The 206934-nt window shown below is 42.3% G+C and overlaps 1 protein-coding gene and 5 long non-coding RNA genes across 8 annotated transcripts; 4 read left to right on the plus strand and 2 right to left on the minus strand.

Annotated features, from left to right (window-relative positions):
- Window positions 1–9363: 9363 nt before the first annotated feature.
- LOC134473201 (uncharacterized) lies at window positions 9364–17766 on the plus strand. Its single transcript, XR_010043326.1, has 3 exons — window positions 9364–9488; window positions 12840–12939; window positions 16628–17766. It is a non-coding gene; the product is annotated as an uncharacterized LOC134473201 (long non-coding RNA).
- A 3454-nt stretch (window positions 17767–21220) lies between these two features.
- LOC134473203 (uncharacterized) lies at window positions 21221–27598 on the plus strand. The gene is made up of 3 exons (XR_010043330.1): window positions 21221–21499; window positions 22463–22547; window positions 27203–27598. It is a non-coding gene; the product is annotated as an uncharacterized LOC134473203 (long non-coding RNA).
- A 3164-nt stretch (window positions 27599–30762) lies between these two features.
- On the plus strand, window positions 30763–147045 carry Efcab2 (EF-hand calcium binding domain 2). 2 transcript variants are annotated; one of them, XM_063236762.1, is made up of 7 exons: window positions 30763–31033; window positions 65285–65369; window positions 111257–111329; window positions 139370–139449; window positions 140034–140076; window positions 140669–140735; window positions 145527–146835. In XM_063236762.1, exons 1-7 carry the CDS (start codon window positions 31009–31011, stop codon window positions 145658–145660), a joined length of 507 nt encoding a protein of 168 aa, XP_063092832.1. In that variant the 5' UTR covers window positions 30763–31008; the 3' UTR covers window positions 145661–146835. The 2 variants fall into 2 exon arrangements, with proteins under 2 accessions (XP_063092832.1, XP_003474310.2); XM_003474262.5 differs by having other exon boundaries at window positions 30769–31033; window positions 146812–147045.
- LOC134473202 (uncharacterized) lies at window positions 80366–83065 on the minus strand. Its single transcript, XR_010043329.1, has 3 exons — window positions 82864–83065; window positions 81451–81525; window positions 80366–80531 (listed from the first exon to the last, which is right to left on the minus strand). It is a non-coding gene; the product is annotated as an uncharacterized LOC134473202 (long non-coding RNA).
- LOC106028685 (uncharacterized) lies at window positions 141276–155354 on the minus strand. Of its 2 annotated transcripts, none has more exons than XR_010043327.1 (2): window positions 154576–155354; window positions 141276–147243 (listed from the first exon to the last, which is right to left on the minus strand). It is a non-coding gene; the product is annotated as an uncharacterized LOC106028685 (long non-coding RNA). The 2 variants fall into 2 exon arrangements; XR_010043328.1 differs by having other exon boundaries at window positions 153811–155354.
- A 16785-nt stretch (window positions 155355–172139) lies between these two features.
- LOC134473110 (uncharacterized) lies at window positions 172140–175715 on the plus strand. The gene is made up of 2 exons (XR_010043222.1): window positions 172140–172815; window positions 174648–175715. It is a non-coding gene; the product is annotated as an uncharacterized LOC134473110 (long non-coding RNA).
- The last annotated feature ends 31219 nt before the right edge of the window (window positions 175716–206934 follow it).

The following is a 206934-nucleotide window of genomic DNA, read 5'->3' on the forward strand; positions in this document are numbered from 1 at the left end:
ATACAATCAATTGTAGAAGCCTACATTTAAGATTTAACATCCTCGTCAAATTTTGTGGCTTTAGTGGCTGGGGATTTAGCTCAGTGGCATAAGTGCCTGCCTTGCAAGCAGGCAGTCGTGAGTTCCATCCCTGGTACCGATAAAAACGAAAAAGACAAAAAAAAAATTTTTTTTTGTTGCTTTAGTCTGACTCATTCCACTGCCGACTATGATGTTTGTTTTGTTTGGGTGCTGGGGATGGAATCCAGTGCCTCATACTTACTAAGCAAATGCTGTACCACTGAGCTCTGCCTCCAGTCCTATTGTGATTTATATAATATTAAATGTGTTATTTAACATAATTTTTATGATTTTAAAAAAATTTGTGGCAGATAAAGATCTGATCAGCACAATACATATATCTTTATTCATTGATTTGTTCAGTAGACATGGATAGGTACTCCAATGGCACACACCTGGATGAAAGGAGCCCACACTGTCAAGCCCACATCTGTTTTGAGACTAGAACATTCTGTTTTAGACATCACTATGGGACAAGAAGTGGGTCCTTAGAGCTGGGTGTGCCTCTTGGCTTTGTGCCTACTGCTATAAACCTGAGTCACCTCAGTTCTCCAAGCTGAGCCATTTCCTGATCTCCAAAGAGGGCAACAAACTCCATTTCGCTGGGCTGTTATGACAATTAGATATAATATATTGAGAATGTCTAGTAAATACTTTTTCTTTCAGTGCTGTATTATAAACCCAAATATTGAGTTCAGTCATCCAAGTATTGTAATTCTCTTCTTAGTTTTCCTTACCATCCAAGAAGTTATATTTATAATCCCAGGAAGATAATTCCAATCTACCACCACCAATGCAACCCACGGGGAGGGTAAAGACACCAAAACATGTTTCAAGTTAAGGGCAGCCAAGGAGTCCTAAGTCCAACCCTCGTGAGGATATGGGGACAAAGGCTTTGATTCTAGGCCTCTCCCAGAATTTATTGGCTTGTGAAGAAGGGGGATGGCTCAGGTATGAGTGACAGTGAGGATGGCAGGAATTGCGTGAGTAACTTGAGCTGGCTGGACAGGAGCAAGAATGGTGCTCTGCCGGGGTGGGGGGGGGGTAGGGGGTGGGGTTTAAGCTCAGTGGCCATAAGCGTCTGCCTGGCAAGCACAAGGTCAGGAGTTCAATCTCCAGTACCTCCCCCCAAAAAAGAAAGAAAGCAAGCAAGAATGGCATCTCTGTAAATTGCAGAGATAAAGATACGCAGAAGGATCAATTTACATAAGCCAATTAAGGTAGCAATGGAATTCTTTTGGGAGGCTGTCTTTGGTTTTTGATATGCAAACTCTTGTGCCCTGGGAAGTCATAGCCTCTTATCTTGAGGCTGTACCCAGTTGACATTCCTGGAGCTATTTGTTCTAACATCTCGAGTACATATTCTGTGTGGAGAACACCATTCGAGGAAACAGGACTGTCTGTTGGCTTTAGAAATTACATATCAGCATCTGGCTAGCCTTATTTGCAATGCTTACAGCCAATTGAAAAGAGAAGGAAATAGCCGTAGCCAGCTCTCCACACATCAGTATAAGGAAATAAGTCTCCAAATAATCAAAATCACAGTAATTGTTTTGCATTCAAAGGGAGTCACTGGAGTTGTCTCCCACATGCTGGGGATTGAGCCCAGGGCCTCATTCATACTAGATAGGGGCTCTACTACTGGATTATCCAGCATTATAACACGCGTTTTAACAGTAGGAACACAAGAAAAATAGTAGGAATAGGACAATTTACAGTTAGAAGGAATTAGATTTTGTTCAAATCTTACGTTAGTTTACACAAAGCTTTAATTCAAGCATTCACAAATTCAAGAACTAGAAGATACAAAAATGATTATCAAGTAGTAAGATATTTTGTTATGATCTTCAATGAAACTTCTTCTATTTAGTTAAAATCTATCATATGGTCATTGTAGTTATTTCCTTCATCATCTGTAGCAGAGTTTATGATCATCACTGTATTGCTGTGCAAGAGAAAATTTTCCAAAGACCCAAGACAGTATACAAATTTTATTTTTCTCTGTATTTCATGTGTAAAGTAAAAACTTTATATCAGACCCTGGAAGGAGTCTATATGATACCATTTTTCAGTTATTCTGTATGGAAGATAACAAGACACTAGTCAAGTAATTTAAATATTTTTATTTTTATTTTTTTAAGTAGAAAGAAACAACTGATAACTGAAGCCAGAGGGGGACATTTAGTGGCTGGAAGACAAGTGTCCAGGAGGGGCTGCACTGCATCACACAGCCTTTGTACCTTTTGAATTTTGTGCCATGTGCATATATTACTGGTTCAAAAATAGTTAAGCCTTTTAAAGTAGTTGAAAAGGAATTTCAAATAACACTATCCTTTTCACAGAAAGCTGCTCTTTTATAAAATCTCAGTGACTGAACTAGAAAGAAAGCCAACTAAATTCCCTGGAAAGACTCACTTAAGTCTGATAATATGTATGCATTGAACCAGTTAAATGAGCCACATTAAAATAGATTTACTTAATAACAACTCTCAATCTCTGCCCAATGGGCATTCAGATGAAAACTAACCTGTTTGTACAAAGACACCTGATCCATTACAAAAACTTTATTAATAAGAACACCAAATTTTAAACATGGACAATTTTAAAATAGGGTGAACAGGATTGTGAATTCAACTTAGCTGTTACAATATCAAAATGGATTTCTTTAAAATATTTTGGTCAACTCCATTGACTGTATCTCTGATTTTTGTTGACAAAATGTAGCATATGAATAATAAATAATCTACATGAATGTTAACTGCTTATTGATAGCAAAAAACTGGAGTTTTCTAAACAGGATTGTACATAAGAGAGATTAAGAATATCAAGCATCTTGGAGGACTTCTTAGATCATTTATTTTTATGACACAAATTGAGAGTCCTCCAGTTTGTAAAATTGCATGCTACTATTTTATTTGGAAAATGTTTTAAGTGTTAATATGCAAGGCAACATCATTGCAATTCTCATTACCCCACAGCTGCTGTGAAGCCCAGTGCTATGATTAAGACTGTACTGGGGGTTTAGGAAATGTCCAGAAAAATGAAAATGCAGCTGGAGTGCAGCTAAGTGGTAGAGGGGTGCTAACATCATGTAAGGCCCTGGGTTCAACCCTTCACAGGGGACAGAAAAAGGGAGGGAGGGAGAAGGTAAAATCCTTGCCTTGAAGATAGAACAAATACCCAGGTAGACACTAACTACTTGAGAAAATCCATAACCAACTTGCAAAAGTGTCATGCCCAGTAGAAGCCATGGGTTATCAATAGATACTCATAATTTTTTTTGGTTTGTTCAGATCATCAGGATAAAATGATTTATTTCTTTTTTTTTTATTTTTATTTTTATTTTTTTTATTTTTATTTTATTTTTTATTTTTTATTTTTTAAATGATTTATTTCTTGCAGTAGTCATATAAAATGACTTGCTTTTAATCTCTCTATGACATTTGCGTTTAAGCAGATAGAGCGGGGGACTTCCGGGAGAACATGGCGGACAGATAGCAGCAGCTATGGAGGCTCTCTGAAAGAACCAGCTTGGGATTCAGGAATGGTGTGGAGTAAGGAGTCGTGAGCAGGTGGAGATATGCCCTGCTGACCCAAGAACGAACTGGGCTGAGAGAAACCAACTTGGAGTGCAATCCTGGTGCTATAACAGGAACAGAAAAGCCTCAGTGTGGAAGCTGGAGCCCTCGGCATTGGAAGCCGCGCGGTGGCTGCGTCTACATCTGCTCGGCAGGGAGAGAGATGCACGAAAGTTCTGAGAATGGGAATCAACGAACGAAGTTGAAAACAGGACGGGCGGGGAGCTGTACATTGACTTGCGGTGAGGTGAGTGAGAGAAACTGACACTCTTCCCACGGTTTGGGAGACTCCACAGAGGACATTCTGGGACTGGGCAGACTTGCGGGAGCAGGGCGCTATGGCGACTTCAGCCACATATCCCCCTCTCAAGCGGGATTGGTGAGAAGTGCCTAGCCTACGGGACGCTGCTGGCTGAGACCCACTAGGCTAGCACAACCCAGATCCCAGAGCCTGAGGGTGATCTGGAGGGGTGGGCCCCGCGTAGGCTGCCTGATCTGCAACTTCCTGGTGTGCTGCGGTGGGTGGGAACACCTAGCCGGCGCAATTCAATCAGACTGTGGCTGAAAGGAAAGGAAGCTGGGCCTCCTATATACGCTTGCATATATAAGGAACAAAGAATATGGGAAGAGGGAGCAACAAGAAAGGCCCTTCGGCCCCCAATCCTGAAAACAGGCATTAGCGGACACCACACCAGTAGACATAAAGTGCCATCTAGAGAGCCTCATAGATCAGTTCAGGAATGAAGTTATTAATGACCTGAAGCTAGAAATAAGCAAAATAGTTAGAGAAATGCTAAGCACCACCCAAGAAAAAACAGATGGTGGAATGGAAGATCAGAAAAAGAGGGGAGAATTGTTTGATGGAGAAAATAGAGAAAGCATAGAATACGTGAAGCAGGTTCAAAGAGACTACCAGGAAACTAAAAACTCTATCGAAAACTGGCATAACAGCTTGAAAGAAACTAAGGACAGACTATCTGAACTGGAGGGCAGATTTGTAATATGGGAGAATGAAATGAAAAACTTCTTGAAAGTAACAAAGAAACAAACAGCAATAATACAAAGACTAGAAGATGATAAGAGGATCCATAACTTAAGAGTTAAGAACATAAAAGAAGAAGTAGGGACACAAACAAATGAACTACAAAAGCTACTCACAGAAATAATCCAGGAGAATTTTCCTAATTTAGCAAAAGGTAAAGATACTCAGTTGTATGAAGCATACTGGACCCCAGCCACCTACAACCCAAACAGAGCAATACCCAGGCATATAATAATTAAAATTCCAGAAATTCAATACAAGAACAGAATATTAAAAGCTGTCAGAGACAAGAAACAGACCACTTACAAGGGAATACCCATCAGAATTACAGCAGATTTCTCTGCACAAACCATCAAATCACGAAGAGCATGGGGGGAAATAATTCAAGCTTTGAAAGATAATAATCTCCAGCCAAGATTGATATATCCTGCACAACTATCCCTGGAAATTGATGGAAAAACAAGGTGCTTCCAGGATAAAGAGGAACTAGGGGAATATGCAACTGCCCATTCAACTCTACAGAGAATACTACAGGATATTCTAAAAAAGAAAAATACAAAGAATCCAGAAATAGTGGCAGAGAGGCCACAATGAATGGAGCAGAGAACAAAATGAAGAAGACAAACTGACAACTAATGATAGAAAAAGAGCTCAACAGAAATGATGCAGAGAAGGTTGGATGATAGGAACAGCTATTTTGGAGAAAATGACGTCTTAATAGGTAATGCTGATTTAGTATCATCTTGTTTTGAAGTCTCATCAAGCTTTTGTTCTTCTGTCTCCATTGGTCTAAACAGGTTATATCTTACTGGATTTTATTATGTATGACAGTATAAGCAAAAACTTTTAAAGACAAGGAGATTATACAGAAACCATTGTTCATTTTCTGTTGATTCTAAATACCCTATTATGCTGTCATTCTCTTAAATGGTTTTACATTGTTTTGATATATTTGATGCTACAGTATACGAAGTTATACTCAAAGATTTCAAGGAAAGAGACAATATGGTAACTACTTTTATGTCAGGATTATCTTGTGGTGAAACACTATTCTGCTTAAATGGTTATGTTTTGATCTGCGCTGTTTTGCTGTTATGCCCTCTTTTATCTCAATCTCCACTCCATTATTTACTTTTTTATTTTTATCCTTTTAATTAAGGGAAAAATAAATAAAAAATAGCAGGATATATTATAGTAACCCACTTTGACTTTCCAATATCTTGATTTGAAGCCCTGTATTGCTCTCACCATCTTGTTTTTGACTGATGTCCCCCTGTTCTGTTTTGCTTGATAGTACCAGGTTCGAAAGTTTAAGCAACAGCTGTGAAAATAGTGAGATTCATTATAACGCCCATTCTCGTTGACTATTATCTACTTTTGAAGACCTATAATGTCTCCAATGTTTTGGTTTTGTCGGTTATGTTCTTTACTGTTTTGTTCAATTTTATTTTAACTGATGATATGGGCAATTCTATTAGAGATAGCGGGAGGCATTATGGTAACCATTGTTGATCACCTTGTATTATGCTTTTACATTATCTATTATGTCCACCCTTTTGATTTGATTGACTCTGTTCTGTTATGTCACATTTGGTTCTACTCCCTTCCAAAAAAGTAATAAGAACTGTGGGAGCAACAAAACCCAAAATGGGTAATTGTCATTGTGCAAAAGAGAGGAAAAGAAAATGCTCTAAACGATATAACTGCATGTATATATAAGTGTATAAGATAGATAATGATATCACTGAGTTTTGTTGGATCATTGAACAGAACTGTTTGCAGTCTCACTGTTGGAATGTCCACCTTACAAGCTTTAATTTTGTGACTTGAACAATTATTTCTAAGATTACAATATGTTATCCATTAACTAGTGATTTCCTACTGTTTATTTTTTTCTGTAAATCTGTATAACTTGTACCCTTTCTCTGCTTTTTCTTTCTCCTTAAATAAAATTAAAAAAAAAAAAAAAAGCAGAGAGAGCGGGAGCTAGAGCTCCCCTGATGTAACTGAGACAGGGCCGGGTCTGGGGCAGCAGCCGGGGCTCAGCAAAGAGCGAGGCCTCTGCCTCCTCCTCCCTGCCAGACCTCAGCTGCCTGGGCTCCTCCACTCCGCCCTGCAGCTGCGCACCAGGGTCTGTTTGGCCACTGTGGAGCAGGCTGGAGCGCCGCAGGAGCAGGACAGGCAAGCCCAATCCCTCTTAAGACTCTGCAGGCTTTCTTGAAGTTCCGGGTTCTGGGGCAGTACTGAGGCCACCGGGAAGAGCCTTGGGCCAACTCGGAGTGTAGATCCAGCTGCGTGCTCACCCTGGTTCATGGCTAATATTCTGTCAAAACGTAACTGGGGACCACGCAGGAAAAGTCTCCACTGAAAGACCTGGAAGGTGTTCCAGGAGTTCCGCAGTGACCCTCAGAGACCTGTGTCTTCCCCAAACCCTTTGCATTTTCTTTCTTCTTTTCCAGGACACAAAACAAAACAAAACACCTCAGGCCGAGTGTGGCAGTGCAAGCACTCCCGGAGGCTGAGGCAGGAGTATCATAGTTCCAGCCCGCCTGGTTGACTTAGTGATTTATTGAGACCCTGTCCCAAAAGAATTTTATGAAAGGCCAGGAAATGTAGCTCAGTGCAAAGGCTTTGGATTCAAGCCTTAGTATCGTAGTAAATAAATACACAAATAGTGCTGTTGCTCAGGCAGACACTATAGTGCCTAATATGCAATTTCAACTCAATTGCTGTCTCTTCTTAACACTCAGCGAGGAAGTTCTGTTTTCATTTTATAAATGAAAAACCTAAGACTGGGAGAGGTTAGGTGATGTGCCCCTACTCGTGCAGATGTGACAGATAAGCGTGATTTGAACTCAGGACGCAGTGGCAGGAATACCGGTGATCTCTGCCCTCTCTGCACAGCTCTATAATTCTATGTGGAGGTACAGTGTGCTTCGGAAGGCAGGAAATCCCTGCCAACCCAGGATTACATTTTGAAGATTGGCTGAGAAAACTTATATAAGCCACAGTACACTGCTGGACCTACAGGAGGAGCTCGGTCAGTGTGTGTTTCAGGTCATTATCTGAGGTCCCAAAACATGTGCTGTGGGGCAAAACAGACACCCGATGATTTTCTGTAGGCCTTCCAATGGGCTCTGGAATAATAGGGACAACTATTATTTATTTTAAAATAGCAACACTCACATGGCTCCATAGTAAGTCTGTTGGCCAAGTTAAAAATAAATGCTAAACATAGCAAGAGCAGAAATTCAATCTGAGATATCAAGTGATGGAAAGTAGTGACAGTGGTTGGAACAGAAAAAGAAGAGCGCGCATCAACTGATTATGCATTTGGATAAAATTATCCTTCTCCATTTGGTCTCACGCGCTCCCATCTCAGCAATGGAAAGCACACATATAAATGCATATAGATGCAAATAAATAAACCCAGAGATCTATTTCTGTCTATAATGCTATTCAAAATCTACTGATTTTGAGGCTTTGGTGCTTATAAGCACATAGTACACATATTACAACAATATAAAATTCCTTAAAATTTTTAAGTGGAGAGGGAAGAAGGAGGAGAGGGAAAGGAGATGCATAAGATGTTTTATGTACATGTGCTAGTCCTCAGGAGGAATGCAATCATTATGTGCTATAAACACGGACTAACAAGAAGTAAAAATTGAAAAAACAAAATAAAATCTGTATGAACAAAAATTAGAAAAAAATTTTAAGTGGGAACTGGGTGTGATGGTGAAAGCTTGAAATCCCAGCTACTTGGTAGGCTGAAGCAGAAGAACTACAAATTCAAGGCAGTCTGTGGGAATTTAGTAATATTATTCTCAAAGTTAAATGTTATTTTAACAAAAGATTGGGGTTATCATTCAGCACTAGAGCACTACTGAGTTCAGTCCCAGTATCATAACACAAAAACAAAACTCAAGATCTCTGGTGCAGGAGACAGGATTGTTAATATTTAAAATACTTGCGGTGGAGACAGCTAGACTGGTAGGCTGCTGAAGGCGAAATGGGACAGAAGCTACGGTTCTTCCCCGCTATTCCCTCTATGCCCAGTAACTCTACAGTGACCAGGTCAGAAAGTTGAGTTGTCACTGTCATTTGAAACCTCGGCAGCTGGTGAGCCAGATAAGAACTCCAATCCCTGAGCCAAGGACTCATTCCCCAAACAACAAGCGGCCCTCAGGAAAAGCAGAGAGGCTCAGGCTTCCCTTCAGTCCCTGCCTTTTGAAATGCAGTTTGGAGCGCATCATTGTTGTTTAGTTGCTAGGGTGCTTCAACAGCGGGTATGATTATTTAGGGAGAAAGTTGTGAAATACATAGCCTTAATCGCTTGATTTTTTTTTTTTAAATTTTTACTAGTACATAGTGTTTATGTTCCTTGCGGGGAGTCGGTGTATGTATATAATACATTTAAAGTCATTTTTTCATCCTTTTCTCCTTTAATCACTTAATCTTATTTCACGACCACCCAGGTGAGAATAGTAGATGTGTGTGTATTGTAACTTGCAAGCTTGGTGCAGTACATTAAAAACTTTCATCAAAACACATAGAGAAAGGCAGGCACATTTGAGGAATGAATCTGTTGGGTATCATAGAAGTAACTATAAAAAACCACAGTGCTCATATGCTCCACTTAGAAAAACACAGATAAGAGAGACCCATAAGGAAAAAAAAATTACAAAAGGACTTAGTACAAAATTGATTTATAAACTGAAGAGTAATACTTTTTACTGAAATTTGTACTTGTACAACACTATGAAAATGAAGAGAACCAGGGCTATAAACATGAGTGGAAGAGAGAGGTGAGTAGTGTAACCGTGCATGCTTTGGGACCTTCGATAAGGAGCCTCACTTTTCTTAAAGTGCCAGGCAGAAATAATCAAGTATACTCTCCACGCTGTGGCTGTGTAAGGCCCTGCATGTTATGTTGACTATGGGCCTAGCACATAGGATTCTAAACAGTGGTTATTATCTTTTAAAAGTAATGAAGGTAATAGATATTACTGAATACTTAGTGGACTACAATTAATTGAGGACTGATTTTCCCATGAGCTAAGAAAAATTTTTTTTAAATTTTCTGATAAAGAAACAACAAAGTTTCATCAAAGACTATCCAAACTTAGACGGAGGTTAGTGAGTGACTCTTTGAACACAGACTCATTGCCTGGAAAAGCAGGTATTTTCCCTGGCAGGTCATTACCACACAGGGACAGCTGTTCGCAGGAGAGTCCTCCGTCCACTCTTTGAATAGCATGAGATTTCTCTTACATGAGAAGCCCAAAGTATGCGTAATGTAAAGGGTAGAATAAAAGACAGATAACAGGAAGATCTTTTGCAAATGGGAAGGGGATCAAGAGATGGAGGGAGCAGCAAGAAGGAAAGGACAAGGAAAAGTAAAAAGGAATTAAGAGGTACTATGTACACGTGCCGACTCCCACAATGTGGAATCATTGTGGGCTGCAGACATGCAGCAATAAAAATTTTTAGAAAAAAAATTAAAAAGCACAAAAGGCCCACCAAATATGGAACAAACAAACAAAAAAGCTGAAGAAATAGAACATTATATTGGAACGCATGTCAGGAACTGAGATGTTGGCTCCAAGTTGTTTGGCACTTCACTTTTAGGGATAAAATACAGAACAATGGACTGATGAAAGTCTTTCAAGTGACTGATACTTTAAGATGGTCTTTAGCAGACTGCGTGTGGCTCATTCAAATATTTGATTCAGTGAATATTTGTTTCAGGCATTCGACAAAGATATTGGTTACTGAGGTGACTAAGACATATCATTGTTCATGCCCTTACACATCCCAGTGTGGCTTAGCAGAGACAGCCCTTGCTTTAGCTACTGGGATGCGGGAAGGAAACTTCATGTAAAAGTGAAGATCAGGCTTCTCTCCGTGCACCAGGCTGGAGGTGGCTGAGCCTGTGGACAGAGTTTGCCCAGAGACTGGGTCCTGGCAGTATTTTACTTAGGGATGAGCCACGATTGAAATCCTAGGCTAAGTTCATGGTCAACATATCAAGTTACTATACCTTCTAGCAGGAGGAGATTGTTATGGCCTAAAAAGCATTAACACTGGTTCAATGAACCCCTCTCGTTAGTCACAAATTTGGCCCTGTAGACTTTTTCTAGTTGCCAGAAATATTGAATGCATCTTGGAATCAGGTTTAATTGCTCTTGCTCTGAATTTCCTGACTTCTGGGCATTTCTCTGACATATTCTTTTTTTTCTTTCTTTCTTTTTTTTTTTTTTTTTTGTGGTACCGGAGATCAGACTTACAACCTCATATTTGCTAGGCCCCTGAGCTAAATCTCCAGGCCCTATTTTTCTTATGTCTTTCGTCTGTAAATGTGAATGTACTTGCTTATGAATTGAACCAAGTTATTTAGAGAATATAGATTTAAAAGAATTCCCAAGCTGGACTTGGTGGCATTCGCCTGTAATTCCAGCACTCAGGAAGCTGAGGCAGGAGGATCCCCGCAAGTTGGAGGCCAGCCTAGGCTACACACTGAGTTAAAAGCCAATCTGAACTGCGTAGCAAGACTCTGTCTTAAAAGTCAAACAAATAAATACAGAACTATGTAAAGTTGTGAGCCATCCAAAATAGTCTTCCACTCACTTTGGGAAACAAAGGAGTAATCAGTGAATAAAATCTTGAACTGAGAAGCATTGTTTCAGATTTTGCACTCCAACCCAGAGTTTCAGTTAAGAGATTCAGTTAAAGTCAAGAGTCAAGGGCAGCATTAGGGATACAAGCTTAGTATACAGTTCAGTGGTTCTTTAACATATCTGCTCATACACAGTGACCCCAACAAACTGAACAGCTATTTAACACCGGAATTTCTATGAAATAAAACAACGTTAGTGTGGCTATCAGTGACACCAATGTGACGCTGGCAGCAACTAACAGATTGGACTGCTTAAGATCAGTACAGTATTTATTTACTTATTTGCCAAAGTAAAGCCTGTCTCCAATTACTTAAATATTATAAGATAAAAAGAATGGGGTTACACTAATGCATGATGTCAGTAATAGGGAAAGTTGGGAGGATTAAAAGGAGATATATGAAGATAGTACTTTTTACTTACTTTTTTCATAAACATAAAACTGTTCTAAATAAAACACAGTAATTTTATTTTTAAAAGCACATAGAGTTGTATTGCAGGGGCAGATCTTGCTATGTAGTTCAGGATAGACTTGAACTGACCATGTAGCCTAGGCTGGCCTCAAACTCATGGCAATCCTCTTGCCTCAGTCTCCTGAGTGCTGGAATCACAGGGCTGCCCTACCACACCCCATTAGAAGAATGATATTGAGGCATAGTCCATTTAAATATGGGCATATATCTTGCTAAAAACTTTCTTTTCTTTTTTCTTTTTTTTGTCTTTTTCCTTTTTTATCGGTACCAGGGATCGAACTCACGACTGCCTGCTTGTAAGGCAGGCGCTTATGCCGCTGAGCTAAATCCCCAGCCCCGCTGAGAACTTTCTTATCTATGTTTTGCAGTAGTGTTTTGAGGGCCACTAGTCATTAAGGATCAAGAGAGTTCAAGGTTGGATAGTTTAGCTCTGCATGGCTTATACAAGACATGTGTGCAACAGGCTTAGATGGTACATAGGTATGTACACCCTGAATTGGAATTGGAATCTGACTATAACGTTATGAAAACAGTGATTGCTATGGTTTAAGTACCCCCTCCAGCTGGGCATGGTGGTACATGCTTATCATTCTAACATTCAAGAGGTTAAGGCAGGAGGATCACTGCAAGTTTGAGGTGAGCCTAGGTTACATAGTGAGTTCAAGGCCAGCCTTAAGTACATAGCAAGACCTTGTCTCTGAAAGCAAACAAACAAAAACCTCCCCAAAACTCATGTTTAAATTGAGAGGGTTTTGTAATAGTGTTAGGGGAGGGGTCTATGCTGGTGACATGGTTCAGGGCAGAGTGCTTGTCTAGCATGTGCAGAGGCCTGGGCTCAGTCTCCAGCACATGTAAATAAATACACACATAAGCATAGAACTAAGAGGTAGCTACTATTATGAGCCAATAAGGTCACCAGGGCTCTGTCCTCGTGCCTGAATTTATGTTGTTGTCACAGATGACAGAAGAATGAAGTTTGGCCTAATTTTCTCTCCCTGTATCTTGCAAGGCTTGGTTGCCCCTCTACCATTTGTGATGCAACACAGAGGCCCCTACTAGTCAGCATCACCAAGCTCTCAGATATCCTCTCCTGCAAAGCTCTGTGACAGGTAAGCCTCTGTGCTTTATTAACTCGTCAGGCTCAGGTACTCAATGACAGCAATACAGAACAGACAGACCATGATCTCACTTGACATGTTTGATCTTCAGATCCTACCTAGCATGTGATACTTACAGAAGAGATCATAATTGTCATCCTAAGACCTGAAAGCATAGTATTACCAAGTAGTAAAGATATTATTACTATTTTTAAGTGGTGGATAACCCTCAATTGCTCCATTTAAAATAGCTAGTTGAGAGAATTTTGAATGTTGCTGGCACAAAGAAACAAGAAATATTGGAGGTAACAGGTATACTAATTTCCCTGATCTGATCATACACATTGTATAAGTGAACTGAAATATCACAGTGTACCATGCGTGTTTCTTGCTTTTTGCTTTTACTTTTGCTTTTTTGTTTTTTGTTTTGCTTTTTAAAGTATGTCTACATACTTTAGGTTGGCCTTGAACTCACTATGTAGCCCAGGCCGGATTCGAACTTGTAGTGATCCTTCTGTCTCAGCCTTCAAAGTGCTGGGACTACTAGATATGTGCCACCATGCCCAGATCACTTTCTCCTTTGCAAATTTGCTCTACTTGTAGTGTTTTGTACTTCATTATGTTTTCTTGATGATAATTACAACCTTTTTACTTCATTTCTCATCAGGCAATCTGATGGTGAATCTTCCCTCTGCTGTCTCTTGTTTGGAGTCTTCACTTCTCTTTCATTTCCAAAGGACAGCTCGGTTAGGTGTAGTACTCTCAGTTGGCATCCTTCTGCCACCCTGCTCCAAATGTCATCCCATTCTTTCCCAGCGTGTAAAGTTTCTGCAGAGAAGTCTGCAGTTGGTTTATAGGGGAGTCTCTGGTAAAGAACTTGACCCTTTTCTGTGGCTGTTTTTGGAATTCTTTTCTTGTACTTTCAACAATTTATAATATGCTTCTGAGAAGATATTTTCTGGGCAAACCTATTAAGAAATTTTGAGCTTCCCAGATCTGGGTACCTGTATATTTCCCAAAGTTGCAAAAGCTTTCATTAATTATTTCATTGAGTAAATTTTTCTGTGTCATTTCTCTTCTTTCCTCTGGAACACCCACAGTATAAGGTAATGCTTCATTTTTTGGTGTTCCCTAAATCTTGAAGGCTTTTATTTTCCTTCTTCCTTCCTTCCTACTGCCCTTTCTTTTTTCCTAATTGGGTTATTTCCAAAAGACCTGTCGTCAAGCTCAGAAATTATTTCATATGCCTAATCATTTCCATTGTTAAGACTCTATACTGTATTTTTAAATTTTATTTATTGAACTGTTTAGCTGTAAGATTTCTGTTTTTTAAAGTGATTTCTATCTTTGCTAAATTTCTCATTTATATCATGAATTGTCTTTCCAATTTTGTTAAACTGCATTCTCTTGTATTTCATTGTTTCCCTAAAATCATGCTTTTAAACTCTTTGTCAGTCAATTTATGAATTTCATTTTCTTTGAGGTCTACACTATAGTCCTTGTGTAGGTTACCTTGTTTTTTCTGCTTCTTGTGTGCCCATCTTGGTGATCCTACATCTGGTCCACCTGTTGCCTCTACCACTTTTATATGGCGGTTTCCACACAAAAGGCTTTCTGCGGTGATGCATCCTGGGGTACTGGCTAGATCGGCTGTGTTGGCTTTGGTTTCAGGCGGTATTTTAGTGTAGTGCCCTTGCAGCTGCTTTAGCTGTAATAAACATTGGTGATATCTGCAAGTCACCAGGTGGCTGTGGGGCCTGGCCCTCGCCACTGGCTCGGGTACAGTTAGTTACTCACTGTCAGTTTTGAGCTAGCGCCAGTGGCCCAGCAGGCCGAAGTGCTGCATGCTTGTTAACAGGGTGGGAGGGTTTTGAGGGGTAGATGGGGGCCACTGAGTCAGGGTTTAGAGCTGAATGGGGCTTTATGAGGACTATAGAGGCTGACTTGCTCAGGACACTTTGTCCAGCTGCTTCTCAACACTTGCAGTCTTCTCCATGTAGCAAATGCTTTAGGTCTCTGCAGTGGAAGTGGAAACTAACAGGGACTCCTGCCTGTCCCCTCCCTGCACTGTGAAATCCCTTTTGGTGGATTCTACATGCTCAGTTCCCTTCTCTATGAAGCCGTCATAGAGCACTGTGCTCTGCCATGACTCTATCTTTCTCCCTGAACACTGCCATTCTGCCCCAAATGCTCCAGTGAAATACTGGTTGTTTTTTTTGATTTGTTTCTTTGTTGAGCTGAGAAGTGGGCCGGCGCTCCTGGGTGGCCATCTTGGTCTGTAGCTGCTATTAGAAAGAAATGGAGGCCTAGAGGCCTCACATTCTTAAATGACACCAGAGCAAAAATAGAAATACCAGTCAGGGTTCTGGGGCTCTGACTCTCTCATCAGGTTGTTCACTTTTTAAAAAATAACCAACACAAAAAAAGACAAGGTTACAGTCTCTTAGAAACTCACATCTTGAAGAAAGGCCCTAAAAGGAAAATATTTATGAGCCTGAATTCTAAATAAGCCTGATTATTTAAAGTCACTTGGGAAAGGTTTTGTGTTTGTCGCCATTAACTTTTAAAGTATTTATTAAATTCTTGGTACCACCACTTTAAAAATTGTGTGATCAGGCCAGAGGTAACAAGTAGTAATACATTTAGTCATAAGTTGTCATTGGTACTAAACTTATAGTTAATGTTCTATTTAGTTAAAGGTCTAAGAATTCAAAGATTTTGAAACCCACTTAAGACATTAGAGTAAAATGGCTTAGTGAATAAACTTAGTCAGATTGCTCACATTTACAATCCCTTGCTCTTTACAAATGCAGTAACCCACCAGTTGTCTCCCAGGAAAGACCTCAGAAGTCTGATCTAGTGCAGTACTTCTGGATTGCCAGTTGACACCTTGTAGACACATTGTGGCGATTGTTCGGTGTGCTGTGGCCATGGTAAGAGTAGACATGGTATGCACCATTCACCATTTGGAGGAATAAGTAGCTTTGGTGGGCAGCCAGCTTTGTGGGTCATTGACTTAGTAAACTTTGGGACAAAAAAAAAAAAAAAAAAAAAAAAAAGGAAGGGGCTGGGGATTTAGCTCAGCGGCATAAGCGCCTGCCTTGCAAGCAGGCAGTCGTGAGTTCGATCCCTGGTACCGATAAAAAGGAAAAAGACAAAAAAACAAAAAAAACAAAAAAGGAAGAGTGATAAAAACCAAACCAAAACACAAAATCAGGCTTACAACTTACAACTTTAAAATCTCAGCAAATATAAAACAGCTGTCCTGTCTGTGTCATCCCAGGAACTTTACCAGATGGTCCTGCACCCAGAGGGTTCTCCATAATAATTTGTGAGTGTGGGGGCTGTGGGTCAAGATCAGTGACAGAGCATGTGCTTGGTGTGTGCAAGGCTGTCCCCAGTTGAATGCTGAGTGAATCTGCCTCCTCCAGAGTGGAGATGGAGGCTTAGGTACGTGAGCACTCCCAGGAGTTTGCAGCCGCCTTCCTTGTGATACCTGCTGGTGAAGGATCATGTAAGTATGTAAGAAGAAATAAGAGGGACTAGAGAATTAGGCAAATTCTTCATTGGTTAAACCAGTTTTCCCTCAACTTGACCTCCCTAACCGCCAGCTCCCAGCTTAACTCACTTCTTCCCCTTCAAGCCTTCCTAAAAATAACTTCCCTTTCTAACCTCTCCTGTCACCACTGTTCATTTCCAGCCTCACACCTTCCCTTCCCTTTCCTGAAAATAGAGCTGACCTGCAAAGAAAAAGGAAAGTGGGAATAAAAGAAGAACCCAGCAAAATCTTGAAGGTTGTTTTTTTTTCTTAACCATTGTATGTTTGTGTTGTGTGTCTTAGTTGTGTTCCCTGTTGAGGAAGAGGTTACAGATTCTTCAGCTTGTTATTGTAGAGAAGTTGTAGACAATCTTGAACTTTATCAAGGAGTTAGCTTCTACTGCATAACAATGTTAGCTGTGACTGATTGCTATTTGCAGATATTTATTAAGTGCAAGTCAGGCCTACAGAGTCAGAGTCATTTTATGAACAAATTTAAAGCCAAAAGAGGCTTTACAATACAAAATGGTATTAGGATTATTGATATTGATGCAAATTATTAATTATTGATATTGATGCAAAATATTGTACAAATTCACTTTTTAATAGCTTCCTGTTTATTTTATGCAACAATTAAAAATTAATATGTCTTTAGGTGGGGAGCATAGCTTAGTGGAAAAGCAGTTGTCTAGCATTCACAGAGCCCTGGGTTCAGTCCTCAGCAATACATACACACACGCACACACACACCCCAGTTATATATATGCATCTACCTGTAATTATAGACACGTGTCTTTATGATAGGGGCACACTCTGAAAAAGGTGATATTAGTTGATTCACAATTACGCAAACATCCCAGAGTGTACTTACCGCGCCTCACTGGCAGAGCTTGGTGACCACATAGTGTCACTGCCACCTCCCTGCCAGAGGCTGGTCTCTATGTAGCCCAGGCTGGTCTCAACTCATGGCAGTTCTGCCTCAGCCTCCCAAGTGCTGGGATTACAAGTGTGTGCCATCATGCCTGGTTCTTCTTCTTCTTATTTTAATTAAAACACTTTTTGCAGTGCTGAGGATGGAACCTAGGACCTAGGGCATGCTAAGCAAATGCTCTGCCACTGAGCCACATGGCCAGTTGTATTATTATTACTATTAATTTGAAGAGCCCCTGTCCCACAGGGAAGGGCACTGAGAGAAGTGCTTCTCGGTGGGAGGGAAGCTGGTTCTGGAGGACCCATACTGGACCCCACGGGGTTCTCCAATTCTGCCCCTATCCATGCTTCCCAACCAAGCAGAGAGCTGAGGAGATACGGGGGCTTCTTCTATGTCTCCTGTCCTCATTTTCAATGAAAAAATGATGGAGGCTCAGCAACGAATCCCTAGAGATGTGTCACTTTCGACAGGAACTGTAAGTACCATGTCAATGTGTGTTTCAAAGAGGAACAGAAAGAAACGTGCTTTCCAGAGAATGGGCAAGGGTGTGAGCTCGAGAGTCTAGGGTAAGATTTATTCCAGCAGCCTGGGTGCAGTGGAGACTCTAGTCCACAGCAGGGGACGGAGGAGAACCACAGAGATGGGGGGGACTCAGCACTGGCCAGGTGCTTGGTTGAAATCCTTGTCTTTCCTGACTAGGACAAAGTACATGCTGTTTTCTGCTTCCTCACTGGGGAGACTGAGGCAGGAGGACCTAGCCAAGGCTACAACGTGAACTCCAGACCAGCCTGAACCCCACAGTGAGGCCCTGTCTCAAAAAGACCCCCAAAAAAGTCACTTAAGAGTCTGCCAATGCTTTGCTTGATGTTTTGAAGAGACCAAAAGGAAGAGAACTAGAGAGTCAGGGAGAGAGAGAAAGAGAGAGAGAGAGAACATGAAACACTAGGAGGCAGAGATCGGAGATTCACAAGTGCAACTCCAGCCTGGGCAACTTTGACACAAAATAGACAATTAAAAAGGCTGAGGATGCAGCTCAGTGCAAGGGCCTCACAAGGGTAAAGCAGTTTAGCATGATGGGTACGAAATTAGACCCAGACACCTAGTTGGCTCGCTTGCTTATTAACTGCGAGAACTTACACAGACCATTTATGTGAAGATGTAGCCTTTTCACGTGTTAAACAGGAACATTAGGGTCACCTCATAAAGACCCAAGGAATCTAGGTACATTAAAGCTACAAAAACAGGAAGTGGAAGCCAAGAAAAGGCCACAAACTGTAGATGATCAGCTCTCTCCTAGACCTCATGTCACATGGCTTCAGGGTTTGGTAGGGAAGAGTGTGCTAGGGTCAAAGCATCTCCCACTATATGCTTAAGGCCCTGAAAAGGCAAACTGTCCAAATGAGAGCTAAATTTTAGGACAAAGTGAGACTAGGCTGTTACGTGCTCTTCCTGTGTAAAGCTGGGGGTTAATTTCACTTAAAGACAGTGATTGCCTTGCAAGTTCCTTAAACTTTTCAGTTATGCCTTTTAAATCACAAGAAAACTCAAAAGTAGATATTGGTATTTTTATTTTTCTGAATTAACTAAATTTCTAAAAGATTATCTGACTCGCCTAGGCTCGTGAGGCTATACAATGGCAGTGCCCAAAGGGAATCAGTTTTTTTCTTAAAGTATAAATTGCTGCATCTTTAGTTTTACTTTGCAGTTTCACTCATAGTTAAGTATAGTAGGAAAATAGACAAGAGGCAATTCCAGCACTAAATAGTTAGTGAGTTTTAAATTGAGAGCTATTCTGAGCAGGGTGATGTAATGTCACACAGCCCTGCTCTGTCCCACTAGTGATGTAAAATACACCTTTCCAACATACCCCCATTGTATGTGCTGCCCACCTTTCCAACGTATCCCCATTGTATGTGCTGCCCACCTGGCACTCATTTAGTAGCCATCTTGGTTTTCAGATTGGCGTCATGGTCTTGTGCTGTTGTGTTCACATTATTCTAGTTTACTTAAGTAGTAGCCCCAAAATGCAAGCAGAGTGATGCTGGCAATTCAGATGTGCCAAACAGAGCTTTGAAGAGTTTTCCTTAAAAGATGAAAGTTCTCGATGAGAACAAACACAAAAATCTTCTTTTTTTTTTTTTATTTAAGAGGAAAAAGAGAAAAACACAAAACAAACCAAAGCGGTGTAAGGGTACACGTAATACAGAACTACAAAAAAAAACAAAACAAACAAACAAACAAAAACATAACAGTAAGAAATCACCTGTTAGTATATTACATATTATCATCTTGAAAATAGTTCCTCAAATCACAGTATCAAAGAATACAAGGTGGACATTCAAACAGGTAGACTGCAAACAGCTGTGTTCAATGATCCAAAAACATTGATACAGTCAGCTATTTAACACCCCTAAACACACTTGCTGTTATATCCGTTAGAGCTCATTTTCTTTTTTTTTTTTTTTCCCTCTCTTTTTTACAACAAAATTCACGCACTTTGGATTTCATTACTCCTTAGTGCTTATTACTTTTTTGGGGGGGGGGGAAGAATACAGTCAAATATGGCAAAACAAAGCTGTCAGTCAATACCAAGGATAGACATAGCACATGATGTAGAACAGAGTACAAGTTTATCAACAATGGTTATCAACGTTGTCCCTTGTTTCCTTAAAAAGAATTGTCTATCTCATTAGATATTATAAAGTTGGACAAAACAGTAGAGAACAAGACCAATAAAACTTAGGCATTGTAAACATTACAGGACTTCCAAAGAAGACAATAGTCAAACCAGAATGGGTATCTTAGTGAATCTTATTGTCTTCAAAGTAGTTGCCTATGTCTTCAAACTTGATACTACCATATAGAATGGAACAGAGTCTAATCAGTCAAAACAAGATCGTGGGAGTACTACAGGACTTCAAAACAAGTTAATAGGAAATCAAAAAGAGTTACTATTTATATATCCTAATTTTTTGAATTTTTTCTTTAATTGAGACAAACATAAGAAATGACTAAATAATTTTTTTAAAACAATAAGGGGGAGATTGAGATAAATCAGGACATAACAATATAACAATAGAGGTCACAGCATGACTGTTTCAACAACCTAGTACTTCACCACCATATAACCTGACTTAAAAGTAGTTACCATACAGACACAAAAATCTTGTGCTGACATTATGACAGCCATTGCTGATATCCTGTCATTTTGTTGTGAAGTCCAGTAATGCTTTTATTCTTTGTTTTGATTGGTTTTAATCTGTTTTGCATTAATTAATTTCAATAAATGTGAAGGTATGGACAGTTATTTTGAAGAGAACAAGAGACATTATGATAGCCTGTTGATTTTCCTGCTGTCTGGTTTTGAAGTACTGTAATGCTTTCGTTCTTTTTGTTTTGATTGGTTTTATGCTATTTTGTCTTGTTTGAATTCATTGTATGTGAAGATATGGATAACTATCTCGAAGAACACAGGAGACATGATGGTAGCCATTTGATTTCCTGTTGTCTTGTTTTGAAATCCTGTGTTGCTTGTGTTGTTTTGTTCTGATCTGCTTTGTTCTGTTTTGTTTTATTCTCTTTAAAATAAAAAAAATTCTTAAAAAATCTCATGCTGAGATTGCTAATATCTATTGTTTGTTATTGTTGTCAATCTCTTAACATGCCTAGTTTATTAAAATTTACCATGAATATGTACATATAGTGATAAAACCATAGCATATATAGTGTGTCAGGCTGCCTGAGGGTTTTGAAAAGTTTAATTTAGTGACTACATTTCCTTAGAGGTAAAGTTGTATTACCTATTAAGTCAGTGATAAATAAAAACAACCTATCTTTCTCTGACAAGAGGGAACTACTATATTCCTAGTCTAAGGAGAGTCTAATTATCTTGGTGGCAAAGTCTTTCTAGCTATCATTTTGCATTATTCTCACCATTCCCCCTTTCCACTTTCCACATATCCAAGGTAACTAAATCAGCTGTGTTCAGAAGAAATATTTTCTGGTGTTCCTGCAGGCACAACACTGATGGCTGCAGAAATTTTACTCTATAAATTCAGCATGCCAAAGGATATAAACTGACTCTGTAGAATACAGTTAACTAGGTAAGTGTCATTATCTCAAACTATGCCCTTGCTTTTCTGATTTAACCCTAATAATAGTCCGTACTACCCATGGGAGGTTCAAAAATAAATTTATAATTCTTAATTTCTGAAAATGAGCATGAGATTCTTAAATAATGTTTTCACAGCAGTCAGGAAAAAATACATGCTTTTTAAAACTTAAGTTTATTGTTACATTTTAGGTGTTATAGCATTCATCATACAGAATTTGTACCTTTACATGATACATCTTGACTTTTTTTCCCCTTCTACCCTCCTTTAAACTCTCTCTTCCTACTTATTTACAAAACCTTTGTTTCCATTTTTTCCTGTTTTCTTGTTTGTTTTTCTTTTTCCTTCCTTTCTCCATCCCCCTCCCTGGTTCTTTTTCTCATTTGAACATCTTCCTATTTCACAATATCTACTATACATTTGGTCTTAAGGTACATTTTCAGTTTCTCACACCAGAGAAACCATGTAATTTTTTTGAAAGACAAAATGTTTTATTTTAAAACATTGGAAAAACATTAAAAGACAGATGTTCATTACATGATCAGTAATATTAAATATATGGAAACTGTAAATCTTCTAAATGTGGTAGGCACTTCCAGAGAGCTAAATAATGCAAATTATCCTACCTTCTCTAACACTTGCTGTGGTGAAAAATATGAAGACCTTATTAGCTATTCAAAGTCATCAACTTTGGGTTCAACTTAACTACAAAGTAAAAGTTTTGTTCAAGATGTTCCTGACACATGAAGAAGCTTCCAGATGGATTTCAGAAAAGTTAACCAAGGTGTCTTTTTTGCCTGTGGGTGCTTGAGTATTGTGTTGTTGGCTTATATTCACTACAGATACTGGTTTTAGGCCAGCCCAAGGGTCTTCAAGCATTGAAGGCTTGAAATAACTTTCCAACTCATTAGAGATTCTTTTTCTCACTTACACGTCCTGATCCAAATGGTGTAGCTGTCCTTGGAGAACCCTGGGGGAGGGTCTGCTGCTGCCCTGGATTGTTGCTGGGACCACGCAGATGACTGGAGTAGGAGCCAAGGTAGGCACCAGGGGACAGAGACCTGAGCCAGTCCCCCAAGAAGCTGCCACCATGTTGCGGAGGGTGGCTGCTTCCCTAGGGCCTAGCCAGAAAGTTCCTGCTACCCCAGCCTCCTACACCTGGAACATGTAAGGAGGAGTCAGGGGTTGAAAATTCAGTGGTTGCATGGCAGGAACCAAAGGTGAAGACTTCACTGTCACATTCTCCCACCAGAACTGTAACTACCATGTGATTTTTTTTTTAATCTTTTTTTTTTTTGTACTGGGGATTGAACTCACAACTGTGTGCTTGCAAGGCAGGCACTTACACTGCTGAGCTAAATCTCCAGCCCCTTCATGTGATATTTTTTTTTAAATCTTTTCACTCTTTTATAATTTTTATTTATTTATTTATTTTGTACCAGGGATCAAACTCATGATCATGCACTTGCCAAGCAGGTGCTTATGCTGCTGAGGTAAATCCCTGGCCAACCATTTGTGTGTGATTTATTTCACTTAACAGTATGGCATCAAGGTGCATCCATTTACCTAGAATTCTCTCAAGTTTGTCCTTACTTATGGCTGAGTAGTACTCCATTGTATAAAAAAATCACATTTTCTTTATCTGGTCATCAGTTGATGGGATTTGGGCTGTTAGATAATTTAGCTATTACAAACTGTGCCACTATAGACATGGGCATGCATATATCACTGTGATATGATGCTTTTAATTCTTTGGGAAGTTACCAAGAAGGGAAATGGCTGGGTCAAATGGAACCTCTAGTTTTAATTTTTTGAGGAAGTACCACCCTGATTTTCAAAGTATTTGTACCAGTGTGCATTCCTACCAACAGTGGAGAAGGGTTCCTTTTTCTCCACAGTCGCTCCAGCATTTGTTATTGGTTGATTTCTTGATGACAGCCATTCTTTCTGGGGGGAGGTAGACTCTCAGTGTTTTAATTTGTATGTCTCAAATGATTAATGATGTTGAGCAGCTTTTTCATATATTTATTTGCCATTTCTACTTCTTCATCTGAGAAGTATGTATTCATCTCAGATGCCCACTTTTTGATTGGGTCTTTAAATTTTCAGGATCTGATTTTTTTGAGTTCTTATATATTCTAGATGTTAGTCTTTTGTCTGAGTAACAACTGGAATAAATTTTTCCCATGTTGGGAATTGTCTCTTTACTCTGTTGGTAATTTCTTTTGCTGTGCAAAAGTTTTTTAATAAGATGAGATCCCAGTTGTTGATTCTATGTGTATTTCCTCTGTGTTAGGGTTTTGTTCAGAAAGTCTTTGCCTGCACCAATGTCTTCAAGAGTTCTACCTATTCTATTTTCTAAATCCAGACAACTTAATGTTTGTTTTAATATTTAGATCTTTGATGCATTTTAATTTTAGTTTAGTGCAAAAGATATGAATCTACTTTTAATCTTTAGCATATGAAAAGTCAGTTTTTCCACACTATTTATTTATTTATTTATTTATTCATTGGTACTGGGAATTGAACTCAGGACCTTGCGCTTACCAGGCAGGTGCTGCACAGTTGATGTATATCATCGGCCCCCTATCACCTACTATAGAGGTTATCTTTCTTCCAGTGAAGGCATTTGACTCCTTTGTCAAAGATAAGGGGAGTGTGTCTAAAATTGTTTCCACATCTTGTGTTCTGTTCCATTGATCCTTTGATCTGTTTTTTGCTGGTACCCATGCAGTTTTTACCACAGTAGCTCCATAGTACAATTTCAAGTCAGGGACTATGATGTCCCTTCCCTTGCTTTTGTTGCCCAGAATTGCCTTTACTATTCTATGTCTCTTCTGGTTCCAAATAAATTTTAGGATTGTTTTCTTTAATTCTGTGAGATATGCTGTTGGAGTTTTGATCAGAATTGCATTGAATCTGTATAACAATTTTGGAAGTATGGTCATTTTCACTGTGTTGGTTCTTCCTGCCCAAAAGCAAGGGATATCTTTTCATTTTCTAATATCTTCTTCAATCTCCTTTTTCAGAGTACTGTTTTCAATGTGAAGTCTTTTATTTTTTCATTAGATCAATTCCTAGGTATTTCATTTTTTGAGATGCTATTGTAAAAGATGTTGTTTCTTTAATTTCTATCTCATTGAGTTTGTTATTTGCGTACAGGATTTTTGAGTGTTGACTTTGTTTTCAGTTATGCTATTAAATTTGGTTATTATATCTAGAAATCTTTCAATGGAGTTTTTGGGGTCTTCTATGTAGAATAATGTGTCATCTGCAAATAATGGTAATTTAACTTCTTCCTTTCTTATCCTTAGTCCTTTCATTTCTTTCTCTTGTCCAACTTCTCTGGCTAATGTTTCCAGAATATTGAATAATAGTAGTGATAGTGAACATCTTTGTCTTGCTCCTGACTTTAGAGGGAAAGCTTTCAGTTTTTGTCCATATAGTATGATGTTGACTGTTGGTTTGTCATAGATGGCTTTTATCAGATTGAGACAAAGACCTTCTATTCCAATGTTCTGGAAGGTTTTTTTTTTTTTTTTTTTTTTTTGTCATGAATGGGTTTTGGGCTTTGTCAAATGCTTTTTTGTATCTGTTGAAATGATCATATAGTTTTTGTCTTTAGCTCTGTTGATATGGTGTATTATATTTATTGATGTACATTTGTTGAATCACCTTGCTTCCCTGGGATGAGTCATACTTAGTCTGGTATATAATCTTCTTGATGGTTTGCTGCATTCTGCCTGCCAGTATCTTATTGAGATTCGTCATCCATGTTCATTAGGGAGACTGACCTGTAGTTCTCTTGTTTGGATCCTTCTCTGGTTTAGGTATCATGGTATTGCTTGCTTCCAGGAATAAATTTGGGAGTATTACTTCCCTTTCATTTTCATTAACGAATTTGAGAAGTACTGGCATTAAGCCTTCTCTAAATTTTTTGTACAATTCAGCAATGAATTTGTTAGGGTCTGGGCTTCTCTTTGTTGGTAAGTTTATAATTATGTCTTCAATTTCACTGATTAATACTGGTTTATTTAGAATTTTTATATCTTCTTAATTCATCTTTGATAATTTAAATTATATAGGAATTTAACCATTTCTTCTGTGTTTCCATCTTATTATGAATACAGGCTGTTGAACTAGATATTGATGATCTTCTAGATATCTGGGGGATCTGTTGCGATTTCATCCTTTTCATTCCTAATTGCATGAATTTGAGTCTTTACCTTTTTTTTGACAAGGTTGACTAAGGGTTTGTGAATTTTATTTAATCTTTCAAGGAATCAACTTTTCTTTTTGTCTTTTTGAGACAGGGTCTCTCAGTGCAGTTCAGGCTGGCCTTGAGCTCACTTTGTAGCCCAGGCGGGTCTTGAATTTGCAATGATCCTCCTTGCCTCAGCCTCCCAAGGGCTGGGATTACAGGCGTGAGCCACCACGCCTGGCTAAGAACCAACTTTTGATTTGTTGATTCTTTATATTGTTTTGTTAGTCTCTATCAAATTAATTTCTTGTCTGATTCATATCATCTTCTCCCTTGTTCAAGGTTTGGGTTTGACTTGCTCTTCTTTTTTCTTTTCTTTCTTTCTTTTTTTTTTTTTTTTTTGGTACAGGGGATCGAACTCACCACCTTGTGCTTGCCAGGCAGTCGCTTATACCGGTAGCTAAATCCCCGGCGCTCTTCTTTTTTCCTAGAAGCTTGAGGCTCAATACTAGGTTGTTTGAGTTTGTTCTGTTTTCCTGAAATGATCATTCATCACTGTAAATTTCCCTCATAGGACTGCTTTCATTGCATCTCATAAGTTTTAGTATGTTATATTGTTATTATCGTTTAATTGTAGAAACTGTCTAATTTCTTCTTTAATTTCATCTGTGACCCATTGGTTGTTCAAGAAAGTGCTATTTAATTTCCCTGTGTTTGTGAAGTTCTTCTGGCTTCCTTTGCCATTGGTTCCCAATTTCATTGCACTACAGTCTGGTAATATGCATGAGATAATTTAAATTCTTTTGCATTTATTTAAACATGCTCTATAATCTAGTAGTGGTCTATTTTGGAGAATGTTCCATGTGCAGCCGAGAAGACTGTATATTCTGAGTGTGAGGTGGAACACTGTAGGTGTCTACTAAGTCCATTTGTTCAAAAGTTTGGTTCAGTTCTAATATTTCATTGTTAATGTTTTTTGATCTAGTTGATCAACAAAGCATATTATAAAGAAAAGTGGATATAGTTTGCTATTGTGCGATGTAAGGTAATATTGCTGAAATAGAATTAAAATTGTATCGTAACAAGCAGTCAGGTTTTCACAGTGCAGAGTGGAAAGCTGGGTCAAATATCAGCATAATGCAGATAATTACTTATGAGCATGGTGGGCCGCTGTTGCTTGAATAATCATTTTCACTTGTGTGAAGTTTTCCAGAATAATTTTATAATTTTTATGTCTATTTAGCTACTTAGGCAGTATGTGATAAGCACATAATATGTGCCCGATTAGGCTAGGTACTGTGGATGTAAAAAACGTACAGTAAATCCCAACTCACAGAATTCCATTCTGGGAGGTGTTCAGACATAGGAGTCACTGGTAAGTTTGATAAAGTAAGTCTCGTTCACCTTTGACACAATATACACTATAAAGCATAGAAAAACCAAACACAAATACTATAAATAAACTAGTTTTAATCTTGAATGTCACAATGCAGCACAACAGCTGGCATCCAGGGGACTGCACGAGAGAGCTGACAAGAAGCACTAACTGGAGGGGGTGCGGGACCTTTACCACCTTTTCACCTCGGTCAAGCCCCTCCATTATTCCCATGGTTGTCGCTTTGCACATCGAACGGTCCCTGCCACGTCACCACTGCTTTTCCTCTTGCTTCGGACATCCTGGGCTCTCGTGCGAGCAGTTTCCGGAACTCGCTGGCATCTGCCAATGTTCATAATTTGAGATCCATTCATATTGGAATCTTTACAAGTTTGGGGCTTATTGTGTATTAGATTAGGCCAAGCATACATTAAATATTTTTAATGTTACTGATATTAAATATTTATATTAGTGATATTAATTTTAATAATAAATATTATTTTAATTATTCAGACTTAGAGAAACAGTATTATTTTAAATATACTATACAAATTCAGGGAGGTAGACATTAACTTGGTTTTGGGACTGGAGAATAGGCATGGCAGATCTAGCTGGGGAAGGAGCTGTCAATCACAAGCTCTTGGAACCCATTCAGAACAGGTCCCACGGGACTTCTCGCGAGAACTCAAGTTTTAAACAGGACAGGGTAGACCTGACTTCAGCCTGAAGTGTAGAATCCCAGGACCGCCTTTCAGGACCCGCACGTGGAAGTCTCCAGGGTTTCCTGGGGCATTTGAACAGTATAAAAGGTCAGAGAGGACAAGGACACCAAGCTTTTCTGAAAAGTTAAATTTAGAGACTGTATTACCTTAGGTATATAGTCGTATTACCTATTAAATCAATGATACATTTTTAAAAAGTTAAAAAATTGAGAGCTGTAATCCCCACACTCTGGGAGTCTGAGATGGACGCTACAGTTAGAAATAATGGAGATAAGGATGTCACTCCTTTGCATCCATTTAATTTTTTTGTTTTTATTTATTTATTTTGGTACTGGGGGTCGAACTCATGACCTCACACTTGCCAGACAGGCTGAGCTAAACCCCCAGCAATCCATTTAATTTTAAACAGCGCCCTGGGGACATTCTCCTTGCTTGGTCTTATGATACAGAAACTCACAACAAAAAATAAGTAAACCTGATACTCTAGGCAAAAGCGCACTACAAGGATCTTCAAGCTTGACCTATAGTTACCTTCACTCCACTCCAGCTTTCCTAAGGGATCACGAATAACACTGCATCTCATGCATGTAATTAAGAACAGAGTGAATTCTGGGACAATGGTATGTGTTGACTCAGCACCTGTCAGTCATCCCTGTCAATCACAGGTAGCGATTCAGGGCTGAGGTACACATCCTTTAAATCCTGAAAGCTCCATCCATCCCAGGGGCAGCCGCTGCTGCATGCTGTACTCCGTGTGTGCAGTGCTTCTCCTTTCCTGTCACCCGGCACCACTTTTCAGTTTGTGCGGTATCTTTCGCAGGTACAACCTTGCCCTGAGCACAGCTTCTGTGATCTTTGACAAATGTGGATGCTTGGCACATACCACTGGGTGTGCACTTGCGATGCTTTGCTTGTACACAAGAACCTGGGATGAATTCACCATGCGATAACTGGAGGATAGAGAGTTCAAGCTCAGCCTGGCTAATTAGCAAGGCCCATCTCAAAATAAAAAATAATAAAAGGGCTAGGGTTGTAGTTTAGTGCAAAGGCCCTGGCTTCAATCCCTAGTACTATATAGACAGAAAGACAGACTGACAGAAACAAAGAGAACTGGAAAGAGTTGCAGAGGAATCTGTTAAGTTCTTAAAAATATTGTAACTAGTTTTTATGCATGAATGTTTATATAAGGATTCCATTTTATAAACATGTACTGCCAATGTTTTTACTGAATCAAAAAATGCAAATGAAAATCTGTATTATTTGCAACAAATCTGCTAAATCTAGGTCTTTTTAAATAAATTATTGTGGGTCAGGCATGGTGGCACATGCCTGCACCCCTAGCACTGAGGAAGCTGAGGCAGGAGGATCACTGCGAGTTTAAAGCCAGCCTAAACTGCATAGTGAAACGTGTCTCAAAAAAACCAAAAAATAAAATACAATATTGATAAGACTAACTTGTGCATCGATTTTAAAGACATAATTTTAAGCAGGCACGGTGGCATGTGCCTATAGTACCACTTACTCAGAAGGCTGAAGCAGGAGGCTCACTTGGGCCAGCAGTTTGAGATGGCCTGGACAATATACCAAGATGTTGTCTTAAAATAAATAGGAAAGAAAATTGTCCTAGCTGTTGTAAATATATATTGGTGACTACAGAAGTTCATATCCTCGAGCATTTCGTTTTATTTTTTGTGTTTTTGAGACAAGGATCTCACTGTGTAAGCCCTGGCTGTTATCTCAGGATCTTGCCTAAACCTCTGAAGTGCTGGCCTTGCTTCCAAGCCTGCACCCAGGCCCAGTTGAGCGCTTACAGTTGGGTAGAAGCAGTCATTGCAATTGACAGTGAAGAGCTCTGTGAATACCAGGCCAGCAAGGAAGAGGAGGAGAGGGCCAAGATTCAAGGAGGAGATGACCTTGTCCGCGACAATCATGGAAGGACAAATGTGCCTGTGGGAGGGGGACTGTGGAGACAGGTAGAGAGAGGAAAGGCATTGGGGGACTGAAAGGGCATCGGGAAGGAAACAAGCCACCAGAGCTGGGGTTTCCTGTGCTCATTCCCAAGCTTTCCATTTACCTGCATGGAGAGAGTCTCTAAAAACAAGTAACTAGGACATACTGACATGTTAATGATTAGTTTTCCATATTTTGGGACGTTAAAAATTTACACACTTGTATTCACTTTGTGTAAATGTTTTTTTAGCAAAGAGCCCCTTTGCGATGATTCAATTGTTTATATTCTTTCAAATAAAATGCAGATCCCAGCACTACATGAGTATTTTCCACAGAAAACTTTCTTAATGCCAAATATAGACAATTTGCTTCAAGATGTACTGATTATTGAACTACAATTAAAATGGCTTTAATAAAATAAATACTAAACTTTGTATTTTAAAATCCTGGTAGTATTTATGGTTAACAGTTTATAAGTTGCTTTTCTATAACATCAAGTCAGTACTGTCATCGAAGTTTAAAAATATCGAAGCACATCATTAGGCCTTTTATTCAAAAGAATAAAAAGGAAAACACGAGAATAGTGAGCTTCTCTACAAAATAATAAAAAACTTCATGTCGTGCGACAGCTGCAAAGTTTGTGGAAAGCGGGATTTAAAAAAAGCCTCGCACTAGAATTCAGGCGGTCACACCAGATTTCACCACGAGGAGCACACGAACGTGTGTGACACTGAGCACAACGTGGGCCCTATGGCCAGGAGAACCTATTTTGTATCAGAAAGTGCAGCCTTGGCGACGCGCAACAGCGCCCATGTCGCACACCGTCTCATACACCGACGCTGCCCCGCAAGAGTCCAGAGTCCAGGCCTGCGGCGCCCCAGCCCCGTCCTCGCCGGCCGTGCGGTCGCCGTTACAAGGCGTGGGCCAGGCGGGCGGCGGGCGGCGCGCGCGGCTGGGTCGCGCTCTAGGATGCGGTAACGTTTGCAGGCGACCTTCTCCTGTGCACCAGAGGGGAGGGAGGGAGGCGGGCGTGCGTGCGTGCGTGTGTGTGTGTGTGTGTGTGTGTGTGTCCTCACATCAATCACGACCACGCAAAGCCAGCGTCCCCTCCGCCGGGCTCCGACCTAGCTGCACTGGGAAGGGGAGGTCGGCGGCCGCACGGGGTCATGTCGCCCTGGAAAGTGCGCGCTCGCCAGTCCCCAGGATCTCGCGCGCCCCGCGCCGTCTCCCCGGCGACGCGCTCCGCGGCAAGATGGCGGAAGGTAGAGACAAGGAAGGTACGAGAAGGAGACCGGGTGGCCACCCTCGCCGCCCGCCGCGACCCCGTGGGAGGACAGGGCCGGGCCGCGCCACCCTCCGCGCCGCGCCGTCTCCGCCCGCGTCCTTGCCGCCGCCCCGCCCTCGGCGTCCCTGCGCCCAGGAGGCTGGGCCTGAGCTGCGCGCGGGCGGTGATGGAGGCGGCTAATGGCGCCCGCTGCGCTGCCGGGGCGCCCCCCGGCGCCGCCCCACAGCCTGTACCCGCGCTCGGTCGCGGGCCGGCGGTGGGTGCCGCGATCGGCCGCGTCCTGTGCCCCGCCCTAGGCCTCCCTGCGACGTCAGCGCCGCCATTTTGGTCCCTTGGCAGGGACACGGGGGAACGACTGAGATCGCTGGCCGCGGTTGTGGCTTTAACTGAACAGTGTTCAGGCAGCTTTAACAGAATATGTAGCAGCAGTACGAGAGGTGACTGCGGGGTGAAACTAGCCTGCAGTCGCCGGGGCCCCATAAATGAATGCGTTGCTCTCAAGACGTGAAAAATCGATTGTGCATATTTATTTTTCCTTAGACTTTCTTTTGTATTTTAAAAACAAAACCAAAAAGGGATAAAAATGATAGAGCTTGAAAACAAAATAATAGGAAACCAACACTAGTTAATATATTGCATATTATCGTAGCTGTTCAGATTATAAGATTTAGGCATGGAAAAATGATAAATCAGTGTCCATGTTTAATAGCAAGACTTTAGGTTATCTTTAATCAATTAGAGGATTTAAAACCTGCTGCTTAGGTACCATCCTTTTAGTTTCTCAGAAATAATTTGTGTCATAATTGGCAAAATCACTGCAAAGAAATAAATGTGCTCTCCTCTCCCAGGTAAACATGGTAGAAGTGAAAGTCATAATTTCACCTGTTTCCTTTCTGGACAGCTCTGAGCTCCCCTATCAACACACTGTCCTCAGCTGGGAAGACAGTGTAGTCAGGTTGACAATCAGTGTTTACACTACATGTTACTCACTAGGGTGATGACAGAGACTCAGAGGAAAAAACACGTGACCCTGCCAAAGATCTACCTACTGATACTGGAAAGGCTATGATCTTATATGGTCCAGTTTAACAGGCCAGTATTATTTTATGGTGTATCTTTCATTTCCTAAATGGCCTTTATAATTTTTATAGCGCTGCTTGAAGATTGAAAGTGCATTCTAAGAAAAGCAGTTACCTTTTTTTTGTTTTGGTCTTTTTGAGATGGTCTTGGTATGCAGTTCAGGCTGACCTTGAGCTCACTTTGTAGCCCAGGCTGGTCTCTAATTTGCAGTGTTTCTCCTGCCTCAGCCTGCTGAGTGCTGGGATTACAAACGTGCGCCACCATGCCCAGTTTCCAATATGTTTTTTAAAAGGTTAATTAAAGTACTTACCTGGAAAGCAGAATGATTTTTTTAATTAAATTTTTTTTCTTTCAAATTTCACACAGGATAAAAATTAAATTTTCATTTGTTTACAAAAATAGAATGAAAACCCATTGGAAGATAAACTGACTTTTTTTTTTTTTTTTTTTGTCTTTTTCCTTTTTATCGGTACCAGGGATCGAACTCACAACTGCCTGCTTGCAAGGCAGGTGCTTATGCCGCTGAGCTAAATCTCCAGCCCCAATAAACTGACTTTTTGAGAGTTGATAGGTCAGCATGAGAAACACACTGGAGTATACTGTAAGCTTTCACAATTCTCCTTTTTGAGAAACACTTTCCTTTTTTTTGTCTTTTTTATCGGTACCGGGGGTTGAACTCATGACCACACACTTGCAAGGCAGGCGCTTATGCTGTTGCCCAGCCCCTTGAGAAACAGATTTAAACCTTTCCTGGTTTTTCACTTTCAAAACTTTCAAGAATATTTTTCTTTTTAAAATAATTAAAGGCAGAAACAATTCTGGCTATCCCCATATAAGAAGTTAATGACTTGCGGGGGCTAGGGATTTAGCTCAGCGGCATAAGCGCCTGCCTTACAAGCAGGCAGTCGTGAGTTCGATCCCTGGTACCGATAAAAAGGAAAAAGGCAAAAAAAAAAAAAAAAAAAGTTAATGACTTGTGAAAGCTAGGTGGCATTTATTCAGTTGGAGCTTATCTGATGGCCTTCATATGGAATGCATTCCATAGAGTAGCACTGTAGAAGATACAAAGATGAAACTGATGCTGTTGCTCCCAAGAAAAGTGGCATCAGTAAAGGAGGTTAGACACACAGATTAGAGGGTGCAGTTGACTGGGCTGAGCTGCACTTGTCCCAGGTGTTATGTAACCTGGTATGTGTACCAGACAGCGGATGTGACTGGGAACTTAACCCGAAAGGACTCTCAGGCCCTGCCCTGCTTCACTGAATCAGCCATCATGTACAGACATCTGCAGCACTCCAGCCATACGGGCAGCATGCTGTATGATGTGTTCTGTCTTAATTACTTTTCTCCTTGCTGAGGCAAAAACCTGACACCCAAAGTTAAAGGGGGTAAGGTTTATTTAACTCACAGTTTGTGGAGGTTTCAGCCCATGCTCAGCTGGCATCAAGGCAGGGTAGCACATGGCAGAGGGACAACCATTCAAGGTGACAGAAGACAGCAAAAGGAGAGAGAGAACACAAGCCTGTTTCTGTCCTTTATATTGTATGCAGGCCACCACTCATACCCTTAATCCCAGCACTGGACAATGAATCCATTACCAACTAGATTCAAGCACCTTTGAAAAGCCCGACTCCCCATGACTGCATAAAATATTTCCATCGTTTTGGTCTGTCTGAGACAGAGTCTCACTATACAGTTCGAGCTGGGCTTAAATTCACTTTGTAGTCCAGGGTGGTCTCGAATTTGCAGTGATCCTCTCTGCTTCAGCTTCCCAAGTGCTAGGATTACAGGCATGCACCACTATGCCTGGCTCATATTTCTTTTTTTTTTTTCCTTTTGTCCTGGAAATCAAACTCACGGCCTTGCCTTTGCCAGGCAGGACCTGTGCCTCATGTGGCACCATGCCAGTAATCCCAGCACTTGGGAGGCTGAGGGAGGACGATTGATGTGACTTCAAGGATAGCCTGGGCTACAGAGTGAGTTCAAGGCCAACCTGAGTGAGACTTTGTCTTAAAAATTAAAAGAAAAAATTCACCAATCTTTAAAGATGTTGTATGTGTGTGTGTGTGTGTGTGTGTGTGTGTGTGTATATATATATAAATCTAGAGTAAATTTTGCCATTTTAGTGCATTTCTTTCCAGGTTTTTTCCTGGGAAGATTTGTATTTTCTTTTGTAGATTTGATATTTTAATTGAATATATTTTTTGTGTCCAGCTTTTTCCACATACTATGATAAACATTAGTTTCATACCATAAGAAAATTCTAAAAATATCATCTATGCTAGATAAATACATTGTATTTATGGACTATAATACTTAAAGTTTCTCTGCTTGTTGCATATTTAGATTGTGTACAGTAATGATGCAATTAAGGTTTGTCTACAAAGATCTTTTGACCCAACTTTGATCCTTATTTTCTGTCCACTTTGGAAAAATAATTTCATTTCTCTTGGTTATGGAGGATCAACTAATTTCTAAGATCCTGCATACCTAATTACATTCTTTCCCAATTTTTAGAATTAACCAAAGACAAATAATTGCCAATCAGAACTTATGATTAGCAAAAGATACATATTTGCGTACTGCTTATCTATGCTACTATAGTGGAAACTCCATGAAACCAGAGACTGTGCCAAGTCCCTGGAATTTAGAAAATGTGCAGGACATAGTAATCACTCAGTGAGTACTGGTGAATGAATGGATGGATGAACCAGGAGTGACACAGTAAATAAATTTGATGTTACCCTACATTGTCTTATGGGCAAATGTATTTTTCTGTTAATCTCTTAAAAATAATGAAAATAGAGTTATTCTTGTTCCATCTGCAGAGGCACTGAAAGTGGAAATCATATACTTAATCCAACCTTGAGATGTGAAAAACCAGAATGGCACTTGTACTTGAGTGCCACTTGTTTATTTTTACTCTTCCTGAAATACTAGTGAAGTTACAGTAAAGGAAAACAAAGGGCAAAGACCTATAAGGAAAGAGTGGGAGAGGAGATAGTAGCGCATTGTAAAAACAAAACAAAAAAACCAACTTTGGGAGAGGATATAAAGCATTGTTACGTAGATAAATGTAGGACAGCTAACCCAGCAGAACCAAACACAATGGCTGTTGTCTAAAGGAAGGAGCCCAAGCCAGTTTGCACTGTGGAACCCTTCACAGGCCCAGGATGCGAGGCTGAAGCCATCTCTAAAACTTGGTTGCAGGGTGGGGCTGATTACAGGAAGTTGGGATGAAGCTCATAAGTAAGCGGCTAGATCTCCCATGGCCTGGAATAACCAGGTGACTGACCCCCTTCCATCCACGCAGAAGACCAGAAGTTTACTCTTGGCATGCTTTCACCTTGGAGGGGATCAGATTCAGGGACATCTGGCACAGCTGATGTCCCATGATGATTATTATCATCTTTCAGGTGGTAGCTTCACATATTAAAATTTGTTGAAATTCAGGTTTTGAGACAAAGTCCCAATATGTAGTTCAGGCTGGTCTTGAACTCACTGTACAACCCAGGCTGGCTTTGAACTTGCAATGATCCACCTGCCTCAACCTCTTGAGTGCTGGAATTACAGGTGTGCACCACTAAAGAGTATTATAGGTTAAATATTCTGAATAGGACCCAAAATAATCTGAAAAATGGTAGTATGTCTAATAAATGTTAGGAGGGGTTCTGAAATTCTCTTATGATTTTAATAACAATGGAGGAGAGGACCTATGTAATTAGCTTATCTGCATTAAAACTAAATTATTATTATTTTTCTTCAACTTGTAGCAACAGATAAAACTATTATTATTAAAAAATTTTGAGTACTAAGAGCATGAAGAGAAAAATCAAAAGGGGCAGGTGTGGTGGCTCATGCCTGTAAACCCAGCACCCAGGAGATTGAGGCAGGAGGATTACCACAGGTTCGAAGTTGGCCTGGGCTACACAGTGAACTCAAGGCCAGCCTGAACTATATAGGGAAAACTTGTCTCAAAAAAATTTTTTTGGTGATCAATAAACTTCAGGAGAAATCAATAAAATGGAATTTCATATGAAACTATGCAATATGATGAAAAGAGCAGATAACTGTCAAGCATGAGACTACAGTCTTTTATCTTTGCTATACCCACTTCTCTGGCCAAACCATGGATATTGCTGTGATCTAGAATTGTTTTCTGCACTTAAATTCAAATAATCTGTTCTCAGACTACTTTGCTTATTTTAAAATAACCTTTTTTTTTTTTTTTTTTTCCTGGGGATCGAACTCCGGTCCTAATGCTTGCTGGGCAGGTGCTCTGCCACTGAGCTATATCATCAGCCCCTTAAAATAATCTTATGAACTAATTCAAACTCTGCAGAACTAATTTCAAATTTACAAAAAATTTTGCAAGTATAGTTCAGAGAATTCTCATATTTCCTTAACCCAAATTCAACAATTTTAACATTTTTTCCGTATTTTTTATTCTATGTATTTACCTATAAAATATTTTTCGTGAACTGCTTGAGAGTATATCCATTCCACTTTATCCCTTAATATTTGGGTGTATATTTTCCAAGAACAATCTCTTCTGTAAAGCCTCTATCTATTGTCCATATTTCAGTTTTGTCAGTTGTCCACATTTTGACAGTTGTCCAATTGCCTTTTATAGCTTTTTCCCCCAGTACAAGTTTCAGTCTAGAATCACATTCAGTTGTCCTCTTTAATCTCATTTATTCAAGAGCAGTCCTTTTGTTGTTGTTGTTGTAGGGTGTTTTGTTTTTGAGAGCTGCTTGCTATGTAGTTTAGGCTTGCTTTGAATTTATTGTATATCCCTGACTGACCTCAAGCCCTGTGATTCTCCTGCTTCAGCCTCCTAAGTGCTAGGATTACAGGCATGTGCCAACGTGCCCAACTAGAGAAGTCCTTTTGTCTTTCTTTTTCTATCATGATTTTGAGCAACATTGATTTAGAAAGGATCCTTATTATCTGTACAAATTTATGATCTCCTCAAACCTCTAATCTTCTTATCTCTTGTGGGCAGCCAACTTCTTCACTTATTTTATGGCAGAGAAAATATAGCCATAACATGCAGGCTCCCTCAATTTCTTTTCTTTTTTCTTTTGGTACCAAGGATCAAACTCACAACCTCATGCCTGCCAGGCAGGCGCTTACACCGCTGAGCTAAATCCCTGGCCCTCCTTCAATTTCTTGACACACTTGTTTATCTGCATCTACAGGATTATTACAAAGACCTCTGAACTAGCTTACTTATTTTCATTTAACATGCAGATAATCTGACTGTCTCTTTATGAATTCTCTACCTAAAATCCTTTCTGCCTCTGTGTCTCCATCTTTTGAGACAGGTCTTGCTGGACAGGTCAGGCTGGCCTTGAAATCACTATGTAGCTTAGGTTCACCTCCAACTTGCTGCTATTCCCCCTGCCATAGCTTCCTGTGTGCTGAGACTACAGGTATGCACCACCACACCTGGCACCTAAAATCCTTTAACGTCTTCACATCATCGTTGAAATCATCCCAGTGCTAACAACATGGACTGGGAATTCTCTTTTCTGCAGGCAGTTTGTTTTTCTCTCTGGTCATATGCTTGCACTGCCCTCCAGGCATAACATACCTAACTCATCACCTGATTTATTTGCTGGTTTCTTAAAGGAAGCAAATACCTGGGCACATACTGCTTTCTCTTCCTGCGTATAGTAAATAGTATTGCTTTGTGGTTATAAGCATGAGATATATAAGAAAGTCCATGAGCTGGAGAACTTCTTATTGTGTCCAACGAGAAGTCCAGCATGGCAGAGCAACTTCCCAGGAGGAAAGAGCAGGTGCCATGCTGGGCAGGGAGAACAGCAGACTCTGACCTTGCCCTCTTGGATATGACTTACTGTTGAGGGAACCATTCAACAATGAGGCATTATTTGATTACACTTAGGGTAAATAGTTCAAAGAAGTTCAGGATTCCAGCAGAGGGAACCTGATTGAAGTTTTTCCTTCTTTGGGGCTTGGAGTTTGGTGTTTCTCCTGCTGAAGGCCACTAGGTTTTAACAGATGGAACTGCAGATTCGAAAGCCTGAAGGAAGAAAGGGCAGTGGGGGATTACTGGGGCCTCCAGTGGGGGACGGAAACGGGGCAGCCAGGGCAAGGAGCTGGTGTGAAAGACAGTTTGTGATGTATCTGGGCACAGGAACTGGCTTCTGTCTGAGAGCAAGGAAAAGCTATGGAAGCTTTTTAAACAGGAGACAATACAATCCAGCTTATTTTCTATTGTTTTTTGTATTTTTGTAGTGAGTGCTGTACCACTGAGCTACATCCCTAGTGCTCTAATTTTTTTTTGAGATAGAGTCTTGCTAAATTGCCAGGCTGGCCTTGAATTTATTCCTTGTCTCTACCCCAATAACTGGGAATATACATATGTGCCACCAAGCCAGGTCTAGTTTATATTTTTAAGAAGTCACTTATATCTATCTTATCAAACATTTATAATTTATTTATAGTGAAATTTTCAAAACCTGGTTTTCTAGGCTTTGGACTATAACAGTACATTATTATCTGTAATCACCCTGCTGTGCACACTAGAGCTGCTTGTTCCTGTCAAACTATAACTGGTGCCCGTTGATCAACCTTTTTCCATCTCTCCTAACCCCCTACTGTGTTCAAAAAGGTTGTTTGGAGTTTTTTTGGTTTGTTTCATCTTGTGAGCCCTGGGTGGACTTGAACTTGAGACCCTTTGCCTCAGCCTCCTGAGTGCTAGGATTACAGGTATATCCACCATCCTTGGTTTAGAAAGGTTATTTCACACACTGAGCTTTAAATGTGAGATTTCGTGGGAATTGCAAAGTGTGAGATAGTTTAGTTTCATGTGTTTGGGGTTGAAATGTCATTAGTCAACCAATTTAGCATTGCATGCAAATTACTGGGGCCTTTCAATTCCCAGTTGCATACATGAACAAAACCACTGTCTTATTTAACAAAGAGAGCTCTCTTGGCTGTACTGTGGAAGACTGGAACAGGGCAAGAACAGAGGATGCTGGTGGCGCACTTGGTCAGCTAAGAATACAGGAGAGGGCCAGCCCTAGGGTTCCTGCTTATCAGGAGTGAGGGCTTAGAGCACAGATGGATACAGTGACAGGTGTGACTCTTCTGGTCTTTCTGTAGCTGGCCTGTTTTCCTTGTAAACTAGAATCTTCCATAATAAGCAGTGAAAACACCCATTTGATAGATGACAGCACAAATTTTATAAATGGGTGATTGTATTTTGTCTTTGGATCAAATTTTTATGAAATAAAAAATAAGAACTATCTCTTCTGCCGCCTCCAGAATAAGACAAGAATTGATTTCTTGATTTTTTTTTCTTTTAAACAGCCTATATCTGGGGTGTTGGCATTACTGGCGTCAAACAGCACAACAGTGTTATTTATGCCTCTGTTAAATTAACCTCGAGGGCATTTCTTTACTTTCTTTGTTGTATACCTTAAATAGTTCTCAGGGTGAGTGTTTCTCTTGGGGCTTATTATTTCATCTTAACTCTATACGTAGGATATTGAACACTCTCCAAATGTGTAACCATGTATAGAGACCCCTCAACTTTAGGAAAAACTCAGCTGCACTGCATGTTTAAAAAGTGCTCTCATATATTTCAGTGACTTGACTTTTATTTAGGTTATGACTGATTCCTCAGGGATTACTATCAATAAGTTCTTCTTTTGAGGTTAACATACTTTGTTTTTCTTTCTGTAGTTTAACTTTTAATCACACATTGCTTTAGCCTTCTTAGTATTTCCATTGCCAAGAAAACATACAATGTGAAATGGTTGGCACTGTTAGTATCTAATATGGAATTAAAGAGAAAAAGGAGTTGCTCTATAATGATATAATTGCTTCTAACTGGGATTTCATCAATAAAAAGCATTTTATTATTATATTGGCATACTAATTTAGTTCTACTTATTTTATAATAAGTAAGTGCTGCATTTTGTGGGCTAACAGTAAGAACAAGTAAAAATAAGGTAAAGAATATTTTTTATTAATTACTTTTTTTTTTTTGCAATGCTGGGGCTGGAACCCAGCATCTCATGGATTCTAGGCTGCCATTCTCCACTAACTATGCCCCTAACCTAAGAATATTTTTTAAAGGAATATGAAATATGAAACTTTTTATTCAGTATTTTAAATAGATGATCTATATACCTTGCCTGATGGAAAAATTATACTAATTACAAGTTCAACATATTAACGAAATGTTAGCAGATTGTTATAAGAGATATAACTTCATGGAAACTACTGTTAGAGCAGTAGTAGTGGATGGGGATACAGGCCTGTAATCCCAGCACGTGGGAGGCTGAGGCAGAGGCCAGTCTGGACTGTGTAGCCAGACCCCAAAAGAAACAAAAAAAACTCCAAAAAACAAAACATTGCTAATAACTAACGTGAAGTGAAATTTTGCCTCCCTCCTTTCTATCTACAAAACATGTGAATGAGTAACAGCAAACTTACTTTTTCTCTACAAAATTTGCATAACTTATTTTCTTACATTACTAAGTAACCTTTCCAAATTAGACAAAATGAGTAATGATAATGGGTAACTTTCATTGAATTTTGCTATATCTTGATCAGTGTTCTCAAAACATTCTCAGGAGATAGATACTCTTGATATTATCCATTTTTTTTTTTTTTGTCTTTTTCGTTTTTATCGGTACCAGGGATCGAACTCACGACTGCCTGCTTGCAAGGCAGGTGCTTATGCAGCTGAGCTAAATCCCCAGCCCCTGATATTATCCATTTTACAGACGAGAAAAATGAAATATCAGAGCACACTACCACATTAGTTAAGTGCACAAACCTGATCTTTGAACTCCAGTGTTTTGGCTCTGGAGGGTGTAACTGTAATCATTACATTGCATTGCAACTAGGAAACCAAGGCAAAATTTATTTAAAGTAAGATGTTCATAAAGTATTTTTTCATTACTGTTCACACTTTACTCAGATTTTCTTAATTTTTAAAAAAATTTTTTTTTAATCGGTACTGGGGATCGAACTCATGACCGCCTGCTTACAAGGCAGGTGCTTATGCCTCTGAGCTAAATCCCCAGCAGATTTTCTTAATTTTTACCTTTTCTGTTCCATGAAAGGATACCACATTGCATTTGGTTGTTGTGGCACCTGAAACTCCCCTTGGCAGTGGCAGTTGCCCATGACTTTCCTGTTTCTGATGATCTCTGACAGTTGCTAGGAATGTAATCTGTGTGGTATTTGTCTGTCATTAGCCTGGGGTCACAGAATTTGAGGGGAAGGGCCACACTGATGGAGTGCCATGTTCAGGACATCGTGTGAAGGGTACACACTAGAAATGCAGCTTCTCACTGCTGACGCCATCTCTCCTGAGCGCTTGTGTGGAGTTCTGGCAGGGGGGCGCAGCTGCACGTGGTGAGGTGTGGTCCTCTGTCGGGGCAGCCGTCCTCTTCCATGTAGCGCGCAGCTTCAGGAGGGACACACATGGCATGGTGAGGGAGGAAGGGGACACTGCCTGGCCATCTGGGTCAACCGAATCAACACTGGCAGTCAGTGGGGTGACTGATGCTGCAGTCAGGCCACCTCACATCCAGTCAGTCTTGATCCCCTGGTGGAGGTGGTGCCTGTCTGCTTTCTCTACTGTTTCTATTTCCTTTCTTCTACTGAAGTCTCGAAAGGAAGTCACTGTGGACAGTTGATTCCTCAGCAGTGTGGAGTAACACCCTGCTCCTGGAAAGCAGAGAATCTATGTGAATTACATATTTGAAATTGTTCTGCACAGATTTGTCTCTTCTGTTTGTCTATATACTCCAACATTCATTCTGTCAGCATGGACTCATGGATATTTATCTTGTGTTTTGGGTTACAGCCCAGCACTACTTATAGCTCAAGTTATTCCAGCTTTGGCCCATGGAAGTTCTTTCACTTGGCTTCTGTGGTCCATGGAGTTTTAAAAAGTACTTCGACTACTAGTGTAAAAGAAGACCCCCAGCCCCCAGGATCCTTCCGTTTCTTAGTTGCCCAGGTAACAGTTCCTGTTTCAGTTCCTGTTGCTCCTGTCTCTTAGAAATGGCTGCTCACTATGATGCACATTGTATAAACCAACCCCCAACTGACAAGCCACTCAGACTGTGTACTTTCTACTTGCTTATCCCATATAAGCCCTAGACCACTAGCGCTTAAAGCCTGATATTCTGGGAATGATCCCCATCAGTGCCGTTGACAAAAATAAATCTTCCTCCAAATCCTGGTGCCTTTTCAGTGTTTCTGTTTATGGTAATGGTGCTAATATGGCATATTTCTACTTATAGCATCTTGACACCAAATAAGTAGGTTCACTACACCAGACAGTTCTCTCCTCTGCAGATACAAACTCAGATGTCCTGAGAGTAGGACCCAAGTTAGTGCAGCCCCTGCAGGGTGAGAGTTCAGCCCCACTCACTGGCCCAGGAAAGCTGTCCAGGGTCAGCAGGCAGCAGCGGCTCCTGACTCAGCACAAATGAACTGGTGGGTGGAGTCACAGAAGGCAAAGAACTACGAAGTGAATCTACCAGTTTATTCTAAAGGACATTATGAGGGAAACACAGGAAGGAATGAAGAGCTGCAGGAGGTAAGGTCTGGAAGGTGGGGAAAGGCCAGGAAGCTGGGGAGGCGGGCTCAGCCCAGCCTGTGTGTGATGTACTCGCCAGTCCAGAAGCTTTCCTGAGGGATTTTTATAGCATATTTGCTTTTTTTTTTTTTTTTTTTTTTTTGGTCCTTTTTGAGATAGGGTCTTGCTATGCAGTTCATGCCAGGCTGGTCTTGAACTTGCAAATGATTTTCATGCCTCAGCCTCCCAAGTGCGGGGATTATAGGAGTGTGCCAGCATGCCCCAGCATTTTTTTCCTATGCTAGGGATCAAACTCAGGCCCTCACACTTGCCAGGCAAGCGCTTGTGTGACTGAGCTAAATCCCCGGTTCCATTTCATAGGTGAGATTGAGCCAATCCTCAGCCCTCTTCCCTCCTTGGAGACGGGAGGAACAGGTAGGACTGAATCTGAGCAGACAGGATTTTTGGGTATGTCTTTCCAATTATTTTTCCTGTTGCATGTATTGAGAACTTGTCTCCCATGAGCCAAATTTATGCTACTTCCTTTATTTATACTTTATTTTATTTAATTCTCATAACAATTTTGTGAGCTATTATCCTCATTTTACAGGTGAAGGAATAGGCAGAGCCTGTTTACATACAGAGTTAGTAGCAGGCAGGCTGTTTGCTTACCATTTTACTATTACCTTCTATCTTAAACTTTTACATTGATAACTCAGAATTGCTGGAAAATCATGCTAGGTTCTTGACATTATTTAAATCGGTGAATGGATATCCATAAGGAAACTTTTTTCTCATGACATTCAATAGCTTTCAAGTTATTTTCATAGAGTTTGAGCCTTTTTAAAAAGCTTCTGTTTTTCATAGTGCGAATGTAAAGAAAGCTGTTAAAATCGACTTTCTGGACTGATTAAATTGAGAAGAAATCAGCTGGTTGATAGATGGCCTTTAACACTGACTGTTTTAAGCCACACTTTAAAAAAATAGAAATAGCTGGTGGGGAGCTGAAAACTGCAGTAAGCTTTCTTCTAAACCATAAGATGGAGTTGACAGACATCTTTTTATAGACATATCTGTGACTGCAGACTGTTTTTAGGCTTGATCATTTTTTTTTTCAGAAAGGAAAATCTTTCCTTCAAATGTATGAAAGCTGTTTACAGTAAAACAGTGAACTAAGACAAGATAGAAACCCACCCTGCTCATTTTAAAGCTAAGTTGAATCACATTCTCCTTAAAGTGTGGACAACAGCTATAGTAGGACCCAAGTATATATTTAATGAGTAAAAGGGGTTGTTTTTACACTAGTTCCAAAATCATTTTTCAAATTTGAATTCTTTATAAAACTGAGAAAGTGACAAGTCTAGATGAGAGAAGGAAAAGAAAAGAAATCTGATCCAATTTAGCAAAACCTCGAGCAAACAGGATTTCCAAACAAAGAAGTACACTCAACAGACACTATTTTAGTTAACTACTGCTGGGTTTCCAGTGTGACTTTCCTCACTTTCCTTTAAGCTCTACTGTGTATCTTACTCAGAGGCCAGCACTGCCCAGTTCCAAGTCTTCTTCCGTATTTTTTTTCCTTTTTTGAGACAGGGTCTTACTAAGTAGCCCGGGATGACCTTGAACTCAGTATATAGCTCAGGCTGGCCTCAGCTCGTTGAGATCCTCCGGCCTCAGTGTCCTGAGTGCGGGGATCACAAGCATGTACCACTATACTTGGCTCCCACATTTTTAGACATTTATTATGGTAGTGTTGTACCTTCAGGTACCCAAATTCTTTATTAGTTATTTTAAATTTTTTTGTGTCATTTTTCTGTCATTTATTTTGTGATAACAAATTATCCTAAAACATTGATTTAAAACAATAAATATTGAGCCAGGTGTAATCCCAGCAAAGGAAGCTGAGGCAGGAGGATTGCTACAAGTTTGAGGCCTGCCTAGGCTACGTAGTGAGTTAACGCCAACATGGAATACATGGCAAGACCCTATCTCAAAAAATAGCAACAGCAATAAAAAGCAAAACAAACCATATGTATATCTGCATCTGTCTGTCTGTCTTGTCTATCCATCCATCCGTATCTCACAACAATTTTGGGCTGGAGTTGTATGTTAGATCACTTGCCTAGCAAGCATGAAGCCCTAAGTTTGATCCAGGGGACCAACCAGAAATGGCAGGAGCACTCCTGTCACTTCAGCCCCCACCCCAGCCCCTGCCATCACTGACTGCAGCATCAGTGACTCCAAGCCAGAACCCCACAGTTTAGGTGCTTCCAGGTTCCTGATGCTAAGAAACCATGCAAAAGAATTAATTTTTTAAAAAGTTTTTTCTTCTTTTTTGGCAGTGCTAAGGATCAAACTTAGGGCTTCACATGTGGAAGGGAACTGGCCATATGTGTAAAAACCAGGAGGCAGGTGCCTATGAAGCCCATCTGGACATTATCACATCTCTCTTGAAGAATTTCATAGCTTGCTGAGCATGTGTGGGGTGCTGCACATTCCAGGCACTATGTTAGACGGTCAGGCATTGTCCGTTTTGTATATAACGTCATGAAAGAGCCGTGATGTTCTCCAGTAAAGAGATCAAGTAATGTATGCGAAGACTTACAGAGATTGGAGGCATCGTCTGGGGGAAAAGGCTTAGAAGTCTAGGCCTTAGGTAAATGAGTATATAAATACCCAGTAGGGTTACTGGCTCTATATTTAAATACTAGTATTTTAAAGTTCAGCAATAGCTGCCTGACTTCTGACTTTATATGTGGCCGCTTCTGATCAGTTATCTTTTCTTTGCATTCCTTTCTCCATATAGCTATGACTTTTCTTTAACCGTCTTTTCTCATTCTACTGTTTTTTCCCTCAAAGCTTTTCTTGGAGCCTTTGGGCACTTCAAGACTTTTTCTAATGTAGACAAACTTTTTTTTTTTTTTTTTTTTTACTAGAATATCCCTCTCCTTTCTTTGTCTTTACTGAATCAGCCTTAAGACAGGCTCTGAGCCAGAACTGAATAGCTCAAGTACTTCCAGGCTCCTGACCCTAAGGAATTTTGCTATAGAATTACTTTTTAAAAATTATTATTATTACTATTGGTACCAGGGATTGAACTCATGACCTTGTGCTTGCCAGATAGGCGCTTATGCTGCTGAGCTAAATCCCCAGCAAAAATTATTATTATTATTATTATTATTATTTTTTTTTTTTTGCTTTTTTGAGACAGGATTTTGCTCTGCAGTTCAGGCTGGCATTGAATTCAGTTTGTAACCCAGGCTGGCCTCAAACTCACAGTGATCCTCCTGCCCCAGCCTCCTGAGTGTTGGAATTACAGGCCTACACCACCATACCTGGTCAAGAATTATTTTTTTTCTGTTGTCTTTTTGTAGAATACTACTTTTGAGGGGCCATCCTGAATAGTGGCTATGCAATTATCTTTTTGCCTTTAAACATCCACATTTAATCACTCTTTCCAATTCCAAATTGTTGCTATTTACATTCATATAAAAATTCTTCCTTTGAAATTTGCACCATCTTAATTCCTTTTGTCCCTCTTTGTCACTGTCCTTTTGTGGTCTCTCTGTAGCTTAGTCCATTTGGTCAAAGCTTAAAGAACTTTTGTCAGTTTCCTGTTCACCCTACACTCTATCATTCTTCTGACCAGCTTCAGCAGTCCTGGAGACCACCATCCCATCCACATGTTCCATAATCTTACTCTTCTCAGCTGTGATGACTTTCATTTTCACCCTTCTTCAGCGTTCTACTCTCATGATTAAGCTCCATGAGACGTACTGATTCCTTTATTCGTCTCTTTCTTTTGACTCGAGTCTCCTAAACTCCCAGTGCTCTTCTTTGTACCTTCATGTTGAACACTTGTATTGGATCTTCTTAAGACTTCTGGTTTCCTTGACTCCAGCTTATCACTCAGACAAAACTGATGCTGACTAGTGTAGAAAACAAACAAGTTTGAAGGCAGGAGGAAGCTCACAACATCATCGGAAGTTGCTTGGGCAAGAAGGATGGCCATTCAGTTGCAGGTACCAGAGCTTCTGGCAGCTATAAGGGCATAGTGCTGTTGTGGCGTGCTCAGGAAAGTTACCTTTGAGTCACTGATACCAGAAACAAGTGATCATCGGCTTTGGCCCATTGAAACTGCTGGCTATCGGCTGGCTGGCCTTGATTCTTCTGATCCTCTTCTGATGTATAGTATGAGTTCAGCATCATTGCTTTGGAATGTTACAAGACTCTCTTACACATCTGGTTCACTGACACACAGAATGTGGGCCCCAGGCAGCTTGGTGCCTTGAGATAAACCCATTTGTTTCCCTTTCCATAGTTTTTATGGCCAATTAAGGGAGAGCAAGAGGCTTTAGGGGATTTGGCCAAAGTTCACTTGCTCGTTGAGGTCTGCTAACTAAGCATCTAAACTGTAATCTATAGGCCATAAAATAAGTGAAGTTTTTAAGGCTAGCCTTTGGGGGTTTCAAAGGGAAGAAAAGCAGAGAAAAGAAAGCAAATAGTGGGGATTGAACGCTGTCACGGTGCCATTGCCCTAATCCACTGTCACTAAATTCTTTCCATCCCTGTAATAAATAATCCACAGACTACATTTTTAGTTACTTCCTTAAGTTTTAAAATCCCGTATAGGAATGGATGATTGGGTGCACCTGGATCACAACCCCACTCCCTTGCATCAGACAGCTAAGAGAGGAAAGATCTGTCTATCTGGCTTATTTACACAGTAGACACTTCTGTGCCAGTATCACAACCAGTAGAGATTTTGTCCAAATAAGGGTATTTGATCCTTGATACTAAATAAGTGAAGAAAAAAAGAAGAGAGAAGGGGAGAGGGAGGAGGCCCAGGAGGCCTTGACAAATGTGCAGTTTAGCCTCCCACTGGCCAGGAGCGGCTTAAACCTCTGGAGCAAACCTCAACCTCCTCACTCTCAGTAGGTGATCTTGTTTCACATTCAGAAATGTTAACTGTTAGGTCTGACCTTCCTTACCTTGTTTCCTGTATCCTCCAGCATATCTTCTTTCCTACCCACCTTTAGCTCTCTTCTGCTCTTCAAAGCTCATTTTCCTATTCATGTTTATGATCGCATCCACTCGCGTCTTTCCGAGGACCTTCTTTCCTTTTGCCCAACAGTACTGAATGCAGCGATACAAAGACAAAGTTGATACAGTTTAGGAGGACTTGGTATTTAGCCAGAGAAGGGGACACCAATAACTTCAGTATAATGGTTTGTTCCCATGCACAATTCTTTGTGTAATTTAACACCTGATTTCCCATTAAAATGTCAGCACATGTTTGTCTTCACTGTATCTTCAGTGTGTGGTTCATAATAAACCTTACTGAGATTGCAGGATCAGAAACTTAAATGGTTTAGAAGCTGTATGTGTGTAAATGTCTGTAATCCATATGGATGAAAATAAATCACCCAAATCCGCTTAGTTTAGGAGGGGCATAACTGGCATTTATTGGGAGGTTTGTCTGGATATCATGTTATGTGTTGGTTCCTACTTGACTGTTCATCAGAATCTCCTGAGGAACTTTTGTAAAAATATACAGATTCCTGGTTCTAGCCTAGGCCAACTCTATCAGAATTTCCAGAGGCAGAGCTTCTAGGTTTTTATTTTTATTTATTATTTACTTTCACAGTGTTAGGGACTGAACCCAGGGCTTTTGCATTCAACTGCATCCCCTTTATTATTTTTTACTTTTGAGACAAGGTCTTACTGAGTTGCTAAATTGCTCATGCTGGGATTGAATTCGCAGCCCTCCTGCACTAGCCTCCTAGAATACTGGGGTCACAGGTGTGCACCCCATGCCTGGTTTAGATACATATTTTTAACACACTCTTGGGTGTCCCTCCCATAAGTGGCCTGGCCCCGATTTCCTTACTCTTGAGAATTGGCCCATACAGTGTCACTGGCAGGCGGAGAGTAGCTGACCAGCGGGGATGGTTTTCTTCTGTGTTGCTGAGGTTCTTCAGCAGATGCTGGGGAGTGTCGGGAGGCTTTTAAACTGGGGAACAGTGCAATCAGATAAATCACTTTATGCACAGCACTTTGGCAACAGCGCTAAGGAAGCTGAAGGAATGAGACTGCAGACCTTAAGAATTTCGATCTTTAGCTTACTCTATTGATGAATTTTTTTCTCTTTTCCTCAGTTTCTTGAGAGAAACAGTTATATTCAATGCAAGGTTTCAATCAGTTGGAGAAAAACTTTTCTTTCTACCTACCTCACCCTTACAACTTAGCCCGAAGTCTTCCCTTAAGGTCCTCTCTCACTCCGTGACTATTCACTGAAAGTTATTTGCAAGCAGGCCCCTTTCTTAGACTTTGTTTTGAAACGAAAGTCCTGGCATGTATGTAGCTTTTTGTGATTCAGTCATTCATGTGACGGGCTTCACTGGGCACTAAGTGCCCTACATAGGCCTGTGGATGCCAGGGCCGGCTGGGACAGTGACAGGACAGGTGGGCGCGGAGAATGGCAGCCTCCGCCCGCCCTCTCACTGCAGCCTCCCAACCGCTTGGCCTCTGGCCTTGCTTCTCTCTGGTTGAGTTACCACATAGCAGCCCTGATCCTTGCTCTGTCTGCTGATACCAAGTTCTGTCTCCATGGCGCTTGAATTCTCTGGCTTAGTTTCTTACTAGAGGGGAGTTGAGGAACAACACTTTTAACTTTTCCTCACGCTTTTTCATTTCTTTGTGAAACTGCATTGCAGTATAGTTTTGCTTTTTGTTATTTCCAATTATTTGAGAAAAGAAACATTGCTCAGGTTAATATAAAAGATCATCATTCTGAAAACACACCTGAGAATTAATATGTAATAAGCACCCATAAGAATGCATAGGTAATGGAGAGCTTGCGATAACTGAAAAATGTTTGTTCGTTCACACTCTTAAAAAACCCTACTAAGATTCTTATTTTCTCAAAATAGACAATCAGTTGATACAAAATATACTTAAGAATATACAAAAGTGGGGCTGGGGATTTAGCTCAGTGGCATAAGCACCTGCTTTGCAAGCAGGCGGTCATGAGTTCGATCCCTGGTACCAATTAAAAAAAAAATATAAAAGCACTCTGACATGAAGCATGTATTGCAGTTGTTTGGTTATAAAAATCTGCCTGTTAACTAGCAATTCTGGTGTTGGTTTACCATCTGAGCCTCTCATAAAAGTGTGTACTCATATTTCCACATAAGGTCCATTCCTTTTTTTGGAAAATGGAGTCTACACCTGTTGAACATGCCATTTGTCTGAAATTAAATAAATAATGGCTAATATTTTTCCTCCAGCTCAGCAAAATTGCATGAAATTATTGAAAACTTGTAAGTTACATTTTTAGTTTTGCTTAATGTTTGAGATAACATTTTTTGGTATTGAATTAGATGTAATCATGACTTAAATAAATTTACTTGCATTATCAACCAGACATTTTCTCATACACGGTAAATTTATCCACTTAAACCTGTTCTGTAGCAAGAAAATTGATCACTTTGAACAAATGTATGGATTATGACTATATTTGTATGGACACAACTAATGAAGAATTAAGTTTAGTAAGACATTGCTCTTTTAACAGGAGGGGAGTATGGCTCTTTCTTTTCTTAAGAATTTGTAAACACGTTTTTAGACAGTGGTCTGCTTCTTTCAAAACAAAGACAAATGATTAGTCTTTACATTAGAGACCATAAGGCAAACCCGTACGCACTCTGGGCCAGGGGCTCTTCACTTAGGGCTGAAATAGGGCTCAGTGTTTTCTAAACACCTTCAGGCAGGAGATGCCCGCTTGCTTAGCCAGCACTGGACCTTGGGTTCCTTCTCTAGCACTGCTGCAACCTTCTAACCAAACTGTCATCGCTCACTTTATGGGAGCATCACAAAGTAGCTGTACAATCTCAATCTATGACTGATGAAGATTTATTAAACAGTTCTAGTTTATAATTACAATGTTGAACTTACAAAAATAAGTAAAAAAGCATCTTTTTTTTCTCCTGGGATACGGCAAAGGAAGGTTTTTGTTGTTGTTGTTGTTTTTGGGGTACCCTTTGGCTATACATAATGAGAAGCATTAAAAAAATTTTTTTTTTGTTTCTTTGGTGCTGGAACCCAGAGCCCACACACTGGAGTAGCAGGCACTCTGCCACTCACCTACACCCCTGCCTGAGGCAGGAGCCCTAATTACCCACTAAGTTTTACAAATTTTTTTTTTTTGGTCTTTTTCGTTTTTTTATCGGTACCAGGGATCAAACTCTTGACTGCCTGCTTGTAAGGCAGGCACTTAAGCCGCTGAGCCAAATCCCCAGCCCCAGGAGCCAAGATTTGAACTCCTGTCCACACCATGGGTGGTCCGGCCCAGGCAGTGCTCTGGCCCAGTGTGCTATACTTCCCACAGCTTACTGTATGAGGCTTACTATTAATGAGATGTCATGTTTTCCTAAGTGCGGAAAATAAACTGACATCATTTGGTGTTTTGAGAATTGGCATACATAACATATCAAACCAGTGTTTTACTCTTCAGAATACTGCCCATCTTGGGTTAACATTTTTGTTTTTTTGCATGACTAAGTTGTGGTCTTAGTTACTTTTCTCTTGTTGCTGAGACAAAATACTTAGTCTTCCAAAGTTAAAAGAGGAAAGATTTATTTGATTCACAGCATGTAGAGGTTTCAGTTCAGTGTTGGCTGGTGCCAAGGCAGGGTGGCAGAGGGGCATCACAGAACGAAAACAGTTCATGGCAGACAGAAGACCAGCAAAGGCAGCTAGCAGCCAGTCCAAGTGACCCCCAGCAAGCCTCTTTCTGTCCCTTATGTCTTATTCAGGCTGCCATAGGACAGGAAACAGTATACAGAAAACCCTTAATCCTAGCACCCTTGACCCTTGCACCATGGATCAATCCCAGCAGCACACCCTAGACCCAGCCACTTCTGAAAAGCCCTGCCGATGACCGTGTTTGGCTTTGGTGGGGGGGAACATCTAGATATAAGCCATGATTGTTATAATTTTTACCCTTGCAAATCCTTCCCCCTCCCCCAGAATACTAGGTGAGTATGTGGGATACTCTTCAGCAATTTGTAAAACAAAAGGAACGACATGAAGGGAAGGAGGGGAAGGGGATGCATAAAGAGTTAAGATGTGTGGTGCACACATGTGCCGTGCACATATATGTGGAGCAGGGCCCCAACACAAAGTGTCAGCACCAAGGAGCCTGCCCCAGCTTGGTGTGTGCCTGCAGTCCCCCCTACTTGGGCCTGCAGTCCCCGCTACTTGGAGGCTGAGGCCGGATGACTGTTGAGTCCGCCACCAAACCAAACCAAGAAGCCTGCTGACTCCAGGTACTTAGACTTCTGCTGTTTAAGAAGAGGCTCTGTGCCTTGGCCGTGTCTCTGGTGTTCTCCAAGCTGTTTGCTTCTGGCGACTCTGCTGTTAACCTCAGAGGAAGTAACCTGGAACATGCGGTGGGCACGCCCCTTGACTTGTGTGCCCACAGGATGCAGAGCAGCTGTCTCTGAAACGTGCCGCATCTCAGGGTGTGAAAGTACCTTTTCCAATGGTGTGACATTAGTGGTTCCAATGGTTTTTCATAAAAGCCTTTGCTATGTTCAAGAAATTTCCTTCTTGTCCTACTTTTCTGAGTATTTTTATTGTTAAAGATGTTGGATTTTTCTTTTTTTTTTTTTGTTGGTACTGGGTATCAAACTCATGACGTTGGGTAGCCCGCCAGGCACTTATACCGCTGAGCTAAATCCCTAGCCAAAGATATTGGCTATTGTAAACAAAACAAAACAAACTTCTTTTTTTATGATTTTTTTTTTTTTGTGGCGGTACTGGGGATTGGATCTAGCCGGGGCCTTCACACTGAGCAACATTGTGTATATTTTTATTTTACAGCAGGGTCTTTCAGGCCACTGAGTTACCCAGGCTGGGTTCAAATTTGTGATTCCTCCTGCCTCAGCCCCCCACAGTGCTGGGATTAACAGGTGTATCAAGTATTTTTTCAGTGTCTATTGAGATTATCGTGTGTTTTCCCCTTCTATTAATATGGTAGTTATATGGATTGATGCATTACTGTGAAAAATCCCATTTGGTCATAGTAGGTAATCCCTTTGGTATGTGACAGGATATGGTTTATTAGTATTTTTCTGAGAGACTTTGCATATATAGATATATATAAAGTATATATATTTATATATAAATATATATATAAATTTGTATATATATACACTTTTTCCCCTCCTTTGGTATCAGGAGTTGAACTCATGACCTCACATGAGCTAGGAATATAGCTGTGCCGCTGAGCTATCTTTGGCTTGCATCTTGCATTGATATTGGTCTATAGCTTTCCTTTCTTTGATGTCTTTTTTTCTTTAATTGAATTTAGGCTGGCTGCACTGGTGTGCCCCATATCCCCAGCTATACTGGAGGCTGAGATGGAAAGGATTTCTTGAGTCTAATAAGAATTTGAGGCTAAGCTAGGCAACATAGTGAGTTCCCATTTTAAAAAGGACAGAAGAGGCTGGGTGTGGTAGTGTGAGCCTAACTGTGGGCTGTGTAGCCCCTGTACTCAGGAGGCTGAGCCAGGAGAATTGCTACAAGTTTGAGGCCACTTGGGCTACAAAGTGAGTTTAAGGACAGCATGAACTGCATAGTGAGACCCTGTTTGAAAAGATAAAAAAACAAGAAAAGAAAGAAGGAAGGAAAGAAGCAAAGATAAATCAGTTTTATTATATTTTTTGTAATACATTAGGAAGAAGTTTTGTGGGTTTTTTTTGCAAAGAATTGACATAAGAGATCTATCTATCTCTTGTTTGTTTATTATTGTTTATTGTTTCAAAAAACTCCTGGGCTCAAGTGATCTTGCTCAGCCTCAGAAGTACTAGGGCTATAGTTAATGCACTGTGCCTTGGTGTGATTGTATTTTAAAGTCATGATTTTGGATATAGCACAAGAATATACTCTACACAGTGCAAGTGAGGGCTACAATGTGTCTGTAGCTTTGCCATTCTGTATTGGAATGGAAGAATATAGAATGTGGGTAGAAGATTTTGATGAGGCTGCTTCTGTCCATGCACTGCTATTATAGGATGGATAAGAAGCTTTTGTTTTATAGTAGTTTTTATTTACTGGGTGGTATTTAGAAAATTTTTACTTTTATATCAGTGCTTTTGAAATAGTTTTACCACTATGACTGTCATTTGTACTGGTTTTCTTATCAGTAGTTAAATAATCATTGAGAAGGGAAATTGTTATAGAGTTGAGAAACTTGGATATCATTAATATTTTAGAACAAACGTTTCAGTTCAAACTTTTCAAGAAACATTTTTATACTGGAGCCATTTGGCAAGGAAATAAATTTATGGAAATTTACCCTTGAGCTGCCAGATAAAATGTTTATTTTTTATAAATACATTTGATCTCATGCTTGCCAATAGATCTATTGCCATAGTAAAATGGATTGCTTTCATAAAAATAAAAATGTTAATGTATTGTTGGTATTCTTCTGGAAGAAAATTTGCATTAAGCATTTGGCCTGTATTCTAGAATTTTTATTTTAAATTTTCAGTAAATTTTTCATTTCTGCAAAAATATACTCCACCCATTAGAGTAATAGAAATGTTTACTTTCATATTGATCTAAGAATTACACTGTACCTTTCCCTCTTTTTTAAAATTTTGAGACAGGGTCTCCCTATGTAGTTCAGGTTGGACTTGAACTCACTGTGTAGTCCACGTTGGCCTCAGACTCACAGCTATCCTCTGCCTTAGCTTCCCAAGGACTGAGATTACCAGTTTACAGTGTACAGTATACAGTGCCTGGCTTCTTTCCCCTCTTTCATTAACAGATTTGTGTGTGTGTATGTGTGTGTGTGTGTGTGAGAGAGAGAGAGAAAGAGAAAGAGAGAAAGAGAGAGACAGGGCCTTGCTATATAGTCCAGCTGTTCCTTTTTTTTTTTTGTCTTTCTCCTTTTTATCGGTACTGGGGATCAAACTCAGGACTGCCTGCTTGCAAGGCAGGTGCTTATGCCACTGAGCTAAATCTCCAGCCCCTGTCCAGCTGTTCTTAAACTCACTGTGTAGCCCAGTCTGGGCTTCAGCTCATGTCAATCCTTCTACCTCAGCTTCTAGAGTGTTTGGCTTGCAGATAGGTGCCGCTACACATGGTTGTAACAGCTTCATTAGGATACATCTTATATACCACATGGTTCGCCCATTTGAAGTGTATAATTCAATTATTTTTAGTGTATGTACAGATATGTACAACCATTATGCTTCTCAATTTTAGAACATTTTTATCACTGTGCATTCTTTTTTGAATTTAAATCTTAGACATTTTCTTAACCATTTTACAAGTACCATTAAGTAATATTAAATACCTTCGCAGTGCTGCTTAACTATCATCTACTATTCATTTCCAGAACTTTTTATCTTTCCAAAGTGAAGTTCTGTACCAAATAAACATTAATTCCCTGCTCACCTTTGTCCCAGGTCTTGGCAACTACTGTTCTACTGTTTTGTTTTGGTTTTTTTTTTTTTGAGACAGAGTCTTGCCATGTAGTTGAGACCAGCCTTGATCTCACTGTGTAGACCAGGCTGGACTTGTATTCGTGTCAGTCCTGCCTCAGCCTCCCACGTGCTGGGATTACAGGTTTGCACCACCATTCCAGGCTGTTCTGCTTTGTACGTCAACATATGGAACACTGTAGGCACATCAGATAGGTGGAATCATACAGTATTTGTCCTACTGTATATCTTATTTTACTTAGCATAATGTCCACAAAGTTCATCCGTATTGTACTATGTGTCAGGTTCCTTTTTTCTTTTCTTTTTTTTTTTTTGTCTTTTTCGTTTTTATTGGTACCAGGGATTGAACTCACAACTGCCTGCTTACAAGGCAGGCGCTTATGCCACTGAGCTAAATCCCCAGTCCCTTAGGTTCCTTTTTTCTTAAGGCTAAATAATATGTGTTGCATGTATATATACTATGTTTAGATTATCCATTTCTCTGTCTATAGACATTTGGATTGCTTCCATCTTGTGGCTGTTGGGAATTACAGACCTTGCTTTTGAGTCTTTTAGTGTGTACTCAGTAGTATAACTGCTAGATCAGTAGTAATTTGATGTTTAATTTTTTGAGAAACTGTTATGCTGTTTTCTACAGCAAATGGCACCATTTTGCATTCCCATCAGCAATTCACAAGGACTTCAGAGATAGTTTTACATCTTCCTTTCCAATTCGGATGCCTTTTACTTCTTTACCTCACCCAGATTCTTTGGCTAGAATATCCACTAGTATGTTGAATTGGGATAATGAAATAGGCACCCTTGTGTTTTTTCTGGTCTTAGAGGGAAATGTTAGCTGTGGGTTTTTCATAAAGGCCTGATCATGTTGATACATTTCCCTTTATTTACTAATGTGGCATATTATTTTGAGTTTATATGTTAAACCAATTTGTATGCCTGAAATGAATTCCACATGGTGATAATGTGTAATCATTTTAATATGTTGCTGAATTTATTAAGTACTGCATTTCTTCATTACCAGCCTAATGGTTTCCTTGCCAATTACTTCAGAACAGAAAATTCTTCCATTGCACAAATTATTGTATACCATAGAAAAGATGAAATAGCATCATTTTATTATATGAAGGAAATATAATTTTAATAATAATACCCAATGAAATACCAAAAGAGAAACTATGAATTAATCTCATATCCAATTGTTAACTAATAGTTATTATTATTATTATTGGTAGTAGGGATTGAACTCATGACCCTGCACTTGTCAGGCAGGTGCTTCTGCCACTGAGCTAAATCACCTGCCTATCATTATTATGTTTGAGATAGGGTCTCAGCCAGGCTCATGCCTGTAATCCCAGCACTCGGGAGGCTGAGGTAGGAGAATTGTTGTCAGTTCGAGACCAGCCTAGGATACAAAGTGAGCCCACAACCAGCCTGAACTGCACAGTGAGACCCTGTGTCAAAAAGACACACACACATACACACAAAAAGAGATAGGGTCTCACCGTGTAGTTGAAGCTGGTCTTGAGTTCATTATGTAACCCAAGCTGGCCTCAAATTTGCGGTGATCCTCCTGTCTCAATCTCCCAAGTGCTGGGATTACAGGTGAGTGCCATGGGGCATAGCTATTAATTACTAGTTAGTAAGCATTCATTGAGCTTTTAGTATGTTCCACACACTTTCAAAGTTATTCTGTGAATATGTTCATAGTATGGAAGGAAAACAAATAATGTGCTAATTACAATAGAAACTGAGGGGCTGGGGATTTAGCTCAGCAGCGCTAAGCACCTGCCTGGCAGACTCCAGGTCATGAGTTTGATCCCTGGTAACAAAAAAAGAAAAGAAAAGAAATTGATGGGGATTTAGCTCAGCGGCATAAGCGCCTGCCTTGAAAGCAAGCAGTCGTGAGTTCGATCCCTGGTACCGATAAAACCAAAAAAAAAAAAAAAAAAGAAATTGATATAAGACTATGGTTGGGATATCCATGGATGAAACATGATTACATAGGAGATTACTTTAAAAAAAGAGGAGCAGTAGCTTCGCAAGTAAGTTATTCTTAGCCTTGATGACAGGTAGACGAGTTAGCGAGAAAACAGGAGAGCAATTATGCATGAAAAAGCATAATTATTGGGGAACTATAGCTTTGTTGGGTGGCGAATGTATGAGAAAGTCCTAAACAATGGCATTTGAGCTGGTAGATGACTACTTCACAAAGGGCTCTACTTGCTTCACCTGCTTCACCAGGCTGAAAATTATTTGGAAAAGACCTCAGAAACCATCAAAGGGTTTTAAAGCTGTGGGTCTGATGATTAAATGTGCATTTTAGGAAAATCTAGAGCTGGGGATGCAGTGTGGTCAGAGCACTTGCCTTGTGTTCATAAGGCTCTTGATCCCTAGCGCTGAGAATAAAGGAAGAAGAAAGATCATCCCTACAATGTGTAGACTATCATTGAAGAGTGGAATGGAAAAGGAAGGAAAGGAGAAAGGCAGGAAGTGACTACATTCATACAGCCAGAAGTGATGAGGCAGTGGAAATGGAAAGGAATGTGTTTGATAAGTGGAATAAAAAGATGTTGATGAGCAGATAGAACGGTGTTAGTCAGGGTTTTACTAGAGAAAACAGAAATAACACACTATATACAAATGTATAGGAAACGACAAGATTGGCGTACAGTGGTAGATCACAGAGTCCGATGAGGAAGGGTGCAGAGGGTGTCTACGCACTGGAGGCCGAAGGATTCAACCAAGGTCTGGAGTTCACCCTAGTGCCTTGTGCAGCTCCACACCAGCAGGCTGATGGGTCTGCCACAGAAGGCCAGAGGCTCTACGATGAAAGGCTGAAGAGTCTACGCCGGAAAGCTGGAGTCTCCATGGAAGCCAGGAGACAATGGCAAACCAAAGGCGAAGATGGAGCTTCTCCAGAGAATGGAAGGCATTTGTCCCCCCTTCTTCCCTTTTATACCTCCAGGTGATGAGCCAGCCTGTGGTGGGTCTTCTACACCCTTGGGTGTAGAGTTGCCAAACCCATTTAGTTAAGCTTCTAAATGTCTCAAGTTGACATAATCAATCAACTACTACAAATGGTGAGGATGCCTTGGTGGAAACTGAATTACTCGGAATGATAATTGTGGAAGGTAATGATCAGGGAATCAGTAGCCAACAGTAACAAGGAGAGTAGTAGATCATATTCTCTGAGGGAATGAACCTTAACAGATGAGTAGTTTTTCATATACGATTAAAGCAGGAAAGCTGTCATAGGAAATTTTTAAATGGTAAGACATTTGGGGGCAGATGAAGGCATTTGAATACAGAATAAATATTAGATGGTCTTTGTTTAATTTTTAAAGATGGCATAATATCAGAATTTTATAGGAAAATATTCTTTATTTTTAGGAGTGCATCTTTTTTTACCGGTACTAGGGATTGAACTCACGACCACATGCTTGCAAGTCAGGCGCTTATGCTGCTGAGCTAAATCCCCAGCCCCTACATTCCCAAGTATTTAAGGATAAATTATCATACTGTCTGTAACAAAGGACATCCTGTGGGACATGGTGTAGCACACCATGGTCCCTTGATGAACTGATCCTTTGGGATTGTAGGCAGTGAGGAAGGAAGAAGACTGTTTTAGTTTAAAGTATACAATTAAATGAAGTACATAAACTTTAGACTTTAGGTTGAAAAATCTCTATAAGTCATTTGGGGGGAGATGGGGCCTTTGAATACAGAATAGATATTAGGTGGTCTTACTGAATTTTTGTTTAATTTTTAAAGGTGGTATAATAACATCAGGATTTTATAGGAAAATACCCTTATTTTTAGGAGGTACATCTCCAAGTATTTAAGGATAAATTATCATGCTGTCTCCAATTACTTAGAGGCAGAGATGGAAGGAATCAAAAATATTAACAATAGTTTAATCAGGGCAGTGGGCATAGGGTTGTTGACTAAGTTTTCAATTTTTCTGCATATTTGAACATTTTCTTTTCTTTTTTTTTTTTCTTTTTATCGGTACCGGGGATTGAACTCATGACTGCCTGCTTGCAAGGCAGGCACTTACGCTGCTGAGCTAAATCCCCAGCCCGCTAACATTTTCTTAAAGAAGTTGGAAACAGTAGCACAGACTAGGAGGAGGAGTAGGGGCCGTGGGCAGTAGTGAAGGCGGCATAGTGTTGCTAACACTCTCAAGTCCCCGGCCTCACTGAGCCAGAGAGTGAGCTTGTGTTCTCAGGAAGACATAAGCTGAGGACTAGGGGGGCAGGGCTTCCCAGCTCAGATCGTGTCAATGCATGGACGTGGAAAATGGCACAGGATTTGTATGGTACATTGGCCTGGGGATACGTGAAAGACCTCGGGATATTAATATGGAATTTCATTCAAAATGATTTCATTTTCTTTATAACTTTTGTAAAGATATAAAACTTATGGAATTTTTAAATGGTAAACTTTGTGTGTGTGTGTGTGTGTTTGGAGTCAGGGTGTCGCTATGCAGTTCAAGCTGCCCTTGAGCTTACTTTGTAGCCTAGGGTGGTCTGGTCTCAAATTTGCAACCATCCTCCTGCCTCAGCCTCCTGAGTGCTGGGATTACAGGCATGTGTCACCTTGCCCAGCTAAATGATAAAATTTTTTAAAAGTTACAAATAGATTTTAAAGTTTTAATGAGGCACTTGAGCTGCCTTTCCAAAATACTCCTTTTATTTAATACAGTAAAACCTTGATTTGTGAGTGTAATTCATTCTAGAAATATGCTTGTAATCCAAAGCACTTGTATAACAAAACAAATTTCCCCATAAGAAATGGAAACTCAGATGATTTGTTTTACAACCCAGAAATATTCATATAAAAGTGATTACAAAATAATTTAAAAGTACAAAATATAAGGAAAAATAAATCAGCACTTACCTTTGAAAATCTTGGTGGCTGGTTTGAGGAAGACAAGAGAGGAAGATACTGTGTAGGATAGCTTTCACTGTCACTAATAGAATCACTGCTGTCTGTTGGCTCAGTGGGATCTTTTTCTTTTCACCCAACTTTAACAAGGTATCTATCCAGTGATACCTTTTTTCCTCCTCCTCCTGAGGATTTTGCATTATTGTTAAACAGATTTGCTGGTTGCACTGCTACAACCTTATTTGAGTGGTGCTTTCCTACAAAATTTTGCACTGTTTCCCACATTTTATACATCTCCCTAAGTTCATTTGAAGTGAGGGATCCCTCTGACTTTTTGTCCTTCTCTGCAGAGATCTTCTGCATAAATCTCTTGCTGTTGGCAGAGGATCGCCCACACACACACACACACACACACACACACACACACACACAGAACATTGGCTCAGTTGTGATCGGACCTTTGATGTCACTTGCTACTTATACAGCAAGACATCATTTCTTTATTGAGTTAAATTTTTTTTTTTTGGACTGGGAATTGAACTCATGACCTCACACTTGCCAGGCAGGTGCTGTATCACTGAGCTAAGTCCCTGGCTTAAATTAAAATTTATGTAAAATGTTTGTTCACCTTGCAGAATACTTGCAGTGCAAGTCACTCGCAACCCAAGGTGTTACTCTATCAGGTGTTTGGCTTGAAGTGGTTACATCAGTTCCTAATAAAATGTTTAGCGTGAGTCCCCCCATTTGTGTAGTCCCCCACAGTGAGAAACTATTCACATTGGTGTGGTCCTGTGCTGTCCTGCCGTGGGCCTCGTCCCCTACACACTGCTGTCATCTGGTTGCACTGAGACCATGGAGCCATAGTTCCAGTGCACTGTGACCCATTCACACTGGACCACTGCCTAGTGGGTGAGGACTCCCAAGATAGGGAAGGTTTGGATCTTAATTAAGTGATTATTCCGGACAGGCAATAACAGAAAAAGTTGTGTGATCAAATATAAGGTACTTTATTTATATATATTTATATAAGGTACTTTACTGTTATACCCAGGGAGATTTCCCCTAAGATACCATTACCTTTAAATGAATTTTGATAATGCTCTATAATTAAATACCAAGCAGTCACTAAGAATGGCAATCTAACAGATATTTTTTGTCTTTTTGAGTCAAGGGTCTGGCTATGCAGTTCAGGCTAGCCTTGAGTTCACTTTGTAGCCCAGGCTGGTCTTGAACTCACAGTGATCCTCCTGCCTCAGCTTCCTGACAAAAAAAATAATGAATACTATCTCATTCTTTAAATTTATACTTCTTTGACTAGAGAAGCAAGTCTGAATAATGATCTAAGTGTCTGTATCCCACCTGTGTTTTCAGTTACGAATTGTCTGCCCAGGTGGTCAGCTCTCCTTTATCTTCATTTGTGTATTTTCTTTTTCTTCTTCATCTTTGTCTGTATCTGCTTCTGTTTCTGCTTCTGCTGCTTCTGTTTCTGCTTCTTCTGTTTTCCTCCTCCTCCTCTTCCTTCTTTCTGCTTGTTTTTTGAGACATGTTTCACTATGCAGTTCAGGCTGACCTTGAGCTCATTTTGTAGCCCAGACTGGCCTCCAACTCCCAGTGATCCTCTTGTCTCAGCTTCCCGAGTGCTAGGATTACAGGTATGCGCCACCTGGCTAACAGATTTTTTTTTTTCTTGTCTTTTTTGAGATGGTGTCTCGCTATGCAATTCAGGCTGGCCTTGAGCTCACTTTGTAGCCCAGGCTGGTCTCGAACTCGCAACAATCCTCCCACCTCAGCCTCCCAAGTGCTGGGATTACAGGTGTGAGCTGCCACGCCCGGCTGTAACATATTTTTTGAAGATGAATGCTCATGTTTCTTTTTGAGTGATATGTTGGATTGGAGGACAGCAGGAAGAGTAGTTAACTCTGGATGGTAGGATTTGGAGAATTTTACTGAATTAAACTTTCCCATATTCTTCTTTCCCTGGCCGACTCTGCAGTAATCCTATGTGATTTTGATGATCAGATCGCAAGTGGAGCTATTTTCAGTTTAGAAAATAAATGCAAACACCTGGCCTTGAAAGTTTTTTGCAGTAATTCTGACACAGGATGAAGTGTTCCATTTTTTAAAGTGCTCATATACATTGTTAAGAAACAACTGAAACGGGGCATAGGGCACACACCTGTAATCCCAGCACTCGGGAGGCCAAGACAGGAGGATGGAGGCCAAGACAGGAGGATGGAGGCCAGTCTGGGCTACAAGATGAGTTCAGGGTCAGCCTGAACTGCATAGTGAAACTGTGTCTCGAAAAACAAACAAACAAAAAAAAAAAAAAAAGAAAGAAAGAAAAGAAAAAGAAACAATTGAAGATAGAGAGCTGAACATCTCGGCAGACAATTCATAACTGAAAGCAGGCAGCAGACACTTGGATCATTATTCAGACTTGCTTCTAATCAAAGAAGTATACATTTTATTTATTTATTTATTTTTTGGTATCGGTGATCAAATATACCACCTCACACTTGCCAGGCAGGCACTTATGCCACTAAGCTAAATCCCTGGCCAAGAAGTGTAAATTTAAAAATGAGATAATATTCATTTTTTGTCTGTTAAGGTTGCATGTTTCCCACTGCCATGTTATTTATAATAAACAAGAATTAATTATATCAATAAACTGTGGTGCATTCCTTAAGGGTCTGTTTTTCTTTCCTTAAGGGTCTATTAAAATGGAAGGTTATGTAGATTATGTTGCAACCCAGAAAAATTAACATTCGAGTGAAGTAACTGGTAGAGTTCTCCTGTGTTTGTTTTGCTGTGCCAGTGATGGAACCCAAGGCCCTACTCACGCTAGGCAGGCGCGCTGCGCCTCAAGTGGAGCGGCCGGTCTGTCGTGCATGATGAGCACCTGGACTGAGGTTAGAGGAAGAGCAGAATTACTCAAGAGAAAAAGATCTGGGTTCCAGCCAGCTCTGCCGCATCATAACTGTGATTTTGAGTACGTTTGCTTAACCTCTATGGACTTGGGTTTCTTCTTTCTGAAAGAGTTTTCAGCGTGATAAAAGAGAGAATATAAGGTAAAAAATAGCCTTTATTCCAAGGACGTGGGGAGGAGTCCATGACCATAGATGGTCTAGCCACCTCTGATCTGAACATGGGGTATGGGACATACATAACCTCTGACCAGGGGTGGCGCTTAGTGGGGCATTGATGACCTGCCAGCAGCTGACCTTTTCTGTGTCACCGGGAAAGGAAAAAGGAAGTTGTCATAGGAGAGGGAAGAAGTGACTTCCCACTGAAACCAAGGTAAACATCTATTTGGTTTCGCCTCCCACTGCCATAATATAACATAACTTATTGTAGGGCAAAATCCTTTCACTTTCCAAGAAGGGTACACTTCCTTCTTAGCTTGTAAATACATATACAGTGCCTGACAGTGAATCTGATACATAGCGCTTATTTAGATATATTTTTTAGTGAATGAATGGTAGTTAATTGTTATATATGAAAATATTTGTATAAAGAAAGATTGGGGAAAAATACAACAAAAAGAGAGAATGCGTGACTTTAAAATTTCTCATTTTATTTTTTTGATTTTTAAGTTGTTATTGTTACATCTTGTCACGTAAACCCGAGGAGGGATGGCAGGGGTAGGTGAAGGGAAGTGGTAGAGGTTGCTAATTCTCTATTGGCAGAATTATATTTGTAATTGAGACAATTATCTAAACTCACGCTTAGCCCCTCTCTGTCTTCCCAGGGTCCTGTTTTACTTACTGTTGGTAAAATTTGAGGCGTGTTACATATTTCCCCTATTCCTCCACTAAGTCGTCCATGCTGACCTTAGCCATACAGCTCCGGCTGGCCTGCAATTTGTAATCCTCCTACATGGGCTTCCCAATTACAAGGATTAATCACGGGCACCACCGTGCCCAGTGATATTCCCATTTCTTACCATGTCCACTGCTTTCCTCCTGGTCCAAGCCACTGTCGCCCTCTCACCTGGAATTTTTTTTTTTTTTTTTTTGTCTTTTTCCTTTTTATCGGTACCAGGAATCGAACTCACGACTGCCTGCTTGCAAGGGGCACTTATGCCGCTGAGCTAAATCCCCAGCCCCATACCTGGAATATTTTAATTATCCCTTGGTTGTTCTGCCTCTATTCCTGTTCTGGTCTGGTGTGCTCTCAACAAAACGAAACAGCTGAAGGGAATGGAGGCAGCCCAGGGCACCATGCTGCTAAGGGCCTCCAGAGGATTCCATCGCATTCATAGCCCAGACCGTGCATCCTTGGAAAGCTGCAGGTCCCCTGGAGACTGTGTCCCCCACTCTCAGGCTCATACCTCTCTGATCTGACTTCCTGCTACTCTGCACCTGGGTTCTCTGCCTAAAAACTTCCTGGAGATATCACAAGGCTGGCTCTTTCCCCTCCTGAGTGTCTGTCACTTTGTCCCCAGAGGTCACCTTGTCACTGAGGCCTTCCCAAGCCATCATGTTCCTCACATTCCCCCCACCCATACCCCAGCACATCTCATGTCCCTGCCCTGGGTTCTTTTATTTTCTTTTTAAAGCACATTTACTTACTATAAATATTCACTAAATATGCGCAAGCTTATAGAAATTCCCCAATAAAAATAGCTGTATGTGGCAGAGATTTTTGTCTATTTTGTTCCTTGCTATAACCATATCAACTAGAATACTGTCTAGCACATAGTAAGCACTCAATAAATATTGAGTGTATCACTATTACACATGTGTAAGATGTAGTCCCAAACTTGTTTGAAAGCTCTGAGGCAGTGTCACATGTTGCAGTTTGTATGCCGTGTGTCCCCTGAAGCACCCCGTGTGGGCTGATCACACCCCTGAGATGCTGACAGGTTTACTCTGCTTCTGGCTAGGATTCTGCCCAAACTATGGAAGATAGGGTGGAAATAGTCTCCTGTTTGGAAACTGGCTGTTTCCTTATGCATATGCATATGTAAAAACCCAATAACTGTGTACTTTGGTGTTAGGCTTCAGAAAAAAAATTTAAATGGCCCATTCTATTTTTTTACATCTAAATGGAGTTAAGCTAAACAATACATAAAGGTGATCAGGAAAGAATCCTTTCTGTTCTTCCTTATTAAGATTTCTAGTCTGGTCTTTGGGATTTTTGTTTTGAATTCCAAACTAATTTGGTTTACTTTGTTTTTTTGCAGAGTTAAAAGTAGCAGAATTTCACAAAAGAATCAAAGATGCATTTGAAGTGTTTGACCATGAGTTGAATAATACAGTGGATGTGAGGTTTGGAAAATACTTTTTGTTGTAATTATAAATTATTGATACAATTCATAAATAGAGGGGGGATCTTTTTTTACCTTGTACCTTGAATTTATTATATCATTTAAAATATTCGTGTTACTGTGCCCTATGAAAGGTCTTTGTAGGAGCTGGGGATATAGCTCAGTGGCACAGTGGTCCCCTAGCAAGCACAAGGTCCTGAGTTCATTTCCCAGTACCCCACTCCAAAAAAAAAAAAAAAATGGTCTTTGTTATTTCTTCAAGTAAGTTCTATTTCTTGTTTTTTGAAGACCAGTGAATAGAATACAATCTCAATGCCTGCTCCAAGCTATACATTATCAGTTGTATAAGTGAGATAAGCTCTGTCATATTTTCATGCTTGGCACATAGTTGGTATTCAGTAACCATTTCTTGAGTGAATGAATAGAAGTTACTTTTAAAAATATACAGATATGTATTATCAAGCCATGGACAGGATATTGCAAAGGAAGAGTAATATTTTAAAAATATTAAAAATTGTAAGCTTATCATATTAAGTAGCAAAAAGAACCAAAAGTAGAATACTAAAAAATGAAGACATGGGCCAGGGATATAGCTCAGCGGTATAAGTGCCTGCCTTACAAGCACAGGGTCCTGAGTTCAATTCCCAGTACCAAAAACAAACAAACAAACATGAGTTGGCACAGTAGCACATGCCTATGATCCCAGTACTTAGGAGGCTATGGCAGGAAGCTAGCCAAGAGTTTGAGGCCAGCCTAGGCTACGTAGTGAGTTCAAGATCAGCCTGAACTACACAGCGAGACCCTGTCTCCAAAAAAAAGTGGAGATGAATGTTGATAGATATGGAATGGAGGACAAGAGACAAAGGAAGGCAAAAGATAGAGGAAACTATGAGTCTGATAGACATTGTAGGATCTGTGTGACACACAGCAAAGAAAAGCAATGAAACCATTGTTTCAGGAGGCCAGAGAAAATGAGTTAGTTAGAGGGCTCACAACTTCAAGACTCAGTATTTAAGTGGGGTATGGTGGCACATGCCTGTAATCCCAGGAGTCCAGGGCACTGAGGAGCTCAGGGCAAGAGAACTGTAAGTTTGAGCCCAGCCTGGGCAATTTAGCAGTTTAGAAAGACCCTGTAAAAACAAACACCACCAAAAAAAAAAAAAAAAAAAAGTTTGGTAGCTCAGTGTGAGGTCCCTTGATTCAATCCTCAGTAAAACTCTCTCTCTCTCTGTCTTTGTCTCTCTGTCTCTCTGTTTCTTTATCTCTCTTTCTCTCTCTGTACTTAGTACAGAGGGCAGCAAAGTAGTTTGCCTAAAAAGAAGCTGTTGGAAACTAATAAACCATTGCCATTGCTTCTGGCACTGGTCAATGACTAAGTGTTTTAAACTTGAGCCAATCTGAATGAACAATATGAGATTTTATTTATGCCCTTAGTTTCTTCCACCTGTAGGTACAGGATTGATAAGTACAGTCAGTCTCTCTGTTCTGCTGTAATACTTTGTTGTTAGTATCATCATTATTTTAGTGGTCCTGGATTTGAACCTGTGGCTTTTCATCCACTAGGCAAGTACTCTTCCCATACAGGCCCAGCCATTTGCAGATAGAAAGCCTTTGTCCCCTGTTATTGGAACACACAGTCAGGTGCGTGGGCCTTGCTGCAGTGGAGAAGGGATTGAAGCTCTTCTCTTGTGCACCTTGAACATCAGGGCCTGGTGTGAGCCTTGGTCCAGCGTTGCCAGGGAAGTGGGAAGGTTCTACACAGGGCCAGTGGCCTCCCAGACAGAGGAGTGAGAGAGGGAGGGAAGTGTGGAGTGTTGTTGTAGCCCTGGGCAGCAGTGTGAATGGCTGACCACTTGAAGGGCAAATGCTTTGATGCTGAAGGGTCCTCGTGGGGCGGGGCGGGGAGGTGTTGAAAGGTGCTATATGAGAGGGTAAAACAGAAAGCAGGACACTGGCTTTGGACTGGAGATCTGACAGACTATCTGCAGTTGGGAGCTCAGGGCTCCATGCATGGTACCCATTTTTTATCTGTGCACTAGGGCTGGTATCCCCAGCTTTGTGACACAAGGAAAAGGCAGATAGTTTGCTCAGGCTCATTCTGGGACCTAATTCTGTCTTTTGCTCCCCTATGAGGTACACTTTCTTATTCCTGCAAGAGCTCCAGGTTTTGTCTCCTGATTGTGGGTCCCTGACAGAAGCAGCCAGGAGAAAGTGACCCAGATGACTCAGAGCTTCCCTGCCAGCCAGGGTTTTTTTTTTCTGTTGTTGTTAAAAGGGCCAATCCAGGAAAAATAAACATGTTTATGGGCTGCATCTTTTTCCCATTCCAAATTAAAATAATGTTACTGAGGCCTTGAGGGAAAGTGTATGTTTTTGCAATTTAAGTGGTGTACTTTAATTAAGTAAATAGTAAGAAACTTGTCACTTAAAAATAAAAGGAACTTGGCATTGTTTTGAGCATTAAAATATTACAGTTAAGCACACTAAGGAGCAGCAATATGGACGAGTGACACTTTTCAATCTTTCTTCCATATGTTAATGGGGAAGGCACTTTCCAGTGTGTAATAAGTGTTAGCCACTCCTGGTGCTGGTACCGTTATCACCAACTGTTACGAAGTAAGGTTGAGGACTGAGAGACAGAGCCCTTTGCAGAGGATACACAAGGGTTAGCTGCCTTGAGGTTGGAAATCACCTCAGTCTCTACCTTCCTGCTGCAGCGTCTTCCAAACTGCCGCCTCCCAGCCCTGGGGTGGGGGGGCCTCTGGGAATTGCCCACCAGTGGGTTGGTGTCTGCCTTGGCCAGCCCTGGCTGTTTCTCCATCTGTGAAGGCAGTTAATACATCTGGAATTCATCTTGACATATGATTAAAAGTGAAAGTCTAAAATAGGCTTTGATTTTTCAACTTACTAAACAGTTTTTTTTTTATAATTTGACTTCTTGAATCATGGGACCTATTTCATAGCATGCTACATTTTGTTACTCTTTCAACATTTTAATTAAGGCATGAGGAGACATTTTATGTAAGGAAGAAGGTGTGAAGAAGTGTCTTTGAGTGGAGGGAGGGATAGAAACGGCTTACCCTGGCAGCCGGTCTCTGCAAGGTGCCTGGGGCCTGGGCCACAGTCTCCAGGAGGTGCCTCGCCCTTCAGGGAGATAGGTGGGATGTCATTTCCACTGTAGGCCTCTGCCTACTCGGAGGTGAGGTTGGTGGTAGTAGCTCTCTCTTTCTCTTACCTCTGCTGTACACAAATAAAAAGACTTAATTCGAAAATTTATCATAGTCAGTAGAAGCGAGGCTGGTCCTGTGACTGCCAGGCAACCGCAGTTGCTCGCTGCTGTCTGAAACATTGTGAAACTGAGCCCTCTGCTCTCCTCAGGCCCGCAGGGCAGCAGGTGCCTGGAACCAGACTTCCTGGGTCCTGTCAACTCTCACACTGGACTTCCCTATTTTCTTTGTCCCTCAGAGAACTGGTAGTGTTAATAAATAGCTTTCAAAGTAGGGTGTGGGGGCCCCTGTTTGTTGCTAAGGCCCTTTCAGGTGGTTGTGGAGTCAAACTATTTTCAGAATAAAGCTATGACAGCGTTGGCTATCTCTGTTCACATTTTTTCATGAATGTCTATTGAAGTTTTGCAAAGCCGACTTGATATGTGATATTACAGCAGATTGAATGCAGAACTAGATACAAAAAAAGCAGCTGTCTTCTCTTTATGCCACACATTAGAGGGATGTGTAGACATGCAAATCAGTACCCTTCCACCAGTTAAATTTATTTTTTGTTTGGGAAAATATAATTATGCTCATAAAATTATTTATGTAAACATATAAAAGGTTTATGTATTTGTGAGTTAATGAATACAGTTTTTTAAATGTAAAGTTTAGTGCTTGCTTCAGCAGTATATATACTAAAGATGTAAAGTTTAATTTCTAATATGGCAAATATAGATTCATATAGCTCACATAAACAAAAGCTCTTCAAGGACCTTAACAATTTTTAAGAAATGTAAAAGAAGTCATGAATCCCTGGTACCAATAAAAAGGAAAAAAAAAAAAAAAAAAAAAAAAAGAAGTCGTGACACCAAAAACATCAGAGATTCACTGTCGTCAGTGGACATTTTTAAAGCTTTTAAAGCACTATTAACTAGTAATAATTAGCTTGGAATATAAAGCTCAGAACAATATTCGTTTTTATTATTCCATTTTATATTCTTCAGGTAAATAATTCACAGTTTTTCCTACTATTTGATCTGGATGATCAATGTATTACACATAATAAAACTCAATAACTTTTTATTTCTGTGTGTATTGTATTGATTCTTTAAATTCTGTTTGTTTTTTTGGTACCAGGAAATGAATTCAGGACCTTGCTCTTGCCGGGCAGGCTTATGCCATTGAGCTATATCTCTGGCTGATTCTTTAAATTCTGAAGCATTTCTTGTTCCTTTCCATTTTCTTTATTAAATAGTTTTAAATTTTTTGTTTGTTTCTGAAACCAGATCTCACTTTGTATCCCAGGCAGGCCTTGAGCTCACAGTGATCCTTCTGCCTCAGCTTCTCAAAGGCTGAGATTACAGGATGTGCCACAATTTAGCAATGCTTAGTTATTAGTTTTTGAAACCTTGCTTCTTGAAAAAACATCAGGCAGGTTTTTATACCACTAGTTAGGAATATTTTGATTTTACCACAATCAAGTCATTGGCCATGATACATTTTTCTTCCCTTTGGTTTTGTTTTTGAGACAGGGTCTTGTTATACAGATCACGATAGCCTTGAACTCAGTATGTAGCCCAGGCTGGCCTCCAACTTGCTTCGATCCTCCTGCCTCAGCCACCCAAGTTCTGGGATTACAAGCATATACTACCACACCTGGTCCATAATAATTTTCGCTTGCATATTTTCCTGCTCTTTGCTTAGGAGTCAGTCAGTAAGAATGATTGAAAATTAATAGTTTAAACAGATAAATAAATGCACATAAGAGAAACTCTAAAAGTACAAATAGTATATCATGTGATACTCTGTACCGCTATACTGCTTGACTGTCCAGATCTGTTTTCTAAAGGCAAGGTTTGCTGCAAGTTTTCTCTGATTCTCCTGGAGATAGTTCAAACAAATACATGTGTATTTGTTTTTGACTGTGGTAGAATCTGATGACCATAGATGTTACCATGGCAACCATTCATAAGCATACAGGTCAGTGCATTAATGTGAACATTGTTGTGCACTCGCCACTGCCATTATCACCAGGGCTTTTGCATTGTACCACACTGAACTCTGCACCCATTTAGCAGTAACTAATCTCTACTCAACTGAAGAACAACCTGAACTGCGTAGTGAAACCTGGCCATTACACTGTGTGTTCCTGGTAGCCATCATTCTGCTTTCTGTCTCCAGGTGCCTCGCAGAGGTGGAATTGTACACTGTCTGTCCTTGTTTGGCTTATTGCATTGAGCATAACGTCCTCTAGGTTCGTCCATGAGCACTGTTGGAGAATCACCTTCTGATTAAATCCTGCTGTATGGATCTATCATGTTGTTTATCCACTCTTCTGTGGAGGGAACTTTCGATTGTTTTTACTTTTTGATTATTGTATTTCTGCTAAGGATTGTGGGTATTATTGCTATGAATATTGGTGTACAAAGATCTGTTTAGGTCCATGGGTTTTTTTTTTTTTTTTTTTTTTTTTTGAGACAAAGTTTAACTATGTAGTTCAGGCTGTTCTTGAACTCACTTTGTAGTCCAAACTGGCCTCAAATTCACAGTGAGCCTTAGCCTGCCTTAGCCTCCCAAGAGCTGATATTACAAGTGTGCACCAACATGTTTGGCTAGGTCCCGCTTTTAATTCTTATTACTCTTTTAAATGTAACTAGAAGTGCAATTGCTTCATTATGTGATAGCTCCTTCCTCAAACCCCCAGAGGATTAAACTCTCTGAGGATTAGACCCAAAGCTTCATCCCCAGTCCTTTTTTTTGAGTCAGGATATTGCTAAGTAGCTAAACTTGCCTGCCTGGCTTCAAACTCCAGATCCTCCCTCCTCCCTCAGTCTTGCAGAGGCCTGGGATTACAGGCATCCCCACCATACCTGGCTGTTTGAATTGTTTGAGGAATACCATACTCTTTGTACAGCAGCTGCACCATTTTACATTCCCACCAGCAGTGCCAAAGATACTCCAGTTTCTCCACAGGTTTGTCAACACTTGTGATTTTCTGGTTTGGTTTTGATTTGGTTGCTGTTGTTTTATAATACCTATCCCTGTGATGCAAAGTGATACTCTCTGAGGTATAATTTGCATTTCCTTAATGATCAGTAGAGGTAAGCATCTTTTCATGTGCTTTTTTGGCTGTTTGGACATAGTTAGGAGAAACGTGTAGTCTAGCCTTTTGTCTGTTTTTAATTAGGTTGTTTTTTTCTTGGTGAATCTTAGGATGGATATATATATATATATCATAGGATTACATATATATATATCATAGGATCACATATATAATTTTAGGATGTATAAATATATATACTTTTTTTCTTTTGAGAGAGTTTGAGACAGGGTCTCACCCTGTAATTCTTTTTTTTTTTTTTTAACCTCCAAGGTAAAGGTGAAACCCTGTAATTCTTGCTGGCCTTCAACTGATGGTAATCTTCCTGTATCAGCTTCCTAAATGCTAGAATTATAGGTATGTGCCACTCCGCCTGGCTAGGATGTGTATATTTTTAACACAAATAGTGAGAACACGAGCTAAATCATTCAGTACAATGTTTTTCTCATTTATTAATATATCTTGGTGATTATTCATTGTTAGTACATAAGGATCTTTCTATTGCATTGCATACATAAATCATAAAACATTAACTTAATGTCTTAAAAATGGACATTTAAATTGTTTTCAGGCTTTTGATATAATGTTACATGCTGTAGAGACTGTTTTAGTATGTGTAGCATTTTTCAATAATGAGAATTTTTCTCTAAATATGTCAAAGTACGTGAATATTTTTGGTGCATGTTGCTGTCTTGACAGTATCATCTCATGTTGTATTCAGTTTTCTGTTTCTTCTCTCCCTCTTAAAGTATAATCATCAAATTTTGAGATTTTTACTAATGTGGTATGTGAAAAATAGAAACTTAATTTTCATTTTCTGTATTACTAACATCTTTTGTTTCTCTAATAATTATTTGCAGTTTCCTTTTAACAGTTTTTCTTTCCCTGTTTTTCACACTGAATTACTTATAGAAAAGACCTGATCCTTCAGTTGTGACATATATGTGATTTATCTTTTCATTCAATTTTTCTTTTCTGAAGGTCAGAAATTAAAACTATGTTTATGTTTATTAAGTTGCACATCTTTGAATATGAATTTAATTTTTGAAAACTAAAGTTATTTTTTAAATTTTTTGGAAGTGCTGGGGATTGAACTCACGACCTGGCACTTGCCAGGCAGATTTTGTCCACTAAGCTCTATCCCTGGCCCCCTGTTTTGCTTTTATTTTTGTTTGCTTCTGGAAATGCAACCCAGAATGTCCTGCATGCTGCAGAATGGTCTCTACTACTGAACTACTTTCCCAGCCCTGATAGTAGTTTTATTACGATAAAGTCGGGTTACCCTGATTAATTTGTTTAAAAAATAAATAAACTGAAAATATACCCAAACAGGGATGCCTCTAAAAGTCAAGATCCTAATTTTTCTTTGTAGTTAATTTTTTCAACTTTAATGTGAAAGTAACTGTAATCTTTTTTTTTTTTTTTTTTTTTTTTTTTGTCTTTTTCCTTTTTATCAGTACCAGGGATCGAACTCACGACTGCCTGCTTGCAAGGCAGGTGCTAATGCCGCTGAGCTAAATCCCCAGCCCCAGGAACTGTAATCTTATTCACAAACAATTTTTTAGTAATCTTATGTTCTTTCACCTTTGAATTTTTTGCATTTTAAAATTTTTATTGGTACATTTTAGATATATATAATGATAATACTCATCATAGAGAACTTGTACCTGTGCATAATGTATTCTGCCTCTTCTTTTTTCCCCATTCTTCTACTCTCCCTTCAACTCCTTGCCCTTCCTTATTATAAAAACTTTGTTTCCATGTTTTTCTTCTATTTTTAATTTTCCTTTCTCTACTTTGTTCCCATACCCTCTTTCCTGCTTGCCTTCTCTTGTTCCCTTTCCAGTTTGAATGTTTTCTTCCCATTTCCCAATATCTGTTAAACATTTTGGTCTTTATATTTTACCTTCAGTTTCTCATACCAGAGAAACCATGAGCTATTTGAACATGCATGCCCAATTTATTTCACTTAAGAGTTTGGTCTTAAGTCCATTCATTTAGCTAGAAATGGCTAATGCCTATCCTTCTTTATGGCAGAGTAGCACTCCATTATATTAAAAAATAGCCCATATCTTCATTATCCATTCATCAGAGGATGGGCATTTGGGTTCTTTCCAAAATTCAGTTATTACAAACTGTGCTACTATAAACATGGATGCACCTATATCACTGTGATATGATGCTTTTAATTCTTTCAGGAAAATACCAAGAAGGGGGATGGTTGGATCTAATGGAACCTCTAGTTACATTTTTTTGAGGAATCTCCACACTGATTTCCACAGTGGTTGCCACAGTCTGCCTTCCCACCAACAGTGGAGAAGGGTTCCTTTTTCTCCACAACCCTGCCAACATTTGTTGTTGGTTCATTTCTGGATAATAGCCATCCTTTCTGGAGTGAGATGAAACTCAGCATTGCTTTATTTTGCACCTCTCAAATGACCAGTGATATTGAACATTTTTTCATATATTTATTTGCCCCGTCTGAGAAGTATGTGTTCATTTCAGATGCCCATTTTTGGATTGGGTCTTTATATTTTCAGGGTCTGATTTCTTGAGTTCTTTGTATGTTCTAGATATTAGTCCTTTGCCTGAGGAAGAGCTGGCAAACATTTTTTCCCACACTGTAGTGGGTTGTCTCTTCATTCTGTGGGTAGTTTTGCTTGCTGTGCAAAAGCTTTTTAATAAGATGAGATCCCAGTTGAGATTTTTTGTGATATTTTCTGGTGTATTGGGGTTTGTTCATAAAATTTTTGCCTATCCCAGTGTCTTCAAGGATTCTATCTATTCTATCTTGCAGCAGATTTAGTGATTGTTTTAATATTTAGGACTTTGATCCATTTAAATTTTAGTTTAGTGGATGGTGAAAAATATGGGTCTAATTTTAATCTTCAGTATGTGGAAAGCCAGTTTTTCCAGCACTGTTTATTAAAGAGGTTATCTTTCTTCCAGTAAAGCTGCTTGGCTCCTTTGTCAAAAACAAGGTGACTTAGTTGCTGCAGCTTCTAATCTGTTCTGTTGATCCTCAGATCTGTTTTTATTGCCAGTACCATGCTTTTTTTTTATCACAACAACTTTGTAATGTAATTTCAAGCCTGGGATTGTGATGTCCCCTGCCTTGCCTTTGTTGCCTAGGATTGCCTTTGCTAGTCTAGGTCTCTTCTGGTTCCAAATTAATTTTAGAATTGTTTTTTTCTAATTCTGTAAGTTATACTGTTGGTATTTTGATAGGGGTTACATTAAATCTATATACCAATTTTGGAAGGATGGCACTATATTGGTTGTTCCTACCCAAGAGCAAGGGATATCTTTTCATTTTCTGATATCCTCTTCAGTTTCCTTTTTTCAGAGTACAGTAGTTTTCAATGTAACAGTCTTTAATTCTTTGTTAGACTGATTCCTACATATTTCATTTTTTTGGTTGCTGTGGTGAAAGGTGTTGTTTCTGTAATTTCTCAGTAAAGTTTGTTATTTGTGTGGAAGAAGGCTGTTGATTTTTGAGTGTTGACTTTGTATCCAGCTATGTTCCTGAATTTGCATATTAAATCTGGAAGATTTTTGGTGGAGTTTTCAGGGTCTTCTATGTAAAGTGTCATGTCAGTAGATATCCTTGTTTTGTTCCTAATTTTAGAGTGAAAGGTTTTGGTTTTTGTCCACAGAGTATGGTGTTGACTGTTGGTTTGTCATAAATGGCTTTTATCAGGTTGAGATAAAGACCATATATTCCAATTTTCTGTAGGTTTCGTATCATGAATGAATATTGGAGTTGTCAAACACTTTCTTCGTGTCTATTGAGGTGATCATATGGCTTTTATTTTTGGCTCTGTTAATATTGTGTGTTACATTTATTGATTCATGTATGTTGAACCATCCCTTCATGCCTGGGATGAATGCTAATTGGTCATAGTGTATAACCTTCTTCATGATTTGTTATGCTGTATTTTTCCCAGAATCTTCTGTGTTCCACAATTCTTACTGAGGATTTTTGTGTTTATGTTCATTAGGGAGACTGGTCTGTAAGTCTCCTTTTTGTTCCCATCCTTCCTTTGTTTTGCTAGCAGGGTAATGCTTGCTTTCAGGAATGAATCTGGGAGTATTTCTTCTCCTGCATTTTCATTTTAAGAGTTTGGGAAGCAATGGCATTCAGTCTTCTCTAAATTTCTTGTAGAATCCAGCAGTGACTGCATCAGGGCCTGGGATTTTCTTTGTTGGTAGGTTCCTAGGTAATTCTTCAGTTTCATTGACTGATACGGTTTATTGAAGTTTTATATCTTCTTGATTCATCTTTGGTAATTCATGTAAATCTAGGAATCTGTCCATTTCGTCTGTGTTTTCCATCTTATCAGACTATAGAATCTCAAAGTAGGTATTGATGATCTTCTGGATTTCTATAGAATCTGTTGTGATTTTGCTCTTTTCATTCCTACTTGGATGAATTTGAGTCTTTTCTCTTTTTTTGGTAAGGTTGGCTAAGTGTTTGTCAATTTTATTTAATCTTTCAAAGAACTAACTACTCATTTTATTGATTATCTGTATTATTTTCTTAGTCTCCATTGCATAAATTTCTGCTCTGAACTTTATAATTTCCTCCCACATGACTTTAGTCTTCATTTTGCTCTTTTTGTAGAAGCTTGTAGTAAAACATTAGGTTGTTTATTTAAGCCTCTATTTTTCTGATATTTCACCATTATAAATTTGCTTCATAGAATTGATTTTAATGTGTCCCAAAGTTTCACTATGTTGACAACTTAGTATTATTCTTTAATTGTAGAAACTTTCTAATCTTCCTTAATTTCATCTGTGATCCATTAGTGTTAATTTCCATATTTTTATGAAGTTCAAACTTTGGTTCAGTTCTGATATTTCTTTATTGATTTTGTTGTTGTTGTTGATTTTTGTGTAGTTGATATATTTATTTGTGATACAGTGTATTGAGGTCCCCCATTACAATTATATTAAGCTTATATGATTTTTCATGTCCATTAATATTTGTTTTGTATAATTGGCTCACTGGTATTGGTGCATATATATATATGTATATATGATTATATGTGTGTATAAATATATATATATATATATATATGATTATTATCTCTTCCTCTTAAATTGTTTGCTTTACAAGGATGTAGTGACCTTCTTTGTCTCTCTCAATTAGTATTGGCTCGACATCCACTTTGTCAGCAAATAGAATCACTACACCTGCTTTTTTCTGGGTTCCTGTTACATGAAGTACTGTTTTCCATTCTTTGACTTTTAGTCTATGAATTTCTTTTGGAATTAAATGTGTTTCTTGTACACAGCGTATTGTTGGATCTTATTTCTTGATTCATTCTACCAGTCTGTTTCTTTTGGTTGGTGAATTGAAACCATTAACATCGATGTTTATAGTTAATATGCATTAAGTTGTCCTTGTCTCAGTGTTTTCCTCTTGTTGGTTCCCTTTTCTTTCTTCTTAATTGCTTACCTTGTCTGGTGGATTCATTCTGTTGGGATTTATGGAGTTGTAGTCCTTGTTACCTCTTTCTAGAATGTCCTTTACAACATTTTGGAGTACATGAATTTCTTCAGGTCTTCTTTGTCAGAGAAGTGTCTTATTTCTTCATCAATTTTGAAAAACAGTTTTCAAGTTACATCAATCTGGGTTAGAGGTTGTTTTCTTTTAGGGCTTGAAGTACTTCACTCCATGCTCTCCTTGACTTAAGGTTTATGTTGAAAAGTCAGCTGGGATTCTGATGGGCTTTCTTTTATCAGTGATTTGTTTTCTTTTTCTCTCTAATAGCTTGTAATACTCTGTTATTTTGTTGAATTTCTGAAATCTTGACTATTATATGCCTTGCTGTAGATTTTTTTTGTAATGATGGCTAGTTGGAGTTCTATGTACCTCACTTATCTGTATGTCAAATTCTTTTTCCATGCTTGGGAAGTTTTCTGCCATTACTTCTGTGATCAGTTTTTTATGTAGTTTGCAGTGTCTCTTGCTTTTTCATTGACTGTGATCAATCTTATATTATTATTCTTTGCATCATCTAGCAGCTGTTTTGGACTGATTTTTCATGATCCCTTGCTCTTTTTAAGAATGACATTTAAGGGCCGGGGATTTAGCTTAGTGGTATTAGTGCCTGCCTCACAAGCCCAAGGTTATGAGTTTCATCCCTGGTACTGAAAAAAAAAAAAGTAAATAAAAAAGAATGGCATTTAACCATAATCCTATCTTCTATTTCTGATATTTTGTGCTCACATTGGCTCATTCTGCTATGTATACCTTCAGTGGAAATTTTGATATACTGAATATCTGTTTCATGAATTTCATTTTTTTCTTATGTTGGTCAGTTATGGTTTCCATCATTTTTCTAAGCTCCTCTACTTTTTGTCTGTTTGTGCTCTAGAGTCACTAAGCATGCTTTTCATTATGATCAGCATTTCTGTAGTTATCTGACAGATTATTTCTTTTTTTACACTAGAGTTTATTGGTTCATTTTAGATATATATAACAATCGCATTCATCGTAGAGAATTTGCATCTGTACATGTTTTTCTCTCCCATCCTCAACCCTCCTTTTAATCCCTCCTTCCCTTTACTAAGCTGTGTTTCCATGCTTGGTTTTTTTGAGAAATTATTTCTGATTTGAATTTTTCTAGATCCTCATTCATCTGCTTTGTTACTCTTTGGCTGTTACCACTTCAGCGAGTAAGGTGAGTGGCTTCCAATTGCCCCCTGGGTTTGCCTTTGGTGAGCTGGAAGTCTGGAATGGAATGTTGTTTGTTTCTTCTAATTTTATTTGTTTCCTTTTTTTAAAAAAGTTTAATTCCTGGGTTGATACTTGCAAATTGCAAGTAGCTTTATTGCTTTAAAAACAAGTAGCTTTAAATCAAGGCAAGTAGCTTTATTGCTAGTACTGAAAATCCTTAGGAAATTACTACTTCTCAGAAATGTCTTTCAGGTGTAGCTGGCTTTTGGGTTTTGAGTCAGCTGCAAAATTCTACCTCTTCAATTTATTGAGGATGAGAAGTTGCTGCCTATTTACTGTAGCCCCTGGTTCTTTGGCACTGGTCTATAGTATTATTTATAGCTCTTAGGCAATCTCAGTCTTGGCATACCAGGAAGAAACACTATTTAGAACAATTATGTCACCTTGGATAAAGTAGTACAATCAGCAGTAATAATAGCATTAAACACAGCTTAGAAAATGACAAACTGGTAACTATTAATTTGCCACCTGTAAAAATATGAGCTAGATTTGTGGTAATATAGCAAAACCTAAAACAAAGCAAAAATTATATGTAGTGTATATGCCTTCAAAATGATTATTTTACTCTCAAAGGAGTACATTTGAAAGGGGGGGGGGAGTAGATAGTGACTAGACAAGAAGAAATCAGACGCCAAACTAGAGAATAAAGAAAATTATGAAAACTTTGGGAAACTGGTAAAGAAGACAGCAGGAAAAAATAAAAACAAGAACAGAACAGAATGACATAAACAAAAATACTTGAAACAATGTTCATGCTCATTTGAAAAGAACAAACAATAACAAAAAACCCCAGTAGAAATGAAAACAAAAAAGGAAAAAAATATGCTTATTTCAAGGCATGTCTCTGCTGTTACTGGTAGACAAAGTGCAAAGTGTAGATCTGTATTGATTAATCCCAGTAAACCAGCTGTAGCTTTACGGCAGGGTAACAGATACTCCCAGCAAGCCTGTGCCTTTAGTTCACTGAAGTTCAGGTTGGTTTCTGGCTGAAAGGTTGGAACCCAGTTTGTTTAACCTGCCTCACTCCGTGTGCCTCCTACCACCTTAAACTTGGTTTCTTGACCTCTTCCAGATGATTTCAGTTCTGCCTTACCCTGACCCTGGGAGCCACTGGATGGTGCCAGCCCACAGCGACTCTGTTTTCTGAACACACTTGATCCCTCTCGAGGATGGGCGCTGGCTCAGTTACCCTCTCCTGGCAGATTTCTGAACCCAAATAACTCACCAGCCCCTATAGTCTGCTGTGTCCACTAATCTGTTCTACTGGTCTGTTTCTCTGTGGAGGCCTCTGGGTTTGCCAGTAGTCACGGTGCATCTGCAGGTCTAAGCTGCCCTCCCCATACAGCTGAAGGACCAGAAATTTAAAGGTTAAAAACAAGATGCTGTTTCTCAGCTAGAAACAGCACTGGGCCTCATGACTTAGTCCAAACTCAGCCCCGAGGGAGGATCAAAAAGAAAACATCTGCAGCTGTGATATGCTCCAGCTGTGCCGTGCCAGGGAACTCAGAGATAGAGCCTGCCGATTACGCTAATCAGGGTTGTAAAGCATGTCAAACTCGAACCATACAGAAACCAGGTGTCCTAAAGATAAGTTGTGCAGAATAAGACAGTTAATTAACTCTGACCCGCTGGTCATCCCTTATGAGCTAACCAACCACAATAGACAGACCGCCGATTATCCCACTCTAACAGCTATGATTGGCTTCTGTAAAAAACGCTTGCTTTGCGGTTTTTTCCCCTTAAAAGCACCTGCCTCACCTACACTCGGGGTTCTCCGTTTCCACCTGTTTGGAGGACCCCGTGCGCATGGAATAATAAAAACCCCTTTGTTCTTACACGAGAGCGGAGCCCTTGGAGTCTCCTTTGCGACACCGGTCTTACACAGTGAGAGAGAACGTGCTCCTTGCCACTTCCTCCTCCTTTGTTGAGATTTTTCTCTTTACTCTCCCCATGGGTTTCAATTCTCATTTCAGCTCCTTGCTGGATCCCAGCAACTCACTTCCCACCTTTTCTTCCTCATGTTGCTATATTCTACCATCTGGACACCAAAGCTCAAAGAGGCTGTTTCCGTGATGTTCTGCACCTTGCCATCTTCCCAGAAGCTGTCATCTTTGAATTTAATAAAATAAAATGCACTAGAAGTCAGTAGAATCAGGTGGTGGCTCAATCATTGATTTCCTATGTTGCATCTTCTTTTTATTTCCTTATTAGAATTAAAATTAAAATACTAATACCTTCATCATTTAAATCACAAGGCTATTAAGAGTATGAAATAAAAATATGAATTAATTTTGAAATGTATTATAAGGTTATATTAACACAGTTCTCATTATTTTCAGAACAAATTGATACATAAGAATTTGGTTGGGTAAGATGATTCAGGGACCAATCCCCACCTTAAAATGCCGGTCATTTCCCTTTCCCCAGTCACACTTCTCCCTCCCATTCCTAAGATTCAATGCCTCTGAATGTATTTTTATTATTCCATATTGCTCCATGTTTGTTGTATACAGTACCTACCCTTTTCATAGGAGATTGTCATCACTAAGATTTTCTTAGTCTTTAGTTATACTTTTTGTAGTCCAATAGCCTCAAGTATTCTCTTGCTAATGCAGTAAGTCACTTTTCTAATGCAGCTTTTTAAAATGTAGCTCCCTTCTTCAACTCAGCTTGTGTCTCTGAGCTCATGACATTTAATATTCATCTGTTTCACTGATAGAGACTTAAGTTTGGTTAGCAATTTGCAGAAACCTGGAGTATATTAGGTCCTGTCTAAAACTCATTAATAGAATAGGTAACAAGAACCTTTTTGCAATGGATTAGAAATAACTCTTCTAAGAGGCCTGGAGGTGCTGTCAATATTATTTCTAGTTCTTCACATGCACTGCTATTTTTGAAAAAATATTGGTATAACATTTCACAATAAGCAGACAGCTTCTCTAAACAGTTAGTATCTGTCAATGCTTCAGACTATTCACAATTACACATAAATTAAAAATTTAAAAAATTTTTTGAGACAAGGTCTTACTATGTAGGGCAGGTCTCACAGTGATTCTCTTGCATCAGCCGCCCAAGTCCTGGGGTTATACATGTGCTACCACGTCTGGAAAAAATAAATATTATGAAAAGAGTGGTTTATACTTTGTTTAGTCATCATTTCACTTTCCAGTTGCTTTGTAAAAATCTGGTTTATTGATTATAGTAGTTTAGATGAACTGTGATTAAAAGATCATTTTTTCTTTCTTTCTTTCTTTCTTTCTTCCTTTCTCTTTCTTTCTTTCTTTCTCTTTCTTTCTTTTTTTTTCTTTTTCCTTTTTATCGGTACCAGGGATCAAACTGACGACTGCCTGCTTACAAGGCAGGAACTTATGCCGCTGAGCTAAATCCCCAGCCCCAAAGGATCATTTTTTTTAAAAAAGCTTAAAAACATCATCCCACATCCTACTTTCTTTTTTTTTTTTTTGTCTTTTTCCTTTTTATCGGTACCAGGGATCGAACTCACGACTGCCTGCTTACAAGTCAGGTGCTTATGCCGCTGAGCTAAATCCCTGGCCCCCCACATCCTACTTTCTACATTAATAATGGCTAATATTAGATAGCTGTCATTCTAGACTTCTTTCTATACATGTATAATAGGATAAATCAGTAGAAGGGTAAGGAAGGTAGTAATGAAAGAAGAAGAAAAGGAAGAAAAAAGAAATTATGGAAGAAACATCTAGAATGTAATTTCCATTAAAGCAAGGGTTTATATTTTGTCCACTCTGTATCTCATCACCTAAAACTCTGGCACACAGTTGATACCCATTAAATATTAAATGAATGAGTAAATGAATGAGTGAAGAGAGTAGTCATACAAAAATGAGATCACTACAGCCATGTGTTTTTAAAAGAATGAAAGCAGGGGCTGGGGATTTAGCTCAGCGGCATAAGTGCCTGCCTTGCAAGCAGGCGCTCCTGAGTTCGATCCCTGGTACCGATAAAAATGAAAAAGACAAAAAAAAAAAAAAAAAAAAGAATGAAAGCATATTTTATTTATTTATTTTATTTTAAAGATAATAAAATCCAACAAAACAAAACAGAGTAAAGTGAATCAAAACAAAGGAGTGAAATTCGTACACAACTTTGAAGCAGGATACTAGGAAAACAACAATGGCTACCATAGTTTATCTTGTTATCTTCACAATAGTTGTCCATTCCACCAGATATAGCAAAATCAAACCAAAACAAAACAGAATAAAACTAATCAAAACAACACTGAATAAAGAAAAACATTGATTGGAACAAAACACAACAGAGAGAACAATACTGGATTCAAAAAGCAAAGGAAATCCTCCATATTTGCTATATTGCATACTGTTATTCTCCCGATAGATGCTCAGGCTGCTGGCCCCAGGCTTTCAAAATCAACCAAACAGTACAAGCATTCAGTTGCTTTTTGTACCTCAGTTGCTTCAACTCAGACTGCCCTGTGAACCAGCCGGTTGCTTATGCGACAGGTGGTGTTGGTTCTCAGCCTGGGTGCCAGTAGGCTCAGCGGAGGTGCTCTCTGACTTTCTCTTCCTGGAAACCGCAGGCTTACCAGAAAGGCTGGCTAGTTGGCGTCTTGGTTGGCCCCACCCCGTCCCAGCATGGCCAATTCCATGTTTTCTAAAAATAAAAAATATTTATTTGAATTAACAAAAGAGAAAAATATGGTAAGTTGAAGACATACAGAATTTCAAATGTTTTTCATAAGAGATAGTATTTGTTTTAAATTCAGAAAAGGTTGAGAAAAACATTTAGAAGCTATAGTCCTTGTATGATTTTTTAAAAAGAGAATGTTATCTATTAAATATTAAAAGTACCAGTTCTTTGCTATGAGAGATAAGGAAATTAGCACTTTGAAAATTGTTTTTACTTCTTCCTCTTTAGTGTTTTTTGTTGTTTTTATTTTTTGCATATTTGAAGAAAGTTACTGCTAGCTACCATTACCCTGGCTCACTTTCTGTTTTACTTGTCTTCATTCTTTTATTTCTGGATTCTATTGTCATTTTTCCTCCAGGAAGTGATGATATATATTTTTCTCTGAATGCTTTGATGTTTAAAGTGTTTGCTTTGTAACTGAATATTTTGTACTTGAATGATTGACATGCTATTTATTACACTTTTAAAATTTATAATGATTTTGAGGTGCTTTGGTGTATGACTACTATTATTTCATGTAGCTTCTGATTTTGGAAATTTGAGTTGTTTGTAATTGGATGCTGTTATAATTGTGACAGGGCTAAAGTTCTTAATAAGGAATTAGTCAAAGACCTTATCCCTTTATTAGACTGCCAACAAAATAAATCCTCTAAGCCTAATTTCCTTTCCCAAAGAGGAAGTCTTTTTTCTCGTTGGGAGATAGGTAACGTCAATCTTTATAATTAAGGCCTGAGAACAAGATTTTTCTGATTGAGATTGGAAATAAGAGTTTAAGATAGGAGAACAAGATTGGGGGAAGAGAGTAGTGGAACTTAAGCAGTTACAGGATACAAAGAGAGTAATCAGGGAAGAGGTTACATTTTTTTTTTTTTTTTTTTTTTGTCGTTTTCCTTTTTATCAGTACCAGGGATCGAACTCATGACCGCCTGCTTGCAAGGCAGGTGCTTATGCCGCTGAGCTAAATCCCCAGCCCCTGAAAGAGGTTACATTTAAAAATATATTTTGAATAGATAATGGATATACATGGTTTGAAATCCAAAAAGAACAAAGCATAAAGAAAAGTTTCTCTAACCCTTTTCACCAGCTACCTAGTTCCCCTCCAAAGCAGCCACAGTATCAGTTGCCAGATACAGTGATACTCCTGGATTGGAGCCAGTCACTGACTGAAACTTTTGCAACCATGAGCCAAATTTAAGCTCTCTGTCTTTATTTATTTATTTATTTATTTATTTATTTATTTATTTAATCAGTACTGGGGATCGAACTGTTGTACACCACTCAAAAAACAAGGCCCCGTGATGAAAAACGGGGTAAGACCCCAAGATGACAAACGCGGCACAAGATGTCTTTTTAAAAGAAGTGCTTTTATTTTAGCTGGCCCAGTGACACAGTGCGGATGGAATTTGCAAAGCTGTGCAACTGAGTTAGAGTTTTGACTGATTTTTATAGTTCATTTATGATTAGCTCATTGATCATTAAGTACATAGCGATGAGAAACAGAAACAAGGTGGGCCTTTGTTCCCCTTTGCTTGAGGTCAGAGGCATTTCACAGTGGGTGGTTAGCCAATTCATAGCCCTTGGTCTGCCAATTCCAGGAACATTTGTCTCTCATAAAGGGAACAATGGTGGACACAGCATCATTTGTCTCTTACAAGGGGAACAAAAGTTGACATTGCACACAGGTCACTAAGGTAGGGGGGATGACGCATTACAGAACAGCAGAATGACACAGTCAGTTAATTTATAACTGTGGTTGGTGCTTGGTTACTAGGGTAATGAGCTCAGTACAGAATGACAATATTACTAATAACTATCTTTTTAAGTAACTATTTTTGTTGATTATCTTTTAATCAATTATTTTAATTTTTAGCATCTTAATATAACATGAACTCACGACTGCCTGCTTGCAAGGCAGGTGCTTATGCCACTGAGCTAAATCCCCAGCCCTAGCTCTCTGTCTTTAAATTGTGGGTGCTGAGTAACATGTCCCAGCAACAGGCTAGCAGAGTAATATACCAGGCTACAAGGACGGGAAGCCTGAGGCCTCTGGGGATTGGTGGTGTCAGGGAGCTGCTTCCCAAGCGCTCTGGGTATATAAAACTGGTGGCCTCTGGGTATGTCCCCTCCATGGCTTTCAGGTTCCTACCTTCTGCAGCTTCAAGCTGTTCTCCTTAACAGCGAAAATATAATATTGGATTGACTTGAAAAGTATAAGCCCTATTAAGTACAGCAGAGACAGTTTTTGGTACTTTCTGTGATTCCCCTTCTACTGTATCCCTTGCTTTGAAACTCCTAAGGAAGAGAGAAGAAAAGTCGGCTTTGGTCAGTGGTTAGTATTCAATACAAGGCACCTCAGCTGAGCAGAACTCTCATGGCTCTGCTTTTCATCTACTTTGAAAGCTAGGAAGGTGGAGGAGGGGAGAGTAAGTGGACATAAAAAGAATTAAGATGTGTTACGTACATGTACCAATTCCCTGTGATGAATGTAATCATTATGTACTGCAAACAAATAAGCATAATAATAAAAAAGGAATATGGAAAGGACAAGAGCCAAAAACGTATTCCTGTGTACCCAGATGTCCCCAGGCGTTTCTGGAGACCTGGCCCCCTTTTGTCAATCTGGTCATGCTCTTTATTGTGCATGGGGATCAAATAATCTTTTAAGTTTTCTTAGTGCAGGATTATTGTGAGGATATATTTGAAAATGAGCAATATAGGAAGTAATGATACCCTATATAGATATGGAATAGCAAAAAGCTCACCAGAGTGGCATTCTCAGTGACTGGGATGATATTTGTTGCCATTAAGGGGATACAGGACCACCCTAGTGTCTCTGCTTCAATTCCCATCACCTGACAGGCTGAGCAATCTATTGCTGTGTTTCGGTTCTCCCTCCCAGATTCTGCTGTACTGAAACATCTTAGTTATTTTTCTGTGGCTGAGACAAATTACCTGACACCCAGGGTTAAAGAAGGAAAGATTTATGTAGCTCACAGTTTGTATAGGTTTTAGCTCATACTCAGCTGGCTCCAAGGCAGGGTGGCATGGCAGAGGGGCAATGGTTCATGGCAGTGGAAGACAGCAAAGGCAACAAGGGCGAGAGAAACAAACCTCTTCTGTTCCTTATTGAAAGGGTTTTGGCCCAGACAGGACACTGTAGCCAGGAAAGCCTCAACCGGAAGCAGGAAGCCCCTATCTCCCCTGCCCCTAGGAAGTTACCTGTGACGCTATCTTCCCGCCCCTGGAAATTTACATATGGTGCCAAACCTAGGACCAATGGGCTACCTGTGTATCCCTAATGCCCGCCTTAGGTTCCACCCCAAACCGAGGCTATTTACATGTCCCCACGTCACGTGTCCGCCGCCGGAGAGATCGCCAGACGCCATCGGTGGGGCTGCTGGTCAGAATAAAGGCTGCTTTTTATTTTATACTTCTCATCTTTTGGAAATATTTTTCGTCTTTTGGAAATAATCCTAGCACTTATATTGTATGCAGGCTACTGGCCTAGGGAGTGTGTAACACTCACACCCTTAATCCCAGCATTGGACCATGAATCAGTCAGGAACTCTAGATTCAGCTACCTCCGAAAAGCCCATCTCCCATGACTATGTGAGGCTTTTGGGGTCATCCAGAGACAAACTGTAATGCCTTGCTACTGATGTATACTGTAGAATGAATTTCCCGCCTGCTTCTGCTTCCTCATGGCTTCTGATACCTTGTGATTCTGCTACTGCCTTTTCTGAGTGTGTGATCCCCCTTCCACCGTATGCCTCTCTGTATGTCTTGTTTTGAAATTCCTAAGGAAGTAAGGTGAAAAGTCAGCTTTGGTCAGTGGTTAATATTCAGTAGAAGGCACCTCTTTTGAGCACAGCTCTCCCGGCAGCCTCCTGAGACTCTCTCAGGCCTATGACAGATGCCAGTTTTTGGGTAAGTAGCTCCCTGGACTTCACACAACGGTGCCTATGGAAGTAGATGAAACTGTCTTGGATGTAACAGTCATACGTCAGACTCAGAACGGGACAGCGGACTGGGAGGAACCTTACTAACCTATCTGCTGTCACCAATCCCAAGTCCTGCTCAAGTAGTTTAAGCTTCTAGACCAGCAGCTAGAACTCTGTGCTGATCTCACTGTTTCTTTCGGCCCCTCCTTGGCAGCACTGGTGATCCCTGCTGCGCTGGTTGCTGTGGTAGAATCTGTGTGCTCTAATTCTATTCTCCTTCATCTGAGCACCGAACTACGCTGTAATTCCAAGATTTTCCTGCACATAGAGAGTGCTGGGGATGATGGTAGGGTCAGACCACGGGACTGAGTTTTATCAGTGGGATGTGGGCAGAGGTGCTGTATGAATACCTCCACTTGAGATCCTTTGGGATTTTCTGTTTGGATTGTGATACCAACAGCAGAGTGACTTTGGAAGTCATGTGCTGAAGACGATGGAACCCCAAGATGAAAGGAGCTGGATCTTTGATTTTTTGAGGAAAGTCACAAATTGATCAAGAAAATCCATTTTTAGAGCTGAGTATAATTCATTATTTGGAAGGGAGAGGCAGGAGGATCATGAGTTCAAGGCTGGCCTGGGCAACCTAGTGAGACCCCATCACAAAATACAAAATGCCTATAATGCCCAATCTCTGGGAGGCTGAGGCAGGAGGGTCCTGAATTTGAGTTTAGCCTGGGGGACTTTGTGGCTTAGTGAGACTCTCTCTTAAAACACAAAATAAAAAGGGCTGGGAATGTGGCTTAGTGAAAAGGCCTGTTTTCAATCCCCAGTACTGAGAAACAGAAGGAAGGAGGGAGGGGCAAGGGGAGGAAAGGGAAGGCGGGAGCTCGTTTTGTCTTTAATGTTAGCCCCCTCTGTGAGTACTGTTCATGAAGCCAGTGGAAGTTTGTGGCAGTCACAAGAGTGACTGTCATCTTCACATAGTGGCATTACTGAGGTTGCTCCACAGAAGGGCTTTTGGCCCTATGTATCTTGGTGAGCTACATCACAGGCTGGAGTTTCTCAGCAGGAGACTGATGAGGTCCAGCAGAAGAAGGTTGATGGGGATGGAAGAAAAGCCATTACTGTTCTGTATCAAAAATGACAGGAAGAATGTATCCTCACCTGTCACAAGCTGTGGATAGCAGATGCATTTAGAGTGGCACAGAGAAAGTCCAGAAGTTCTTAAAAACTGTCTCCAAACATAATTAAGGGAGCAGTGAGAATGAAGACAACTAGTGGCCCCCTTGTCCCCAGGGCAGGAAGTGCCCTCTTTAAGTGCACCCCAAACGGTGCTCTGTTTATTCTAGAGAGGCAGACACAGAAACTGCACCTCCCCAGAGCCTGAGGCAAGTGTCTAAATCTGTGCTTTGCCTGGGGGAAGGGGAGAAAGGACTGGCACAGGTGGCATTCAGGTGGCTGTGAAAGGGAGATTTGGTTACAGTGGTGGTGTCCCCTGCATCATGGGAAGTCTGACCTTTTGTTTGTGAAGGAATTAGAAACAAGCGTTTAGAGGCGACCACTGCATAGCACAGTGGTGAGACCAGGCTAGAAGCCAGGCTGTAAGGGCTGCAATGTTAATTTAAAGGCATGGGACAGGCCGGGTGTGGAGGCTCACACCTGCAATCCCAGCACGTGGAGGTTGAGGTAGGGGGATCTTTGTGAGTGCGAGAGCAGCTTGGGTTACAGAGTGAGCTTGAGGCCAGGCGTGGGAGCTATACCAGCGTCAGCCCATAGCCTTTTTCTGTTCTTTCTTTCTCTTTCTACCTTCCTTCTGCACCTTCTCCTTCCTCTTGTCTATCTCTCTCTCTCTCCCTGTCTCTCTCCTGTGGTGCTGGTAGTTGAACTCAGAGCCTGTGAGCTAGGCTAGTGCTCTTCCATTGAGCTACAGCCTCATCTTTTCATTTACCTTGGAGCGACATTCAAATATCTGTTCATTTTGAAAACAACAAGGTGCAGTTTGTATCCTTTCCAACCTTCCACCTAGAGCTCATTTTAGGCCATCCTTCTTTAGTGTATCCCACACCAAAAGATCACTCATTTTCTTAACTCAAAACATATATATTATTTCTCCAAAGCTACAAACTTGCTAAAGACAAACTGCATTTAATATGTGGGTTCTGTCATGATTACAGCGTTGCCTTTTGTCTGTACTTGGGGCCCATAGTCCTAACGGTACATAACTCCTGTGTGGAGTTATCAAGAAGTTAAACGAAGCCGAGAGCCATTTGGAACTGGGTTTCAGTGTGCAAGCAGTACAAATCCTAAGTGCAGACAAGTGAGAGATGATTTGGACTTCAAGACAAAACACTAGTCGTTGGGTGGAGACTGGTTGGCACTTAGACTAGTGCAGTGGCTTCCCTAAATCTGGACGCTCATTAGAATTGCCCGGGACTCCCAGCACCAACCCGCAACAGCCCGTGGGCCAGGGACACAAAGACTGCCACTAGCAGGAAGCGCAAGCGACCCAAATTCGTACACTCTGCGTAAAACCTTCAGTGTCAGGAGCTGCAAGCAAAGGAGCAGCAGAGAGCGCTGCGGGCGCGGCTCAGGGAGCCCTGCCTGGCCTAAGTGAGGCCCTGGGCTCGGTGTCGTCCCCCCCCCCCCCCGAGGTTCAGCAAGGCCCAGGGGCTTTCCGGAAGCCACCGCCCGGCTTGAGGCTTGAGGCCAGGGCATCTCCAGGTGCCCACAGCTCAGTCCCAGGCCTCAGCCACACCCCGAACGGTTGCCCTTTGAATGACTGAAGTCCTGGCCCCTGGGCCCAGCACGCCCAGCACCAGCTGCGTTTGGAGTTGTGCGCTCCCAGAAAAAAAAAAAAAAAAAAAAGAGTAGACCATTCAACTCAGAAAGCTAGGGGGGAAAAACGGTAAATTGAAGGGAAGGAATTTGTAGGAAAATAATAGGAACTCATAAGTAGCACAAAAAGCTAATTCTCCGCAAAAGGTAAATAAAAAGATGAACCACTAGTAGGTGTTTTTCTAATGCTAATTTTTTGTTTACTCACAACATTCTTGGAGGATAAGACAGAATTGCAAGTTCCAAACCCTCGTGACTTAGTGAGATCCTGTCTCAAAATAAAAACTAAAAAAGGACTGAGGGTATAGTGGAGTGCAAAGGCCCTAAATTCAATCCCAGTACAAAAATAAAGTAAAATAAAATAATGTTGGCAGTGTGGTAGTAACACAGTTTGTTAAAACCAATCCCAGTCCTGTGTACACGGGTTGGGAGACTCAAGTGTAGCTAAAATAACAATACTCCTCAAATTGATGAGCAGATTCAAAACAATATCTATCAAAATCCCAGGTGCCACACGTGATGGCACATGCCTGTAATCTCAGCACTCAGGAGGCTGAGGCAGGAGTATCACAAATCTGAGGCCTAGGATACATAATGAGACCCTGTCTCACGAAAAATAATTAAAATCTCAGGTGTCTTTTTTTTTTTTTTTTGCCTTTTCTTCAGTGCTGGCATGGGCCTTGCACACTGTTGTGGTTACTTTTTCTCATTGCTGGGACAAAATACCCAACACCCAAAATGAAGGAAGGAAAGGTTTATTTAGCTCACTGTGAAGGTTTCGGGCCATAACTAGCTGGCTGCAAGACAGGGCAGCATGGCACCAGGATAGCACTTCAAGGCAGCAGCCAGAGCAAAAAAAAAAAGGGTGGGGGTGGGGGGACAAGCCTCTTTTCCTTCTCCTATTGTACACAGGCCACACACACACACACACCCTGCAGGCAGGGTGTAGCATTCCCAAAATCTCTTGCACAGGATGAGGATGTTTACAAAGTAAGGCTCCTGGCTCCCTGCTGAGTCTCTCAGTTAAACTTCCAAACTCCTCAGGTCAACACAATGTATCAACCATAACATACAGGCTGGGCAAATGTCCTACCACTATCACTGAGCTTTTCTCTCATCACCTCCTCAGAAACTGACAAGTCAAGCTAAAATTTATTAAATTGTAAATGAGGGAAAATACACAAAACAATCTTAGTGACAGAGCAGAGTTGGACTCATGCTTCCTGATTTCGGCATTTACTTCCAAGGCAATCAAGACTTTGGTACTGGTATAATGACGTAAAGCTGACATACAGATAAATGGAATAGATTTGGGAATCCAGAAGTAAACTCTTCATCTTTTTTTAAACTCTTAAATTTATGGTCTGTTGATCTTCCACAAAAGTGGTGAGGCAATAGAGAAAGACAATAAAGAGTGTTTTCAACAAGAGGTGCCGGGAACGCTGATTATCCAAATGCAAAAGAATGAAGTTGGATCCCTACCACATACCAATCATGGACATTAACTCAAAATAGATAAAAGAACTACATGTAAAAGCCAAAACTGTAAGGTTTGTAGAAAAAACAGTGGTGCAAAGCTTGGTGACTGTTAGCAGCTGGTTCGTCATAGAAGACACCCAAAGCACAAGAAACCCAAGGAAGGGGGAAATTTAAGCTGGATTTTCCCAAGATTAAAACGTTTCATGTTCAAAGGACATCTCAAGAAAGTAAAAAGAGAAGCCACAGGGGGAGAGAAAGTCTTTGCAAGTCATGTACAGTATCTGATAAGGGTCATATCCAGAACACGTAAAGGATTCTTACAACTCAACAATAGCACAGATAAAAAGTAGGCCAGGAATCAATCAGATCTTACTTTGTCTAAAGATGATAGTGACCAAAAAGCACATGAAACTATGTTAACCACAATTAGTCATTAAAGAAGTGCAAATCGAAACCACAAGAATAGTATTTCAAATCCACACAGATGGTATTGCTTGATAGACTGATTGCAGTGCTGGGGATTGAAAGCAGAGCATTGTATATGCTAGGCAACCTTCTTCCCCTGAGCTGCCACTCCCCTGCCTCCAAGAATGGTTATAATTTTAAAACTGACAAGTGTTGTTGAGGAAGTAGAGCAACTGGAGCCCTTAGACTCTTTGGTAGGAATGTAAAATGGTGGAACCATTTTAAAAAAATCTTTGAGCCAGGTGTAGTGGCTCACTCCTGTAATGCCAGCACTCGGGAGGCTAAGGCAGGAGGATCACTGTAAATTCAAGACCAGCCTGGGCTACGAAGTCAGCTCAAGGCCAGCCAGAACTGCATAGCAATACCCTGTCTCAAAAAGACCTAAATAAATAAAATAGAAACCAGTTTGCCAGTTCTTTGAAGAGAAAAATGTGGAGTTTCCCATGACCTGGCAACTTCATCCCAAGGTACATACACAAGAGAAATTTTTAAATATGCTTTAAAATCTTGTACATATGTTTTAAAAACTCTCATAGCAGTGTTACTCAGAATAGCCTAAAAAGGAGAAATAGCTCAAATGCAAACCTTCTGATGAATGATAAATAACATGATAAATTCATATAATGGAATATTATGCAGCTGCTGAAAAGAAGCTGAGTACATACATACCCCAGTACGGGTGAACTTTGCAAGCGTTGTGCTGAGTGAAAGAAGCAGACATAAAAGTCATGTAACACATGACATTCATATGAAACACAGGAAGAGTTCATCCATCGATACAGGAAGTAGGCTAGTGACCGAGTGATAAAGGGTGAGAGAGATGGCAGGAGACAAGGATTTCCCTTGAGGTGGTAGAAATATTGTAGAGTTATATAATGGGGTGGTTGTTCAACCTTGTAAATATACTGAAAGCAGTTCAACCACGCACTTAAAAATCAATCAATGAGCGATTCTCAGACTTCGAGGCGGGAGAACCAGGGGCCTCACCAGGAGGTGATCCCTGCCTGGAAGGCAGCTCTATGTGCCAGCTGCTGCCGGAGTGGGGACAGCCACACCCAAGCCTTTCTCCGTGAGTCAGCACCGTTTCCAGACTTAGGGGCCGGGGTGGGTGGGGGATCCAGGCCTCACCAGGAAGCAATCCCGATCCCTGCAGGGAAACCATTTCACTTTCATTGTTTCGTTGGGTTGAGTTTTATTCTCTTTTGTTTTGCTTGATTATGTTAAATTGGATGGCAGGAGCAGCTACTTGAAAGATAACAAGACATATTATGGTAGCCATTTTTGATTTAATAGTGGCCTGTTTTGAAGTCCTTTATTGCATTTACTGTTTTGGCGGCACTGTTTCTACCCTGTTCTGTTCTGTTTGATTTTTACTATATCCAAAGTGTCTGCAGCTATTTTGAAGATAACAGAAAGCATTGTGGTAACTATTGTTGGTTTCCTAAGGTGCTGAAGTCCTGTATCACTTATACTGGTTTAATTTTGATTGGTTTTATTCCACTTTATTTTCTTTGGTTTTATCCTCTTTAAAATAAAAAAGTATTAAAAAAAAATCACTTGATGGGGCTGGAGATATGGCTCAGCAGCATAGCACCTGCCTGGCAAGTGCAAGATTCTGAGTTCCATTCCCTGTCCCAAAGGGAAAAAAAATCAGTTGATGAAAACAAAATACATGGATCCCAGTCAAGACAGAACATCTAGAAACACTAATTTCCATAGAATCAATAGAAAAGTTTGCAAAGAGCTCTCTCACCAAGAGACTTCCATCCAGATGGTTTCACAGAATTTTGTCAAACTTAAAAATTTTTAGACTTATTGGTACTTAATATCCTTCAGAAAACAAAAAGGATACTTCCAAATTCTTTTTTGAAGCAAGTATAACACACAAAACAACCTTATAAAAGTTGCATTAAGAAAACTTACAGTATAATTTTACTGATATATATCTAAGCAGAAATTGTAAATAAATATTAGTAACAAAATTCAACAGCATATTAAAGCAAACTGCAATTTATTTCAGGAATGTAAAAATAGTTCTATATTGGGAAGTTTATTAATGTAATCCATCACATTAATAGAACTGAAGAGTTGGAGGATCTTTATACAGGCCCATATTTGACAGAACTTAATACATATTCATAATTTTAAAGCCTCAATAAAGTAGCAATTGAGGGAATACTTCCTTAGCATGGAATGTTAATGTCAGCTCCAAATCTAGTTTCTTAATGAGGAATAAACATTTCTGTTAAAGTGAGGAACAAGATAAAGATATGTAACAATTTGCTATTGTTATTTAGTATTAACTAGAGGTATTTGCTAACACAATTAGACAATCCAAATGCAAATGTAAGCACTGAGCATGAAATGGTAGAAGAAAGAAAAGATGGAAGAAAAATTAACTTTTTTGCAGATACATGGAAAATATCTAGAAAACCCAACTGAGTCCACGGGAAAACTACTGTGAAGGAAATTTAGTCAAGTTGTAAGAAATAAAATTAATCTACAGAAATCCACCTGCCACTACACAAAGAGTACCAAGTTGATTATACAATGGAAGGAGATAAGACCCATTTACAATAACAACAAAAAGCTAAAATTTATAGACAAAAATGTAATAAGAAACACATAAGTCCCAACTTACAATGCTCTCTGTTCTGAGAGCATTGTTTGTAAGCTGGATTCGTTCATAAGCTTATCCCTAACTGTAAACCAACAGAGAGAGCCATGTACAGTCTGCCTGTAAAAGTTCACAACTTGAATGTTCATAAGTCTGAAACTTACTGTACATAAATATTACGTTAGGAAACCCTGGATGATACAAAGACAGACTTGAACAAATGGAAAGAACTGTATTTTTTGGCTAGGAAACTTGAAGTACAAACATGTCAATTAATCCTAATATTCACTTATAAATTTAATACAAATTTAGTTAAAATACATATCATTTCTGAAATTTAGCAAGTGAGTTTCAATGTTCGTATAAAAGATTAAATAAGAATATCCAAGAAAGCCAATAAAGAGCAAAGAGTCAAGTTGAGCTTTATTTAATAATTATAATATATTAAAATCCTTTTATCATCAGCCTGGCATGGTGGTATACACCTGTAATGCCAGCTCTCAAAGGAGGCTGAAACAGGAAAAACTCAAGTTTAAGCCCAGCCCCTGGACAGCCTTATTTAGTGAGATCCTAGCTCAGAAAAAAAGAGGGTGAGGGACTGGGGTTATAGCCAGCGTGAAGGATCTGGGTTAAATCCCAGTACTGGAGAGAGAAAAAAAAGTGTGGCTTAGTTATCAGTGAAATAGAAGAGACTTCTGATTTGCTCCATCGCTTGCTATAGCAGAGTGAGTCCAATAACTTTCAGCATCTAGGGCCCTTATTTTCAGATGGGGAGCGTAGATCGATGTGAGTTAAATGAGAGAATGTTTTATGAAATGTCTTTTAATTGAAAGGGTTTTAAAAATCTATATTCTACAAATGTATTCACTGTTCAACAAATATTATTATTTTTTAAAATTTTATTTTGAAAGTATACAACAGAACAAGACAGAATAAAGCCAATTAAGATCGTACAGTGAAATTGGTACAGAACTTCACAGCAGGTTACTGGGATAACAGTAATAGGTATCACAGTATATTTTGTTATCTTTATAATAGTTGTTCTTTCAATCATGTATATCAAATTGAGATGAAATATAGAACACCTTAGAACTTATCAAAACAGAATATTGAATAGAGCAGTACCATTAATCAGAAAAGAGCAAAACAGTAATAAAAATATTTGCCTTCAAAGAGATGGTAGAAGGAAGTCCCTCTTATTTGCTGTGGTCAACCTCCCTGGAGATGCTCAGTTTTCTGGTTCTCATTTGCTAATGGGCGGGGGGGGGGGGGAGGGGGAGGGGAAGTGGGTTATTTGACTCTAGGCCGTGCATCAGTAGGTTCACTATCGCTTAGCAGGGAGGCAGGATGGTTGTTTGGTTTCACAGCATCCTAAGTTCCAACATGGCGTGGATCTCAGGAGCTGCTGCTGGTTCTCCCCCTGGAAGAGCAACAAATATTATTTTTAAAATTTAAATATATTTAATTGACGGTCGTCGTACACATTTGTGAGTACATGTGACATTTTACCACATGTATCCAATGTATAATGATCACATCAGGGTAACAGATATCTGACACCTCTGACATTTATTGTTTCTTTCCAAACAATAGCCATTCAAATCTCCAGTCGTTGCCAGCAGTAGCTATTGTGGTGTGCTGTGTAGATCATTAGAAGTTGTCCCTCACGTCCTGTTACACCTGTGAACCATGAACGTTCCCTCTCCACCATCCGCTTCTAAGGGTTCCCGAGCTCTGGTGTCACCACGACAGTCTTCTCCTTCAATAAGTATTTACTGAGTCCTTGTGGTATGTGAGCTACGTCTAGGTGTGGAAATACAGCAGTGAAAGATACAGAGGAAGCCTCTTCTTTCATGAAAATTACATTTTCTTTTTATAAAATTTAGCACATAGTTGTCATACATAATGAAAACAGTTATTGTAGGGAATTTATACCGTCACATAATGTATCTTAATTCCTGGTTTCCCCCACTCCTCTCCCCTTCCTTCAACCTCTTTTCTCCCCCATTTACAAAAGCTTCGTTTCCTTTTTTCCTTGCATTCTCTCTCTTTCTCTCTCTTTTATTCCTTTTCCTTGCTTCCCTCCCCTTCCCACTTGTTCCCCTTCCCATCTGAACATGAAACTTGTATTTTAGGACAAAGAGAAAGACACTGTGCAAGTCCCAAAGGAACAATTTCAGGCAGCAATGTGTGCCGTAAAGTAAATAAAATAGGATAATGTAATAAAACTGGGCTGTAAAGAAAAAGCCCTAGAATGAGCCGCAGAGTGGCACTGGCGGTTGAGGCAGGACGGGACAGCTGAGGCCCAGCAGGAGCGCTGCCCTGGGGAATGTGGGGAGCAGAGGGGTGCAGCTCAGCCTGTGCCGGGCCCTGGATTCTGTCCCCAACACTTAAAAAACCTACAAGATTAGGAGTCTGTTATATGAAAAATGGGAGACTTACTGTTGTGTTCCTCCAAAATGCAACTTTTAAAGTCTTCTCTTCCTTTTAAACTGACACACAATTATGTGTTTATGGGGAGCACTGATCAGCTGATGTGTGCATGCAGCGGGTAATGATCAAATCGGGGCAGCTAGCATTTCCATCATCGCCTTTCACGTTTATGTCCTCTGTATGTTTGGAGCCTTCAAACTCCTCTCTTTAGGTCTTTGTAAAAGATACAGCAGGCTGTTGTGAACTCTGTCACTCTACTGCGTTGCAGAACCCTAGAGCTGCTTCACCCGAGCTCGCTGTTTTGGGACCCATACCCAGCCACCACCGTCCCTGTTTCCTCCTTCCCCATTCTCTAGCAGTTGCTATTCTCTCTTTTCTGAAAGGTCAGCCTTTTCAGCCCCTCTGCGAGCGAAAACATACAGCATTTGTCTTCCCGTGCTGCCTCATCTCACCCAGCGCGGTTCCATCTATGTAGCTACAGGCGACAGGATTTCATCCTTTCTGATCGCCGAGCAGGAGGCCATGCGTGTCTACCCCACACTTTCTTAGCATGCGTGGATGCCAGTGGGCACCTCTGTTGAGTCCCTGTGTTGGCGATTGTGAACAGTGCCATAGTGAAAACGGGTTTGCACAGAGCTCTGCTGTGTGGGACTTTGTTTCTTTTGGACAATAAACCGGGAAGCGAGAGCGAGAGTTGGATCTACAGTGGTTCTGCTTTTAGTTTTCTAATAACCACTTCTGTATTGTTCTCCATGGATAGCGTGTAAGAGTTCCTGCTCCTTATCCTCCCTGAGTTTCCTAGTTATTGCTGTTGGTCACACTGACTGGCGTGAGGTGTTACCTTTGCTTTGTATTTCTCTGATGCATGGTGATATCGAACTTTTTTTTTATACACCTGTTAGCGGTTTATACATCTTCTTTTGAGAAAAGGCGGTTCTGCCCATTTGCTCATTTTTAAAATCAGATTTTGGTTGAGTTGTTTGAATTCACTATATTTCCTAGATATGAATCCCTTTGCGAATATTGTCTCCGGGGGCTGGGGATTTAGCTCAGCGGCATAAGCACCTGCATTGCAAGCAGGCAGTCGTGAGTTCGATCCCCGGTACCGATAAGAAGGAAAAAGACAAAAAAAAAAAAAAAAAAAAAAAAATTGTCTCCCGTCCTGTGAGTCTCTTCATTTCCTTTATGGCGCGGAAGCTACTTCATCTGATATAAGTCTACCTGTCAGCTGTCGGTTTGCACTTTGGGGGTGTTATGCCAATGTGGTGTTTCAAAGCCTTCATCCCTAAGTATCTTAGAATGGGACCTTATTTGGAGAGAAGGTTCCGAAGAGGTGACAGTGTTACAATGACTCAATTAGGGAGGCCCTGCCGCAATGTGATGGGTGCTTTATAGGAAGAAGTTTGGACACACACATCTGCCTGGGGTGCCTGCTTACCTGGGTGACCCAAGGCAAGGTCAGCGGAGAGGCTTAGAGATGCCGTGGCTGTGACGCCTGGATCTCGGGCTGCCAGCCTTCCATGCTGGGAAATGTGCTGTGGCTTAAGCCAGGCCCTCTGTGGCACTGTATTGTGGCATCTCTGGCAAACTAGTACTCTGTGAAAATGACAGTGGCAGTGATTTCTTCATAGTACTTACCACTGCTTAAAATCAGCGCACACTCACTTATGTCTCTGCTTGGTCTCACCATAAATTCCATGCTTGGCGCAAGAGTTTGTCTCTCTCCTTTGCCATGGTATCCAAAGGGCCCAGGCAGTGCCTGAGCCATAGCAGTAGTAAAAACAACGATATCATTAAATCATTTATGTATGACTCAGAGTAATGTTCACTATTCTACAGAGCTTTTTTCCCATGATACGCAGGTGACCAGAGTCATTTGGGGACTATAAAGTCTAGCACATAGGGCTAGATAAGAAATCACGGGAGGTCAGAACCAGAAGGCTTTGGGGGAGCTTTGTTGGTTTGTTTTTCTTTCCCCAGTAATGGGGATTGGAGCAAGGGCTTTTGCACTGAGCTAGATCCCCAGCCCTTTTCTTACGTTGAGACAGGGGCTTGCTGAGTTGCTAAATTGTTCAGATTGGGCTGTAACTTAGCGAGTCTCCTTTAAATCTGCCAGAGTGCTGGGACTTTAGTCCTGTGCCATCATGCCCAGCTTTTTTTCTTTTTAAAAATGATCTTCACTTCCTAGAGGAGTCTTGGAAAAAGAGATCTCTTTGGACAAACGAGTTCTACTGAATAAAGAGATTTTGCCATTATTTCAGCTTCATTTCATCATTTAGCTTCAAAGTAAGGTTGACTTGTGAAAAATGCTTTCACAGAAAATAAGGGCAGGGTCCTTGATCCGTTTCCTACCCGGCACTTAGAGGTGTCCAGTGCTCATCTGTTATAGGAATAAAATCCTCTTCAAATTCTGCTTTGTTCTCAAAATATTTGAGTTGCTTTAAATATTTTCTCATACCTAGCATCAAATCATCTATTTCATGGAGGAGGTAAAATGTTTAGCTTATTACTCTGTGGCCCTTAGAAATGCAGTGAATGTCCTGAATCAGTTCTTCACTTGAGGATGTTTTTGACCTTAGGTTGCCCTTAAACTGAAGGCGCGGCCTGGCCTGGCTCAAGGCACTGGCTCCACCTTGTGTCTGAAAGTGGTACTACATTCATTGAGGGCCAGTCTGCCAAGAGCCAGTCTTTATTTACCAGGTCAACATAGATGGCTCAAAAGCTGCGTATGATTAAATGGTAGTGCTACTGTTGGGCCATCCACTATGCTCACTTGCTTTGAGATAACTTTACTACTGTAGGTGTGGTATAGTTTCAGAAACATTCTTTCACAAGGATTTTGAAGTTAATATATACTTATTGTCAATATAAAACATCTCCATTATTTTGACAAAAGAAATTTAAAGCATTCTTTTCTGAGCAAACCCTATCAAAATTGAAATGATGGCAATTTATAAAAAATCCCATGAAACTGATATATAAGGAAGACAATAAATTTTCAAGGGAAAAACTTTCTTTTTTCAGATTTGCTTTTGTTTTTGAGACAGGGTCTTGCACTGTAGTTTAGGCTGGCCTTGAACATGTGGCAGTCCTCCTGCCTCAGCCTCTTGTGTGCTGAGATCACAAGTGTGTGTCACTTGGTTTCTGTTTTGCACCCTACGTGCTTTGGCCCTAACACTGTCATTGAGGAGCTGATTGTGGGTGGAGATCACATGGAAGAAGCCACTTTCATGGTCTGCATCCCATGGTCACCGCACAAAATTGTGTGGACCTGTGCCAACTCACAGGAGCCCTGTGCTACATTGTCAGAAATTGTGCAGGCCATTGTTAAAAACTAGTTTATATTTTTAAAAATGATATAAGCTTAATTAAATTATGTTAAAAACTACGGTCCTCACTTGGCCACCTTGATAGAGAACGAAACAGAGCAGATCAGTGTGGCACCTGCAAAGGGTCATATGGACTCTGGAAGAGCTCCATATTTTTTCAGCGTGCTCCTTGTACGATGCAGAAAAATGTCTCACCAGAGGCACTGTGTGCTCCAGCTTCCTGGTTCCTTTCCTGCACGTCCTCTTACTAATGCCCTGGGGTTTGGCCTGCCCAGTGTGTACACAGAGGATAGACTTCGTCACGCTCTGCAGCTGTTCATCTCTTCCCTTTGCCATCACGGTGACTTCCAAGGTGGCAGTTGGCAGTTGGCGCTGGCCACGGTGGCTGTATTTACACAGTGGAAATCAGAAGATCCAGGGCTGCAGGTCAGGGCTTTTCCTCAGGAGCCAGTTGATAACCAGTTTGCTATCACCTGCAGATGAGTTTATTTGTCCTATTTCTCTTTCCTCTTTTTCTAAAAACCTGGCAAAATTACTTCTAAACTTCTAACAACTATTTTAATTTTACCACACTGGCTTTGATTTATTAAGTAGTTGTTTTACAAGGGTTAAGTTTTTAAGTGCTTTAGTGGTATTAATAATTTAAAATAGTTGAATCATTTCTCAAAAGAAGTACAAATAAATATCCAATAGGTGAATGAAAAATTGTTCAGCATCTAAGGCCGTTAGAAAAATGCAAATCAAAACAACACTGAGGTTCTCTTAGTCCAGAAAGAATGGCTGTCACTAGAAACTCAAAAGGCAACTAATGCTGACTAGGTTGGGGAAGGGGAAAGCTCTACACTGTTAGTGGTTGTAAACTATAAATTATTACAAATGCTGTGGGAATTAATATGGAGATTTCCTCAAAAAAAAAAAAAAACCAGAAATAGAAATTCCATTTGACTTTGCTATACTTCTTCTGGTTATTTTTCCAGAAAACTTAAGAATCTGATTATGATTCATGCATACCCTGTTTGTAGCAGCACAACACACAGTAGCTAAATCGTTTTTTTCTTTTCTTTTCTTTCTTTCTTTCTTTTTTTTTGGTGGTACTGGGGATTGAACTCAGGGCCTTGTGGATGCTAGGCAAGCACGCTACCATGAGCTATATCCCAAGCCCTGTTTCTTGTTTTTTGGACAGGATCTCACTATGTAGTTGAGGCTAGTCTTGAACTCACTATGTAGCCCAGGCTGGCCTCTAACTTGCAGTGGTCCTCCTGCCTCAGCCTCCTGAGTGCTGGAATTACAGGTGGTGTCACCATGTTTGACTTACATAATAGCTAAATCTTGAAGCAGCCTATGTGTCTGTTGAAAGATGAGTGGATGAAGTAAATGTGTTTATACACAATGGAGTACTACTCAGCCATAAAGAAGAAATTGGAGTCATTTATTGGAAAATAGGTGTGTTTCGAGACCATATTGCTAAGTGTACTAAATCAGACACAAGAGGTTACATATCATATGGTTTTTCTTATATGAGAAACCCAAGGATTAATAATTTAAAGAACAAAAAAAGATATGACAAGAAACAGGGACTTTGTGGAGACAGGAAGGGAATTTGGGGATGAGAGGAGGAGAAGGGGAACCCAAAACTTCAGGGTGGGGTATCTGTGTGCGCCGGTGCCCCGCAATGAATGGATTTATTATGCAAACATATGGCAATAATGCTTTTAAATAAAATACTGTAGTTAAAAATTTACTTTAAAGCAATTTTTTAAAAAAAATTTTATTTAAGGAGAAAAGAAAAAAAAAGCAGAGAAAGGGTACAAGTTATACAGATTTGCAGAAAAAAATGAACAGTAGGAAATCACTAGTTAATGGATTACATATTGTCATCTTAGAAATAATTGTTCAAGTCACAAAATTAAAGCTTGTAAAGTGGACATTCCATCAATGATACTGCAAACAGTTCTGTTCAATGATCCAATAAAACTCTGTGATATCATTTTCTATCTTATACACTTAAATATACATGCAGTTATATAGTTTAGATCACTTTCTTTTCCTCTCTTTTGTACAATGACTATTACACATTTTGGGTTTCATTGCTCCCATGGTTCTTATTACTTTTTTGGAAGAGAGTAAAACCAAATGTGACATAACAGAACAGAATCGGTCAAGTCAAAAGGGTGGACATAATAGATAATGTGAAAACATAATACAAGGTGATCAACAATGGTTACCATAATGTCTCCCGCTATCTCTAATAGAATTGCCTATATCGTTAGTTATAATACAATTGAACAAAACAGTAAAGAATAAAACCGACAAAACCAAAACATTGGAGACATTGTAGGTCTTCAAAAGTAGATAAAAGTCAACGAGAATGGGCGTTATAATGAATCTCATTATCTTCACAGCTGATGCCTAAATTTTCGAACCTGACACTATCCAGCAAAACAGAATAGGGGAACATCAGTTAAAAACTAGATGGTGAGAGTAATACAGGGCTTTAAATAGAGGTAATGGAAAGTCAAAGTGGGTTACTATAATATATCCTGCTATTTTTTTCCTTTAATTAAAAGGATAAAAATAAAAAAGTAAATAATGGAGTGGAGATTGAGATAAAAGAGGGCATAACAACGAAACAGCACAGATCAAAACATAACCATTTAAGCAGAATAGTGTTTCACCACCAGATAATCCTGACCTAAAAGTAGTTACCATATTGTCTCTTTCCTTGAAATCCTTGAGTACAACTTCGTATACTGTAGCATTAAGTATATCAAAACAATGTAAAACCTTTTAAGAGAATGACAGCATTACAGAGTATTTAGAATCGACTAACAAAAAATGAACAATAGTTTCTGTATAATCTCCTTGTCTTTAAAAGGTTTTTGCTTATACTATCGTACATAATAAAATCCAGTAAGATACATCCTATTTAGACCATTGGAGACAGAAGGACAAAAGCTAGATGAGACTTCAAAACAAGATGATACTAAATCAGTATTACCTATTAAGATGTCATTTTCTCCAAAATAGCTGTTCCTATCATCCAATCTTCTCTGCCTCATTTCTGTTGAGCTCTTTTTCTGTCAGTAGCTGTCAGTTTGTCTTCTTCACTTTGTTCTCTGCTCCATTCGTTGTGGCCTCCACTATTTCTGGATTCTTTGTATTTTTCTTTTTTTAGAATATCCTGCAATACTCTCTGTAGAGTTGAATTGGTGGTTGCAAATTCCCCCAGTTCCTCTTTATCCTGGAAGCACCTTGTTTTTCCATCAATTTCCAGGGACAGTTGTGCAGGATATCTCAATCTTGGCTGGAGATTATTATCTTTCAAAGCTTGAATTATTTCCCCCCACGCTCTTCGTGATTTGATGGTTTGTGCAGAGAAATCTGCTATAATTCTGATGGGTGCTCCCTTGTAAGTGGTCTGTTTCTTGTCTCTGACAGCTTTTAATATTCTGTTCTTGTATTGAATTTCTGGAATTTTCATTATTATATGCCTGGGTGTTGCTCTGTTTGGGTTGTAGGTAGCTGGGGTCCTGTATGCCTCATACATCTGAGTATCTTTACCTTTTGCTAAATTAGGAAAATTCTCCTGGATTATTTCTGTGAGTAGCTTTTGTAGTTCATTTGTTTGTGTCCCTACTTCTTCTTTTATGTTCTTAATCCTTAAGTTATGGATCCTCTTATCATCTTCTTGCCTTTGTATTATTGCTGTTTGTTTCTTTGTTGTTTTTAAGAAGTTTTTCATTTCATTCTCCCATATTACAATTCTGCCCTCCAGTTCAGATAGTCTGTCCTTAGTTTCTTTCAAGCTGTTATGCCAGTCTTCGATAGACTTCTTAGTATCTTGGTAGTCCCTTTGAACCTGCTTCACGTATTCTATGCTTTCCCTGTTTTCTCCATCAAACAATTCTCCCCTCTTTTTCTGTTCTTCCATTCCACCATCTGTTTTTTCGTGGGTGGTGCTTAGCATTTCTCTAACTATTTTGCATACTTCTAGCTTCCGGTCGTTGATAACTTCATTCCTGAATTGGTCTATGAGGCTCTCTATATGGCGCTTAATGTCTATTGGTGCGGTGTCCGCTATTGCCTGTTTCTCAGAATTGGGGGCCGAGGAGCCTTTCTTGTTGCTGCCTCTTCCCATATTCTCTGTTCCTTATATATGCAAGCTTATATGAGAGGCCCAGCTTCTCTCCCTGTCAGCCACAGCCTGATCAAATTGCGCCGGTTAGGTGTTCCCACTCACCGCTGCGCACCAGGCAGCCTACGAGGGGGCCTGCCCCTCCCAGCCTCCATCGGGCTCTGGGATCTGGGTTGGGCCAGCCTACGGGGTCCGCCGGCAGCGTCACGCAGGCCAGGCACTTTTCACCAATCCCGCCCGAGAGGGGAATGTGTGGCTGGAGTCGCCACCGCGCCCTGCTCCCGCAGGACTGCTCGGGCCTAGAAAGTCCGCTGGAGTCAAACTGTGGTGGAGTGTCAGTTTCTCTCACTCACCTCGCCACAAGTCAGAACATGCCTCCCTGCCCGTCCTGTTTTCAACTCCGTTCGCAGACTCCCGTTCTCAGAGTTTCCGCGCATCTCTCTCCTTGCCGAGCTGATGTAGAGGCAGCCAGCCACTGCGTGGCGGGAAACCCAAATCGCGGCTTCCAATGGCGCAGGGTCCAGCCTCAGCAGCGAGGCTTTTCTGTTCCTGTTTTAGCACCAGGACTGCATTCCAAGTTGGTTTCTCTCAGCCGAGTTCGTTCCTGAGTCAGCAGAGCATAACTCCACCTGCTTATGTCTCTTTAGTCTGCACCATACCTGGCTTCTGAGCCTAGTTTTTCAGAGAGCCTCCGGTAGTTGCTGTTATCTGTCAGCCATGTTCTCCCGGAAGTCTTTAAAGCAATTTTCAATCCATTAGTTGGATTCGAAAATCTCAGTGGAAAGTTTAATCAACTTTAATCTGTAAATATGTATGATTTGGTCACTTGCTTTTTTATTTTATTTTATTTTATTTTTTCAGTCCTAGTGATTGACCTTATATATGCTAGGCGAGCATTCCACCACTGAGCCCAGTCCTGCTTTCTAACTTTGCACCTTGGCTTCACTTTCCCCTTCCTGTTGAATATCTTTTGTCTTCTTATTTCTGAACATCTTTTTTGTTGCTGTTGTCGCAGCATGCGGGATCGGGCAGGTGCTCTGCACACAGCTGCTTCCCGGCCCCTACCACTTTCTTGCAGTTTATTATAAGCTCTGCCACCTCTGTGTATTTCTTGCTTTCTGAAACTGTATCTTCCTCTCCATCAGTGTTTTCCTACGTTTTCCTTTCTAGTTCTCCCTTTTGCAAACCTGCACCCCTTTCCCATAATTCCTAGCAGGTGGTCCTTCCTGCCCTCCTCTCTCTGTCTCTTCTTCTTCTCCTCCTCCTCCTTCTTCTTCTTCCTCTTTTTTCCCTCTTCTTCTTCCTCTCTCTCTCTCTTTCTCTCTGTCTTTGTCTCTGTCTCTGTCTCTCTCTCTCTCTCTCTCTCTCTCTCTCTCTCTCAGCTTCCCGGATGGAGCCCTGCTACTCCAGAAGCTGAGCTGAGATATGGCCTGGTTTCCTCCACCATGGCTGGCATCCGATACCATCTGGAGCTCTCAGGCCCACCTGGCTCCTTCTGCTGTGTTCCCGTGTTCTTGGCAGCAGAACTGTGATGTGACAGTGGCTTAGCGGATCATGTGGACTCCCAGGCCTCCAGCCTTGTATCTCAGGTCACAGGAGAACAAAGGGAGCTCTGCGTCAGTCATCTTTGTCTCTTGTCTCAGGGCCTCGGGAGCTTGGGAGCACAGCTGCCTCCCGTGCGGGATGGAACCAGGTCCCAACACGCTGACCTGTGCCCTCAGCCCGTGGAGTGCTCTTGCAATAAGTCTATCTCATTCCACCCTCACTTGAAGAGGCCATCAGGACTGCATCTGAACATTCCCTTCCTGCCCTAGCTCCTTTGCCCGTGGTTATTTTCTTCTCTGCTACTTTCTACACTGGTTAACTGGGGTTGCAGTCAACTGATTACCACCCCCAGGTACCGACCTGGCGCGGTGGCTTCCTGGGCCGGAGACCAACACTGCTTCCCATTCAGCCGGGAGCTGCTGCTCACCTGCAGGGCGCGAGGCACTTCTGTTTCTGCTGACTCAAGCCCAGTGTTCAACAAGAGGCAATCACAAAGCCAGCCTTAGCCTAGCAGCAGGTGGCAGTCACAGTGCTGCCTTCCGGTGTCTAGAGAGGGAAGAAAATGGTTTCAGTTTCCTAAGCTTTTCTCTGCAAAGAACTGTAGACTGGTATCCAGCCTCATCTCCATTTTGCTATATAAAACAGTGTGTTATATTTCTTTGGTGTGGCCAAATTTTCGCTTATGAAATGCAGAAGGAAAATGTTACAATTGGTACAGCTTAATTATGTGTTAAATAATTGACATTAATAATTGAAACAGGATCAAAACATCTAATAAACAGCTTCTAAAGTCAAAGTGATATAGATAGAACAACACAAAAGAGCCGATGTTTTATAGATTATTGACGCAAGATTTCTGCTATAATCTGCTAATATTGTACTTTGGTTTTGATTGCCGAGAAAAGTATGGTTTTTTGTCTTAGTAAAAGCTTTATTCAAGGAATTTCAAACATGTAAATTGTGAGAGTGGTAGACTGTGTGTGTTCATCTGGATTCACTCTTTATACATTTTATATTATCCTCCTTCTCTTGCTGGCCTGTAGGAGAGTAAGTCGTAGACATTGTATTCTTTCCCTGAGATGCTCAGGATATATCTTTCAAGAAAAAGAAAAAAAAATTCTCTTCCATAAACCGCAGGTTTTAGGTCCTTGTGTGTTTGTGTCACCTTTCTGTCTCTATAACAAAATACCTGAGTTAATCAACTTAAATAGAAGAAAGCTTTATTTGGCTCACAGCTTCAGTCAATAGCTGGTTGGCCTGTTGCTTTGGGGCAACAGTAGAACATGATGGCGGGAGTATGTGGTGGAGGGGCTGGTTCACATCATGGTGGCTGAAGGAGGAGTGAGGGGCTGATCTCCCCTTTGAGTGTGGGTGTGCCCAGTGACTCAATCTCCTTCCAGTAGCCCCCACCTCTTAGGGGTCCCATTTCTCCCCAGAAGGTCCACAGCCTGGTAACAATGCTTTTAACATGTGGTCTTTTGGAGACACTTACCCAAATCAGAGTGATGCTCTTCAGAACTAGAGCCAGGGGACTTAGGGAGAGCTTCCTGAGGCCATATGGCTCATTCTCCTGCCCTGCTCATGGGTGCATTCGGGAGCAGGTAGTTTTCAGGAGTGAAAAGCACAGGTTCTCGGGGAAAGAGCAGTCACACAAATGTGTGGCTCAGAAAGAGTACAGGACAGTTCTCGGGACATGTATGTGTCCCGCACCTGAGGGTGTAGCTCAGTGGTAGAGTGTGGCTTAGCATGTATAGGCCCTGGGGTCCATCTCCAGCACCAAAACCATTTCAAAAAATAAGCAGACCAGACTGTGCTGAGCCAACGCCCGAGGGTCAGATTTGTTGCTGGGATCCGCCTCCAGGAGACTGCGGAGTGCGCCTCCTGAGCTTCCGCGGGAAGCACTTTGCGATAGTCACGAAGCTCAGCTTTAAGCCCCACTGAATGCTCGGTGGAGCCTGGGAGAGGCGGCAGTTGCAGGGTTAATCATGGGGCTTCTCAGACGAGTGTGCGCCAATCCCGTTCCCACCGTTCCCTGGCGACGTGGTGTTGGGCAGAGGCCGCAAGGCGTGCTTCTGTTTTCCTCCTCTGTAAAATAGCAGACGCAGCCGTGGAGCTGTTGCCGGGAGTAAGTGGTATTGCAGGTGGAGGCTGATGCAGGCGGTGCAATGCCCTGTAACTCTGTTCGCTTCGTACCGGAAGGTATTTTCTCTAATAGCCAGCACAGACCACAAAGCTGGCTAAGCGCGATGGGAGAGGTGTGGGTTTCCACGCCGGATCCTCTGACCCCCTCCCACCGGTGGGCACCTTTCCTGGTCCTCATCCTGCTTTTCTCCTCATTCCTCTGTCAGATGTCACAGCTCTCCCCGCGGTGGCCCATCTTGAGAACCGAGTGAAATTGTGATTGTGTCATCGTGGCTGCGTTACTCAGTGTCTATGGATTTGGTTTCCTCGTGTGCACAGTGGCGACGACAGTGGGGCCCTTGCAGGGTTGTCATGAGTTCTGTGTGCGGGTACACGTGCTGGGCAGCATGGTGGCAGAGTGCTTGCCTGGCGTGTGTGAGGCCACAGCACCAGGAGACACACACACACAAAACAAAAACCCAGCAGTGATTCGCAAGCCTTGACATTGCAGAGTGGAATGGGTGGAGGTGATAATGCAGGAATGGAATCATTGTTTTTCAAGGTAAGGAAAACTGTCAGCGTTTGCAGGGAGAAGAGGCAGCTAATAAAGGGGGAGAGACTGAGAGGGAGAGACAGGGGCGCCCGAGAGACCCAGCCAAGAGAACCCCAGGGGGTCAACTCCTGTGACAGGAAAGAAGAGCCTGTTCTGTTCCTCTATATGACTCAGAGCATAGGATTGAGGCCAAGCAGGGCCTCGGAGGGGGCCTCAGGCCAGGGTGACGATGCTGAGGGTGATGCTGCTGGCATGAGGGCTATGGTGAAGTAGGTGGTAGCCCTTCTGCCTGCAAGGAAGGAGCAGTGCTCACAGCCTGTCCCAGAGATGGTCCAGAGTAGCCGGAGTTTGCCAGGACAGGGGCAACAGGCACCGATCTGGGGGGAATGACTTTGGAGTGGGCTGAGTCTTTTTCTGTTAATTCTTTTTGCCGAGCTGTGCTTTGCAGGGACAAAGGGAGTGAAAATGAGGTCTCAGATGAACAGAGAGGGGCCGGCTGGAGGGCGAGGGCCTGGAGGTCAGGGTGGTGATAATGGGAATCTCCAGCGGCTGGACTGTGGGACCCTGTGCACCGCTTGTGGCTTAATTAACTGCTAAACATAGATCCAGGAGTGAGCCCAGGAGAGGCCAGTGGGGGAGCTGCCCAGCTACCTCATGTTTGTGAAAAGTAATAAATCATCCTCGATTAAGCCGGTTGTGTTTTGGGCAGCTCATTTCAGAGCAGTCGGGGACTGTGAGATTCCGTGTCATGGTGACTGAGCTCCTTGCAGAGGAGGGCAGGGGACGGGGAGGCTAAGTGGAGCTGCAGGGTGTGCACATGGGCATGGGTAGGTGAGTGAGGAGCTGAGCTGGGCTCCTTCCCGCTTACCCTTGCAAAGACCTTGCTTCTTACTGTCCAGGCTGACAGTAAAAAGCACCTGGAAATGTTTTTGCCATCCCCTTTCCAAACCACAAAATAAAGGCTACAGATATGAGTTGCACGGGGGGCTTTGACAGCAACGGATAAATTGCATCTCTTTTATAAATCCTGTCCATCCTGCCCCCCCCCTACTAGCCAGGACTAGTACAAAGTTTGATATTCTTTTTTTGTTGTCTTTTTGAGACACCGTCTCACTATATAGTTCAGGCTGGATTTGAGCTCGATTTTTAGCCCAGGTTGGTGTTGAACTTGCAAGGATTCAACTGCCCCAGCCTCCCAAGCGCTGGATTACAGGCATGTGCCACCACACCTAGAGATATTAATAATTTTTTTTTGTTTTGGTCACCTTTCCCTGTCTTACGTCTCACTGGGACCCCACAGCTAGCGCAGCCTTGAGGGGAAATAGGGGATAAGAGACCCCTGGTGTTGACCGGGGATGTGGAAGAGAGGTGAAGACAGCTTCGCATCCCCCCTGCTGTGCATTGCTCAGCCCCAGGAAGCCTCCAGGGCCTAGAGCAGAGAGCAGTTCCACGCAGGAGGAGGTGCTGCCCCGAAGGCTGGCAGAGGCAGGAGTGCTGAGCTAGGGTACAGGTGGACAGGGTGAGTCTGACAGAGCTGTGTTGTTCTTTAACCCAACTCTGGCTCATCAGCAACATAATCCTTACCTGTTTTCCTTGTGAGCGAGGCAGCTGGATTAGAGAAGAAGAAGACCATGTTTTCCGTGGTTCACCTGGGCAGAGTGAGCCATGTAGCTAAAGCAGCTTGAAGAAGAGGCTGCCAGGATCTCAAAGAGAGGTGGGCAGAGAGAGACCCCACCATGTTCTCTCATGCAGCAGCTTGCAGGCAATGGGACCTGGGGTGCAGTGGCGGTGCCCTCAGCCCCGGAAGGGCTGTCCCCTCCTTGGGGAGCTCTCTGTCTGCAGCCTTCCCTGCAGGGGCTCCTTCCCACCCCTGCTAAGACCTGCTCACACAGATCTGGTCTCCAAAGTTTCTTTTACCACTTGGGCTTGGCACCGTACCCCAATGTCAATCAGTAGCAATTGGGCCTCTCCAGCGCCATCCACTGAAGCACTGTTTGTTCAGCTGCCTCTTGCTCTTCTGCTCCCCTGGCTTTGTCACCTGATCTGAGTCTTCAGCCCACGTCTTTTTCTGTGACTTGTACTCTGATGAGTGTTAAGTCTGCTGTTTGTTTTTATAATAGCTCATCATGTGTGACTCCACAAGTGTCCCCAGCAAGGTCTAAGTGTCGGGAGGAGAGCACAGTATTTTAGTTCCTAGGCGGCTCACACCTGTAGGCAACCTGCCCACTCTTGCAAGTCCAGAGCCAGGTCAGACCCTAGCAGTTCAGCACTGGAATTCAGGCTTTCCGTCTCCCTCGCGAATGTAAACTTGGCCACACACCTCTGGGACAGACATCAGCACCCTTATTTCACAGATGTAGAGCCCAAGGCTCCAGAGAGTCCAGTGACAGTTAAAATCAACAGCAAGTGGCCACTGTCCCTTGCTCTGACCTACCTCTCCTCTCCTTTCTGTTCCTTTTCTAGAGAGTCTTGGTTTTGGCCTAGGCAGAGCTTAGACTTGCCAGTCAATGAAAGCATTGCTTTCCTCTCTCTTTGGCTCACTTGTCTGCCCCCAGAAAGTGTCTTTGAGTATGATGGTTTGTTGTGTTACCTTTGAGTTGAAAGAATTTAGATTACTATTCAATTTGGTATTTATGTAGATGTCGGTTTTCAGAGTTTGCATTCTAAAACTATAGGCAACTTTTTTCTTTTTTTGCAGAGAGATTGGGACAATTGTCAGATCATTAGGATGCTGCCCCAGCGAGGGAGAGCTACATGATCTGCTGGCAGAGGTAAGGGGTAGAGACAGGTGCACTCCGTGGCTCTCTATGGCTCTGACTCCTCACCATTAAGAAAAAAGTCCCTGCTTGGAACTAAAATGCCCTAAACTACTGGATGTGCTTTTGAAAATATTTGGACAGCTATGCAAGTCAGTCAGCCAGCAGGACCTGAAAGAACTAAGATCAGATATTGAAGACTTGACTGTGAACAGATAGTACAACTGACCTCACGTTAGGTGTTATCCTCTTTTACATTAAAGAAAAGCCAGTTGACACAGGGACTGAGCCTCTGAAGAAAGGCTAGTGACAGGGGAAAGGAATGTAGTGAATAATGTCTCATGGAGACAGAAGCCAAAAGAGAGACTGTGAGGAATTTTTTAAAATTTACTTTTATTTTTTATAGAAATTTATATTTAGTAGGAAAAATAAAACTTAACTTTCAGAAAGAAGTAAATAGAGTAAAACAAAAACTAACTTCATATTGGTCATTCTAAAGTGTTTAATGATTTTTAAAATGATCTATTAATATATTAATAATACATCAAATATTATATCAAAATATTGCAATGGAACTGAGAAGCGATAAGGCATGTGGTCTGAGTGCGGAAGATGTTTAGAGGTCTACATCTGTTGAAGTTCAAACCAGAGGAGAATTATAGAGGCTCTAATTACTACAAGATGCTTAAGAAGAAAGACCTCTGCTGGTGGCTTCCCCACTTGGGTTTCAGAACTGAGTGAGGTGCAGCCCTGCTCATCAGGATGACCCTGTCCTCCAGCCTTGTCTGCTTTTGGTTAGCTGCAGATGCTAAACAGCATCTTTGTTGGCTGCCTGTGTCTATTACCCCTAACTTTCTGTGCTCTGTTGAGCATCTGTACAACTCCCTGCAGCTCCCTCTTTGACCTCACTGGCCTGTGCACAAGGCCTCCTAGCTGCTCTGGTTAAACAGTTCTGCCTGCCTGGTCTGTATCACACAGGCAGGCCAAGGGGAGTTGGCTGGCAAATGTCCTGTATGTGATAACAAGTGCAGGTTTGCAATTGCTCATTTTAGGCCTACGATCCTGCAGAGGAGACTGCAGAACTCAGGGTACTGGCATCTCTCTCCAGCACCTTGACCTTCCACTGTTTTCCCCCGGAACCTAGTCCTCAGTGGATTTTCTTAATTTTTTTTTTTTTTTTTTTTAATCGGTACCAGGGATCGAACTCACGACTGCCTGCTTGCAAGGCAGGCGCTTATGCCGCTGAGCTAAATCCCCAGCCCCTCAGTGGATTTTCTGACTCACACTTAGCACATCCATCCTAGCCAACCCACTGGGTCCCCTGGCCTGACTCCTTCACCCACTCTTTGTTCCTCACATGCTTTAGGTCCCTCAGAGTCACCCGGACAGTAAGAGTGCTTCCTTTATCTCCTGGGCTGTTTCCCAGGGTGAGTCAGACCTGTGTCCCGAGAAAGTGCCTGAAGCAGTTCTTATTTATCCCGCCTTGAGTTCCAGCCCTCTGGTCAGCTAGGGGTGGATCTCCGGCCCAGTCTCTGAGGTACTTGTCAGGCAGGTAGCTGCAACCTTCCGCTGTTTCAGCATGTGGCCTCTTCCCTGCCTTATCTGGCTCAGCCCCTCCCAAGCCAGGCCACGCTGGGATTTCACCTGCTGACAGGCAGCCTGCTGTGATGGCAAGGGGCAGCTCCTGAGCTGGTGTCTGCTGCCTTCTGCAGCACAGCAGGAAGCTCCTCCTCTGGGTCAGGATATCAGTCCCAGGGTCCAGCGACCTTCCCAGCCAACATCTTGGAGGGCCTCCATCTGGAGCTCTGCACCAGGACCCTGACCTCAAATACCTGTCTCTGCTCAGCATTTAAACCCCTGAATGTCCTGAACTGTTGTATATTTTCTATTTTGGGAGTGTCAGGCTAGTCCTCAGGCCAAATGCTCCCCACAGTCTGGTTTTCACACCCTGAGCTATGGGTGATTTTTACCTTCTTGAAGTATTCTAAAAGCAAACAAAGAAAAATGTGGAACAAAGATCTTATTTGCTCTGCAAAGCCTAAAATATTTATTATCTCACCCTTCACAGAAACACATGCCACTCCTGTTTTACATGTTGCATAACTGAGTCTGTTCTTTCACTGCAGGAGATAAGAGCTTCTTTGTGAGCAACCAAAGACACCATATGGCTTTCACATCTAGCTTTTAACTGCCTGACAATGGCCTCACTCTCTCATTATTCTTCTGTAGGGCATTGGTACAGCCTGCAGCCAGCTACATTGTTTTGTGGGCATTGTTCTTCCCTTCCCATTCAAATGCTTGAACTGTGGCATCGCAAGGACATTCCTTTTCTGTGGCATTTTCTCAGTTCCCCTGGTGAAATCCTTAGCAGTGGACTGCCAGGCACTCACAGCGACCCAATACCACTCAGGACATCACCTTTTCATCCGTCCAGCAGTGAACAAGCCTCATTCAGAGCTTCATGCCTCTGTTCTAGACACTGTTGGCCCCACTTGGGATACTTTGGTTACTCAAAGGAGCAAGCAGCAAGCCTCAGTCAGTCAAGAGATTTATTGGGGAAAATGCTCGCATTGGTGGTGGTAGAGTGACAGGCTGGGGTGCTGGGAGAGCTGTTCAGGGTCACTGCAGCCTGACTCTTGACCCCCGTGAAGGAGAGAAGGGAGGAAGGAAAGTTACTAGGAAGAGCCTTGGACATCTGGCAGCAGCTCTAGGAAATCAGACTCCCGGGGAATCCATGTTCCTACACTCACTGCCCATCAGAGGTGTCTCCCCTCTCCAGGATTCGGACTCCTTTTAGTGTTTTAGCTGGGGAAGAAGTTGGCCTCGGCCTATACACCATGACATCATTCAGTCGCTTCCTGTAACTGCAGGATGAGGATGTGCATTTTCATGGGAAGAAGAGTTGGAAGAGCTGCAGTGTAGGCAGGCACTCAACGCCCCAAAGGGGTGAGTGGCCCTGTAGTTTTCGTCTCTAAGCTCACTTCTCTAGCTTTGAGGACCAGGTTACACACTCATTGCAGGTCCTCATCAGAGCCCTGGAGCAGGCACAGGAGAGTGGGAAGAACTTGTCCAGCATGCTGTAAAGGTGCACAGATTCCTGGTTAAGAAGAACCAGGCCAGGCTTACCCAAGGATTCTGATCTTGGGTTTAAAAAAAAAAAAAAAACAAAACAGTATCACAGCATGGAGACAGTGGTGTCAACAGTTCTCAGGATGGCCTTCTCTCTAGTCAGATGGTGTCACTGTGGATTGTTAACCTTTGCATCTGGTACCCAGCTGCCATTCTGGAATCTCTGTGATATTCCTGAGAATCAGCCTTTTCCCTCTTCTGGGTTGAATTTCTTGTATCCTGTTTTCCTCTTTCTAGTTCTAGCATCTTGCTAGCTTCTTCACAAAGAATGCCTTGGAGGTACACTTCCTGAGCCTTTCTCAGTTTTGCGTGACAGGGAATCAGTGGACATTCAGGCATCCTCAAAGCATTCCTCCTTGTCTCGTGATTTGGTGCTACTGAGATAGTGCAAATCCCTTCGGATTCCCTATTCTGTGCAACTTTTTAAAAATTGAAATTGCATTTCTGAGAGGATAAACAATTTTTCACAATGATTTACTTTGATATGGAGCTATTGTGATCTGTATTAAATTCCTGACAGGACTTTTTCAAACCAGAGACCTAGGGTCCTTTCTTGAAACTATTTTGTTGATTTCTAAAATTAGCTACTCATTACTATTCTTTGTTATCTCCTTTGGAATTTATGTACTTCTGGGCAATTTTAATTTTAATGTTTTTCACTGTTCTGTTTCCTATCTCTGTCTTTTTATTCTGTTCTTTGGTAGATTTCTTGATTTTCTCTTCCAGTATTTTTTATTGAGTTTCCCATTTTTGTTTTTATAATTCACAGAGGAAAACCAATGACAACAGCAACATCATCAAACAAAGCTTTTTTATTTATTATGATTTCAGGGTCTAATTAATCAGACCTGTCACTTTCTTGCTAATTCTGGAGTTTGTCAAATATATATATACAAAGCCTTTTTTCGTGCTCTTACTGTTCCTTTGGCTATCTTTCCTCTAAGTTCCCACTATCAGAGATTTATATATTGGAAGAAAACCTGACAGATTCTGTTGTAAGAGTCAGCTATACTATTTCTTACACTCCTTGTCATATTATGACTATAATTCTGTTCCTCTTGTAATCCACAAGTGAGCCCCCAGAGTCCCCAACCTCGAGTCCAAAAATGGGACAAAACATGTTTTTAAAAAGCAGCGCTGATTTATTTTATCCTGGGCCCAGTGACACAGTGCAGTTGGAGTCTGCAAAAGCTGTGTGTCTCTCTTAAAACTTGTAGCCTTTTTGTACATATCATAGTTTACAAAGTAAGGGGTTATGGGCATGGATCGGGAAATCTGCTAAGGAAATGTTTTCCTTAGCAGAGGACAGAGTAGGCCAGCAGTAATTAACAATCCTTTGTCAGCTTATTTTAGCACCACATCTCTTACTTGTAGAGGGCAAAATGGTTAACATATCAGTTAGGTTAGGTTCCCAGGGATTTACAATTCTTTACAGAGGGAAGCATTAACATATCAATTAGATCACCCAGAGGAGGGGGGAAACACATACAGAACAGTAGGCAGCATTACAGGTACTTTGGCATAATACAAATATAACGAAGCTCTTTATGCTAGTGTACAGCATTCCCCACTGATTTTAGTCAGTGAACCAAATCATTGGCTCATGGGGTTTTCAGATATAGGTATTTGTTTATAACCTTGCGTCTTTAAAATCATAAGCTTTATAGTTTGAACCCAATATTTGACATAGTTTACCAATTTGTGTATAATACAAGGCCCAGTAGGAGGATTAACAAAGGTCTTGCAGCTGCCATTATTAAAGCTGTTAACCAAAAGGAGAAAGAAAACCAACATTTAAATTCACTCTGTTCTGTCATACAAGTCACAGTTTTTTTTTTCCTAAAGCCAGACGGAGGCTTCCTTGGGATCTCCATAAGGGAGAACACAAGATTATCAGTTACATTTGGAAATCTTAAGCTTTCAAAAGTCCTTGGAGGGAACAACAGCCCACTTATCTGTAGGTTGATCACCTTCAGAAGCTGGGACCTGCTTGAAGTGGGAATGATGAATCAAGGCAGGCTTTCCAGCTACTTGATAGCGGTTGGAGTGCTGAGGACTACAATGTAGAAACCTTTCCAATTGCGGCTCAAGAGATTTATGGTGATGCCGCTTGATAAGGACCGGTGTCCCAGGCTCCACAGCAGGGTGTTTGTCCTCACAGTGGGCAGCAGGTGGAGGATGTTGTTGTTGAAATAACCGGTGGATGGAAGTCAGAACTGGCTGAAGAGTCTGGAGAGACTTAATAAGATCTTGATTAGCCAAATAAGCTAATTTTTCTTCAGAAATCTTAGGGATAAGAGGAGGAAGTCTCCCATATAAAGCCTCAAAAGGGGAAATACCTGCAACATAGGGGGTACATCGTGCACACAAAAGAGCAAAAGGAAGGAGACTCACCCAGTTTTTATCAGTTTCCAAGGCCATCTTAGTTATTACTGTCTTTAAAGTTTGCTTCATCCTTTCTGCTTGTCCTGAACTTTGAGGCCGGTAATCACAATGGAGTTTCCAATTGATCTGCAAAGTTTAGGTTATTTTTTAAGTTATCTGGGCTATAAAAGCCGGGCTATTGTCAGACCCCATGGATAAGGGGAGGCCAAATCGGGGAAACTGCTATCAGGGCTGACTCAGACTTAGTAGGCAAAGCTTTAACCCATCTAGTGAAAAATATCTATCATTACTAATAAGTACTTATTTCCTTGAAGTCCAGGCTTCCCCATTTTTGTAAAGTCTATTTCTCAATGTTCTCTAGGCATAGTCCCATGTAGCGAGCAGTTTCTATTCGTTGCAGTTGTTTTGGGTTCACCAACTGGCACTGAGGGCATCTGAGGCTCACAGACTGGGAAAGCTTTGATATTAGCCCCTAGATGCAAGTCCTTATAAGTACAAATAGGCTCTGACAAAGTAGATGGGATCAGCAGTAATGTCAGGGCTATCTCAATCCCCACTAATTTTGTGGCTGCCTTTTGGGCAGTGGCTTCTGTCAAATTATTTCCTTGTATAACAAGGCCATCTCTTGCCCAATGAGCTTTACAGAGGATAATAGCCACTCTCCTTGGCATCCAGATGGCAGCCAACAAGTCCAAACTTTGGGGACCATTTTTAATCTTTTGGCCTTAGAAGCCAATAAGCACCATTCTTGATAAATGGCCTCATGAATGTGGGCAGTAACAAATGCATACTTTGACAACTTGAGGCCTCAATGCGGGCAATAAGTTCAGCCCGTTGGGCTGATGTTCCTGGCTCCAGGGTTAGTTCCCATAGAATTTGAGAGTCTGTGGTAATGGGAGCTCCCGTGACCCGCTTACCTTGATAGATGTAACTGCTTCCATTGGAGAAATACAAAGGAACTCTGAATAGTGGCTCATCTGTCAAGTCTGGTCCCCAGTACAGTCATGGAGGGGCAAGAAGGGGCATCATCAAGCAGCAGAGTAGCAGGGTTTGAAGCCACTGTTTCCTTGAAACTGATGGTAGTCAGATCTAGAAGTAATGTCTAATAATGCATGACTTGGGAGTTGGGCAGCCATCAGTCTGGCTGAGCCTTGATGAGAGCCTCCAGTGAATAGGAGGGGACAATTAAGAGTTTTTGTCTAAAAGTCAATTTTTAAGCCTCCTTTTCCAGGAGGGCCATTGAGGAAATCAACCACAGACAAGGTGGCCTTCCAGCTGCCACATAATCAAGTCTCTTGGAAAGATAGGCAACAGGCTTCTGCCGGGGTCCCAAACTCTGGATCAGTCCTATGGCTCCTAGAAATTTTTGCACTTGCTTTTAGTCACAGGAACTGGAATCTGTTGGATGGCTTGCATTTGCTGGGAGGAAAGAGTCTTATTTTTTCTTTATGGAGAGTCCAACAAACAATGTAATCTTTCTGCCCAGCAGAAACATCTTAAGCCTGGTCTTTAGGGTCCTCTCGGTTGTCAAATATCTTTTAAGCAATTTTTAATAACTGACTGAAGGGCATTTCCTCAAATCTCTCAAACTTTTGCAATTTTTGTCTAATGTCTGGGGCCAACTGAGTTACAAAGCCAATATGAATGGCCCTTGCATTTTTAGGTGCTACCAGTGTATAAATGTGATAGGCCTTTTGTAATCTTTTCAGAAAACCCTGAGGGAGACTTATTAGCCAACTGCCTCACCTCTGCTATCCTGGGCTAATTGGTGGGTTTTCCTGGGTGCCCTAATGGCTACCGAGAACAACTGGCTATACCAATCAGGAACTTCCTTACCTCTGGTTGTCCAGTCGGGGTGGGACAAAAGAAAAACATGGTTCTGGCATTCTGGATCAGAGAGCAGGCTTCATCTGGATGGCACACTGCTTTTTTTTCCCCAGGGAGCCATGTGGCAGGCCATTGTTTTATTGAAATTACATACTTAACAAAAATAGGCTTTTTCATAGGTAACAAAAGTAATCATGCCACATAATCTCCCAGATGTCCGTAGCACCTGCAAGAACTTGTATTTTATCTCTATAATCACCAATCACATTAGGCACAATAGTTATTTCTTTTAAATTTAGATGGGCTTTTTCTAGTACAAGATGAATTGTTCTTTTTCTCTGTTTTTTTTTTCCCCCAGCAATCAAAATCTCCACTTTGTCTTTACAATCTATAGCATTCCTGGAAATTCCCCTCTCCCAAACTCACAGTATCACAAATTATCCTGTTGGGCTCCTTGCTCTTGATAGCCATGCCACAGAAAGCATTTTCTCTTTTACATTTTTACTTTAAGACAAAATCCCCCCCCCCTTTTTTTTACTTATTACCAGTCAATTACTTTTTCTCTTGATTTTTAGATAACATTAAAACCTTTAACAGAATCGTTGAAGTGACTTTCTTTTAGTAGTCTAAAACATATTTAATCATTTTATGTCTTTTCACCATATTAAAATGCTACTTTTTTTTTGGTCTTTTTCCTTTTTATCGGTACTGGGGATCGAATTCACGACTGCCTGCTTGCAAGGCAGGTGCTTATGCCGCTGAGCTAAATCCCCAGCCCCCAAAATGCTACATTTTAAAAACTGTAACTTTTCACTTTTTTTTTTTTTTTTGTCTTTTTCCTTTTTATCAGTACCGGGGATTGAACTCAGGACTGCCTGCTTGCAAGGCAGGCGCTTATGCCGCTGAGCTAAATCCCCAGCCCCTAAACTGTAACTTTTTTAACTGGTTAAATTACAGTATGACCTGGTTTTTACTTGGTAAAGTTGATATGATTTTTAAAAACCATAAATGTACATATATATGTGCACATATATTCACATTTTAACCAGAAAGAAAAATACTTTTTTAGAAGGCATGCCAAGGTTGCAAGTAATGGATTGAGGACTAAACCATTAAACAAAGCACCACAAAAGATGAAACCAACATTAAAGACACAAACGAAGGTTTTTCTCTCCCCAGTTTGGCAAGCTAAAGGAACTCAAATGGGCTCCAATGCCCCACATGGGCCTAGGTCCCCCACATGGACCTAGGCCACAAACATGGGCCTAAGTCATACACACAGGCCTATGTCTCCCACACAGGCCTAAGCCATACACAGGGGCCTGGGTCCCCCACATGGGCCTAGGCCACAAACACAGGCCTAAGCCCTACACACAGGCCTAAGCCACACACATTACAAACAGGTGAGAGCCCCCGGAATCCAGTGTGCAAGGAGCACTAGCTTGTCTGCAGTCATTGCACACATCCAAATTACAAATGGGCAAAAACCCCCACACAGGCTGAAGCCCAAAGTTATAAACGGGCCTCCAATGCCCTAAATTATAAAACAGGCAAAAACGGCCTCTAGAAATTGTCTCATTTTATTTGCAGTTACAAATGTGCACACTCAGATTACAAACAGGCAAAAAAAAAAAAAAAAAACCCAACTACTTACAGATGTTTAGCTGATCGATCAGTGAAAAAATAATTGGGGGGGGGTCCCCCAGTAATCCCGAGCAAGCCCCTAAATCTTGTAATCCACAAATGAGTCCCCAGAGTCCCCAACCTCAAGTCCAAAAATGGGACAAAACATGTTTTAAAAAAGCAGCGCTGATTTATTTTATCGTGGGCCCAGTGACACAGTGCAGTTGGAATTTGCAAAAGCTGTGTGTCTCTCTTAAAACTTGTAGCCTTTTTGTACATATCACAGTTTATAAAGTAAGGGGTTATGGGTGTGGATCAGGAAATCTGCTAAGGAAATATTTTCCTTAGCAGAGGACAGAGTAGCCCAGCAGTAATTAACAATCCTTTGTCAGCTTATTTTAGTACCATATCTGTTATTTGTAGAGGGCAAGAATGGTTAACATATCAGTTAGGTTAGGTTCCCAGGGATTTACAATTCTTTACAGAGGGGAGCATTGATTAACATATCAATTAGGTCACCCAGAGGGAAAAAACCGCTTACAGAACAGTAGGCAGCATTACAGGTACTTTGGCATAACACAGACATAATAAGCAGCAACGAAGCTTTTTGTGCTAGTGTACAGCATTCTTTATACTTTTTTCTTCTGTGTATGGATTTATACAATTTTTAGGTCCTATGTTCAAGAGGTGGCATCCTAATAGCAGCAAATGTGGAAAATCAGGCTTGCAAAATACTACAGAGCTATTTGATGAGATTTATAATAGGTCTGATTAGCATGTTAAAAAATTCCTAATTTACATAAGCAAAGTAACTAAAAAGTATCACGAAGTAGTCTTCATTCATTCAAACAAATAATTATTGAGCATTTGATACCAGGGATGCAGATGCAGAACTGAAAAAAGCCCCATTCTAATTTGGCTCAAGATAACTTTCAACATTTGCACAATGTGACATGTAAATTTTTCAATCCATGCACATTTAAATATTTGACATTTATTTAGTCCCTGCTCATTTAGTTAAAAGAGGAAATCTACACAAAATGTTCAACAGAGGTTTTTTGTATATATTGTGGTAAATGGTTTAATGTCAAGTTTACAGTTTTGAGAAGCTTTATGATGGCAAAGTGTGACAGATACTCTCTTGTAACTCCTTACAGCAATGTAATGGCTACACAAACAACCCCTGCACTTTTTTTTTTTTTTTTTTTTTTTTGGTCTTTTTCGTTTTTATCGGTACCAGGGATCAAACTCACGACTGCACACTTGCAAGGAAGGCGCTTATGCCGCTGAGCTAAATCCCCAGCCCCACCCCCTGCACTTTTATAACTTGAGTGAAAAATATCTCACCACACCAGACATACCACAAACCCCAGAATTCCCAAATCGCAATTTGTCGGTGGTGAGTATCCTCAGGTTTTTCTGTTTGAAACTTCCGAAGTGGCCTCTATTTAGGAAAATGAGGTCTCCAAGGCACATCCTTGGGAATTAAGAATGTCCATCAGTTTGACCTGGACTACATCATTCTGGTTCCCAGTGAGCTGTGAGTTCTCTGTCACGCAGACTTTGTAGCAGCTTTCTCAGAGAATGGGAAGGTGGGGTAGTCCTGCTCTCCTTAGATTTGTTGGTAATAGGAAGTATTTTATTTGCATTTGGAAGAAGAAATAAAATGGTGCTAAAGCAGTGAGCAGCAGCAACAAAACAGCCCAGGGAAATCTCTGCAAAGTGATCTTTCCCTGTTTTAAATGAATGAAATGTAATTTTTGTATAAAATAAATAACCATGCTGATAGACTAATATAGTTATTTCAAATCATTAGTTATTATAATGTTTAATTACAAAATAGAGAGAAATCCCTTCCAATAATTTCACCACCTTAGTTTCATCATTGTTAATATTTTGATATACTTCCATACACGTTTCCTGTACATGTGGTTTTACCTTTTTCTTTCTTACTTTATTTTTTGTATGAGGAATTAACCCAGGGAGCACTAAGCTAAATCAGCAGAACTTTTTATGTTTTATTTTGAGACAGGGTCTTACTAAGTTGCCCAGGCTGGCCTCAAATTCATGATCTTCTTGCTCCAACCCCCTGAATAGCTGGGGTTATGTGTGTGGGTTGCCACACCTGAGTGTATGTTTGAAACGTGACTCTAATCTTCTACTCAATGTGTACAACTCCATACCTTGCTTTTTTTTTTTTTTGCCTAATTATATCACAGCCATCATGTTGTTGCAAAGTTTTCTTTATAAAAATTACATGCTGATTAAATTGGACAAGAAAAAAGTAGAGGAATGAATTGTCTTGACTCTACCTAACACAACCAGAATATTCACGTGATCTTACATGAAAATAATTTCTTTGTGGTTCTCTAGTCCTTAAACCAGCATTTTAAGAACAAATGTCATATGCTATGTATGAATTTGATATTGTGTTCAGTAAAATAAACTAGGCACAGAAAGATAAACACTACCTGTTTTAACTTACATAAGGACCTAAAGTAATTGTGCGCATAGGAAGAGGAAGGTACTGACTGCCAAGGACGGAAGGTAGAGGGGGACAGAGTTGCATCTTGGAAGATGAAGTTCTAGGATCTATTTCTCAACAAGGTACCTACAGTCAACACTGCTTCACTGGACAAAGGTAGTCCAAATTAAAAACTGACTTATTTAATAATTACAAAAGGAATACAGATTCTGTATACAAAACCAAACACAGAAAAGCATAGAGAACACAAAGTATTCCATAATCCTAGTGCCACCAGATAGTTATGGTATATTTTTATGAACACATATGTATATATGTTCATCACAAGAGATCACTACCTTTTCTTTTATTGGGTGGTATACTGGGGATTGAACCTAGGACCTTCACATTGAGCTACATTTCCAGCCCTTTTTTATTTGTTATTTAGAGACAAGATCTTATTAAGTGGCCCAATTGTTCAAGCCGAGCTGGAATGTGTGATCCTCCTGCCTCAGCCTCCCAAAGTAGTGGGACTACAAGCCTGTGTCAGTACACCCGCTGGGGTCACTTTTTGTTCAACGCTATTTGTCTCTTTTTTATTACTATGACAAAATACATGTTGCTGGATGTCTTAGTCCCGAATACCTGGCCTTTTTAGGTCATGGTCTGCCGGCTCTGCAGCAAGACAGCACAGAAGAGGGCATAGCACATGGTTGCTGCTCACTGCTCTGCAGTGGGGAAGCCAGAGAGAAGGGAGGGGCTGGAAGGGAGATGGACAGTCCAGGCCCCGCCCAGTGCTCCACCTCCTCAGCCAGACCCCACCTCCCAGCTACTTGTTTGTAAACTCATCCCAGACACAGATGTGTATCCCACCCCCAGGATCCAGTCACCTCCTGGAGCCCCACCCATGAGCACATGAGGCTTTGGTGGGGGGGGAATCAGATATAAAGCATAACACTGTTTACTTATTTTTATTTATTTTATTTTAAAGAGAATAAAACCAAGCAAAATAAAACAGAATAAAGCCAATCAAAACAAAACAGTGTAAGTGATACAGGATTTCAAAACAAGATAATAGGAAATCAATAATGGTTACCATAATGCTTCTTGTTGTCTTCAAAATAGCTGCCCATATTATCTTCAGACATAGGAAAATCAAACAAAATAGAACAGAATAGAACCAATAAAAACAAAACAATGAACGCAGTGCAGGACTTCAAAACAAGATAATAGTAAATCCAAAATAGCTACCATGATATCTTGCTATCTTTGCAATAGCTGCCCATGCCATCGGTGTGATAGTTAGGGGGGCTTAGGTTATAACAAAGTGAAATAACAAAATCAATTGGCTGTATCAAAAATATCTTTACCAATTAAAACAATTTAATTTTTCAATTTTTATGCTGCTAGGGAAAGAACTCAGGGCCTTGCACATTCTAGGACAGTGTTCTACCACCATGCAATATCCCAGCCCATAAATGAAAAAAATTAAAGTCATGTTCTTTAGAAAAGGTACTCTAAAGATTCCAGAGGCTGTTGGGAAAAATTAGGATGCATGATTCTTCTGGGCTATAAATTTTTTTCTATTATTGAAAGTATTGAAACAGATTGAATCACTTGTTGAACCCTGACCCTGGAATCAATTGGAGCTGAAGCAGGGGCTGGCCAGGTACTTCCCGTATGTACAGCCAGAAGTGACAAAGAGGAGTGGTGCCTTCGGGGCTCTCAGGCTCCAGTCACACTGGGTGTTTCACCCTGGGCAGCTTCCACTTCCCTCACCCTGGGCTAAGAGCCCCTCCAGGCCCCAGGAATCCCTCTGGCATTTGACAGAGGCTGCAAGTGAGGGAACAATCAAGCATCCTGCTATGGTATTCTTGAAGCAATTCTTTAAAATTGTTTTGCAGTAAGATGAGAGGAAAACCTTCATTCTAGTTTGAGATTTAGTGTGAGCAAGAGCAGTGGCTACCACATACAGTAAGTATCAGGTACAGTATTTGTTGTGTTTGGATATGGCTTGAAAGCCAAGGTCCTTTCTGTTTCATCCAGTCCTGCCTTTCCCAAGTGACCAGCTGATCTGGAGAAAAACATGCTGAGATAATAGCTATTGAAGTAAAATACAACTTAATGCTTGTAGTATTTAGTGTTTCACTGACTTTGCAGGACTGGGGCTAGTGGTCTGACCATCTATTTAGGGGATAACAATTCACAGTATAGTATTGGTGGGACATTACCTTCTGAAGGCGGCAGCCATTGTTAATTCCCTGTTATCTTGTTTTAAAGTCCTGTATGGTTTGGTTTGGTTTGGTTTTATTCTGTTCTGTCTTGTGTTAATTACATTAGATTGTACATTCTTCACAAAAATAGCTTTGTTTATATCATAGCAATACCTGTAACTTGGCCTTACTGTAAATGTGTGTTTTCCTTTTCCCTCTGAGTAAAGGATTGATATGTTAATCAATGCTCTCCTCTGTAAAGAATTGTAAAGTCTTACCTAATTGATATATTAACCATTGTTGCCCTCTACAAATAACAGTTGTAGTGCTAAAGTAAAGTAACTAAGGTTGTTAATTGCTGTTAGACTTCTCTATTCTTTGCTAAGAAAAACAAGATTTCTTCTTATCTAAACTTGCTAATATGCAGGGAGACTTGCAATTGCCATTTCTGCTTTGTAGTGCATCACACCCCCATCCCCTTCCTTACATTGTGTGACCAGCAGCTGTTTGTGGATTTACAAGATAAAAAGACCTGACTTTTAGCTGTGAGATGTGCAGTCTCCAAATTGGCTCCCAGAGACTCGTCACCAGGCCTGGATTTTACCTAATAAAGCCTTTGCTTCCCAAATTTTAATTTCTTGCTTCCTTGAATTTCATACCGGGGTCCGAGTTATCACATTTGGGGCTTGGTCCCGGATGGGAGCAAGACCCCAGGCCCATTTCTGAATATCTGAAAGTTAGTACTCTGGAGGATTTTTTTGGGTCCATGGTCAATTTGTAATTTGGAGGGGACGCCCTCAATTTGGCAGTGGGAACCTCTCGAGTGTCGATGTCGCTCCCGGCCGGCAGGAAGGACACACGACAAAGCCTGGCAGTGGACAACCTTTTCTTTTATTTTTCTTCTCCGTACAGCCTGCCCTGGGATCGCTCCCAGCCGAAGCCTCCTTTGGTCCGCTCCCCGCGGCTCCTTCTGGGCTTCTACTTCCGGGCTTCTTCTTCCCCCCCAGGGGTGGCACCAGTATATATACGGATACAGTGTCCAATCATGTTAAAGTGAGCAAGGCAAGCTGATTGGCTAACATCATCAGTTGCCAGGCAGACTATATTGTTGAGCGGGTTGCTTACGCGGTAAGCAGGAAACTAACGTGCTCGATGGGAGGGGTAATCTACCTCAGGCTTTACTCTTTACTACAGGCCTCACGCCCGCCAAGTGAGGCGACCGGGCTCGGGGCTGCGGCTATCCAACACTCGAGGACAGAGTCAATTGGTTTTTCGGACAAACCGCCTGTCTGTGACTCTGCCCCGGGTGGGGAACCGCTCTGTTAGGAAGGGGACGCCCTTAATTTGGGGAGTGAAACCTCCCGAGGACAGAGTCAATTGGTTTTTGCCATTTGTGACTCTGCCCTGGGTGGGGAACCGCTCCGTTAGTTAAATTTGTTAATTCCTCCAGATCCCAAAATTTGACTAATTTTTGAGCAAAGGCCATTTTGCTGCAGCTTGTCTTGTCTTGTCTTATATGTCTGTTTGTGTGTCCATTTGTTCTAATTGTTCTCCTTTTGGTTACCCCAAATCTAACAGAACATTCTCTCCTAGGAACCCCTTCTACGAGCCCAGAACGGACTAAGGGATTTAGATACTTATGTTCAGAGTTTTTGTACTTTAGAATTGTTTGCCTGTTTAAATTGGTTACTAACTTAGGGGCTTGTTGCCCATTTCTGTTGCAGGATCCATATGGCTTATTAGATTCAAGGTTCATAATAAGAAAAATTATTTCCTTTAGCTCACCAAACTGTGCAAGAAGCACCCTTTGTTTGTGTCTTTAATGTTGTGGCACCTTGTTTAATATGTAAGTCTTCAATTGATTGCTTGCGACCTCGGCATGTCTTTTAAAAAGAGTATTTTTCTCTCTGGTTAAAATGTAAACATGTGCACATATACATGTATATTTATGGTTTTTAAAATCATATCAACTTTACCAAGTAAAAACCAGGTCATACTGTATTTGAGCCAGTTAAAAGGTTACAGTTTTGTTTCTAAAATACAGCATTTTTATGTGGTAAAAATACATAAAATAATTAAGTATGTTTTAGACTACTAAAAGGTGACTTCAAGGGTTTTGTTAAAAGTTTTAATGTTGTCTGAGAAGCGAGAGGAAAGGTCATTGACTGGTAATAGTAAAAGGAGGGACAAAGAAAGTGGTTTTGTCTTCAAGTAAAAATGTCTGGCTGTGTCAGAATGTGAAAAAAGATAAAAGCTGAACTTGGGGGTATATTGTAAGTTGTAGGAAGCTCAAGAGGATGTAAATTTTGTCTTTGTTTATAGTACTGCAAATAACAGGTTTTGACAAGAATTATATGTGTTCAGAATTTGACAGTATTAGATCAGTTTTGGTAGAAGTATTCATAAGATTGTACTTTGCTGCAAAACGTTTCCATTAAAATGAGATTATAGGTGATACTAGAGATAAGATACAAGTTGTTGCATGTGCTGAGAACATCTGGGAGATTATGCAGCACAATTTTGTTACCTATGAAAAAGCCCTTTTTGTTAAGAATATAATTTCAGTAAAATGACGGCCTGCCACGTGACACCCTTGGACAAAAAAAGCGGTGTGCCATCCAAATGAAGCTGGCTCTCTGATCCAGAATGCCACAACCATGCTCTCCTTTTGTCCCACCCCAATTGGACATCCAGAGGTAAGGAGGTTTCCCAGTATCGCCAGTTGTTCTCTTTGCAACTCAGTCGGCCCCACATGTTAGACAAAAATTGCAAAGGTTTGAGAGGTTTGAGGAAATGCCCCTCAGCCAGTTAATAGAGACAGCACAAAAGGTCTTTGAGAACTAAAAAATTTACAAAAAGATAACCAAGGTGTTAGAATTGCTCTATGAGAGAAAATTTTTAAAAAAACAGACAAGAGTTTCTGGGGGCGGTTGGATACTGTAGGCTAAATTTTACTGAAAAGCTTGCCTCTATATGACTCCCATAAGGGAGAAACTCAAAACTCACTTAACTGGACTGATGAATGGGAACAGGTCTTCCAGCAGCTCAAGCGGGCCTTGACAGAGGCCCCAGCCCTGGGACTCCCTGATGTTACCAAGCTGTTCACCTTGTTCATAGATAAACTCAGGGGCATTGCCAAAGGAGTCCTAACTCAGGACATTGTCCCTTAAAAGAGGCCTATAGCCTACCTCTCCAAAAGACCTGATCCAGTGACAGGATGGCCCCCTTGCCTAAGAATACTAGCTACTGTGACAATGTTACTTAAGGAGACGAAGAAACTCGCTTTGGGCAAGTGATTTCTGTGGTAACCTCTCACAATTTAGAGACTCTTATCAAAACCCCTCCTGAAAAAAGATTCTTGAATGCCAGAATTCTACTGTCAAGCCCTGCTTCTAGACCCAGAGTCAGTGATACTCAAGACTTCTTCAGCTTTAAACCCAGCCACCCTTATGCCTGATGATGATCGGGAGGAACAAAGGACACCTCTCCATGAGTGTGCTGACATCCTCAAACTGCAGCAGAACCTACGGGCTGATCTTACCGACCAGCTTTTGGGAAATGCTGACAACTATTTCATTGATGGAAGCAGCTTCATCCAGAACGGCAAATGAGTGGCCGGGGCAGCAGTGACCACCGAAAAGGAGGTACTCTGGGTTAAGCGGTTAGAGCCTGGCACCTCTGCCCAAAAGGCGGAGCTTGTTGCTTTGTCTGAGAGGCTAAAACTAGCCATGGGAAAGAGGGTAAACATTTTTTTTACTGACAGTAGATATGCCTTTGCTACTGTACATATACGTGGAGCCATCTATCAAGAGCGAGATCTCTTAACCTCAGCTGGGACTAAGATTAAAAATGCTCCACAGATTCTAGACTTGCTGGCAGCTGTCTGGCTGCCTCAACAGGTTGCTATTATTCATTACAAGGCTCACCAGACAGGAGATGACACTGTCACCTTAGGAAACAGTTTGGCAGATCAAGCCGCTTGAAAAATAGCAACCACATCAGAGGGACCAACCAAGGAAGTAATTGCTCTGATGCTAGTCCCTCCGACCTTGTCAGAACCAGTCTACACAAAGAAAGACCTACAGTTAGCATCTCAACTTGGAGTAAAGCCCCCAACCCCAGAGAGCTGGTACCAGTTACCTGATAAACAAGTACTGTTATCAGGAGGCACTAGGGTAGGAGCTGTTACACTGGGCTCGCCAGACTACTGTTTAGAGAAAACTAAACTTGTGGAATTGTTCAGGACTTGGTTTTTTATTCCAAAACTCTGCAAACTGACCACCTCTTTGAGCTCCAGATGCCCACAGTGATTGTTAGTCAACTCAGCCAAAAGCTCTATGCTGGAGACCACCCGACATCAAGGAATTGTTCCAGGAGAACATTGGAAGGTAGACTTCATGGCATGGTAAAGCCTGATTTACAGGGGTACCGCTATTTCTTGGTATTAATAAACACTTTTACTGGCTGGATAGAGGCTTTCCCTACTAAGTCTGAGTCAGCCTTAGTGCTAGTTAAAAGGCTATTGCATGAGATCATACCTTGATTTGGCCTCCCACTATCAATGGGGTCCGATAATGGCCTGGCTTTCATAGCCCGAGTCACCCAAAAGTTAGCCCAGGCATTAAAGATTAATTAAAACTCCACTGTGCCTATCAGCCACAAAGCTCAGGGCAAGTAGAACGTATGAACCAAAGTCTCAAGGACATTTTAGCTAAGCTGTCTTCAAAAACTGGCGATAATTGGGTGAGCCTTCTTTCCTTTGCACTGTTAAGGGCTAGATGTACCCCATGTGTTTCTGGAATTTCCCCTTTGAAGCCATGTTGGGAGGCCCCTGCCATTGGTTCCAAGATTGCCAGAAAATAAACCAGCAAAATAACTAATCAAGATCTCATTAAGTCCCGGCAGACTCTCCAACCCATGTTGACTTCAATCCACCAGCTGTTTAGACTAGACAAAAACACCCGGATCTGCCTTCAGAGACACCTCTCAAGGTGCTGATCAAGCCAGGGACTCCAGTCTTGGTGCAATGTCACCACCGTGACTCCCTCGAACCCCGCTGGGAAGGAGCTTTCACCGTGGTGCTCAGTACCCCCACTGCCATCAAGGTAGCAAAAACAACTGCGTGGATTCACTACACTCACGTAAAGCCACTAAAAACAGCGGACAGCGAGGGACATACTCAGTGGACTACACAGCAGACTGGTAACCCCTTAAAGTTAAAATTGACTAAAGCATAGTTAGAGTATGCTGGTCATGAACTGTTTTAGCTTGCTTGCTTTGATTTTAATAACATTGATGCCAGCCTTGCACGGCGGCTTTGGTTCCCCTGTAAGCAAAGACCAATTGTTAAGATCTTTATGTGGGAGCTCCTGTGATTGTAGAGGGGGCTATATTACTAAAGGTAAAGACACCAACTGGGGAGAATTATACATACAATAGGAAACAAGGATCGATCCTTCCCACACAAATGATAAATTGTATACATACAGTCTTCGGACAGATTGTGGGGACAAGTTAACATTCCTTGTTGCTATACCCTCAGTTACAGGGGGTTTGACTAAAAGGTAGATATAAATGATAAAGCCTCACATGATGCCTAACAAAGGCAGCCAGTGAGGGCCATGCCCTCAGAATTGTTCTTAGTATTCAGAAATGCATTCCTCCTGCTATGACTCTGTACAAGAATGTATAGGCATAGATAGCAAAACTTACTTCACTGCTGAGCTTATGAGGACAAGGGCTAAAAGAGTTAAAGGTGATTGGTAGACAAATCTGACAGTGATAGGAAGTTCAAAGTATGCCCAAGCCTCATGTCTCAGCATGGTTGATAAATCAGTGTGCTGGAGCAGGGTGGCCCCTATACATGTGTCTGATAGGGGCGGGCTACAAGATAAGATCAGAAAACTCTGGTGGCTGAGGAACGAGTCAAGCTGCTAATAATAATAAGCTGCCTAAATCGCGGGGAGTTGGTCTGGATGCTCAAACTTATGATATTCTAGAGGCCACTCATAAAGCCTTAAATGCTTCCAACCCAACTTTGGCTAAAGAATTGCTGGTTATACATGGCACAGAGCTCCCCCATCCCCCTTGCCATCCCCAGCAGTGTTTCTCTGGCTACACTGGAGAAACAAGATTACTTAAATTGTAGTGCTGGTTCCCCCTTTAGAGTACAACCAGTAGGCTTCAAGGACTCTTTCTGTCTCCAAGGAGGTTTTCATAATGATACCTCCAACATTGACGTGGAGTTCGTTACATTTACTAATTGTAGTTCCATAGTTAACCGGACTACCTCCCTTTATCCTGCCAAAGGACAAGTATTTATTTGTGGAGGAAATATGGCCTATAATTTCCTTCCAACTAACTGGACAGGGATATGTGTAACAGCTGTCCTGCTGCCTGATATAGAGATCCTACCCGGGGATGAGCCTGTCCCCATTCCTAGTTTAGATTACATCACAGGCCACTCAAAGAGGGCAATTCAATTTATTCCTTATTGGTAGGCCTAGAGATATCAGGAGCCTTAGGTATGGGGCAGCAGGAGTAGGGGTTTCTGTCCAACCTTCCAACCAGATTGTTAGTGATGTACAGGCATTATCTAGTACCATTCAGGTCATTCAAGACCAAATAGACTTGTTGGCTGAAGTAGTTCTCCAAAACAGAAGGGGACTAGATCTCTTAACAGCAGAACAAGTAGAGATCTGTGTGGCATTGCAGGAACGATGCTGCTTTTAATTGACTCCTTAGCTAAAGTAGCTCTCCAAAATAACAGAGGGCTAGACCTTCTGTTAGCTGAAAAAGGAGGACTGTGCTTGGCTTTAGGAGAGCAATGCTGCCTGTATGCTAATAAGTCTGGGGTGGTAAAGCAAAATTTAGCTGAACTGGAAAAAGGCATACAAGAAAAAAAAAAAAAAAAACTAAGGCGAGAAACTCTGGGATGGGCAGAACAAATGTTCTCCTTCCCATCATGGATGACAAACATAATAGTGACTGTAGCTGGTCCTCTTGTTATGATTCTAGTGTTAGTTATTTTAGGTCCCTACATAGTAAATAGGCTAACTGCATATATCAGTGTCAGATGCAGAGCATAAAATTAATGATGGTTAACCAACAAACTTGTCCCCTGAGATCTTTAGGTCAAAGATTTGACCTCAGTCACAACATCAGAGGGGAATGTTATAACCTAAGCCCCCCTAACTATCGCACCGAAGCCGGTGGCCCATCACAAATTGTGTTAATTACATTAGATTGTATTAGATTGTACATTCTTCACAAAAATAGCTTCGTTTGTATCATAGCAATACCTGTAACTTGGCCTTACTGTAAATGTGTGTTTTCCTTTTCCCTCTGAGTAAAGGATTGATATGTTAATCAATGCTTTCCTCTGTAAAGAATTGTAAAATCTTACCTAATTGATACATTAACCATTGTTGCCCTCTACAAATAACAGTTGTAGTGCTACAGTAAAGTAACTAAGGTTGTTAATTGCTGTTAGACTTCTCTATTCTTTGCTAAGAAAAACAAGATTTCTTCTTATCTAAACTTGCTAGTATGCAGGGAGACTTGCAATTGCCATTTCTGTTTTGTAGTGCATCACACCCCCATCCCCCTCCTTACATTGTGTGACCAGCAGCTGTTTGTGGATTTACAAGATAAAAAGACCTGACTTTTAGCTGTGAGGTGCGCAGTCTCCAAATTGGCTCCCGGAGACTCGTCACCAGGCCTGGATTTTACCTAATAAAGCCTTTGCTTCCCAAATTTTAATTTCTTGCTTCCTTGAATTTCATACCGGGGTCTGAGTTATCACAACTTTATCAAGAAAAATTTTTCTAAATTGTAATTACGTTTTGGTTTTGAAGCATGATTTATGTCAAAATTTATATGTGTACCATTTTATTTACTACAAATAGTTAAAAGCATCCATGTGTATATCTTCTCTGGTGACCTAAAACTAGTTGAAATGCAGATGCAGCCTGACCCATCTTAACTACTGATATTATCTTGGTTTTTGTGAAGCATGAACTAGTTCAACTTATTGATCCATCGTTATGTCGCTGGGGAGAAATGAATTTTCACCGTGTGTTTTATTGTGCCTATTGAGTGAGTTTGGCATTAAAATAAATAATGCTGTAATGAGAAAAGAGATGGCCTGCCGGTTTCACCATGGGTGGGAGGAAGCTCTGTGGGCTGTGATCCATCGAAGCCCTCTGACCTTGCGGCCCTCTGAGAGCCCTCGACCTACTGTGCCCGTGTGTCCATTCATGCAAAGCAGATTGAGAAAACTGACTTCTACCAAAGTAGAGTGACAAACAGCATGCCTTGGACTGTGTAGGCCGGGTCGGGGGCCTGCTGGGTGGCAGCAGTGCTCTGTGTTTCCATTCACCCCTCCTGATGACTCTTCAGAGGATGAAGGTGGGTGTTTCAGGGTCCTAGTCTCCCTGGCAAACACCCACCAGCAAGCTGCTAAGACGTCCTCATGAGAGGGGGATCTTCCCACAGGAGCCCACGCCATTCCTAAGCACCGCCTAGGTTCTGGCCCCACGTTGGCCTTCTCTTAAAAACAGACTGGATCAGGGAGAGTGAGCCTGTTAGAGACAGTGCCTGAAGTGTACCCCAAAACCCCTGTGTATCACAAAGCACCAGCACTGCAATTAAATGCAAACGCTGAGGTTTTAGTTTAGAAAAAACAAAACTCATAACTAATATCTTTCATGTTAAAAGAAAAACAACGTGCATGCCACAGGTTTAGCACCACTGAGGCAGGCAGTAACTCCCTTGGCTTTGTTCACGCCTGCAGTCACAGGGTGTATTTGCTTTGTCTTCTGAGGAGCTGGGGTGTGGGGCTCAGTAGCTGGCTGTTAGCCTCCCTCTCCTCTCAGTCCAAAGAAGCTAGCAGAGAAAACTGCAGAGGTAGAGGCCTCCACTGACCCTGTCCTCTAGGGATTAGCTATGACTGGCAGCTTAATGCAGTGTTTACTTTATCACCACATTCCACAGGGCATTTTATGGCTAGGAGGCCCACTTTTTTTTTTTTTTTTTAAAGACAGGTCATTGTGTATTTCACACTGGCCTTAAACTTACTGACATAGCCCAGGCTGGCCTCGAACTCACAGAAACCCTCCTGCCTCTGCCTCTCAAGTGCTAGGATTACAAGGTGTGTACCACCAAGCTGGGATGGAGGCCAAGTTTATAAATAGTTAAGTCTGTCCTGTGGGTCAGTGAGGAGTTGCCTAAAATTTCAGCTTCAAGGGCTGATTGTTTTAGGAATAAACATCCCTCCTACATCTCAGACCCAGAGCCATCATCAGCTTAGACCCAGGATTCACTCAGAGTCATCCTGTTCTGTCTCATGTCACGTTCAGGACTACTCCATTAAGTATCTAGATATTACTACCATATTCTCTTTGCATCAGAGATAAGATGTGGAAGCCAGAGGAAGGGTTTTTATAAGAATATTTTTTAACTTTCCTTATTCTTGGTCAAAAAATGGTGAATATATTATGAGATCTCAGTCTCTGTTTGTATTTCTGTCTCTCTGTCTCTGTCTTTGTCTCTCTGCTCAGATGAAACCCAGGCCCTCCCTCACACGGAGCTATATCCCATCACATATTTTTCTATGATAAAGGCAAGGCCTGTTTTTTAAAGACCCTACCCAATACAGCAAGAAATCAAAAAGTGGATTTTCCTGATGTGACTGTGCTGTAAGTGAAGAAATAGTAATGGACTCTCAATCTTTTCAAAGACATTCTCTATAATATAGGGAATCTAAGTTAATACCGAGTTTTATCTTCTGGGCTGCACTCCTTTTTTTTCCCTGTATGGACTGCAAAATAATAGTTCAGAAATTTTAATATCTGTTTCGTTAATCTTCCATTGAGAGGTATAGGATTTTTGTCTGATAGCAATTCAAAATCTTTGAATTAAAAAAAATATATAATACTAATTTTTTTATTTTGCTAGTGCTGCTGTTACTTTGTATCACAAGCTGGGTGGTTTCAACAGTAGCCATTTATTTTCTCACAATTCTGAAGGCTGGAAGTCTGACAGCAAGATGCTAGCAGGGTTTGGTTTCTTCTGAGGGCTGCAGGGAAGAGCTATTCCAGGCCTTGCTGCCTGGCTGCAGAGGGCTATGTTTATGTTCAGCAGGTGTCCTGTCTGCGTGGGCATGTGTCCAAATTACCCTTGCTCTAAGGACAGCGGTCAGGTGGAGTTAGGCCCATGCCAGTGACTTTATTCAACTAGACTCTGTCTTCGAATAAAGTCACATTCTGGGAGCTGGGGATTAAGACTTCAGTATTTGCTCCTGGAGGAGCACAATACAACCCATAATACTCTGCACTCTCTCCACATACAGGCACATAAATACTCACTATAGATGATGGTGCAATAATTGATAGATTCTATTCAATCCTAAAGACATTTTAATTCATGGATTTAAATAATCATTGAGCCAGCCTTGCATCACATTTCTAAAATGTATTATTCTTGTACTATATTACTGATGGCCTCCCAAAGTTAACTCACTTATCTTGCTCCAGAAATAAAAATAAACCATGTCTTGTCCTTTCCTCTTGCCACCCATGTTACCAGATTCCCAGAAATATTCTAACTTGTTATTTTGTTTTCTTTTTATAATAGACTGATATACCACATTTTAAAGAACTTTTAGAAAAACTAATGAAATCCAAAAAAGTTTAGAGTTTAGTGCTTGATAATATATTCATATGGGTTCATTGGTTGTGACAAGTGTACCATAGTGATGTAAGAATTAACAGGGAAATTATATTACATATTACATTATAAGGTAGTGGTAACCAAAGCAGTGTGGTATTTGTTGATAGAGAAACAGACACACAGACCATTGGAACAGACTCGAAAATCCAGGAGGAAACCCACACACCTATGGTCAACTGGTCTTCCAGAAGAGCAGTAAGAATGCACAATGGGGATAAGGCGGTCTCTTCAATAAATGGTGTTAAGAAAACTGATAATCCACATGGAAAAGAATGCAATTGGGCTCATTTCACAGCATGTACAAATAAGTTCAAGATGAATCAAACCTAAGACCTAAAACCATAGCATTTCTAAAAAGTATTAACCTAAGACCTAAAACCATAACACTAGAAGAAAATATGGTAAAAGTTCCATGACCTAATTAGTCTTGGCAAGGATTTTTTTTGATATACCACCAAAAACACAGACAAAATAAATAATAGCAAAAATAATTAAGTGGGACTAACTACATCAAACTAGAAAGCTGCACAGCAAAGAAAATGCAACCAACAGTGGGGGAAAGTTTTTGCAACTATATTTTAAGGGGTTAATAGCAAAGATGTATAAGGAGGTCAAATAACACATTAGGAGACCACAGATCATCAGGGAAAGCAAAACAAAAGTACAGTGAGATATCACTGCGTGCTGGATAGGATGGCCTTTGTTAAAAAGTCAAAGTATATCAATTGGTGCGGATATGGGGGGAAACCCCTTATATACTGGTGATGGGAATAGATACAGCTGTTATGGGAAACTATATAGAGCTGCCTGATAAAAGTAAAAACAGAACAAGCACCAATCCAGCAGTCCCAGTTCTGGGTATGTATCCGAAAGGAAGTGAAAGCAGAATCTAGAAGAATTATCGACATCATTATTTTTGTTGCAGTATTATTCACAATACCAAATGAATAAATGGTTAAAGAAAATTTGGTGTATATATACAATGGCATGTAATTCAGTCTTGAAAATCATACTGTGGCAGTATAGATAAACCTGGAGGATGTTAGGCTAAGTAAGATAAGCTAGAGACAAATAGATAAATACTGCATGATCTCCTTGTATGAAGAATTTAAAGAAATCAAATTTAAAAACAGAGTGTGTGCTTACCAGGGAAATGGGGGGATTTGGCCGGAAGAGTACAAGCTTTGAGTTATATAAAATGAACATTTCTGTTGACCAAATGGACAGTATGATGTCTATAGTTACTAATAAAGCACTGTATACGTGAAATCTAAGAAAGATATTCAGCATTCTTAACCACATACCAAAGGTAGTCATTTAGGCGATAGATATGTTAATTAGCTTGATATGGCAATCACTTCACTAAAAATATATACAAATCATCACACTATGTACTGGGAAATATATTCAGATTTAATTTGTCAATTTTAACTTGCTAAACATTGAAAAAATTAAAAAAGAATGGGGGAGCTGGAATCTATGTGATGGGGTATATATGATGATTGTTTTGTATTCTCTTTGCAATTTTTCTGTAAAGTGGAACTATTCTAAAATAAAAAATAAAAACTTATTATAATACAAAAGCATTCCTGGCACACATAGCCATTCCATGGATATTGTGGTTAGAACAGTCACACAGTTAAACTGTTGTGGTTATACCTCTGCTCACACACCTTTCTGTCCAAAGGACAGGTTAGACATGGCCTCTAGAGGACAGTGTTGCATCAGAGAAAGGTCTTTATGCTTTCTGCTCAGGTTGCTGGATTTCGCATTCTTTTTAACCACAAGGCCTGTGTGTATATTCATTATTCTTTTTTTCATAAACAGTAAGGAAAATGTGCACCCTTCTGCTGCTCTATTGGGTATCTTCTCTCAGCCTATTATTTGGGTTTAATTTTGGCTGCCGAAAGACCTGCAAAGGAAGAATGAGCTCAGAGCTTTCACCCCAGTGTCCCCCACCCCACCACAGCACACAGTGTGGGTCACCTGCATGTGTCACCTTGAGTTTTCACATGAAAACCTGAAGCGGTCTGCAAGCAGAGCAGTGGAGATGCTAGTGAGATAAAGAAGGGCTGTCATTTGGCGAAGCTTGAGACTGCTCTACAGTGACTCGTCAGAAGCCGGGGAAAACGGGGAGGAAGTCATTGCTCTGGCTTACGGAGCAAGGATCTGGAGACACCCCGTGTTTTAAGATGATTGCTCTGTGGGGAATCTCATGAGACTGACACGCTGTCTTTAAGAGACTCCTAAGGTGGGGAATTCAGAGTGCCGCTTGCTCGAGCACCTCAGAGCTGTATGAACATTAATCATTAATTTACAAAATGCTCACCTTGGCCCCGGAGGCAGCTGAAGATGGTCGTTCATGTGTTGATGGGCTGAGACATTTGGAAACACTCTGGCCTTAGAAGCATTAGATTTTTGCGGATAGTGGAGCCTCAGGGCTTCATTTACCCGAATGGTGAATGAGTATAAACATTAAAAAATAGTTATTTGGCTGACTGTATTCCACTTAGCAGCAACCTATAGTTTATTTTTTGCTCAAACAATAAATCTGTTAAAAGCTCATCTGTTGAACTGGGATCTATGAGCCTTTTAATAGGATTTTTTAAAAGGAATGGAAAATTTATAGCTCCTCATAAACAGACTGGCATTAGTTAATGTCAGGAGTGCTTCACACAGCCACTCCATCAAAACTGAACCCATGGGCAGAGATCTGTTGCATTCTCATCTAATAGTGCAGGGTACTGAAAATTCTCTGTCTGAGAAATAGTGTTCCCTTAATTTAGCAGTACCCAGCCAAAGTCTATTAATCAGGTAGTTACTTAACAAATATTGCAATGGTTTGAGATGTAGTTTGGTACTAGAAATAATGACTGGCTGCCAACCAAAGGCAACAGTGTATCTCACTTGAGCCAACCAGGAACTAGAGAGTGAGTTGCCCTTGACTCTGCTTTTTTTCTTCTTATCCCTGATGGGCGCAGAACCAAACTTACCCATTTCACTTTTTAAACATTTGTTGAAACAATCCACTTCTCTCTCCATGGCCGCCACTCCAGGCCAAGCTGGCATCGTGTCTGTGTTGACCACTGACAAAGCCACCTCACCCCCACGAGAGTGATCTTTCAAAATACACATCCCCGAGACGCTCAGTGATCTCCTGTTGTTCTTGGGGTAACAACCAGCGTCACTTTCATGGATGAGGCTTTGCAAGGTCTGTTCCCCATGTCTCTCCAGCTTCCCTGTGCAATATGCTCCTTGCTGCTGTTGCAGCCTCTCTGCCTCCCTTGTCCCCACAGCCCTGGTAGCTGGGGCTCCCCCTGCCTGAGTCTCCCCTCCTGTCTTAATCTTACTACCCTCCTCTATGTATCCTTGATGAATCAGCTCACATGTTATTTCATATGAATGACTTCCCTGCTCTCTTGGTCTTGGAAAATCTTATTATATGCTCCTACAGAACATGATTATTTACTTCATTTTTTGCTGCATGTACTGAGAATTAGACACTTGCTTTTTGGTTTTCTGATTGATGTATATCTCCCCTGGAAGAATACAGTTTTGTGAGCAGGGATCAAGCCCAAATGTCCTCATCATCAAACTCCAGCACTTGGCATGGTACCTTTACAAAGTATTGTTCAGTATAAATATTAAGTAAGTAAATGGCTATTTCTTTATTGAATGCTTAGGTAGAGGAAGAAGAACCCACAGGATACATTCGATATGAAAAGTTTCTTCCAGTGATGACCAAAGTACTTCTGGAAGGGAGGTAAGTAAGTAAATGCAATTTAAGGCAAGCTAATGGTTAGGATTACATTACATTTAAGCATGTGGCTTTTTCACTTTATGCATTTTACTCCCAATATCTTAGTTTGGCTTCTTTCTAATCACTTAGTGTACTGAATTGCCAGTTGCTATGCTTAGAAAATCAACCATGTTACTTTTCTCTAAGCAAAGCCTAATCAAAAGTGAAAGAAGCTACAAAGATAATAAATCAGCAATATCCTAATCATCTACTATTTCAATGGTCAATTATAAATAAGAATTAACTCCAGTTATTTTTCTTGTAAAGTATAGCATTAGCTTACTAAAGTTGGTTGATTGTAGAGGTTTTGTTCCTAGATAAATTGACTTCCAAAATGAGAAAAAGCTAATAGATAAGAGGAAATATGCCAATGTTTTAAGTATTTCCATGGGAGTAAGGTACAATTGATTTTCATATTTAGAAATCTAAAAGTATTTCAGTGAGGGAAGCATCATTACCCTAGTATGTTAGCAACTTTAATTTTTAGTGTTCATTTATAATGCAGAGACTCAAACACTGACATTAACTCTCTTATGGCATAATTATAGATACAGACCAATTCCAGATGATGTCCTTCTTCAGGCTTTTGAGGTGTGTATGCTCCAGCTTATTCATAGACACAAGGGATAATCAACTTATGGTAAATGCTTAAGTTAAACATTTATTGTGGTGAAAGACACATGCCCTTCAATCTTCCTAAAAGTCCTCAGTTTCACTTATCCCATCCTTCTTGCCATTTCCTGAAGCAGTTCTGGAGGTCTCCTGTCATGAGAGTCTGTGAGTTATGATTAAAAATACACTGAGTGCTGCCTCCAAGTGCTGTCCAGTGGGAAGGCGGGCTTGTAAATCCACGAGGGTGATCTGGCACCGGGTAACCTCTGCTCTTCCTCAGAGCCAAAGGACCAGGAAAGGTGAATGATTCGAACTGATTCAGCACACTGAGGCAGCCGAGAAAGCTCAGCTAGAAACTCGGGAAAGAGGTTTTCCAGACCGCTTCAAAAAGTGGCAAGAATGTCTGAAACAAATGGGACTGTTTTGAAGGAGATTAATGGCAGTGTCTCTTTAATTATAATAAGTTTTAAATATTAAACAGGTGTTTTTCAGTCATACTTAGTATATAAAAAATTTTTTATGTAAAATTTATTAACCAAACAAAATATGTAATATCTGCTTCTCCCCCTAGACTTTAGATTCGGCTAAACGTGGATTTCTTACTAAGGAAGAATTGATCAAGTATATGACTGAAGAAGGTAAGAGTGCTTAATTACTTATAACAGTGATGGGATTAATAGTTTCTTTACAACAATTTTTAAAAAGTTATAGGGTATTCTTTTAAAATCAATAATTTTAGTTAAAAGAGTTACCTATTATTCTTATCATTTTGATTTGAGAGTTGGAAGTTAAGAGGATAAAGAATAAGATAAGGGAAAACAGATTATTGCCTTATAGGCTTTTGTATGATAGAAGTTTAATAATTAATTCTATAAATTGTGGTAGTTTGCCAGGTATAAGCCTGTAGTCACAGTGCCCTGGGAAGATAAGGCAGAATTCCAAGTTCAAGCCCAGCCTGGTTAACCTGGGGACAGGTGAGAACCTGTCTAGAAAAAAATGTTTTTAAAAAAAGGTTGAGATGTAGTTGCGTTTGAAGGCTCTTGGTTCAATCCCCAGTACCACACACACAGACACACAGACACACAGACAGACAGACAGACACACACACACACACACACACACGCAGCCACTTCATTCATGGAGTATTTCCAGAACAAAAGCACCTAAAAAGCATGATCTATAAATCAATGCCTTTATTAGATCAAAGATTTTAATTGGAGTATACGCAAAATTTCTTTCAAAAGAGTTTGATAATAATAATACAGCCTCAACTGAATATGAACTTGCACCAACATTTCATATTTTATGCTAATGGAAACATTTATATTTTCTTTGAACATACACTGATGCATACACACATATGTCAACATGATTCCCATTAGGATTTTCCCCAACTTCAGCCAGCATGTAAATCCATTTGCCTGGGAACAGCCTCGAGGAACCATTCTTGTATGGGCTCCCTCTTCCCCTCCTATAGTCAGTTAAGAGTTGTGTCTTCTTTGCTCAATCCATTGCTTCGGAGACTGAATCTTGGGTGATTCTGAGTCACTTGAGACAGGATCAGAATAAGACATCTACATGCACAACTGGTTTGACAATTTTTGCTAGACCCACCATTAGGTAGAAGAACAAGAAATGAGGGTAAGAACAACACAGCAATTGTGGCAGCCACCCAGGAGCTCCCAGGGCATGTTTATGTCATCCCAGGGATTAACTGTGGTGGGAATGTTACCACTTTCAAAGCGTTCCCCTTTTAATCATAAGGATTAAAGGAAGTACTACGTTAGCACCGCGAATGTAGTCAAAATGGCCAAAAGAGTTCAGCTTAATGACTGCCGTGTGCCTGTTTTGTGTGTTGGGGCAGCAACATGACATCGCTCCCTCTCCCAGGGATGTTACAATCTTATTGGGAGAACAAAACTAATTGATTAGACAAATCACAATTTAAGACCGTAGAAAAGTAAATATCAGAAGATCAATGCAGGGTGGAGCAGCTTGAAAATCTAACAAAAAATAGGTTCCAACAAAACTAAAGAAGGTAGAATTTGTTGGGTGAGTTGTTGAGAGCAGGGGTAAAATCTTCTGCCTCCCAGTCCCCTCACACACTGTCGGTCTCATCAGATTGTTGTGGCAAATTAGCTGTGAGTGGAGGAGCCGGCAGCTGTGGAAACGCGGGGAGAATGGGCTGGGGAGCCGCACAAGGGGTGCCGCGGCGTGGACACAGGTGGCGGGTGGGATGCACAGGGCTCGTGGTCTTGCTGGCCTGCAGGAGGGTGTTAACCGAGATAGCTTTCTGGGAGCAGGCTGCGGAGGCCTGGCCCGGGAGCTGGGACTGTCCTTGGGCGATGGAGCATTACAGGGCTGTGAGGAGATGAGTCACACGGCGCGGGAGCGATTGTGGGAAAGTTGTTCAGGTGCCCGCAGGTTTGTTAGGCTGCGGGGAGCAGTCAGAGGCCAGCTCAGCCTCCTGCAGGCACCTCAGGGCCTGGCCTGGCAGTGCAGGGGAAGAAGGGATCCTACAGTGGGGCTCTGGCCGCAGGATCCCTGATCCCTGAGTTAGGAGGAGTAACAGCGGGCAGCGGACAGTGCTGCGGCAGAGTCAAAAATAATTGCCCGGCTCGACAGCCCGGATGGATTGTGGGCGTTGTGGTAACGCGGGCGGCTGCAGCAGGGAATCCAGGAGGTCGCGCAGCATACAGAAACCGTGCACGGTGCCAGTGTGTGATTTACTTGGAGGTGCTGTATGACATAGGAATTTCCAAAAGGCAAGCTGACAGAGAGTTAAAGTATTTAAGGGTCAATGATTAGTTATTTTAACAAACCAAGCAAAGAAAAAAAATTGATTTCAAATATGTGCTTTGGTTTTTCATTCAACAAATATTATTCAGTGCCTTTCCCATATGAGCTAATGTTTGATGGTGACATAGGAGAGATATAAAGTATTATACAAATGTAAGGTGTTATTAAATATAAAAGATCTGCCATCTAACTTTGTTTTGGAAATAAAATGTGGCAATTTAATAGTATCTTTTTTTTAACACCAAGTACATTTATTAGAAAAGAAAAAAGTTATGGGATAACCTCATATTTTTCCTTAAGAAATTAAACATAAAAGACAGAATAAGACCAGAAACGAAAGAGGAAAATAATAAAGATCAGAAAACACAATCCCTTATCAAAATGCCAACATCATTTTTAATAAAAATGAACATTTTGATTCTTACATTTCTGTAAAATACAAAGACTCAGAGTAGTCTAAGCAACTTTGATAAAGGAACAAAATTAAAACTCTAACCCTCCCCAATCCCATGACTTATCACAGTTACACCAATCATGACAAAATGGTGTTGATATCAAGATAGACCTCTAGAGTAACAATATGAAGTCCCAAGATAGATACCCATGTAACAGACCATTGATATCTAGAAAAGATGCAAAAGCAATTAAGTGGAGAAGGATTGTATCTTTAATAAATATACTGAACAACTAGATAGCCACATGCAAAAACCCAAACCTTACAGCACATCAAAAATTTCTCAAGACGTCCAAAAGTCACCTCAAAACAGTTCACAGAGGGTTAAAGACAGGTGTGGCCTGAATCATTGCTCTGGCTGAAGTCATTCTGTCTGGACAAAATACATGTTTTTTCTTTTAGCTTTTCACACTAATGAAACAATATGATGTTCTATACATGCATGATATATTTATTTCACTAATAAGTGTGTTCTCAAGGTGTATCCATTTGCCTATAAAATGTGCAGTTTATCACTCTTTATGGCTGAGTAGTATTCCATTGTATAGAAATACCACATCTTTTTTATTCATTCCTCAGTTGATAGGCATATAGATTGTTTCCAAGATCTGGCTATTATAAACTGTGCTGCTATGAGCATGGGTGTACATGCATGGCTGTGGTATGATGTTTTTCATTCTTTTGGGAAGATATCCCAGAAGGGGAATAGCTGGGTCAAATGGGTCCTCTAGTCCTAGCTTTTTGAGGAATCTCCATAGTGATTTCCACAGTGGTTGCAACATTCTGCATTCCTACCAACAATGCAGAAGGGATCCTTTTCCCCCACAGCCCCTCCAGCATTTGTTATTGGTTGATTTCTTATTACTAGCCATTCTTTCTAGTGTAAGGTGGAATCTCAGTGTTGTTTTAATTTGCATCTCTCAAATGACCAGTGCTGCTGAACATTTCTTCACGTATTTTTTGCTATTTGTACTTCTTCATCTGAGAAATGTGTGTTCATCTCAGTTGCAGATTTTTGGATTGGGTCTTTAAATCTGGGAGGACTGATTTTTTTTTTTTTTTAGTTCTTTTTATGTTCTCGATAGTAACCCTTTATCTGAGAAACAGGTGGCAAACATTTTCTCCCATACTGTGGGTTATCTCTTCACTATGTTGGTGGTTTCTCATGCAGTGCAAAAGGTTTTCAATAGGATGAGATCCCAGTTGTTGATTCCTTGTAGTAAGTCCTGTGCAATCTGGGTTTTACTCATAAAGTCTTTGCCTACACCAATGTCTTCAAGAGTTTTACCTATTCTATCTTCCAGCAGATTTAATGTTTCTGTTTTAATAGTAAGATCTTTAATCTATTCTGATTTTAGCTTAGTACATGGTGAAAGATATGGGTCCAGTTTTAATCTTCAGAATATGGGAAGCCAGTTTTCCCAACATTATTTTATTAAAGAGACTACTTTTCTTCCAGTGAATGTGTTTGGCACCTTTGTCAAGGTGTGTCTGCAGTTATTTCTGGATCTTCTAATCTATCTATCTTTTCCATATGAGCTAATGGTGATATATGAGATGCAAAGTATTATACACATATAAGGTGTTATTATTAAGTATAAAAGACTTGCCATCTAACTCTCATAACAGCTGACTAGCCTACTAAAATATCTGCGTAGCTGGTAGCTGGAGATACTCAATTTTCTAAACTGTTTTTAAGTACTTTTAAGCTTAATAACATAAAGTTACTTGTACAACTTTCTACAATATTCACAGAGAATCAAATATATTGATAAGTTTGAGAATATATGCTCTAAGTGCCCAGGAGGTCATATGATAAATATCATAAGTCACAATGAATTTAATTCCTACGAGATTAAAAATCTACACGTCTAGGAATTTGTATTGCATTGTTTAGTGGTAGGAGAAAGTTCAGAAGCATTTTCCAAATAAATACTTACATGTTGCTGCCGATGTGTCAGAAGCAGTTCTAAGTGATAATCAAATAATTGCACATTTAATGGTTGTAGCAATCCAATGGGTAGAGAGTATTGTCACATCCATTTATAGATGGGGAAACTGAGGCACCAAGCTTGGCCTTGGTTAAGCAGCTTGGCCAAGACCTTAAGGATAGTTAGAGCCAGCATTGGAACCCAGGCGTCCCTTAAAATCAAACACTGTGTTTCTCCTTTACCAGGAGCTGGGCGTTGTTCTAAGTGGCGGCTGTGGTGGTTTAGCTGGTGGATGATGAGCTGGACTCCTGCCCTTCAGATCCAGCAACCCTCACCCCTTTGCTGGGGCCAGTTGCGCAGTTTCCTCTACCATCGGTGACACAAGTTCTTACCTCTCAGCTGTGTTAGGACACTGATTAACTCAGTGTATGTGACGTGCTTAGATCAATGCCCGGCACACAATATTGCTCCCTGAATGTTGGTTACTTAATATTCTTTTAACAGCTTACATTAGAGTTCATTTAGCAGTAGATTTTGTGTGTCATCATCGGGTTTAAAGATGAATAGGAATTTGTCATTTTTAGCAATTCAGCCTTTCTTCCCTTCATGAGGATGTAGGCATGATTTCCAAAGCACTCTGGAGCACATTTCTCTTGTTTCACGGTACTACCTTCACTGTCATCAAATCCATACTGAATAATTTCAGTATTAGTAAGTGACTCCCAACCAGGGAAGCACTGCTTGTAGTGGTAGGTGACTTAGGCTCATGGAGTAAGCAGACCTCAGACGTTGGTGACTTAGCTGCTTGGGTAAAACTCTCCCTCCAGAGCCAAAGGCAGTGATTTACATGTTCTGTATTTAATGTTAGGACAGAACTGTGTCCTAACATCTTATTCTTTTCAACTTTCTTCCTGAGTTGGCTTTTCCTCTTGGTGAAACCCATTTCCAAGACAGCTCTCAGCTGTTACTTGAATCCAATTAAACCCACAGGTTTTCTCCGCTACTTCAACTTTGGACTGAACTCTTAAAAGGAGGACTTTGGAAATGGTTGATGAATTGTATCTTTTGCTAGGGTCAGTGGGCATCACTGACCTGGCTCAGACGGGTTAGGAAATATTCCCAGACAGAGTTGTTACAGTCTCAGGACTTTTTATCTGCTCTTCAGTAATTTTGCAGAGCAAACATCGAATGTCTCTTTATACTCTGACTACACATAATAACCAACATCCCTGTAAGACTGAGGCTTCAGGCCAATCCTTTGCAACTTGAGTCATTTTAACTTAAATCAGTAAAACCTGTGTCTATGAGATGTGACTCTGGTAATGGATTCCACAGTTGCTTGGTCTATAAGGCATAAGGGGAAGGTGAGCCCACAGCCTGCCAAGGTATCCAGCAGCATGCTTTCTGAGGGCTGGCCCTGCAGCACCGGGAAGAGATAGGGAGTCCCATGGCCATTAAGCTGGCTAGTGAAAAAAGAAAGACAAAGTCAGACTACTGTGAATGATGGATTTACCGTCTTGTCTCTCCCAGGTGAGCCTTTTTCTCAAGAGGAAATGGAAGAAATGCTGTCAGCTGCAATTGATCCAGAATCAAATTTAATTCATTACAAGGATTACGTAGCAACAATGGTGATAGATGAAAGCTGAATATTCTAAAGACTTACAGGAGAATTTGAAAAGCTGCTTGTCCTTGTTAATTTCATACTGTAGCTTGTAATTTCCATATGTAATTAAATATCCATTAAAGATACTTAATTTCTTGTGACATAGCTATTTCAAGATATTTTGTTTTCTATTGTTTTTGTATTTATTTTTGAAATAGGTTCTTGTTTTATAGTCCTGGTCTGCGTTGAACTTTCTACATAACCCAGGCTGGCTTCAAATTCTTGATATTTCTGCCTCAGCCTTCTGAATCCTGGAATTGCAGGCATGCACCACCACACTTGGCAAGATATTTTGTTTTCTAAAGACAATCATAACAATTAAAGACAAAAGTTTATTTAGTATATTCAGTCTTATGGAATTATAAATTGGTAATTATTTAAAAACATTTTAATATTAAAATGGATTATTTTCTACAATAAAGTCCATCTTACCTTAAAATTAAAAAAACACCTGACAAAATTAAAAATACTCATAATGACCCAAGGCTTGACATAGAAAGATCTTAGGGAGGAACAGAATGACCATAAATTGAAATGAGAAGCAATAAGATGAAAATTTCTTTTTTAAGAAATAAATACATCAGTAATCAGAATGTGGAAGAAAGGTTTTTGAAATAACTATTAATAATTGTGTGACAATTATAAATCTCATTTGAGATTTAACAGTGTAAAGATTGTATTTGCTTTTGTAGCATGTTACTATTTATGGAATGGCTAAAGGAGTTAAGATAATTGAATCTAGAGAAAATGCTGAATGAAAAAAATTTTATTAGTATAAGTTTATGGTGCGGAATGTTTACATTCCTTGTGGGGAGGTGGTACATGTACTGAATGAAAACTGATAGTGTCAGATACTGACAGTTTCTCTCTTGCTCTTTAGAATTCTCACCCACTCAGAATAATCTGTGTGGAAAAATATCCTGAATATTGAGTGTCAGCTCATTTGTTGCCATAACAAAATGCCTAAGGTGGACTAACTTTGTAAGAAAAGGTTTTATGTCACCCACAGTTTTAGGCATTTGAGGTCTAAATAGTGCTGTGCAAGCTCAACAAGGGCCTCCCCTTGATACAAGGTCCCCATGCAGATGGTGTGTGGGGTGAGCAGCCCAGGCTGACCAGGAGCAGAAGGTTAGGAGGGCCAGGCCGCTCCCTGCACAACAGCTCCCTCTCATGGGCTGTCTGAAGAGTATTCCAGTAACCTGAGGATCCCCCAATGGTCCCCTCTCCTGAAGGCTCCACCTCCAGGGGATGCCACCGTGAGGACTAGGCCTCCAGTAATTTGAACGTGGGCACATGTACACCATTAAACCATATCCAAACCATGACACAAAGTAAGAATATTGAGAAATTACTTGATGTTCAGCTGTTTAAAAGGACCGAATAAAGTTACCTGGTACAAAGGGTCACAGTGGAAAAATACAGGCAGACTTAAAGGGGAAATGAATGGTCTTCTATCTCTATTCTTTCATATGGTTCTCAAATACACACTGAATGTCCCCCAAAGGCCTATATGTTAAAATATTGATGCCCAGAGTGACTCTTTTGGGAGGTGGTGGAACTTCTAAAAAGCCGGGTTAGTAGGAGATCATAGGTCCCTGGAGGTGTGCAGCAAAAGGGATAGTGGAAACTCATTCCCTTTTCTCTTTTTGCTTTTTGGGTACCATGAAGTGAGTAGCATTTTCTGCTGTGTGCTCCTGCCTTGCTGCAGGTCCAAAACCAACAGTGGCCTAAAACCTCCAAAATTGTAAGCCAAAATAAAACCTTTCCTCTTTCTAAGTTAGTTAATTCAGGCATTTTGTTACAGTAATGGAAAGCTGACTAATACACCAACTGCATGTGTGTTTGCACATGCAAACAGGTGAGAATGTAAGACCGCTGGGGTTCTTCTTCATATACATGTAGTCCAAGACGGGGATATGCTACTCAAAGAAAGGTTTATCTCTGTTCATTCACAGAACATATATTGAGTATAATTAGGTAACTTGGTAGGAACCAGAGTTGAAAGATGAATATGTCTCTAAATTGTGAGGATCACAGTTTAGTAGGGGAGAACTCAAGTCATTCAGCAAAACGGGTTCAGCAGAGTCCTATGGAAATGCATAGGAGAGGCAGCAGACTCTGCCAGGGGTAAAGGATGCTCCTCAGGGTAGGTGGCACGTGACTTGAAAATGTAGCAGCTTTTTGACCTAGTAGTTTGCTAACTGGGCATCAGGGCGCAGGGCTTGTCAGCAGGGGAATAGCAGGGACCAAACCCCAGTGGTGTCATGAATACCCAGTGGGCTGGGAAGTGAAAGTCAACCTTTGTGGTTGGCATTTAGTAGATTTGGGGGACCCTGTCAGACATGAACTTGGAGTCATGGACAGAGCAGTACCATAAAGGATATCGGGTTAAGGGTAGAGCTAAGGTTCTAGGCTTAGAGTTTATAGTTTATTCTAAAGGTCATAAAAAATAAGGGTATTGCTGGTAAATATGGCTGGAAAATAGATTGGAAGGGTAAAGATTAGATCTGAGGAGAGCAGCTGAGCACAGAGGGAGGAGTTTTGGCAGATGGGGTGTCTCTGGCATGTTCATGTCCTAGAGGCCAAGAGCCACCTAGAGAGCGGAGGAGCTGTGTTCCAGGGTGAGAGAGAGATTGGCTTAGGAGTGATGAACCAGCTTACATAGTTCCTGCCTGATGGTCCCTTCCCTCTCTTCCTCCTTCCTTCCCTCCCTTCCTTTCTGCTCACATATGGGTTACAGAGCTTGAAGAGAGAGTTTGATGTATCTCTTGTGGGAAATGGGAGATGGAGTTGAGAAAGCCCCTTGTGAGTTTCCAGAAACTCTGGAAGGTTTTGCTTAGTTATCCAAGCTCAGGAGCAAAAAGGTAAATTGTCGTACTGAGTCACGCTGAGATTTTGTTTTGTGACAGGGATGGAAGGAACCAAAGGTCAAGAGAGTAGACAAACTGGAAGTGATGGTCCTTGGGTTGCGGTGTTAGAGAAGATTGATGAGGAGTGGGCCACAGGCAGGGCCGAGGGTCAGGGCACAGGGTTCTAGAAGGGCACCAGCCAGTGCGGAGGGAGCAAGGCTACTTGCCTTTTCTCCATTCCTAGGTATCAATCATATGCTTTGTTGGAAATTTGACACTGTTGAGTTCCTAGAGTGTTTCTCTTATTCTCCTATGTTGTTATAATTCACAGCTTAGCTAACACTTATTAGCTGCTCGCTGTGTTTAGGTCCTATGCTAAGTGCTTTATGTATGACTCATTCAGTCCCCTCGACCACCCAGTGAGATGGGTCCCATTTCACACAGCTAGAGGGCTGTGTGATCAGCCTTTTCCAGGGGATGCTGTGATAACATGCCTCCGGATGGCAGTGGTTCACAGCACAAATGTCACGTGTTGTTTATGTTTTGTCAGCCAGGACTGTGCTCTGGGGGTGACTTCATTCCCCCTTTCTTCCTAACTGAATAACCATGCATTCCCATCTGCCCAGGCAACCCCGGCCTGTGCTGGCTGACTCAACATGGTCCTGACGAGATCTCCCTTTTGCTCTTAGAAGTGACCCAGTCTAGATAAGTTGCATGTACCTGTTACACTCATCACAAGATAGAGATCAAGATCAGAACAAGGTGAAGATCACTCCTGGGAGGTTTTAGTGAGACAGTAATGGAAAACATGTCTTTCTTTAGTAGTTTCTCAAGATTAAAAAAATTTTTTTTCTGGGATCACTTGGAATTTTCATGGGGTAAAAATCCAAGTGAAGAAACTCAGTCGTGCCTTTTAAAATCATTGCCCAGAGATGAGCCTGAGCGAGCAACCGTGTGTCAGGGCCCTCAGAGCTGAGACAGGCTCCTTGTGACGGTGACACACTGCAGCTGGGACAGAGGGTGGCAGTGATGTGGAACATCCTTCATGGCTGCCGTATACACAGGGTGCCTCCCTCAGCAGGCTGGCACTAAGGTGGAGCCATAGAGCCTGCTCTGTGCTCAGTGCATGAACACAGGCAGTGACTTGTTTGCATGATGCTGGTACGCCAAAGACACACAGCCTAGTGGGTGAACCCCAACCTCTTCATAATCAAGCCGAGCTAGCGTACCCCCCCCCATGTACTCCACACCCAGAAGGCAGCAGACCAGAGATGCTTCAGGATCAAGTCCCCTTCCCCCGTCCCACCTCTGGAATCCTTTCAGAAGTTCTAACTGATGTCAAGCTCTGCATCTGTCTCAAGGGTATCCTTTCCGCTTGGTAATCACAGAGCTGGGTTAGAGGGGTGTAACTATCTTTTGCCTTTGCACCGATTCTCTATTTCTTTTTAAATACTACGCAATACAGCACAGGTTTCCCATTCAGATCTCATTTTATTTCACGGTTGCCAGGTTTGCAACCTTTGCCTGTTTGCAAAAGGAACTCTTCTATGTCTTTGTGCTGGGGATTGAAACCAAGGCCTGGCATACACTAAGCACACACCCCACCACTGAGCTGTGCCCCTGGCCGGATACTTTTCTGTATACTCAAACCATTTTGTGGTGTATTTTATCTCTTAATTGCCTACCTTGTTCTGAGCATCCAATTAAATTCATAGTGGCATTTTCCTGGCAAGAAGAGCTCAGGCTGTTGTGCAGAAGGTTTGCTTATCCTAAGAGTCTGGCCCAATGGCCTTGCCTGCTCTGTGGAAAGAGGCTGTGTTCTCACACTTTGGGGCTGGGGAAGCTGTGTGACTCAGGCCTGAGAGTCTGACACTCTTGTGTGCTGATCCTGCTTTACCTGTGACTCACCTCAGCCAGGCCTTTACCAGCTCCACACCTCTGTCTAGAAGACAAAGAATCCTGTCTGGTCCCCTAAGCAAGCATCAAATGCCCAAGGGTTTAATGCCTGAGAGAGACAGACAGCCAAGATAACAGGCTGATTGGGAGGACAGCTGGTAGTTCAGGGCATGATTATTTCCTTCCTGTCTCCCTATTCCTTTTCTGTTTCCATATATAAGAAATTACCTTGTTTGTACAAGTAATTCTTCGTAAGATCAATGTCACTGTATAATTGCTCAAATAAACAGTCTTGTGGTCATGTGGGTTCCCATCTTGTGCCAGGCAGAGTGGCTTTTCCCTACTATTTCTGAGAGAGTGGTCACCCATTAGAAATTCAGACACCCATGTCCCATTCCAGACCTCCAAACTAGAATCTCTGGAAATGGGGCCAGCAACCTACATCTTCAGCAGACATCCTCGGGCACACATGTGTTTCAGAGTCACCACCTGGGTGGTATTATGTTGGGAAAGCATAGGATTTGGAGGTGGGCTCTGTCACTTAACAGATCATGTGATTGGCACAGGCATTTGAGTTTCCGCACCTCAGTGTAGAAAGCGGAAAGAACACCTGCTTTACTTATAGGGGTGGTGTGAAGACTGAGGTCATAAAAGTGACAATTCTCTAAAAGCTGTAAAGTATAACACAATTATTATTTATAGAAAACCAGCCAGGGAGAGAGGGAGGGACAATCAGGGACAGAGATTAGCTCTTTGGCCCACGTGTAGACAGAGTGTGGGAAAGTAGGTGGCTAACAAGAAACCAGCTTAGGGGTGAGGACAGTGAGCTTGCCAGGATGTGTTTGGGGAGATGCGGGACTGGCTGTCATGGCGCCATCAGCAGAGGTAAGATCTGAAGTTCATGTCTACGAGGTGAAATCAGGGGGGTTTAAGAGGGAGGTTTTCTTTCTTATTCTCTTTCTCATCTCTCCTTCCTCTTCCTTCTTCTCCTCCCCCTCTTCCTTTCCTCCTCCTTCATCTTTTTTCTCCTCTTCTTCCTCCTCTATTACTGATCCATTATAGTACTTTTAAAGCAGTATGAATCTGACTTCACCTTGTGGACAAAATATTTCATCATTGAGAAGTTTTTCTGAAACAATACACAAAAAAATTTCAATTCAAAATCTGAGGTTGCCTCTTGTTTCTTTGCTCAGGGGACGGCTATATACATGGCTGGTCCAAATGTCAAATCTGTTTTTCTCTACCAAATCTTCAGCTATTCCTAAGAAATCTTGAAAGACACTTTGAATCACTTATTGCTGTTCATGAAATGAAACAGGGTTCAAATGTCATATGACTTTAAATATAGGTTTAAAACATGTTCAGGTTTGTTTTATGTTTGAAATGCTTAGTTTGAAATGTCTTGCTAGCTGTCATGGTACCATTCCAGCCCTGGTTACCTGCTCAAAGCCTGAAACTAACTTAAGAAAACTTCATTGTTAATAGGTACAAGGCATGATCACAAAACATAATAAGTTTTAAAATTGAATACAATAAAACACATGTTATCATTAATCTCCCTCAAACTACTGCCTCGCCCTTCAAACACATTTCTCCTTTCTTTCCACTTGCTGAAGCATTCTGGAAGCCCTCTTTCACGAGTGTCTTTACGAAGCATCATGAAAAACACAGTCACCACTTCTGCTAAGAGCCTCCCCGTGGAAAGCAGGCTTTGTAAAACAGTGGGCTGTGTCCTCACCCGTCCTATTCACTGAATGCATTACTGTGCAACTTCTGGCTCTTTCCCAAACACAAATGACCATGAAAGGTAAACATTTGGGGACTGACTCAGGACATCGAGGTAGCTACTGCTCAAGCTAAGTCACTGCCAGCCTGACCCAGTCACTGAGCTTATCAGCTTGTCACCTTATGCTTGCTGAAAACATGTTTGATTAGGAGTTGCAAATGGTGATCTTTAAAAAGAAGTCTCTCCTACACAGTGGAATTCCTCTACGAAAGATGATTTCCCCCAAATGACTACTTGAAATACAGTTTGTAGAACAAAGGTAAAGCAGTTTTCTTGATTTTTAACTTTTCAGATAAGCGCTTTTGATTTCTTTTAAGAACATGCATTTTGATTACCTTGTATATCACAGATGGGTATTGATATTGTTCATCCACGTCCCTTTGGTGAAATTTAAGTCCTTATGTGGGTTACAGGCTACCAAAGCATACACAGTAACTTTCTTTTTGCCTTATTAATTTCTGGTGAAATTTACAGTGTTTGCATTAGCAGTTACACTGCTATTTCTGTTGCAGGGAATCTGTTTTTCATGTGTGTAGAAGTGAAATGTTTGGAATTTAATGAGTCTATTACAGATTAATAAAACAGACTTAAAATATCATAGGATTACGTAAGGAAAGTGATATTTTAAGTTAATACTGCAGTAGTACACAGAGCTTTATCTTGAATGTAATTCTTCCCTAGACATGTTAGTTAATTAATACATATATATTTTAATGTAACATAATCTATTTAAATTACATATTTAACAATAAGAAAACACAAGTTAGATTTGCAAAAACTTGTTATTTCTGCTTTTTTCATTTTCAGTTTGATTCTGGCAACATACATTCATTGCCATTGAATTTGTGGGGTATTTTTGGTTTTGTTTTGTCTTTTTGAGACAGGGTCTCACTATGCAGCGAGTGCTGGGATTACAGGAGTTGAATTTGGACTCATAAACCAGATACAAATTTGCATTAACACCCGCAAGAATGGAATCAACTAGGTAATTTCGAAATTCTCCTGGGTATTAAGAATTCATATGCTGTGCGAGGCAGGATTACTTCCAAACAGTTTGTACTCTAGCTCCCTGATGAATGCCATCCGAGTACGTGGCCTACCTCAAGGGCTCGGGCCAGGTGGAGTGGTGCAGACACAGACCCAGGGCCAAGGACAGGAGCAGTCACTAAGAGCCCTAAAGGTGGAACACGAAGACTGGAGATCCATTGTCCCGCAGGCAAAATGTGGAGAGGGGCGAGGATGGGGAGCGCTGGTAGGGGATAGAGCGCACCCTGAGACGACGGCGGCCGGGAAGGCGGCGCGGCAGCCTCAGCCCGACGCGCCTGCGCACTGCAGGGGGGAGGCGGGGCCGAGAGGCGGGAAAGCGCGGCGCGTTCTCAGGGACCCGGATTCCCCGCGCCCGGGGCTCGTCTGCTGTCTGACCCACCGGTACGAGGCTGCGCCCGCACGCGCACCCTGGCTCCCCCGATGAACACTAAGCAGCTGCTGCGCGTTTGTGGCGCTTCTTCCAGTGCCTGCCCCTCTCCTCCCTGGCCTTCTGGCCTGCCCCGGGGACCCGGTCCCTCTGTCCGCGGGGAGCCTGGGGAGCTGTGGGCCCGGGCACCTCCGAGCTCTCTAGGCCCGCAGGCCTCTTCGGACGCGGCCGGGCGCAGTCGCCTCCGCCCGCCCTCTGCTGGTCGTGGCGCGCCCGCTCCACCTTCCGGGTGCTCTGTGCCCCAGGCCGCGCTCCAGCGTCCCTAGGCCGCCCGACTGCCCTGGGCCCGGCGGTCCCTGGCCTGGGTCCCCGAGTCTGCGCCACGGCTGAGCTCCTTCTGCCTGAGCTCCACACTTTGTGCTGTCTCACCTCTGCCCAGGCATCCGCTTCCCTCGGCCACAGTCCTCCCCAGGTCTACCCCATCTTACAGAAATCACCCCTGCTCCTAGCTGCGCCTCCGCCTTGTGCGAGGCCACCTGGGTGCCTCACTTCCGACCTTTCTTACCCTGCTGAGACTGCAGGCGGCTCTCCTGCCACCTGCCTGCCACCGACGACGACGCCTCCTTTACTTTATTGGGGCCCGCTCGCAGAAACTTACTAGATTCAAAGATGCACTCTAAGGTTCTTTTCCTTAGACAGTGACCGCTTAGGTCAAATGGGTGGCCCTCACTAAGCCCCTTGAATACCTATGGCCCCCGGGTGCTGGCCACTGCTCTTTCTTCGATTGCACACCCAGTGGCCAGGCCAGCTCATGACCCCAGCTGCCACCTGCAAGCCAGCGACTCTCAGATCTAAACATCGTGCAGCTGAAGATCCCTCTGGGCTTTCTGGGTGGCAGAACCTATCCTGCCCCTTCGCCTTTTTTTTGCCCAGTTTGGACCACATACATCCATCACCGAGAACCTGCCTTGGTGCTTTGGGATGTGGTTCTTCCACTCTATTGGAATTCAAGGTGGTCCCAGGATGCAGCACCTCCTACCTTGGTGATTATTATGGTTTTTGTAACCACTGGCCGGCAGGCTGTTCAGGCCAATCCAGAAGCGTCTTCAGAGTTGATGTGGTTATGGCACGTGTGTTAGTGTGGGATTTATGGAAGCAGATGATGAGACAAGCATGCCTTGTGGGTGATTTATTCTTTGTGTGAGTGTGTGTGTGTTGGGGGTTGGTCCCCAGAAACAGTGGTCGACTGAGGGGTCACTGTAGAATAGACTCTCCAGCTTGTCCACCTCAGGCCTGGGTTATTTTGTTCTGACTCTTTATGGAGCAGGGACGGGAAAGAGGTAGGAAGGCTGAGCAATCCTTTCTGTTCCTTCAGGGCCTGGAGGCAGGAACGTGTGCAACCGCAGGCCTTAGGAGTTGAGCTGGCTATTCAGAAAGTGAGGCTGGGGTTTGGGGTGGGATGTACTCAAAGAGGGCTGGGCTGGCTGGCCCAAGGCTGGGGCTCAGCGAGGGATCAGCGCTGTGTCTCCCTCGGCTGCCCTGCTTACTGATGGCTGCAGATCCCACTGCCAAACCTGCCGTCTGCTCTCTGCCTGACCTTTACCCTGCAGCCTTTCCCCTTGCCTCCACAGGGCTCCTTCCCATGGTCTGCAGGCCTGTGCTTGAGCATTTCTTTCTCTGCAGCGCCCTCTCTTAGGTTAGCATGGAAGGTCAGTTATATATGTAGTTTACTAACTGAACTCGGTCAGCAGCATAGAACTTGGCTCCAAGAGAAGTTATTAATCCTGTTTCTGCATCTAAGGACATTGGAGCTTGGGGAAGCACAAAAGCCTGTGTCTTGCATTAGCCACTAAGATGGGCTGTGCTATACCTCCCAACGCAGCCCAGCAGTGGCCTGCCCTTCCTCCTCTTGACCCAGACAGACGCCATCTTGTCTGTCTTCTTGTACTTTTGATATGGATGCCATATTACAGCTGGTGTGATCTTGTAGCTAAGCTGTTTGTGTCTTCACCTGATTTCCTTTTTCAACCCTAAGCCCCTGATATTTCACCCTCAGTGCCTGGTCTGCTGCTTAATGTGGAGTAAAGCCTTCCTTAACGTCTAAAATTAGAATGAAGTTGTGTTACTATTAAAATTTGATCCTGTTTTAATAAACACTGAGGAATGGATTGGCCTGAAATCCACCTTGAATTCCAATAGAGTGGTTCCTTAACTGAACCCAGTTTTGACTTTTCTGGGCATATTCAGGTGCATAAGACAGAAACAGAAACATTAAAGGACCATGATCTAGGTACTGGGAGAATCCCCCAAATATTTGAGACCTTTCCATCTGTCAGGCCTTCTAGAAAGACCAAAGTCTTTACTGAAATCAAGGAATAGTCTATTGTTTTTTCTTTTGCAGAGATTATCAAAATAAGACAATTCCTCCTCAGGCTTTGTGATTTGGGATTTGTTTATAGGACAAATCTGAGTCACACTACCCAGTGATTAAGGAAGAGAAAGTGTCAGTGGCCAGCTTCCCCTTGGGAACCCTGCCATCTTTATTAAGTTTGTTGAGTTGACATCAACAGCCATAGACATTTGCTAGGCTTGAGTATGGACTTCACCATAAAAAGGGAGGGAAGAAAACTTCTTACTGGGAAGAAACTTCCACCTAGGGATGCTGCACCACACCAGCTCACAGAGACTCAGGAACAAGGATTTTATTTCCCTTAATAAAAACTAATTGCATGTGCAAATTTGTAAAGACCCAGCTTCCTCCTCAGAATACTGAATCCACTAGTAAATGTATACCATCAAAGCAAAGACAAAATGCTGATGATTATAACTTCTTTTGGTAATGGGATCATGGGAAAGAGCAACAGAGGCATAAAGGATGAGAAGCCCATGATTTCCCTCACCTGGTCAAGCACTCACCTGCACTGTGTTGAGACTACCTAGTGTACATGGGTGGGACTTTTAATGCCACGTGACCAGCAGGGACAAGAAATGTACAGCTACTGTCCTGCTAACCACAGGGGAAGGTGATTATAAAGGAAAAGTACATCCCTTTTTTCTTCTCTCACCACCCCAGTTTGCAGAAAGTCGTCTTTCACAAAAAAATGCAGCAAAACCCACTTTCTTTACAGTACACTTGGATTTTTCTAAGGCTGTGAAAGTGAATCAACTAATATAGACCACATGAATAACCTTTTACTGTCATGATATCTGTAGAGTTTGGCTCTTCATTTCCTCTTGAAGATGCTTTGTCTATCCTCACAGAAAAGGCAGTGTCTTCCTTCTGATTTTGAAATTCCTTGTGCACACAGCATAGTGTCTGTTGGTCCATAGTGTCTGTTGGTCCACGGGGGAGTGCTGTAACAGGCCTGAGAGCTGTGGGAAGTCTTGCTGTCCTCAGATCCACATCAGCTAATCTGGAAAATGTTAGCCCTCTCACCATGGATCGTCCTTATTACAGTTCTTTACTTTTTATTTAAGGTCACATTTAAGATTATTTGCTAGTGTGTAAGTACTAGAAACATTTTCTGAAAATTTTATTATACAGTTGTGTTTGTATGTTTAGAGATATGTGGAAGTATGCAACTTTTGAACTTCTTGATACTTTGTTTTTACTACAGTTCTTGCCCTAGTATAAATCACTGTACAGTTATGGCAGAGGTCTAATGTGGCGGAAGGCCAAAGCAGAAATGCTTACCACTTCCTGCTGCTTCTTCAGCCCTAATTGCAACTTACCTTCCTGTTTGCATGCACAGAGAATTCTAATCAGTCCCTCACACATCATCAATATCCGCCTCATGTGCCGTTGCAATCAGAGATCATAGAACCCTCTGCTTCTCTGTATCTGGTCAAAGGAGACAGCCCAGCCTCCATGGGTTGTGTGCTCCTTTCCATGTCCTCAACTCAATAAACCTGTTCACTTGGTACGTTTGTCTTGTAATCCAAAAATGAGCCCCTATCCCCACAACCTCGAGTCCAAAAATGGGGCAAGACATGTTTTTAAAAAGCAGCACTGATTTATTTTATCCTGGGACCAGCAACACAGTGCAGTTGGAGTTTGCAAAAGCTGTGTGTCTCCCTCAAAACTTTTCAGACTTTTTGTAGAAAGCACAGTTTACAAAGTAAGGGATTATGAGCGTGGATAAGGAAATGAAAAATCCTTGATCTGCTAAGGAATGAGAAAGACCTTTGTATCCCTTTGCAGAGGACAGAGAAGTCTCGCAGGAATTTATAATCCTTTGTCAATTTATTTTAGCACTCAATTTTAGATAACATCTGTTGTTTGCATAGGGCAGCTGTTGGGAGCCGCAGCCCCGAGCCCGGTCGCCTCACTTGGCGGACGTGAGGCCTGTAGTAAAGAGTGAGGCCTGAGGTAGATTACCCCTCTCATCAAATATGTTAGTTTCCTGCTTACCGCGTAAACAACCCGCTCAACAATATAGTTTGCCTGGCAACTGATGATGTTAGCCAATCAGCTTGTCTTGCTTACTTTAACATGATTGGACACTGTACCCGTATATATACCGGTGCCACCCCTGGGCGGAAGAAAAAGCCAGATAGAAGCCCGAAAGTAGAAGCCCAAAAGGAGCCGCGGAGAGCGGACCGGTAGAGGCTTTGGGGCAGGCTGAAGCACAAAAGGAGCCGCGGGGAGCAGACCAAAGGAGGCTTCAGCTGGGAAAACCCAGGGCAGGCTGTACGGAGAAGAAAAATAAAAAAAAAAGGTTGTCCACTACCAGACTGTGTCGTGTGTCCTTCCTGCCGGCCGGGAGCGGACATCGACATTTGGTGGCCCGTACGGGGACTGATCACCCCCGAGACGTGGAAGTGGACAACGCTCCAGTACAGAGCTGCGAGACAGGTGAGTTGGGGATAAGCCTGGGCTCTGGGTGGCGCGCACCTACAGGGCTTTTAGACTCCCCTCAGGCTCACGCGTAAGTGGCGGATTCCTTGGGCCTCACGCGGTGAGTAACATATTAAAAAATGGGAAACATGCTAGGTAGCGGCACTAAGAGCGAGGGTGGCTGTGGAGAAAGCTCTCAAGAGCTTACAAAAGTACGCAGGGTATCTGAACAGGCCCAGTCAGGGAGCTCCCGAGAGGTGTCTGTTAAGGGGAACAAGGATGCTAAGGAGGAGGACGGGGCTCTAGCCTCGGAGTCGTCTGACTCCGAGGACGAGGGAAAGTTGAATGGCAGGGAGGCCAAAGAGACCAGCTGTCAGGAGCCTAAGTCGCTCAATAAGGAGTCGCAGGGTTCTTTTCCAGCGTTGCCCCGCGAATTGCGCTCTGCTCAACCTGGTCTGCGGAGGAGTAGAGAGCTCCTGAGCGCTCCCCGGCGCGAGAGGGAGGCGAAGCCTTCCGCCCCACCTTGGGGGCCGTTTCCGGAGGCGATCCCTCGCCGCGGGGCGGCCGCCCGGGAGCTCCCTTCCTCTTCGCCAGAACAGGAAGTGATGCACGGGCCCCCATTTTCCGCCCAATCACGGCCGCTGTCTTATGCTCCGCCGCCGGCAGGTCGGTATTTTTACAGGCGGCTTTGGCAGGGGGGACGCTTGTCTCATGAGGTACATCCACCTGGGATAGATAGTGGCCCCTACGAGATATTTCCTGTACAAGTAGCTATGGGCCAGGGACGCAATGTATGGGAGCCTTTTGAGATAAAGCAGATTAGAGAACTTAAAAATGCAGTTACAACCTTTGGGCCGACTGCGCCTTACACCATTGCCATGCTGGAGAATCTGTCTTCTGGGCCCCTCACCCCCGCGGACTGGATTCAGCTGGCAAAGGCCTGTCTGCCCTCGGGCAGTTACCTAGATTGGCGAGCCTGGTATGCAGAGTTCTCTGCCGAGCAGGCTGAGAAAAACGCCAATCGAGGAAACCGGGGGTGGAACAAGAAAATGCTTATGGGAGAAGGTCGGCACGCTGATGACCAGACCCAGTTCCCCGGCGCTGTCTATGAGCAAATCAATGCCATAGGACTCCGCGCCTGGAAGCAAGTAAGTGGTGCTGGAACAGCCTCCTTGTGTCTTTCAAAAATAATTCAGGGTACCACAGAGCCATTTGTTGACTTTGTGGCCCGAATGCAAGATGCTGCCGATAAGATATTTTCTGATCCGGGAGTGGCTCGACCGCTGGTAAGGCAGCTGATTTTCAAACAGTGTACAAAGGAGTGCAAGGCAGCGATAGCTCCTCATAAGAACAAGGACCTCAATGCCTGGATTAGGATATGCAGAGAGATAGGGGGGCCGCTCTCCAACTCGGGAGTGGCTGCTCTCCTGGCCGCGGCTATACAGCAGAGGGGACCTCGCGGGTTAGAAGGGGAATGTAAGGCTAAAGGGTGTTTTGCCTGCGGGGAGCCAGGACACATTAAACGTCACTGCCCAAACAATGCAGATGCTAGGCCTCGTCCTAAGAATGAAAAACCATATGTTTGTGGGCGATGCAAAAAGGGATCACACAAAGCTGAGGAGTATAGGTCGGTCTTTGATACTCAGGGCAACCGTATTTGTAGACAAGATGCTAGAGAGCCAAAAAACGGCCAGAGGGGGCCCCCTTCACAGACGGGCCCCCGCCCCAGAGACAGGACAGCTCAGGGTGGCAGCCTTCAACAAGGGCCACCCCTGGGTCAACAGGTGTGGACCTCAGTGTCGCCTCCAGACTTATATGGGTGTTCATCTTGTCATTTGTCACTCAGCACCCTATAATTTTTCCAAAGGTTACTGCCTCTGAGCCATTAGTCCCAGCAACTACAATATACACAGATGGCTCTAAGACGGGGATAGGCGCCTATGTGATCCTAGGCAAGCCCCCGGTTACCATACAATTTAAACCAGATCAGCCTCAGGTGGTAAAACTACAGATCGTTAAAATGATTCTTAAACGGTTCTCAGAGGCCATTAACATTGTCTCCGATTCTAGATATGTGGTCAATGCTATGCAAGTGCTTGAGACTGCCGGTTTAATTAGATCCACTTCCACAGTGGCTGGACTGTTCCTGTCTATCCAGACATTGCTTCAAAACAGACACCATAAGGTCTTCACCACCCACATAAGAGCACATACATCCCTGCCAGGGCCTATGACACAGGAGAATGCGGCTGCTGACACTGCCACTCGCCCGTTATAGATTTTTACCTTACTAACACCAATCGAGCGAGCCCGTGCCTTCCATAATAAATTTCATGTTAATGCCAAAAAACTAGCAAACCATTTCCATGTTTCTAGAGCAGATGCACAAGATATCGTGCGACTATGTGACTCCTGTGCCACATACAAACCTGCCATACCGATGGGAGTAAACCCTCGAGGTTTGATCCCTGGTGATGTTTGGCAGATAGACATCACACATATACAGGAGTTTGAGACTCTTAAATATGTTCATGTTTCCACAGACACCTGTTCTCACGTCATATTTGCAACAGCAGAAACAGGTAAAAAAGTGTCTAATGTGATCAATCATTGCCTGGCAGCTTGGGCCACATGGGGCAAACCAAAAATATTAAAAACTGATAATGGACCAGCCTATATAGGCAAAGCCTTCAATGAGTTCTACAAAATGATAGAGGTTCAATTAAAACATGATATCCCATACAATCCCCAAGGTCAAAAAATCATTGAGAGGGCTCATAAAAGCCTCAAAAAAATTTTACAAAAACAAAAAGGGGGAGTAGGCCAAGGCCTGGCCCCAAAGGCACGATTATCCATGGCACTATTCACACACAATTTTTTAAATTTAAATAATGATAATCGCTCCCCAGCTGTGGAGCACTGCAACCCTTCCCCCAACCATAAAGGGTGGGTGAAGTGGAAAGATGTCCTGACAGGACAATGGATGGGCCCGGATCCGGTAATCAGCTGGAACCGAGGCGCGGTTTGTGTTTTCCCACAGGAACCGGGACGAGAACCACTGTGGATACCGGAGAGACTGACACGGGCAACAAAGCCCTCGACTAAAGATCAGACCTGCCCTACCGGAGATCCATCACAGACCAACCAATAAGATAAATAAAAATAGCGGTAGCCCAAAATGGACAAAAAGATCCTCAGGCATATGCATGGCTCGCTCGCCTAGCCTACGACCGAGTCTAGGGACGGTGAGCTTCCCACACTCCTCCTCTAAAAAATTATGATATAGCAGGGTAGATGAGTCAATGACGGGTAAGAGCGTGCCTCCCCAGCATGACTCGACCTAAGCCAGGCCCTACCCCATCCTGCACGTAAGCCGCTGGACTGTTAGATGCTGCCCAGGTCTAAATTTCTCTCCGAGGGGATTTCTTTACGGAGAGGAAATGAGTGCAAGCTTGTGTGCATCCAGGTTCCGTCCAGTTTGTGCCTGGCCCTAGAAAAAGGACGAGGGCCTCAGGGCCTTGACAGACCATGGGACGGCCGACCAGGGTCTAAGCCAAGGACCTACGGTGGGCCTACGCATAGGGCATAAGCCTCTGCACCCAGTCCAAAAAGGGCTACGATGCGCACATTCATAAAAAATAAAAAAGGGGGAGATGTTGGGAGCCGCAGCCCCGAGCCCGGTCGCCTCACTTGGCGGACGTGAGGCCTGTAGTAAAGAGTGAGGCCTGAGGTAGATTACCCCTCCCATCAAATATGTTAGTTTCCTGCTTACCGCGTAAACAACCCGCTCAACAATATAGTCTGCCTGGCAACTGATGATGTTAGCCAATCAGCTTGCCTTGCTTACTTTAACATGATTGGACACTGTACCCGTATATATACCGGTGCCACCCCTGGGCGGAAGAAAAAGCCAGATAGAAGCCCGAAAGTAGAAGCCCAAAAGGAGCCGCGGAGAGCGGACCGGTAGAGGCTTTGGGGCAGGCTGAAGCACAAAAGGAGCCGCGGGGAGCAGACCAAAGGAGGCTTCAGCTGGGAAAACCCAGGGCAGGCTGTACGGAGAAGAAAAATAAAAAAAAAAGGTTGTCCACTACCAGACTGTGTCGTGTGTCCTTCCTGCCGGCCGGGAGCGGACATCGACAGGCAGCAATGGTTAACATATCAATTAAGTCAGAATTCCAGGGATTTACAATTCTTTACAGAGGGGAGCATTGATTAACATATCAATTAGGTCACCCAGAAAAAATGACGCATAAAGAACAGTATGGCGGCATTACAGGTACTTTAGTCATATAACAGGCATAACACAAACAAAACGAAGCTCTTTTTGCTAGTGTAGCGCAGTTTGCTTCTCTATTGTGCCAGGATACTCTAACATGGTGCCTTGAGACTCAGATGGCAGAGTGTGTTAGCTCCTGGGAGTCACTACCAGTTTGAGCTACCCTGCCCATGAACCACCTTTTTTTCCCTCAGGGGCTGTTTACTTGCTGCATACAACAGCACCTTCCTCATGCATCACAGGTAAGCTGCTATCTGAGGTTTTCTGTTTACATTCCTAACACTGTGTCAGAAAACCTATCTGTTGCTGTCCCTGGACAGAGAGAACAGTTTTCACACTCCTTAGGCCAAACAGCCTGAGGCAAAACTGTTATTTTTGTTCCTTGGGACCCCACCCTGCATTCTTTGGTGAGGGCTGATGAGAAGGGTGTTGAGACCTTCAAAACAGGTGAGGACTTCTTTTGATAGGTGTGATCCAGAACAGCTTCCACGTTCTTTGGGGAGGGGAACTAAAGCTCTTACTTCCCAAGGTGAAGTTATTCTCTCAGCTTACTTATAATTCTGTCATGGGGACCATTTCCTGATCCCCAAAAAACACACTGATAGAATTCTGGTGCAGCTGAAAAGATAGTAAGTATGAAATACAAATGACCTTTATTTTTAAGAATGTGGGGAGAGACTCCCTGACCCTCTGGGGCCTGGCATTGTCTCTGGGGGCTGGCATTCTCTCCAACAGACACGTGGTGTAGGGGCATATGTGTAGCTTAGGTTTGGGGTGGTGCCTAAGGGGCATTAGTGATGCACAGGTAGCCCATTGGTATATATTTTGCACCACAAGTGAATTCCTAGGGGCAGGGAAGATAGAGCCCCTTGGTTCTGCCTCCTAGCCTCCTCCCAGCTACAGTGTCTGGCCTAGGGCAAGATCCTTTCATTCCAGGGCTGAGGATTTAGAGCAGCGGCATAAGCACCTGCCTTGCAAGCAGGCGGTCGTGAGTTTGATCCCTAGTACCGATAAAAAGTTAAAAAAAAAAAGATCCTTTCTTTCCCATCTTTCGATTATTAGGAAAAAGGGCAAAGATTTTCTTTCTTTTACTGTTTCCTGCTGGAAGGGGGCACTGTACTGGGGTTTAGGGGAGTTGATGGGATCACGGTTGTTGCCCATGTAGAAGCTGGTGCCCAAAGTGTTTTAGCCAGGACAACTTTCTCACTGGTGAATGCCTGTATGTTAGACTGGAAAAACAAAGAGACAAGGTGTTATGAGGAGGCATGGCACTATCATATTTAAGGACCCAGGTGAGGTAAAAGGAAAGGTGCCTTTGATTTAGATATGTCATTTTATCAGGACTATGTTGAGGTAGGATCATTGCCACGGTAAGGTAGAATTATGAAAAATAAGTGTGGGGTTATGAGAGGTGATTATTCTCCCATCTGAAAGGGTAAGAGTTAAGAGGGTAGGTAGGTAAGACTTGTCTCTGGTCCAGGAGTTGAACTGGAAAAAATAGGGGGAGTGGGGAAGGCCATGGCTGTACCAGCATAGGGAAGGTAAGAGCCTAGGCATTCAGGGATGTCACATTTAACCAAACAGCTGAGGGTAGAAAGACTAAGACAGTTGTCACATAGAACATTATGAAGATGACCTTACGCATGATGTGGGAATCTTTAGGAAAGACTGTTAAGAGTCCTGCTGTAAAAGTGATCATTAATAGAATCTAAGAGATTAGGAACCAAGTTGGATAACAAAACATGGCTTAGCCTCTGAACTGTGGCTGTGAGGCCTTCGTGAAACAGAGATGGGTGGGTGACAGAAGATGAGATGACCACTCAGAATGACCAGATTTAGGGCTGGGAGGGCACCGCTTAGCCTGAGTGATGTGAAACCAGGATGGCAGTCTAGCAACTTTGACCACTGTTGAGGTTGCCAAGAAGACCAGGTATGGGCCATTCTAACTTGGTTGTAGTCCTTGGGATGATTTGCTGTAACAGGACTTTAGTAAGTATATCAGCAGTTTTCCTGGTTATGGGAAAGGCTTTTATTTATCCTGAAAAAGTATAAACAAAATAAGAAGACAAAAGTTATCTGTCAGTCTTGACCAGGGTTGTCTGAGAAATTGGTGAATAAGAAAGGAAGGAGGTGGGGCTGGGGATTTAGCTCAGTGGCATAAGCACCTGCCTTGCAAGCAGGCAGTTGTGAGTTCGATCCCTGGTACCGATTAAAAAAAAAAAAAAAAAAGGAAAAAGACAAGAAAGGAAGGAGGTGATATGTATCTCTGAGGAGAGGTTTACTAGCAATAACAGGTATAAGCTGTTGAGGCCTCAGTGTCTGGGTCAGTCTGCATAAACACAAGGGAATAAAAAGCACTTTTTAAGATTTAGAACTGTAAAGTGAGTAGTGGAGGGAGGGTTTGGCACCACTGGGTGGATTGGGAAGAAGCAGTCTGGAACCTGCATGAAATAGGCCCTGTTTGTAAATGGCATAGGTTGGCCATCAATATCCCCTATAAAGACTGAGGATTTAGTATAGCGGTCTGAAAACTCAGGAAGAATCCTATATTTCCACAAGTATAGAGAATGTTTTACCTGAGACTTTTAGTGGGACTTGGGACTCTAAGAAGGATACTTTAAAGTGGGCTGTGGGCCCTGAACCCCGTCAGTCTTCAGCAGCAAGTTTAAGCAGATCTGTCAGTGATGAATCTGGCAGTGTTGGCATTTCCTGTGAGGGCTTACCCACTCTCTGGTGTCTAGGACAGTCCAGTAGCCCTGGGGTAAGATCTCAAAGGAATGCCAGGATGGGGCACTCTCTTGCCCAATGTCCTTTTGCGGCATTTGAGGCATGGTCCATGGAGGGGGCCCAGGCAGCTCCACCTTGTGTCAGTTTACCTGTCTCAGAACTCCAAGTGTCACTGCTATCTCTGTTGTTGAAAACACGAAAAGCCATATTAAGGTCACCCTGTGGGGTTTGAGGGCCAAGTTTTGCCTTTTGTGTTAGGCTCTGGTCTGCAGTAGAAGGTATCTGTAGCAATTAATTAAGTATGCAGGAGTCAAATAATATAATCAACAGGGTATTTATGATTTTAGTAAAGGCTTCTCATAAGGAGGACAAGGTCCAGTGAATTTTAGGAACTGACATGTCATTTATGTCATGTATAAGTATCTCTTTATGTTATTAAAATGTCTAATGCCATCTGATTTTTGGAGGATGGCCTGTTTTATTAATTTTCTCTTTCTATTTAGGAGAGAGATCAGCTATGGTGTCATTTAATATCAGTTGAATATAGTTAATTATGGCTTGGTGGAGGGTAGAGCCAGGGCAGGCAGACAGGCTGGGAAAGGTTTAAGTCTGGCTTCTGCCACAGTGTTGGTCTTGTTTTGCATGCATCATATAACCTCTTTTGGGGAAAGATCTAGTGGTTTCCAGCAAAACAAATTTATAATTACCTCTTATTTTTAGTTGTTAAACATGTAGAAGATTGGTAACAGTATGGTATAATATAAGCAGTAAGCTTAACATAGAACATTAAATGGTTATCAACCAGGAGTTGTTTTAACATTTGAACACTGAAGAAGTTTGTGAAACATCTCTAAGCATATGTCTGAATCTCAAAGAAAACATTTGTCATGGCTGGAACACTAGAAAAAAGCAGCAGAAACAATCGTAATTATATATTTGAAAGCATGAATACACTATCAGATCAGCAACAATAAATTGTCTGCTGCGACCTGTTGTGTCTGTCTCTGCGCTAGCAGTCGGAGCTGTGTTTGCTGTCAGAGCCATGTTTGTGCTTGGGGGCAGGGGCTGGGACTGCTCCAGCATGCGGTGTGTAGGGCGGGATGGAACACGGAGGGTGGGCAGAGCATGCAGAGTACAGAGGGTGCAGGGCAGGCGGAGCACCCAGGGTGGGAGCAGCGCATGCAGAGAGGCAGGCAGGGCACAGAGTGGTGGGTGGGGCATGCAGGGCACAGCATGGAGGTAGGACTGGTCAGGAGAGGCGCGGAGCGCAGGTGGAGCATTTAGGGTGGGGGGCAGTGTACGCAGAGTGGGTGCACAGCAGGGCATGGCACAGAGCTGGGACCCGGGCAGAGCTGGGGTGTGGCATGGAGCTGGGACCTGGCATGGAGCTGGGGCACCGTGTGAGGCCCCAAGAACATCCCAACACTGTTGGGGTGCACTTCTCCCATCCTGGCGGGAAAGCGGCATGTGGTGGGTGGGGAAGCGGAGAGGAAAGAGAGGACACTGAGAAAGCTTTGAAAGGCTGTCCTCAGTGTGGGGAGGGGGAGGGATCCTGGAGGAGCGGGAAAGGACACATCCTTAAAACAAAGGCCCAAAGATAGAGAGTTTTGTAAACTTGTCGTCAGTGTGATAAGCTATAAATAGATATGTTTTTGGGGGGACAGGAAGTGGTCCCCAAGATAAAATCTGGTGTGGGGCCTGGCCCACAGAGTCACAGTCAGGTGAGGCAATGGACTGTGGCCTAACCAGGTTAGATTGTCACCTTTACCTCGTAGAGGAACAGTAATTGGTAATTTAGTTCCAAAGCTTGTGATATTTGGCCATCACCAACAACACGAGTGGATTTCCCATGGATTTCAGTAATGGCTCTGCCCATGAGAGCTTAAAAGCTCTAAAGGATGTGAGAGTTTTCCAGTGTGGGGCCCAGCCCATGGAGGAAGGCTCTGTCTTGGGCTGTCTAAGGATGTGAGAGCGTCACCCGAGTCCAGGGAATGGGGAGAAAACCCTCATGGGGCCTGGCCCAGCACTGAGTAATCTCCGGAGGTTGCTCACCTGTGGTAAATGAACTAGACCAGTGTGGTTTGCAAAACAGCAGTGACAAGTTTAGCAGCTCCCGAGTGTTGAGAAGTGAGGAATTAATCCAGGATGCAGTCCAGTTTGTGAATTGGCAGGGGACTTGGAATGGGGATTCCAGAAGTCATTCCCCTGCCGATCTGAGTCATGGCACCATATGATAGAATTCTGGCGTGGCTGAAAAGATAAGAAGTATGAAATATAAATGACCTTTATTTTAAGAATGTGGGGAGAGATCCCCTGACCTACCGGGGTCCAGCATTCTTCCCAGGGTCTGGCATTCTCTCCGACAGACACGTGGTGTGGGGGCATACATGTAGCTTAGGTTTGGGGTGGTGCCTGAGGGGCATTAGTGATGCACAGGTAGCCCATTGGTATTCATTTTGCACCACAGGTAAATTCCTAGGGGTGGGGAAGATAGAGCCCCTTGGTTCTGCCTCCTAGCCTCCTCCCAGCTACAGTGTCTGGCCTAGAGCAAGATTCTTTCACACACCTCTGGAGTGCCTGGTTCATAACCTTGGTGCTCTTGGCCTCAAGAAGGCTGTAAAAACCAAAAAGCAGATATTTTATTTATACTTTTGTCACAATGGCAGCAAGTTGGCAGAAACCCTTCATATTTAGGCCTTTTTCATTTTAAGGATGTGTCCTTCTCCCACTCTATCTTGTATGATGGCCCAAATACTTTTGGCTCACTCTGCTCCACCAGGAACTCTCCCTCCATCCCCACCAGACCCCTTAGATGATGCAGCTCCTGTATTTAAGACTCCTCCCCCATCTTTAAGACCAAGCTCTGCAGCTTTCTCAGCCAGAGGTTTCTGTGCCCCCTGTGGCATCCTCTCCCACTTCCTTACCCCAGTGGCCTTTAATCCTTCCCTTACTTCCTCTCCCCGGTCTCAGATTTCTTGATTCCCTCATCTGAGCAATCTATTCCATCAGATGGCTCTTCTTCTTTGTCCCCTACTCCTGTGTCTCCATTTTCCCTGCTGGCCCTGCATACTCAGTCGTGTGCATTTCAGCCGCCTAGCAGGCCACATGGTATTTGACTATCATCTTGTGATCCCATACCACATGGTCTTCAACAGCCATCTTGCTGCAGGTCATGTGGAGTATAGCTACCATCTTGCAGTCCTCCTCTACGTGACAATGTGCCACCATCTTGTAACAGGTCACAGGGTAAATGGCTGCCATCTTGCAGTCCCTCATCAGCAGCCATTTTGTTGTGAGTCTCATGGTAATCAGTTGCCATCTTGTGCTTCCCTGTCACATGGTGGTCAGTCACCCCGTAGTTGCCCACAGACTCCTGCTGGGCAGTTGGCTGCTCAGTGGCCATCTACACTTTTCACTCCACAGCCTTCTCAGCCTCAGCCCCTATAACCCCTTTAGCAATAGGCAGGTCCTGAGGGACTAGTTCATATTCATGTTTTTTCCCCTTATCTTAGAGTAACCATAAATTAGGTTCCTTTTCTGCTATTCTTATTTCAAGAGATATCTATTAATTAATCTACAAAAAGGTTCACACTGGTCTATTTATTATAGTTCAAATTGGCCAAATATATTTGAGTGTACTCTGATTTTGTAAGATGTTTGTCAGTTTGTATATCTGTTGTCTATTTGTCAAGTCTGTTTATACTGTCCAGATTGTCTATCCATGTTTTACCATTTGTCCACTCTGTAAACAGCTGTTCCTTTTCATTTGAGCTCAACAATCTTTTTTCCTTCTTCTTTTGCAATTCAGATCATTTAATCAAAGTTTATTTAGTTACAGATTTAAAAGGTACACTTCTACCTCAGTTGCCACCTGGTCAAAATGATGCTAAAACTGGTTAAACAAAATCCCTTGGGATGAGGAGAGATTGGACAAGACTTCAATTGATGAATAAGAAAGTGGCCACCTGGTAACTTTAACGAGCTCTTATTCATTAATTGGAGGTCCTAATAATCTCCATAGCCTTATGGGAGACACCTCAACTAAAGTTCATATGGCTAAGACAATTCATTGTTGCTGATCTTATGGTATATTCATGCCTTCAAATATAAAATTTGGATTATGATGACAAAAATTTTCTTTCAGATCCAGACACCTGCCATTTTCTTGTGCTCTAGCCAGGAGATCCAAGGCAAACCAACATGAGGTCACCAGTCAAATAATAATTTTTAAACAAAAATCTATGTAATGTATATGTTATACGTAGAGATGCTTAAATAGTGAGCAGTCCAAATAATGTCACAAATTTCTTCAATGCACAAATGTTAACACATCCATGGTTAATAGAAAATAGTAGTTCCATTTAATGCTATACACTAGCAAAAAGAGCTTCATTATGTTTGTATTATGCCAAAGTACCTTAACACCACCTACTGTTCTGTATGCGGGTCCCCCCCCCCCGCCTTGTGGCCTAATTGATATGTTAATCAATGTTCCCCTCTGTAAAGAATTGTAAATCCGGGGGCTGGGGATTTAGCTCAGCAGCATAAGCGCCTGCCTTGCAAACAGGCAGTCGTGAGTTTGATCCCTGGTACTGATAAAAAGGAAAAAGACAAAAAAAAAAAAAAAAAAAAAAAAAAAAACAAACCTTAAAAAAAAAAAAAAGAATTGTAAATCCCTGGGAACCTAACCTAATTGATATGTTAACCATTGTTGCCTTCTACAAATAACAGGTGTGGTGCTAAAATAAGCTGACAAAATATTGTTAATTACTGCTAGACTACTCTGTCCTCTGCTAAGGAAAACATTTCCTTAGCAGATTTCCTGATCCATGCCCATAACCTCTTACTTTGTAAACTGTGATAGCTACAAAAGGGCTAAAAAATTTCAAGGGGACACACAGCTTTTGCAAACTCCAACTGCACTGTGTTGCTGGGCCCAGGATAAAATAAATCATTGCTACTTTTTAAAAACATGTTTTGCCCCATTTTTGGACTCGAGATTGGGGACTATGGGGGGCTTGTTTGTGGATCACAATTTCTATGTTAACCATACTGCCTCTACTGCACTGTGCTGTTATAAATCTTTTGGATGTTTGACAACTAAAATTAAGAGATAATTATAAATTCCTTTTATATTCCTTTTTACTGAGATCCACCAGGTCTTTTACAGAAAAAGGTTATATGATGTATATTGAGGCCATAATTAACTATATTCAACTGGCCTAAAGTGACACTACAGCTGATCTCTCTCCTAAGTAAAAAGGTAAAAGTAATAAAACAAGCCATCCTTCAAAATCAGATGACAGTAGACATCCTAACAGCACAGGAGGTACTTACACAACTGCAAAACCTAAATGTGTGTATGACAAATGAATACATGGGTGTTTCTAAAATTCCCTAGACCTTACCCTTATCCCCCTTATGGGAAGCCATTGCTAAAATTATACTCATAAATATCTTGTTATATTATTTGGCTCCTGCATACTTAATTGATTCTTTGCCTTTGTCTCCTTTAGACTTAAAACTGTACACCTGCCAAAGATACAAATGCCTGCTATCTACTGAGGGCCACTAGTTAAAAGCTCTGCAGAGTATCCCTGACTGCCTTTCAATGACTTCAACCCCCTTCAGCCTGAAGAAGCCAGATCAGTCATCACCCATTACCCCTCGTGGCAGTTTGGGTTACTTCTTCAGAGGAAAAAAGGCAGCTAGGTCAGTTAAAAATATTATAGGCAATCAGATAAGGCTGGGGCCTCAAAGTAGCCAGTACAGAGAACCAGATGTCTTGTGACCATGGAGGAGACAAATACTTCCTGCTGTGGGCCAGATCCCAAGACAAAAGGCTAATTGGCCCTCGAACCCCACAGGGAGACCTTCAGAGATAAAAAGAAAAAAGAAAAAAACCCAATCTTATCTTTTAGCAATGACACTTGGAGTTCTGAGACAAACGGAGACAAGGTGGAGCTGCCCAAGCCCCTCCCAGACCATGCTTCAAGTGCAAGGAAAAGGATGCTGGGCAAGAGAATGCCTCTTCCGCAATCTCAAGGGCCATTGGGAGAGTGACTGTCCTAGCCGCCAGAGAGTGGGTAAGCCATCTCTAAATGCTTGCCCTCACAGGAGATCTCTTCACCACTGCATTCATCACTGGCTGATCTACTTGGACTTGCTGCTGAAGACTGATGGGGCTCAGGACCCACAGCCCCCATTAAGGCATCCTTCTGAGAGCCCCGAGTCTCACTGGAGGTCTCAGACAAGACATTCTCTGTACTTGTAGACACAGAGGCCATATAGTGTTCTTCCTGAGTTTTCAGCCCATTATATTAAATCCTTAGTCTCTGTAGTGGGTGTTGACAGCCAACCTACGCAGCTTCTTCAAACAGGACCCATTCCATGCAGGTTCCAAACTCTCTTCTTCACCTATAGCTTTCTGGTAATTCCAACATGTCCCGCACCCCTTTTAGGTAGGGATCTTCTCCAAAAGCTTAACTTCCCCTTTACCTTCTTCCTCCCCACAGCTCTCATCCTCCAGACATCATCACAGTGTGCAGCAAAGCCATCCCTTCCCCTCTCTTCTTCTCTGGTCAACCCCATAGTTTGGGATACCTCCAACCCCACCACCCATGCCATGCCTATTTTAATTAATCTCAGGGATCCTTAAATTTTTCCTTGCATTCCCCTATAGTTCTTAAACATTTACAGGGACTTAAACTCATAATCAAATGTCTTTTCAACAATGTTTTTCTTAAACTTGCCCATTCACCCTGCAATACTCCCATTTCTCCTGGTATTCAAGCCTAATGGGTCATATCATCTGATACAAGTCCTTGGGGTAATCAATGATGCTGTTACCCCAATTCACCCAATGGTGCCAAACCCTTGTACTATGTTCTCTCATATCCTTCCCTCCACCACTCACTTCATAGTCCTAGATTGTAAAGATGCCTTTTTTTTTTTTACCATACCCCCTACACCCTGATGTCAGGATTCCTTTGTGTTTATGTAGGCTGACCCAGACATCCTCAGGTCTCAACAGTTTACACCTTATCATCTCTATCTTAAAACCTCTCCTAAGAGACACATACCATCCCCTTCCTTTCCTACTCATCAATTTTGCAGACATACCCCTAATCAGGACTGGCAGGTAGATTTTACACTCACACCCAGCCACAAAACTCTCAAATATCTTCTTACCTTTATTTGTACTTTTTTCAGGATAGAAAAAAGCCTTTCCCACAACCAGGGAGACTGCTGATATAGTTACTAAAGTCTTGTTACAAAAAAGCATTCCAAGGTTTTGTCTACCTAAGAGTATCCAGTCAGGTAATGGTCCAGCCTTAATCTCAGCTCTCTCAACAGGAATACAACTAAAATGGAGTGTCCCTTACCTGTCTTCCTCAGAACTTCAATGGTGGTCAAGGTTGCTGGACTGCCATTCTGGTTCCACATCACTCAAGTGAAGCGGTGCCCTTCTAACCCTAATCCCCCGACTCTAAACATTCTGAGTGGTCTTCTCATTTCCTATCTCCTGTCTCCATCTCACCAAGACCCCACTGCCACGATTTTCAGGCTAGATCATGTTTTGTTATCCTATTTGGTTCCTGATCCCTTACAGTCTATTAGTTAAGTTTTTCACTGTATTATCTTAGTTCTCTCCACCCTCAGCTGTTTAGTTAAACATGAGACTAAAATCTGTCTCCCTTATAGTGACACAGTCACAGCCCTCCCTACCCCTACTCTGTCATTTCCCAGACATGATTCAACTGTCAGGCCTTGTATTTCTCATGCTTCTTATTCTTTCCAGCTCAACTCCTGGAGCAAAGACAAAGTCCTACCTACACTCTTAACTTTTACCCTTTTAAATGGGGGAATAATTACCTGTCATACCTCTACCCCTCTGAACTCTGTGCTTATTTTTCAGATTCTTCCTCACCATGGCCTGATGGGACGACACATTTGGATTAAGGACATTTTTCCTTCTACCTTTCCTGGGTCCTTTAATTATGATAATGACCTGTCTCCTCATAGCACCTTGGGTTTTTATTTCTCCAATCTAGGATGCAAATGTTCACTAATGATTAATTCCTTGTCCTGGCTGAAACACCTGGTGCCAGCTTCTACATGGGCATCAACTGTCATCCCGTCAACCCCCTAGACCTCAGCACGTTGCCCCTGTTCAGCAGGAAGCAGTAAGAGACAGCCTTCGCCCTTTTCCTCACAATACAAAGATGGGAGTGAAAGGCTCTTGCCCTAGTACAAATTACTGTACAATTATGGTGGTGGTCTAACATGGCAGAAGGCCAAAGCAGGAACACCTACCACTTCCTATTTCTTCTTCAGCCCTAATTGCAACACTCCTTCCTGTTTGCATGCACAGAGAATTCCAGTCGGTTCTTCACACGTCATCAATATCCGCCCCATGCGCCACTTCAATCAGAGGTCATATAACCCTCTGCCTCTTTGTATTTGGTCAAAGGAGACAGCCCAGCCGCCACGGGTTGTGTGCTCCTTTCCATGTGCTCAACTCAATAAACCTGATCATTTTGTACTTTTGCTTCTCTATTGCACCAGAATACTCTAACAATGGCGAAACATACATACTACAAAATTTACAGTTTTAACCATTTATAAATCATTGTGCAGCTGCCACCTCCCACCCTCTTCAGAACTTTGTCATTCTTCCTGGAAACTCTGTCACATTACATGATGTCTATCCATTGCTTCTTTATATGTGTTTACATTTTTTGTTGTTTTTGAGACAAGATATCTTTGGGTAGTGCAGGCTGGCCTTGAACTCAACTGTGGAGCGCAAGCTGGCCTCGAGCTCATGGGAATCTTCCTGCCTCAGATCCTGAATGCTAGAATGAGAGGCATGTACTACCATGCCCAGCTGTACTTGTTTAAAGTGAGTTTCTATAATAAAATCTTAGACTTTCAAAAACATGTTATATTTTCATTTTGCTATTAAAGATTGTTTCTGCCTACCCTACTGTGCTTGCAAGATTATTTTTTCTGTATAATTTCTGTCTTGGAAAACTCATCTTGGTGTCTTACAGATGAATCAGCCTAGAAAGGAAGTTGCAATGCCAGTTTTTTGAGGTTTTCAGGCAGCTTTCCAAAAGATGCCAAGAAAAGCTATTAAGAATAGACCTAATAAACTAGTGCAGGCACTGTGGAAATCAGTATTAAGATTTGTCAAAATCCTGGAAGTAGAAATTCCATTAGACCCAGCTATTTCCCTTCTAGGTATATTCCCCAAAGAGTTAACGACATCATATTACAGTGATCCATGCATGCCCATGTTTATAGCAGCATAATGCATGATAACTAAATCTTAGAAGCAGCCTGTATGTTTATCAGTGGATGAATGAACGAAGAATTTGTGGTATTTACACTCAGTAGAGTACTACTCTGTCATAAAGATAAACTTGAATCACTCATAGGGAAACGGGTGCACCTTGAGACCATACTTTTAAGTGAACAATCAAACACCTAGGTTTAAATAGTGTGGGAGGCTGCCAGGCCTCCTTCTCCTGAGAAGTGAACTGTACTTAGCACAGTGTGAAATAGAAAAGTTGAAGTCGAGGTTACTGCCTGGATCAGCAGTTCCTGGGGGGAAAATTCAATAGCAGAACACATGAGTCCCCCAGTTAGAGCTGACTCCATTAATACGTGAAATGTTAACTACCGAATGCTGAAGTATATTACAGTAATAACAGTAATATCAAATCCTAACAGTCATTAAGCTTTTGGTATGTGCCAAACAACATTCTGGGCTTTTAACTCATATTATCTCACTTAATCCTGGCAAACCCTTTCAGTGAGCTGCTGTTATTTCTACAGCTAAAAAAGCTGAGACACAGAGATTAAGGGCCAGGTAGTAAGAAGTGGTAAAGTGAGGATCCCATTCAGATGTGCCTGACTCAAGTGCCAAGCCAGGCGTTTGTCATCGTTGTTAGGACAGCCATTACCACACCATGACATCATCCAGGGCGTTTTATTTTCATCTGGAATTAGAAAGAGTTCATTTGCACGATTACCTTTTATCTTTCATTGAAAGGAAAACGAAAAGGGATCCGTGTATTAAAAAAAGCATTCACAGAAGGGGATGTGAAGTTCTACAACACCTCTGTTTCTTGCCACCAGGTCTCTCACTGGTGTGCATGCCACTGTGTTTGTGTTTTCCCAGGCCACCGCTCGATTCCTCCCTGTGACTTTCCTGAGGAAGCCACTATGCTAAGCTCCACAGGGACCCGCTGCCTAATCCTACATCTTCCATGTTGGGCTTGAGAATCAGTCCAGTGGGGAAATTCAGTGGTGTTTGACAGTCGGCCTGCTTGTTTGGTGACATTTGGCACAGTTTTTATTTTCTTAAGCGTGCATCAAAGAGAAATGCTATTGTAGTGCATCGGTTTAAATTATTTATTTTTAAAAACCTGTTGCACATTCTTTTTTTTTTAAATTTTATTTAAGGAGAAAAAAAAGCAGAGAAAGGGTACAAGTTATACAGATTTACAGAAAAAAAACAGTAGGAAATCACTAGTTAATGGATTACATATTGTCATCTTAGAAATAATTGTTCAAGTCACAAAATTAAAGCTTGTAAAGTGGAAATTCCAACAATGATACTGCAAACAGTTCTGTTCAATGATCCAATAAAACTCAGTGATATCATTTTCTATCTTATACACTTAAATATACATGCAGTTATATAGTTTAGAGCACTTTCTTTTCCTCTCTTTTGTACCATGACTATTACACATTTTGGGTTTCATTGCTCCCACGGTTCTTATTACTTTTTTGGAAGAGAGTAAAACCAAATGTGACATAACAGAACAGAATCGGTCAAGTCAAAAGGGTGGACATAATAGATAATGTAAAAAACATAATACAAGGTGATCAACAATGGTTACCATAATGCCTCCCGCTATCTCTAATAGAATTGCCTATATCATTAGTTATAATAAAATTGAACAAAACAGTAAAGAACAAAACCGACAAAGCCAAACCATTGGAGACATTGTAGGTCTTCAAAAGTAGATAAAAGTCAACGAGAATGGGCGTCATAATGAATCTCATTATCTTCACAGCTATTGCCTAAACTTTCGAACCTGATACTATCCAGCAAAACAGAATAGGGGAACATCAGTCAAAAACAAGATGGTGAGAGTAATACAGGGCTTTAAATCGAGATAATGGAAAGTCAAAGTAAAACGCGTTGCACATTCTAGCACTGGGGAAGGAGGAGGATTTTCTCAGACCAAGAGTGGTCACAATGACCAGGAGGGCTGTTCTCACTAGAGACACCAGGGGGCGCCCATGGGTGAGAAGCCCAATTAGCTGTGACAAGGAACAACTGACCAATAGGAAGGGTCCAGATGCGCGGTGGGGACCCAAGTCTTTTAGGGTGGTGACAGTGCAGCGCGTGCAAGAATGCTGATTCTCTGGAGTCAGATAGGCGAGCTTCATCAGCCCTACAGCAGCAAGACCCTAAATCTTCTGGAGAAAGGAGGGTGGCTGGGTTTGTTTCTATGTTCGTACCATAAATATAAAAAACTTTATTTATATTTTTCTGAGGCTTTCAGCCACCTTGAGTATCTGGCGAAAGCCTTTCTTTGTCTTAAACTGTATACACAAAGATTAATGTTGTCGGTGTGGCATAAAAGCTGGTCTTGTGGGAATATTTTATCAACTAAGTACACAGAAAGGCTGTATAATAAAATTCCGGCTCTTTAGCTTTTATGGTGTGCTGCCTGGTACCAAGTATTTTGTTTTTTATCTCCCTTCATGTAGCTAATACTTGTAAAGCCAGCAATGATTTTATCTGACATTCAAAATATCAATGTAAAATCCTCTAAGCCTTGTAAAGAAAATTGCTGTTTTTCTTCCTAGTGAGGAACTCCCAAAGATAGCCATGGACAGACAATTTGCATTCACATTGTCGCTAAACCTGGCTTCCTTGTTTTGGAAAATGATGACAGAGCACATCCTTTTCGTGTGAACTTTTGCTACTGGGGATCAAACCCAGGGCCTTGAGCATGCTGAGTTACTCTGTAGCACCAGCCACACCTCCAAACCTCTCCCTTAGTTCTGAATTTGCCCCATATGGTAAATAATGCCCACCGGCTTGGGGGATGGCTACTGGTGCAAAAGCCTCTGTGACAGTACCTAAGGAGTTTTGAATAATTTTGAAACGGGATGGGCCAGCCGTGCCTATCCATCTGCATTTTTATTGTACTCAGAACCTAGCAATCTTAGCGTCAGAGATATCCAAAACTCGCTTGAGAAATATATTCGAGGAAGTCAGAGTGCACCATGGCACCTATAAAATATTTAGAGATTGAAATTGCAATCCAGTCCCTCCCCGGAAGCCATCAATATTTTGGGAGGTGGTTGCTGGGGCCGGAAGCAGGGCCTTGTGTGCTACGGTGGAGTCTCGCTGCGCTCACGCGCCGGGGGCTGGCTTCTGTGAACCCTGGAGCACAGTGTGTGGGGTGGGCGGGTGGTGAGGTTTCCTGAATGCCCTTGAGACTGCGGGCAGCTTCCTCCGGAGAACTGGGACAGCCAACTTGCTAACCCATTTTAGGAACTGGTGGGATCCTTCAGCTGGCAGGTGCTACGCACACCTGCATACTGGTGGCGTGATGGATGGGTGGTGCCAGCTCCTGCCTCTGCCTGTGTCGGGGTGGGAGAGCTGTTAATAAGAACGAATGAAGTCATGGGTGGGTTTATGGTTTATTATAGTAAATATTTCTGATTCACAGATAGAAAATAAGTGTGTGAACTTTTGGCCAAGGCATAGTCATGATTTTAGTAAAAGGTCTTATTTCTGATGATTTTGGGAATGATAAGCAACTGCAAATTTGACTGTAATTTTCAGTTAGTTAATTTGGAATTCCTTCACCAGCAAGTGATATATAAGAAACTGGAGAGTTTATTTCTTTTTCATAATAAAAGTGGTCATGAAGAGTAAGGAACTAAACTGGCACCGGTGGTACACACCTATAATCCCTGCCACTCAGGGGCTGAGGCAGGATGACTGAAAGTTTGAGCCCAGACTGGACAGCTTAGTGATAGCCTATCTTAAAGTAAAAAAGGGTTGGGGGTGTAGCTTATGTTAAGAGCCCTGGCTTAGCAAGTGCGAGGTCCTGGAGTCAATCCCCAGTACCACCCTCCCCCTAAAAGAGGAAGGAACTGATCTTAATGTAGATGCTGGAGCACCAGAGGGAGGCTGTTGGCCACTTAAAGTAAGATGGATGATCACAGCCCCAAATTGAGAAAGTAATAAATCACCTAATTTATTTTTTTGAATGAATAGAAATGTTCAGGATATATGGCAGAATTTTTATTTCTTAAGCATGCATCAAAGTGCATAAAAGAAGCATAAAAACTCCCAGAATAAGAACTAATCCTGCCTTATAAACTGGACTCAGAACTCCAGTTCACACTCCCCTGAGCTCACCACTTCTTTGTAGTTTTTAAGGAAACATGGGGTATGTTCTTTACAAATAACTATGCATTGAGTTTGTTTTTCATTAAACAATAGACCCTATACCTTCCGTTCATAAACATATAAATATGTCACTTGTCGATGTCCGCTCCCGGCCGGCAGGAAGGACACACGACAAAGTCTGGTAGTGGACAACCTTTTCTTTTTATTTTCCTTCTCCGTACAGCCTGCCCTGGGATCGCTCCCAGCCGAAGCCTCCTCTGGTCCGCTCCCCGCGGCTCCTTCCGGGCTTCGCTCCGAAGCCTCTACCGGTCCGCTCTCCGCGGCTCCTTCTGGGCTTCTACTTCCGGGCTTCTTCTTCCCCCCCAGGGGTGGCACCAGTATATATACGGATACAGTGTCCAATCATGTTAAAGTAAGCAAGGCAAGCTGATTGGCTAACATCATCAGTTGCCAGGCAGACTATATTGTTGAGCGGGTTGCTTACGCGGTAAGCAGGAAACTAACGTGCTCGATGGGAGGGGTAATCTACCTCAGGCTTTGCTCTTTACTACAGGCCTCACGTCCGCCAAGTGAGGCGACCGGGCTCGGGGCTGCGGCTCCCAACATCTCCCCCTTTTTTATTTTTTATGAATGTGCGCATCGTAGCCCTTCCTGGACTGGGTGCAGAGGCTTATGCCCTATGCGTAGGCCCACCGTAGGTCCTTGGCTTAGACCCTGGTCGGCCGTCCCATGGTCTGCCAAGGCCCTGAGGCCCTCGTCCTTTTTCTAGGGCCAGGCACAAACTGGACGGAACCTGGATGCACACAAGCTTGCACTCATTTCCTCTCCGTAAAGAAATCCCCTCGGAGAGAAATTTAGACCTGGGCAGCATCTAACAGTCCAGCGGCTTACGTGCAGGATGGGGTAGGGCCTGGCTTAGGTCGAGTCGCACCGGGGGAGTACGCTCTTACCCGTCATTGACTCACCTACCCTGCTGTGTATTGTCACCTTATGGAGGAGAATGAGGGATGCCCGCCATATCTAGACTCGGTCGTGGGCCAATTGAGCAAGCCATGCATATGCCTGAGGATCTTCTTGTCCATTTCAGGCTACCGCTATTTCTATTCATCTTATTGGTTGGTCTGTGATGGATCTCCAGTAGGGCAGGTCTGATCTTTAGTCGAGGGCTTTGTTGCCCGTGTCAGTCTCTCCGGTATCCACAGTGGTTCTCGTCCCGGTTCCTGTGGGAAAACACAAACCGCGCCTCGGTTCCAGCTGACCACTGGATCCGGGCCCATCCATTGTCCTGTCAGGACATCTTTCCACTTCACCCACCCTTTATGGTTGGGGGAAGGGTTGCAGTGCTCCACGGCTGGGGAGCAATTATCATTATTTAAATTTAAAAAATTGTGTGTGAATAGTGCCATGGATAATCGTGCCTTTGGGGCCAGGCCTTGGCCTACTCCCCCTTTTTGTTTTTGTAAAATTTTTTTGAGGCTTTTATGAGCCCTCTCAATGATTCCTTGACCTTGGGGATTGTATGGGATACCATGTTTTAATTGAACCTCCATTATTTTGTAGAACTCATTGAAGGCTTTGTCTATATAGGCTGGTCCATTATCAGTTTTTAATATTTTTGGTTTGCCCCATGCGGCCCAAGCCGCCAGGCAATGATTGATCACATTAGACACTTTTTTACCTGTTTCTGCTGGTGCGAATATGACGTGAGAACAGGTGTCTGTGGAAACATGAACATATTTAAGAGTCCCAAACTCCTGTATATGTGTGATGTCCATCTGCCAAACATCACCAGGGATCAAACCTCGAGGGTTTACTCCCATCGGTATGGCAGGTTTGTATGTGGCACAGGAGTCACATAGTCGCACGATATCTCGTGCATCTGCTCTAGAAACATGGAAATGGTTTGCTAGTGTCCTGGCATTAACATGAAACTTATCATGGAAGGCACGGGCTCGCTCGATTGGTGTTAGTAAGGTAAAAATCCATAACGGGTGAGTGGCAGTATCAGCAGCTGCATTCCCCTGTGCCATAGGCCCTGGCAGGGATGTATGTGCTCTTATGTGGGTGGTGAAGACCTTATGGTGTCTGTTTTGAAGCAATGTCTGGATAGACAGGAACAGTCCAGCCACTGTGGAAGTGGATCTAATTAAACTGGCAGTCTCAAGCACTTGCATAGCATTGACCACATACCTAGAATCGGAGACAATATTAATGGCTTCTGAGAACCGTTCAAGAATCATTTTAACGATCTGCAGTTTTACCACCTGAGGCTGATCAGGTTTAAATTGTATGGTAACCGGGGGCTTGCCTAGGATCACATAGGCGCCTATCCCCGTCTTGGAGCCATCTGTGTATATTGTAGTTGCTGGGACTAATGGCTCAGAGGCAGTAACCTTTGGAAAAATTATAGGGTGCTGAGTGACAAATGACAAGATAGGGTCTTTAGGGTATTGATTGTTTATATCCCCATGGAAAACACATCTCAGAATGGCCCATGTATCTATGCAGGCAGCCAGGGTCTTGATCTGGCTGGCGGTATAGGGTACTCGGATGGCTTGTGGTCCTGAGCCAAAATGTTGGACAGCTCTATCATGTGCTTCAAGGGCCAATGAAGCGACTGCCTCCGGGTAATGCTCTATGACTTTTGCAGGTGAGACCTTAGGGTGTATCCACAGTAGTGGTCCTTTCTGCCAAATCACCGCTGTAGGCTGTAGACTAGTCTGTAGCAAACAGACATCAAAGGGTCGCCCTGGTTCAATTCTGTGTAAGGTAGCCCCACCTAAGGCTTTTTCCACTCTCTGTAAGGCAGCTCTTGCCTCAGGAGTGAGCCTCCTGTGGGAGGCTATATCTGGGTCTCCCTTCAGAAGGTCGAACAGGGGTTTGAGATCTGAATTTGGTATATGTAAATATGGCCTAATCCAATTAATGTCTCCCAATAGCTTTTGCATGTCATTTAGGGTCCTAACGCCATCCGTCCTAATGGTGACCTTCTGCATAAGTCTGGAGGCGACACTGAGGTCCACACCTGCTGACCCAGGGGTGGCCCTTGTTGAAGGCTGCCATCCTGAGCTGTCCTGTCTCTGGGGCGGGGGCCCGCCTGTGAAGGGGGCCCCCTCTGGCCGTTTTTTGGCCCTCTAGCATCTCGTCCACAAATATGGTTGCCCTGAGCATCAAAGACCGACCTACACTCCTCAGCTTTGTGTGATCCCCTCTTGCATCGCCCACAAACATATGGTTCTTCATTCCTAGGGCGAGGCCTAGCATCTGCATTGTTTGGGCAATGACGTTTAATGTGTCCTGGCTCCCCGCAGGCAAAACACCCTTTAGCCTTACATTCCCCTTCTAACCCGCGAGGTCCCCTCTGCTGTACAGCCGCAGCCAGGAGAGCAGCCACTCCCGAGTTGGAGAGCGGCCCCCCTATCTCTCTGCATATCCTAATCCAGGCGTTGAGGTCCTTGTTCTTATGAGGAGCTATCGCTGTCTTGCACTCCTTTGTACATTGCTCAAAAATCAGCTGTCTTACCAGCGGTTGAGCCACTCCCGGATCAGAGAATATCTTATCGGCAGCATCTTGCATTCGGGCCACAAAGTCAACAAATGGCTCTGTGGTACCCTGAATTATTTTTGAAAGACACAAGGAGGCTGTTCCGGCACCACTTACTTGTTTCCAGGCGCGGAGCCCTATGGCATTGATTTGTTCATAGACAGCGCCGGGGAACTGGGTCTGGTCATCAGCGTGCCGACCTTCTCCCATAAGCATTTCCTTGTTCCACCCCCGGTTTCCCCGACTGGCGTTTCTCTCAGCCTGCTCTGCAGAGAACTCTGCGTACCAGGCTCGCCAATCCAGGTAACTACCCGAGGGCAGACACGCCTTTGCCAGCTGAATCCAGTCCGCGGGGGTGAGGGGCCCAGAAGACAGGTTCTCCAGCATGGCAATGGTGTAAGGCGCAGTCGGCCCAAAGGTTGTAACTGCATTTTTAAGTTCTCTAATCTGCTTTATCTCAAAAGGCTCCCATACATTGCGTCCCTGGCCCATAGCTACTTGTACAGGAAATATCCCGTAGGGGCCACTATCTATCCCAGGTGGATGTACCTCATGAGACAAGCGTCCCCCCTGCCAAAGCCGCCTGTAAAAATACCGACCCGCCGGCGGCGGAGCATAAGACGGCGGCCATGATTGGGCGGAAAATGGGGGCCCGTGCATCACTTCCTGTTCTGGCGAAGGGGAAGGGAGCTCCCAGGCGGCCGCCTCGCGGCGAGGGATCGCCTCCGGGAACAGCCCCCAAGGTGGGGCGGAAGGCTTCGCCTCCCTCTCGCGCCGGGGAGCGCTCAGGAGCTCTCTACTCCTCCGCAGACCAAGTTGAGCGGAGCGCAATTCACGGCGCAACGCTGGGAAAGAACCCTGCGACTCCTTATCGAGCGACTTAGGCTCCTGACAGCTGGTCTCTTTGGCCTCCTTGCCATTTAACTTTCCCTCGTCCTCGGAGTCAGACGACTCTGAGGCTAGAGCCCCATCCTCCTCCTTAGCATCCTTGTTCCCCTTGACGGACCCCTCTCGGGAGCTCCCTGACTGGGCCTGCTCAGATACCCTGCGTACTTTTGTAAGCTCTTGAGAGCTTTCTCCACAACCACCCTCGCTCTTAGTGTTGCTACCTAGCATGTTTCCCATCTTTTAATATGTTACTCACCGCGTGAGGCCCAAGGAATCCGCCACTTACTTGTGAGCCTGAGGGGAGTCTAAAAGCCCTGTAGGTGCGCGCCACCCAGAGCCCAGGCTTATCCCCAACTCACCTGTCTCGCAGCTCTGTACTGGAGCGTTGTCCACTTCCACGTCTCGGGGGTGATCAGTCCCCGTGCGGGCCTCCAAATGTCGATGTCCGCTCCCGGCCGGCAGGAAGGACACACGACAAAGTCTGGTAGTGGACAACCTTTTCTTTTTATTTTCCTTCTCCGTACAGCCTGCCCTGGGATCGCTCCCAGCCGAAGCCTCCTCTGGTCCGCTCCCCGCGGCTCCTTCCGGGCTTCGCTCCGAAGCCTCTACCGGTCCGCTCTCCGCGGCTCCTTCTGGGCTTCTACTTCCGGGCTTCTTCTTCCCCCCCAGGGGTGGCACCAGTATATATACGGATACAGTGTCCAATCATGTTAAAGTAAGCAAGGCAAGCTGATTGGCTAACATCATCAGTTGCCAGGCAGACTATATTGTTGAGCGGGTTGCTTACGCGGTAAGCAGGAAACTAACGTGCTCGATGGGAGGGGTAATCTACCTCAGGCTTTGCTCTTTACTACAGGCCTCACGTCCGCCAAGTGAGGCGACCGGGCTCGGGGCTGCGGCTCCCAACAGTCACTCATTTCAATATCTGTATAAGCTCTTTATTTTGGTTGGTTTGACTGTGCTGCCAGAGATTGAAACCCGGTCCTTGTACATGCTGGGTGAGGGAGCCCTGCAGTGTTCTGTTGCATGAATGGTCCGTTTTAGCCAACCCCCTTTTAAGGAATAAGTTGCTAGTTTCCAATCTTTCAGAAATCCCAAATTAAATTGTGGTGTATACAACATATGTAAGACCCAGCTTTTCTTATTTTCTTTTGTCTGGTAGGTTTTTGCTCATTCTTTTATTTCCAACATTTTCTAAAGCATTTGATTTTGGATGTGTTTCTGGTAATACCTAAGCAGTGATTGTGTATTTCTAGCAGTTGCTATAAATCTATTTTATTAAATTTTAAATTTAAATTTTAAATTTTATTTAAAATAAATAAATTTATCTCAAATAAATCTTGAATTTTTATTTTTTTAATTAAATTTTTTTTTTTTTTTTTTTTTTTTTTTTTTTTTTTTTGTGACATGGTCTCTCTGTGTAGTTCAGGTTGACCTTGAATTTACTCTGTAGGCCAGCCTGGTCTTGAACTCCTGGTGATTCTTCTGTCTCAGCTTCCTGAGAGCTGGGATTATAGGTATGTACCATGCTGGGCTTATAATGTCCATGTTAGATACAGAAACTCCTGTCACTTAGTTGATTAAATGAAGACTTACTGTGGGGGTAATGCCTTTTGGGCAGATTGCCAATTGAGAATAATCTTGTGTGGCCCATTTTGACTCTCACACTACAAAACTCCTGAACAATATGATACCTCACCCTTTCCAAAATAAGGTATTGGAGATGTTGATGAGAATGGTGTTAAGCCAGGTCAAGATTGGGTTTATCAAGTACAGAATTCTGTTTTCAAAATATTTAGGACAAGCACAGTTTAAAATTAATTGGGCCAATTATACTTTTGTTTAGTTTTTTTTAAAACTTTTTTTCTTAATTATGAAATATACATAGTTCATAAACAATTTCCAGGCAGTTTTATTTCCCTTTTTATAAACTTCCTAAGAAAAAAAAACAAGTAACACAAGCCATACTTTTCACAGTCTATGAAAGTGTCCATAAAATCAGTTCTCTGGGTACTACACTGCCTGCTCTATCCTTGCTGGTGCCCGCCCAGTGCTCAGTCTCTGAGCCTCTTTGGCTGGCTCCTCCCACTTGGCTCCCCTCAGGGGAGGCATGCCCCCACTTGGCCCACACTCCACAGAATGTCAGTGGGCCTGGAGGGTCTTCCAGTGTCCTGTTTCAGGTGAACACCTTGGTACCATCACTGAGCAAATATGGTTGGTTGTGAGCTGGTGCTTTGTAGACCTCTGCCCAGGACCACACTATTTCATTCCTTTTATATCTGAAAAATATTCTGTTGCTAGGAAATATACTTTGTCCTCTATATCTGTGGTTTATGCTGCCATGAGTTAACCTACCATGCATGGAAAATATTTGAAAAAATGTGCTGTACTGAATTGTATTCCCTAAGCAATACAGTGCAGCTATTTATATAGCATTACATCATAGTGGGTATTATAAATCACCTAGAGAAGACTGAAGCTGAATCTAGTTTTTTAAGAAGTCTTTTTTTCTGTAGCAAAATCAGAGAGAAAATAAAGAATGAGGAAGCCATGATGAGCTGAGCTGTGGGAAGAGCTTAGAGGTAGTTCGTGTGCTCAGTGTGCAGAAGACCCTGGGTTCCACTCCCAGTACACACACACACACACACACACACACACACACACACACACACACCTGCATGCACACATGAGCATGTAGAGCAAGTCATGGGATGGAGAAACAGTGGAACTAAAGCAGAATGGTAGAGAAGTCTCCATGAGGAAAGGTTAGCAGCCTTAGAAACAACTGCTTCCTGTGTTCCGGCAGAGGCTCCGCCAGCTGGGGAGACCCAGCAAGGAAATCACGCAGCCGCCCATGCGGCCTGCTGGCTGGGGAGCACCGACAGGGAAGCTGCCGCCACCCCTCACCCATGAGCAATCAGACTACACAGGCTGAGATGACTATAACTGAATTAGGGAAGCAACCTGACATTTGTGTTGTTTGATTGCCCTTGCAAGCCTGAGGCTGTTAGTCTGAGCAACTGGAGGATAGCCATCTGTAATATAGTAACAATCGTGGATTGTCGTCGTCTTCTTCTTCTTCTTCTTCTTCTTCTTCTTCTTTTTTTTGTCTTTTTCCTTTTTATCGGTACCGGGATCGAACTCACGACTGCCTGCTTGTAAGGCAGGCGCTTATGCCGCTGAACTAAATCTCCAGCCCCAGGATTGTGGATTTTCCTACTATCCTATCAGTGTTTTGTTTTATTTTACTGTTATGTTTTATTATCTTTAAAATGTTAAAAAAAATTAGAAAAGAAAACAGCTGAGCAGAGATGGGGGCTTGAGGAAAAGGGTGATTGTTAGATGTGCTGACTTGACAGAAGAGTTTCGAAACAACCACTGCTAAGTGTGTATTACATCTAATGTAGCACTTGGAAGAAAACATAAGGTAAGAAGACAGCAAACGGTGCTACCAACTATAGAAAATAGAAAATGGTGTAAGAGAGAGAAAAGTGTAATCCTAGCACAAAAAGTTCATGGCACAAACGCTCTGGAAGTGGATGAGAGCAGGTGCTCATCACGTAAACACTATTTATATCACCTGTGCTTACATTCCAGCTCTGTCACCTGTACCAGCTGTGAGGCACAGAGCTGAGCGCCTCCACACTTAGTGTCCTCATTTCCAGAATAGGGTACTAATGGCAACCACTCACCTCGTGAGGCTGTGCTGAGAGTGAAGGGAGGTGATTCGTGTGAAGAGTTTATTAGTTTAATTAAGTAAAATTTACTAAGCACCTACTGGGTATCAGGCATTGTGGTGAGTGCTTGTAATAATTTTTTTCTTTTCTTTTTTCCTTTCTTTCTTCCTTCCTACCTTTCTTTCTTTCTTTCTTTCTTTCTTTCTTTCTTTCTTTTCTTCTCTCTCTCTTTTTTTTTTGGAGGCCACAGGAAGCAGGGACCTTTGAGCAAAGCCCTGACAAACACAAAGGGGTTATCCATGCTGCTCTGTGGAGAAGGCCACCGCAAGGACAGGCCGGTGTAGAGGGCCACAGGTGGGGGAATTCTAGCACATTCAAGAAAGAGCATGGACACTTGTGTGACTGAAACAGAATGAGAGAGGGGATGGGAGAAAAGTGTTGCAGGATGAGTTGGGTCCCCAAACCACTGCAAAGGTTCCTCAGAATGTGACTGCTGCATTTTGATCTGGACTGTTCCCCAAAGGCCTGCATGTTGAGGCTTGGTCCCCAGCCCTGGTGCTGTGGGAGGCAGTGGACCCTTAGGAGGTGGCACCTGGTGGGAAGATGGCAGGTCTTTGGGGTGGTACTCTGTCTTGGTAACTTTTCTCTCAATGCTGAGACAAAATACCAGAGCTCAAAATTAAGGAAGGAAAGGTTTATTTAGCTCACAGTCTGTGGAGGTTTTGGTTCCTAATCGGCTGGCTTCAAAGCAGGGTGGCACGGCACAGGAGCAACACTTCTAGGCAGCAGAAGACAGCAAAGCAGTAGCCTTCCTTTTGCAAAGATGAGGATGTTTACAAGGTAAAGATCCTGGCTACTTACTGAGTGGTTTAGTTAAACTTCTAAACTCAAGTTGATACACTGTATCAACCAGAACATGCTCTTGAAGAGGATATTGGGGTCCTGGTCATTTCCTTTTTTTCCTCTGTCACCTCCTAGTCCATGACAAGGGAATGTTTGCTCTTTCTCAGGCTCTCACCATTGCTGTCCTGCAGCCTCCCAGAGGCCTCACAGCACTGGATCCACCTTACCACGGACCGAGAGCTCTAGAACTATGAGCCTCATCAGTCTGTTCACTTCCAAGGTGACTGTCTCAGGTACTTAAGTAATGGAAAAAGACACATTAACTTACTTGAAGACAGGATTTACTTTATTTATTTATTTATTGTCTTTTTGAGACATGTTTTGGCTATGCAGTTTAGGCTGGCCTTGAGCTCCTATGTAGCTGAAGCTGGCCTCTGACTCACAGCAGTCCTCCTGCCTCAGCCTCCCGACTGCTGGGATTATAAGTGTGCTGCCGTGCCCCACTGAAGACAGGAAATTTTTTTTGGTACTGGGGATTGAACTCACGACCTTGTGCTTGCCAGGCAGGCTCTTGTGCAGCTGATAAATTCCCAGACCCTTGAAGACAGGGTTTTAAAGTAAAGATAACTGAGGTGAAATGAAGTCCTTTAATAGGGAGGGAGTACCTAGAAGAAGGGAAAGTTTAGACATCATGCCTACAGAGTTGAGGTGAAGACACTTGCGGAGAAGATTCATCTACACACCAAGGAAAGAGGCCTAAAGTAGGTCCTTCTTTCACAGCCACAGAAGGGGTTAAGACTGCTAACACCTTGAAAAGGTGCTGATCTTGAGTGTCAATGATCCTGGAAATGTAAGACAAGTCAGTGCTTGTTGTTTAAGCCACCACTTTGTGGTCCTTTGTTACGGCAGCCTTAGCAAGTGTTGTAGTCAGCGGTTGTGAGGAGAACAATTAGAAATCAGGACACAGAATTTATAATATTATTTTATATGGTCACCCAGAGTTAACACAAGAAAGTGCAGGAAATCTGTCCACAACACTGACCCAGAATATTCCTCCAAGGGCCTGGATCCCACAGCAATGGCCTGCATGAGTCCAGATGAAGACCTAGAGCCCAGGACAATGCCTCCCACGAGTCCAACTGAAGGTCTAGAGCCCACGAGAAGGACTCACGCCAGTCTCTTTTACAGATCAGTGCTGGGAAGGCCCAAAGGTCGGCGGTGGAAGCTTGAAAGTCTGTGCCAGCAGGGTGAAGGAGCTGTGCTGGTAGGTTGAAGATTCTACACTGGAGCCAAGAAATCACACTCATAATAAAAACCAGGGCTGTCCTGAAAAGCACCACAGCCATCCTCAGCGACACAGAGGTCCTGAACTCTTCCTATGATAAGAACAGTCAAGCACAGGCCAGAAAGCCAGCATCATGAGTTTGTCCTGGAGATTAAGCAGGACACATCTTCCCCTCCAGAGCCAGGAAGCAATGCTTGATGTAGGGACCAGAGCTCCCCCAAAGTGAGTCACAGCCACTCTCACCAACAAGGTCCCAAGTTCCTCCAATGAAAATGGTCACACTGGGGCAGTTAGTCATGACAAGCTCCTCCAGGAGAACCAACGACTCAAAAAGCAACACTTAGAGAAACCCACGATGCCTTACTGGTCTTCTCCATGTCTCTATTAAGGCTGGCAACTTTCCTCAGGAGGAACATTTTCGCTCAGCCCCATGCTGATTTAATCCAGCTGGCGTTAAGCTGACCACCAGTTTTAATCCGTAACAGTAAGAGAACACAGTCAGCCAGAGAAGTGTTGGAGTGATAAGATCTTGAGGTCATGCATGGTAGTGCACAATTGTAGTCCCAGCTGCTGGGGAGGCTGAGGCAGGAGGATTGTATGAGCCCAGCAGTTCAAGACCAGCCTTGGCTGAGGATGAATGATCTGATGTGCGTTTCAGGAGTTTGTGTGTACTGCTGTGTGGCGGATGACCTCCGTGTGGCGTGGTGATTGGAAGATGGGTTAGGAAGTCAGGAGTGGTCACTTTGGGGATGTTGGGAAATGGTCAGAGTTTGGGGATGGTTGAAAGTAAAACCAATAGATTTCCTGACAGTTGGACATGGTGAGTGAGAGAAAAAGAAAACCAAGGATAACTCCAAAATTGGGGGCTGGAAGGACAGAACTGTCCTGGGTAGGGGTGACCGAGAGACTGCAGCGGGACAGCTGTCGGGGTTGATCAGCAGGAGTCTGGCAGGTGACATGTTGTGTGTGAGCCCGGAAGCAGGCATCTAAGTGGAGAGGTCAAGAGGGAGCTGGCTGCATGACGGGCCTGAGGCAGTGAGGAGCAGTCAGGAACACATGCTGGGGCGAAGAGGGATGACGGACACCAAATGGTGGCAATGCTCGGCACCTAGCACGAGTCCCGTGCGAAGAAGCCAGTGGTACCCGGAGCGGTGAGCAGGGACGCAGCGAATAAATGCTGAGTCCTCAGACTGCACCGCAGCCTGGAGGAGCTGAGGTGTCCTGTGCACAGATGCAGGAGCGGCATGGTAGGCACATCTGGAAAGATGGAGGTGGAGACCTGGAAACGCTCCCGCTCCCGGGGTCGCCTCTGAGAGATGGACCCCGGCGGGGAAAGGGGGGAATTTTGAACCACTGCTCATGCACTTCTTGGATAGAGACATTTTAAAGGACCTGAAAGAGGACTTCTGCGTGCACACGTGTACTCCTCAGGGATGATTTAAGGATGGTGTTGGGGTTGGGTTGGGGAGCCCTGCGTGGCCGTGTGACTGATTGGAGCGGTCACTGGCCTCCTGCCCAGCGAGCCCTTGCTTGGTGACATCTTTCCTGCACTGCTACCGTGTCATAGTCTTTATTCCCTCTGCTCTTTTCTGAGAGAAAACTAGATGTCCAGCAAGGCCAGGAGTAACACAGCTGGGGGACAGAGCAAGAGCAGGAAGACAGTAGTTAGGAAATTTTCTTTCTGGCAGGTTCTCCCTCCTGTGCTTCCTCCCTGCTGCTGAGGCTGGGTGGAAGATGAGGTGACGCCTCTCATCCCGTTCCCGTCCCGTCACACTGTGATCTCCCCAGCATGGCAGCCGCCAGCAGTCCCCGGCTCTGCAGAGATGATGTGACCTTTCTACTTTAGGAGGTAAATGGAAACCCAGGTAGCAAATGACAGAAATTAGTGGGGATCGGGAGACACGGAGACCCGACCAGGAGAGAAATGTGGTGGGGAGCAGAGGGTGGAAGAGGCTAAGAGCCAGTAATGACATGATGCCATGCTATTTGCTTATTTTCGCTGGCTTTTGCTCCAAATGAGCAGTTTGGCTGTCACACAGTGAAGCATAAATGTGGCTCCATTATGAGAGTTTCTGGGGGGCGGTGGCATGGTTTCCAGGAGTCCCCCTGACACAAGGAAGCAGAGAGCACACAGCAAAGGGGGTCAGAAAGGAGGGGGCGAGAGAGAAGAAAGCCAAATTAGAGGAAGGAAAGGAGGTGGCGACAACAGAGAGGGCAGGGGTGCTGCCTAGCGTTTCCAAGGCCCTGAGTTTTATCTCCAGGGTCATCAAAGTGGTTGGTGGCTGGGGAGAGGAAGAGGAGAGATAGGGGGAGGCAAGAGAAAGGGCTGAAGAAGTCAGCTTGGGTGTTATTCTGTGGTATGGTGGGCTGATGTTAGCTTCCTACAGCTGCCATAGCAAATCTCCAGGACTTGATAGTTCAGAAGTAAGGACGTCTGTTCTCCAAGAGTTCTGAGATCCAAGTCCAAACTCAAGGTGGCAGCGGGGGTGTTCTGTCCCACAAGTGCTCTAGAGGACCCTTCCTCACCTCTGCCAGAGTCTGATGGTCCAGGCCTTCCTTGACTTGGAGCAGCGGAAGTCGAACCTTTCCCAGGCAACACCCAACCTTCTTCCCTGTCCTGCTCCTGTGTTGCCTGTGTGTCCCAGATTTCCTGTTTCTGTCTCTGAGACAGATACCAGTCACTGGATTCGGACTAAGTCCAGGACGATCACATCTTGAGATACTCAATTATATCTTTGAGGACACTGTTTCTCACAGGCACTGAGGTGCAGAGGGCTGCCTATGCACAGTCTCCCTTAATTTGTAGGAATTCATAGATTGAAATCCTTTACCTACTAACACTGTCCAGTATTACCTACTAACACCATCCGGTGTGACGGTGTTAGTAGGTGAAGCCACAAGAAGGGTTTCTGGGGAAGAAGGTGGCACATCCAGTTGGAGGGACCACCAAGGCTTCCTGGTGCTGGGTGCTCAGGAAGAAGCTCTGAATGTGTGGTATGGGTATAAGGGCATTAAAGACCAAGCGAGAACAGTCATGGAGTGGTGAGAGAGCTTATGTTGGACTTCCATCATGGTGAGAGTCTGTCTAAGACAACCTGAAGGCGTGACCTGGCTCATGGTTACAGTCCCTGGGGAGCTGGCTCCTGTGGCCTTTGGGCCCGTGGCCAGGCAGTGCATTGTGGCAGGAGTGTGTGATGGAGCAAATGCTCAGTGCATAGTGGCCTGGAAGCAGAAATAGAGCAGGTTCAGGGCTGGGGTTCTAATACTTTCCTGTCTTATAAGATCACCATCCTCCTCAGTCATGCACACTAGCTGTCCTCCTTGTCCTCCCCATGTCAACCTCCTATATGTCTGTTAGGCTGTTCATCCATTTCTAGTTTGTTTTACTCACTCGGTGTAGGTTCCAAGTGTCTCATCTTTCTCTGCTTGGTTTGTTGCTGCCTTCCCATGTACCTGTTGAATGAGTAAGATTTCCTCTACCGCTACCTCAGGGAAACAGAAACCGCACTCAGTTATATCCAGCAGTTATCTCCCTTTATCCCATATCTGCAATTTTAGTTATGTTTGGTCAACCATAGCCCAAAAATACGAAGTGGAAGATTTCAAAAATAAATAATTTATAAGTTTTATAGCTCTTGGTTCCCAGTGGTATGATGAAATCTCTTGCCATCCTTTGCTGTCTTGCCCAGAACATGAAATCTTCTTAGGTCCAAAGTATCCATGTTGTATATGCTACCTGCCTGTTAGTCACTTGGTAGCCATGCCAGTTACCACAGTGACCACCACAGTATCAGTATAATATACTTGTTCCATTTTATCATTAGTTACTGTTGTTATTTTGGCTCATGAGTTCATAGGTTTCAGATTTCATAGATGAAATGGTGGGAGGGCATGCAGAAGTGATAGAGGAAGTCTGCTCCCTGTTCATCCCTTGATGGCCAGCAAGCAGAGAGAGAGAGAAGAAAGAGGAGGAGGAGGAGGATGGGAAAAAGGAGAAGGAAAAGAAGAGAAAGAGAAGAGGAAGGAGGAGGGGGACAGAAAAAAGCAAAGGGCAGGGAACAAGCACACCCCTCCAGGTCACACCCCCAGTGGCCCAGCTCCTCCACCTGGGCCCCCTGTCCTAGCAGCACACTCAGCAATGAACTCTCAGTGCGTGGATCCTTTGATGGATATCACACCCATAGGATTTGGTCACCTTCCAAAAACCACACCTCTAAACATCTGAAGCTCCTGGGGCCAGTTTGGATAACTCAAAATACTGCTGAATTTCAAGGATGGGGCCTGTTGGATTCTAGTGTCCTCATATGGTGGGACTGTCTACCTCAGTTTCCTGAGAGGAGATTTTAAAAAAAATTTATTTAAGGAGAAAAAGAAAAAAAAAAAAACAGAAAAAGGGTACAAGTTATACACAATTAAAAAAAAAAACCCAGTAGGAAATCATTAGTTAATAGATTACATATTGTCATCTTAAAAATAGTTGTTCAAGTTACAACATTAAAGCATATAAAGTGGACATTCGAACAGTGAGACTGCAAATAGTTCTGCTCAATGATCCAACAAAAACTCAGAAATATGGTTATCTATCTTATACACTTAAATATACACGCAGTTATATCCGTTAGAGCACTTTCTTTTCTTCTCTTTTGTACAATGACAATTACACATTTTGGGTTTTATTACTCCCACAGTTCTTACTACTTCTTTTTTTTGAAGAGAATAAAACCAAATGTGACATAACAAAACAGAGTCAGTAAAATCAAAAGGATGGACATAGTACATGATGTAAGAACAGAATACAAGGTGATCAACAATGGTTACCATAATGCCTCTTGCTATCTTAAAAAGAATTGCCTATATCATCAGCTATAATAAAATTGAACAAAACAGTAAAGAACAAAACCTATAAAACCAAAACATTGGAGACATTACAGGACTTCAAAAGAAGATAATAGTCAAACCAGAATGGGTGTCATAATGAATCTTATTGTCTTCACAGTTGTTGCCTATACTCTCGAACTTGGCAATATCAAGCATAACAGAACAGAGTAAAATCAGTCAAAACAAGATGGTGAGAGTAATACAGGGTTTCAAATCAGGTTAATAGGAAATCAAAGTGGGTTACTGTAATATATCCTGCTATTTTTTATTTTTTCCCTTAATTAAAAATATAAAAATAAAAAAATAAATAATAAAAAAAGATTGAGATAAAAGAGGACATAACAACAAAACAGCACAAATCATAACATAACCATTTAAGCAAAATAGTGTTTCACCACAAGATATCCCGACATAAAAGTAGTTACCATAGTGTCTCTTTCCTTGAAATCTTTGAGTATAACTTCGTATACTGTAGCATCAAACATATCAAGACAATGTAAAATCATTCAAGGAAATGACAGTATTACAGGGTGTTTACAACCAACTAACAGAAAATGAACAATGGTTTCTGTATTATCTCCTTGTCTATAAAAGTTTTTGTTTATATTATCACATATAATAAAATCCAATAAGATACAATATGTTAAGACTGATGGAGATGGAAGAACAAAAGCTTGATGGGACTTCAAAACAAGATGATATTAAATCGGGGCTGGGGATTTAGCTTAGCGGCATAAGCGCCTGCTTTGCAAGCAGGCAGTCGTGAGTTCGATCCCTCGTACCGATAAAAACGAAAAAGACAAAAAAAAATGGTATTAAATCAGCACTAGCTATTATGATGTCTTGTTTTCTCCAAAATAGCTGTTTATATCATCCAACTTTCTCTGCCTCATTTCTGTTGAGCTCTTTTTCTGTCATTAGTTGTCAGTTTGTCTTCTTCATTTTGCTTTCTGCTCCATTCATTGTCGCCTCTCTGCTACTGTTTCTGGAATCTTGGTATTTTTCTCTTTTAGACTGTCCTGTAGTATTCTCTGTAGAGTTGAATTGGTGGTTGCAAATTCCCCTAGTTCCTCTTTATCCTGGAAGCACCTTGTTTCTCCATTAATTTCTAGGGACAGTTGTGCAGGATATATCAATCTTGGCTGGAGGTTATTATCTTTCAAAGCTTGAATTATTTCCCCCCACGCTCTTCGTGATTTAATGGTTTGTGCCGAGAAGTCTGCTGTAATTCTAATGTGTGTTCCTTTGTAAGTGATCTGTTTCTTGTCTCTGACAGCTTTTAATATTCTGTTCTTATATTGGTTTTCTGGAATTTTGATTATTATATGCCTGGGTATAGTTCTGTTTGGGTTGTAGGTAGCTGAGGTCCTGTATGCCTCATAGATCTGAGTATCTTTACCTTTTCCCATATTAGGGAAGTTCTCCTTGATTATTTCTGTGAATAGTCTTTGCAGTTCATTTGTATGTATCCCTGCTTCTTCCTTTACATTCTTAATCCTTAAGTTATAGATCTTCTTATCATCTTATAGCCTTGTATTGTTACTGCTTTTTTCCTTGTTATTTTAAGAAGTTTTTCCTTAAGGAAAGTGCTCTAAACTATATAACTGCATGTATATTTAAGTGTATAAGATAGAAAATGATCACAGAGTTTTATTAGATCATTGAACAGAACTGTTTGCAGTATCATTGTTGGAATGTCCACTCTACAAGCTTTAATTTTGTGACTTGAACAATTAATTCTAAGATGGCAATATGTAATCCATTAACTAGTGATTTCCTACTGTTCATTTTTTTCCTCTGTAAATCTGTATAACTTGTACCCTTTCACTGTTTTTTTTCTTCTTTCCTCCTTAAATAAAATAAAATTAAAAAAATAAAAATAAAAAAAGAAACTTTAAAAAGTTACATATAGTATTGATGGAAGCTTGAAGATTGCTATTGGTAGTCAAACTAGCAAACTGAGCTAAGTTTTATTAAACAGAGTTAAGTTCATTTTTAAAGTGAATATAGTTAAGGGGAAAGACGTTTGTGTCTCTGAGGCCACCACTATGCATAAAGGTAGGAATGTTCTGGGGTTCTCCCTGCACTCTGATGGCAATAGAATAAGTAAAGCAATGTGCATCTAACTTGAAAGTGTTTAGAAATGCAAATATGAGGACATTTCAGTGTTCCATTAAAAGAGCTTCAGACAAAATAAATAAATAAATAAATAAAAAGAAGTTTTTCCTTTCATGCTCCCACATTACAAATCGGTCCTCCAGTTCAGATAATCTATCCTTAGTTTCTTTCAAGCTGGTATGCCAGCTTTCAATAGAGTTTTTAGTTTCCTGGTAATCTCTTTGAACCTGCTTCATGTATTCTATGTTTTCTCTATTTTCTCCATCAAACAATTCTCCCCTTTTTCTCTGTTCTTCCATTCCACCATCTGTTTTTTCTTGAGAGATGCTTAGCATTTTTTAACTATTCTACTTATATCTTGCTTTACTTGGTTAAATACTTCACTTTCGAACTCATCTATGAGGTCCCAGAGATATGGCTTTATGTCTATTGGTGCCGTGCCTGATATTGTGTGTTTTCTGTCCTCATTTTCCTTTGTATTTACCTTTCCTGGATCAGTGTTCTCAGGACTGGGGACTGAGGACCCTTTCTTGTTGCTCCTCTTCCCATACTTTTTGTTCCTTCCATACAAGCATATATAGGAGGCCCTGTTTCTTTCTTTGTTGGTTACAGTTTGTTTGAATCATGCCAGCTAGGTGTTTCCGCCCACTGCAGTGTACCAGGGAGACACAGACCTGGGCAGCCTATGCTGGGCCTGCCTCTCCAGGTTAGTCAACCTGCTTCATTGTGTTAGGGTGCACTGCCAGGCGCAGGATCCTGGTTTGGGCTAGCCTACTGCATCTTAGTCCGCGGTGTCACCCAGGTCAAGCACTTCCCACCAATCCCACTTTAGAGGGGAATATGCGACTGAAGTCACTGCAGCATTCTGTTCCGGCTAGTCTGCCTGGTCCCAGAATGTCCTCTGTTGGAGCCTCCTAATCTATGGAAGGGTCCCCGTTTCTCTCACTCACTGTAGGAGGATGCAGGGCTCCCCACCAGCTCTGCTCTCAATTCAGTTTGTGGATTCCCACTCTCAGAGTTTTCATGTCTCTATCCCTGCTGTACTGATTCAGATGCAGCAGCAGCGGCAGGAAATCCAAGCCGTGGTTTCCAGATGCACGGGTTCCAGCTTTGGTGCTGAGACTTTAGCTGTTTCAGTTGTAGCACCAGGATTGCATTTCCAGTTGGTTTCTCTCAGCTTAGTTTGTTCCTGGATCGGCAGGGTATATCTCCCCCTGCTTAGGACTCCCCACACTGCACCATTCCTGGAATCTAAGCTGGCTATCTCAGAGAGCCACTGTAGCTGCTGTTATCTATCCACCATGTTCTCCCAGAAGTCCCCTGAGAGGAGACTGTGTGAGCGCTTTCCCAATCCTGTCGTATAAATTTCCTGATTTAGTCCTGATGAAGCATTAGCACTCATCACTGTTTTATACATGAGAGGAGTGTGGGCTAAGAGCGTTGTCCAAGTACGTGTATGTAGCTAGACAGCTGTGGGGTCGGGATATGAACCCCAGATGTTTAAATTTGGAGCTTGAGTTTTTGTTTTTTGTTCTGTGGTGCATGAGATGGAACCTTGGCCCCATGACTGCTAAGCAAGTCCTCTGCCATTGGGCTGCACCCCAACCTTGGAACCCAAGTTCTTAAACCCTACATTCCACTGTTGCCAAACAGTGACAACACCGGCTCTGAGGACCCCAGGATGCTGGCTCTGTGAATGCTCACAAGGGAAGGGTTTCATCAGCCTGTAAATTTGTAAATAATGTAAAAAATACAGATGATCTGAATAGGGTGCTCGAAAATTTGAAACAAGGGACAGGAATAGGTCTCAAGAGGCATGGCTCTGTGGGTCAGGGACTTTTGGAGCAAAGAGAGGGGTGCCAGGAGGGAGAAGTGGGCTTTGCAATTTGGGGTTCTAATCATTTCCTTGTCTTGTTAACTTCTCTCATGATGTTGGGTATATTATTTAGGTTTTTTGGTGTGTGTTGGGGCTCCTTGTAACTAAAGTAAAATAACTGTTACCCCATGGGAGGATAGGGAAGGGGGGTCTTAATCGCCCAGTGCAAGTCATTTGGAGAACTCAACTGCTGAAGATTTGTGCTCTGTGCTGGCAGAGAATCGAATATTACACCAGAGGTCTCTCAGCATCACTGAGAGTTCATTGCTGATAGGTCAGCTTCTGTAGTCATGATTTTTACCTGGAAAGCTTGCCTCTACTCACTAAATCTTTGCTGAAATTTGTCATTCCTAATTGTAATCTCTTAGGACTAACTGTATTTTTAAAAATCTTTTTTCTCATCCCTAGAAATGGACTTACTGAAAAGTCTTGTTTTATCAGTGCGCTTAAGATTTTATATGTGTTCTAGTTGCTTCAATCTTCACTTTTAAGCAGTTTCTAAATTCTTTAATTACTGTGATCATAGACCACATTTACCTTTTGGGGTATACAACATTCTGAACAGAATGCAATATTGTAGATTGCGTTTCAACTGAGCTATTTCATATAAAGAACAAAGTACTTGAGGGGCTGAAGGTGTAACTCAGTGGTACAACACTTAACTAGCATGTGCAGGGCCCTGGATTCTATCCACAGCACTGTCCCCCCCAAGTACCCAAATCATGATACACACAGATTTCCTCCATAGACATGTGGGCCACACCCAGTGTTAGGGACCTAAAGATCAACCTGGCAGGTGGCAGCACTGTACTCACAGCCTAGTGGGCATCATGTATAAATGTTGACCCATTACACAGAACATCAAATTGGACGTTGGATCTCCATGATTAAAAATCACTTTGCACATTAGCTCTTTGCACAGTAACCTCTTATTCTGTCTTAGTTACTTTTTACTCGTCACTGAGACAAAATAGCTGATGTACCAAGTTGGGAAAGGAAAGGTTTATTTCTTATAGTTTTTGGAGGTTTCAGTCCATACTCAGTTGGCTCCAAGGCAGGTTGGCATGGTGGCTGCAAACAGCAAGGCAGAAATGGGCAAGAGAGACACAGCTTCTCCCTGCCGTTACATTACATCCTGGCTCCACTCCTAGGCCAATGTGGCACTCACACCCCCAATCCAAGTGCTAGACAATGAACCGGTCACAAATGCACAATGCAAATGCATGAGGCCCAGAGGCCACCAACATAAACCATGACACACTCTTCAGAAGCAATTAAGGAAAAAGGGCAAATAAAAACAGACACGAAGACCCTTCATGCCCATCTGCACCCTTAGTAATGGGGCTCCCGCACTGTCCTGCAGAAGTGTGGGGAATGTTACAGGTTTGTGGGACGAACTGGGGAAAGCTTCCTGTAGGAGGTGGGCGGCCTTGATGTAGCAAAACCCTCTGTGCACTTTGAGCTCAGCATCTCCCGCTCATCTGTAGGGAGAACCCCTTTCTAAATGTCTGCCGTGCAGCTGTGGGGTTCCAAACCCAGCTCCTTGGTGTAGGAAGTGTGATGTTTCCGGCTTGCCCCCGTGCTTTGATTTCCTTATAGTTTTGAGGCCTCTTTTTCACACTTCATTTCACTTTCTCCTGGGGTGTTGGCAACATCTCTGAGTTTAGCTGCCACTACTGTTCATCAGTTGCTCTTCGTTCTTCCCTGAAGGATTACTCGATGAAATGACAGCTAAAGCTGGGTGTGTGGTCCAGCTACTTGGGAGGCTGAGGCATGAGGACTGCTTGAGTTCAGGCGTGCAGGGTGAGCACATAGGGAGACACCATCTGAAAAATAAGGTGACGGATGATCTAGAAACAGAGCTAAGGCTGGCTGAGGGCCTCCCCACCTTGGACGTGGCTACATGACTTTGGTTGTGCGTTGGGTCTATCCACCTACGTTTATGAGAGCCAGGAGACTTGCTACCATTTGCTACAGGACGATCTTCATGAAGTCTGTGTATGTCACCTCTGGGGAGGTCTTTCCCTCTGCCCAGTGGACCACACTTCCAAAAGTGATCTGGCACGCTGGGCAGGGTTTCCTTTCTGTAGGACCTGGGTGCTTACTGCCCCTGCTCTGGGCCACTGTGGGATTCCCCTCCCCCATTTCTCTTGGTCTCTATTCACAGCTCCCTGTGAGCGGTGAACACAGTCAACACAGGCCACGGGGCATTTCTTCTCAACCTCTCTTCCCCAGTCCTTGTTCATTCGGAACTCTGAGGTTGTGTGTGTGTGTGTGTGTGTGTGTATGCTACTGGTGCTGAATTTAGAGGTGCTTTCACACCAAGCTTTCTCCCCAGCCCTTTTTACTTCTTACTGTGAGGCAGGATCTTACTTAGTGGCCCAGGCTGGCCTCAGATGTGTGATTCCCTTGCCTCAGTCTCCCAAGTAGCTGAGATTACAAGTGTGCATACTCTACCTGGCTGAGGCTTTTTTTCCCTTTGAGACTGGGTCTTGCTATGTGGCCCATGCAGGCTTGAATGCAAAGTGGTCCTCCTGCCTCAGCCTCCTGAGTGCTGGGATTATAGGCATGCACCACCATGCTCAGCATGGCCTTTGGTTTTTATTACATTACATTTTTAGTTGCCTGCGCATCAGCCCCCATTGGCACGGTCTACAAGGGACTGGCTGTCAGAGCCAGGGCACATTAGGTGTTTAATAATGACATCTTCATGCACGCTGTGGACATTTCACTGCTGCCTGCTGTTTTGTGAAGACTCACATTAGCAGCGTCAGTGGTCCAGCTAGGAGTTCTCTGGATCGTTACTCTCCTAGGACTGGGCTTCCTCATCCTTAACCTGGGAAAGAGAAAGAAGGTGGCTGTGAGGAATTCCACACCAATACAATGATTGCTTAGCATAGGCTAAATGTCAAGGACAATATAAATGCTTAATTTCATTTATTTAATAGTAGTTGGGTGACTACGTGGACGTTGCTGTGGAAACCGTAACTCTTGAATTCCCTGACACTTATCTATGCTGTTGTTTTTAAGTAGGGCTTTACATTTAAATCTTGTGATTTTTTTTTTAATGTTGGAAAAATACAAGAAGGATCACAGCTTGAGTTCCATCTCAGCCTTAAAAAGAAAAAACAAACAAAGAAAGAAGAGACAGTGTGAGCTGCTGTCACTGCCCCACCAGGAACATCTAGCATCCTGTTACTCTCACCTGATCCTTGTCGCTTTTCTCCTTTATGGTCTATATGTCTGTCTGCCTCCCATGCATCCATGCATGCATCCACCCATCCACGCATGCATCCATCCATGCATGCATGCATCCATCCATCCACGCATGCATCCACCCATCCACGCATGCATCCACCCATCCACGCATGCATCCACCCATCCACGCATGCATCCATCCATCCACGCATGCATCCATCCATCCATGCATGCATCCATCTACCCAGAAACACTGCTTTTCTAACTCATGAGTTGAATGGGTCAAATATGGGTAGATGAGAACTGTTGATTTCCAGTGAATGTCTGGAGCTGAGAGTGTCTCTGTGGGTGATGGAGATGTGACAGTGGAGCTTGTGCAGCTATCAAGATGGGGGAGGTGACAGAGACTTTGTCATAGTAACAGTGGAGCCTTTGGCAATCAGAGGAGGACCAGAGGCTGTACTCATTGGTTCTCAGTCTCAGGCAGCCCACAGCTGAGCCCTGCTCACAGGTGTGGGCCGCAGCAGCACACCCTGGCACAGCTACTTTGATTCCGAGCCCTCCCAGGATCCCACTACTCTGCAAGTCCCCAGATGGCTCCTGCTCCTGCACGGTGGTAGGGCGCCTCCCCTGGCAGCTAGCACTGTGGTAGCTGCTGAGGCCCTGTGGATGAGGTGGAGACAGCCCACCTGTCCTCCTGGCCACATCTACTCTCCCTCCCTCCCAACAGCTCCTGATGGAGATCACAACTTTTTAAATTAAGCACAATCTCGGCTGTTTTTTTCTTTATTTTGCTTTTACAGCTCTTTCTTCTATTTCTGGCCACAATCACCAGGTCTTCTCACCTCCTTTCCAGCATCTGGCAGGAGGCAGACAGGCCCGAGGGGAGGGAACTGGACGGGGTGTGTGTGTGGTGTGTGTATGTGTAGATACAGGGCCACTCGGTGATCCTGCTTCAGAGGGAAGATCAGTCAAGTGATTGCGGCCGTCTCCTTTCCACATCAGACCTACCCTCTGGCTCCCGTTTGTCTTGTAGGAAATGTGATTTCCATCTCTCCTGCTCAGCTCAGGCTTCTGGAAGGCATGCTAGCCGCCAGTACCCTCCAAGCTCGCTGACCCAGGTCTGATGGTTCTGAAAGTGAGCCCCCATTTCAGTCCCTTTTTGGCTCTTCTTGTTACTTCTAAAAAGCGGCATCCTTGAGATGCATTTTACACTAGATTCCATTCAGGAACACAGTTCGGTACTTTTCGGTAAATGTCCTGAGTGACGAAGTCATCCTCAGAAATCAGTTTCAGAACATTCTCCTCACCCCAGTAAGACCCTTCATGGCTATTTCGTTAATCCCCATCCATCCCTCCTCCCAGGCCACCACTCTGCTACTCTCTGTCTTCAGAGGTTTGGGGAATTTTTCATATAAATAGAATCACACAATTTGTCGGCTCTGTTTCCAATGGTATTCATTTAGCATAATGCTCTTAAGTTTCATTTGCGAGGTAACATGCTAATCTTCTTTCCTTTTAGTTGCCAAGCAATATTCCACTACGCTTGAGGTGCATTCATTTCCTACAAATGACTGAAGTTTGTCTTCTTTAAGGCAGAGTAGTACTCCATTGTATGTAAACAACCCATTTCCTTATTCATCTGCTAGTGGGTTTAGGAAGGCAGGGGAAGAGACAGGAGAGAAAGATATGACAAAAAAGTTGAGATGCGGTCTGTACATGTGCCAGCTCCACACAAGGAATGTAAACATTACATGCTGCAAACATACTAAAAAAAATGTATAATTTTTACACTCCTAAAATAAGGGTTTTTAAAAACCTAAATCTACCCCTGAAGGGTTCAACTGTGTTACTGAGATTCTTCAGTCTAAAAGAATAAAGTTATATCTAGTTTCTACAGGCTGCTAACTTATAGAAATAAAAACACAACCCTTGAAACCATATGAATTCTAAAAGCTCAAGGCAGAGTTGAAAAAGTTACCATTAAAACTAGAATTAGGGAGTTCCTTAGGGATAACATTGAACTTCCTAAGGAGAACTGTTACACTCTGGACCACAGCAACAATAATAGAGGGGTAAAAATTGAGAGGGTGAACAGGCTTAGGGATAGTACCAGCCAGTGTAAGACCACACACATAACTGGAGACACAGCAGGACACAGGAGAGATTCAGAATGAGAGTGGAAATGTGTTTGAATAAATACTGGTTGAAAATCCTCCAAGTTTGATGAAAACCTGACAGATCAACTTAGAAACCAGGTCATAGGAATTAAACCCTAAGCAAGAAAAATAGAGAACCCCAGCCAGGAACATCATAGTCACATTTCTGAAAACCAAAGATAATGAGAAAATCTTCAAAATACCTAGCGAACAGTGGGCACGTGACAGATGGAAATACCCGCGGGGGTCACTGCTCACCTCTCTGCAGAAGCAAGGAAGGATGGGAGACATGCGGGTGCTCTGCTGGTGGAGAGGAAAAAGTAGCTGCCCATCATGAACCGGATGCCCAGTGAAACTTCCTCAAACACAAAAGAGAAACAGACGTTCCCAGAAGAGCAGAATCTGAACTTGGCACAAACAATGCTACAGCAATTCTTCAAGCTGAAAACAATGCAGTGGGAAATCTGGCTCTAGAGGAAAACAACAAAAGAGTTCCAGAAACGCTGAAACTGGGTAAGCAGAAACATTTAACTTTTAAAAAAAATTTCATGCAAAGATGACAGGTTATTTAGAGGCAAATTGATAGGATTCTATTGTGGGTTTTATATGGGTATAAACTATGTTACTAAACCCCAGCATGCGGGAAGCTGAGGCAGGAAGATTGTTGTGAGTTGGAGACCAGCCTGGGCTACAAAGTGAGATCAAGGCCGGCCTGAACTGCACAGAGTCCTTGACTTAAAAAAGAAAAAAAATATTATTAGCCCCAAAGGAGGAACAGTCTGGAATTGTAGCATAGCAAGATTACATTTTAGGCGAAGTGGCACAATGTTACAAATGCGAATTATGACCATTAGAGATGGAATGCTAAAAAATTATCTAACAAACTAAGGCAGGACACGGAGGAACAAAACCAACAGTACAAGTAGAAAACAGAAGCATGAAACTGGAATACCTACGTTATCCCAAGTACCAAAGAGTACCTTCTTTAAGAATTCTACGAAGAAAAAACTTCAAGATTAGTCAAGACTAATTTGCAGAAATCACTAGTGGTTGTCTATGAGGGGTGGGCCCTGGATGAGAACAGACAGGACAGAACTTTCTGGAGTGACGGAAATTTATATATCAACTGGGATAGCGTTTTAGGCAAAAACAAATATACATCTATAAAAATTCACAGATATGTATATTTTAAATGATCAATTTTTAAAAGCTTCAAAATCAAACCACCTTGAGGGGCTTCCAGTTATAAACTTCCACCAACAGAGGGCGCTCCGAGCCCATCAAACACGACCCGGGAGCCCCAGGTACTTTGGGATGCAAATCAGATAGCTTTGGATTCCGCAGCCTCCGAGGTGGATGGCGCAGCTCCCCAAGGTGGATGGCGCGGCTCCCCAGTTGCTCCCCCCGACACCCCACCTTCCCCACCCGCGGCCTCACCGTCTCGTCCGTTCCCTCCGGCCACGCGCCGCTTCCCGGCTGCCACGCTAATGGCGACGATCGCTTGCGCGGCGCCGACGCGCAATACAGATGCGACCGAGCTGGCGCGCGCTGCCTGGAGGCGTACCTGTCCCCCTAAGGTCCTCTCCTGATGTGATTGCTTTCAAAATTGGAAGTAGGAACGTAATGGAAACTTGTGCACTGTGCTCAGCGTCTTCATGTTTGACCTTCTTCCCTCGCTCGGGCGGCTGTGAAACATTCCCACGCGAGGGCTGCGCGGGGGGCGGGGATGGAGGGACCGCAGCGCCGGGGAGGCGCGGGCAGGATTTTCCCCAGGGTTCCAGCACCCCGAATTATTGTCATCCTGCCACTTCCTGCCCCATCTTTCTCTCAGAGGAGGGCTGACGACCCGAGAGCCCTAAATGTCCTTTCCGCCCTCACCCACCCCAGGCGGGTCTCTCGGGGGCGCGGAGATGCCATTACACCTCACGTGATCCCCGCGCTGGGCTGGTCTTGCAGGAGGCATCTCGCCGGGTGTTAATTAAAGGTCACAACAAAATAGACCTGCCGGCACACCAGAAGAAATGTCCTCTCGGGAAATGAAAAATGACACCCCAGAGCAGCCACGTGTGGAGCCTGGCTTGTGCCGGCTTCCTGCGCTCGCGGGCGCTGCACGGGGGGCGGAGGCGGGGACCGCGGAGGCGCGGCGTGTGGGTGCCCTGGAGACCCCCACTGGTGCTCGGCGCGGGGAGAAAAGCGCGGAACCGGGCGAGGGGACCGAGCCCCGCCCGCGGGAGGCCTGGGCCAGCTCGCGCCACACCCCCTCCCGGCCAGCGGTGCCCGCGCTGCGCC

This window comes from Cavia porcellus, unplaced genomic scaffold, assembly GCF_034190915.1.
Source record: "Cavia porcellus strain 051 isolate PalLab524CR breed Dunkin Hartley unplaced genomic scaffold, mCavPor4.1 scaffold_26, whole genome shotgun sequence".
NCBI classification, from domain to species: Eukaryota; Metazoa; Chordata; class Mammalia; order Rodentia; family Caviidae; genus Cavia; species Cavia porcellus.

What these genes read in the sequence shown, in the direction of transcription:
- Efcab2 (XM_063236762.1), top strand. Translation starts at nt 31,009, where the DNA reads ATGGCGGAAGGTAGAGACAAGGAAG. An exon ending in GGAAGGTAGAGACAAGGAAG is followed by an intron (nt 31,034 to 65,284) that starts GTACGAGAAGGA and finishes GTTTTTTTGCAG; the next exon opens with AGTTAAAAGTAGCAGAATTT. An exon ending in TCCTTCTTCAGGCTTTTGAG is followed by an intron (nt 140,077 to 140,668) that starts GTGTGTATGCTC and finishes TTCTCCCCCTAG; the next exon opens with ACTTTAGATTCGGCTAAACG.